Source organism: Amblyomma americanum, chromosome 1 (assembly GCF_052857255.1).
Source record: "Amblyomma americanum isolate KBUSLIRL-KWMA chromosome 1, ASM5285725v1, whole genome shotgun sequence".
Classification (NCBI taxonomy): Eukaryota; Metazoa; Arthropoda; class Arachnida; order Ixodida; family Ixodidae; genus Amblyomma; species Amblyomma americanum.
This window is the reverse complement of record NC_135497.1, coordinates 482,529,902-482,818,259: the sequence shown is the minus strand read 5'-3', so window position 1 is coordinate 482,818,259 and position 288,358 is coordinate 482,529,902. Positions and strand designations below refer to the sequence as shown.

The 288,358-nt window shown below is 48.7% G+C and overlaps 5 protein-coding genes across 5 annotated transcripts; all 5 read left to right on the top strand.

Annotated features, from left to right (window-relative positions):
• The first annotated feature begins 89,543 nt into the window (after positions 1 to 89,543).
• LOC144127102 (protein argonaute-4-like) lies at positions 89,544 to 91,877 on the top strand. The gene is made up of 3 exons (XM_077660462.1): positions 89,544 to 89,552; positions 90,274 to 90,501; positions 91,446 to 91,877. The coding sequence occupies exons 1-3, from the start codon at positions 89,544 to 89,546 to the stop codon at positions 91,758 to 91,760; spliced, it is 552 nt and encodes a 183-aa protein (XP_077516588.1). The 3' UTR covers positions 91,761 to 91,877.
• A 3,548-nt stretch (positions 91,878 to 95,425) lies between these two features.
• On the top strand, positions 95,426 to 129,222 carry LOC144127086 (protein argonaute-4-like). The gene is made up of 4 exons (XM_077660461.1): positions 95,426 to 95,578; positions 101,215 to 101,424; positions 123,299 to 123,607; positions 127,936 to 129,222. The coding sequence occupies exons 1-4, from the start codon at positions 95,426 to 95,428 to the stop codon at positions 129,220 to 129,222; spliced, it is 1,959 nt and encodes a 652-aa protein (XP_077516587.1).
• Positions 129,223 to 144,996: 15,774 nt separating this feature from the next.
• LOC144127070 (protein argonaute-4-like) lies at positions 144,997 to 211,116 on the top strand. Its single transcript, XM_077660460.1, has 5 exons — positions 144,997 to 145,368; positions 176,579 to 176,719; positions 182,301 to 182,571; positions 204,354 to 204,757; positions 209,084 to 211,116. Exons 1-5 carry the CDS (start codon positions 144,997 to 144,999, stop codon positions 210,803 to 210,805), a joined length of 2,910 nt encoding a protein of 969 aa, XP_077516586.1. The 3' UTR covers positions 210,806 to 211,116.
• Positions 211,117 to 214,632: 3,516 nt separating this feature from the next.
• On the top strand, positions 214,633 to 216,969 carry LOC144127054 (protein argonaute-4-like). Its single transcript, XM_077660459.1, has 3 exons — positions 214,633 to 214,641; positions 215,363 to 215,590; positions 216,538 to 216,969. The coding sequence occupies exons 1-3, from the start codon at positions 214,633 to 214,635 to the stop codon at positions 216,850 to 216,852; spliced, it is 552 nt and encodes a 183-aa protein (XP_077516585.1). The 3' UTR covers positions 216,853 to 216,969.
• Positions 216,970 to 226,279: 9,310 nt separating this feature from the next.
• On the top strand, positions 226,280 to 267,512 carry LOC144127038 (protein argonaute-2-like). The gene is made up of 3 exons (XM_077660458.1): positions 226,280 to 226,519; positions 265,834 to 266,061; positions 267,009 to 267,512. Exons 1-3 carry the CDS (start codon positions 226,280 to 226,282, stop codon positions 267,321 to 267,323), a joined length of 783 nt encoding a protein of 260 aa, XP_077516584.1. The 3' UTR covers positions 267,324 to 267,512.
• Positions 267,513 to 288,358: the final 20,846 nt, after the last annotated feature.

Here is a 288,358-nt window from a genome sequence, read left to right as displayed (position 1 = left end):
CGTCAGTTTGTGCAACTGTTACACCGCCAGCCCTTTCAGCTCTACAATAAACCGTTCTTCACATCGATCGATTTCCGATACAGTGACGGCTTTTTTGTGTGTGGTTTAAGACTCCTCAAACGTTTCTATCGCCCGCGGGTGTATTTTTTTCGTATGCTTTCCACTCTTAAAACGCGTGAGTACATTCGCAGACAGCGGACTGCGCGGACAAATTCTATTCCCGTTAGGAACTTAGACGAACATGCATATTGCCTTATCCGTAATTAAAATTTCGACTACTAGGTAGCGCTTAGTCTAGGATAATTGTAGGGGATGCTATTTGTTCTTTGAGGCCAGGACGGGAGTTTTGCGGACTAAGACATATAGAGTCAGGTAGCAGGAGATAGACACGTTGTGCATTGCTTGCCTAGAGGAGGAAACAGCTGAAGACTTGATACTCTTCTGTAAAGGCTCACCCTGGAGTTAAAAGCAGCGGGGCTGATTTATCCAAGACAATAGGGTTTAAGCACAGTGAGGGTAAAGCAGGTTTTAAGCAGGTAGAAGTAACCAAACGAAGGTTATCTGATTGGTGGCTAAAATCAAGACAAGAGTAAAAGTTCATAAGTAATGGCTAGGTGCCTTGAGCCACCGCCCGACTTAAAGGGTTCAGCCTTACCCATCCATCCATCCTTGTTTTCCTGCCCAACGCTGTTCTGCCTTGATGCGATGAACCACCTAGTCCCAACACGAGGCTTGGCGCAGATTATAGCAGATAGGCACTTGGCTTTCACTTGGCACCAAATTTACAGCGCTTTTGGTCGAGTGTTGTGCCTTCATCAATTGAGTTACCCTGCTTCCAGCTGCCCCGATTAACCACCTGGCTACCCAGATAGCTCTTGTTTACATGCTAGCTGGTAGCATGTATGAACAATGTCAAATATTTGTACTTTGAACCTGCCCCTGTCCAGTTAAAGTGTTGGGACCTCTCTCACGCAGTATTTCTGAATAGATCACTAGTTTCGTAATCGGTTTTGTCCTCATTCGTGAAGTAAAAGTGAAGTTCAGTATTGCCAATTGCACCCATCCTAATCAGCCGCCCCGCCTGTTGGTCATAGCTGCTTACTCGCACGCTGGCTCAGCGGTGCAGCACACAACTTGCGCAGAGGATAGCTTGAAGTGTTCCCACGGAATGCACCCGCAGGTTCGTGTCCGGGACAGTGCATCCCGAGTGTACCCGCTGCGCGCACAGCGTCATCGAATGCCCGGTGGACTGGCGGTTGCGCACAGCAGCTGGTGATTCGTCGCGCCTGCGGCACGAGACAGCGGGCGCAGCCTCAACGCCAGCCGGCAATCTTTTGGGCGGCTGACGCATTCGACTCCGCGGCGTGTGGGCCACCCGGAGCTCGGCGTTTCTCGAGGTCTACTGCTTGCGTGCCCAGGCGCCAGTGCATTGCCGTGAGATCCTCACCGGCACTGCCTGCAACGACGTGCGCGCGCAAACACTCTTCGCCGGGCCACGGAAACAGCTCGCCCAGGGTCGGGGAAAATTTTCGAATGCATAATACTCGTTTAAATATTTCTTTCTAGTAAATTTCTATAATAATCCCGAAGAATGTCTCTGTGATGAGTGGTACACTGCACTGATTTCGTTTCGTCCACCGAATGGTCCAGCATATTAACCCTCTCAGGTGCACAGGGAAATGGGCGATTGCAAAATAAATACAATAATATTATTCGTTTATTACGAATGTTAAAACAACAAGACAACAGCGAATAAGCCAATTGGTAATAAATTAAAAAAAAAACATATGTGTTGGGACTATGTGTCTCTACTTTTTGGCGCTTTGAAACTCTGGAGAACACTTTCTCTCCGCTCCAAAACCCATGTACACTCTGCAAACTCAATAATGTAACTGAAGGTTACAAACCATTCACTTCGTGCAATTTGCGCGGCGCTTTCCAGAGTAACTTTGTACATTTGGCGCGCTGTAGGTATACGGTCTGCGTAAACGTCGCGACGAGTCACTTCGTCTACACAAGACTTGTGACTCGTTGTCGGCTATGAAAGCTAGGGATAAGAGAAAGAACGCGCCACTTGCAAGTCGAAATACCATCGAGGTGAAAGCAGGCGTATTAGCATTTTTAGCTTGAAGCTTATCGTAGCAAATCTGGGTGTTGGTCATTCCCATGTCGAGAAAAAAGATGAAGAATACTCCCAGAACGCTTTGATTTCTCCGCTCGTTGTAGCGAAAATAACTCAGTTTAGGTGTTTCTAATGGATACTTTCTTTTACGAGTGCGTCAGAAACTAGCGCATTGAAATTCATCACTTCCGAGAAAATCGCAAGTGTTGGGACGCTACCTTCATCTTGGCCTGGCACGCGCTTTATTAACGCGTACGCCACTCCAGCGTAACTTGTTAATTCCCTTGCTCTATGAGACTTCCATTTTTTCGATGTCATTTTCCTTGCAACTTTAATCCCTGGAATGTCAGTATAGCTGAGCGCGGCCGATCCAGCTCACCTGATGTGTTTACTCTAGTTACTGCAAGGCTCCTGCTTGTCTATTTTCTCAATGGCAACCTGTGGTCCAATCTCATACACGTCTTGCTCCATGAAATCCAAATCCTATTCGTGTAGTTGTAACGCAGCCTCGTGACCGCTGTCGTCGGGAAAAAAAATTATAATTTCTCTCACACGCTAAAAGATTGCGCTTGCCATCATCCAGCGAGACCAAAAGCAGCAGTTGCGAAAAAGAGTAATTGAACTGCTCACATACGCGCACTGAGAGAAAAAATTGTAATCATATGTATTGTGTCACATTCATGAAGGCAAAAGGGCACCAGCTTCGCTCATGTACGCGAATTCAACGCAGAACCCAAGTCCACTTATGGTACATTGGGATACACATGTCCCAGGCCACTGTTTCGGCTACTTAAGTTCGATATGCGCTGGGGCAACAGTTGCTTTTCTTTCCTCGAAATTTAAAAATCCTAACGAACCTATTGCTGCCACCATTTCGTTAATAACACGCAACAAATATAGCAAAAATACTCTTACATTATCGGGTGAAAGCCGCCGCTTTCCGGGGGTAAAATTGCCTTGTTTTAAGGGTGCCAGTTTTACCGAACTAATTTTCTCGCCGATGTCCGTGATGACCCTCGAAGGAATTAGAAACGCTTGGAACAACCCCAAACGGCTTCAAATAAACGCTGCGTCACAACGTCCCTGCGTAGGTCTTGCGTCAGCTTGAAGACGCGCTCTGTCAATTCGATCTGCACAGATGATTACAGAATTCTATAATGGAAACGGTCGCGCCACTGCTCCACGCGGACAAACTCGCAGTCGCTCTGAACGCTCACAATATCAACATGCGACCAATATGTTTCGCGACATAGCTGCCACCGGCTAGGCCTTGCTTCCCTGTTCAATCGACGGACGGCCATCTTGTGCTGGCAGAAGCGAGGAGGAGGGGCCTTAGAAGTCACGCAATTCGGTCGCCTGTCAGATACGCACATCCCCACTAAGGCTGACCTTGAACCAATTTTCCCCCGGTCATCAAACCGGCTGACGCTTACTGTCTGGGCTGTGCGCTACGGAGTCACCATGCTTGCCGATCAGCGCAAAAAAAATTGCCGATGATCACGTCACTTCCTAATGCGAAATTTCAGCGCAGCTCATCAGCTGCTTCAGCTTTTCGATAGATTGCGGCAAAGAATTCGAGCAATACACGTACGTACAATTACAGACAACTTGTTATTTTTCGCAAATATTCCTTCTTCAAGAAACACTCCAGTAACAGTTCTTGATTGTCATGAAGGAAGCTTTGTAGTCGGAGAAGTAGATCGATATATGCTCGACTTGCTGCACCAATTTATATACGCAGGCAGATCGCAGTGGCCAACGGTGACGGCTATGCGTTTCGGCTTGGGCGTGCGGGAGAAATGGCGTCAGGAGCGCGCGTAGCTGGAGCAGCGCTCTGCTCCGGCTGAGGAGCTGGTTACGAGGGACGACGGCGACGCCGCGAAATGCAGGAACGGGCGCCTAAGAGCTGCGCTCTGAAGCGATCGTAAGACACAGCGGAGGAGGGGCACACCCCACGATGAAAAAAAAAACGAACGCGGAACGCACAGGGCCAGGATGAAAGTACCACGGCAGCGAAGAGACAGCGAGGAGGAAAACGGAGGAGAGGTCACCGCGGTCGCGTGAAGGCTGGAACCCTGGCGGCGATCAGCTAAGAGATGGCGCCAAAGCCGCTCGGGCTGTCATCCCTTCGCATTTTCTTAGTTAAGGTAGGCGGCGCGCGAATATTGCAAGTTATTCGCGCCGCGCGCTTAAAGATGGCGCCACAGTTTTGCGCGCCGTAAGGCTCCTCTATAAACTAATAATAGACCACAACAAACAAAAATTTGAGTGCCGCCAATTGAGAAAGCGTTGTGTCGCCATCTTTCGAACGCGGACTTTCGGGCTACTACGCGAGTCGACACAGCTGAGGAAACTCAGAAAACCAACACTTTATGTTCGGGCTGCACTTGTCGTTGCGTGACCGAGCAGCAGCATTGGCACAAGGTTTAATTCGGCTGGTGTTGTGGTTACAACGATGGGTAAAGGCCGTGAACCACCGTGGGTTTCAGCTTCGCGCGATCCGAAAGCCCAACCAGCCGTCACCACACGTATGCAGTGGGGCACCGCTCGAACGCACCCTCCGCTGGGAGGAGAGCGGCAAAGCGGCCGGCAGCGAGGAAACAGGCTTCTGAGACCACAAAAGTCATATATTCACCCCGTCCCGAATGCTCCGAACAAACCTGCATGTTCCCATAACACGGCAACTGAATGCTAAACGTATTGCGATGGCCAAACAGTTAGGTAGACCGTTTTACTTTGAATTTTGAATTTCAATTGCCTCTATTTCCATAAACATACAATTTATGGGGGATTTAAGGAAGAAGTTGCTCACGGCAAATTGACGGGCCTTAAACCCAGTCTGCTGGCAGAAGCAGCGGCACAGGCACTTATTCGGAATTGACAAAAAGACTACATAAACAAAAGCTATAACAAAAAAAGACATGTTGGCTTACACATTATGCCAGCAAGCGGAAAAGCAAAGTAAAACAAGATTACAAACCAAAAAAAAAAGAAAGAAAAAGCTACGCAATCCACAATGTACACCTGAGAAACAAAAGCAGTAGTTGGAACCGTTTATGAAGTTAACATTGTGAGGAAATAAAAAAAACCATGATCAAGACTAATATCAGAAGGGGATTAACAACAACAGCCTACATCAGAAGCAGTCACAAAACAAGAAAGCAAAAAGGCGTGCTCGAAAATCTCAGATACACTCATATAAACGCGAGATAGGACAAGAAGTGGCCTCTATGTTATTACGTGTTAGGGAGTTTAACAAGCGTGGTAAGCGATGGTGTAACATTTGAAAAGCATAGTTAGTGCGAGGATGCGGCACATACCAGCATTCAGGTGACCGTATGTTGTATTCTCTTCTGTTTTTAATTAATTGAGTTAAGGACATGATGTGTGACTGTCTCTTTTTCGTCCTTACGATACGCTAGCAACAGCCTGAAATCTAACACAGAGTGCAGTGCGAGTAACTTCAACTGCTTGAAAAGAGTTGGAGTATGAGCGTCTACTGGAGCGTTACAGATACTATGTATTGACCTTTATTGAAGCACAAATAATCGATTTATGTTTGTAGTAGACGTAGTACTCCACACGAGACAGCAGTAGTGTACGTGACTAAGGAAGAGAGCGTTATGTAAAAGCAGTTTGACCTTACGTAGCAGCGGTCTTAAACTTAAGAGTACACCTGCGACTTATTCATGTTTTCCTGCAAGAAAGTCTATGTGATCGGTTCATGACATATGGCTGTCAAAAAACACGCCTAATGTTTTCGCAGACCGGACGAGCTCAATTCTTGAAGAGCCTATTAAAATGTCGGTGTTGAGATTCATACTTTTATTTTTTGGTTGAGATGAAACAGCTTTAATTTTGTCCGTGTTATTTTTTAAGCCATTATCCTGTGACCATCTCTGTATTTTTGCAAGGACTGAATTTGCGGTCGAAACCAGGCTTGCAATATTGTTCGATGAAAAAAGCACCGTAGCATCATCTGTATATATTACGTATTGGGGTTCAGGTTCACTATCAACAAGAACAAGGTCATTAACATAAATATTGAAGAGGAGGGGGCCCAATATGCTTCCTTAGGGAACTACAACTGTTACTTGCTTGAACTGGGAGCAGATACCATTAATTTCAACAATTTGATTCCGCTGATTTAAAAGAGATTTGATTATGTCCAAAGTAATACCACGAATACCATAAAATTCTATCTTTTTTAATTAAAGTTCACGGTTAATAGAATCGAACGCCTTACTAAAGTCGATAAGCACCCCGAGCGTGAGCGGCTTTTTTCATTTTCTCAATTATAGTTCCTTTTTTGCTAGTAAAGCGAGCTGGGTTGACCGTCCCTTACGGACAGCATATTGGCAGTCGGTTATCAGGGTAAGCTTTTCAAGGAAGTCTGATATACGCCGAAATATTATTTTTTTCAAGTCGGTTTTAAAATGCTGGAAGTATGGAAATGGGTCTGTAATTAGATATCACAGTTTTATTGCCTTTTTTAAACAGTGAAAATAATTTAGCTGTCTGCATTTTGGCAGGAAACTCCCCAGATGCCAGGCAGAGGTTGCAAACATATGCTAAAACCGGTGCAATAATATCTAAGACGTGCTTTACAGGTCTAATCTGTATGCCATCAATGTCACGCGACGTGGTATTCTGTAACTCACAAAATAAAGAGACTAGCTCAGTTTCACTAGTAGGAGATAAGAAAATACTATCGGAGCACCTGACTTGAAGATAACTTTCGGCATTACAGTTGACATATATACCAGCTGCACTAATAAAAGAATTATTGAAACAATCGAGCAGCATTTCTTCCGGTATACTATTGCCATCTTTAAAAATCTCAATACTTGCATGCGACGATACTCGATTGATCATAATTTTTAGTTTTTTACGAGTTTTGCGACTGTCGTTACGACAAGACATGAAGCATTCATATTCATAAGAGGTCTTGGCTTTCCGGAGCTCTTTTGTTAACGTGTTACGGTACCGTTTAAATATGTGTAGATCGGTTATATTACGCGACATGTGCTTCAAACACAATATCACTCGTGCTTTTGTGCTTGCGTCTGTTTCGTACTAATTACCGCAGAAATACGTATTTGACAAGGGTAGGCATTTTTAACTCCTGATAGGAAACGATGCAGGAAACGAGAGAGCTCCTGACACACGTCACGCATACTGCACACAGCGCTCCACAACCCAGCTTCTTCTTTGCGTAGACAACGCAGTGGCGCCCAGTTGACTTCTTATACTTCCAGGAGGATGGCACGGACATGCTTAAGTACTCTGAGAGGTTACAGAGGTCGCTTGTTGTTCATAGAGCAAAGCCACTTTGCAGCGTTTTGACTGCCAGGCTAGCCTAGTCCGGCTGTAGCCCGGCGGAAGATGGCGCCTGGTGCGTAGTTTATAGAGCACCCCCGAACCTGTCCCGGTGCGAGAGTGTCGTGCTCTGGTCTATAGAGGAACCTTAGCGCGCCATCGTCCGACCACAATTGCTGCTCTCAAACTTTGCCTTACCGAGTAGAGTAATCATTGGCAAATTCTTTTTATCCGATGGCATAGGAGCCTCTTCGGAGCAAAAAACCTTTCGCTTGCAACTATTTTTTGTTGACAGCGAAGTTGAAGCGTGCTGTATACAATTCTCAAAGTTGCTGGCTGACGGGCATATTTCCTGCGTTCACATGCAGCGCCCCAGCCAAGACATGTTCGGTTCCACGGAATTGCGGGACCAGGTTGGTGAGATCAAGGCATCATCAAGGATTAATCGCTATGCCGTCACGAACATGTACGGGACTAAGGACATAGTCACGAACTACACGAAGCTGGGAAATCAAATAAAAAAAATACAAGATAGCACTTAAGTCTGCTGAAGAGCAGAAATGCCAAATCCTTTCTTGTCCACTGTTTCTTCCTCCAGTTTTCATTTTTATATTTTGTATTTTATGGTTTCTATTTTTATTTTCTTGACGTTTTTACATATTATTATTTTTGTTTTTATTATTGCATTTTTTTCTACTTTATTTTTTACTTTTTTTCATTCCTGGTTCAATATTTAATTTCATATATGTTGCTTATGGACTCTTACTTAATCAGCTTTTATATTTTATTGCATTTACCATACAACATATGACTAACAGTTCGTCCGGACAGCTTCCGTCCACGCCACTCATGAGCCAAGAAAGGCTTACGCCTTAAAAAGCCGGCCACCGGCGGCGTCCAAGAAAATGTTGATTGGCTGACGCGGATTGCGACGTCAGCCAAGCGTAGCCAACTAGTGTGTGCGGATCGCCGCTAGGTGTCTGTGAAGCCACTAGAAGGGGCTACTGCTGCTGGTGCTGCTGTCCCTTGCCGCCGTGTTTACTGTTGCCGGCTCCCTTTCACTTTTGAGAAAATGGCGTCCAGCTCAGCGCTCCGGCCACCTCTCCTTGTACGCATTTTCTCGAAGGTTCGTACATCCAAGCAGTCAAGGCATGCCAAGCAAGTAATTGCAAATGTGCACTGCCATACCAGGATCCGTTTTGTGGAGAAGTCTGTTCGCGAAGTACTGAGTGCTCCGAGCGAGGACTCGCGAGTATCTCCCTGTACCGTTGCCAAAATCAAGGCGGAGCGTCTGTGTGGGCCTTTGGCGACTACGAGGAAAAGATCTCGCGACGCGCAGATTTGAGGCTCGCGAACAGTCAAGAATGGCAGTTTCGCAGTCCATGCCATCCGTCTGAAAGTGCACAGTATGGACGCGAAGAGGGAAGTCCCAACACTGGACAGTGTGGTAAAGGCTGTCAATGAGGACGACGGCCTGCCGAACGTCAAGAAAACGACGTTGTGGAGGTTGGTGAAGGACATCAGATTTACATTTCAAAAAAAGAAAACGGAACCTTGCGCTGATCGAGCGAAACGACATCATTGCCTGGCGTCGCAGGTACCCGCGGGCTATCAAAGAATTCCGGGGACAGGGCAGGTACGAGTCGTTCCTTGCTTATTTTCCTGCGCAGCATGTTTAGACTGGCTTCATATAAAACTTGCTGTTAGTGTTGCAACCTCGTAGTCGTAGCAGTGAGTGTTGCTTAAGAATAACACATTTCAAAGAAATCGTTTTAACCACATTGCTGTTGCCGACCTTTTGCGTAGAGGTTACGTTTCACGGCCAGTTTTGCGCTATGTTTGGGTGGGGCACGTGTCTGCATAGGTGAGATTTAATCGCTAAATACCAATTGGTAGGGCAAGCAAAAACAACAAAACTGCCAAAAATGTCATAGTACTGCAATGGGTATTGCCATCTCGGCGTCACCGCAGAAACGAACGAACACCCACTGTACACTGCCCGTTGCTCCAGTGGTGCGAGTTACTGGCGCTACTGCTGCGAGCGTTGGCAATTTTTGTTTGCAGTCGCTACAGGTGAAGAAATTTCAAATGTTCCCGAATTTGTTAAATACCCCATGCAAACCAACAGTGAATATAAACTCGCTACAGAATGCCGCCGGGGCGCGAATTATAAGCCTAAAGAAGAGAGCAACAAAGCCGAGATAATTCTTTTTCTCGACTGTCTTTGCGCGGCTGTTTGTGAGACAGTGGTCAGCAGTGTTTGTTGGAGTGCGTTGCCTGCTTATATGCGGCAGTGTTTGTTTACTTACAAGCATTAACTCGAGCAGTCGGTTGTTCCACATTTACGGGTGCATCATCTGCCTAGGCGAAACCTGTGTCAACGCAGGGCACACAAAAGAATACGTCTGGCAGCACAAGACTTTGAAGCATCTCCTGATGCCTTCCTGTAAGGTTTAACAACGGGATTGCCTGAGGCTTCGGGCAGAAGGACCTGCTTGATCCTTGTACATGCTGGGAGCAGTGCAGCAGGATTCGTGCAAGAGGCTGCTGACTTCTTCAGAGGAAAAAAGGGAGAGCACGCTGACTAACACTCTGAGATGGATGGCAACAACTTTGAGAAGTGTTTCACCGACAAGTTTTTGCGAAACATTCCAGCCAATAGCATCGTCGTCATGGACAATGCTCCATATCATAGCATGGCTCTTGAAAAAGCACCTACCAATACTACGCGCAAAGCTGATATTCAGCTTTTGCTCACAAAGAAAACTGTTCCGAGGTCACAGAACATGGTGTGGGCAGAACTGCTCGAGCTTTCTCAAAAGATAAACACGCCCAGCGTTGTGTATCGCATCGACACTCTGGCGGCCACCCATGGTCACGAAGTGCTTCGTACCAACGTGCCACTGCGAGTTCAATCCCATTGAACTTGTTTGGAGCCAGTGAAGGGATACACCGCAAGTCGCAACAAATGTTTCACTTTGGCTGAAGTGGAAAAGCTCCTACCAGAACCACTGGTGTCTGTAAGCCAGGAAAACTGGCAAAATGTTGTGTTCATGTGGAGCAAGTTGAGGCTGAAGCATGGCAACGCGATATGATTGTTGGCGCTGAAATTGAACCGGTTGTCTTCCGCATTTGTGACTCGTGCAACTCCTCTTCTGATGAGCCGACGACTCATATCAGTTATGAAGATTTCAGTGGCATCAAGGAACTTGATTTTGAATGGATATGTAATACACATGCTACTTGGAAGAGAGAGATCACTCATCGGCATGCTGTGATCACCTTTGTGCGTGTGTGGGTAGAAAAGTGAGAATATGTGTGCATGTGGCTGTGTGTTGATCAGTCTACCGAGAAAAGAGAGAGGAATCATCGGCATGCTGTGATCACTCTTGTGTGCATGTGGGTAAAAGCACATGCCCATTAGCATCACATTGTACAGGCAGTAACTTGTAGTGTAGGTGGTGAGGTGGATGTGAAGGACGAGGTGGTGGCGGTGGTGCTGTTGGTGGTTGGTGGTGCGTGGTCGTGTTAATAGTGTCTGTATAGAAGTAGAATTTGTGAGGGAGTGAAAATAGTACCTTTTTCAATTAGAATATGAATCGTGGCACACGTCGTCAATGTGTGCAGTTTTTAGAAGAATTATTGCAGAAAATTAGTTAAGCTTAATGAAGCGTTGTGTCAATTATTCGAAAAGTATTTACAAATTTGAGACCAAATTCGATTCGTTTAAAATAATTTTGAACATGTACTGTTTGATTCCTTCGACTAATAGAACAGAAATTTATTCAATGTGCAGTCCAAAAATTTTGAAAATTCACACAAACCTAGGAATGGGCCTCATTTTGTATGTGAAGGATGGAAATGGTATGTGTGGGTGTCTCATCTTCATGTCCTGAACGGGAGTCCTGGTTTGGTGTTGTCTTGTATTACTGTCAATCTCTGGTCGTTTTGACATGGTACGCAATGCTGCAGTGCCAGTGTTGAGGTAGCCAGTACTGTATCTTTTGTTGCACTTGATGTTTGAAGCGGGGTATAGTTTCTTCATAGTTAAAATTTTGGCGTTGCCCCTCCGCTCCCAGCAGTGTAAGAAGGCGATCCTCTTTACGTTCCGGTGCCCAGTCACTACCCCGCTCGGACAGGAGGTACGCCTGGAAAACTTTGAACCATCATTTCCACGGCACTGCAGGCGCACCGGGTGCAGGCAAAAATGGCGCGGGAGCGATGCCCGACGCCATGCTAACGCAAGTGTAGTAAAGGCTGCAGGAGATGGAGGAACGGAGCAGCGAAGACGCAAGGGTCAGTCGAAGCAAACGTACAACAGTCGGAGCAAACGTACGAATGTCACTCACTTGGTTTTCCTCGTCACCATATGTAGTGTTATGTACCTACACCTTCCAAGTCGGCCATGCCAGGCCCGGCGTCCGGGCAACGAACAGGGCCCCTAAAGAACGCTACTTCAGTGTTCCGAGCGGGAAAAAGTTCGGCTCGCGCCCGTTCCCCACAGTTATATTGAGACAGTGAACAACAACCAGTTACAAGGCTCCACGCCCAAAGGGTCATGGTTATTCGACCACATTCGTAGAATTGGCTAAGTGGCGCATTCAGGTCTTAAAGGTCCCCTGAATTGCTCCGTCGACCCTAGAGGGCGCCACACAACAGGTATCATAGAACACTCCGCGAGACCTGTGGTCTTCCAAATGCTTTTGAAGAACGTTGCACTGAGCAGGCAGCTAGATTTATCGCGGCTCTTTTTAAGCTGTCATCACCATTTAAAATAATCCTGCAATCGGAGATCAAGAGGAGAACATCGGAGATGACGACGAGGACAAACAGGCTATTAAACAGACAACAGCACAGGAAGAGAAGGTTGCGTCAGAGTCTATAAGGTAGGATGCAATGAATGATTTTGAGAGCTAGAAGACTTTCTGGATTTTTATATTTGGCGCAGCCGAAATGTATAACCTCAAGATGTGGGTGCACCTTCTCTTAGTGCGCAAGCATTGGATTCTTGGCCATGCTCTACATCCACATAACATTCAAGCGCATGTTATGACACACCTTGAAACATGAGACGACCCGCCACCTTCCACTCTTCCCACAGATCTGTTCCTTGTCCCATGTTTCTGATTCATAAGTTCTGCGCCAGAGAACACGCGCTCTGATTCCTGCGTGTCGCACCCTCTACCCAGTGCTCTCACTCGGCATGCAGGATGAGGTATCCGTGCGTCAGATTCCGGCAGGGGCGGCTCTAACCCCATCTGTGCGTCATCGGTGGCGTCAAAACTATGTGCAAGCAACTTGCAGGTGACCTCACTGTGTTTCTGCAACAGACATTTGTAATATAAGAGTTGTGGGCGTGCCCTGCAACGGCTCCTCTTAGAAAACGGCTCCTCAGTGAGGTGGGCTTGCGGAGGAACCACGAATGTGATTATGAGATGTGGACAATGGACAATCACTACACCTGCAAACTCTGTGACTACCTCAGCGAAACTAGACTTCACTCCTTCTATTAACTTTCTGTTTTCTGAATTACATTCCCTTTTTCTCAAATTATGACTCGTGGCACACTCCTGCGAAAAAAAATCTAAGTGGATGGTGAAGAATTCGTGGCTCTACCACAGGTATTGAATATAGCAGGTTTCATCGACGCGGTCACCTGCAAAGAGAAGGCCCTGTTGGTTGACGCAATCGACTATGGCGCCTTGAGGATTAACATGAAATTTACCGAATTCAAGACAGACAAGACGAAAGTGTAAAAGGAAGTTGGACGACATTGTTCCTTAAGCGGTGTCCACTTGCTCCATAGCAATAAAAGGGGGACGGTTATGGGAATGCAAAAAGGTCAGCCAATCTAATAAAGTCTAGAAGAGACCGATGGTGCGCTTCCTGTGTCCAAACAGCATAAGATTCAACCCTGTCTGGCGAGAGACCCGCTGCTACTAGGCGTAGACTCACGACAGGTGGCGGCTGCCGACTTTGTCTTTCCGGGATATGCGTAAACGACACCAGGGGCGGGAAAACAAGCCTGGGAAGCGAGGCAAATTCCTATTGAGAACAAGAGTGAAGGAAAACGGGACGCGGATCCTGCGAAGTGCAACTTCGTCTTCTTTACCTCAGTAAATATGGCACATACCCACACGGAGGAATTGGCCAGGCTACAGTGGGGAATAATAATAATAATTGGTTTTTTTGGGGAAAGGAAATGACGCAGTATCTGTCTCATATATCGTTGGACACATGAACCGCGCCGTAAGGGAAGGGATAAAGGAAGGAGTGAAAGAAGAAAGGAAGAGAGAGGTGCCGTAGTGGAGGGCTCCGGAATAATTTCGACCACCTGGGGATCTTTAACTTGCGCTGACATCGCACAGCACACGGGCGCCTTAGCGTTTTTCCTCCATAAAAACGCAGCCGCCGCGGTCGGGTGCGTTTTTATGGAGGAAAAACGCTAAGGCGCCCGTGTGCTGCCAATGAAGTATTTGCGAGCGGGGAAAAAAAGACGCGAGGCGGCGGAGTAGAAATCTGAATCAAGATAAACATTGCAAAAATCGAATAAATTAAAAATTTTTGATTTACCACGAATAGAACAAGCCCCCTTTTTGGACATACGACAACATTTTCTATACAGTTAACAAGGTAACCGATCAGTTTCACTTACTTAATCATGAAGGTTGCAAGAGAGGAGAAAATGATCTATTGTTTCAACTTCCCCACATGAGACACAAACTTGTTGTTGTTTGCCTGTCAAAAGATGACACATACCCACACTGGGGGATCGGCACAAACTTTTTCTGCACGTCTTTGGCGCACCAGGTGTTCTCTTTCTAGTCCAATCGAGGGGGCTCTGAGACAATAGATGTTTGTTGGATATTTGTTTCTTTAGAATCAAGCCTAAGACATATGTGTATGCATGTAATAATGTGGAATTCGCTTGAGCCTAGAAAATAACGTATAACTGAATTAATTTTCGCATGTTGTGCCGGTTTCACGTTCAAAAGTTTAACGGTGAGCGTGGCGTCAGTTTGGTGCATATCAGTGAGGCATTTAAAATTGCGATGTAATCGCTGCTTCGCCTTTTATTTTGCTACGACTCTTACACCAGGCTGCACTTAGAGCTGAAATCTATTGAAATGAAGGACCAGCTTTGATATTGCTGTCTTGGAGGGTCTCACCTGGCCTAAACCGACGTCATATTAATAGCTTTCCAAACCTTTTGATGGTCAGAGGTACACTCGTCCTCACTGCATCTGAAAGTTGGGATTTCCATGGATGCCCCAGAGTCGCACTACACTGCTAGAAGCTGGCGTCTGAGGCTACATATTTTTGCTTTACGCTGTATAGCAACCACCTTATCTAGCACGTTTTGTGTAATATGCTGTTGTCCACCGACGAATGTGTCGTCCTTCGCGATGTCGCTAATGACCTGGATGTTAAAATACTGCCGGCTGGCACTGAGGTTATTTTTGATTGATCCAAATAGTCTTTGGGATTTAGCGGCGCTAAGCACAGGATTGTTGTGTTATTGCGAAAAGGCCGCGTGCATATTATTAAATTATCCGTGACCTCATAACCCCTTACACCCACCATAAACTCTCCATCACGTCAAGCCTTACGTTGTCTCTTCATATTATCCACATAGTCGACAACATGAACTTAATGCTGAGACACCTGAGACATAACTTCTTTTTTGCGTCCTTATCTCCAGAAATGGTTGGTCATAAGACTTCAGTCCGTACAAGTAATAAACCTTATTATGTCTCTCAGGCATGGTCCCACCTCTGTGAAGCTAATTCGCTAGAAATGGTCCAAAAGAATTTTACTCTTATTTCATAACAACTAGATCTACACTGCAGCATTTCGAGCGTAAAACAGAACCCAAACACTCACACCTCCATTCCGCCCTTATTTTTTTCCTTTGCTTATTTCTTAAAATATATGTCCGAAACATCCACCGGCACAAAAACTCAATCGCTAATCCAGTGTGTCATTTTACGTTGCTAAATATGTCCCAAGGTGTGAACCAAACTTAGGAGCACTAATTCGTGTTCTGAAAGTTTGCTTCCGCGCATATCACACGACTGGACCAGCCTTCTTGGATCTACCGCAGCCGTTGCATACCACCACCACTTTCAAACCGCATCAGCTAGCTTTGTGAAGTTAGTGGCCTAATAGCTTGCATTCGTGTTTTTCTGTTGCGTTTCTTGCTGCTGTTACGAAAATACACATTTCGATTCCACTCTAGCGCCTATTGTACTCTAGTGTAATATTAAATGATGTTAAATAAAAAATTCCAGGAGACACTTAAGCTCCGCCTTAAATATGACTCGATAGCGTAATGGGCTAATTCTCATATGCAGAATTGGTCGTTCTGTGTTTACATTCATAGATCCTGGAAGTGCTCATGTCAATCCTGGCGCAGTGGTGTTGCGTTTGAGCGATGCGCCACTGCCCTGGAATGGCAGGTGCTGTTACCGGTGGGCCTTGTGCGGCCCTGGTTGTTTTTCCCGCGCCATCAATCATTAAGTTAACTGCCACCTTCCACGCTGGGAAGCAAGTTCGTTCACAATTCGGTTGGCAGGTTGTGATGACGCCGCAAGCTCACTTAACATAGGTGGCCCACCTGCCACCTGGGTTGCTTCTCTGGGGATTTTTCGTGAATTCTTCGCTCACGGTCAATGACGCCGACGACGCTATCAGTGGCGAAAGATTTCCTGCTACATGAGCTCCTTAACGCCATCTCGTTAATTTGCACACGCGTGCTGTCGTCCCATTGGGCAGACATTCCGACGACAGCCGCCAAAAGTAAACCCTGCCACACTGAAAAACAGGTTCACACGACTCACCTAACTGTGAGCAGGGTGCAAATCTCTCCAGAGAAACGCAAACGAGCTCAGAAGATCGTAATTGATTGAGTAGAAAATAATTTTATCTCATTAACGCAAAAACACATTTTTGGAGATCTTGAAAAACGAAGAAAATGCGTTTTGAACCATTCAAGAGAAATTGAGTTTTTTATTACGGCAGTGTATTAGCGTCAGGAAGAAGATTTCAAAAGCAAAGAGCAGCCTAGATCATTGTAAAGGCGTTTGAAAAACAAAAATATCGCCTGAAACGCAATAATCACAAGACCAAACAAACCAAAAATACTACGAAAAATATTAACGAATTATCACATTGCAAGACGATGGTTACTCATGTCAATGGAAATGAAAACTTTCTGCCGCCTCAGCGTATCACAAACGTTAGTTTTTTTTTTCTGCGTAAAGCTTTCCAGCTGCCCACGGAGCTAGAAATGAGATATCAAAACTTTTCTTCGCTCATCCTATGATCGAAATGTTGCGCATTCACAGCCACGCCTAAATGATCAGGAACTGGCATCAGTAGTAATCCTACTTGCTAAGGATCTTGTATAGGAGGTAAAAAAGAAACACGTGAACATGAAATTCGCAGAAACTGCTATAGAAGGCTGCTATAAGAAATAAGCATGGGGACGCCGCCACCGTAATTCAGTATATTGCCACCGCCAGCAGATATGTCCGACCAGCAGATATGTTCAGTCCGAAATTCAACATTTACGCCAAGGTATTGCAGTGTGCACTCAGTGGCAGTGGAATAAATCGCCGCAGATTTCACAGCTCTCCTCCTCCCCCCCCCCCTCATCCCTCCACCTCACAAGTCCCAGATGCTGGTATACCCCGAAGTGCCGACAAAGCCGGAAGCCCAGCTGACAGTGGGCGATAGAGATGAGCCTATTGAACAGTTGACGAGGGAAGGCCGCGCGGCACGTTAGGTACTCGGCAATATAATAGAACGGTCCTATTTGCCATTCTAAGTTTCCAATCGTTTCAGATGGCTCCCGCATACAGAAGGATTCACCCCAATGTTGTGTCTGCGCATCCTACTGTTCTCTGCCCTTGTACTTTTACGCCTTTGCAGGAACTTTTGTGAGTGTTCTTTTCGTGTCTGTGTTAATGTGCGTTGTTATTTGCGTTGTGTCCACCCTCCGTATTTCCTTTTGCATTCTATTCTTATGCCGCCCACGCATTGTTTCTAGTTTAGTTTGGTTTATGGGGGTTTCTTTAACGTGCACTGACATCGCACAGCACACGGGCCTCTAGAATTTCGCCCTCATCGAAATTCGACCACCGCGGCCGGGATCAAACCCGCGTCTTTTGGGTCAGCAGCCGAGCGCCATAACCACTGTGCCACATCGGCGGCTGTTTCAAGTTCAGGATGGTGTACTCCTACTAGCTCATCTTTTTCAACAGTGCTTCTGTTACTGTTCATGGTTTTAGATTCTATCTCAGCGTTTATGGAGAACACAACATACCAATAGCAACTTTCTACCTCTACCTACGGTGCATTAAATTACACCCAAGGTCTGTGCGCCGTGTCCACAACCGCTCCATATTTCCGAGGGCTGGTCTCGGACCAGCCGACGGACCAGATAGCGTTGGTTACCCTGGAACAGGGTGTATTAGATACTCGTAATAAAGTTTTTCTCTTCCCGTGGGCTTAGACTGAAGGTGTCATCAAATCTGTATATTATTGTAATAGCACGTTTGCCTTGTGGCATATTTCTTAGCATGAAGATAAATGAGCGGAAAGTTTGTTCTGGAAATTTTCGTTGTTTTCTATAGAAGAAGGGTGGCTCTCATGGAAGAAGAATGTGAACGATAATGCGGATGGCGCTTCCCAATACATGCGCGCGATCCGCGTGAGCCACGGCCAAAGAACGGGCCCGCAGTTGCTCTGGAAGGCTGTGCGATCTTTATTGAGGCCAGCAACGACAACAACATCGACTGCCGACGGTGCCGACTGAAAGATCCCCGCAGATGTGGTCGCCTAGGAGGAACTGCTGGAGTCATTCGGCGGAAGATAGCGTCCCCGAGGAAGCCGAAGACGAAGTTGCGGAGGCGTCAGCGGACGAAACGGAGCTGCAACGACAGCTCCCAGGTAGGGTGGACAAGTCGCGCACGCTGCAGCCTTGCGCATCTGGCTGCGTCTTCCCATCAATGAAATGGGACTCCGAAGGCATATGGCGGACCTTTGTTGTTTTCGCCGTCCTGGCGGTGATTGCAGGTACGTGCTACAACGTCTTCATGCTGCTGAAGTTCATCGCCTTGTGTCTGTCAGCGGCCGGCCTCTCTGCATTGGAGCCCGCGCGTAGTGCGGCCGCCCATGTAACTAAGTGGGAAGTGCTGCGGGTGTAACTGCCAGGCTGCCTCCGCGGTTCGAGCCAAGCGCCGTGGCCTGGAGACTCGGAGTTGCCGACGCTGCCAGAGCTACCACTGCGTCCTTCCCGTCAATCATTCGATTCGTTTGTGCCATCCACTGGAACCGCTACGCGAGAAGTGTGTGAGTGAAATAACGCACAAAATAGATGCTAGCCGCGAAAAAAAAAACTCGATTAATTATAATCTATTACCTTCAAGCTGTATTGCCTCTAGGCTTGAAGAATGTCAGTGAAATTACGTACAATGTAAGTGCTTGAAATTAAAGAAAAAATTCGATTAATAAGAAGGCATTACTTTCAAGCTACATTGCCTCAACGCCAGAAGAGTGTCAGTGAAGTTACGCACAAAATATGTTCTTGCCACTGAAAAAAAAAACTCGTTCAATTAAAAGGCATGGCCTTCAATCTACATTGGGTAGCAACGCCCCAGAAAAGGCCGTCAACAATCAGACGCGTGGTTTGGAATTTTTGCCATTTTCTCCCTGACTTTTGTGTATTCCCTACATCCGGTGTGAGGAAGTTTCTCTACGCGCTCAGCAATACTAGAATTAAATGTATTCTGCGTGCATATAATGTGCTCCGTACCATAGAAATCTGATAGTATTGAAACAACGAGATGTATCTATTCCTGTCTGCTCGCACAGCTTGTCAGGAAAGTAATGGCCATAGAGCAAAAGTGGCCCCAGGTAGCTAGAGTCCGTATGGAACTGTTTTAGCTCCCGGTCTTCCCTTGCATAAATGTATTTAAGCTGACAAAATTGCCCAGGTATTCATACGAGGTGACGCGACAAATATGTGTTGGCAGTATATTTCGCTTCTACATCAATCTCTTTCCGATTTTGCCGTTGAATTTGATTTCGGCGCCGCCGCGATGGCGCCGCAGCGGTGGTTAAGGCGCTCGGCTGCTGGCCCGAAAGACCCTGGCTCGATCACGGCCGCAGCGGTCGAATTTCGGTGGAGGTGAAATTATAGAGGCCCGTGCACTGTATGATGTCACCGCACCCCAGGTGGTCGAAATATCCGGAGCTCTTCGCTACGGCGTCCCTCATAGCCTGAGTCGCTTTGGGACGTTAAACCCCATAAACCGTAGACCAGACAATCTTTATTTACATCAGTGATGGAGGAGACTGCGGGTAAAAGTCGCTTTGGAGGCAAGCGATAGGACTAGAGCCCGCCGCCTCCCGTACGAGGCAAGCAACGTGGACAGGTAACAGACATACATAGCAACTGACTTCATATGAAATATGCGCAAAAATAAGGATAAAACGCCAATTCCATAAAAATGCTCTTGAATGATTTAAGAAAGAATGAGTGACAGAAAGCTCACGTAATGCTCGTACAGGAGATGTATAAAAATTAAAACCTGATTTTTGAAAAGTATTTAAAAGTGTTGGTAGTGTGCATGATAATTTTTGTGTACAATAATTTGTTCGCGGAATGACCACCTGCCACTGTTCCGTGTATCTTGTGGCGTAAGATTGTGTTGTTGTGGTAAAATCAGATAAATTATGAAGAAAAGTTACATTTTCTTTTACCTCTCGCTTGAAACCTCGACTTAACTTGCAGTTGTAAAGGTTAAAGACAGGAATTATATTTGTTTTCTGGAACAAGTCTGATGTGTAAGCATTGTAAGGTAGGTTAAATAGTGCTCGAACAAACTTTTTCTGCAGTATCTGCATCTTCTCAAGATTCGTAGTTGATCCTGTACCTCAAACGAGCAGGCAATTACAAAGCGTAGAACAAAAAGAGGGCGTTAAAAACAAGAACCTTTATTCTGTAATTTAAAAGAGCGGTCAGCTGTACCACCATACCAACTATACGAGATATCTTGCCCAATATTGATTCTATGTGCGTGTCACAAAGCATAATTTATGTGAAAATAACACCAGGTTTTTTACAACTGTCCACAATTTTTTCACTTTGGCATGGGAACTAAGGTTATTAGCCACAAGGAAATGACGCCGCTGTTGTAGCCACCAGCAGTCGTTAGCACGTATCATCTCGTGAGATTATCAATATGTTTTCATTTGTTGGTTGCGTCTGTCGTATACGAGTATTTCCGCGGGCCAAGCTATAAACCTTAGTTCAAGGTCAGCGCTCGTCCTTGTGTGTCGACCTCCCTTCCAGTCTCAATTCGCTTTGTTTCTACTCAGTTGTCCTGACATGATGTTAAAACACAAATTCCTTTTTTTTCGAGTCGCATCTTGCACTGAGTGAGACGAAGACCACTGGCCTCCCTTTATAAAATGGGAGGAAACCTGTGACAATAATGTTTCGCCTGGAACATTAAAAATCAAGGCGTAACAGTGCCATCAGCAGCACCATCATCCATCTCTGTGATAGTGCACGCTGCTCGGGCTTATAGTGAGATGTTCGGCTGATGTAATCGGATTGTCGGCGCGTGCTGCCTTTGAGCCGTTTGGAAACTGTGAAAGTTGGCTTGCCTGCATAGCAAATCGCCCTCTACCATGCCGGGTTGGCCAGTTTTGGGGGCAGAAGTTCCATGCAGCGCTGAGACTGCTGCAGCCAGAATAATTCCGTGCGTCATTCCTTTACAATCCTGCAGTCCCATTAAAGGGGTTAAGCGCAGCTCTAAGGGTTGAGGAAAAGGTTACTCAACCCCTCTCTATTTTTTCGCGTGTGCCATAGTAGCGTTTTTTTTCACTAGAGAATAAGTACGAACAAAAAAGTTTTTATTTTGGTACGCTTCCCAGAATGTCTCGGATATGAATGAATTCCCGAGCGAAAACCTTTCCAGGGAGTCCTCTGTTAGCGTGGAATGAGAGAAAACTTAGTCATTTTTAATCAGCGTCAAGTTAATCAGCATTGCCCAAAGTGCAATGTCGAAGTAACCTGGGACGCACACTCCCGCGGCCGCTTTGAACGATACAGGAGGGGAAGGTAAACGGCAGTTTTCACTTATTGCAACAGAACAGTAAAAGACGGCTGTCGCAGGTTCTAATACGTAATTAAAGCAGCGGGTTGCACTACTGCGGCATTGTTAGTGGGGCGTTGCAAGGCCCGACACACGGCTCATCTGAACGAGCGCGTTTGCCTACTGAAGTGCAGAACACTGCTGGATTAGGCTGTTTTAATTATCAGCGAGCACACGTCATCGGTTCTGCCGGAAAGCGCTTCGCGTCTGTTCGCTTTTGTGTTACCGCTTATGACTGGGTATTCAAGGCCTCAAAAGAACCACTGCAGAAGGGCCTGAATTAGATTGCTCGACGGGCGCTGTCTGTTCGAAGATCGACGTTTATAGCGTGCATTCACCTCCCAAAAACAAGCATCTACCTCATGTTGGATCGTGTTGTTTTAGCACCCCTTCTAACCTTTTAACATGATCTACGCAATAAACAGGTGCGTTCGCTCTTCGTGTACACTGAAAAACGGCGGTGTGGCCGTGTATTCAACCCGCAAAATCGCGCTTATCAAAATGAAAATAATTACCGATGCTTTGGCGCAATAAGGCCTAATTCGAATAACGCGCGATAGAAGTTCGGTTTTAACTTCGGTTTCGATGTTCGGACTCGGTGAGCACTGGTGGAAGTTGATTAAGACAACGATACCTTAAGCACAGCGCGAAAGACTGGCAGTTTAGCACGCGACGTGTTCGGCGGTGGCGATGGCTTAGTTTCTTTTTATTGCCAACCATGTCCAGAAATTTCGGACAAAACTTTTGAAAATTGAAACGTTGTAAGATACGTTGACAGTAATATTGAAGGTAATGGTCCATTCTTCTCATATGTAGCGAAATCTTTCTTTTATAGTGTTTCCATAGATGGCATCGAAAAGTTACGACTGCCATAGAAAACCAAAATGCGAGCTCGTTTGAAGATAGCAAAGACCGTTAATTGAAAAAAAAATGCACGACTTCCGTCGAGTGATCTGCAGCCATAGTGATTGTTATAGTAAAATCTTACTTTATGTGAAAAAATCGCGTTAATAAATGCTTCCCCAATCAGACGGGCTTTTGTCCACGAAAGCTGCGTATGACGATGACAGATTACGTACTCCCGCCGTCAAAAGTAAATGGAAAGCGACTATGCCCAAAAAATATTTCTTTAATGGTCTATATTTATTCATGCACTGCGCAATTCGCAAAATCACAAGTAGGCTGCATCAATCAATTCAATGATGCCCAAAATAAGGGCGGTGAAGCTTTTATTCGCTGACACCGCCTTCCATTTGCTTTTGACTGTAACTCTACATACTTATTTATTTATTTGCGCATACTGCAACCCTATTGGATTATTGCAGGGGTGGGTGTAAACAAAAAAAATATAGAGTAACAAGAAGCACAGCAGTGGCAAACAGTAGAGAGAATATTAGTGGAGAAATAAATGCAACAAAAGGCAAAGCTATTCAATAGCTGCTAAAAACACTTTTAAGGGAAGAGAGCGAGTACAACCATGTAAAGAATTCCAACCTTCAATTACACGCGGAAGAAAACTGTACTTAAAAGTGCCCCTACGTGCAAATTAGTGAGTGATGTTTAGGCTGTGGTTACTTATAGTTTTAAATGGTATAGCTGGGATTAGATAATCATTTTCAGAAGTCCGGGAAAAAGAGTTAATGATACAATGCAGAAATTTTAAAGACTCAGCCCGTCGTCGGGCTGAGAGCAGTTGCAGGCCCAGTGAGGAAGGTGCTGCGGAAGGCGAGAAATGCCTGCCAGACCTGTGGTATATGAAACTGATATCTTTTGTCTGGACTGTATGGATTTGGCTAATTTCGCATTGCTTATGCGGATTCCAGAGTTCCAGAGAAGACAGGCGTATTCAGCATTCAAGTAGGGGACGGATTAGCGACTTATACATTAGTTGTTTCGTATCTCTAGGAGCAGCTTTTATTGTGCGACGCAGACATCCTAACTTTTTAAGTGCCTTCGAGGTTTATTAAATCTATATGTTTGAACCATGACATGTTGTGTTAAACAGAATACCAAGATATTGGTATTGATTCACGCTATGGATGGGGGTATTGTTAATTTTGAAGTAAACACGGATGATGCCGTTCTATCAGTGAAAGTCGTAACAACGGTTTTGCGGATGTCCGTCGCCATTTGCTATGTGTCGCACCAAGAGCGAAATTCTTAGAACGATTTCTAAAATTTAAGTGGTCATCAAGGCGTGTAATTTTGTGATATAGCACGCAGTCATCAGCATACAGACGTAGCTTAGAGTTGATGTCACGGGTCAAGTCTTTTATAGAAATAAATAAAAGCAAGGAAACCAATACAGAACCCTGTGGAACTCCCTAGGGCTCGCCTGCTGCTTTCACAAACTGAGAACGCTTAGAAAGATAGCATGAAATCCAATTTAGAAGGCGGGGGTTGTTCAGGATGGCGTCAAGTTTATACATTAGTTTCGAGTGAATCACTGGATCGAACACCTTCGAAAAATCAATGAATATTGCGTCTATGTGATTGCCCGCATCAAGGTTACTGCACATATCGTGAGTGAATTCTTTATTTGTGTCAAAATGCAGAAACCGCGTCTGAAGCCATGCTGAGCATTTGTTAATAAATGATGTGATTCTCGGGAAGGTATTGCATGATGTGTTTGTAGAGTATGTGCTCTAAACTTTTACATGCTTGAGCGGTTAGAGAGATTGGTCTATAATTGTATATAGTTTGATTGTCACCGCTCCTGAGTAAAGGAACAACTTGAGCCATTTTCTAGGATGAAGGAACTGTACCGGAGTACAGCAAGGTAGCGACAGGTCCATAATGAGTAGCGTACCAAAAGCAAGTTAGGGATACCATCAGGTCCAGCAGACTTCCTCGTGTCAAGTTTCAATATTAGGTTTAAAACACCTTCTTCTGTAATATTGATATCATCGATTGGCAGGCACAACGAGCGATGATGACTGGCTGGAGGACGTTATTGTCAAAAGAAAATACGGAGTGAAAGTACTCATTAAATTCATTAGATATGTGAAATGGATTGCTTGTAGATATATTGTTAATCCTCGCTGCAGTAGCTGTCGCATCAGGTGGAAGAACAGATGACCAAAATCTTTAGTAGATCCTGCAGGTGCACACGGAAGAAAAAAATCTTTAGCGGAGTTTCTCCAACACGAAGGAGGGCCGCCAGGGGGCGTCGAGGAGTACGGACGCGTTTCACGTCGGCTCCGCGAAATCAGTGATTTCATGGCGGATTTTTTCCTACGTTGACCGTAAATGTCCTTGAAACCTGTTTCCTAAGGTGCAAGCAACCCGAGGATACGACATTTGTGCCTGTAAGTGCATCTTTAAAGCCTATATCGTCACTCCAAGTTCGCCAGCGCTACACGCTACGATAGGCCTACTTCGACCGGGAAGGCGGCGACCGGCGAGCTCCCGCCATCGCCGACCACGCCCGGCTCCACGATGACGATGGAAGTGGCGGTGGTGGGAACCGACATCGACCCCAAAGAAACCGAAAAAGAAGAATGGATTATGCGACTGAAGAAGCGAGCGGAAAAATTGGAGAACAACGAACGCCACCTAGGACACCCACATGGTGCCGGAGACGCGGCGGCAGCGAACGCCGCCACTGTTGCGACGACCGACGGCAGCGACACGAGAGCCTACAGAGAGGCGGGACGGAAACTCGCTGAACGTTCAATAGCCTCAGACCTCCCGAGACTTCCAGCGACCGGATGGAAAGTGGTTCTGCGTCCCAAAGAAGGACTCACAATGCTGAAGAGCACCACCGAGATGAGAATTGCGGCGGCCATCAGGGAGAACGCCGGAATCAAGGACGAGGAGGCACTGAAGGACAGACTAGCTATAAACGCCAAGCAAGGAACGATTACCTACCACTCGCCTAGCTACGAAAACGCGAGGAAGGTGGAGAAACTTGAAACTGTCAAGATCGGAGACAAGGAACGCGGTGTGACCACCTACATGAACGCACCAGAGAGTTGCGGCAGGGGAGTCATCCATGGAATTGATGTGGAATACACACACAAGTATGTACTAGAAGGACTGAACATTAACGGATTCAACCCTCTAGTCATAGATGCACGAAGAATGGGGAAGACTAAATCTTTCCTAATCACCTTTGAAGAAGAGAAAGTACCACGCAGAGTAGTCTTGAGCGGAATCACTTTCAAGTGCTTTCTATACAAGAAACGCTATGAGGTCTGTTACAAGTGCGGAGGACTTGGCCACCGCTCGGACGTCTGCGACAGTGAGGTGACCAAGTGCCGCGGCTGTGGCATGACATCGCCCCCCGAGGGACACCAATGTACACCGCAGTGCCAACTATGTGGCAAAGAACACTACACCGGGGACAAGAGGTGCAAAAATCTCTTTCGCACCCCTTATATTGTCAAGAAACGCCAATGGGAAGCCAAACAGGAGGCTGAAGAAGCGAAGCAAGAAGACCGAAGGAACAGCCGCTCCCGTGATAGACCCGGCAGCAGAACGAGGTTTCGGTCAGAGTCGTTCCCCCGGCTACAAACCGGACAGCAACAGCCACGCAAGGAGCAAGCTGCAAAGGTGAGCTGGCCAGCTAAAGTTTCCCAGGACTCCGAGACAGTAAAAGAATTAAAAGAACTTATTAAACAGCAGGCAGATCAGATTAAGACTTTAACTGATTATATTAAGAAGCAAGAAGAGCGGATCAAAATGCTAGAAACGACAGCTAAACAACCCGAGGAAAACAAACCGCAACAGGAAAAGGCAATGGCGCCTATGCAAGTGGAGCAGGATAGAGAGATTGAGACAGAGAAGGTTGAAAAACCCCCTTCAAAAAAGAAACGTACCAAAGAGTCGGATCTTGAGACCAAATTCGAAGAACTAAACGACAAACAACAACAGGACATGAAACTACTTTCTTTCAAACAGAACAGTTACTATCAGCCTAGGAGGGAAGGAAGAGAAAGGCATAAGGCTGGGCAACAAAGGTACTCCCCAAGGCTCGGTCCTATCACCGACACTCTTCAATATTGCAATGATTGGCTTACCACAGAAACTGACGCGTATAGAAGGGCTCAACCACACAATATACGCTGACGACCTCACCCTCTGGGTTACCAGAGGCAGTGACGCGCACATCGAAGGCACCCTCCAAAGAGCGATCGAGGAAATTTAGTCGTACCTAAAACAAGTAGGACTCAAATGTTCTGCCGAGAAATCTGAAGCGCTCTTCCTCGGCCCACAAAAGAGACAAACAAAGCCCCATGAACATGGGATAACGCTAACGGTAAACGGGGACAAAATACCATCAGTGGAGATGATTAGAGTACTGGGTCTTAGGATACAGACAAACGGTAAGAACACCGAAACGATACGCAAACTCGAATCGAGTGTAAGCCAGACGTGTAGGCTACTCAAAAGAATAGCAAATAAACACGCGGGAATGAAGGAGACGAACCTCTTAAGAATAGTTCAGTCATTTGTAATCAGCAGAATCACATACGTGGCACCATACCTACGGCTAGCCAAAGCAGAAAAAAACAAGATTGAAATCCTAATTAGGAAGGGCGTCAAAACCGCTCTGGGCCTCCCCCCGTACACATCTACCCAGAAAATTCTGAACATGGGGATTTCAAACACCCTAGACGAGCTCATTGAGGCTACCAGAGTAGCGCAACAACAACGACTTCTACGCAGCCATTCGGGGCTAAAAATACTAGAAAAGCTAGGCTTCGAACCTCGAGCGCGGCTCAAACACACGGAGAATATCCCAACAGACATAAGGAACAAAATCAGAATCCCACCACTCCCAAGGAATATGCATCCGGTACACCATGAGGGTAGGCGAAAGGACAGATCGAAAGCTCTGCAGAAACATTAGCCAATAGACAGGACGTGGTTTACACGGACGCGGCGGAATATGAAGGCAGAACGGGTTTCGTCGCCCTGGCGACCAGGGAGGGCGGAGACCGAGTCTCGTGCTGCAGGACCCAACAGAGTGATGCAACAGCGGCTGAGGAGGTAGCCATTGCGCTGGCTTTAACTCAACGGAATGTTAGGGTGATTATAACAGATTCCTAATCGGCTATCCGCAACTACAACGCAGGCAGGGTATCTGTCGAAGCAGTCAAAATTCTCACAGCCGGCCAGACACCGGCAGAACTAATTAACCTTGTTTGGACTCCGGCCCACGAGGGCCTCCGGGGAAACGAGACAGCGCACGCATTGGCCCGAGGACTCACACACCGGGACCCCAATGCGGTCTCGTCGAGTAGAGAGTCCCTTCAGACGAGCGAGGAGCTGAACACGTACCAAGATATTCTTAACCATTACAGATTAGGAAGACAGACATTACCTGGAGCATGCAAGGGCCTCAGCAAAAAGGAAGAGGTCATATGGAGAAAGTTACAGGCGGGAGTTTTTCCGAACCCACTCGCACTAAGCAGATGGCATCCGGCGATCCAAGACCCCAGGTGTAAACAGTGTAATGAAATAGCAGACATGATCCACATGGTGTGGACATGCCCTAGCCACAACGAACCAGACAGGAATATAGAGTCCTGGGAGGCTTTAATGGCCAGCCAGAAAGAAGAAGAACAAAAAGAAGTCATCCGTCTGGCCCTGGACACCGCTGAATCCCAAGGGATCCCAGCCTGCTGAAAGGGGAGGAAGATGACGGCGGTCAAGACTCGTCTTTTTCGCCCTCTGATTCCTTGACGGGTGCAAATAAAGTTATTTCATCATCATCATAGCGGAGTTAATTTTGAATCGAAGCTCTTTCGGTTTGATGAAACGCCCAATTACCTGAACGCTTCGTGCGCCTAAGTCTGTGTATACGAGGTGTGAGATGTAACATATCTTAGCGTCATCCAGTAAATTTTTATACTTTAATTCTTTGTTTTGAGAGGAATAAAACACTCAATACTATTTTAGCTAAGGATTCGAAATAGCTCACAAATGTGCTAAAATCAAATGTAGAACTCAGAGCAAGAAATTCTTCGTATCCATCAGCTAGGGTGACGGTTGTTGAAATATCGTGAAAATACCAATGAAAATACCGCCTACATTACCGCCGAACATGCCGCCGCTGATGAGCAGCCCCGACGACGAAACTGATAGCGCCGATCTTACCGCACGTCCGCCACAAATGCCGAAAGAGATGAGCAACCCAGACGACGTTGTTAGCGCTGACCTCGCTTTTTGTATTGATGGGATGTAGGCACACCTTCTGCTGGATACCGGGGCGGATTTTAGAATTATAAGCCAAAAACTTGCTGACAGGCTGCGCAAAGTAAAAACCGAATGGACTGAGCCGGTAATAAGAAGCGCTGGGTGTCAGCTACTGGCACCGACTGGGAAGTGCACTGTCCGGATAGGAATAGGAAACTCAGTGTTCTTTGGCAGCTTTGTTATTCTCTCTGACTGTTGCAAAGACCTCATCTTGGGCATAGACTTTCTGCGCCTTCATGGAGTTGCAATCAGCTTTCTGGCCAACGTCGTTGCCTTCACCAAAAATCATGGAGACCTTGGATGTGCGTAAGTTTGACTGATGCCCTTACGCGTCACCAATGAGGCGGTGGCATTACCTACGCGATCATGCTCTCTTGTTGAAGTGAAGTGCGACGTGGCGCATTCCGGCGATGGCGTCGCCGAGCGGGCAGTCACCCTGATACTCAGCCGAGGTATTTCTATAGCTCGAGGGCTAGTCAGTGTGGCCAATGGGCATACCGAAGTGCTGCTGACAAACTTCAGCGACGGGCGTCAGCAAATTCCAAAAGGCACAACTGTGGCCTTTTTCTACAGGCTCCCAAGTGCGGAGGACTCTTTTGTGCTGCAAAATGAAGGATCAGTGAGCAAGGCGCCCGCACCCACCGTCGATGTGAGCCCAAATTTTTCGTCTTCAGAACATGAACTTGTTTTGGATCTCATAGATCACTTTCAACACTGTTTTGCTTCAGAGTCGGGGATCTGCCAAACGCCTTTGACCAAACATAGAATTATCACGGATGACGCGATTCGCCCGATTCGACAAAGTCCTTACCGTGTGTCTCCGATAGAGCGCGGAGCCATTCCGCTCCAGGTGGCTGAAATGCTTAGAGACGGCGTTATCCAGTCGTCACAGAGTCCGTGGGCTTCCCCCGTGGTACTTGTTAAAAAATGGACGGCAGCTTACGATTTTGTATTGACTTCACTTCACTTCACTTCACTTTAATACCTTAAAGACCCTCGTTAGAGGGTATTACATAAGGGGTGGGGCACACAGAAATGAAAAACAGAAAGACTAACAGATAAGTTGAAAGTTATACAAATATAAGATTATCACTAAGCAAGTACACGCGTGATTTATTCGATGAACAATGATTGGCATGTGATAGCAGCAAGTTCACGGGGAAGGCCGTTCCAGTCGTTCGCGGTCCGGGGGAAGAATGATGAAGAAAATGTAGTGGTGCGGGCGCGAGGTCGTGACACTTGCTGCTGATGGCCGGTGCGGAGGGAGATGCGTGGTGGTGGTGCGCAGATGTAGGGTTCCTGTCGTAGCTCAGAGTAAAAAAACTTGTGAAACAAACATAAACTAGCAATGTAGCGGCGATGAGCAAGGGTAGGTAGGCTGGACTGTGATTTGAGGGATGATATGCTGATATCAAAAGAATACGATGAATGAATGAATCTAGTTCCTCGGTTTTGAACTGCTTCAATTGAATTACAGAGATATGCTTGCTTTGGAGACCAGATGGGAGATGCGTATTCTAATTTTGATCGGACTAATGATTTGTATGCGAGGAGCTTAACATGCTGAGGTGCAGAGCGTAGGTGACGCTTTAAGAATCCTAGTGTTCTATTGGCGGATGATATGATGTTTGAAATATGCGTATTCCATGTAAGATCATGACAAATATGAACACCAAGGTATTTGTATGATTGGACAAGATCGAGAGGAACGTTAGATATGGTGTATTGGAACAGAAGAGGGTAATGGCGACGATGGAACGACATATATTTGCATTTACTTGTGTTAAGTGTCATTAGCCATTCACTGCACCAGTCTTGTACATGAGTTAAAATATTTTGAAGGGATTGTTGGTCAAAGGTGTTAGTGACTGTTCTGTAAATAACACAATCATCAGCAAACATCCGAATATGGCAATCTAATTTCTCAGGTAGGTCGTTAATATAAATTAGAAACAAGAGTGGCCCAAGGACGGATCCTTGGGGCACGCCTGAGGAGACTGGTAGGAGGTCAGACATTTGGTTATTGACTACGACTGATTGGAAGCGGTGAGTTAAGAATTCTTTTATCCATGCTAGTATGTCGGGATGCAAGTTTAGGCGAGAGAGTTTCAGAAATAAGTGGTTATGAGGTACCTTGTCAAATGCTTTAGCGAAGTCGAGAAAAACTGCGTCAGTTTGGAGGTTAGCATCAAGATTGGCATGCAAGTCATGAACGTAAAGTGCTAGTTGACTTTCACATGAGTATCCTTTGCGAAATCCGTGCTGCGATGAGTGAAAAAAGTTATTTGAATCCAGAAAATGCATTGTTAAAGAATAAATGACGTGTTCCATGAGTTTACATGGTATGCTGGTGAGTGATATGGGTCGGTAATTAAGTGGTGAATCTTTGTTACCCGACTTGTTACCCGACTGTTACTCAACCAAGTGACCAAAAAAGACGTGTACCCTCTCCCTCGCATCGATGATTACCTTGATAGGCTAGAAAATGCACGTTACTTCTCATCAATGAATTTAAAAAGTGGATATTGGCAAATTGAAGTAGATGAGAGGGATCGGGAGAAGGCGGTATTAGTCACTCCCGAGGGATTGTATGAGTTTAAGGTTCTTCCATTCGGTTTATGCTAGGCGCCAGCAACCTTTCAGAGGCTGATGGCCACTGTGCTCTCAGGACTCAAGTGACAAACATGCCTGGTGTATCTTGACGACGCGATCGTGCTTTCGGCCACCTTCGAGGAGCATCTACGCCGTTGGCTAGCTGTCTTTCAGGCCATACGATCTGCGGGCCTCGCACTAAAACCCGAGAAGTGCCACTTCGGTTACGAGGAGCTGCAATTCTTAGGACACGTCGTATGCCAAGAAAGTGTCCGGTCTGATCCGGAAAAGGTTTCCGCAGTCGCCAAGTTCCCTACACCTACGGACAAAAAGACGTTGCGGCGCAACCTGGGGGCTTTGCGCCTATTACCATCGATTTATTGCCGGCTTCTCACGAATTGCCTGGCCGTTAACTTTACTGACACGTGACAATGCTGTCTTTTGCTGGGGTGAAGAAGAGCACCAAGCTTTTAATGAACTCCGGAGACGTCTATAGACGCCACCTGTCCAGGCACACTTTGATGACGACGCCCCTACCCTGCTTCATACCGATGCGAGCAATGCGGGTTTAGGTTCTGTATTGGTGCAGCGCCAGGATGGTGTAGAAAAAGTGATTGCTTATGCCAGCAGTACTCTGTCTAAAGCAGAAGCGAGCGACTCGGCAACAGAAAAAGAATGACTTGCAGTGGCATGGGCGGTTATGAAATTCAGCCCTTACTTGTACGCTCGCCCCTTTTAAGTCATTATCGACCATCACTCTCTCTGTTGGCTGACGAACTTGAAGGACCCTTCAGAGAGACTCGCGCGTTGGAGCCTTCGGTTACAAGAGTTCGACATGACGGTTATTTACAAATCCGCAAAGAAGCGTGCGGATGCTGACTGCCTTTCGCGAGCACCGGTCGAGCTCTCCTCCATGACCGATGATGACACTGCCTTTTTAGGAGTCACCAATGACGCAACTGTTTCCCAACAGCACAGAGAGGACCAGAAATTGCTCCTTCTTATTGATTTCTTGGAGAAGCGAACTACGGTTGTGCCTACGATTTTCGCGCGCAGCCTCTCTTCATTATTTCTTCGCAACGACGTACCTTACAAGAACTCCCGTCCTGAGGGGAGCAGTCATCTACTCGTCGTCCCAACAGCTCTCCGCAAGGAAGTCTTGGAAGCCTGCCACGGCCAGCCAACCGCCGTCTATCTAGGCTACGCCCGCAAGTTGGATAGAGTACAATGCGGATACTACTGGCCGGAACTACCGGCGACAGTGAAGCATTATGCACGGACGTGCGTAGACTGCCAACGTAGTAAATCACCCCCTGAAAACCCAGCCGGCCTACTCCACCCTCTTCAAGTGCCAAAGACCCCTTTCAAGCAAATTGGCATAGACCTTCTCGGACCGTTTCCGACGTCTAATGCTGAGAATATATGGATAATTGCTGCCACCGATTATCTAACTCGGTACGCGGAGACAAATGCTCTGCCCAGGGGTACCGACCCCTAAGCAGCTCGGTTCTTCGTTGAGGACATTGTCTTCAGACATAGCGCTCCGGCACTGATTGTAAAAATTAGGAGTCAGGCGAAGCGGCTGGATAAAAAGTTGAATTTTAACAAGTTTTCGAGCGTGATTGAAAATTGTAACAAGTCCAGCCTCAGCATTTTTTTTCACAGCGAAAACGCATAAACCTGACTGGCCATTTCGCGCCATAGTGTAGGAAACAGTCACTTGGCAGAAGCATGGAACAAAGTACCTACAATAGCATCCCAGTGCTCTGGCTACTGACGACCCTTTCAGAATTAAAAGCTCTGATTAGGTAATTCAGTTCCTAAGAAGTGATCACAATATTGCGCTTCAAGGTTTCTGAATTTATATTAAGGACTTATACTAAACGATTCCGCAAGCCGTAATCTTGTCAGCAGTCAATGATCACACAGAAAAACATGGTGTTGTGCCATTTCAGAACGAGTGTGGTATTTCTGCCAGTGCCTTCCTCGAACTAATATCGTTTTACCTTAGCTCAACTTTCGCAGAATGGAATAGGGATGTGTACATTGAGAAAGATGATATATGTATTGGATCATGCATAGCTGCCGTACTCAGCGATATGTTCTTGGCTTTGCGTGACAAAAGGTTGTAAGATCGTCTAGAAGGTCTTGGCGTGAGCGGTATTTTCAGATTTGTAGACGATTACTTTGTATTTTTACAGTGTGACAACCTCGAATTTATGCAGCTGTTTTTAAATGCTTGCTCAGTATTCTTGAAGTACCTTGACCATTGTCATTAACTCGTGAAACACCATTCCAAGATTTCTTCAGGTTCTTGGATATATCCATGCATTTCACTCCTTCCCACGTTTGTTGGTCTTACGAACCCCGAGCTCAAAAACCCGTCCTTCCATACTAATCAGCAAATTCTAAACACGTAAAATGAGCCATTGTTCACTCTGTTTTTAATAATGTTTTTAAAAAGTGTTGTGAACACGGCTCGAAACGAAGCTTTGGAATACAAGCCCATCGCCTAACGAAGGCTGGCTACCCACCCGAAGTTCTGACTTCAGTGGCAGTAAAGTTTAAAAAAAGCTTAACAGCTCTGAACCCAAGCGACAGCATTAGGCAAAAAGAGAAAATAAGGGTTGTTGTCGTGCCGTACCTCCATCAGGTTTCGCACAACCTGAGAAGGATTGGAACCCGTGCAGGTGTTCATGTCGTGTTTTCAGCGCCCAAGAAACTGTCTAGCATGTGCAAGAAGTTAAATGGCAGAAATTTTGAACCGCGCGGTGTCCAATTAGGCACGGTGAAAGTTTTGTTACCTCTCAACAAGGAGTCGTCTATTCTCTGCCCATGTCCTGTGGGAAGAGGTACGTTGGACAGACGGGCCGCTGTCTCAACAAAAGATTAAAAGAGCATCATGACAATGCCGCACGTGTGGCCACTTCAGGCCACGTAGCCACTCACTGTAGAGACTGCAAAACAGAAGCAACGGAAGAATGTGATAATGAAGCCTGTGAACCGCTGTACAGAGAATGCAGCGTGATAGTAGAACATCGAGACGCTCTGACAAGAGAAATAATAAAGGCACATACGATGGCAAGATTGCGCGATGCTTCTATTAGCGCGCCTTCAATAGCATTGTCACAAAAAGAAATGAAGTATCTTGATTGCGAGATTTGACACGTGCCTAATTTCAGCCGGCTCTAGTTATTTCCGGGCAAGTTTTTCTGTGGTTTTTGTGCTTTTTCTTTCTGGCAGCCCGTAAGTATAAAAGCTTGCTGGCCATCGAAAAAAATTCAGTTGTCACTCAGCGCTGTTTTTGTGACTTGTGCGTGCTCTTTCGGTCCCGTCTTTAGCGCTGTAGATATGAATGTTTCAGAACCTCGCCTGCCGTCTTGCAAAGTTTGTTGTGACTTCGTTCGCAGACGTCAGGGTCTGCCGCGCCTAGATCCATTGCTATCAAAGCCGATCACGGTTTTATCTTCTATGAAAAATCTCACAGCTAAACATGTCTCGGCTGAGCTACAATGTCAATGTGTGGGTATTGGTACGGCACGATATCTTCATGTTTTGCTACGGCACATGCCTGCGCTGCCGAACGGGCGGTAGTGACGAGCGCGCCAATCAAAACACCGGAGTCGCCCGCTCGGTCGCATGCAGCAAACTTGATCGTACTACACCTCATCCGCCTCGCGCCCTCACGCGGCCGTGCGCATGGTCGCAAGGACGCATCCGCATGCGGATCAACAGCGAGCGTACAGCAGCCTTGAAACTCCGGAAAAAACCTTGATGCACAAACGTAAAGTGAGCGGGACGCCAGCACAGAACACAGCAAGCGGTAGGCTTGCAATATCATGTTTCTGTTGACTCAGATTTGAACAAGCGTATACAGTGTGGCTTGTTGCGGGAAGTTTTTCTTGAAAACAGTGCCAACGACGCGACCAGAAAGACCGACAACACGAGCATTATCAACCGTCAATTTTATTTCAGAAATAAGGAAAGTATAAGCTTCGATCAGCTTGAAAATAGAAGCACCGATAGAAATACGACAACTTAGCATGACGGCTGAAAAGGGTATGCCAATTCGCCGATCGGCTGCTAAATGTAAACGGTGAGTGAAAGAACACAAAAACAATAAATTTAACCGATGCAAAAGGTCAATAAAACGTTTGTAAACAAGCGATAACAAAAAGCTAACTAGCCGCTATCCAATACGCATGCCTTCTTTCTGTACAATGGGAGGAGGTGAGATGGATTTTGCTGCTTCATAAGGTACGCCGATGATGAGAGAGAATGTGTTCATTTGACACTCTTTGAGGATGCTTGTGCGCTTGAAGGTCGTCAATATGGGCATGTTGTGGCATACCCAGGCAAAAAAAGCATAGAGAAATTTATTGGTCTTATAAAAATTAGTACTGGTGCTATAGTTTCTCTGTGGGCTGTATCTGCATTTGTACTAGACCAATACAGAAACCGATACACCTTATTGATCAATACATATCTGTCTTATAGGCTATGGTATTGACTCTAGAAGTCTGTCTATGGGGTGTATCAAACCAATAGAGAATCCACTATTAGACCGATAGCGAATCCAGCTCAACTTACCGACTGATACATACTTGCCGCAAAGACCAATACCTATTTGTCCATGGGACTGACAGACTGATATGCATTAGTCAATGGGTCCTATAAGACCAGTCGGTTGGTGGTTCTAGTTGTTTTTCATTGCTTCCTTCTCTAGCTCAGGCTCTGATTTCAAAATCAACACATGCCGATCCCATGGCGCTTATGAAGCATTGCAGTAACGTAAATTATTGCCACATTCAGAATAAAGTACGCTGATGCATACAGAGAAACTGCCGCCTCATGTCCCAGAGGATCCGGCGCGCAACGCTCTCGAGCAAACTGCGTTTGAGTTTGACGCCGCAAGCCGCGTACAACGTGGTGCCCGCAGCGGAGAGGGACGGCCGGGGCTCACTTTGGGAAAGGTCACGAGAGCACGAGACGAATACTTTTTTCCCCTCTCTCCCAAGCAAGAAAGAAAGCGGACAAGAAAGAAATGACCAGCTATAGTGGTTGCCCGCATGCCAACTCTCTAAAGTAGAACGGTAGGACCGTATTATTATGGTGAGTAAAGCTGTTTTTCTCTTCAATTTTGGATTTTAGCAAGCAAATATGCACAAACGCACGCTGAGACCACATTGAGTTTTATTTTAAGTTCATAACATTTTTTTTCGTTCTCGACTGAGTTTTATGCACAATCTAGCGAAACCATAAAGTTTCTTACTATTAACTAGAGGGAAAGCTGGCGCCCGGCCTATGGGAGTTTGCATAGGGCTTCCTCGAGACCATCTGTACCACCATGGGCGCTCTAAGCATCATGGGGCCCAGAGCTACCGACTGCAGCACTACAACTTATGGCCAAAAAATATTTAAAAATACGTTGTTCGATAATCAATAATGTTCGATCATTACATATCCTGTCTATAAATCGTAACAAACGAGCAGAAAAGCATGCAAAAGCAAAGTTTGCTCAAAATAAGCGATGGCTTGCTCTCCTATTGGCCAACCATTGCAGACCACAAAAGCCAATATTTCGTGCTTAACAAGCGCACTTTTTAACAACAACAAAACAAAACAACATTTAAAACGTTTTTCCACAGCATTTCGGAAAACAAAAACCTTTTATTGGTGTCGTGTGCTGTTTTGTTTTCGCTACTATGGCTTTTGCACACTACTTTTACGCCGAAGTCGTCTGCGCGCGGAGCGCCCCGTGGATACCTAATGGGACATCTCAGTAACGCCACTCTGTGTTCCTGAAAAAAACCTACTGTCCCGCAGCAAGTAGCTCATCGCCCCATGATGCTTTGCGCGCACATGAAGGTTCGGGTGCAGAGCCGCCAGCTTTCCCTCTAGTTAGTAATAAGAAACTCTATGAGCGAAACGGTAGCGAAAACGTAGCCGAAGGAGGGCAACATTGGGTATCTGTATTGGTTTTTTAGTTTGCCTGTGTGCGCGTCAGTTGCGTGTTTGTCTCGGTGTACGCTGCCGTGAATTCAAAGTTCTGCAAGACGCTTCTCGTGGATATCAACATTCCAGCGCTAGTTCGGCTTTTAATGAGGTGCGTATAGATTAGTTACAACCGCGGGCTGCGGTTGTTATACATTTTGCGCTGTGGCTCTGTGTTGCTAATGGCCGTTGCCACGCGAACAGAGGAATTTGAATCGCGCCGTGAGATGGAATGCGGTGGAGAGATTTAGTATTGTAGGTACGTACGATTTCATGATATGAGTATTTAAACTTTGTAACCTTAATTTTTCTTTCTACTGTGCTGCTATCTTTATTCAAGTGGAAAGTCGTGCCCCGGAGGCTCGGCACCGAAGATTGGGGCAAGTTGAGGTTCAGGTTTATTTTCCTTCAAAGATGAAAAAGGGAACTGCGACAAAAGGAGGTAAAGCCTGACGAGGTCACAGTTCCCCAAAACAGTCGATACAGGAGTAAACAACACAGAATTAACAAATATTAACATAGTATGATAGTGAACAAAATACATTGCATCGAACGGCAGTATTACCGTAAAATATATTACTTTTGATACAAAGACAGTGACCCATAAATCAAAGGCAGTGTATAAACGTGAGGTAACTAAAGGAAACACACACACAAACAGCTTGACACGAAAACAAGAGATGCTTTGCTAAGTAAAAAACTGAGATTATATTGTTGAGTCAGTGCTTATTAGTAGCCTTTTGTTGTCTTTTTCAAATTTGTTCTTAGGAAGATCAAACACGACACTTAAAGATGGATTATTGAGAACGACTAGAATCCGGTAATCGAGCTTTTGTTTGCCGTAATTTGTCCTCGCTTTAGGGACCAAGTTTCTGTGTTGCCGAAGGGGGTATATAATAGGAGGGCGGTTTGGAGCAATGGAATACAATCGATTACGATGGATGTACTGTAACAGGCGAAATATGTAAACATGGCTTGCTTTAAGTAAATTATGCTTATAATTGAGAGGTGATGTTGGTAGTTCGCACTGGCAGCCTATTCCAGTTCCAGTTTTCCGTCAGTAGTGCCTCTTAGATACGTCTTGTCTACCCCATTTTGTATTTCGCATAGGAGAGTCAAAATAACGCTCGTTTCGCCGGCATGCGATATGCCAAGCTTTGTACTGAGACTTGCTTCATTCCTGCGACGCGTCAGCTACAGCTCGGCAGTTCCCTCGTTGGCACTGCGCTATAGCGGCGCCCCGCCACCCGTCTCTCCACGCGGATACGCGTCCATATCACGTCTTGCTGTGGCGTTTTAATATTTGGTCACTCCTCTGCGAGACGGCTGCACCGGCTGTCGAGGTTCAGTGGTGATGCTCTGAACGCTCTACTTTCGATTCCAACGCGACTATCTTTCCGCCGGCGGTCGCCGGTAGCGCACGCCGCCTCGGAGGCCGATAACAGGTGTAATCGGCTGGCACAGGTATGTTCCAAGCTTAAAAGTCGTATCAAGAGACTATATCGGCGCGTATATGCGTATCAGAACGTGCTACGCGAAGCATGCCGAGCCACGCGCGCTACCGGCGACCGTACTAGCTTGCGCATAGTCGCATTGGAGCTGAAGGCAGAGTGGACAGGGCTTCTTCGAGGCTCATTTGCCTGCCAGAGCTTTCAAACTGTTCTTCCAAACATACGGTGCCATCACCAGAAGAGGCCAGCTGTGCGTTGGCCTGGTATTGGAGATGTTTCTTCTTTTTAATGCACCAAGGAATTTACGTGCATGCATCAGTGGCATGTCACTGCTGTACTGTGGGAAGTACAAATTTTTTGAACAAGGGATGCGGTGTACTGACCTTGAGATCAATTTTTTATTTTGAAGACTGCAATGTGCTTTTTATTTATCAGGCGCTCTAGGTTTGGAGGAACTGCATCAATGGGCCGCAGCTCATAATCTTGCAGTCCACCTCTACTTGCAGTCAAAGTTTTGGTGATGTTCCAATATGAGTTGCTGCTCCCATTGTGTATTAACTTGTGTTTACAAGAAACTGCTGCCTAAATCTCTCCATTCCTGGAACTTCTGAGCTCTGGAGGGACAAGGAAGATTGCTGTCCGTGCCCTCCAGAAATCTGAACCAGTAGACACAGTGAGACCCATACACCATTAAAACTACAAAATAATTACGAAGCCAATAGCCTATCAGATAATTGACAGCTATGGGTGTGTTAAGGTACTGGTCTTATAGGGCTGTTGGTATATACCAGTACACTATTTGGCCAATGAGACCAATATTCTAGTAAGCGTATAAGGCCATTGCACTGACACACTCATAGCTGTCAATAATCTGATAGGCTATTGGTGTGCCATGAGTTTGTTTGTTTTTTGCTATGGTAGGGACATTGACTTGTCTTGAATGGGTTGTGGCGTTCTTTCATGGGTAGGTGATTAAATAACATGCTTCCTTTAGATACGGTTCACTGAATCGGTTCACGTGACAAGCGTTAGCTTGCTCAGTGTGACTGCGGCAAGCTGCCAGGCGGCTCATTTTCAGTGAGATCCACATAATGAATGAACACGAATCGTCATTAGAGAGTCATTGAGAGGGACGAAAGAAAGCAAAACGATTAACGAAAGGATAATCTCTCTACCTGTGCTGAATTTGAGAAAACAAATTTGGAATAAAAAATGGGTCATTTCGATATTCCCAGTGCAAGAGGCGCACTGGGAATATCGAAATGGTTCTTTTTTTCTTTTCGATTCCCGGCAACAATGGAAAAGCGGAAGCAGAGGTAAGGTCGCTAGTACTGCATGGTGTTCCACAGTCTTTTTACTTTTTGTCTTGAAAATAGTGTATATGTGCACAGAAATAAAGTGATGTGACACTGGCTAACAACGTACACTACGAACACAGGAAACAGCGCGCACAGGCTGGACCACGCGCGGAATCGCGGCCCTGCTATCATGCGCAGAGCTTAGATTAAGAAAGGATGGAAACCAATATTAATCCCGAAAAAAAGGAACCACCGCGCCTCGTGGGACTAGAACCCACAGTCTTATCTATTAACGCCTTATCCATTAAGCCACAGGTGCACGTTTTCTTTATCGCATGAAAATAGTGCCGAAAAGAAAAATCTAAGCATGCTCAGGCCACAAAACAGGAGGCCACCACACCCCTGCACGACCCCTCCTTCCAAAACATCAAAAATCTGGGAGACACACACATGCATCCAAATAGGGGAGGGCGGCTCTTCCAGGGCAGCATACGCTCCCCGCACCAAAGCGCACTTCTCACGAAACAAAGATTTCGACGACCGCGGTGATTCGGCGTGGCGGTCAATCACGCGGTTTTGGCAAACACTAGAGAGTCCCAGCAACATAAATAGGTATTATGGCAAAACACAGTTTTTCTTTACAGGCAAAAAGCAGAGAATGAATGGTACGATGTCAATGTCCTTCTTAACTGTTCTTTGTAATATGTCCCAGAAGATGATAGCATCAATGCACATGATAAAACAATGGTCAATTTATCTCTGGTGTACTCCAGAGGCGGCAATTCACCGTCCATGGCGCAAGCATCTCCTTAGCATGAAGCCATGCCTTCACAGCCAGCTTGGATGTGCGCAGTTTAAAGAAGGATGTTTTTGCAGCAGAATAAATGCAGATTCGCCTAATACCTTTTAAACCACTGGTGTAAAGCAACTCCAGAAAAGGCTGCCGATACGACGGTACAGGAAACAAATACTCTGTAAGCACCTGAGTCATCTGTATTCTAGTGAGGCTGAACAGGTAGCCTAAAGAAAAGCGCAAAGTGAGGAAATTGAAGGTGCCAGCAATTTACTTAAGGAATCCCCATAATGACCCCTCATGAGTGCATCCAGTTTTGAATAGGAAAGGCAGATGAGCACTGAGACGTCTAAAAAGCACAGCTACTGAAAAAGGATGCTTTGCGGATTTTAAAAAGACATAAAGCGAAACCAGCTGATATAAAGGAATAAGTGAGCAAGGCCTATCGCGCCAGACTATACAGAAAGAAAAAGGTTAAGGTTCCCATTGGGAACGCCATACGAAGGTAGCAAATATTCTATGCATCAGCTCCACTTTCTTCCTCGGACAGTGGAAAACCTGCAACACATAGGCAAATTTTGCGAATAAAAAAGTGTTGCAGACTTGGGCCCGAGCAAACACTGGCAGGTCCCTACCCATCCAAGCCTGTGTTTGTCGCCTCATGAGGATTATCTGTGAATCCGATTAGGCTCCACTGTTGCGAATTTCGTGAAGAGGACCCCCTAGGTAGTGAAGGGTCCCGCAGTCCCGGCTCATGCCACAAAAATGACCTGGCGTTGTACCACAATGACCCAGCCAAAACCCCTTAGATTTATCCGAATTAAAAGCCGCACCTGATACCTCACAAAACTACTCAGTCAAATAAAATGCCTCAAGCACACTCTTTTTGTCAGAACAAAACATACGGACATCATCTGCATAGGCCGAAATATTAATTTCGCATTTGCCATGGAGAAACCACGGATAGTTGCGCTGGTAATAATACTGAGCCAGAGGGGTTCAAGATATGGGGAATACCACCAAGGCGATAATGGACAGCCTTGGCGAACAGATATTTTGAACGGAATAGGTTTGGTTAGCTCTTGATTAACAATTAGCCTTGCATAGGACTCCTTATAGCACAGCCTTATGCCGCTAAGCAATTGCGTGCTCTAAGACCGCAAACAAGAAGTCGTGACGATTTTATCAAATGCCTTGTCAAAGTCAATGTGAATTAGAGCTACTTGTCCGGTCACATCTGAGACTGTATCAAATAGTGAACATGCAATACGAGTATGGGTTTGGATGATGCGGCCTCTGAAACAGCACACCTGATTCGTGCCTATTAAGCCAGTGACAACTAGCTGCAGACGATTGCAAAGCACCTTTTCAAAAAGATTGTAATCTACAGTACAGAGGAAAATTGAACGATATCCCTCAACTGTTTTCTACCGATTTGCATCAGTGCTTTTTGGAATTAATATAGTATGCCCAGAATACAAAGTGGAGGGCAAAAACCCAACGTCGTAAGAAGCCTGGAAAACCTCCATCAAAACAGGTGCTAGGCAAGTGGAAATTGTTTTATAGAACTTGCTAGTAATGCCATCTGGCCCAGGAGATTTCTTAGCCGTCAGGTCAAAAATGGCATATCTAATTTCTTCCTTAGTGATAGGCCTCTCCACTACAGCACGCTGCTCATCGTCAAGTCGAGGAAAGGCTTCGAATAAGAGACTGTAATCTGACCTCACATTTATGCCCGCACAACCCCGAACAGCTTCTGATAATAGCCAAAGAAAGCATCTATAATACCATCCACAGGTGCACTCCTTTTCTTTTATATGGTATTTATTACGGCATTTATGTACAGGAATGACACACTGGTGATTTTGCCGACCTTGCAGCGCCCCAGTCGATCCAATAAATAGGCGTGCCGGCGGGCTCCATCCGGGGACCAGCCTGGGTGATATTGCGCTTCTTTGAAACTTTCGTTATAAAGTCGGTCTTGTCTGTCGATGGTCGCAACCTCGTGCGTCGCAGTCTTTTCTCGAGAGAGAGAATAAACATTAACTTTGTAATAGGAGGCCGCAGCGTATTGTGGGTGGTGTCCTCATTCCAGGACCCACGTAGCTTCCGCCGACGCTTTGGCGATGGTGACTAGCGCCTCCTGGTGTGCCAGGGTGCTGCTGTCCAGCGACACCTCCCAATGCTCTAGCGCCACGGAGGCCTGCTTTAAGTGGTTGGGTTTAGCTGTGCATGTCCATGTAATGTGTGTGAATGTAGGAATATCACCACACGAGGGACATGCATGCGTTGCAGGTGGTGTAAATTGGGGAAGTTAGTACTTGGATGCGTCTCGGGTAGCTGGATACGCCGGGAAAATTTCCTTAAGTGGTGGGGGTAGAGAAGCGTATTTAGGCTGAGGGTCTCTAGGCGGGTTGAAAAATGGGTTGGGAGGGGGTAGAGCGGCTCATATATAAGGCCTCAATCGCTACAGCAGTAACGAAGAACATTCTTGCAGCTCCAAAAGACGAGGTTTCGATCCCGGCCGCGGCCGTCGCATTTTTATGGAGGCAATATGCTAGACTCCTGTGCTGTGGGATGTCTGTGCACATTAAATAACGACCTGGTGGTCTCAATTATCTGCAGTCTTTCACTACGGCATCCCTTATAGCCTGAGTCGCTTTGGGACGTTAAACCTATAAACCATAAACCGACTATTCACTTCTTGTATCTCGCCGTGAAAACGTGGCACCGCTCAAGCTACACGGTCGTCTACCGCCTCAGAATGGACGACTTGTACCGCAACAAGGACGACGACCTGCAGATCAAGAGGTTTGTGGTGGAACTACTCACATTTCGTGGGATCTTGCCCAGGAATTGGCGCATCGCCATGGCAGTGGGCGCCTCTCTTGGTATGATCATCGCAGTAGTCTGGGTGAAGACATAGCCTAAGAGTACCTCAGGCACTGTTCACAAATGACCCGAGATTTCACCGTGGCTTCAGAAGAGCGAGGTGGCCCAACCTAGTATCATCACATCCTGCCTTAGATGCGTGTGCGCTAGAGGGCAGCTGCTAAACGGCCGTTCGTGGGTTGAGCCGCGCTGCCGTCGCCGATGCAACCGAGCGAACGAGAATACCGCCGCTCGCTCATAGATCGCGCCACAGTAGTGCGCGCCGTCGTCCATCACAAGTGCATGAGCGTAGGCAGAGTGGCTAGGGGAGATGAGGTCTGTCTGCAGCGGTCCCCGCCCACGTGCACCCATGCGCTGCCTCCTCGCAGTCCCGCCACGTTCCGCTCCGTTGGCGGGCGGTGTTGCGAAATGTGCTGCTCGCGACAGATTGTCCGCGTCGGCTTCGCCACTTACAGCCTTGCTTTCTTGTATAAACCGTCTACTCATATGCGTGAGAATAACCCGTTCCTCTTCCTTGCTGTGACAACCTGGCGAAACACTTCTATCGACCTCGTCCTCAAAAACCAGGTAGTAGTGCAGCAGTCCGAAATTATCTCCATCCATTTCTCCGACCACAAAGCCACCTCCATGACAATCAAAGACTGGGAGAGAAGAACTTGAGAACTTGGGAAGAGAAGAATTTGTGGAAGAGAAGAGTGTTTGTGGAAAATAAAGAGTGCTTTGTAACTGCACACACTTACATGTATCTCTCAAATTGTTTACTGAATATACCACGAAATCAAAACATCTACAGAGCTGGACTCAACTTTCGCATTAGGGAGTATCATAATTGTCCTTAAATTCTTTTTGGGGCTTTGTTTGACAACAACGAACTGTTCCTGTGTGAATATGATTTGCGTAAGGATTCCCCAGTAACTAGTGATTAGGCCCACGCACGGCTACACCTTCGAAGGGGCAAGGGTTATGCAGTGACCTTCGGTCTTCAGTCGTGACTTCAGCGCATAGCTTCCGTTTCACTTTTAACCGGCTGCACACTGCTGGGCCCCACAGGAAGGCAGAGGGACGAGTGAGAGTGTTTCATTACGAGGATGGTGAATGCGTGTGTTGGACTGCAGGTGCTTATGTTGATGCAGGATATCTGACCATGTTACATACGCACAAGTTTTGTTCAAAACTTTATAATCAGAAATAAGTTTTTGGCGAGAGCAAATCTTGGAAAACCAAGCCAAAGGAGAAATCCCTTCGACAAGACCACACCGCCCACTTGATTCTTTCGTGTTACCGACAGAAATCTAAAATTATTTGTAGTTCCGGACAGTCCTGCTAGTTGCTGTATAAGTATCGAAGGATGACCGAGCCGATGGTGACACAGAAAGTGAAAAGGTGAGGGGAAAGAATCAAGGTGCTTGTTTACGTTTCGACAGGGGACTTGTATTCGCCTGGGCGCAGGGTTTTAATGGGGCCTTCACTACGAGCAGGAAAGCCCGGTGAGAGGACGAGGGAGTGAATTGGGAAGGGTGTTAGGATGAGGAGCGTGAAACTTGTCCAGTCATGATGGCGGCTAAAGAGAATTAATTTGCCGGCCTGGAAAAGTGTGAAAGGAAATAGGCCAGTTCAGCAGATAGGAATCCGTTCGAGGTGTGGAGCGTGGAGAGATAGCGGACGTGGGCTTGAAAGGTTGTGTGTCCAGCTGGGACTGGTGCCTTGTATTGACTGGCAGGGATGACCTGAAAAGCTAGGATAAAGGAATTAAGGACATTGGCAGAACGAAATACCGGGAGACCAATATAAAATAAATATAAAAAGCGAACGTAGAGACAGGTGCAAAGAAAGCGCGAAAGGAATTGTGGAGGGAAGGAGTCTGGAATCTTGGGAAATTATAGCAGGAGGTGCTAAGCACAAGGTAAAAGTAGAGCACAAAATTAAACCAAGAAAAAAAGCGAGAAGATGAAAAGGAGGGAAAATAGGTGATTGGGGGAGAGGACTGGTCTGGGCGGAAAGCTAGGAAGAAAGAAACGACATGAAGTACTAAGAAAATCAGTATAATATTTTCCTTTCTTTTTTCTTCCTTCGATCATGTGCAAGCCCTTTATAAACTATTACGCCAGTGCCGGAATGTACTTGATAGATTCTAAGTTTCCTCTGGATTCGTTCATCCATACTGGTTGTAAGGTTTTAAATTTGTGGATTAGGATTAGCATTGGGAGGAAGAAGATCTGGGGAAATGCTCCTGTAGGAACCATCTCAAGAACTCCTTTAACAATGCTTTCCACCGGGCAATCACTCTATCGCGAGGTTTTGTACCTAAAAAATCGAACAAAACTTAACAGTGAGCGGCCCCTGCACTTCGAACGAAATACTCGAACGCCCTTCCCAACGTATACGATATTTTGCAGAAAAATCACCCTATTTTAACTAGCAACGATCGTCTCAACAAAATATTTCCCGATGCACCACGGAGTAACATACGGACGCAACACAAACCTGAAAGATATTCTAGTACATGCTATGCTTGATAAGAAACGCCCGCCGACAGTAAGCTCGTGATCTTGACCTTAATGAAAGACATGAAAGCATTTAAAATGCGACATTACTGTTAAAAGTATGGCAAGCGATTTCGTCTTCGACATAAAGATTTGCTTTAACTGCACGTCGTCTAATATTACATACCTGCTTCAATGCTGCTCTTGTCAGAAAGGATATATCGGAGAAAGCGGGAAATCAATCAGAGCCGGGCTAAATGGCTGCCGATCTGACACAGCAAAGAGCGTACAGAAGGCAGTGTCGGAACATTTTCATCAACGTGGTCACAATTTCGATGGACTTAAGCTATTCATTCTTGACACAGGCTTCAAAGAAACAAGCGATAGAAAATGCAGAGAGGAAGTTTGTAATCAACAAATGTAAAACCTTAGAACCGGCTGGGATGAACATATCCAGATGAACTTACAATCTCTGAGGTACTTTCCGCCACTGACGTAATTCTTTTAAAAGGTCCTGCACATGTTCAAAAAAAGAAAAAAAACCACCGGCTTTCTCAGTAATTCATATTCCTCTATATTCTCGTTTACTTTAATTTCTTTTTTTGTGTTCCTGTATTTAATTTTGTCGTGCTATTTCTTCATCCTAGTTTTTTCACGTCAGCCCAGCGAATCATTCAAAGGGACCTGTCGCAGCAGGAGACAGCCCTTAAAGCCCAGGTGCGCTATCTCGCCACGCTCCCACCCCCAGACGGATTCCTTTCTGCAGAGCTGGCCTATTTCCTTTCACAGTTTTGCACGCCAGCAGGTTAATCCTATTTAGCAGCCATCATGCCTGGACAGGGTTCACACTCCTTATCCTAACACCCTTCCCACTTCACTCCCCCCTTCTCGCCGGGCCTTCCTCTTCGGAGTGAAGGCCCTAGGTCCGATTGAAACCTCGCCAAGTCTGAACGCTTTGCCAGACCATGGAGGAAGGAAGCGTCAGGAAAGGCCCTCGCTACCCGAGCTGCGCACCAAAATTGTACCGGAAGTCACGCGCATTCGCAAGGACAGCTGGGAGTCTTTGGCCGACGGCGCAGCTAATAGTAACGTCAGGCGAAGCGGCGTCGTCTGCGGCGTTGTCTACTGCGCATGGGCAAGCGCGCTGCGATGGCAGCCAAGTAGGGGGGGGGGGGGGGCGGGGGGAGCCTTCACGGCCGGCTTCAAAAAATGCTACATAATATTCTCTTCTGATTGCTGTTCTTCCTCCATGGCCGAGACGAAGACAAGTCGTCTTGTCAAAATGTTGGCAAGCATCCTTAGGCCTTCCCCCCCCCCTTTTTCGTTTTTTTTATGTGCCAAGAAACCATCTGCCTGCCCTCTGTCTACCACAGAGCCGATGGTGGTGATGAAGTACAGAATTCGTGAGAGGGGAAAGTGACAGGCTCAAATACGAATAGCGTGGTTTTGCTACCGAATCGAATGCGAATGGACGGACTGCTGATAGCTCCGAATGAAATATGCATCGAATATTTTACAAAACAATTAAATATGCCTGGCAAACAGCAAAGCTCTAGCAGAGGCAATGGGCTGCTGCGCTATTACTTATACAGTGTTGTGCGTTTTTATCGTGAACACTTTAAAAAAGTTCCCCGCCTCAACTGCTGGCTCATTTGCCGTGAAACTGCACACAGAGCATGCGTATTATGGTAACTTTTGTATAGTAGCAAGTTTCACAACGGTGCTTACTTAGTTGAGCCGTGCATGATGCGAAAACGTAATCGTCTACGTAGAGATCGGCAACCAAAACCATCAGACGACGCTTTTTCGCTGAAGGGCGGCAGTGGCGCCATCTGTTTTGGGAAGTGGAAACCGTCACGACAAGGCCGCCGAGGCGAGCATGGCAAACAATATACTTTAAAAGGTAAAGCCTCGTTAAATCGTTTGTTCTGATATTTTTCCGCTTAATTAGTCGAAAATGTTGTAAGCGCTTCAGTAGAAGCAGACGAAACGACAGGAACGGCATATTCAAAGGGCCCGCGCTCCTTACAACGCTCTCCTCGACGGCCTTGTCGCTTAGCTTTGCCCTACCGCAAACAGATGGCGCAACCGCCGCCCTTCAGCGAAAAAGCGTCGTCTGCGGGTTTTGGTTGCCGATCTCTACGTAGACGATTATGTTTTCGCATCATGCACGGCTCAACTAAGTAAGTACCGTTTTCAGTCTTGCTACGATACAAAAGTTACTATAATACGCAAGCTTTGTGTGCAGTTTCATCGCAAATGAGCCAGCGGTTGAGGCGGGGAAACTTTTGAAAGTCTTCACGATAAAAACGCACAATACTGTATAAATCCAGCTACATTTGCAAAAAGACTGTTTCTCATTGTAGTAGTCACTGTATAGTGGGTACTGACCGATTGTACAAGTCAAAATACACTAAACGGTCCATCAACTCTGGCCGTTATGTCGTGCGAATAGAAAAATTACTTTTTGCTGCTGATTACTGCAGTGTATAATCTAGCGCCACACCTCAGTGGAGGAGAGGGCCGACGATGGTCTCCCACGTCGCACATAGGTTCGCAAACCCCGCCAGTAATGGGGAGCCGAGCCCCATCCCGCGCAAACTGATAGCAACAGCATGCGAGCTCGCGTTGCAGTGGACCCTCACTTTTAAATAGCCACCAATGGAAACAACGGCGGGGGCGGTCTTCCTCAAGATTCGCGCCAGTTATTCGAGAAGTATTCGAAAAATTTTCGTTATATTCGATTCATCTGGATTAATTTTGAACATAACCTCTTTGACTCGTTCGATGTATCGACTACGAGGATATTCGGTTCACAATTCTATAATATCTAAGATTCGCACATTTGTTGACAGGTCCAATCATGTGCAATACATGCAATTCGTGTCAAGGCAACAGGAGGTAATAATTTGAAAAACCATCTTTTTAGACCCGCCGCTCTGGCTCAGTGGTTAGGTCCTCGACTACTGATCCGGAGTTCCCGGGTTCGAACCCGGCCGCGGCGGCTGCGTTTCGATGGAGGCAAAACGCTAAGGCGCCCGTGTGCTGTGCGATGTCAGTGCACGTTAAAGATCCCCAGGTGGTCAAAATTATTCCGGAGCCCTCCACTACGGCACCTCTTTCATTTCTTCTTTCACTCCCTCCGTTATCCCTTCCCTTACGGCGCGGTTCCGGTGTCCGCCAATATGTGAGACAGATACTGCGCCATTTCCTTTACTTAAAAACCAGTTTTCGATTTTTTTCTATACTAGCAAGCCACTACGGAAATAAAACATCTTCGCTTTGTACGCTCAGGTGCATTGCAAGTGAGATGACTGCAGGAGAGGAAGAGCGAGGTTTCTGCGGCTGTTGGAAGCTATTCGCTAACTGCGCTCAGTCATCCGACAATGGTGCAACACATTGCAGTGCAAAAAGTGATGTAGAGATACCACTCGGTTTAAAAGTGCCTGTGACTTCCACGTCCCATCAACGGCACTAAACAAGTATAAGCAGTCAGGTGAAGAATACAGTAATTTTTGCCTTCATTGAGGATTGATATATGATTTCTCCTCTGCTACAATTCGCGATGTCAGAAACCAAGCATTGTTTTTCTATTACATAAAGATAAAGAGATCAGCAAAATTATTCCTCGCGTGTTTCATTTTCTCGTTGCACCGTTATGCGCTGAGCAGTTTATTGCGCTGACAAGATTCAAGAGAATCGATAACCCTTGTTATATCTTATATTTTAATGGGGTTTAACGCCCCGAAGCAACTCAGACTATGAGGGACGCCGTAATGCAGGGGGTTAATTTCGACCACATGGGGTTCTTTAACATGCATTGACATCACAAAGTATATACGGGCCTTTAGCATTTAGCCTCCATCGAAATGCGTCCAGTCCCCGTGGCCATGATCCAACCAGCGCCTGTCAGCTCAGCAGCCGAGCACAATAACCGCTGAGCCACCGCGGAAGGTAGGTTTAGTTTTCTTTTTTTGTCGATGATGTGTTGCAAATGACTAGCAAAGTTTACGTTCCATTCCGTGTAAATTCTCCATCCTGTGTAAAATTATCACTTCGTGGCAAATTAAGCGGGTGTTTTCAGAAACAAGAGGAAGTGTACGGAAATCAATTCTAGTGCTTGCCTTGCCCGTTGGACAAATCGCTTCGAGTCTCTAGGAGGCACCTGAAAACAACACAGATGCTGCTCCACGCTAGTACTCGTAGACGGCTGCGATACCATCACACCTGTTCTGAAACGAACGACACTACTCCGACGCAGTATGGTCGCCTACGCGCGCGCCATCTGCCTGGCCAGCACCGTGCATGGCGAAGGAGATTTCAGTGGGTCTCACACGATTGCGGTACGTCTGCAAGCCAATTAAAGGCTTTAATAAATGATTACCAGTAGCGCCCCCTATAGCCCGCGAAAGTTCGGAATTCTGTGGAGTCACAGGTTCTCTTTGATTGCTTCCCAGAGAAGTCCCAAACATTCTATGTAGCGCATGTACATTCTTCCTCGCACTATGCAGCACTTGCAACAATGTCGCAATGATTACATGTTGCATGATGTATGTTGCAAATTTGTTATATATAATAAGGAGTAAAATAAAATCATGAAGGAAAGATGTGTGAAGACGACGACGTGGATAAACCGAAGAGTAAAGAAGATGAAGAAGAAGCATTCGGTGAGGTGGAGAGGGATGATTGGTGGAGAAGCATTCGGTGAGGCGGAGAGAAATGATTGGTGGAGAAGAGAAGAAGGAGAATACGACGACAAGGCTTACGTGGACTAACACAATGCTATAAAAGGGCGAGGGAGAGCGATTCACGGGGAAGAACAGAGAAGTGGAGGCTCCGGCGGGTCAGGGACAATTCGTCTCGAAGAGAGCGACGCCGGCTACTGCATTCCGGTGAGCTCGCGTTCTACGGCTTCGCATCGTGGACTTCCTGCCGTGCCTGAGTCCGTTCCGGGGAGTCAACGGAGGACGCTACCACCTCCTACGGCCAGGGGTTTCTCCAGCGCTGTTGCTACCCCTCCGGGTGGTGCCCCCAACGCCAACAACACCGGCATCACCTTCACGGGCGCTTGGACCGGGAGCTTATACGACGCAGCCAGCGACGCCAGCCCAAGCACGTCGAACGCAACGTCGACGCCGGCTACTAGATCCATACAACGCCGCAGCCGCATCGAACCAACCGTGAGCACGAACGCCGACCATTAACAGTAGAACGCTAGCAGTAGACGCTGGTAACAGTGTTCCCAGGTCGTGTGTATTTAGTCTTTGTGTTTTGTTTTAGTTTTGTGTGCTAGTGCGTGTGTCACGTAGGGTGTATTAAATGTGCGTCTGTGTGGGTACATCTGTCGCCTAGTCCATTCTTTCGGTCCAGCGTTCTCCGGGGAGATCCGTGGCAAAGATAAGTCACTTATCTTTGTCACGGATCTCCGCGGAGAACACTCGGACCGCAAATGCGTATATCTGGTTTTTAAACTAGAAGTTCATGAAAGGTAAAAGAACACCGTCTTCTGAGCATTGTGGTAGCTTTATTATGTGTTGTGTTTCGCTTAAAACTTTCACACACAGGTATAATGACAGTCACAATAATGTTGCGCTGTTAAGTTCTACAACGTGTGTTAGCATTTGCCTGCATAAGTGAAGTATTTGAACAGCTAGTCTGACCGTTACAAAAACAAACGACGAGACACCAGCAATGAAGTGGTCGCAAAGCATTTTTATTGCTTTGGGAAAAAAAACTTCTTCTTAAGCGTTGCTGCTTTCCGGGCTGCGGCCTTCTGCTGCGCATTGTCTTGTATGGCGTCATTTCTTAGTTTGCAAAAGTTGTTTAAAACAATGTTGGTTACAACGCGAACTACCAAGCGCAGCAGAGTTTGTGCAGTGTGACCATTTTCACATGTCTCAATGTCATTTTCTTCCAGGAGGCAAATCGTATGTGAAATCACGACACCACGTTGATTACGACAGGAGAGAAAATCTTCCCCGCTTGCTCCGAAAGACAACTTCTCTGCAACTAGTTTTGTTATCAGTACCATGTGAACTGTGTATGGCTGGGGAAACTTGAGCCCTCCTCTTGACAGGTTAGCTATCATGGCAGTGTTTTCCGCTTCGATCTCTCGATTTTCAATGACCAATGTGCTGAAGCAAGCAGAACATATAAGACTCTTTAAAGCAGCATTAGCAGCGTATCCTGCAATGTAAACAATAGTATCCATGTCAGAGCGGGAGCGGGTAATATCGTCGTCGCTTACAGCCACAAAAAAAGTTGCACGGCACAAGATCTTCACTTATGTCTTCACGCTTTGTTTCCTCGCATGGAAATATCAAAAGTTTTTGAAAACGAAGCTTCTTCTCACATTCGCTGAGCTGACGCACGGAAATGTGATACTGTGATCCTGCCAGCTGGCGGCAACGGCCAAACCGGTCTTCTAGCGCGCCCGTCTCAAATTTCCCCAACAGAACGTACTTGAAGTGAAGTTCTTCTAAGCAGTAGCGCGAGTTCTTCCAGAGAATAGCATGTCAATCGCAAAGCACTGTGCGTCTCTTTCGTCAGCGAGCCACTGGTGATGGCGGTTTTCGTCCAAGCGTCCAACCAGTCGACAACGGCACTCAGGAAAATTAACTGTGTGTCATCAACAGACCTTACAGGGTCTTGCAGGCTGCCCGTTAGCCTGTGGCCTTTGCAAGGGGTCTTAACATTGACTATTTGCCACAATGTGAGGATAATGTCAATGAAAAGAGCGGTCGAATCAGCATGAACAATCTTGAACGCGGAACCATGTGTTCTGAGGGCATGTGACACAAACTGATTAATGACGCCGAGAACGAGCTTTATTTTGCCGCTCCATACAAGTTGGATTCACGGCTTTTGCGTTCAGACTGTAAGCAGCCTTCACAAGCGACGTCTTCTCTAAAGAATAAAGCTGCCGCACAGCTGCAAAAGAAGCAGCTTTCATACGAGGAGGCCCATCAGGCATTGTTCCACTCAAGTCTATTTCAGGGAAATAGAGGCATGTTCCAGGTTTTTTCTGGATAATCCAATTGTTCCTGACGCACTTCAAGAGATGCACAGGATCGACCACGTAGAAAAGAGGACAAGCGTTATCGGCTGGATGGGGATAGACAATGCTCGCTTGAGGACTTCTAGCAAATAACGACATCATCTTGCGGTTCAGAGCGTTGTCGGTTATCACAGCCGTAATTTTATGCACCCTTTTCTCAACATTAATGATTATGCTCTTGGAATGATCTTGCAAAATTTCTGCGCTCAGTTTGCTCACAGGTAATATGTGAATGACGTCCTTGCTTGCAGAAAGGAGTGATTGTACCATGAACACATGGGCGGTTGTCGCTAGATCCGTGGAATCTACCGACGATCCTACTATTGTGCCTCTTTGAAGTCGAAGTATGGTTTTATGTGGATCTCATAGACCATCAGCGTCACTGTCTTCTCGTGGTCTTTCACTGATTTCACTCGTTCTCGTATGTAGGAGAGGCAGTGCGGTTAATTTTTCTCCTGAAGGAAGTCAGCTTTGTAATTTGAGCAAACACGGCGCAGTGTAGAAGGATGGAGCAGAATGAATCTTGATGCAGATTTTGTGAAGTGGTATGCGAGAGGAGAAATGGAATTCAAAACACTTGTGAATATCAGCATCTCTGCGCTATACACAGGCTGTTTCGCGAGATCTGCTCAACCAGAAATTTCAGCAAAGCAGAATGTTCTTTTGGCGTATCACTGTCCTCAATGAGGTCTGCAAGCAGTGAACTGACAAACTGCAATACTTCGGTACGCTTCGACTCTGTCGTCACCCCAGGTATATTACACAAGCCTTTCTCGAGTTCCTCTAGCAGCAAGGACAGGCTGGAGGTGTCACACACTTCAACTGGCAGAGTGCTGCCCGAAGGAAGCGACGAAGCTTCACTCCATTCAGTAAAACAGAAAGTGACAGATCAGGGAGGACTACCAAGGCACATTTCACATTAGGTGAAGGATCATTCTCGATGAGAAGGAACCTAACGCACTGCTGATCGACAGACACGGTCCAGAATTTTGTGTTGCAAATCCCAGACAGATAAGATTTTAAATCCTCGTAAGGTGAAATTTAGTTTTTTTTTCTGTTCACCTTCACTAGACTCAAGTGACTTTCTCATAGCCTCCTGCAAGCAGCCTTTTCTCTTCTTGCTTTTTTTGTCTCTGGCGATTCACACGGTCCTGACGTTGAGTGGAAGTATTTTGGACAGTTTGGAAACACAGAAGGCGCAGCATCATTCTTCAACTGTAGTCTATCACGCTTCATCTCTATTGTTTCCCTTTGAGTTCATCTTGGTAAGACAACATCATAATGAAGTCGCCAGCGTGGAAGTGCTGTTCACACACCTGCACGAGAAAATGACGCAAGGGCATTCGCCATGACTCTTCAATGCATAAAACGCTAAGTAAAAAGAGTTTTAACAGTGCGCAGATTTACACATTTGCCACACAAACAAGAACAAATCGCAGCGCGGAGGCCAAGACACTCATAATTTATACTAGGAGAGACGAAGCATACGAGCTAGAAGGTGACAATGACGTTCGTCTGAGCTTCGGCAGCGAAAATATTCATATCCCTGAACAAATGCATCGCAAGCCTTATGCACATCCACGGAAATAAATACTTCCTTGACAATTCATACATAAGTTAGAACTAGAAGTGCTATCATTGCCTGCAAAGGCAGCATGCCTTTCCCGAAGTCACAGCGCTTAACAATCGCGACAGCTCACAGCTAATTTAATTACCAGCGCCTATTAAGCAATATTTCAGGTTCTTATGGTGAATTCCAAACGCAGGCCCAGAGCGGTCTGCACGCTCAGTGACAGAGCGCCTGAATCCGGCGCAGAGCGCTTGACCAGAAATTGCGATTGGAGTACACTTGCTCTGGCCAGAGCATCCAGGCCAGAGCATGTAGCGCGCCGCTAGCGCCGCTGAAAAAAATGTCACACAAACTTCCGGCCGGATCCGCCGATTTCGGCGGAGCAGTCCCGACTGCTCCACGAAGCAATCTTTGAGCGGCAACCGCTCCCTGTCTACGATTGCAAGACGCGATCCGTGCCTCAGATCAGCGTTTGGAATACAGTTGCTCCGAAAAGAGCAGGAAACGTTGCTCCAGAAGTGCTCCAACTCTGCGACTGGAAGTCACCATTACCCTCGAATGCACTGTAGGTGTTAATTCCTTCCATGGAATGGCTCGCAACCATGCTTTTCTTCGTACTTCGTCTCTTGGGAAGCAATAAACACGTACTTTTGGGCCATTGTCGTAGTTTCAGCGGCACCCGGGAACACAGCACCGGTCCATGTTTCACGAAGTTGCACTCGCGACACGACAGGCTTTCAGCGATGAATTTCAGGCGAGCTTCCCATTCCACATGCCACACAAATGGCCGCACGAAACAGATACAGTAGTGCGGGGAAAGAAAAGAAATGAACCCAACGCCAGACTTCGGAAGCAGGTAGACGCTCACTGCAAGATTGCGTTGGTGTCTGTGCTTGCCCGGGCAAGCGTGAGCATGCCTTGCACGCCGAGGGAGACAGCCGATCGAGTCGAGCAGCCGGACACTTGGCGTGACGTGACGTAGCGCGTGTGGAAAGGAGGGCCTGGAGAGGCCTGAAGAAAGTATTGAGGGGGTGTTCACCAAACCCGTTCCAACCGGTTGGATCTGGTCCGAACCCGTTTGAACCGGAACGGAATGTCGCTCCAGAGCCGAAGTCGGATATGAACCCGATAGGCGTGAACCCGAACCCTAACCAAACCCGGAAAAATTCCGGTCGGATACCCTGCTGTAAGGAATAAGTGACGTTTGTCGGTGCACCATCTCTGTCGCTTTCGAATAAAGAAATTAGGATACTAAAAAAACGTTGTGCACGTCTAGGAATGACAGAATATTTTTGCCTACGTATTGGCTGTCCGATAGCTGCGCGAGTTAGGTCCTGTTCCTCATGGGTGTTTTGGGCGCCTGATAACCCAGGTGAAAATTTGTTGATGGGAACCTACTGGTTTGTACTGGTTCGGCTGGAACAAGCAGGTTTCCTGCTGGTTTCCTGCTGGTTGGACTGGTTCCAGCAGGGTGCTTACTGGTTTTCTGTTGGTTGTACTGGTTCCAGCAGGGTGTTCGTAATGGTTTTCTGCTGGTTGTACTGGTTCCAGCAGGGTGCTTGCTGGTTTTCTGCTGGTTATACTGGTTCCAGCAAGGTGCTTACTGGTTTTCTGCTGGTTGTACTGGTTCCAGCAGGGTGTTTGTAATGGTTTTCTGCTGGTTGTACTGGTTCCAGCAGGGTGCTTACTGGTTTACTGCTGGTTGTACTGGTTCCAGCAAGGTGCTTATTTGTTTTCTGTTTGTTTCACTAATTACAGCATCAGGACTTTTTGCTGTTCTTTTCGGAGGCCTTTTTTTTGTTTGCGTGGTAGCAATATCCTTCAGCTAATATAATTTTGCAGCTAAATCTATTCAACTGGGAGCGCTAAAAATTGAATAAATAGTGTCAAAGTTTAATGAGAGAGTTTTGTTTATTAACCATTCCCCACTAACACCTGTGGGAGACCCATCTTGAGGAGTATATAAGCATGAGGCAGGCCATATGGCCATATGGTATTAGAATGTGAGTACGAGTTACACTTGGAAGTTGTATGTCTATTATAGGGCTGTTGCTATAGCTGCTTTTCAAGTGGGGTTTAAAGCTGTACTTGTATTCCTACTATGGGTAGATTTGAATGGCCCTGCAGGGTGAGTTTACCAGCTAGTTACCGTTGGTTTCGAGCGTTTTTTACTCTTTCTTTTTGTGCATGCTTAACGTTTAGGAAGTTACTATTTGTTTTAAAGTTTCAGAAAATTTCGAAAATTAAAGGGTATATTGCATGAATGATTTATCTACACAGAATTAAATGTAATGTTTCGGTGCTGTATGGAAGCTAATGGCCCCAGCACCTACTGGTTCCATCAGCTGCTGGTTCCATCAGATGCTGGTTCCAGTAGCTGCTGGGAATGTGTTAATAAACCAGTACTACTGGAACCAGTAGGATCCCAGCAGAAAACCAGCAGCAAATTTTCACCTGGGAAGCATGCGTTGTGTGGTTACCCCCGTCGGCAATCTTAAATTTCAATACAACATCGATTGTTAGTCCAGTGCTGTCATCTATACTTCCTCCTCTTAAGTTCGCGTTTTTTCTGCTGGTTTCATTCTGTTTGATCCACACCAACTAGCCCGCATGGCTACTCGGTAGCAGATTTTTGAAATAATCTGCCATAAAAAGCACTGCAGTGCTTTGTCAAGCAATTAATAGTGTTTCTACAATACTATCGGCAGCAAAAGTTGGCACCTAGGATACGTTGTTCTGGGCAACAAGAATTGAGCGTGACCCACTCGCTTGTTATTCTTAGCGGCGGGTTTTAACGCCCTCTCCTTTAATTTTAGGCGGTTACGCTAATCGGCTTGCACATAAATATTTAAATCGAAAGCAATATTACTATGTACGTCTCACATGGCCAATCTTGATGCGCGTTTGACCCTGAGGCCGTGGAGCGTAGGTAAACCATGTGACTCGCCAAGAGCACCTGCGTGCGCTCGCCGGCTCTACCCCTGTGATAGAATGCACGTGATTAGGAGATCGAGGGCAGGTGGAGAGGCGCAGCTGCGCTCGCTAGCCTGCTTGGCCGTTGCAATACCACGTGACTAGAAGAGGGTGTACAGTTGCTATGTCGGCGGTTTCTCCTAGCTTCCGTTTCGCCATGCATGAGGAGTGGGCCGGACCGAGTGCGTCAACTCTTCGGCGTCGCCGCATTACCGCGTTCGACCATCCAGTCGATCTAGCTCGCCGAGAAAGTGTACTGCAGAGTACGCGAGCTAAACGAGCCGCTGAAACCAAGGAGAAAAGGCTGGACTAGCGAAGCAGCGGAAGTATGACCAGGAGAGAAAGGCCAAACGGTTAGCGGCGGAGGCTGCTGCTGTCTCCGACGACGGCTTCGTCCGTTAGTGAGACTGAGGTTTCGGAATCTACTCGAAACTGCGTTTGACACACAACACCATGCCTTTGACGGAAAGTTCATCTGCGAGAACCCTGACTTCACCGAAAACGTTTTTGGCAGTGCGTGCAATGTGTGCGAAAGGCTGTGGCTAGCCTATGCTTAACAACTAAGCTTAACGAAAGCATAACCAAGAAAACCAAGCCAAACAAACCGCTCACTCTGTATAACTAGGTTTAGAAGAGTTAAACCTCACCAATTTTTTTCTGCACACCCATTAAAATATTCTTGCCAATAGTACATACTTTTTGTCAATCTCTATATTTGATTCGTGTGTTACAGTTAATACCAGAGAAGGAAGCATTCAATTTGTGTGAACGGTTTTACGAATCATTTTTTTTCTTACCGCGTAGGAATAGGTGCACAGAGTAATTTGACACATGGCCTGGAATTTAAGATGCATTTTGTATGCTACTCATTCCTTTCACCAATGTGATTGTAAGTCTTCATTGACGACCTCATGACGTATCATTATTTTCAAGACACTGAATTTCATACATTACCAGGTACACCGCGGCATGTTTTTGTTATCATACCCTAATCTCATTCGAAATTGTACACATAAGCTTTCATGAATCACATGGCCAAGGCACAGTCATAAGGCATGGACTATTGCGATAGCAGCAGAAGGCGTAATAAATGACCTACCAAAAAATACACAGCGAGCTGATCGTCACTGGTGTAGTGGTCAGATACACTGAAGAATTTCCTGCACTGCAAACTGTTGGCAATGCCTGCAGAGGTTTGCGGGCAGCGCTGTGTATTTAGGAGCTTCAGAGGAAATGACATCAATGTTACAGCAATATAACTAGAAAGTTTGACGACAGCTGGTGCACAGCTGGATCAAAGTCCTTATTATTTGACTATCGCCGTGGGCCTCTGCCAGGACTATGATGAGTTGCGGAAGGTATGCCTTGGCGCTCGTCTCTCACCCGTCGTGCCTGGAGAGTCAATATCCGGCCTGGCCGTCAACAGTGAACTGTTGGGTCAAATCAAAGACTTCGTACCCGAGGAGGTGGCCTGGCAGCTTTCGCTCCTCTCGGGCACACGCTTTTCGCCCCCGGTCTTGACTCCATAGTTGCGGCACACCATGGCCCAGGAGGTAGCCTACTGTTGCTCTCCAACGCCTGTTGCTCCCGGCCGCCAGCCATTCGCTTCGCACCGCTCACCTTTCCCTCGCCGTCGCTCCTTGTCACCCATGCGGCGTCGCAGCGTTCCCGCGGAACCGGAAAACTAGGAGCCACAGTTCCTGGGGCACGAACTTCGCACACTTAGACCAGCTCAAGTCCTCGCCTTTACCCACCGAACTTTTTCAATGTGTTAGTTGACGGCGTTCGAGCACCTGCGCTTGTGGAAACAGGTGCTACCGTGTCTGTTGTATCCGGAAACTTCTGTCGTTCGCTGCGTAAAGTCACCACCACACCTTCGGGGCTATCTCTTTGCACCGCTAGTGCCGAGACTGTTCATCCTTCCGCTGCTTGCACAGTACGTGTCCTCATCGCGGACCTTTTGTACGTCGTCGAATTCTCAGTACTCAGTTCTTGCTCCCATGACCTTATCCTTAGCTGGGATTTTTTATCCCGCCATCATGCCGTCACAGACTGCGACCGTGCTCATATGGCATTCTCCGTGCTCCCTGATACGCTCGCCGACGACCCGCCGTCTTGCTATGGTACCAAACTTGCTGCCGCGGACACCGAAGTCCCCCCCCCCCCCCCGCCAGTGTCGTGCTCGTTCCCGTCTCCGCCACCTCTGGGTCCAGCGAGACTGTACTCTTCGTGCCTTCGCCCGTCCTCGGTTCTCGCCGACACTTACCTCTTCCATTCGCCATCCTCGACATATGCCACGGTGCAACCGTACTCGTCCTCTCGAATCCATCGCCCTATCAGTTCACCTTGCTCCGTGGAGAATGTCTTCAACACATTGAACACCTTGACCTGCTCATGCCCTTCGTCGAAGAAACGCTTTGCGGTGGTACCTCCGTCGCCGCCCTCACACCGCCAAGTGCTGTCTCCGACCCGCTCTCCCAGGAAATATTTCACCGTTCAGTGGCCAACGACCTCGACCCAGATCACCGCGAGATGCTCCTTGCCCTGCTTCACAAGTTCCGCTCTTCCTTCAAACACCAGACTTCTTTGAGCCGCGCGACCACCATCGTTTACCGCATTGATACAGGCCCTCATGCTCCTCTCCACCAGTGCCCCTACCGTGTGTCGCCTCCAGAGCGCCGCGTATCGCTGAACAGGCTGACGACATGCTGCACCACGTCGTTATCCAGTCCTCTTCTAATCCGTGGTCGTTGCCCGTCGTGCTCGTCAAAAAGAAGGATGGTTTGATTCGGTTCTATGTTGATTATCGTCGCCTAAACAAAATTACACGCAAAGATGCCTACCCACTATACCGTATTGATGATGCCTTCGACTATTTTCAAGAAGCGGAGTTGTTCTCCTCCCTGGATCTCCGTTCCGGCTATTGGCTGGATCTGGCCGCCTGATAACAGCTTTTGTCACCCCTGACGGCCTCTATGAATTCACCGTGATGCCATTTTGCCTCTGTAACGCTCCCGCAACGTTTGAGCGCATGATGGACAACATCTTGCGTGGCCTCAAATGGCACATTTGGCTTTTCGCCGGAATTTCCGACAAATATCGAGCGCTTGCACAAGATACTGCGCTGTCTCACTGATGCTGGTCTCCAAATTAACCTCAAGAAATGTCAATTTGGTGCCCGCCGACTGACCATACTCGGCCATGTCGTCTCCAAACACCATCCTGCCCGATCCGGAGAAGCTTCGTGCTGTCTCAAACTTTTCCAAACCGACTTCTGTTAAGGAGCTCCGAAGCTTGGTGGGCCTGTGCTGATATTTTCGCCGCTTTGTGCCCAACTTCGCCTCTATCATCGCTCCGCGTACGAAGCTCCTGAATGGGCCCACCGATCTGTCTGCTTGGACCTCTACCTGCGACGCTGCTTTCGCTACCCTCTGTCGTCTTCTGACTTTACCCCATATCCTGCGCCATTACGACCCCAGTGCGCCAACCGAGTTGCACACCGACGCCAGCGGCGTAGGCCTCGGAGCGGTCCTTGCACAGCGTAAGGCCGGCTTTTCCGAATGCGTTGTTGCTTACGCCAGTCGTACGCTCACATAATCCGAATTTAATACAGTTTTAGCTGTGCGTACGCAACGGCTTTGCGTACGCAAGGAGTTTGCGGGGACGGTAGTGCGCATGCGCAGAACGCAAACGCCAGCCTTGCGTCTTGCGTGCGTACGCTAGCCAGCGGACTTTGCGTTGCGGCGCTTTCGTGGCTTGCGTACGCTAACATTGACAAAATGGCGGCGCCCTGCTTGCCCGCTTTGGAATAAATACATGTCGCCGCTGGATTCTCCGACGCAATAGCTCGCTCAAATGGTAGCGGTTCGGTTTTATTTTGCCTACTCTTGCCTACACGTAGCGGTATAAGCGATAACGAGCACCTGTTTTTCAGATAATTTGGCGATTTTCAAGCTCCTAAGCCTAACTAAAATCAGTGTGTTTTGCTCGTAGGAACGACACCTGGCGAAGCAGTGTTCTAGCTTTAGGCCAGTTCTTAGATTTTCTTCGGTTCGGTTTGCATAGTTTTTCTTCTTGGAACAAAAAAGGCTACCAATGCACTCACACTAGTTATCAGTACTCACGGATGAAATTTTCTTCAACCGAGCGTTGATGTGGTTTGACGCCTTGTCACTAGTTGGCGCCACGTGCGCCTGAGGAACGCTACGGCACGGCCAGCTAAAACTATAATTCGGAGCGGACAGCGTAACGCACGCAGCACCGTAGCGCTTTGCGTACGCAAGCACATGTGTACGCACAGCTAAAACTGTCTAATTACACCGTAACGGAAAAGAAGTGCCTCGCCATAGTGTCGGCACTCACAAAATTTCGTCCTTATCTTTATGGCCGCCCCATCGACATCGTTTCTGACCACCATGCCCTCTGCTGGCTGACTACCTTCAAAGACCCTTCTGGACGCCTCGGTCGCTGGCCCTTTGTCTTCAGGAACACGACATAAACGTTGTATATCGGTCGGGCCGCAAACATTCCGACGCTGACGCCTTGTCGCGCTCACCTCTGCCATCTCCTACGCCCTCTTCGTCCTTGTCCGCCTCGGCACTGGCCGCTCGCAGTGCCACGGACCTCCTGATGAAACAGCGTCGAGATCCATAGATTTCGTCGCTCCTAGATGCCCTCAATGCGCCGACTACGGCTTCGTTACCTCGGGCCCTTCGTCGTCAAGCTTCTCATTTCATGATTCGCGACTCTCTACTATATCGCCGCAACTATCACCTGGAAGGCCGGAAATGGCTCTTGGTTATGCCTCGCCACCCTCGCTCTAAAGATTGTGCGCATCACCATTCCGACCCACAAAGCGCTCATGCGGGATTGCTGAAAACCTACGAACGTCTGCGCCAGCGATACTACTGGCGTGGAATGTACAATTTTTTTCGCCGTTATATACGCTCCTGCATTGCCTGTCAGCAGCGCAAGTCCGCTCCTGGCCCCTCCCCCGGCCCGTTACAGCCATTGCCTTGCCCAGTTCGCGCCTTCGATCGCGTGGGCATCGATCTGTAAGGCCCCTGCTGTCCACGCCTGCCATATCGTTGGATTATAATGTCCGTGGATCACCTCACTAGGTATGCGGAGACGGCAGCCCTGCCCTCTGCTAGAGCTCGCGACGTCGCATCCTTCCTCCTCCTTCATTTCATCCTGCGTCACGGCGCCCCTCGGGAACAGCTCCGCGGCTGCGGCTGTGTTTTCTTATCTGACGTATTTCACGAGCTACTGGATGCGTGCCACACCGTTCATCAGAAGACCACTGCCTACCATCCCCAAACGAACGGCCTCACTGAAGGCTCCAACCGGACTCTTGGAGACATGGTTGCCATGTACATTTCCTCCGACGCCTCCAATTGGGATCAAGTACTTCCATTCGTCACTTATGCTTACAATACTGCCTCTCCTCTCAAGCCACAACCGGTTTTTCTCCGTTCTTTCTTTTATATGGCCGTGATCCTTCTTGTCTCCTGAATACCATCCTTCCGTACCACCCCTACAGCTCGAAATGTGCTTTTTCCTCTGACGTTGCCCGTCATTCCGTGCAGTGCCGGCATCTGGATCGCTCAATGACGAGTACGACACAAGGCCTCCGCACATATGCAAGTGACCGCGACCAGTCCGCCCATGACTCCCACTGACTCACTCGTCTTGTTGTCTGTGCTACTGCCTCCAAGTTTGCAGTTAAATACCTCGGCCCTTACCGTGTCTTGGAGCGCACGTCACCTATGAACTATACCGTCGAGCCAGTGACTCCCTTTTGGAATCACCGCTGTCGGGGCCGCGAAACTGTTCATGTCAGCTGGCTAAAGCCGTACTACGACCCCCTTGTCAGCTCTTCGCCCTGAGTCGCCAGGATGGCTGCCTCTTGTCGCCGGGGCAGTTACAATGAAGACGACAATGCGCCACCATCGACGACGATGAAGAGGTTTGGGCGGCCTCGGCGACCGGCTGCCGCGCGCGTTGGAGAGCTCGAGCTCGCTCTGGAAGTCAGTACTGGTGCCCCTGCTGCTGCGTCAGTTTGTGCAACTGTTACACCGCCAGCCCTTTCAGCTCTACAATAAACCTTTCTTCACATCGATCTATTTCCGACACAGTGACGGCTTTTTTGTGTGTGGTTTAAGACTCCTCAAACGTTTCTTTCGCCCACGGGTGTATTTTTTTCGTATGCTTTCCACTCTTCAAACGCGTGAGTACATTCGCAGACAGCGGAGTGCGCGGACAAATTCTATTCCCTTTAGGAACTTAGACGAACATGCATATTGCCTTATCCGTAATTAAAATTTCGACTACTAGGTAGCGCTTAGTCTAGGATTATTGTAGGGGAAGCTATTTGTTCTTTGAGGCCAGGGCGGGAGTTTTACGGACTAAGACATATAGAGTCAGGTAGCAGGAGATAGACAAGTTGTGCATTGCGTGCCTAGAGGAGGAAACAGCTGAAGACTTGATACTTTTCTGTAAAAAGCCTCACCCTAGAGTTAAAAGCAGCGGGGCTGATTTGTCCAAGACATTAGGGTTTAAGCACAGTGAGGGTGAAGCAGATTTTAAGCAGGTAGAAGTAACCAAGCGAAGGTTATCTGAATGGTGGCTAAAATCAAGACAAGAGCAAAAGTTCATAAGTAATGGCTAGGTGCCTTGAGACACCGCCCGACTTAAAGGGTTCAGCCTTACCCATCCATCCATCCTTGTTTTGCTGCCCAACGCTGTTCTGCCTTGATGCGATGAACCACCTAGTCCCAACACGAGGCTTGGCGCAGATTATAGCAGATAGGCACTTGGCTTTCACTTGGCACCAAATTTACAGCGCTTTTGGTCGAGTGTTGTGCCTTCATCAATTGAGTTACCCTGCTCCCACCTGCCCCGATTAACCACCTGGCTACCCAGATAGCTCTTGTTTACATGCTAGCTGGTAGCATGTATGAACAATGTCAAATATTTGTACTTTGAACCTGCCCCTGTCCAGTTAAAGTCTTGGCATCTCTCTCACGCAGTATTTCTGTATAGATCACTAGTTTCGAAGTCGGTTTTGTCCTCATTCGTGAAGTAAAAGTGAAGTTCAGTTTTGCCAATTGCACCCGTCCTAATCAGCCGCCCCGCCTGTTGGTCATAGCTGCTTACTCGCACGCTGGCTCAGCGGTGCAGCACACAACTTGCGCAGAGGATAGCTTGAAGTGTTCCCACGGAATGCACCCGCAGGTTCGTGTCCGGGACAGTGCATCCCGAGTGTACCCGCTGCGCGCACATCGTCATCGAATGCCTGGTGGACTGGCGGTTGCGCACAGCAGCTGGTTATTCGTCGCGCCTGCGGCACGAGACAGCGGGCGCAGCCTCAACGCCAGCCGGCAATCTTTGGGGCGGCTGACGCATTCGACTCCGCGGCGTGTGGGCCACCCCGAGCTCGGCGTTTCTCGAGGTCTACTGCTTGCGTGCCCAGGCGCCAGTGCATTGCCGTGAGATCCTCACCGGCACGGCTTGCAACGACGTGCGCGCGCAAACACTCGTCGCCGGGCCACGGAAACAGCTCGCCCAGGGCCGGGGAAAATTATCGAATGCATAATACTCGTTTAAATATTTCTTTCTAGTAAATGTCTATAATAATCCCGAAGAATGTCTCTGTGATGAGCGGTACACTGCACTGGTTTCGTTTCGTCCACCGAATGGTCCAGCATATTAACCCTCTCAGATACACAGGGAAATGAGCGATTGCAAAATCAATACAATAATATTATTCCTTTATTACGAACGTTAAAACAACAAGACAACAGCGAATAAGCCAATTGGTAATAAATTAAAAAAAAAAACATATGGGTTGGGACTATGTGTCTTTACTTTTTGGCGCTTTGAAACTCTGGAGAACACTTTCTTTCCGCTGCAAAACCCATGTACACTCTGCAAACTCAATAATGTAACTGAAGGTTACAAACCATTCACTTCGTGCAATTCGCGCGGCGCTTTCCAGAGTAACTTTGAACATTTGGCGCGCTGTAGGTATACGGTCTGCGTAAACGTCGCGACGAGTCACTTCGTCTACACAAGACTTGTGACTCGTTGTCGGCTATGAAAGCTAGGGATAAGAGAAAGAACGTGCCACTTGCAAGTATTTTTAGCTTGCAGCTTATCGTAGCAAATCTGGGTGTTGGTCATTCTCATGTCGAAAAAAAAGATGAAGAATACTCCCAGAACGCTTTAATTTCTCCGCTCGTTTTAGCGAAAATAACTCAGTTTAGGTGTTTCTAATGGATACTTTCTTTTACGAGTGCGTCAGAAACTAGCACATTGAAATTCATCACTTCCGAGAAAATCGCAAGTGTTGGGACGCTGCCTTCATCTTGGCCTGGCACGCGCTTTATTAACGCGTACGCCACTCCAGCGTAACTTGTTAATTCCCTTGCTCTATGAGACTTCCATTTTCTCGATGTCATTTTCCTTGCAGCTTTAATCCCTGGAATGTCAGTATAGCTGAGCGCGGCCGATCCAGCTCACCTGATGTGTTTACTCTAGTTACTGCAAGGCTCCTGCTTGTCTATGTTCTCAATGGCAACCTGTGGTCCAATCTCATCCACGTCTTGCTCCAAGAAATCCAAATCCTATTCGTGCAGATGTAACGCAGCCTCGTGACCGCTGTCGTCGGGAAAAAAAATTATAATTTCTCTCACACGCTAAAAGATTGCGCTTGCCATCCTCCTGCGAGACCAAAAGCAGCAGTTGCGAAAAAGAGTAATTGAACTGCTCACATACGCGCACTAAGAGAAAAAATTGTAATCATATGTATTATGTCACATTCATGAAGGCAAAAGGGCACCAGCTTCGCTCATGTACACGAATTCAACGCAGAACCCAAGTCCACTTATGGTACATTGGGATACACATGTCCCAGGCCACTGTTTCGGCTACTTAAGTTCGATATGCACTGGGGCAACAGTTGCTTTTCTTTCCTCGCAATTTAAAAATCCTAACGAACCTATTTCTGCCACCATTTCGTTATAACACGCAACAAGTATAGCAAAAATACACTTATATTATCGGGTGAAAGCCGCCACTTTCCGGGGGTAAAACTGCCTTGTTTTAAGGGGCCCTGTGCCAGTTTTACCGAACTAATTTTCTCGCCGATGTCCGTGATGACCCTCGAAGGCATTAGAAACGCTTGGAACAACCCCAAACGGCTTCAAATAAACGCTGCGTCACACCGGCCCTGCGTAGGTCTTGCGTCAGCTTGAAGACGCGCTCTGTCAATTCGATCTGCACAGATGATTACAGAATTCTATAATGGAAACTGTCGCGCCGCTGCTACACAGACAAACTCGCAGTCGCTCTGAACGCTCACAATATCAACATGCGACCAATATGTTTCGCGTCATTGCTGCCACCGCCTAGGCCTTGCTTCCCAGTTCAATCGACGGACGGCCATCTAGTCCTGGCAGAAGCGAGGAGGAGGGGCCTTAGAAGTCACGCAATTCGGTCGCCTGCCAGATACGCACATCCGCACTAAGGTTGACCCTGAACCAATTTTCCCCCGGTCATCGAACCGGCTGACGCTTACTGTTTGGGCTGTGCGCTACGGCGTCACCATGCTTGCCGATCAGCGCAAAAAAATTGCCGATGATCACGTCACTTCCTAATGCGAAATTTCAGCGTAGCTCATCTTCTGCTTCAGCTTTTCGATAGATTGCGGCAATGAATTCGAGCAATACACGTACGTACAATTACAGACAACTTGTTATTTTTTGCAAATATTCCTTCTTCAAAAACCACTCCATTAACAGTTCTTGATTGTCATGAAGGAAGCTTTGTAGTCGGAGAAGTAGATCGATATATGCTCGACTTGCTGCACCAATTTATATACGCAGGCAGATCGCAGTGGCCAACGGTGGCGGCTATGCGTTTCGGCTTGGGCGTGCGGGAGAAATGGCGTCAGGAGCGCGCGTAGCTGGAGCCGCGCTCTGCTCCGGCTGAGGAGCTGGTTACGAGGGACGACGGCGACGCCGCGAAATGCAGGAACGGGCGCCTAGAGCTGCGCTCTGAAGCGATCGTAAGACAGAGCGAAGGAGGGGCACACCGCACGATGAAAAAAAAAACGAACGCGGAACGCACAGGGGCCAGGATGAAAGTACCACGGCAGCGAAGAGACAGCGAGGAGGAAAACGGAGGAGAGGTCACCGCGGTCGCGTGAAGGCTGGAACCCTGGCGGCGACCAGCTAAGAGATGGCGCCAAAGCCGCTCGGGCTGTCATCCCTTCGCATTTTCTTAGTTAAGGTAGGCGGCGCGCGAATATTGCAAGTTTTTCGCGCCGCGCGCCTAAAGATGGCGCCACAGTGTTGCGCGCCGTAAGGCTCCTCTATAAACTAATAATAGACCACAACACGACAAAAATTTGAGTGCCGCCAATTGAGAAAGCGTTGTGTCGCCATCTTTCGAACGCGGACTTTCGGGCTACTACGTGAGTCGACACAAGTGAGGGAACTCAGAAAACCAACTTTATGTTCGGGCTGCACTTGTCGTTGCGTGACCGAGCAGCAGCATTGGCACAGGGTTTAATTCGGCTGGTGTTGTGGTTACAACGATGGGTAAAGGGCGTGAACCACCGTGGGTTTCAGCTTCGCGCGATCCGAAAGCCCCATCCAGCCGTCAGTCACCACACGTATGCAGTGGGGCACCGCTGCGGCGAACGCACCCTCCGCTGGGAGGAGACCGGCAAAGCGGCCGGCAGCGAGGAAACAGGCTTCTGAGACCACAAAAGTCATATATTCACCCCGTCCCGAATGCTCCGAACAAACCTGCATGTTCCCATAACACGGCAACTGAATGCTAAACGTATTGCGATGGCCAAACAGTTAGGTAGACCGTTTTACTTCGAATTTTGAATTTCAATTGCCTCTATTTCAATAAACATACAATTTATGGGGGATTTAATTAAGAAGTTGCTCATGGCAAATTGACGGGCCTTAAACCCAGTCTGCTGGCAGCAGCAGCGGCACAGGCACTTATTCGGAATTGACAAAAAGACTACATAAACAAAAGCTATAACAAAAACAGACATGTTGGCTTACACATTATGCCAGCAAACGGAAAAGCAAAGTAAAACAAGATTACAAATCAAAAAAAGAAAGAAAAAGCTACGCAATCCACAGTGTACACCTGAGAAACAAAAGCAGTGATCGGAACCGTTTATCAAGTTAACATTGTGAGGAAATAAAAAAAAACCATGATCAAGACTAATATCAGAAGGGGATTAACAACAACAGCCTACATCAGAAGCAGTCACAAAACAAGAAAGCAAAAAGGCGTGCTTGAAAATCTCAGAAATACTCATATAAACGCGAGATAGGACAAGAAGTGGCCTCTATGTTATTACGTGTGAGGGAGTTTAACAAGCGTGGTAAGCGATGGTGTAACATTTGAAAAGCATAGTTAGTGCTAGAATGCGGCTCATACCAGCATTAAGGTGACCGTATGTTGCATTCTCTTCTGTTTCTAATTAATTGAGTTAAGGACATGATGTGTGACTGTCTCTTTTTCGTTCTTACGATACGCTAGCAACAGCCTGAAATCTAACACTGAGTGCAGTGCGAGTAACTTCAACTGCTTGAAAAGAGGTGGAGTATGAGCGTCTACTGGAGCGTTACAGATACTACGTATTGCCCTTTTTTGAAGCACAAATAACCGATTTATGTTTGTAGTAGACGTAGTACTCCACACGAGACAGCAGTAGTGTACGTGACTCAGGAAGATAGCGTTATGTAAAAGCAGTTTGAACTTACGTAGCAGCGGTCTTAAACTTAAGAGTACACCAGCGACTTGTGCAAGTTTTCCTGCAAGAAACTCTATGTGATCGGTTCATGACATATGGCTGTCAAAAAACACGCCTAATGTTTTCGCAGACCGGACGAGCTCAATTCTTGAAGTGCCTATTACAATGTCGGTGTTGAGATTCATACTTTTATTTTTTGGTTGAGATAAAACAGCTTTAATTTTGCCCGTGTTATTTTTTAAGCCATTATCCTGTGACGATCTCTGTATTTTTGCAAGGACTGAATTTCCAGTCGAGACCAGGCTTGCAATATTGTTCGATGAAAAAATCACCGTAGCGTCATCTGTATATATTACGTATAGGGGTTCAAGTTCACTATCAACAAGAGCAAGGTCATTTACATAAATATTGAAGAGGAGGGGGCCCAATATGCTTCCTTGGGGAACTCCAACTGTTGCTTGCTTGAACTGGGAGCAGATACCATTAATTTCAACAATTTGATTCCGCTGGTTTAAAAGAGATTTGATTATGTCCAAAGTAACACCACGAATACGATAAAATTCTAGCTTCTTTAATATAAGTTGACGGTTAATAGAATCGAACGCCTTATTAAAGTCGATAAGAACACCGAGCGGTAGCGGCTTTTTTTCATTTTCTCAATTTTAGTTCCTTTTCTGCTAGTAACGCGAGCTGGGTTGACCGTCCCTTACGGAAAGCATATTGGCAGTCGGTTAACAGGGTAAGCTTTTCAAGGAAGTCTGATATACGCCGAAATATTATTTTTTTCAAGTCGGTTTGAAAATGCTGGATGTATGGAAATGGGTTTGTAATTAGATATCACAGTTTTATTGCCTTTTTTAAACAGTGAAAGTAATTTAGCTGTCTGCATTTTGGCAGGAAACTCCCCAGATGCCAGGCAGAGGTTGCAAACATAAGCTAAAACCGGTGCAATAATATCTAAGACGTGCTTTACAGGTCTAATCTGTATGCCATCAATGTCACGCGACGTGGTATTCTGTAACTCAGAAAATTAAGAGACTAGCTCAGTTTCACTAGTAGGAGATAAGAAAATACTATCGGAGTACCTGACCTGAAGATAACTTTCGGCGTTACAGTTGACATATATACCAGCTGCACTAATAAAAGAATTATTGAAACAATCGAGCAGGATTTCTTGCGGTATACTAATGCCATCTTTAAAAATCTCAATACTTGCATGCGACGATACTCGATTGATCATAATTTTTAGTTTTTTACGAGTTTTGCGACCGTCGTTACGACAAGACATGAAGCATTCATATTCATAAGCGGTCTTGGCTTTCCGAAGCTCTTTTGTTAACGTGTACCGGTACCGTTTAAATATGTGTAGATCGGTTATATTACGCGACTTGTGCTTCAAACACAATACCATTCGTGCTTTTGTACTTGCGTCTGTTTCGTACTAATTACCGCAGAAATACGTATTTGACAAGGGTAGGCATTTTTAACTCCTGATAGGAAACGATGCAGGAAACGAGAAAGCTCCTGACACACGTCACGCATACTGCACACAGCGCTCCACAACCCAGCTGCTTCTTTGCGTAGACAACGCAGTGGCGCCCAGTTGACTTCTTATACTTCCAGGAGGATGGTACGGACATGCTTAAGTACTATGAGAGGTTACAGAGGTCGCTTGTTGTTCATAGAGCAAAGCCACTTTGCACCGTTTTGACTGCCAGGCTGGCCTAGCCCGGCTGTAGCCCGGCGGAAGATGGCGCCTGATGCGTAGTTTATAGAGCACCCCCGAACCTGTCCCGGTGCGAGAGTGTCGTGCTCTGGTCTATAGAGGAACCTTAGCGCGCCATCGTCCGACCACAATTGCTGCTCTCAAACTTCGCCTTACCGAGTAGAGTAATCATTGGCAAATTCTTTTTATCCGATAGCATAGCAGCCTCTTCGGAGCAAAAAACCTTACGCTTGCAACTATCTTTTGTTGACAGCGAAGTTGAAGCGTGCTGTATACAATTCTCAAAGTTGCTGGCTGACGGGCATATTTCCTGTGTTCACATGCAGCGCCCCAGCCAAGACATGTTCGGTTCCACGGAATTGCGGGACCAGGTTGGTGAGATCAAGGCATCATCAAGGATTAATCGCTATGCCATCACGAACATGTACGGGACTAAGGACATAGTCACGAGCTACAGGCAGCTGGGAAATCAAATAAAAAAGTACAAGATAGCACTTAAGTCCGCAGAAGAGCAGAAATGCCACAGCCTCTCCCTGTCCACTGTTTCTTCCTCCAGTTTTCATTTTTATATTTTGTATTTTATGGTTTCTAATTTTATTTTCTTCTCATTTTTACATTTAATTTTTTTTTGTTTTTATTATTGCATTTTTTCTTCTTTTTGTTTTACTTTTTTCATTCCTGGTTCATTACTTTATTACATATATGTTGCTTATGGAGTCTTACTTAATCAGCTTTTATATTTTATTGCATTTACCATACAACTTATGATTAACAGTTCGTTCGGATAGCTTCCGTCCACGCCACTCATGAGCCAAGAAAGGCTCACGCCTTAAAAAGCCGGCCACCGGCGGCGTCCAAGAAAATGTTGATTGGCTGACGCGGATTACGACGTCAGCCAAGCGTAGCCAACTAGTATGTGCGGATCGCCCCTAGGTGTCTGTGAAGCCACTAGAAGGGGCTACTGCTGCTGCTGCTGCTGTCCCTGGCCGCCGTGTTTACTGTTGCCAGCTCCCTTTCAACTTTGAGAAAATGGCGTCCAGCTCAGCGGCCCCGGCCACCTCTCCTGTACGCATTTTCTCGAAGGTTCGTACATCCAAGCTGTCAAGGCACGCCAAGCAAGTAATTGCAAATGTGCACTCCCGTACCAGGATCCGTTTTGCGGAGAAGTCTCTTCGGGAAGTACTGTGTGCTCCGAGCGAGGACACGGGAGTATCTCCCCGTACCGTTGCCAAAATCAAGGCGGAGCGTCTGTGTGGGCCTTTGGCGACACCGAGGAAAAGATCTCACGACGCGAAGATTTCAGGCTCGCAAACAGTCAAGAATGGCAGTTTCGCAGTCCATGCCATCCGTCTGAAAGTGCACAGTATGGACGCGAAAAGGGAAGTCCCAACACTGGACAGTGTGGCAAAGGCTGTCAATGAGGACGACGGCCTGCCGAACGTCAAGAAAACGACGTTGTGGAGGTTGGTGAAGGACATCAGATTTACATTTGAAAAAAAGAAAACGGAACCTTGCGCTGATCGAGCGAAACGACATCATTGCCTGGCGTCGCAGGTACCCGCGGGCTATCAAGGAATTCCGGGGACAGGGCAGGTACGAGTCGTTCCTTGCTTATTTTCTTGCGCAGCACGTTTAGACTGGCTTTATATAAAACTTGATGTTAGTGTTGCAACCTCGTAGTCGTAGCAGTGAGTGTTGCTTAAGAATAACACATTTCAAAGAAATCGTTTTAACCGCATTGCTGTTGCCGACCTTTTCCGTAGAGGTTAGGTTTCACGGCCAGTTTTGCGCTATGTTTGGGTGGGGCACGTGTCTGCATAGGTGAGATTTAATCGCTAAATACCAATTGGTAGGGCAAGCAAAAACAACAAAACTGCCAAAAATGTCATAGTACTGCAATGGGTATTGAACCTCGGCGTTACCGCAGGAACGAGCGAACACCCACTGTTCACTGCCCGTTGCTGCAGTGGTGCGAGTTACTGGCGCTACTGCTGCGAACGTTGGCAATTTTTGTCTGCAGTCGCTACAGGTGAAGAGATTTCAAATGTTCCCGAATTTGTTAAATACCCCATGCAAACAAACAGTTAATGTAAACTCGCTACAAAATGCCGCCAGGGCGCGAATTATAAGCCTGAAGAAGAGAGCAACAAAGCCGAGATAATTCTTTTTCTCGACTGTCTTTGAGCGGCTGTTTTTGAGACAGTGGTCAGCAGTGTTTCTTGGAGTGCGTTGCCTGCTTATATGCGGCAGTGTTTGTTTACTTACAAGCATTAACTCGAGCAGTCGGTTGTTGCGTTGCCTGCTTATATGAGGAGTGTTTGTTTACTTACAAGCATTAACTCGAACAGTCGGTTGTTTCACATTTACGGGTGCGTCATCTGCCTAGACGAAACCTGTGTCAACGCAGGGCACACAAAAGAATACGTCTGGCAGCACAAGACTTTGAAGCATCTCCTGATGCCTTCCTGTAAGGTTTAACAACGGGATTGCCTGAGGATTCGGGCAGAGGGACCCGTTTGATCCTTGTACATGCTGGGAGCAGTGCACCAGGATTAGTGCAAGAGGCTGCTGACTTCTTCAGAGCAAAAAAGGGAGAGTACGCTGACTACCACTCTGAGATGGATGGCAACAACTTTGAGAAGTGTTTCACCGACAAGCTTTTGCGAAACATTCCAGCCAATAGCATCGTCGTCATGGTCAATGCTCCATATCATAGCATGGCCTTGAAAAACCACCTACAAATACTACGCGCAAAGCTGATATTCAGCTTTAGCTCACAAAGAAAGTATTCCGAGGTCACAGAACATGGTGGGGGCAGAACTGCTCGAGGTTTCTCAAAAGATAAACATGCCCAGCGTTGTGTACCGCATCGACACTCTGGCGGCTACCCATGGCCACGAAGTGCTTCGCTACCACCGTGCCACTGCGAGTTCAATCCCATTGAACTTGTTTGGAGCCAGTCAAGGGATACATCGCAAGTCGCAACAAATGTTTCACTTTGGCAGAAGTGGAAAAGCTCCTGCCAGAACCACTGGCGTCTGTAAGCCAGGAAAACTGGCAAAAATGTTGTGTTCATGTGGAGCAAGTTGAGGCTCAAGCATGGCAACGCGATATGATTGTTGGCGCTGAAATTGAACCGGTTGTCTTCAGCATTTGTGACTCGTGCAACTCCTCTTCTCATGAGCCGACGACTCATTTCAGTTATGAAGATTTCAGTGGTATCAAGGAACTTGATTTCGAATGGATGTGTAATACACATGCTACTTGGAAGAGAGAGATCACTCATCGGCATGCTGTGATCACCTTTGTGCGTGTATGGGTAGAAAAGTGAGAATATGTGTGCATGTGGCTGTGTGTTGATCAGTCTACCGAGGAAAGAGAGAGGAATCATCGGCATGCTGTGATCACTCTTGTGTGCATGTGGGTAAAAGCACATGCTCATTAGCATCAAATTGTACAGGCAGTAACTTGTAGTGTAGGTGGTGAGGTGGATTTGAAGGACGAGGTGGTGGCGGTGGTGCTGTTGGTGGTGGTGGTTGGTGGTGCGTGGTCCAGTTAATAGTGTCTGTATAGAAATAGAATTTGTGAGGGAGTGAAAATAGTACCTTTTTCAATTAGAATATGAATCGTGGTACACGTCGTCAATGTGTGCAGTTTTTAGAAGAATTATTGCAGAAAATTAGTTAGCTTAATGAAGCGTTGTGTCAATTATTCGAAGAGTATTTAAAAATTTGAGACCAAATTCGATTCGTTTAAAATAATTTTGAACATGTACTGTTTGATTCCTTCGACTAATTGAACAGAAATTTATTCAATTTGCAGTCCAAAAATTTTGAATGTTCACACACCCCTAGGAATGGGCCTCATTTTGAGTGTGAAGGATGGAAATAGTATGTGTGGGTGTCTCATCTTCATGTCCTGAACGGGAGTCCTGGTTTGGTGTTGTCTTGTATTACTGTCAATCTCTGGTCGTTTTGACATGGTACGTAATGCTGCAGTGCCAGTGTTGAGGTAGCCAGTACTGTATGTTTTGTTGCACTTGATGTTTGAAGCGGGGTATAGTTTCTTCATAGTTAGAGTATTGGCGTTGCCCCTCCGCTCCGAGCAGTGTAAGAAGGCGAGCCCCTTTTACGTTCCGGTGCCCAGTCACTACCCCGCTCGGACAGGAGGTACGCCTGGAAAACTTTGAACCATCATTTCCACGGCACTGCAGGCGAACCGGGTGCAGGCAAAAATGGCGCGGGAGCGATGCCCGACGCCATGCTGACGCAAGTGTCGTAAAGGTTGCAGGAGATGGAGGAACGGAGCAGCGAAGACGCAAGGGTCAGTCGAAGCAAACGTACAACAGTCGGAGCAAACGTACGAATGTCACTCACCTGGTTTTCCTCGTCATCATATGTAGTGTTATGTACCTACACCTTCCAAGTCGGCCATGCGAGGCCCGGCGTCCGGGCAACGAACAGTGCCCCTAAAGAACGCTACGTCAGAGTTCCGAGCGGGAAAAAGTTCGGCTCGCGCCCGTTCCCCACAGTTTTATTGAGACGGCGAACAACAACAACAAGTCACAAGGCTCCACGCCCACAGCGTCATGGTTATTCGACCACATTCGTAGAATTTGCAAAGTGGCGCATTCAGGTCTTAAAGGCCCCCTGAATTGGTCCGTAGACCCAAGAGGGCGCCACAAAACAGGTATCATAGCACACTCCGCGAGACCTGTGGTGTTCCAAATGCTTTTGAAGAACGTTACACTGAGCAGGCAGCTAGATTTATCGCGGCTCTTTTTAAGCTCTCATCGCCATTTAAAATAATCCTGCAATCGGAGATCAAGAGGAGGACATCGGAGATGGCGACGAGGACAAACAGGCTATTAAACAGACAACAGGACAGGAAGAGAAGGTTGCGTCAGAGTCTATAAGGTAGGATGCAATGAATGATTTTGAGAGCTAGAAGACTTTCTGGATTTTTATATTTGGCGCAGCTGAAATGTATAACCTCAAGATGTGGGTGCACCTTCTCTTAGTGCGCAAGCATTGTATTCTTGGTCAAGCACTACATCCACATAACATTCAAGCGCATGTTATGACACACCTTGACACATGAGCCGACCCGCCACCTTCCACTCTTCCCCCAGATCTGTTCCTGTCCCATTTTTCTGATTCACAAGTTCTGCGCCACCGAACACGCGCTCTGATTCCTGCGTGTCGCACTCTCTGCCCCGTGCTCTCACTCGGCATGCAGGAGGAGGTATCCGTGCGTCAGATTCTGGCAGGGGTGGCTCTAACCCTATCTGTGCGTCATCTGTGGCGTGAAAACTATGTGCAAGCAACTTACAGGTGACCTCACTGTGTTTCTGCAACGAACATTTGTAATATAAGAGTTGTGGGCGTGCCCTGCAACGGCTCCTCTTAGAAAACGGCTCCTCAGTGAGGTGAGCTTGCGGAGGAATCACGAATGTGATTATGAGATGTAGACAATGGACAATCACTACTCCCGCAAACTCTGTGACTACCTCAGCGAAACTAGACTTCACTCCTTCTATTAACTTTCTCTCTTCTGAATTCCATTCCCTTTTTCTCAAATTATGCCTCGTGGCACACTCCTGCGAAAAAAATAAAATCTAAGTGGATGTGAAGACTTCGTGGCTCTACGACAGGTTTTGAATATAGCAGGTTTCATCGACGCGTTCACCTGCAAAGAGAAGGCCCTGTTGGTTGACGCAATCGACTATGGCGCCTTGAGGATTAACATGAAATTGACCGAATTCAAGACAGACAAGACGAAAGTGTAAAAGGACCTTGGACGACATTGTTCCTTAAGCGGTGTCCACTTGCTCCATAGCAATAAAAGGGGGACGGTTATACGAATGCAAAAAGGTCAGCCAATCTAATGAAGTCTAGAAGAGACCGATGATGCGGTTCCTGTGTCCAAACAGCATAAGATTCAACCCTGTCTGGCGAGAGACCCGCTGCTACGAGCCGTAGACTCACGACAGGTGGCGGCTGCCGACTTTGTCTTTCCGGGATATGCGTAAACGACACCAGGGGCGGCAAAACAAGCCTAGGAAGCGAGGCAAATTCCTATTGAGGACAAGAGTGAAGGAAAACGGGACGCGGATCCTGCGAAGTGCAACTTCTTCTTTACCTCAGTAAATATGGCACATACCCACACGGAGGTATTGGCCAGGCTACAGTGGGGAATGCCAATAAAGTATTTTCGCGGGAAAAAAAAGACGCCAGGCGGCAGAGTACAAATCTGAATCAAGATAAAAATTGCAAAAATCAAATAAATTAAAAAATTTGATTTACCACGAATAGAACAAGCCAACTTTTTGGACATACGACAAAATTTTGCATACAGTTAACAAGGTAACCGATCAGTTGCACTTATGTAATCATGAAGGTTGCAAGAGAGGAGAAAATGATCTATTGTTTCAACTTCCCCACATGAGGCACAAACTTGTTGTTTTTCTTTCAACAGATGGAACATAACCACACTGGGGGATCGGCACAAACTACTTCTGCACGTCTTTGGCGCGCCAGGTGTTCTCTTTATCGTCCAATCGAGGGAGCTCTGAGAGAATAGATGTTTGCCGGATATTTTTTTCTTTAGAATCAGGCCTAAGACATATGTGTATGCATGTAATAATGTGGAATTCGCTTGAGCCTAGAAAATAACGTATAACTGAATTAATTTTCTCATGTTGTGCCGGTTTTACGTTCAAAAGTTTAACGGTGAGCGTGACGTCAGTTTGGTGCATATCAGTGAGGCATTTAAAATTGCGATGTAATCGCTGCTTCGCCTTTTAATTTTGCTACGACTCTTACACCAGGCTGCACATAGAGCCGAAATCTATTGATATGAAGGATCAGCTTTGATATTGCTGTCTTGGAGGGTCTCACTTCGCATAAACCGACGTCATATCAATAGCGTTCCAAACATTTTGATGGTCAGAGGTACACTCGTCCTCACCGCATCTGAAAGTTGGGATATCCATGGAAGGCCCAGAGTCGCACTACATCGCTAGAAGCTGGCGTCTGAGGCTACATATTTTTGCTATACGCTGTATAGCAACCACCTTATCTAGCACGTTTTGTGTAACATCCTGTTGTCCACCGAAAACTGTGTCGTACTTCGCGATGTCGCTAATGACCTGGATGTTAAAACACTGCAGGTTGGCACTGAAGTTATTTTTGATTGATCCAAACAGTCTTTGGGATTTAGCGGCGCTAAGCGCAGGATTGTTATGTTATTGCGAAAAGGCCACGTCCAGCTACCCGCCATATTATTAAATTATCCGTGACCTCATAACCCCTTACACCCACCATAAACTCTCGACCACGTCAAACCTTACGTGGTTCCTTCATATTATCCACATAGTCGACAACATGAACAGAATGCTGAGACACCTGAGACATAACTTCTTTTTGCGTCCTTATCTCCAGAAATGGTTGGTCATAAGACTTCAGTCCGTACAAGTAATAAACCTTAATATGTCTCTCAGGCATGGTCCCACCTCTGTGAAGCTAATTCGCTAGAAATGGTCCAAAAGAATTTTACTCTTATTTCATAACAACTAGATCTACACTGCAGCATTTCGAGCGTAAAACAAAACCCAAACACTCACACCTCCATTCCGCCCTTATTTTTTTCCTTTGCTTATTTCTTAAAATATATGTCCGAAACATCCACCGGCACAAAAACCCAATCGCTAATACAGTGTGTCATTTTACGTTGCTAAATATGTCCCAAGGTGTGAACCAAACCTAGGAGCACTAATTCGTGTTCTGAAAGTTTTCTTCCGCGCATATCACACGACTGGACCAGCCTTCTTGGATCCACCGCAGCCGTTGCATACCACCACCACTTTCAAACCGCATCAGCTAGCTTTGTGAAGTTAGTGGCCTAATAGCTTGCATTCGTGTTTTTCTGTTGCGTTTCTTGCTGGTGTTACCAAAATACATATTTCGATTCCACTCTAGCGCCTATTGTTCTCTAGTGTAATATTAAATGAAGTTAAATAAAAAATTCCAGTAGACACTTAAGCTCCGCCTTAAATATGACTCGATAGCGTAATGGGCTAATTCTCATATGCAGAATTGGTCGTTCTGTGTTTACATTCATAGATCCTGGAAGTGCTCATGTCAATCCTGGCGCAGTGGTGTTGCGTTTGAGCGATGCGCCACTGCCTTGGAATGGCAGGTGCTGTTACCGGTGGGCCTTGTGCGGCCCTGGTTGTTTTTCCCGCGACATCAATCATTAAGTTAACTGCCACCTTCCACGCTGGGAAGCAAGTTTGTTCACAATCCGGTTGGCAGGTTGTGATAACGCCGCAAGCTCACTTAACCTAGGTGGCCCACCTGCCACCTGGGTTGCTTCTCTGGGGATTTTTCGTGAATTCTTCGCTCACGGTCAATGACGCCGACAACGCTATCAGTGGCGACAGATTTCCTGCTACATGAGCTCCTTAACGCCATCTCATTAATTTGGACACGCGTGCTGTCGTCCCATTTGGCAGACATTCCGACGACAGCCGCCAAAATTAAACCCTGCCACACGGAAAAACAGAATAGGGAAAAGGAGGTTCACACGACTCACCTAACTGTGAGCAGGGTGCAAATCTCTCCAGAGAAATGCGAATCACTTAGAAGATCGTAATTGATTGAGTAGAAAATAATTTTATCTCATTAACGCAAAAACACATTTTTGGAGATCTTGAAAAACGAAGAAAAAGCGTTTTGAACCATTCAAGAGAAATTGAGTTTTTTATTACGGCAGTGTATTACCGTCAGGAAGAAGATTTCAAAAGCAAAGAGCAGCCTAGAGCATTGTAAAGGCATTTGAAAAAAAAACTATCGCCTGAAACGCAATAATCAGAAGACCAAACAAACCAAAAATACTACGAAAAATATTAACGAATGATTACATTGCAAGACGATCGTTACTCATGTCAATGGAAATGAAAACTTTCTGCCGACTCAGCGTATCACAAACGTTAGTTTTGTTTTCTGCGTAAAGCTTCACAGCTGCCCACGGAGCTAGAAATGAGATATCACAACTTTTCTTCGCTCACCCTATGATCGAAATGTTGCGCATTCACAGCCACGCCTAAATGATCAGGAACTGGCATCAGTAGTAATCCTACTTGCTAAGGATCGTGTATCAAAACTGTATATTATTGTAATAGCACGTTTGCCTTGTGGCATATTTCTTAGCATGAAGATAAATGAGCGGAAAGTTTGTTCTGAAACTTTTCGTTGTTTTCTATAGAAGAAGGGTGGCTCTCATGGAAGAAGAATGTGAACGATAATGCGGATGGCGCTTCCCAATGCATGCGCGCGATCCGCGTGAGCCACGGCCAAAGAACGGGCCCGCAGATGCTCTGGAAGGCTGTGCGATCTTTATTGAGGCCAGCAACGACAACAACATCGACTGCCGACGGTGCCGACTGAAAGATCCCCGCAGATGTGGTCGCCTAGGAGGAACGTCGGGAGTCATTCGGTGGAAGATGGCGTCCCCGAGGAAGCCGAAGACGAAGTTGCGGAGGCGTCAGCGGACGAAACGGAGCTGCAACGACAGCTCCCAGGTAGTGTGGACAAGTCGCGCACGCTGCAGCCTTGCGCATCTGGCTGCGTCTTCCCATCAATGAAATGGGACTCCGAAGGCATATGGCGGACCTTTGTTGTTTTCGCCGTCATGGCGGTGATTGCAGGTACGTGCTACATCGTCTTCATGCTGCTGAAGTTCATCGCCTGGCGTCTGTCAGCGGCCGGCCTCTCTGCATTGGAGCCCCCGCGTAGTCCGGACGCCCATGTAACTAAGTGGGGAGCGCTGCGGGTGTAACTGCCAGGCTGCCTCCGCGGTTCGAGCCAAGCGCCGTGGCCTGGAGACTCGGAGTTGCCGACGCTGCCAGAGCTACCATTGCGTCCTTCGCGTCAATCATTCGAATCGTTTGTGCCATCCATTGGAACCGCTACGCGAGAAGTGTGTGAGTGAAATAACGCAGAAAATAGATGCTTGCCGCGAAAGAAAAAAACTCGATCAATTATAATCTATTACCTTCAAGCTGTATTGCCTCTACGCTTGAAGAATGTCAGTGAAATTACGTACAAAGCAAGTGCTTGAAATTAAAAAAGTTCGATCAATAAGAAGGCATTACTTTCAAGCTACATTGCCTCAATGTCAGAAGAGTGTCAGTGAAGTTATGCACAAAATATGTTCTTGCCACTGAAAAAAAAAAACTCGTTCAATTAAAAGGCATGGCCTTCAATCTACATTGGGCAGCAACGCCCCAGAAAAGGCCGTCAACAATCAGACGCGTAGTTTGGAATTTTTGCCATTTTCTCCCTGACTTTTGTGTATTCCCTATATCCGATGTGAGGAAATTTCTCTACGCGCTCAGCAAGTCTAGAATTAAATATATTCTGCGTGCTGATAACGTGCTCCATACCATAAAATCTGATAGTATTGAAACAACGAGATGTATCTATTCCGGTCTGCTCGCACAGCTTGTCAGGAAAGTAGTGGCCATAGAGCAACAGTGCACAAAAAGAAGTGGCCTCAGGTAGCTAGAGTCCGTATGGAACTGTTTTAGCTCCCGGTCATCCCTTGCATAAAAGTAATAAAGCTGACAAAAATGCCCAGGTAATCATACGAGGTGATGCGACAAATATGCGTTGGCAGTATATTTCGCTTTTACATAAATCTCTTTCCGATTTTGCCGTTGAATTTGATTTCGGCGCCGCCGCGAGGGCGCCGCAGCGGTGGTTAAGGCGCTCAGCTGCTGGCCCGAAAGACCAGGGCTCGATCACGGCCGCAGCGGTCGAATTTCGGTGGAGGTGAAATTATAGAGGCCCGTGCACTGTATGATGTCAGCGCACCCCAGGTGGTCGAAATATCCGGAGCTCTTCGCTACGGCGTCCCTCATAGCCTGAGTCGCTTTGGGACGTTAAACCCCATAAACCGTAGACCAGACAATCTTTATTTACATCAGTGATGGAGGAGACTGCAGGTAAAAGTCGCTTTGGAGGCAAGCGATAGGACTAGAGCCCGCCGCCTCCCGTACGAGGCAAGCAACGTGAACAGGAAACAGACATACGTAGCAACTGACTTCATATGAAATATGCGCAAAAATAAGGATAAAAACGCCAATTCCATAAAAACGCTCTTGAATGATTTAAGAAAGAATGAGTGACAAAAAGCTCACGTAATGCTCGTACATGAGATGTATAAAAAATTAAGACCTGATTTTTGAAAAGTATTTAAAAGTGTTGGTAGTGTGCATGATAATTTTTGTGTAGAATAATTTGTTCGCGGAATGACCACCTGCCACTGTTCTGTGTATCTTGTGGCGTAAGATTGTGTTGTTGTGGTAAAATCAGATAAATTATGAAGAAAATTTACATTTTCTTTTACCTCTCGCTTGAAACCTCGACTTAACTTGCAGTTGTAAAGGTTAAAGACAGGAATTATATTTGTTTTCTGGAACAAGTCTGATGTATAAGCATTGTAAGGTAGGTTAAATAGTGCTCGAACAAACTTTTTCTGCAGTATCTGCATCTTCCTAAGATTCGTAGTTGATACTGTACCTCAAACGAGCAGGCAATTACAAAGCGTAGAACAAAAAGAGGGCGTTAAAAACAAGAACCTTTATTCTGTAATTTAAAAGAGCGGTCAGCTGCACCACCATACCAACTATACGAGATATCTTGCCCAATATTGATTCTATGTGCGTGTCCCAAAGCATAATTTATGTGGAAATAACACCATGTTTTTTACAACTGTCCACAAATTCTTCACTTTGGCATGGAAACTAAGGTTATTATCCACAAGTAAATGACGCCGCTGTTGTAGCCACCAGCAGTCGTTAGCACGTATCATCTCGTGAGATTATCAATAGGTTTTCATTTGTTGGTTGCGTCTGTCGTATACGAGTATTTCCGCGGGCCAAGCTATAAACCTTAGTTAAAGGTCAGCGCTCGTCGTTGTGTGTCGACCTCCCTTCCAGTCTCAATTCGCGTTGTTTCTTCTCAGTTGTCCTGACATGATGTTAAAGCACCAAAGTGCATTTGTACGAGTCGCATCTTGCACTGAGTGAGACGAAGACCACTGGCCTCCCTTTATAAAATGGGAGATCTTTTGCAGATGCAGCCGTTGCCGCTTCTGGGGACGCAGTTGATGCAGCGCACCATTTTCCTCTCAGTAGTTTCCCTGACAGCACTCTGAACTGCCCTTTGTTTGCACGCGGCAGTGGTTATGCATAGCTGGAGCCCGTCGGCAGGCCCGTGCACTTTCCTCTATCATCCTGTAATCGCAACAACATGGAAACCTTAGGGAATGTATATCCTCAGACATGGATGTCTGCGATAATCTTACAATACCACCAAACGCCGATGTCGGAGATCACCAGCGAGACGCGTATTAGTTATTCCGACTGAGCTAAGCCTGGGCTAGCGTCGCCGACTTGATTTTTTTTGTCGTCTCGCACTCAGGGGGACGTCAAAGTGTGGCGGCTTCTCTTTATCGAGCGAGTGCTAAGGCTGTGACCGCGAATCGCGCATCGGGGCCTCCTTTGAGAGCAATGGCCACCGCAACGACAGGACATAAACTCTGAGATTGGCGCCCGTGTGCTGTGCGATGTCAGTGCACGTTAGAGATCCCCAGTTGGTCCAAGTTATTCCGGAGCCCTCCACTGCGGCACCTCTTTCTTCGATGATTCGCTTAGTCCGTGTTTTATCCCTTCTTTTACGGCGCGGTTCAGGGGACCGCGGATATGTGAGACAGATGCTGCGCCATTTCTTTTCCCCCCAAAAAAATTTTTCAGTGTCGCCTGGCTTCACCACGCACCGGATGGAGGCTCGCTGCTGCAGTGTATGCGCTCGCACCCGCGCTCACGAATGGGCGCGGCGCTGCTCGAGTATGAGCAATTGACCCAAGGCCCACCCCCCCTACGGCTCCTGCGCGCCCTGGCCTGCTGCCTCGGAGGTACAGCGAGAGATCGTTGGCATATCGGGAAAGCGGAGCACACCCCTCTGTGCTTTGCAGCAGCTGGCCAGAGACGTCATACACGAGGAGCTCCAGGACCATCTCCTCGTGTACACCGACGGCTCAGTGGCCCACGACAGCTGATCCCTTGCTGCTGCGGCCACCATCTCCGCCCTGCGACTGCACAGCCAGCAACACGCAGCCTTCCTGGGCTCCTCCACCACGGCGGAGTTGATGGGGATCCGGCTCGGGCTGGAACTGCTGCTCACCATCGGCCCTCCGCCGCCCAGGAGTGCTCTGCTGTGCGACTCCCGCGCCGCCCTCAGCCGCCTGCAATCTAACGGCCGCGGTACCCTACTAGTGCGAGAAATTCGCGAGGGACTCCGTGTCAAAGTGACGCACCTTCCGTACCCGCGCAAGTACAAAGTGGTCAAGATCACGAGGGAACCTGCGAAGGAAATCTATTTTGAATCAGAAGGTAGTCAGATCTCCGTCGCCGACTACTTCCAGAGCCGCTACAGGCGCTTGTCGTACCCGAACTTCCCTTGCGTGCAGAGTGGCAGCCCGACGCATCCGGTCTACATTCCTCTGGAGGTGTGCGAGCTGGCCGAAGGCCAGCACTGTCGGAAGAAGCTCGACGAGAGTCAGACCGCCGAGATGATCAAGCGCACGGCCAAGCCGCCAGCCAAGCGCTTCCAGAAGATTCGTCAGTCTGTGCGCGACATGGTCAGCAGCTCGGACAAGTACCTGCGAGAGTTCGGCGTTAAGATCAACACTGAGCCCACTCAGGTTGTGGGCAGAGTGCTCGACCCGCCATCTCTGGTATTTGAGAACAACACCATGTGCAAGCCGCGCGACGGTACGTGGGATCTCCGAGGGCAGCGCTTCTACAAGGCGATGTCCATGACAAAGTGGATTGTTCTCAACGTGAGCCGCTTCGCGCACAAGGATTCCCTGGAAAACTTCATCAGGATGCTGATCCGCATCGGCCAAGAACTGGGCATGCGCATTGCGCAGCCGCTTGCGGTCATCACGTTCGACACAAACCGCCAGCCCATGCGGACCGTTCTCACGGAGCAGCGCAAGCAGTACCCGCAGTTGGAGATGGTTGTGGCAGTGATAACAAAAGCCACGAACTACGCTGAGATCAAGCAGGTGGCAGAGACTGAGCTCTCTCTGCGCACACAATGCATCTTGGACAACAACGTGGTCCAAAAGTGCAACGCAGCGCTCATCCAAAACCTGTGCCAGAAGATCAACGCCAAGATGGGCGGTATCAGCATTAGTCTCCTGATGCAGGAGAAGCCGAAGCTGTTTCATAGGCCCGTGATCGTCATTGGAGCAGACGTGTCGCACCCATCGCCTGGAGACAAGGTGAGGCCATCCATCGCCGCGTGCGTCGGAAGCCTAGACACTGTACCGTCCAAGTTTCACGCCACCATTCGGGTACAGATTGAAGACTCCAAGGCTAAGGCGCGTGTGGAAATCATTAGAGACCTGAAGGACATGGTCAAAGAATTGCTACTGGCTTTCCACCGCGCCACCAGGCACAAGCCCGAGCGGATCACCTTCTACACGGACGGAGTGAGCGAGGGGCAGTTCTTGGAAGTCCGTAACTATGAGGTAAGTAACTGCGCCTACTACTATACTGCGCCCACTAAACGCTCATCTTGTTAAGACAGTTTTTCCCGCATTCAATGTCACTAGTGTCATTGGATAACCTTTGTCTTTGGAGAAGCCGACTAGCTGTGCATATACGTAACGACACCGAATTGATCTCCACAGGGATATAATTTCAGGACATCCAGGATATTCATTTCTGGAGACGTCTTGTCGGCGTTAGTTGACCTCAGCTTGATCGTTTCTCTTCAAAAGGTGGTAAACATCCAAGACTGAGGCCTCTGGCGCGGTTTCGTACGTATCCGCTCCGCCTCTCATCCTTCTTACACACGGGCGATTATAACTGCTGTGCAGTTGACCGTCCGTTGAGCTGAACGACAGTTCGAGGTGTTATACCCGTGCCACGCGGTCAAGTTTTATGTCATTAATTACTTAGTAAATCAATTTTTAACGCAATTGGCGCGGTGCCACACACTTGTATTTAATGACATTAGACAGACTAACTGGCGTTTGCGACCTTCTGAGTTCGCCACACCTCATTCGCCCGAGATCTGTATACTCTTTTCGCCATTCCGCATGCGGAAAGACATGCAACTTTTTTGTGTGAAGTCACTACCCAGAGTATAATCGTTTATTCATAAACAACACTATTTTTAATAGGAATTCATATGTACTGTTATCCTGTGAGCTGACACACGATTTCTACTTTTACACACTTGTCAAGCAAGAACAGTGGCATTTTCTACAAAATAATTTTTATACTATATTTGAAGGGCATTGCTGTTATACTTTCTCATTAACACTGTTTATATTCAGGGCTTTTTTTTACTGCCTTGAAGGCGGTATCGTCACCGTGACTAGTTAAATTATTTATTTACTTATATACAGATACCTTATAGGCCTCTGGAGAGGCATTGTGTAAGGGGGCGATACAGAAGTTAGTGAGAAATAGGCCAGAAATCCAAAAATCATATAGAAAGTACAGCAAAACACACAAAAAACAGGTGAGTTCAGATAAGATATCGCAATTCATTAACAGGGATAAAAGTAAAAAACCACTCTGCTTCATGAAACAAAAACAGGAGAAATGCACGAAGATTTATACAAAAGCCAAAGAAAACATATCAGGCATAAATGAGCAAAGCTGCGCATCACGAAACCGAAGAGGCAATAGTCTCAAGCTGCTGAAAACGAAGTTGTACGAATCCTGAGTATTTAATTGACGTGCTAACCGTTATCAACGAAATGTTTGGGTAGATGTTCGCGAAAGGGGTCTTGATTAGCCTGCAGGGCGGTGCAGTCCGGAAGATCGTTCCAGAGACGAATGGCACGCGGGAGTGACGAGAAGTTGAAATCATGTGTGTTGCCATAAATTCGGCATAGCTGCAGTTATAAGTAGGAGGGACGTTGTAGATGTGCTGGCGGTGAATCAGTGGCATGGACGTATTTGTGAAAGATAGATAAAAGGGCAGTCTCGCGACGAATTTGCAAGGGATGCATGGAGCGAAAGTTTGATCTTCAGTTGGGTTGCACTGGACTGATAACTGTAATTTTGCCAAAATGAGACGACAAGCCCGATTCTGGACAGCTTCCAACTTCTCTATTAGATATTTCTGATAAAGTGACCAGATGGATGAAGTGTACTCTAGCTGCGGTGCTACAAAAGTTATATAGGCTTGTTTACGCATGTCAGGGGTAGTGCATAGCAGGTTACGGCGAAAGAAAACTAGTGACCGGGAAGCATTAGCGAAAGTGGTGGATGTGTGTTCAGCCCGAGAAAAGTTTGGTGAAATATGGACGCCTAGATGCTTATACTGCGTATTCCGAGCCAATGTATCGTTATTATTGCGGTATGGAAAATTCGAAGTTGCGCATTTTCGGCTGAAAGTAATTATATTACACTTAGAAATGTTTAGTCATTAGACACGTTTTACACCAGTCGTTTATGCAATCGAGGTGACTTTGAAGTTCAAGGTGGCCATTAGTAAATTTTATTGGTCAATGAATAATGCAGACGTCAGCAAATATGTGTATCTAAGATGAGATTGTTGCTGGCAGGTTATTAATTTTAATTATTAATAGTAATGGACAGAGGAGGCTTCTAGCGCCGCGCCCGATGTAACATCGCAAACAGGAAATTAATACTTGTTAACAACGGTGTACTGCTGGCAATTAGAAAGAAAACTACGGACCCATGACAGAGTTAAAGAATGTAATTTAAGCGCACAAAGCTTTGATATTTGTCGGCAATGTTCTACCCGATAAAATTCTTTGGCAAAGTCCAAAAAGGTGGAAGTGGGCTGTTTTTGTGCGAGTGTTTGTTGCCACTTTTGAAAACCGGTACAACCTTTCCTATTTTTCAACCGGTGGAAACCTCACCTGTAGATATTGACTGCTTAAAGATATGAAGGAAGATGATTTTGGAGACAGAAATGGCATTTCTTTAGTATTTTGAATTGATTTAATCAACACCAGAAAAAGAGGGTACTAGGTTATTTATCAGGTGTACTAAGCCATCAAGTGTAATGTCAACCGGCGCCATGTACGGGTAACCAAAATCAGGTACATACGAGACGTTAGGATTATGTTCTTGGGTGAAAATATATGCGAAAAACGAGTTAAATGCTTTAGGACATTCAGCATCGAAGTAGGGGGTGCTGTCAATATCATGTATTGATATATCATTACTGACATTGTTCGGACGTATTGTTTTGAAGGACTTGCTTTTATTGTTCTTAAGTAGCGCAGGAAGGGCTTTTTGAAAAAAAAAATTTTTCGTCACAAAGGCCAGAACAACAGAGGTTTAGGTAGGTTTTATATTTACCCGGCGCGCAGGGCGAACATTCGTGCTTTGTATTTTTGTACAACCGTTTTTTTTTCTTATTTCTCATGCATTGATGCTTTCTTGTAAAGCAAGTGTTAGGTTTATGATTTGATAGCGTGATAAGCGGGACATGTTTGGCTACTATTTCGGCGAGCTTGCCTCTAAATTGAACCCGCGGTTATATTCTACTGATTTATATTGAAAAGAGGGTGTCAGAATATTATCAGAAAACATTTGAATTTCGTCATTTATTGGATTGTAATCTCCTCTGTTTAGTTGCGAATCAGTAATGTAAATAAATCTGCCAATAAATAATAATGTCGTTAAATCTGGACGTGTAGCGCCAGCTCCGAAAATAATGGCATAGGCAAACTTAAGGCTACAAACATCTAGAAAGTGCGCGTGTGGCACGGGTAATAAAAGGCAGCGCCACCTGCTGTTGAGATCTCAGCTCAGTGGAGATACGCAGTTGGACCAGCCTACTGACCCGCTGCATCGGCCGAGTCGGTGGCATTTCCGGCTGCCACATCTTGCTATCTTGGCTAATATAAGTACAACTACAACTTCCATTATAGTCGGATACAACTCAAGAACCCAGCAACTCAAGAACCCTGAATGGACTCTCTTGCAGCCAATGGCATAGACCAATTCTCATGAGCCTGCTTGGGTAACCACGTGGCGAATGCTAGATGAAAGGGGTTAGTCTCCCCCCTCACAGGGAAGACTATTGTCACTGCCACGGCGCACACCGCATTGTCAGCCTTGAGGGTTCGTGATGATAAGCCGAAGCCATTGGCTGGAAGGGGGTCCTTTTACGGAGAAAATCGGCTTCATTCTTGAGTGTATCCGACTATATTCGGATTAGTGTAGCCAGAAAAAAAAAGCCCGCGAAGTGGCACCAGTAAAACAACGGCTGAGCGGTGAAGCCGGACGTTCCTGTACTGAATTTTTTTTGGCTCTGTGTGGTGGTTCACTACAGGTATACTGAAACGCCAAGCTTGCACAGAAATTTTTGTTGAGTGAAGTCAACTAGGTGGTCAATGCGCACAGTTATGAGCAAACCGATCACGTGATCCGGAATGTGGACCGCGTGAACTCAATTTAGAGGAGTATGCCGAGTAACTGCAGCCGACTGTTATTCATTTAAGCGTCAGTTGGAAAAGCTGCACTTCCGTTGAACTGAACGGTAGCTGAAACGGCTCGTTTAACCAGAGTGCAACCGATAATAGCATTGCTTAAAAAAACGGTGATCTTCGCCGTACACTCTTTGTGAAACGACAATTGTATAAGATACGACAGCATAGTTCGTGAACATCCAAATTGTTTGGTTTACATTCTGAACTAGGTAGATATCGTGATGATTCGAATGGCCTTTCAGCCTTGACCGACATTTTTTGTTTCCGCTCTCAAATCTCGCAGGTGAGCGCCATCCGGCTGGCGTGCAAGGAACTGTCTCCCAACGAGACCTACGAGCCAGCAATTACTTTCATCGTGGTCCAGAAGCGGCATCACACGAGGTTCATGCCCGCCAACGACCGCGACGGCGTGGGCAAGTGTCGCAACGTCCCACCAGGCACGACCGTAGACTCGGTGGTCACGCACCCGCTGGACTTCGACTTCTTCCTCTGCAGCCACTTCGGCATCCAGGTAGGCGTCCTCTTCTCCGCTCTTGTTGCGATTGTCAGCGGGAAGAAATGGTCTGCGGTGTTTTCGTTTATGAATTTGCGGAGGAAATAGTCCGGGCGCCGGCATCGCCAAAGTCGTGTCGCGTCGTTAATGCGCTACAAATTCCAGGAGCGCCTGCGGTGTAGGCCTGCCACATCTTGAGGAAACGGAAGCATGGTTTTCGAGATCACCTACGCGCGAAACTGTGACGGAAGATTTCCGCTTTACATTGAGTCCATCAGGAGCGCTGTGTGTGACTGTGACGTCATCGTTCACCTTTGGGGAAGCGGTATCGGAAGTTGCGCATGGGGGGCCTCTATGGCCAGTGCTCAGTGATGCTGTCATGTGGATATGGTCATTGGTTTTTATTCTCGAGGTGGCGTCTACTGAGACATGATTGCAGAAGGTTGGGTGAAAAGAGAAGCGCTTGATGTTAAGCTCGTACGTAAAAGATGGAAGCGGCTTTTAAGTCTCAAAAAACGGTCAAAAATTGATTTTTGTTTAAATAGTCGTGTCGGCTTGTATGCCTCGGTGTTTATGCTGTCCCGAAGTCGGGACACCGACATAGATGACGATGACCGACCAATGCGCTGATGACAGCCAGCCAGGAAATAATAGTTATTCACTGTATTTATTGGCGCGAGGGCATCTAAGGCCAGATAAAGCCGGAAACATGTGCATGCGGCATTAGGAGCAGGGCAAGTGCATGGGTTGCTCATGGGCACTGCCGGTTTTTGTATATTGCGTTTAAACACTGTCCTTCCCACGTAATGGCGCATTTAAACCGCAAACACCACGCCACACCACATCGCACCACAAGCAGGACCACACCGCACCACCACATACCTCGACACGACGCGACACAACATGACACGGCCCTTGGAATTCTCGCATGTGAATAAGTGTACTCCTCGGCGCACCCGCAGGGCACCAGCTGGCCGGCCCACTACTATGTCGTGTGGGATGACTCCATGTTCAGCGCGGACGACCTGCAGAAGCTCAGCTTCTACCTGTGCCACACATACTCCCGATGTGCAAGGAGCGTGAGCATCCCGGCCCCTGTGTACTACGCGCACCTGGCCGCCTTCCGTGCAAAACACCACATCGCCAGCAAGCTGGAGACGTCCGGCGCGGTCAGCCAGTCGTCTGAGGGCGGCGGTGACACAGTGTTGACCACTGCCCAATACGTGGAGGCCGTCAAGGTGCTGCAGGAACTGCAGGCCTCCATGTACTTCGTGTAATGGAGGAGGTTCTCCGCTGCCCCTGCATTCCGGTTACGGTGAGCCTGGAGGCGCACCACTGACGTCATACCCAACAGTTCTGGAGAAAAGCAATCTGGAACGGGAAAACGTTTAAAGGCATTTGCAGGGACGGTGTTATATAGGGTATAGGGAGGGTATTATGAGCGCAGTGTTCCTCATATATTGTAAAATTCTACTACAACGATCAATATATTCCCAACCTACCGCCTGCAGGCTTGCATTTTTTTTTGCTATTAACGTTTTTGCTACAGTCCAAAGTGTTCCTCATTGGTTTTCTATTACAGTCATCACTGCTCGATGCGAGCAATGGAAACAGTATAAAAGAAAGATTTTTCCAGATATCGGAAGAATGGGCCTTGAATATTTCAATACCAGAATCTTACACTTTCCCAAGTTTCAATTTTTTTTGTCGAAGAATGTTGGACATGTGCGCAAGACGTAGAGGACAAGATATACGTGACACGCAGTGGACATCTTCTCCCGGCCCTCTTGGCGTTGCACTGTCGTGTGTTCAAGGCGCAGGTGAAGTGGTATGCATGGGATGGACGATAAAGATCACCGCTTTACGAATGCCGTATAGCAGCATTTTTTAATGCGTTTTGTTGTAGTGAGAGACGACTTAACTGTTAAATGCTGCTCCGCCCACATTAGGGCCGCTGCATCGAATTTTTCCACGAGGAAAAAATTAATCGGTTATAAATTCGTTTTGTGTTACCTAAACTAGAAGTTTACCACCAGACGAAATTAAAAACGAGAGAATTTTGATCCAAATTCTATGATCGGAACTTAAAGTGTTTCAGTTTGGTTAATTGTAAGCTACACATCACAGATGCGCAACTGAATAGGAACATGAACACAAAGCGCTTGCCCTGTGTTGTGTGCCTTTCACGTGTTTAATTGCGCTTAGTTCAGCTGTGCATCTTCTATGAGCGCACAACCAAAATTTTCCGTTAAATATATATGCGCCTAATATGTTTTTTTTGTCGTCCTAACAGAATGTTATTGACCACTGTCCGGCGATATTTTCTCTTTTTCTCGCTGCCTGCGCCCCGACTTGCTATACTCATATGTGCTCTATGTATTGCAGGCAGAGAAGAACCTGAACTGAATTTAACCGGCTTTCTGCACCTTGAGAGCATTTCATATCTGCACAAAAATGCGATCTAACTTTAAAAACCGCAGCCTTCGCGACGTTCAACTGCATAGCCGTCAGCTAGTTGTCAAGCCCCGCGGGTGTCCCTTTGCGATAGATAGAGCGAGAAGCCCTTTACTTTAAACAAGAGATTTTAGCTCGCATGCTACACTCTAAACACAAACAGACGCCTATATGGGAGTAAGAAAGAGAGTAAGCTGCCTCCTAGCGGATAGGACAGCTTACTTCCCTTTTGTACTCCCTTTTTACTCCTTTCTGTGTAGAGCATACTCTACATGGGGAAGAGTATTGTGGCGAAAATATCGTAAGGCGAGAAGCGCGGAAAATATCTTTATAGCAGTAAAAGAATAAAAAAAACAATAAATATAATCTAAGCATTAATGGGCAGTCAATTTGCGCTGAGGTACATGGACAAGTAATGCTACAAGATATTAAATGGTGATGCGCAGTATGTCCTACAAAGGGGCTATCAGTGTTCACTGCATGAATAGTGCATAGTGGTGAGACTTCAATTCATAGCGGTGAGTTGTTTTCTATTTGCCTATATAGGCGACATTGGCCTTTTCGAGCGGATGCATGGATCTCGGAGTTCGTTCTGTGAGATCGCTGTATATGCCATTTGTCACTGTTTTTCAGCATTCTCTATAGATACCAGTGTGATGAACATAGAGATCAAAAATCTTTCTTTGTGATCGGAAACAATCGCAAATAATCGGAGACTATGAAATAACGGATTTATTTTCTTGGAAGAGATGTATGATCAGTATCTTTCAGTTGTAGCTCCGCAAGCCTGGTATGAGCAACTACTAATCGGTGGTTTTCGTTGTTAGAGGCTCGGGCTGGCTTTGATTCAAATTCGACGGAACAATTTCCAGGTTAGCGTAAGTCAGCCAAGCCGCCACTAATTGCACCTTTTGTTTTCTTGCAGGCTCGCAAGGCGAAGGATTTCCTTGGTTTTGTTCTTTCATGTGCTGTCCGAAGAGTGCGGGAGCCTACATTGTTGTTTGCTGTTCTTGTGCCTTGAAATCTATTAAGTTCTAATAAAAAAAGGTCGATAAAGTTGGCCGTTACATGAGGTTTCCTTGTCTTGCAGTCACTGGCGCTTGCATTGGCCAGCGTTGTCCGGATCCAGTCTTTTCAACTACAACACATGTTAAAAAAGTGATAGGGTTTTGAAACGTAGTTAAGCCGAGTAGAGGTGCGAAAGCATGTGTTTGGCTAGGTTGGCTCAAGGTTTTGCTTGGCTGGTTGTGTTTTGCTTTGCTGTGATATTGGGCTAAGGTTAAGCTCTGAAAGAGGTTAGGCTGATCTGATCTGCTCACGCCGCAGATGGAAGTTGATATAGACGATGACGTGCAATGGACAGCATGAGTGAGTGTGGTTTTTTGACACGAGGCGTGATCGGCTGCGGAGATAGCACAGTGCTCCTTGTGTAGTGGCGAGCGAATCTGATCTGTTCGGGCCTCCGAGGGTTCATCGCCCAGTCGCAGCAATACTTATATTTTATTTCTTCATGCGCCTAGGTTGACACTCAAAGTCAAGCTCCGCGCAAACTCGGTCAGCCGATTAGACTTCGTGAGCTAGTCCCTTCCCAAGCAGCGCAGGCAAATGGGCCAATTTTACGAATGACTGATTTCACTCTGGTGATAAAAATTTGCCAGTATATTCTCAATATTGGGCCGATTAGTTGTGCTGCTGGGTGTCAGTACTTCGCGCACCTTTGTGTGCGCACCGAGACACCCTTAGAGCGTGTGGGGGTAGCGGTCTCGGTGCCAAAAGAGATGCCATTGACTCAATGTGCCAAGCTCAGCCGGAGACCAGCTACCAAGAGCCGAGGGGGTTGGTCGTTTGGTGCCCAGCCTTCGCCGGTCGCAAGCCAGAGAATGGGTCGGAGCCAAAGGTTCACAAAACCAAACAAAGCTTATACAGCAGAGAGACGATACTGAGGATTTCGCAATCATTCGTACGAGCACATACAAAGTGATTTACAAATACAGTGCAACTCATGCAAATTAACAATCGAGAGAGATTACAATTCAACAGAATCTGCATTTAAAGCGCACTAACACAGAGAGAAAAACACAATTTGTTCCCCGGGCACTGGGAGAGTAGACGACCTGAGGAGCACGACAGGGCCGATCCACAGACTGGCGCACGTTACCTCGGTGGTCCGTGGCTGGTCGAGTGGTGTTCTCCCGGGAGTCGTGCGTGCGCGCATGTCAATGTTCCCGGATGTTCCCTCTGAGGACACTTGACTGCATGCCTCAGGCCATAGCGCCCGCATGCATGCCGGTAGTGTTCGGTTTCGGCACCGGCCTCGATCGGCGGCCCACGTTCTTCTTGAACCCTTTCCCTTCGAGCAGAGTGTGCGGTCTCGTCACTGCTTTGGCGGCAGAGTTGGCGTCACTCCGTATGCCAGCCCTGCTACGACGGCGCCGCTGCTAAGCGCAGCCACTGCCCCCTGGACAAAGAGCCTTTCCAGGAGGAAGACATGGCGTGGACAACCATCAGCAGGGGCAAGGTTCTCGGCCGAAAGGTACGCCGCTGGAACTCTGAGCACGGCTGCGATGCCGAGTGCGTGGCGTCCGCCATGTTGGAACACTTCGCCAACACCTACCAGTACCACGCCATGGTCTCCCCTTGTGTATCCAGATGGTCCTGCACCAGGACATTGCGGTACATCTGGAGCGCGACTGTTTATCGTCCCGCGCAGGCGAACAAGACGATAAATTTGGCAACGTATTCATGCAAATAAAAGAAGCGTTAGGAAAGATACAGGAAGGGAATGGTGCCCTGCGGATGAAGCTGGATTCATTCGAGCAGTGTCTGCGCCCTGAGACTTAAAACACAGTAGCATCTCAGTCCACTACTATCGCCAGTCCAGTGCAGTGACGGACGCTCTAGAAAACAAGGTTTTGGGGCTCAAGACCTTGGCCGAGACGGCATTAGCTGAACACAGGCGCGAAGTCGCATCGGAAATCATGGACGCACTGGCTGGAAACGGGAAGTCCATGAAAGAGGTAGTCATGCCAGAGTGTGAGCGGACAGCGCTGTTTATGAAGGACAAGGTCGTAGAAGCCTTGTGTGAAGATCGCACGCTGGGAGATGCCGGATTTTTAGCTTCGGCGGCGTCTGCTGGAAAACAGGCTGCGTCAGTAGACGACGAGGCCAAAGCTTAGGAACAGCTGATCATCGCTTCCCTGAACATCGGTGGTGATTTTCTGGACAAGTAGGTTCCGTTCGAATGAACCATATATGACTGGGATGAATTTCTCTCCCAAGCACGTTCTTCGCCATTCCGCACAAGCAGCGATGACCAGCCTAGCTACCACCATGGAAACCTTATAGTTCCGTGCCAATGTTTTCACCGCCACCGTGTTTGGCCTCGTGTTTACATACTCGAGGGCTTGTGCGACAAATTCCTGAATTGACCCATGGATAAGAAGGTTAAGCTAGTTCTCATCGATCCTAGCGACTGCACGAGACAATTAACTGTAAGGAACGCAATTCGACCAGTCCGCCGCTGCGCTTGTATGCCTACTGCCTTTGCCAACTGCATCAAGTTACCATGCTTTGCAGTAGGAATATACTACCGTTGCTAAGAGTAAGCATTCCGTATATTTAGTGACTGAAATCTCCTACGGAACTTGGGCAAAATACCCTGCCCCTAAATGTGAGCGCGGTAGAGGACAGTTTACTTTGCTTTTACACCTTTATCGGCTTATTCGTGTATAGATTGTGGGCGCTATATATGGCACATCTTCGGGGTTACCGACAGGGGCGTATTTATGGGAGGAAAGGGAGCCCCCCCTTATCTCGGCTGGACCCCATTATGTGGACGAAAAAAAGTCCAAGAAATACGCTGTTGAAATGCGACCAGCATTTCCAAGAGTAACACATGAATCTGCCCCTGGTAACCGACTCGTATCTCTGTCCACGAAAAGCCTTGCCTCGTTGTGACATGAGCACTACGCCAACACGCTTCTTCGGCTGTCGTTCCATTCGAAATAGTGAAATACGGCGAGGTGTGGGTGGGCAGCAGCAGAAAGCAGAGAACTCTGAAGAAAAGCTGTACGGGAGTACGAGGTTATGTGACATTTATCCTCCAGCTTAATCATAATTAATGCAGCCGACCCTGGTCGATTAAAAAATTGCTGGCTAATCCGTGCTACGCCTATATTACCCCACTGCAGGAATGCATGCCTACTGTTCATTGTTTTGATCTCATCCACACGCAAGCAACAACACAATGAACATTGTCAGCAAAAAAATCTTTATGCACTTGTTTCTTTGCCAAGATGGAATTAAATTTAACGCAGCACATGAAGGGAACAATACAGGCGTGAACTCACAACTGTTTATTCAGAAAGAACGCACGTACATATATGCAGTCATGCAGTGATTCATCATATCAAAATTTCCATAATATTAGGTACGTCTCCAGAGAAATTATATTTTCGCTTCAAGCGCAGTGAAATGTCGCTGATACATATATCAGCCTTTTATTCTGATAAACGCTACCAGTAGGTACCGTTCGACTTCTGCCTAGAATCTTTATATTGGTCAACTTTGGCGAGCATTTACAATATTTGCACTTCTTTTGGACGTTACGTCGCTTGTAAGCATTCAGCGATGACGTAGGCTGTACGATATGTCCGCTATGAATTATCGCCTGTTATCGGTGTCGCGGCGCAAGCCCCTTTTTGGTACGCCAGGACTGAAACCCCCAATTTCAAATGTCGCCGACGCTTGTCTGTACGAATCCTTGAGTTTCCTCGGGAAGAGAAACATGGGTCGCGCTAACCTCACCGGTGGCAGCACCTGCCATCGCACGGCTCTGGCGCATCGCTTAACAGCTGCGCCACTCCGCTGGCACTGGTATAAGGACTGCTAGCGATCTATGAATTAAAAGTAGAGAATGACCATTTCCACATACATGGGCATCAGCCCATTAACTCTATCGCGTCATATCCTTAAGGCGGAACCTAAGTCCGATTTCGCCCACCTTTTTCTGAGGCACCTGCTTGACATTGAAAACCGAGCCTGGAACCTAAATCGAATTGAAAACCAAAGTTCTAGCAGACTTAATTCGTAGGTGGCCTAATCGTGCTAAATCGTGCGCCATTCTTTTTTTTTAATTTCACTTACCTCCCAATGGTGTCACGCGTTCGAGGTGAGATCGTTCAGGCGGATTCAAGGAACCAGCACGCTAGCGTTGACACAAGCACACTTAGAGCCATTTTGTGCACCCGACAAGCCAACCAGACCCACAAAAAATCGCTCACGCGAAAGAAAGAACGCGGGTACTGTCCCCTAGTGCAGAACGACGTGTGATTGCGTACTACAAGAGGACATACGAGGGCGTTGAAGAACGGGTGCTCGAACGCTACGGAGTACGCATCAGAAGAAAACACATGCGCATTTTAAACGGATATAAATGCACAGTGCTGACAAGGAATACGTTCAGTTATCTCGTGAAGATAGTGAGCAGTCATAAGAAAAGTTTATCTCTCATATAAGTTCTCTTTTGTAAAAATCCCTGCTATCCCCTTTGTACTTCGCTGTGCGAAATTAGTCCGCTTTTAGCAGCGGTGTTGTTGTACAGTCGCACTAATTGAATGGCAACACTTACATGAGGAAGTGCCCGTGCATAAGCGTTAACGCTTAGCTAGATCAACGTGGCAGCAGCGCTGTCTTCTCGCGTCTGCGCAAACGACCCAACGCGTGGCGTTGCATACCCACACTGACACCTCAAAGGTGCAGGTTTGAATCCCAGTCGAACATATCTATTTGCACAGCTTTTATTTCCTCGAGCTGTCTTGTGCTGAGGACGGGCGGACAGATAGAAACCTGCGGACAGAGAGGTGACAGTGTAGCCGTTAAAAAACCCGTTGTCCCGTGTTAGGTGGCGGATTACTATAGCAGCGCATGGTTCGAGTCACGGACGTCCTTGCACTGCAGCCCTGAAACAGTGTTCGTCTCCGTATGGGTTGCAAGTAGATATAAGGATAGGCTTGGCGGCCGTCTTACAGAGGGTTGACATCCTATGAGCGTGTCAACCCTATGAGGGTTGGACCCTATGTTGATAAAAGGCGAATTAGGAAAGGAGGGCCGGGGGGAGGGCAGCAGGAACCCATGAAAAGCATCGACCACTTTTGTGATTTCCAGAGACGGAAAACGCGCCTACAGGCCTTGAAAAACTGGTGCTCAGGTCTACCCCACGATGACGCCCCCGGCCCCTTTCCTACCGCGAGCCCGCTAGCGATTGTAGCGCCACCTCGGTTATTTGTAAACATTCAGGAGTTCTACAGCTGTTAACAGCAGCAACACTAGTCTCCACTAAGAGGTCTCCTCAACGCGAAGTCAACAGCAACACTAGTCTCCACTAAGAGGTCTTCTCAACGCGAAGTCAATGTATTATATCTATGACCGTCAAATTATACGTACAAAATAATTTTAGCGACGAAAGACAATCAATTAGAGCCACACTTCAGGGCATGAGGCGAGTAGCATTTATACTAAGCCAAGGCCTCCGAGATCGGGTATGAAGGTAGGGTTTGCTGAATGGACCTGATGCCAGTGACGCCAGCTATAGTCGGATACAACTCAAGAAGGAAGCGGCAGACGCCCGTCAAGGAAGGCCCTCCAGCCAATGGCGTCGACCGATTTTCAAGACGCCGCGGTTAATCTGATTTACCCTTGTTTATTTTCCATCCTTCTGCCACCGCCTCCGAGTTCAAGCTGGCAGTTCCGAAGGGAACGGTCATGCGGAGAATGGGCCGACACCACTGGCTGGAGGGTCTCCTCTGAGGGGCATTTGTCGCTTTGTTCTTGAGTCGCATCCGAGTAGAGCTAATAGTAACGTTGCCTGCGACCATGCACAAGGTATTTTCGTTTGCTCAAGGTGGGGTCAAAGACCCATTTTCCAAGCATTTCACCCTGTTTAAGCCGAGCACCAGGCCAGGTGAAGCTTGTACTCACAGTATCACAGCTGCGTACCCAGCGACACTGGGGATCGAACCTCTCACCTCATGCATGCTAGACGGATGCTCAGCCTCGCTACTGTACACTTGTAGCACCGGTTTTCGCCTCGACTAGATCCACCACAAATCATTTGTTAGGCTTTATCGCGGAGCACACGTTTCCTAATCTAGTACAAATGGTGGCATTGTTTCATGAAACTGTGGACAAATTCTTATGCAAGAAAAATTTCTCTTAGCTCAGGAGACGTTGATTGGAAGAGCGCGGGGTACTTCGCCACTGCTGCAGCGGATGCGTTGCTTTCATCGTCGATGGGCTTTAACCCTAGACATAGCCGTCAGAAACGCACGAGGTAATGAACAGAGTTCTTCAGAAGAATTCACTATGGCGGCGCTCTAGTACTGCCTTGTAATCGAAGCCTGGACCACGCAAGGTTCCCGCTGGAACCACGGAACTAAACTGACGCTACTGGCCCAGCCCTACCGAACGCCACTTTTGAACTCCCTTAGAGCGTCACCCGCCGGAATAACAACTATACGTTTAATGTAGTGGCATTTCGAAAACCTTACCGGTCATTCGCAGCTCTCACTTTTCAAACAAATATATATGTAATCAACTTACCATTCTACCGGCTTACTCCGCTGTCCACGCAATTTACATCAACAAGCGCCTTCTTCCGTTGCAATGTCCTAAGATAAAGCATTGTTCTCCTCAATGCAGTTTCGATTCCCAAGTTCGCGCCGTGTCTTGATATCCGCAGCACACACCAGGTGTCGCCAGCTGTTCCATGTTCGTTTTCGAGACAGATAGACGAAAAGAATTCTGCTTAGGGAGTAGCTGTGTCCAGCGAGGAGGTGAAAACGACCAACAGAAGAACGTCGCGTTTCTCATCAGGTAAACCGGGTAGATATAACTTCTTGGAAATATTGACAACGCAGTGCAGACCGGCCGGGATTCCGTCTGACCGTCTGCTGCCGCGCGCAAAGATTCGCAGTCTAGTGTTTTCTCTTTTTACACCATACCCTGGTGTGGCAAGGACGGCGGAAACGTGATAACAGTCGCACACGCAGACTGCATCCTCAGCCGACTGTGGCCGAGACGCTGCATGTTAGGACGCTTGAGTGCGTGCCTCCAGCGATGGCGCCCACGAGCCTGCAGACAGTGTTCGGTTTCGACAGAGGCTTCGATTGGAGGCCGACGTGTTTTGTGAATCCGTTCCCACCAACTAGAGTGTGCATAGTCTGCGGTCTCGTTCCTTCATCGGCAGCCATGTTACCCTGTCTACACCTGCTCTGCCAGTCCTGCTCCGAGGGCGCCGGGGCCAAACGCAACCACTGCCCCTTTCACAAGGAGCCCTTCCAGGAAGAAGACGTGGTGTGGTCAGCCTTCACCAGGGACAGTATCCTCGGCCGCAAGGTACGCTGCTGGAACGCTGAGCACGGCTGCGACGCGGAGGTCGTCGCATCCGCCATGTTGGAGCACTTCGCCAACGCCTGCCAGTTCCACGTCGTGAGATGCCCCGAATGCAGCGAGAGTGTCCGACACCGAGACATTGCGGAACATCTGGCGCGTGACTGTGAACCACCGCGCGCACGCGACCAAGCATCAGAGGACAACTTTTCGAACGCGTTTATGGAAGTAAAAGGAACGCTGGCAAAATATTGGAAGAAAATGCTGCCCTGCGCACGAAGATGGATTCGTTCGAGGACCGTCTGCACCCTGATACCAGTGGCGCCTTTGCAGCGCAGCGCACCAGTATTGCCGACGCAGTGACAGCCGCCCAAGTTTTCGGAGCTGACGACCGGAGCGGAGGCAGCGTTGGCTGAAGACCAACGCGAAGTCATCGCAGAGATCAGGGATGCGCTGGCTTACATCCAGCGGACCATGAAAGAGAAGAACAGCGAGGGGTGTGAGCGTAACGTGTCGCGTTTGGAGGACAGGGTCGTAAAAGCCGTTTGTGAAGAACGCACGCCGGCAGATGCCGGATCTTCACTTTCGGAGATGACAGCAGCTAAAATGAGGCGGCTTCAGTAGAGGACGAGGCGAAATCTCTGGAACTGCTGGCCGTAGCGTCTCTCAGCATCAGAAGCGACGTCCTCAGCAAATCCGTCCCGTACGTATGGACCATAGATGACTGGAATGGATTCTGCAGGAAATCGTCTGATCGTTTGCGTTATTTCACAGGCAACGATGGCCGGCCTAGTTACCACTATGGATACCTGTTAGTTCCGAGGCTATGCTTTAGCCGTGTCTATGTTTGGTTTCGTGTGTATATAATTGAAGGCTTGTTTGACAAGTTCCTGAAGTGGCCCATAGAGAAGAAGGTGAAGCTACTTTTAATCAATCCTTGCGACTGCACAAGGCAACTGGCATTACGCAGCTCACTTTGTCCACTCCCAAAACATCCCCTTCCTGGTTTTAGTAAAGAAGTTGTGTTTGTAGGGAGTTCTCACACTAACATTACGGTTGACGCATTCAACAAACGTGGCTTGATCGGAAACAACAAACTCCAGCTCCGGCTCGAATTTTAATCATAAGCTACTGATCCGGAGTTCCCGGGTTCGAACCCGACCGCAGCGGCTGCGTTTTTATGGAAGAAAAACGCTGAGGCGCCCGTGTGCTGTGCCATGTCAGTGCACGTTAAAGATCCCCAGGTGGTCAAAATTATTTCGGAGCCCTCCACTATGGCACCTTCCTCTTCCTTTCTTCTTTCACTCCCTCCTTTATTCCTTCCCTTACGGCGCGGTTCAGGTGTCCAACGATATATGAGACAGATACTGAGCCATTTCCTTTCCCCAAAAAACGAATTGTAATATATAAAGGTCCCCTGGTGGTCAAAATAAATCCGGAACCCTCCGCTACTGGATTTCCTTCTTGCTTTCTTTTCGCAGTCCCTCCTTTGTCCCTTCCCTTACGGCGCGGCTCAGGTTTCCGCCGAGATTTGAGACATACTGCACCGTTTCCTTTCCCCAACAGCCAATTTTCAATTTTTATGGATTGGATTGTAAAACTTTTATTGCGTCGAGAACAGATTGCAGGAGACATACTAGATGGCCGCTAGCCCATGGCTAGCGGCGACCTCATTGGCTCGTTGGAATGCCCATCCTTGAATCTTGGGGTCCGACCTTACCAGCACGGCGTCCCACCGCTCGGGAGAAGCGAGCTGTATCAACTCCGCTTGAAGCGGATCATTTGCGCAGTTTCGCATAATGTGGTCATATGTGGCCCTTGCACCATATTTATGGCAGTTTGGGTCGTACTGGCCGGGGGTCCTTGAGGGGAAGCACTGCCGGATTCAGAAGGGAGCGTGTTTGCAGTCGGCGCTGCAGGTAACTTCCTGTGCTCTTGTTAACTATTTGTGGGGAGGGGCATAAGCGCGCCTGTCAAGTCTAAAGTGATGGGTGATGTCATGAAATTAGATGACCTGTCCCTCGTGAAATTCGGGTCGGAGGGCGCGCTCACTGCCCTAATGCGATAGCCCACCCTCTTCGATGACATCCTTGCCACCTCTCTCGGCGAAGGAATGGGACAAGCTCTTGGCCAGTTCAAGAAAACAACGCAGCTGGCCATCGTCACGCGAGCTCAAGAGGCCGCCCCCGACTGGAGGCCACACTGCCTCGCACCAGCCCCAACTAATCAATTCCATTCTGTGGCAATAAAGGTGTAACCACCACCTTAATGTAGCAGCACGCTACGGTGATACCAGCGCTTCTATTATCGAGCGGGTGCTGGTTTGCAAAGCGGATTGTTCCACCAAGAAGCGAGACAATTACATCGCCGTTTCCTTTCTTCAAAACCAATTTTTCGTAGCCCAGCGCTGCGGCATCGGGTCTCAGCGCTTTGCGAACTACACGAAATTCGATCAGAAGCGCCCATGAAGAGTGTGGCGGCAGCACAACGCTGCAGTAACGGAGTTCCATGATCATCTAGCGTTCCTAACATCAAAAAAAGGAAGAAAACGTTGTTTGGTTTGGTGTGAGGGGTTCAACGTCCCAAAACAACTCAGACAATGAGAGACGCCGTAGTGAAGGCTCCGGAAATTTCGACCACCTGGGGTTATTTAGCGTGCTCTCACGTCGCACAGTACACGGGCATCTAGAATTTCGCCTCCATTTAAATTCGACCGCCGCGGCCGGGATCGAACCCGCGTCTGTCGGGTCAGCAGCCGAGCGCCGTAACTACTGGGCCACCGCGGCGGCTAAACTTTGTCACGTGGCGCTTCCTTGATGCTGGAGTTGCTGTGGTAGGCAGCAGTGTTCGACCCAGCGTGGCCTCTTTCCCGAACACGAGGTAACGACAAGCGTTTAAGCTAAATATTTAAACTACAATTGCCGTCCGCGCTCATCAAGTGAAACGTGGCGACTGCATTGCCATTCTACTCGGCGCTTTGCCTGAATTTGATAGCCAGCATTAAACACAGGTTGAAGTCAAACGTGGCCGTCGTATAGAGGGGTACTGCAGTAACTTCGAACACACAGGGTTCTTTAAATAATTTCGCGTATACATCGAAACGGGGCCGTCGCTGTCAGGCTTTGTTCCCACGTCCTCTGGCTAAGGCACCTAACGCCTGATCACGAAGACACGCTCGGCACCATCCTTACATGAGTGCTGTGACGCGTGCTGTCGCTGTCTTGCAAACGCCACACAACTGACTCTACAGATAGCTCCCCACCAGAACCACCGTCGCTCCTACGGTCGCAGTTGATGCAAAGCACATTTTTCTTTCAGTAGTTCCCCTCACACCTCTGAACTGTCCTTTGTTTGCACGCGGCAGTGGTTAGGCATAGCTGGAGCCCGTCGGCAGGCCCGTGCACATTCCTCTACCTGTGATCGCAACATGGATAGCTTATGGAATGTATAACCTCGGACATGGATGCCTGCGATGATCTTACAATACCACCAAACGCCGGCGTTGGAGATTGCCAGCGAGACGCGTATCAGATATTCCGGCTGAGCTAAGCATGGGCTAGCGTCGCCGACTTGAGTTTTTTTTTTCGCCTCGCACAAAGGGAGACGTCAAAGTTTGGCGGCTCCTCTTTGCCGAGCGAGTGCTACAGTTGTGACCGGCGAACCGTGCATCGGGGCCTCCTTCGAGAGCAATGGCCACCGCAACGACTCGACATAAACTCTGAGATTGGCGCCCGTATGCTGTGCGATGTCAGTGCACGTTAGAGATCCGCAGGTGGTCCGAGTTGATCCGGAGCCCTCCACTACGGCACCTGTTTCTTCCTTCATTCTCTTAGTCTCTGCTTTATACCTACTCTTACGGTCCGGTTCAGGGTTCCGCGGATATGTGAGACAGATATTGAGCCATTCCCCCCCCCCCCCCCCCCCAAATCCGATTTTTCAGACTGTCGCCTCACATATGGGCAGTAAAACATACTCCTTACTCCGGGGCTTATCCACGCTAGCACGTGGGAATAAAATGAATTAAACGGATGCAATAACAAATACATAGAGACAGGTAAAAGCCAGAAATGTTGACAAATCGCTACAGCTCTTTATTTGCCGCATTCTGGTGGCTCATTTATGTGGATCTCTGAGCTGAAACCACGGACTTGGACAAAATGGGAAATGAATGCTAGCAGCATCGTCCCATTTTCTCACTTTGTACGCCCGTGAACTTGGTATGCGCCTCTGTATTTTCTGAACTAGACCCTCTCAGCAAAGCAGCTTCTAGGACTACTTGAGTTTCGAAGCGGAGTCCCCCTCCAGTTGTTGTCTTCGACTTCCACAGCGCGCGTGTTCGAGACGCGCCGGGACTTTGCGTTCCCATAAGGGGCTGTGGAAAAGCGGTATCGTACGACGATTTCCTTTGGTTCCATAGTTTTTTTTTCTTTATGCGTTCTTGGAGGCAGAAGCGCCGGCACGCGCATGACGTCTCCAAGCGCAGCCAATGACGACGGAACACGTGCAGCTCGTGGAGAAGCATATGAGCGAATCACGGAACGGAACAGGTCACTATAAAAGAGTAACAACGCAGCCTTTTTGCCTTTCTGCAGTGGCTCGGCAGGCAGGCAAGACGTCCGTTCCGGTGGTTGCCATTTGTGTTCGTGGCCTGCTATCCAAATGGGGAAAGGAAAGCGCAAAGACAAGAAGAAAAACGACTCAGCTGGTGGACCTCCAGGTGCGTAGCGAATTTGCTTTCGGTTCTGTGGCCTCCGCCGCTCTCGTTTGGGCGCTCTCTTTTGCGCCAGAGAGAAGTTTCGGCCTTGGTGACGCTTGACGTTGCGAAGGCCTATGACAGCGTGGAGCACACAGTCCTCATTAACAAGCTTGCTCAACTACAACCACCGCATTACCTCTACGCCTGGATTTGTGAATTTCTAAAAGATAGATTTTTCTTCTGTACAGACGGATCTTTTTGTTCTAATACCTATGGTCAATCAAGAGGTGTGCCGCAAGGCTCTGTTCTTTCTCCGCTGCTTTTCAACATATTAGTTCGGGACATCCCCATTCATCCTAACGTTACAGTTCATGTATACGCAGATGATATAGCTTTTTTCGCATCAGCAAAGGATATTCATGTGCTCTACTGGTATTTGCAGGCATATCTGAATGCTCTTGAAGTCTGGTTGGACCAAATCAATTTATCACTTAATGTCAGCAAATGTGGCGTGCTGGTATTTCCACCCGACGCTCCTATGTACATCTCGCTAGCCTACCGCTCCACTCCAATTCCGCAGGTGGAGTCGGTTAAATACCTAGGTGTTACTTATGACCAAAATTTGGACTGGCGACAGCATATTAAGAATAATGTTATTAAAGGGGAACGTGCCCTGGGCAGTTTGACCCGAGTTGGCAATAAAAAGTTTGGCATGCGTCGTGACACGCTACTGTTGCTCTATAAGGCTTATATGAGACCGATTCTGGAATTTGGTTGCCCCTTGTTCTCTGGTAGAGCGAACTACAAGTTGCGGCCATTAGCCTTACTGGAAAGGCGTGCCCTACGGCTATGTCTCGGGCTCCCAAAATCAGCTTCCAACGCTGTCCTTTATCTGGAAGCCCGTATCCCCAACCTCTATTCCCGCTTCCAACTTCTAACAGTGCGTACTTTCCTCAAGTCTTTTGACCCGGCCCCAGGCGTTAGTATTCCAATTTTTGTATCCCAACCACACCTTTTTTGACTAATCACTGGCCACGTTATCAGCTTCCGCAAGCTAGGTTCACGCAGAATCTGTTAGCTCCGCTTCAGGTTGATCTGATCTCCTTGCAACGAGTTGCTGACACGCAGGCTGATCCCGTCTTCTATTACGACTTTATTTTCCCGTCCCATGCGAAGCATATGCCCGCACATACCCTAAATGGTCTTCTTTCTGAACACCTACAGAATTTTCCACATCATACTGGTCTCTCCACTGATGCCTCCGGCAGCTGTGAGAAGGCGGCGATTGGCATATATTCGCAGGATCTAGCTTGGAGCTACTCCGTTTGTATCCCTGATTATACTCCTATATTCTTCGCAGAGTTTTTGGCCATTGGTTTGGCTCTTCTCAAAATTCTCAGACATGTCGCACGGGTTCTTATTCTTACAGACTGCCTTTCAGTTATTGTCTGTCTCCAAAATTAGGAAAAATCTTTCTTGACTCGTTCACTTAGGTTTTTTGTTCCGAGCACAGTGCGCGAGATCCGTTTGGTCTGGGTACCTGGGCATTCAGGCGTCTATTTTAACGAGGTGGCTGATTTATTGGCAAGGTCAGCTCTCAGCGCACCTGTAATATATCCCGTCGCTCACCTCATTCTGTTAGCAGCTTCACGTTTCCAGCGGTTCTAACATATTTCAGCCACTTTGAGTGATCCGTTGCTCAATACCGTGGACTTTCAACACCTAAAGTACCCATGGAATATCCGGTGGTGTAAGTCAAGGCTTTGTGAAGTGTCCATGACGCTCCTTCGATGTCGAATCCCTCACTTAAACTTGTATTAATGCAGGTGCGGGTTCGCTGCGACAAACCTTTGTGTATCATGCGGGCAAGTTGAATCAATCGATCATTTTCTCCTCTCTTGCAGGCGGTTCGCGGTTCAGAGAAAGCAATATCTGGAGGTTCCTCTCTCGAGACTAGGACTGCCTCTGTCTCTTACAGTTCTTCTATCGTTCGGTGCGAGTGCCAAGGGATTCCGGTTAAGCAGTGTATGCGGCTACCTTCACGATTACATAAGTGCAACTAATCGATTATCTTGTTAGCTATATACAAAATTCTTTCGCATGTCCAAAAAAGGCTAGATTGGTTCTATTCCGGATGACTCATACCTCTTGAATTCATTTTATTTTTCCAATTTTTTGAATCTTGATTCAGTCTTCTGACGTTTCCTTCCCCGCGCAAATGCTTCATTGGCATTCTACTCTATACATTGGCCAATCCCCCCACGTGGGTATGTGCCATATTACTTGAGGAGAAGAAGAAGAAGAAACTGTATCGCATTTTGGACGGGGACAATAACCCCAACATTTATTACGGCGTAACGCTACCGTACTTTAACGAAAGCTACTGCAAGCACCGAGTGGGCATATCTTACTACGCGGAGAAAATGGAGTGTTACCGCACCGTCGGCCAATCGATACTGGAAGATTTTGTAATGGGCACGCTGGTGAGGGAAATGCTTGTCGGCATACACGGATTCGACGGATGACTTCCTCTTAGATGATTCTCTGTAAGCCGTAACACTAGCGTAACCCAAGACTACCACCAGCCACACTACCAGCTTATCCGAGAATGACACGCTATTGCTTCGCAATCACCAGGCGTAACCAAGCTAAGCCACGGCCGTTTTTATTTTCATTTTTATTTTTACTTTTATTTTATTTTATTTTAAAATATTTTTATTTTTGCTGTTCTTATTCTGTTTTATTTTTTACTTTAATTTACTTTCCTCGCCCAGGTGCTATGTCGGCGTCCGTACGTGTCTATCGCGTCGTCGAAGTGTAGCTAATTAACTAATCACAATTCGTCAACCAAATGTTTTCCACAGCAAGACCTCATCACTTACTCTCTAACATTACCAAACTTTTGCACAACCATGTTCACAGAACGACGTAATCGTGCGGATAATGTGTTGCTGACACGAAACACGCCACATAACCATCTAATGCTTTCGCATTAATAATAACAAGAACGCCGTGGCATACCAGATCCGCCCGCCGCTACTCCCTCCGGGACTCCTGCGGGTGTCGTACGGATTCCTCGTCCGCCTGTCTACCGCGTTGGCCGCGTCGCCCCATGCGCACAGTTCGGGTACGTTGCTTGGCGCCGGAGGAATAGCGCCCTCAGCCGGGAGACCAAGACAGCCTCTCCGTCGGCCGTCTGGCCCTCCCAGAAGCACGACCCGCCATCCTGGCGCAGGCCTGCCTATGTGCAGAGAGGGTTTGCCTGCTTCTAAGACACAGCCAGCAGCCGAAATCACGGAGCTTCTCAGTATCACTACCGTAAGAGAAAAGAGACGCTGACGTCTGATAACATGCACCTAGGGGACGTCGGGAAATATGAACTCCGTACTAGGCTTGGCTAGTGCTTGGCCGAAGCGATCGAGCCAGCTCCTTAAACACAGCTGCGCTTCGGTGCTGCCGAGAGGACAGATGAAACTATCTCACTTGTACGTCTTTCAGTCCTTTTATAATTTATTGTGAGCAAAGGTATGGTTTTTTATGGGTGTTTTTAACGTGCCAAAGTAACTAAGGTTATGAGAGACGCCACAGTGAAGGGCTGAGAAAATTTCGACCACCTGGGGTCCTTTAATGTGACCAATGGTTTGGTACCAGCCGTGCATGGAAATTATCAGCGTATTGCCAGGTGCGTTGTCTCAAGGAGTCTAGTTCTTCCTACTGAATCCTCGTTTTCTCGGCCAGTATCCAGCCAAGAAAAATACGATGGTTCGTGTACGTTGTGCGATCTACCGCAACGCCATTTTTGACTCTACAGGTATTCTTGAGAATCTCTGCGATAATAATAATAATAATAATAATAATAATAATAATAATTGGTTTTGGGGGAAGGAAATGGCGCAGCATCTCTCTCATATGTCGTTGAACAACTGAACCACGCCTTAAAGAAAAGGATAAGGGAGGGAGTGAAATAAGAAAGGAAAAAATAGGTTCCGTAGTGGAGGGCTCCGGAATAATTTCGACCACCAGGGGATCTTTAACGTGCACTGACATTGCACAGCACACGGGCGCTTTAGCGTATTTACTCCAGTGTGCTGTGCGGTGTCAGTGCCCGTTAAGATCCCCCGGTGGCCGAAATTATTCCGGAGCCCTCCACTACTCTCTGTGCTCATCTCTGTGCTAATAATATTAATTGGTTTTGGGCGAAAGGAAATGGCGCAGTATCTGTCTCATATATCTTTGGACACCTGAACCGCGCCGTAAGGGAAGGGATAAAGGAGGGATTCAAAGAAGAGAGGAAGAAAGAGGTGCCGTGGTGGAGGACTCCGGAATAATTTTGACCCCTTGGGGATCTTTAACATGCACTGAGATCGCACAGCACACGGGCGCCTTAGCGTATTTCATCAATAAAAACGCACCCGTCGCGGTCGGGTTCGAAACCGGGAACTCCGGATCAGTTTTCTGGCGCCATAACCACTGAGCCACCGTGGCGTTGACATCATCTCTGTGCTCTGAATGCATTTCATGGTGTACTGAAGGCTATACTTACTTGCCAGTGCAATAAGTATAATGTAACTGGAAGGGAGGAGGATCAGGAAGGGAGATTAAACCACGGAGCTAGCCTATAGTTACGCTGTCCAGAGCTGGATCAAGAGCGAGCGAGAGAGACAAAGAGAGGAGGATAGAACACACACACACACACACACACACACACACACACACACACACACACACACACACACACACACACACACACACACACACACACACACACACACACACACACACACACACACACACACACACACACACACACACACACACACACACACACACACACACACACACACACACACACACACACACACACACACACACACAGGCCGAGCAAAGAGCTTCGCTGCAGACATGTCTTCTTAGCCAGAGGTGTAAAACTAAGCAAAGGGGTTTGCTTTTCAGCGTCATATTGAAGCTCTTAGGGTACCACCAGACGAAAAAAGTCCGCGAAAGGTGAGAATAGGGTCGTCATTGCACTAAATTAGAGCTGAAAGGACGTGACAAGTGCTCCACCACACGTGTTAGAAACAAACTGAGTTTCTTGGATACTTTTGCCAAAGGCCGTTCACTGTGGCGTCCCTCATAGTCTCAGTTGTTTTGGGACGTTGAACACCTTAAAACAAACCAAACAACGTTTTATTTGTTTTTTTTATGTTAGAAACGCTAGATGACTACGAAACTCCGTTAGGGCAGCGTTGTGCTTCCGCCACAGTCTTCAAAATCACTTCTTTTCGAATGTCGTGTAGTTCGCAAAGTATGAGACATGATGCCGTAGCGCTGGGCTACGAAAAATTGGTTTTCAAGAAATAAAACGGCGAAGTAATGGTCTCACTTATCGGCGGAGCAACCCGCTTTCAAACCAGCGCCCGTTCGAAAATAGAAGCGCTGGCACCGCCGTAGCGTTCTGCCCCAATAATGTGGTGGTTACAAATTTATTGCCACAAAATGGAAGCCTGGATTATTTGGGGATGGTGCGAGGCAGTGTGACCTCCACTCGGGGGCGGCGTCTCGAGTTCGCGTGATGATGGCCAGCTGCGTTGTTTTCTTGAACTGGCCAAGAGCTTGTCCCATTCCTCCGCCGAGGGAGGTTGCAATAATGTCATCGAAGAGGGTGGGCTATCGCATTCGGGCAGTGAGGATGCCCTACGACCAGAATTTCACGAGGGACGGGTTGATCTCATTTCATGACACCACCCATCACTTTAGGCTGGATAGGCGCGCATATCCCCCTCCCCACAGATCTTCAACAAAAGCGCAGGAAGTTACCTGGCGCCGACTGCAAACACGCTCCCTTCAGAATCCGGCAGTGCTTTCCCTCAAGGACCCTGGCCAGTACGACCCAAACTGCCATAAATATGGTGAAAAGACCACATACGACCACATTCTGTGAAACTGCGCAAATAATTCGCCTCAGGCGGAGTTGATACAGTTAAATCTCCCGAGCGGTGGGACGCCGTGCTGGTCAGCTCGGATCCCAAGATTCAAGTACGGGCAATCGAGCGGGTCAATGAGGTCGCCGCCAGCCATGGGCTAGCGGCCATCTAGTATGTGTCTCCTGCAATCTGCCCTCGACGCAATAAATGTTTTACATAATAATAATAATAATAATAATAATAATAATAATAATAATAATAATAATAATAATAATAATAATAATAATAATAATAATAATAATAATAATAATAATAATTGGTTTTTGGAGAAATGAAATGGCGCAGTATCTGTCTCATATATCGGCGGACACCCGAACATCGCCGTAAGAGAGGGGATAAAGGAGGGAGTGAAAGTAGAAAGGAAGAGAGAGGTGCCGTAGTGGAGGGCTCAGGATTAATTTGGACCACCTGGGGATCTTTAACGTGCACTGATATCGCACAGCACACGGGCGCCTCAGCGTTTTGCCTCCATAAAAACGCAGCCGCCGCGGTCGGGAAGGAACCCGGGAACTCCGGATCGGTAGCCAAGCTCCCTAACTACTTAGCCACCGCGGCGGGTAAATGTTTTAGAATCCAATCCAATCCATTAAAATTGAAAATTGGCTGCTGGGGAAAGGAAATGGTGCAGTATGTATCAAATCTCGGCGGAAACCTGAACCGCTCCTTAAGTGAAGGGATAAAGGAAGGACTGAGAAATGAAAGCAAGAAAGAAAGCCCGTAGTGGAGGGCTCCGGAATAATTTAATAATAATAATAATTGGTTTTTTGGGGGGAAGGAAAATGGTGCAGTATCTGTCTCATGTATCGTTGGACACCTGAACCGCGCCGTAAGGGAAGGGTAAAGGAGGGCGTGAAAGAAAAAAGGGAGAATAGGTGCCGTAGTGGAGGGCTCCGGAATAATTTCGACCACCTGGGGATCTTTAACGTGCACTGACATCGCACAGCACACGGGCGCCTTAGCGTTTTTCCTCCATAAAAACGCAGCCGCCAGGAATAATTTCGGCCAACTGGTGATCTTTAACGAGCAATGAAATTTCACAGCACACGGGCGTTACCTCGTGTTCGGGAAAGAGGCGACGCTGGGTCCAATACTGCTACCGACCACAGCAACGCCGCCTTCAAGGAAGCGCCACGGGGCAACTTTTTCTTTATTTTTTAAAAATGTTAGGAACGATAGATTATGGTGGGACTCCTGTCCGCAGCGTTGATTTCTTGCTTTATGTTTGACATTAGGAACGCTACATAAGGGTGGAACTCCAATGGCGCAGCATTGGGCTGCCACAACATCCTTACAGACCACTTCTGTTCGAATAGTGCTATGGCGCTATGAAAAATTTTCTTCAGAAATAGCCGGAGAAGCGGCAATCACCTTGACGTTGACAAACCCGCGAGCAGAAGTGATTGTCAGGGATTCAAAAGCAGCCATTGGCAATTTCGCCAAGGGCAGAATATCTCCCATCTCCTTGGGAATTCTCAGGAATTACCCGGAAGACAGGACAGACGTGTGATTGGTTTGGGTACCGGCTCACTCGTCAAACCCGGGGAACGAGGCAGCCCACGATAAAGCTCGAGAATCTATCGGCCGAGCTGTTAGGCTAACTCGGACGTCGAAATCACGAGAGATGGTCTTAATACTTACCATGAGATTACTCAGCATTATAGACTAGAAAGGCTAACCTTCCCTGCTCCGCATAAAAGCATAAACAAAGAACAGGAGGTACTGTGGAGACAACTTCAAACAAAAACTCTCCCTAATCCAGCTGTCCTAAGCCATGTGTACCTGGATAGATATAAGTCGGAGTGAAGCAAATGCGGCGACAAAGCCACCGTAGACCACATTTTCTGGGACTGTCCGAGAGATCCCCAACCAATATCGCTCAAGAGGCTCGCGCTCCCGGGCCCGTGGGAGACCTTGTTGCTCAGCTCTAACCTGGAAACCCAAGTACAGGTGGTGACGAGAGGCGAAGAGGTCGCCGCCAGCCTCCACTGACGGCCACCTAACAAGATCAACAAACCGATTTATAACTCAAGACGATAATAAACGTTTTCCAATTCAATCCAAAATTTTAGAATGGAAACCGTCCCCCTATCCTCTCTTCCTCTCCCCTCACCTTTTTCATTTCATTTTTCAATTCCTCCAAATATCCTTTATTTCCGCAGCCTCAGCTAAGGTGCTTCAGCATCGATGGCAGATGTCGGGGCTGGCAAAAATCTTTTCCTTCCTTTTTACTATTATTGTAATAAAAAAACGACTACTACCAGAAAGGAAACGGCGAAGTAATCGTTTTTATGAAGGAGAAACGCTAAGGCGCCCGTGTGCTGTGCGATGTTAGTGCACGGTAATGATCCCCAGGTGGTCGAAATTATTCCGGAGCCCTCCACTGCGGCACCTCTTTCTTCCTTTCTCCTTTCACTCTCTCATTTATCCTTCTTTTACGGCGCGGTTCAGGTGTCCAACGATATATGAGACAGATACTGCGCCATTTCCTTTCCCCCAAAACAAATTATTATTATCAGCACAGAGATGAGCACAGAGAGCAGTGGAGGGCTCCGGAATAATTTCGACCACCGGGGGATCTTCAACGGGCACTGACATTGAAAAAGCACACTGAAGGAAAAACGCTTAATTGCCCGTGTGCTATGCAATGTCAGTGCACGTTAGAGATCCGCAGGTGGTCGAAATTAGCTCGCAGGCTCGGCCGCTCGTTTTCGGGAAAGAGATGAAGCTTGATCCAACACTCCTGCCTACCACAGCAAAGCCAGCTTCAAGGAAGCGCCATGTGACGAAGTTTTCTTTAGTTTTAAATGTTACGAACAATAGATTATGGTGGAACATCATTGCCGCAGTGTTGATTTCTTGCTTTAATTTTGACGTTAGGAACGCTACATAAGGGTGGAACTCCAATTGCGCAGCATTGTGCTGCCGCAACACCCTTCCAGACGGTTCCTGTTCGAATGTCGTGTAGTTCGCAAGGTGCTGAGACCCTATGCCGCTTTGAAAAATTGTTTTTGACGATAGGAAACGGTCCCCCTATACTCTCTTCCTCTCCCCTCACCACTTTCATTTCATTTTTCAATTCGGCCTGCTATCCATTATTTCCGCCGCCACAGCTCAGGTGCTTCAGTATCGATGGCAGATGCCGGGGCTGGCAAAAATCTGTTCCTTCGTTTTTATATTATTTTATAAAAAACCACTACCACCACAAAGAAAATGGTGAAGTAATCGTTTTTATGGAGGAAAAACGCTAAGGCGCCCGTGCGCTATGCGATGTCAGTGCACGTTAATGATCCGCAGGTGTTCGAAATTATTCCGGAGCCCTCCACTACGGCACCTATTTCTTCCTTTCGTCTTTCACTCCCTTCTTTATCTCTTCCCGTACGGCGCAGTTCATTTTTCCAACGATATAAGCGACAGATAATGAACAATTTCCTCCCCCCCCCCCCAAAAAAAAAACGCAATTATTATTCAGGAATCATCTCAATTCTCGGTGGTACAACCCGCTTTCAATCCAGCGTCCATTCGAAACTAGAAGCGTTGGTACCGTTGGAAGCGTGGGTTCTACTACAATAAGGTGGTGGTTACAACTTTATTGCCACAAAATGGAAGGGATTAGTTGGGGCAGGCGCGAGCCCAGGGTGGCAGCAAGCCGAGGGCGACCTCTTGAGCTCGCGTGATGAGGGCCAGCTGCGTTGTTTTTCCTGAACTGGTCGAGTGTTTGTCCCATTCATCCGCCGAGGAGGCAGGCAAGAGTGTCGTCGGAGCGGGGTTGCTAGCGCATTCCCATAATATATGGTCTTGTGTGGCATGCGTCCCGTCGCCACAGTGCGGGCATGCAGGGTCATATTCACCGTTGGTGATTAAACGTAATCGGTAGGGGCCAAGAATGGCCTTTGTTTGTAGGCGTCTGAGTGTGGCTTGCGCCCTGTCCAGGTCGGGGTGAAGAGCGGGATAGGTGCAACTTAGCCCGCGATGAAAGTTTGTAATCTCCGCGTACGGCGAGGCGCCTCGGCGGGGGCGTCCGCTCCCGAGAGGTCTCCCGTCATCCGGTTCGTTAAACCTACAGTACGCCACTTTAAACTGTGCGTTTCTTGGAATCTCTCGCAGTAGCCGCAACACTGTTCAGATTCAATTCTACCCGTCATCCCTAGCTTCGAATGCCATGCTGTTCCCTCTTGGTTTTTCTCTGGATCGCATGTGTGGTGGGTGTTTTCAGCTGTAGATTTGTGGAGGGCTATCCTTTGCGCAAACGGTGTTGCTGTCGGCGCAATATTGGATAACAGGAAAGTTGCAGACCAGGGAACATCCACATGTCCTTGAGCGATAAAGTGACCCGTGGCCCTGGCAAACGGTGCCTCGGAGATTGTAACTTCTGTGGCCGCATAACCCCGCTATACTATTCTGAACAGGCAGGGTGTCGGTATAGTTAGTGTAGGCTGGGAAAGGGAACGGTTAGATAACACACTCCTCCGTGGCTTCTCCGCGCTGTAAGCGAAGGAACGAAAGAGGAAGCGAAAAATAAAGAAGTGCAAAAGAGGCAGCGTAATTGACGGCTACGCAGTAATTTCGATCGGTTGGCGTTGTTCAACGAGGACTCATGTTGTGCAGCACACGGGCGTTTTTCGATATAAACAGCCCCTGAGGTGTCTGAAATAAGTATAGTTACTCGATTGAACAGCGTAACAATCCAAGGGGCGCCGATACACTAGATACAAACGCAGCACTACAGTGTTCCAAACGCCCTACACCACAGCTGTTTCCGGCATTGAAGAGCAGGGATGAAAAGGAGGATCTTTTGCAGATGCAGCCGTTGCCGCTTCTGGGGACGCAGTTGATGCAGCGCACCATCTTCCTCTCAGTAGTTTCCCTGACAGCACTCTGAACTGCCCTTTGTTTGCACGCGGCAGTGGTTAGGCATAGCTGGAGCCCGTCGGCAGGCCCGTGCACTTTCCTCTATCATCCTGTAATCGCAACAACATGGAAACCTTAGGGAATGTATATCCTCAGACATGGATGTCTGCGATAATCTTACAATACCACCAAACGCCGATGTCGGAGATCGCCAGCGAGACGCGTATTAGTTATTCCGACTGAGCTAAGCCTGGGCTAGCGTCGCCGACTTGATTTTTTTTGTCGTCTCGCACTCAGGGGGACGTCAAAGTGGGGCGGCTTCTCTTTATCGAGCGAGTGCTAAGGCTGTGACCGCGAATCGCGCATCGGGCCCTCCTTTGAGAGCAATGGCCACCGCAACGACAGGACATAAACTCTGAGATTGGCGCCCGTGTGCTGTGCGATGTCAGTGCACGTTAGAGATCCCCAGTTGGTCCAAGTTATTCCGGAGCCCTCCACTGCGGCACCTCTTTCTTCGATGATTCGCTTAGTCCATGTTTTATCCCTTCTTTTACGGCGCGGTTCAGGGGACCGCGGATATGTGAGACAGATACTGCGCCATTTCTTTTCCCCCCCAAAAAATTTTTCAGTGTCGCCTGGCTTCACCGCGCACCGGACGGAGGCTCGCTGCTGCAGTGTATGCGCTCGCACCCGCGCTCACGAATGGGCGCGGCGCTGCTCGAGTATGAGCAATTGACCCAAGGCCCACCCCCCTACGGCTCCTGCGCGCCCGGGCCTGCTGCCTCGGAGGTACAGCGAGAGATCGTTGGCATATCGGGAAAGCGGAGCACACCCCTCTGTGCTTTGCAGCAGCTGGCCAGAGACGTCATACACGAGGAGCTCCAGGACCATCTCCTCGTGTACACCGACGGCTCAGTGGCCCACGACAGCTGATCCCTTGCTGCTGCGGCCACCATCTCCGCCCTGCGACTGCACAGCCAGCAACACGCAGCCTTCCTGGGCTCCTCCACCACGGCGGAGTTGATGGGGATCCGGCTCGGGCTGGACCTGCTGCTCACCATCGTCCCTCCGCCGCCCAGGAGTGCTCTGCTGTGCGACTCCCGCGCCGCCCTCAGCCGCCTGCAATCTAACGGCCGCGGTACCCTACTAGTGCGAGAAATTCGCTTGCGCATCGAGCGCCTCGCGCAGAGAGGTTGTGTTGTGCGTGCACAGTGGGTGCCCGGTCACTGCGGCATCGCCGGCAACAAAGAAGCTGACGACCTCGCGACCGCTGCACACCAACTACCTGCCAGCGATCTGCCCCTTGCGCTGGAGGACGTGCGTGCGGCCATCCACGACCATCTCCGAAAGCAGCACCCCGACCCACGCATCGCGGGAGGTGAGCGCGTCGACAGTGTCACCGGCTGTCGCGCACTTACACGGTCACAACGTGCAATGATCCTCCGCGCGCGCATTGGCTGCGAGTGGCCCGGGGAACGACGGGTGCATCACAGAATCGCCACGAGTGTTGTGTGTGACGGATGCGGTGCTAACACTAGAACACCTGCTCCTTCTCTGTGCCGCGTTCGCCGATGCTCGTCGCGATATGCTCGTGGCCTATAGGGCGCAGGGCATACTACCTGACTCCATCAAGACGCTATTGTGGCCGCAGGGCAGTGCGCGCACTCGTGAGCGAACTTTGGTGAGCCTCTGTGCATTCCTCGAACACACGGGCTTGACGTCCCGTCTGTTCTCCGTCAGGAAGTTACACGCAGTGACCGAACGCTCCGCAAGTTCTACCTTGAACGAATAATAACTGGACGCCCCACTCCAGTTGTAACCAACACAGTGATGTGCGCGTGTGTCATTTAATTCCTCTAAAATGAACTAATCACGCGCACAACCTGGACACAATTCTTATTGTGTATATAGTTTGTACATATTACTTCTCCCCCTATCCTCTCTTCCTGTCCCCTCACCTCTTTCATTTCATTTCTTCATTCTGCCTGCTGTCCTTTATTTCCGCTGCCCCAGCTCAGGTGCTTCAGTATCGATGGCAGATGCCGGGGCTAGCAAAAACTTTTCCTTCCTTTTTACTATTATTTTTAATAAAACCACTACCCCCACCACCCTCTGAGCAAAGTAGCTTCTAGGAAAAATTGGGTTTCGAAGCGGAGTCACCCTCCACTTGTTGTCTTCGACTTCCTCAGCGCGCGTGTTCGAGACGCGCCGGGACCTTGCGTTCCCATAAGGAGCAGTGGTAAAGCGTTATCGTACAATTCCCTTTGGTTCCATACAGTCTTTTTTTCTTTATGCGTTCATGGAGGCAGAAGCGCCGGCACGCGCATGACGTCTCCAAGCGTAGCCAATGACGGCGGAACACGTGCAGCTCGTGGCGTCGCATATGAGCCAATCGCAGAGCGGAAAAGGCCTCTATAAAAGAGAAACAGCGCAGCCATTTTGCCTTTCTCTAGGGGCTCGACAGGCAGTCAAGACGTCCGTTCCGTTGATTGCCAGTTGTGTTTGTGGCCCCGCTATCTAAATGGAAAAAGGAAAGCGCAAAGACAAGAAGAAAAACGACTCAGCTGCTGGACCTCCAGGTGCGTAGCGAATTTCCTTCCGGTTCTGTGGCCTCCGCCGCTGTCTCGTTTGGGTGCTCGATCCCTTTGTTCATCTGGCGTCACATAGTGGTCGCTTTAGGCCTAACCTCGTGGGCTACGATGATTGTGTTCTAAAGCATATTTTTGCGAGAAGGCTGAACGAAATGCACGAGCTTCGTTACCCGTTTGTTTTCGCTATTATGCACCATCGTTTTTGCGTGAGCGTGAGTGACCGTGACTTGAGAGAAAGAAAGAACCTGGTTCGGTTGAGCCGAAGCGACCTCGGCAGCCTTCTAATCGCGTTAAGGCGGGTTCACGTGCAAGCAAATGAGCGAGCAGAGCGATAGAGCGGCGCGTTGCATCGAAGAATTTGCACATTTATTGAACCTCTTTCCTCTGGCCGTTCGATGCGCCGCGACCGCTCGAAACGGCTTTGTGCGCCGCGGCGGCACAAATTGCTAGCGTTTCCGCTCCTATGTGAAGCGGCCTTTGGACTGCGTACGACTTCGCGTCTCCGGTCCTCGTGGTTCGTACAGTGTCGCCATATGCAACGCCAGTATTGGGCTCGATGCCCTCAGGCTGTGACAATAGTCTTGCTTTGTTCGAACAAAGCCCGCACGCTTAGTGAAATCGCGAAGCCTTCAGCTTGCTCAAGCTCCAACCTGCGTTGTGGACAATGCACTCTTTAGATATCATTAATATTAGGCTATTTTGTTATGACAACCAACGTTTTGCATTGATGCTGCAGTCTCGGGAATACTTGATGTTGCGGTAGCATTGCTATACGATAGAATGTATGCAGAATGAAGAAAATTACCAAATTCCAGGCATGCTACGAACGTCAGTGCTAACAGGTTATGTGAAATACCTAACTGAAGCGCATAACCCAATACAAAGGATCGCGTCGCTTCGCTTCACGTCATCTTTCGTTTTTAATTTTTTCTGAGAGGACCCATAAAAGGGGTTCCAGCCGAGCCGCGCATTTGTGACCGGCGGCGCGTTCCTGCCGTGAATGCCTTGCCGAACGTTCGCCTTGCGCACGCGCACTGTTCGTCTCGACGCTCCTCGAGCACGCGCTGCTGCACGCGTCGCCCGTGCGCCTGTGTGTTCCGTCCATGCTGCTGACCTGACACGGGACGGGTGCTGTGGAACGCTCTTCAGCTTGGTCAGTGCCTTGATCCACGGCACGTTTCCGACCGCTGCTGTCTCGCTTTAGCCCGTTCTTCTTGGTGCACAGCAACCTCTCTGCAGCTCCGCACCCCAGTCCCCTCAGCGCATTTACGATTCCTTTATGGTTTATTTGGGTTTAACGTCCCAAAGAGACTTAGGCTATGAGGGACGCTGTGGTGAAGGGCTCCGGAAATTTCGACCACCTGGGGGTTCTTTAACGTGCGCTGACATCGCACAGAACACGGGCCTCATGAATTTCGCCTCCATCGAAATTCGACCGCCGCGGCCACCGAACCCGCGTCTTTCGGGTATCGTGTTTCTGCTTCATTACTCTGTTACCGCCGCATTTTTGGCATGGGCTATCCGCATTACCCGTCACAGTGGCTCAGTGATTAGGGTGCTCGGCTACTGTTTGTTCCGGAGTACCCGGGTTCGAACCCGACCGCGGCGGCCGCGTTTCGATGGAGGCGAAATGCAGAGGCGCTCGAGTGTTGTGCGATGTCAGTGCAGGTTAAATATCTCCTGGTGGTCAAAACTTTTTCGGAGACCCCACTACGGCACCTCTTTCTTCCTTTCTTTTTTCACTCGCTCCTTCTATCGCTTCCCTTCCGGCGTGGTACAGGTGTCCACCGAGATATGCAAGACGGTTACTGCGTTATTTTCTTTCCTCAAAAGCCAATTTTCAAAAAATACCTCTCCCCGGATTGTGGTCGCTATTTCTCGCGACTGCGTGTTTTTTTTGTTGTTTTTTTGTGGGGGGGGGGGCTGCCGGGTGAAGTCAAGGCGGCTTAACAGCTTGACGAGTTTGACCTTGAACCGAGGAGAAACCATGTGAGAGCTATGACGTCACTCAGCCGCCACCGTCTCGTTCATTGTGATCATTGGCATTGTCGTTCACGATGTTGCGGTTTCCGTCGATTTTGAAGAAAGGAAGGGAATTGGGGAAGCACGTTTCCCACAGCGAGCATGTGCTGACATTCTCCGTGACAGCAAGCGTTATCCGCGGCAAGAAACGTGCATTCTTTACGCCCGATATATAAATGAAAAAAATTGAAGGCTGATTCGACGGACGGTAATTCGAGAGTTCAGCCCAGGTCTCCGCAAGCCGCCAGCTACCGCTTGGCAGGTGTCGTGTTACGTTGCTAGCCCCCCTCCGGCATCGTCCCGTAGCAGCCGCTTTCCGGCTGTCCATTCCTCTCGCCGTGTCAGGTGCCGCTTCGCTCTGCTACTACGTGCCAACACGTCACCTGTCACACTCCGTAACACGTCATCTGTCAGGTAGCCTGTTACAGCGACTACGATGCGGAACGCAGGGACGGGCGAGCTGCGCCCTAAACGGAATGAAACTGAAGAAGTCACTGCAGTTGAACACGAAGCGAAAAGTTTCACCATGTTTGGTAAAGCATTCATCGCATAGGCCGGAGAATAACCTTGGGCGACTTTCAGCCCAACCACGTTAGCCGTGTATGACCGTACGTGGTACAGTTATGGCGTCGCTCTTGACCCTTTACCCATGACCTTTAGTTCACCTCTGCTCTTTGACATTGGGTGATACTACGTCTAAGCCATGTCGTGTGTGTATATAATATAGAACGGCCGTGAATGCAGGTGCTGCCATGGACGAGCCTGAGGCACTTTGCAAGCGTCCTTTTCTTTTCGCTGAATTCCAGGGTTAGCCAAGTTGTTTTTTTGTTGTTTTAGAAAATTGTTTTTATTCTCACGTATACAGCTAGACGAAAAGCGTGCGCGTGTGTCTCAAGTATATTGAATGCGCGGCGGGGTTTGTGGTTTGCCGCTTCTTCGTTGCTGTGGGGGGAGGGCTGATCACTTTTGTGTGAAAATTAAGACCCTGCGCGACAGCTATTGCCTCGCACTAAGTTTTTCAGTGCAAGGGCTATACGACGCTGTTTGGGGGAGCTGCATGTTTAGTCGCGTTTAGTCACGGAGCATGCCATTATCGGCTTACACAGCTGTCTGAGTTGGGACGGCTGTTCCGACCTGTTCTCTCGACCACAGTATACTGAGTTTTCGGTCACTGACCATGTCAACTATGTTAACTGCAGTCAGCTGACCACTTTCACATGGTCAGTAAACCGAAGATTCATTCTGCTGACCTGACCAGACGGCATTCCATCAAACCATCGACTAAGTACTCTATACCAGCTGTTTTTTCCCGTTGAGCAGACAAGGGAAGGGACGAGAGGGGCTCGTTAAGAAATACATGACGCAAGCCAACAGTGACCGAACCAAGGAGCATAGGGAAATTTAAAAAAAAAATATTTTGTGGTGTTCATCAGTGGGGGCCTAATATGGCAATGACTTTTTAAATAGTCTCTTTGCGACCTTAAACCCCCATAAAAAGCGAAACTTTTTAAATATAATTCATTAAAAACCAGAAGAAAAACATCCACATGCCGCCGGTGGGATCCGAAACCCACGACCTCTGAATTTCGCGTCCGGTGCTCTACCAACGGAGCTCCGGCGACGCCTGTCCAGTCTTCTGCTTTCGGCAGTGTATATATGCGTGTCGTAACGATCGATATGATCGCAAACGCAGCCGATATATAGAGCCGGCGTTAAATGGGCATTTTCGGCTCGCAGCAGTGCCTTCGGCCAGCGGTGGCAACCAAGCCACACCTCCTGCTCCGTCGCCCGCCGGTCCCTCGTGGGTTTCGTTCGCGCAAGCACTCCAGCAGGGCGCCGCGGCCAGCCCGCAGCAGCGCGCTGTCAGCGGCGGCCCGACCACGGCCGCGGATCCCAGCGCTCACCCCACCGCTCAGCCCAGCGCCTCCCGTCCCAGCTACGGGGCCACCGCCGACGCGGGTTCCGCCAAGGTAGCTTCCAGCAGCCCCCGGCCTGCATCCGCAGCAGCCGCCGTGAGTGGCACTCAGCCGGCAGCAGCTGCCCTACCACCGTCGCCACCAAGCACGCCGCCCGTCGCGGTGACACAGCAGACCCCCGCAGCTGGCGACCAGGCCACTTCAGGCGACGATGTCAGGATCAAGGTGCGTACTGTTTTCCGAAAAGGGCTTCATCTTGAGCCATGCCATGTAGTTCGTTTAACCTCGTTATAAGGAAGCTAAAAGTTCGTTCACGGCTGTTGCTTCGTTATATGCACTGTTGAAGGAGCTCCCGAGGGGAATCGTAATTCCTTCGTTATATTCATTATTTCGTTATAAACCATGCTGTGCATCTCGTTATGCCAGCGGTCCAAATACATTTGAACCTCTTTACAACGAAGTTGAAGGTTTCCGGCGGTTACTTCGTTATAGCTGTAGCTTCGTTATAGCCCCTGATGGCCGAGCTTCCACGTGCAATCATAATTTCTTCGTTATATAAGTTGTTTCGTATTAAACCGCTTCGTTACAAAGAGGTTCAGCTGTTAGCTTCAAGGCAAGAGGAAACCTCACCTCTCCAAAACATCGACTTAAGTGGACGGTACGAGAACCGAACTCCGGTATAATACAACTGAAGAAAGAAGCGGCATGTGCCTCTCGATAGAGGCCCTCCAGCCAATGGCGTCGACTGGTTCCCATGACGTCATGGTTACTCAATCCTCCTGGACCTGTGTGACATCTCAGGGAGTGGCATATGAAAGGATATGAACCACCGCTTGATCAGATTGACAGCGGCGCCCGGAGAATCGGCCGACGCCGTAGGCTGCAAGGCGTCCTTTGAAGTGCATCCGTCGCTTCTTTCTGGAGTTACAGCCGACTACAGGGCTTAGTTTTTACTGCTGAAAGGTGCTGTGGGTAGCAAGCATCGTGGTAGTGCATGACGTATAGGGCGCTCTGGAAGTGAAACGTAAGATTTAGCTGCTGACAATGCCTAGATCGAGAACAACGTTTCGGAACCGCTACGGGTTCCTTGGTCAACAATGAGGAGGACAAGGCGAGTGGCTGAAATTTAAAACCGAAGTTTGCGACGTAAAGACCGTACTTAAATGAGTGGTTCGAATCAGACCGGGCAGCTGCAATACATTTCGATGGAGGCGAAGCGCTAAGGCACCCCTGTGCTTTGCGATGTCAATGTACAATAAAGATCCCCAGGTGATTGAAAATATTCCGGAGCCCTCCACTACAGCACCTCTTTCTTCCTTTCCTCTTTCATCCTTTCCTTTTTCACTCCCTCCGTTTTCCCTTCCCTTATAGGGTGTTTCATGTGTCTGCCAATATGTGAGAAAGATACAGCGCCATTTCCTTTCCCCAAAAATCAATTTTCAATTTTCACAGTTTCTTCTGTGAGGTTCAGGGCCTTAGTCTCACCTGGATAAAGGGTGGCTCAAGCAATTGGTGCGTCGACAGGTTTAGCCTTGGAGTTAACTACTTATACGCCGGCGGCCGAGTGTTTTGTTGCCAGCCTATGAAATATTGTTTTTAAAGTGAAAGCTTTACTGGCCACAGGTTGAGCAATTTTGCATGATTCCTGGAGAGCACGTGGAGCAGTAATGACACATGGCATTTCTCTCTTTCGCTCTCTACCCACTACTGTGCATGCCCCACTAGTAGCACTGAGCCACAGGTGTTCCACCTGCCTTTCCTCAAAATCCAACTTTCAATTTTGTTTTCTCTTTCCTCTTTCCCTCCCTCCTTTATCACTTCCTTCTTGGGGTGGTTCGGGTGTCCACTGAGATATGTGAGATGGTTACTGTGCGATTTCCTTTCCTCAAAAACCAAAGAAAACAAGTTAGTGGAAGGACTTTGTAGAGTTCATTTTAGTTCACAATTTTGCAAAGACCATTCATTTTCACGAAAGGAAAGGCGCACAACCAGGAAAGGCGCACAACCGGCTCTGCGGGACAGTGGAGAGCTCAATCTCGCTTCCCCTTTGTATATACTGGATTAGCTGGGCTAATCCAACCCGCCGCGGTGGCTCAGTGGTTAGGGCGCTCTGCTACTGATCTGGAGTTCCCGGGTTCGAACCCGACCGCGGCAGCTGCGTTTTTATGGAGTCAAAACACTAAGGCGCCCATGTGCTGTGCGATGTCAGTGCAGGTTAAACATCCTCAGGTGGTCGAAATTATTCCGGTGTCCTCCACTACGGAACCTCTTTCTTCCTTTCTTCTTTCACTCCCTCTATCCCTTCTTTTATGGCGCGGTTCAGGTGTGCAGGGATATATGAGACAGATGGTGCATCATTTCCTTATCCCAAAAAGCAATTATTATTATTATTCCTATTATTATTATTATTGGGCTAATCGACATTAACTTTTCTGGCGGGAGGGGGGGGCGGAAGGAAATGGTGCAGTGCCCCCAACCGCCCCCGTAAGGGAAGGGACAAGGGTGGGGGGAGTGAAAGAAGAAACGAAGTAGTGCCGTAGTGGAGGGCTGAGGAATAATTTCGACCTCCTGGGGATCTTTAACGTGCACTGACATCGAACAGCACACGGGCGCCTTTCGCCTCCATCAAAACGCAGCCGCCGCATTCGGGTTCAAACCTGCGAACACCGGGTCAGCAACCGAGCGCACTAAGCACTGAGCCACCGCAGTGAGTGCATTGTCTTTTTTATTCACGCGTTAAATGCGCTTTTACTCCAAGCGAAATGTTGCACTGTCGAGCCCAAACTTCCACTCTGGCAAACTGATGTTTCCTTGGGCTGTAGCTGTTGATTCTTATAAATTACGCGTCTGCACATTGTCAATTCATAGAAAGATTCCCGTATGTTGCTCATCTTTCACTGTTAATAAGCGGCTGGTGCGTCTTTCCGACCTCCACGAATGCCGAAATTTCCACTGTAGTTCCTTGTGCCGAGCTTCGGTGCCGGGCGCCGGTTTGTTTTATCATGAATATATAAATCTTTCCAATTTTTTTCACCCCAATCGGGACCATTTCTGTGGGCGACCTTGGACATGTGACGTCACCAGCTGCATGCCCGTCGATATTTGCTCGGAGATTGGTCAAGAAGAAAAAAATAAGACCTTTGTTTTTGGCCATTTCACACAAACAGTGGTCTGTCGCTTACAGTCTCCAGTTTAGTCAGTCAACGCACCGAGAGGTTCTGTGACAGTATGCATGACGACAAGCCTCGATCTCGGCGTCATACTTGGGGAGAAACCGAGTTTTGGTTTCGGCGTTCTTTGTTTTTCCTGTTTTAAAGAGCTTCTACTCAGGATTCTGAAAAACGGTTTTTGAGGCACAGAGAAGGGACTCTTAAGAAATGTGATGCGAATGGGAACACAATACCACGTCTAAACATATTCAAAATAGCCCACATTTTCCCTTTGAGTGGTTCAGAAACCTTGCAAGAAATGCTTCTACAGCTGTGGCACCATCATGGCCTTGGTTCACTGTATAAATAATTAAGGCAGAAAAAGAACAAGTAATTACTGTCTCGCTTTTGATGAACACCGCGACTACGCAGTGCGGTTCCTTGATTTTGCAATCGTCCCGATCGTCCCTGTCATATGCGCTCAAAATAGCACAAGGCTCTGAAATATAATCCGAGGAAAGTACAGGGTCGGTTAAAAGTTCTCAGGCCAAAGGGTCTGCTTTTGAGCTGTATTATCAGGCAGACATGACACCACCAGACTCAGAATATCCGTAGAAAGCGGAAGAGGTATCGTTCTGTGCTCTGGGAACCTTGATAGCTTTATTCGCGTCTTAAATGCCATGATATACCGATGAAACAAGCAAGCCCTCTGGCCCCGAAACTTTTGACCAACCGGGTACAGAACCTCGCTCAATCACTACGTTCTCTCGTCACAAACATCGGAACCAAATATTCAGAACCCACAATCCCGAGCGAAGGTTGGCGAGCTCTTTCCAGTGACTTTTTCACGCCCGCGCATTTCTCCGCCTCGCGCTCCTGCGTATTTTTGTTCAGATGTGTCTGTCGGTTAGATTCAGAAGTAAGGCAGCTGCTATGGCCGCTGCCAGTAATAAGCGTCGCTTCGGCGGTTCAGGAAGCCCCCCCGACCCCATTCTACAGGGGGGGGGGGGAATCCCGAACGCATAGGCAGCCGGCGGTGGGGCCGAGTGGGTAGGGCTGGCTGAACAGCGCCGACCTGTGAGCATGAAAAGAGTGATGAAAAGATATAGAAAGGCTCGAAGACGCTGAAATATAAATTTTGACTGCACATAACTTCGCTTGCACAAAATATTTTAAACATTGTCACTGGAGGATATTCTTGTTCAAGCGCTGTCCTTTAAAGGGCTCGCTATGATGCACGGGGTGCAGGAGGCTTTTTCCATTAAGACTCACCGGAACCGGTCCTGCGCTGTAGTGTAGATCGAAGACCATTCGGCCAAACTTATGTGACGCTCAACACACGAAACAGTGCGTCCATACTTAATTGTTCATGCTCTGCTCTAATTACCTCCAAACACGGCGCAGGAGCTCGAGCGAACCCTACCCTCTCACTTCCCACGGCGGCCTGCCCACGGCCAGCTGGGCCGGACCATACAACTTCTTGCCAACCACTTCAGCATCGAGATACCGACTGGCAGCGTCTACCACTACGACGTCGACATCTCCTCGGAAACTGCCAAGGAGACCAAGGTTCCTGAGCAGAAAAAGTACCGATGCCTCAGTACAAAGATCAACAGGATTGTCATCGAGCTCCTATTAAAGAAGTACCGGCAAGACCTGGCCAACTGCATCCCGGCTTTCGATGGCCGCAAGAACCTGTACACGCGCCGCCAGCTCAACTTCCGCGAGCGGACATTCACAGTCGACCTCGAGGAAGACCAAAGATCCCAGAAGTTTATAATCAAGATCCAGTACGCGGCCACAGTGAATCTGGACGCCCTGCATGGCGTCTTCCAAAAGCGCGTACAAACTGTGCCCCAGGAAGTCCTCCAGACCATAGACATCGTCTTGAGGCACAGCCCCTCGATCAACCTTGCACCGGTTGGACGCTCGTTTTTCAGACCGCCGGGACCCAACGAGCACAATGACCTCGGAGGAGGCCGGGAGGTGTGGTTTGGCTACTACACGAGTGTTCGACCCGCCCAATGGAAGCCCATGCTTAACGTCGACATGTCAGCAACAACATTCTACGAGTCGCTACCACTGGTCGACTTCATGTGCAGGTTCTTAAGCGACAGCCGTCGTGTGTTGACGCCCGCAGACTTCCGGTCATTGCGCGACAACCAGTACGTGCGCCTGAATAGGGAGCTCAAGGGACTCCGTGTCAAAGTGACGCACCTTCCGTACCCGCGCAAGTACAAAGTGGTCAAGATCACGAGGGAACCTGCGAAGGAAATCTATTTTGAATCAGAAGGTAGTCAGATCTCCGTCGCCGACTACTTACAGAGCCGCTACAGGCGCTTGTCGTACCCGAACTTCCCCTGCGTGCAGAGTGGCAGCCCGACGCATCCGGTCTACATTCCTCTGGAGGTGTGCGAGCTGGCCGAAGGCCAGCACTGTCGGAAGAAGCTCGACGAGAGTCAGACCGCCGAGATGATCAAGCGCACGGCCAAGCCGCCAGCCAAGCGCTTCCAGAAGATTCGTCAGTCTGTGCGCGACATGGTCAGCAGCTCGGACAAGTACCTGCGAGAGTTCGGCGTTAAGATCAACACTGAGCCCACTCAGGTTGTGGGCAGAGTGCTCGACCCGCCATCTCTGGTATTTGAGAACAACACCATGTGCAAGCCGCGCGACAGTACGTGGGATCTCTGAGGGCAGCGCTTCTACAAGGCGATGTCCATGACAAAGTGGATTGTTCTCAACGTGAGCCGCTTCGCGCACAAGGATTCCCTGGAAAACTTCATCAGGATGCTGATCCGCATCGGCCAAGAACTGGGCATGCGCATTGCGCAGCCGCTTGCGGTCATCACGTTCGACACAAACCGCCAGCCCATGCGGACCGTTCTCACGGAGCAGCGCAAGCAGTACCCGCAGTTGGAGATGGTTGTGGCAGTGATAACAAAAGCCACGAACTACGCTGAGATCAAGCAGGTGGCAGAGACTGAGCTCTCTCTGCGCACACAATGCATCTTGGACAACAACGTGGTCCAAAAGTGCAACGCAGCGCTCATCCAAAACCTGTGCCAGAAGATCAACGCCAAGATGGGCGGTATCAACAATAGTCTCCTGATGCAGGAGAAGCCGAAGCTGTTTCATAGGCCCGTGATCGTCATTGGAGCAGACGTGTCGCACCCATCGCCTGGAGACAAGGTGAGGCCATCCATCGCCGCGTGCGTCGGAAGCCTAGACACTGTACCGTCCAAGTTTCACGCCACCATTCGGGTACAGATTGAAGACTCTGAGGCTAAGGCGCGTGTGGAAATCATTAGAGACCTGAAGGACATGATCAAAGAATTGCTACTGGCTTTCCACCGCGCCACCAGGCACAAGCCCGAGCGGATCGTCTTCTACAGGGACGGAGTGAGCGAGGGGCAGTTCTTGGAAGTCCGTAACTATGAGGTAAGTAACTGCGCCTACTACTATACTGTGCCCACTAAACGCTCATCTTGTTAAGACAGTTTTTCCCGCATTCAATGTCACTAGTGTCATTGGATAACCTTTGTCTTTGGAGAAGCCGACTAGCTGTGCATATACGTAACGACACCGAATTGATCTCCACAGGGATATAATTTCAGGACATCCAGGATATTCATTTCTGGAGACGTCTTGTCGGCGTTAGTTGACCTCAGCTTGATCGTTTCTCTTCAAAAGGTGGTAAACATCCAAGACTGAGGCCTCTGGCGCGGTTTTGTACGTATCCGCTCCGCCTCTCATCCTTCTTACACACGGGCGATTATAACTGCTGTGCAGTTGACCGTCCGTTGAGCTGAACGACAGTTCGAGGTGTTATACCCGTGCCACACGGTCAAGTTTTATGTCATTAATTACTTAGTAAATCAATTTTTAACGCAATTGGCGCGGTGCCACGCACTTGTATTTAATGACATTAGACAGACTAACTGGCGTTTGCGACCTTCTGAGTTCGCCACACCTCATTCGCCCGAGATCTGTATACTCTTTTCGCCATTCCGCATGCGGAAAGACATGCAACTTTTTTGTGTGAAGTCACTACCCAGAGTATAATCGTTTAGTCATAAACAACACTATTTTTAATAGGAATTCATATGTACTGTTATCCTGTGAGCTGACACACGAGTTCTACTTTTACACACTTGTCAAGCAAGAACAGTGGCATTTTCTACAAAATAATTTTTATATTATATTTGAAGGGCATTGCTGTTATACTTTCTCATTAACACTGTTTATATTCAGGGCTTTTTTTACTGCCTTGAAGGCGGTATCGTCACCGTGACTAGTTAAGTTATTTATTTTCTTATATACAGATACCTTATAGGCCTCTGGAGAGGCATTGTGTAAGGGGGCGATACAGAAGTTAGTGAGAAATAGGCCAGAAATCCAAAAATCATATTAAAAGTACAGCAAAACACACAAAAAACAGGTGAGTTCAGATAAGATATCGCAATTCATTAACAGGGATAAAAGTTAAAAAACCACTCTGCTTCATGAAACAAAAACAGGAGAAATACACGAAGATTTATACAAAAGCCAAAGAAAACATATCAGGCATAAATGAGCAAAGCTGCGCATCACGAAACCGAAGAGGCAATAGTCTCAAGCTGCTGAAAACGAAGTTGTACGAATCCTGAGTATTTAAATGACGTGCTAACCGTTATCAACGAAATGTTTGGGTAGATGTTCGCGAAAGGGGTCTTGATTAGCCTGCAGGGCGGTGCAGTCCGGAAGATCGTTCCAGAGACGAATGGCACGCGGGAGTGAAGAGAAGTTGAAATCATGTGTGTTGCCATAAATTCGGCATTGCTGCAGTTATAAGTAGGAGGGACGTTGTAGATGTGCTGGCGGTGAATCAGTGGCATGGACGTATTTGTGAAAGATAGATAAAAGGGCAGTCTCGCGACGAATTTGCAAAGGATGCATGGAGCGAAAGTTTGATCTTCAGTTGGGTTGCACTGGACTGATAACTGTAATTTTGCCAAAATGAGACGACAAGCCGGATTCTGGACAGCTTCCAACTTCTCTATTAGATATTTCTGATAAGGTGACCAGATGGATGAAGTGTACTCTAGCTGCGGTGCTACAAAAGTAATATAGGCTTGTTTACGCATGTCAGGGGTAGTGCATAGCAGGTTACGGCGAAAGAAAACTAGTGACCGGGAAGCATTAGCGAAAGTGGTGGATGTGTGTTCAGCCCGAGAAAAGTTTGGTGAAATATGGACGCCTAGATGCTTATACTGCGTATTCCGAGCCAATGTATCGTTATTATTGCGGTATGGAAAATTCGAAGTTGCGCATTTTCGGCTAAAAGTAATTATATTACACTTAGAAATGTTTAGTCATTAGACACGTTTACACCAGTCGTTTATGCAATCGAGGTGACTTTGAAGTTCAAGGTGGCCATTAGTAAATTTTATTGGTCAATGAATAATGCAGACGTCAGCAAATATGTGTATCTAAGATGAGATTGTTGCTGGCAGGTTATTAATGTAAATTATTAATAGGAATGGTCAGAGGAGGCTTCTAGCGCCGCGCCCGATGTAACATCGCAAACAGGCAAATAATACTTGTTAACAACGGTTGACTGCTGGCAATTAGAAAGAAAACTACGGACCCATGACAGAGTTAAAGAATGTAATTTAAGCGCACAAAGCTTAGATATTTGTCGGCAATGTTCTACCCGATAAAATTCTTTGGCAAAGTCCAAAAAGGTGGAAGTGGGCAGTTTTCGTGCGAGTGTTTGTTGCCACTTTTGAAAACCGGTACAACCTTTCCTATTTTTCAACCGGTGGAAACCTCACCTGTAGATATTGACTGCTTAAAGATATGAAGGAAGATGATTTTGGAGACAGAAATGGCATTTCTTTAGTATTTTGAATTGATTTAATCAACACCAGAAAAAGAGGGTACTAGGTTATTTATCAGGTGTACTAAGCCATCAAGTGTAATGTCAACCGGCGCCATGTACGGGTAACCAAAATCAGGTACATACGAGACGTTAGGATTATCTTCTTGGGTGAAAATATATGCGAAAAACGAGTTAAATGCTTTAGGACATTCGGCATCGAAGTAGGGGGTGCTGTCAATATCATGTATTGATATATCATTACTGACACTGTTCGGACGTATTGTTTTGAAGGACTTGCTTTTATTGTTCTTAAGTAGCGCAGGAAGGGCTTTTTGAAAAAAAAAAATTTTCGTCACAAAGGCCAGAACAACAGAGGTTTAGGTAGGTTTTATATTTACCCGGCGCGCAGGGCGAACATTCGTGCTTTGTATTTTTGTACGACCGTTTTTATTTCTTATTTCTCATGCATTGATGCTTTCTTGTAAAGCAAGTGTTAGGTTTATGATTTGATAGCGTGATAAGCGGGACATGTTTGGCTACTATTTCGGCGAGCTTGCCTCTAAATTGAACCCGCGGTTATATTCTACTGACTTATATTGAAAAGAGGGTGTCAGAATATTATCAGAAAACATTTGAATTTCGTCATTTATTGGATTGTAATCTCCTCTGTTTAGTTGCGAATCAGTAATGTCAATAAATCTGCCAATAAATAATAATGTCGTTAAATCTGGACGTGTAGCGCCAGCTCCGAAAATAATGGCATAGGCAAACTTAAGGCTACAAACATCTAGAAAGTAGGCGTGTGGCACGGGTAATAAAAGGCAGCGCCACCTGCTGTTGAGATCTCAGCTCAGTGGAGATACGCAGTTGGACCAGTCTACTGACCCGCTGCATCGGCCGAGTCGGCGGCATTTCCGGCTGCCACATCTTGCTATCTTGGCTAATAATATAAGTACAACTACAACTTCCATTATAGTCGGATACAACTCAAGAACCCAGCAACTCAAGAACCCTGAATGGACTCTCTTGCAGCCAATGGCATAGACCAATTCTCATGAGCCTGCTTGGGTAACCACGTGGCGAATGCTAGATGAAAGGGGTTAGTCTCTCCCCTCACAGGGAAGACTATTGTCACTGCCACGGCGCACACCGCATTGTCAGCCTTGAGGGTTCGTGATGATAAGCCGAAGCCATTGGCTGGAAGGGGGTCCTTTTACAGAGAAAATCGGCTTCATTCTTGAGTGTATCCGACTATATTCGGATTAGTGTAGCCAGAAAAAAAAAGCCCGCGAAGTGGCACCAGTAAAACAACGGCTGAGCGGTGAAGCCGGACGTTCCTGTACTGAATTTTTTTTGGCTCTGTGTGGTTGTTCACTACAGGTATACTGAAACGCCAAGCTTGCACAGAAATTTTTGTTGAGTGAAGTCAACTAGGTGGTCAAGGCGCAGAGTTATGTGCAAACCGATCACGTGATCCGGAATGTGGACCGCGTGAACTCAATTTAGAGGAGTATGCCGAGTAACTGCAGCCGACTGTAATTCATTTAAGCGTCAGTTGGAAAAGCTGCACTTCCGTTGAACTGAACGGTAGCTGAAACGGCTCGTTTAACCAGAGTACAACCGATAATAGCTTTGCTTAAAAAAACGGTGATCTTCGCCGTACACTGTTTGTGAAACGACAATTGTATAAGATACGACAGCATAGTTCGTGAACATCCAAATTGTTTGGTTTACATTCTGAACTAGGTAGATATCGTGATGATTCGAATGGCCTTTCAGCCTTGACCGACATTTTTTTGTTTCCGCTCTCAAATCTCGCAGGTGAGCGCCATCCGGCTGGCGTGCAAGGAACTGTCTCCCAACGAGACCTACGAGCCAGCAATTACTTTCATCGTGGTCCAGAAGCGGCATCACACGAGGTTCATGCCCGCCAACGACCGCGACGGCGTGGGCAAGTGTCGCAACGTCCCACCAGGCACGACCGTAGACTCGGTGGTCACGCACCCGCTGGACTTCGACTTCTTCCTCTGCAGCCACTTCGGCATCCAGGTAGGCGTCCTCTTCTCCGCTCTTGTTGCGATTGTCAGCGGGAAGAAATGGTCTGCGGTGTTTTCGTTTATGAATTTGCGGAGGAAATAGTCCGGGCGCCGGCATCGCCAAAGTCTTGTCGCGTCGTTAATGCGCTACAAATTCCAGGAGCGCCTGCGGTGTAGGCCTTCCACATCTTGAGGAAACGGAAGCATGGTTTTCGAGATCACCTACGCGCGAAACTGTGACGGAAGATTTCCGCTTTACATTGAGTCCATCAGGAGCGCTGTGTGTGACTGCGACGTCATCGCTCACCTTTGGGGAAGCGGTATCGGAAGTTGCGCATGGGGGGCCTCTATGGCCAGTGCTCAGTGAGTCTGTCATGTGGATATGGTCATTGGTTTTTATTCTCGAGGTGGCGTCTACTGAGACATGATTGCAGAAGGTTGGGTGAAAAGAGAAGCGCTTGATGTTTAGCTCGTACGTAAAAGATGGAAGCGGCTTTTAAGTCTCAAAAAAACGGTCAAAAATTGATTTTTGTTTAAATAGTCATGTCGGCTTGTATGCCTCGGTGTTTATGCTGTCCCGAAGGCGGAACACCGACATAGATGACGATGACCGACCAATGCGCTGATGACAGCCAGCCAGGAAATAATAGTTATTCACTGTATTTATTGGCGCGAGGGCATCTAAGGACAGATAAAGCCGGAAACATGTTGTGCATGCGGCATTAGGAGCAGGGCAAGTGCATGGGTTGCTCATGGGCACTGCCGGTTTTTGTATATTGCGTTTAAACACTGTCCTTCCCACGTAATGGCGCATTTAAACCGCAAACACCACGCCACACCACATCGCACCACAAGCAGGACCACACCGCACCACCACATACCTCGACACGACGCGAGACAACATGACACGGCCCTTGGAATTCTCGCATGTGAATAAGTGTACTCCTCGGCGCACCCGCAGGGCACCAGCCGGCCGGCCCGCTACTATGTCGTGTGGGATGACTCCATGTTCAGCGCGGACGACCTGCAGAAGCTCAGCTTCTACCTGTGCCACACATACTCCCGATGTGCAAGGAGCGTGAGCATCCCGGCCCCTGTGTACTACGCGCACCTGGCCGCCTTCCGTGCAAAACACCACATCGCCAGCAAGCTGGAGACGTCCGGCGCGGTCAGCCAGTCGTCTGAGGGCGGCGGTGACACAGTGTTGACCACTGCCCAATACGTGGAGGCCGTCAAGGTGCTGCAGGAACTGCAGGCCTCCATGTACTTCGTGTAATGGAGGAGGTTCTCCGCTGCCCCTGCATTCCGGTTACGGTGAGCCTGGAGGCGCACCACTGACGTCATACCCAACAGTTCTGGAGAAAAGCAATCTGGAACGGGAAAACGTTTAGAGGCATTTGCAGGGAGGGTGTTATATAGGGTATAGGTAGGGTATTATGAGCGCAGTGTTCCTCATATATTGTAAAATTCTACTACAACGATCAATATATCCCCAACCTACCGCCTGCAGGCTTGCATTTTTTTTTGCTATTAACGTTTTTGCTACAGTCCAAAGTGTTCCTCATTGGTTTTCTATTACAGTCATAACTGCTCGATGCGAGCAATGGAAACAGTATAAAAGGAAGATTTTTCCAGATATCGGAAGAATGGGCCTTGAATATTTCAATACCAGAATCTTACTTTCCCAAATTTCAATTTTTTTTGTCGAAGAATGTTGGACATGTGCGCAAGACGTAGAGGACAAGATATACGTGACACGCAGTGGACATCTTCTCCCGGCCCTCTTGGCGTTGCACTGTCGTGTGTTCAAGGCGCAGGTGAAGTGGTATGCATGGGATGGACGATAAAGATCACCGCTTTACGAATGCCGTATAGCAACATTTTTTAATGCGTTTTGTTGTAGTGAGAGACGACTTAACTGTTAAGTGCTGCTCCGCCCACATTAGGGCCGCTGCATCGAATTCCTCCACGAGGAAAAAATTAATCGGTTATAAATTCGTTTTGTGTTACCTAAACTAGAAGTTTACCACCAGACGAAATTAAAAACGAGAGAATTTTGATCCAAATTCTATGATCGGAACTTAAAGTGTTTCAGTTTGGTTCATTGTAAGCTACACATCACAGATGCGCAACTGAATAGGAACATGAACACAAAGCGCTTGCCCTGTGTTGTGTGCCTTTCACGTGTTTATTTGCGCTTAGTTCAGCTGTGCATCTTCTATGAGCGCACAACCAAAATTTTCCGTTAAATATATATGCGCCTAATATGCTTTTTTTTGTCGTCCTAACAAAATGTTATTGACCACTGTCCGGCGATATTTTCTCTTTTTCTCGCTGCCTGCGCCCCGACTTGCTATACTCATATATGCTGTATGTATTGCAGGCAGAGAAGAACCTGAACTGAATTTAACCGGCTTTCTGCACCTTAAGAGCTGCACAAAAATGCGATCTAACTTTAAAAACCGCAGCCTTCGCGACGTTCAACTGCATAGCCGTCAGCTAGTTGTCAAGCCCCGCGGGTGTCCCTTTGCGATAGATAGAGCGAGAAGCCCTTTAATTTAAACAAGAGATTTTAGCTCGCATGCTACACTCTAAACACAAACAAACGCCTATATGGGAGTAAGAAAGAGAGTAAGCTGCCTCCTAGCGGATAGGACAGCTTACTTCCCTTTCTTACTCCCTTTTTACTCCTTTCTGTTTAGAGCATACTCTACATGGGGAAGAGTATTGTGGCGAAAATATCGTAAGGCGAGAAGCGCGGAAAATATCTTTATAGCAGTAAAAGAATAAAAAAACAATAAATATAATCTAAGCATAAATGGGCAGTCAATTTGCGCTGAGGTACATGGACAAGTAATGCTACAAGATATTAAATGGTGATGCGCAGTATGTCCTACAAAGGGGCTATCAGTGTTCACTGCATGAATAGTGCATAGTGGTGAGACTTCAATTCATAGCGGTGAGTTGTTTTCTATTTGCCTATATAGGCGACATTGGCCTTTTCGAGCGGATGCATGGATCTCTGAGTTCGTTCTGTGAGATCGCTGTATATGCCATTTGTCACTGTTTTTCAGCATTCTCTATAGATACCAGTGTGATGAACATAGAGATCAAAAATCTTTCTTTGTGATCGGAAACAATCGCAAATAATCGGAGACTATGAAATAACGGATTTATTTTCTTGGAAGAGATGTATGATCAGTATCTTTCAGTTGTAGCTCCGCAAGCCTGGTATGAGCAACTACTAATCGGTGGTTTTCGTTGTTAGAGGCTCGGGCTGGCTTTGATTCAAATTCGACGGAACAATTTCCAGGTTAGGGTAATTCAGCCAAGCCGCCACTAATTGCACCTTTTGTTTTCTTGCAGGCTCGCAAGGCGAAGGATTTCCTTGGTTTTGTTCTTTCATGTGCTGTCCGAAGAGTGCGGGAGCCTACATTGTTGTTTGCTGTTCTTGTGCCTTGAAATCTATTAAGTTCTAATAAAAAAAGGTCGATAAAGTTGGCCATTACATGAGGTTTCCTTGTCTTGCAGTCACTGGCGCTTGCATTGGCCAGCGTTGTCCGGATCCAGTCTTTTCAACTACAACACATGCTAAAAAAGTGATAGGGTTTTGAAACGTAGTTAAGCCGAGTAGAGGTGCGAAAGCATGTGTTTGGCTAGGTTGGCTCAAGGTTTTGCTTGGCTGGTTGTGTTTTGCTTTGCTGTGATATTGGGCTAAGGCTAAGCTCTGAAAGAGGTTAGGCTGATCTGATCTGTTCACGCCGCAGATGGAAGTTGATATAGACGATGACGTGCAATGGACAGCATGAGTGAGTGTGGTTTGTTGACACGAGGCGTGATCGGCTGCGGAGATAGCACAAGTGCTCCTTGTGTAGTGGCGATCGAATCTGATCTGTTCGGGCCTCCGAGGGTTCATCGCCCAGTCGCAGCAATACTTATATTTTATTTCTTCATGCGCCTAGGTTGACACTCAAAGTCAAGCTCCGCGCAAACTCGGTCAGCCGATTAGACTTCGTGAGCTAGTCCCTTCCCAAGCAGCGCAGGCAAATGGGCCAATTTTACGAATGACTGATTTCGCTCTGGTGATAAAAATTGGCCAGTATATTCTCAATATTGGGCCGATTAGTTGTGCTGCTGGGTGTCAGTACTTCGCGCACCTTTGTGTGCGCACCGAGACACCCTTAGAGCGTGTGGGGGTAGCGGTCTCGGTGCCAAAAGAGATGCCATTGACTCAATGTGGGAAGCTCAGCCGGAGACCAGCTACCAAGAGCCGAGGGGGTTGGTCGTTTGGTGCCCAGCCTTCGCCGGTCGCAAGCCAGAGAATGGGTCGGAGCCAAAGGTTCACAAAACCAAACAAAGCTTATACAGCAGAGAGACGATACTGAGGATTTCGCAATCATTCTTACGAGCACATACAAAGTGATTTACAAATACAGTGCAACTCATGCAAATTAACAATCGAGAGAGATTACAATTCAACAGAATCTGCATTTAAAGCGCACTAACACAGAGAGAAAAGAAACACAATTTGTTCCCCGGGCACTGGGAGAGTAGACGACCTGAGGAGCACGACAGGGCCGATCCACAGACTGGCGCACGTTACCTCGGTGGTCCGTGGCTGGTCGAGTGGTGTTCTCCCGGGAGTCGTGCGTGCGCGCATGTCAATGTTCCCGGATGTTCCCTCTGAGGACACTTGACTGCATGCCTCAGGCCATAGCGCCCGCGTGCATGCCGGTAGTGTTCGGTTTCGGCACCGGCCTCGATCGGCGGCCCACGTTCTTCTTGAACCCTTTCCCTTCGAGCAGAGTGTGCGGTCTCGTCACTACTTTGGCGGCAGAGTTGGCGTCACTCCGTATGCCAGCCCTGCTACGACGGCGCCGCTGCTAAGCGCAGCCACTGCCCACTGGACAAAGAGCCTTTCCAGGTGGAAGACATGGCGCGGACAACCATCAGCAGAGGCAACGTTCTCGGCCGAAAGGTACGCCGCTGGAACTCTGAGCACGGCTGCGATGCCGAGTGCGTGGCGTCCGCCATGTTGGAACACTTCGCCAACACCTACCAGTACCACGCCATGATCTCCCCTTGTGTATCCAGATGGTCCTGCACCAGGACATTGCGGAACATCTGGAGCGCGACTGTTTATCGTCCCGCGCACGCGAACAAGACGATAAATTTGGCAACGTATTCATGCAAATAGAAGAAGCGTTATGAAAGATACAGGAAGGGAATGGTGCCCTGCGGATGAAGCTGGATTCATTCGAGCAGTGTCTGCGCCCTGAGACTTAAAACACAGTAGCATCTCAGTCCACTACTATCGCCAGTGCAGTGACGGACGCTCTAGAAAACAAGGTTTTGGGGCTCAAGACCTTGGCCGAGACGGCATTAGCTGAACACAGGCGCGAAGTCGCATCGGAAATCAGGGACGCACTGGCTGGAAACGGGAGGTCCATGAAAGAGGTAGTCATGCCAGAGTGTGAGCGGACAGCGCTGTTTATGAAGGACAAGGTCGTAGAAGCCTTGTGTGAAGATCGCACGCTGGGAGATGCCGGATTTTTAGCTTCGGCGGCGTCTGCTGGAAAACAGGCTGCGTCAGTAGACGACGAGGCCAAAGCTGAGGAACAGCTGATCATCGCTTCCCTGAACATCGGTGGTGATTTTCTGGACAAGTAGGTTCCGTTCGAATGAACCATATATGACTGGGATGAATTTCTCTCCCAAGCACGTTCTTCGCCATTCCGCACAAGCAGCGATGACCAGCCTAGCTACCACCATGGAAACCTTATAGTTCCGTGCCAATGTTTTCACGGCCACCGTGTTTGGCCTCGTGTTTACATACTCGAGGGCTTGTGCGACAAATTCCTGAATTGACCCATGGATAAGAAGGTTAAGCTAGTTCTCATCGATCCTAGCGACTGCACGAGACAATTAACTGTAAGGAACGCAATTCGACCAGTCCGCCGCTGCGCTTGTATGCCTACTGCCTTTGCCAACTGCATCAAGTTACCATGCTTTGCAGTAGGAATATACTACCGTTGCTAAGAGTAAGCATTCCGTATATTTAGTGACTGAAATCTCCTACGGAACTTGGGCAAAATACCCTGCCCCTAAATGTGAGCGCGGTAGAGGACAGCTTACTTTGTTTTTACACCTTTATCGGCTTATTCGTGTATAGATTGTGGGCGCTATATATGGCACATCTTCGGGGTTACCGACAGGGGCGTATTTATGGGAGGAAAGGGAGCCCCCCCTTATCTCGGCTGGACTCCATTATGTGGACGAAAAAAAGTCCAAGAAATACGCTGTTGAAATGCGACCAGCATTTCCAAGAGTAACACATGAATCTGCCCCTGGTAACCGACTCGTATCTCTGTCCACGAAAAGCCTTGCCTCGTTGTGACATGAGCACTACGCCAACACGCTTCTTCGGCTGTCGTTCCATTCGAAATAGTGAAATACGGCGAGGTGTGGGTGGGCAGCAGCAGAAAGCAGAGAACTCTGAAGAAAAGCTGTACGGGAGTACGAGGTTATGTGACATTTATCCTCCAGCTTAATCATAATTAATGCAGCCGACCCTGGTCGATTAAAAAATTGCTGGCTAATCCGTGCTACGCCTATATTACCCCACTGCAGGAATGCATGCCTACTGTTCATTGTTTTGATCTCATCCACACGCAAGCAACAACACAATGAACATTGTCAGCAAAAAATCTTTATGCACTTGTTTCTTTGCCAAGATGGAATTAAATTTAACGCAGCACATGAAGGGAACAATACAGGCGTGAACTCACAACTGTTTATTCAGAAAGAACGCACGTACATATATGCAGTCATGAAGTGATTCATCATATCAAAATTTCCATAATATTAGGTACGTCTCCAGAGAAATTATATTTTCGCTTCAAGCGGAGTGAAGTGTCGCTGATACATATATCAGCCTTTTATTCTGATAAACGCTACCAGTAGGTACCGTTCGACTTCTGCCTAGAATCTTTATATTGGTCAACTTTGGCGAGCATTTACAATATTTGCACTTCTTTTGGACGTTACGTCGCTTGTAAGCATTCAGCGATGACGTAGGCTGTACGATATGTCCGCTATGAATTATCGCCTGTTATCGGCGTCGCGGCGCAAGCCCCTTTTTGGTACGCCAGGACTGAAACCCACAATTTCAAATGTCGCCGACGCTTGTCTGTACGAAACCTTGAGTTTGCTCGGGAAGAGAAACATGGGTCGCGCTAACCTCACCGGTGGCAGCACCTGCCATCGCACGGCTCTGGCGCATCGCTTAACAGCTGCGCCACTCCGCTGGCACTGGTATAAGGACTGCTAGCGATCTATGAATTAAAAGTAGAGAATGACCATTTCCACATACATGGGCATCAGCCCATTAACTCTATCGCGTCATATCCTTAAGGCGGAACCTAAGTCCGATTTCGCCCACCTTTTTCTGAGGCACCTGCTTGACATTGAAAACCGAGCCTGGAACCTTAATCGAATTGAAAACCAAAGTTCTAGCAGACTTAATTCGTAGGTGGCCTAATCGTGTTAAATCGTGCGCCATTCTTTTTTTTTTAATTTCACTTACCTCCCAATGGTGTCACGCGTTCGAGGTGAGATCGTTCAGGCGGATTCAAGGAACCAGCACGCTAGCGTTGACACAAGCACACTTAGAGCCATTTTGTGCACCCGACAAGCCAACCAGACCCACAAAAAATCGCTCACGCGAAAGAAAGAACGCGGGCACTGTCCCCCAGTGCAGAACGACGTGTGATTGCGTACTACAAGAGGACATACGAGGGCGTTGAAGAACGGGTGCTCGAACGCTACGGAGTACGCATCACAAGAAAACACATGCGCATTTTAAACGGATATAAATGCACAGTGCTGTCAAGGAATACGTTCAGTTATCTCGTGAAGATAGTCAGCAGTCATAAGAAAAGTTTATCTCTCATATAAGTTCTCTTTTGTAAAAATCCCTGCTATCCCCTTTGTACTTCGCTGTGCGAAATTAGTCCGTTTTTAGCAGCGGTGTTGTTGTACAGTCGCACTAATTGAATGGCAACACTTACATGAGGAAGTGCCCGTGCATAAGCGTTAACGCTTAGCTAGATCAACGTGGCAGCAGCGCTGTCTTCTCGCGTCTGCGCAAACGACCCAACGCGTGGCGTTGCATACCCACACTGACACCTCAAAGGTGCAGGTTCGAATCCCAGTCGAACATATCTATTTGCACAGCTTTTATTTCCTTGAGCTGTCTTGTGCTGAGGACGGGCGGACAGATAGAAACCTGCGGACAGAGAGGTGACAGTGTAGCCGTTAAAAAACCCGTTGTCCCGTGTTAGGTGGCGGATCGCTATAGCAGCGCATGGTTCGAGTCACGGACGTCCTTGCACTGCAGCCCTGAAACAGTGTTCGTCTCCGTATGGGTTGCAAGTAGATATAAGGATAGGCTTGGCGGCCGTCTTACAGAGGGTTGACATCCTATGAGCGTGTCAACCCTATGAGGGTTGGACCCTATGTTGATAAAAGGCGAATTAGGAAAGGAGGGCCGGGGGGAGGGCAGCAGGAACCCATGAAAAGCATCGACCACTTTTGTGATTTCCAGAGACGGAAAACGCGCCTACAGGCCTTGAAAAACTGGTGCTCAGGTCTACCCCACGATGACGCCCCCGGCCCCTTTCCTACCGCGAGCCCGCTAGCGATTGTAGCGCCACCTCGGTTATTTGTAAACATTCAGGAATTCTACAGCTGTTAACAGCAGCAACACTAGTCTCCACTAAGAGGTCTTCTCAACGCGAAGTCAACAGCAACACTAGTCTCCACTAAGAGGTCTTCTCAACGCGAAGTCAATGTATTATATCTATGACCGTCAAATTATACGTACAAAATAATTTTAGCGACGAAAGACAATCAATTAGAGCCACACTTCAGGGCATGAGGCGAGTAGCATTTATACTAAGCCAAGGCCTCCGAGATCGGGTATTAAGGTAGGGTTTGCTGAATGGACCTGACGCCAGTGACGCCAGCTATAGTCGGATACAACTCAAGAAGGAAGCGGCAGACGCCCGTCAAGGGAGGCCCTCCAGCCAATGGCGTCGACCGATTTTCAAGACGCCGCGGTTAATCTGATTTACCCTTGTTTATTTTCCATCCTTCTGCCACCGCCTCCGAGTTCAAGCTGGCAGTTCCGAAGGGAACGGTCATGCGGAGAATGGGCCGACACCACTGGCTGGAGGGTCTCCTCTGAGGGGCATTTGTCGCTTTGTTCTTGAGTCGCATCCGAGTAGAGCTAATAGTAACGTTGCCTGCGACCATGGCACAAGGTATTTTCGTTTGCTCAAGGTGGGGTCAAAGACCCATTTTCCAAGCATTTCACCCTGTTTAAGCCGAGCACCAGGCCAGGTGAAGCTTGTACCCACTGTATCACAGCTGCGTGCCCAGCGACACTGGGGATCGACACTGGGGATCGAACCTCTCACCTCATGCATGCTAGACGGATGCTCAGCCTCGCTACTGTACACTTGTAGCACCGGTTTTCGCCTCGACTAGCTCCACCACAAATCATTTGTTAGGCTTTATCGCGGAGCACACGTTTCCTAATCTAGTACAAATGGTGGCATTGTTTCATGAAACTGTGGACAAATTCTTATGCAAGAAAAATTTCTCTTAGCTCAGGAGACGTTGATTGGAAGAGCGCGGGGTACTTCGCCACTGCTGCAGCGGATGCATTGCTTTCATCGTCGATGGGCTTTAACCCTAGACATAGCCGTCAGAAACGCACGAGGTAATGAACAGAGTTCTTCAGAAGAATTCACTATGGCGGCGCTCTAGTACTGCCTTGTAATCGAAGCCTGGACCACGCAAGGTTCCCGCTGGAACACCGGAACTAAACTGACGCTACTGGCCCAGCCCTACCGAACGCCACTTTTGAACTCCATTAGAGCGTCACCCGCCGGAATAACAACTATACGTTTAATGTAGTGGCATTTCGAAAACCTTTCCGGTCATTCGCAGCTCTCACTTTTCAAACAAATATACATGTAATCAACTTACCATCCTACCGGCTTACTCCGCTGTCCACGCAATTTACATCAACAAGCGCCTTCTTCCGCTGCAATGTCCTAAGATAAAGCATTGTTCTCCTCAATGCAGTTTCGATTCCCAAGTTCGCGCCGTGTCTTGATATCCGCAGCACACACCAGGTGTCGCCAGCTGTTCCATGTTCGTTTTCGAGACAGATAGACGAAAAGAATTCTGCTTAGGGAGTAGCTGTGGCCAGCGAGGAGGTGAAAACGACCAACAGAAGAACGTCGCGTTTCTCATCAGGTAAACCGGGTAGATATAACTTCTTGGAAATATTGACAACGCAGTGCAGACCGGCCGGGATTCCGTCTGACCGTCTGCTGCCGCGCGCAAAGCTTCGCAGTGTATTGTTTTCTCTTTTTACACCATACCCTGGTGTGACAAGGACGGCGGAAACGTGATAACAGTCGCACACGCAGACTGCATTGTCAGCCGACTGTGGCCGAGACGCTGCATGTTAGGACGCTTGAGTGCGTGCCTCCAGCGATGGCGCCCACGAGCCTGCAGACAGTGTTCGGTTTCGACAGAGGCTTCGATTGGAGGCCGACGTGTTTTGTGAACCCGTTCCCACCAACTAGAGTGTGCATAGTCTGCGGTCTCGTTCCTTCATCGGCAGCCATGTTACCCTGTCTACACCTGCTCTGCCAGTCCTACTCCGAGGGCGCCGGTGCCAAACGCAACCACTGCCCCTTTCAGAAGGAGCCTTTCCAGGAAGAAGACGTGGTGTGGTCAGCCTTCACCAGGGACAGTATCCTCGGCCGCAAGGTACGCTGCTGGAACGCTGAGCACGGCTGCGACACGGAGGTCGTCGCATCCGCCATGTTGGAGCACTTCGCCAACGCCTGCCAGTTCCACGTCGTGAGATGCCCCGAATGCAGCGAGAGTGTCCGACACCGAGACATTGCGGAACATCTGGCGCGTGACTGTGAACCCCCGCGCGCACGCGACCAAGCATCAGAGGACAACTTTTGGAACGCCTTTATGGAAGTCAAAGGAACGCTGGCAAAATATTGGAAGAAAATGCTGCCCAGCGCACGAAGATGGATTCGTTCGAGGACCGTCTGCACCCTGATACCAGTGGCGCCTTTGCAGTGCAGCGCACCAGTATTGCCGACGCAGTGACAGCCGCCCAAGTTTTCGGAGCTGACGACCGGAGCGGAGGCAGCGTTGGCTGAAGACCAACGCGAAGTCATCGCAGAGATCAGGGATGCGCTGGCTTACATCCAGCGGACCATGAAAGAGAAGAACAGCGAGGGGTGTGAGCGTAACGTGTCGCGTTTGGAGGACAGGGTCGTAAAAGCCGTTTGTGAAGAACGCACGCCGGCAGATGCCGGATCTTCACTTTCGGAGATGACAGCAGCTAAAATGAGGCGGCTTCAGTAGAGGACGAGGCGAAATCTCTGGAACTGCTGGCCGTAGCGTCTCTCAGCATCAGAAGCGACGTCCTCAGCAAATCCGTCCCGTACGTATGGACCATAGATGACTGGAATGGATTCTGCAGGAAATCGTCTGATCGTTTGCGTTATTTCACAGGCAACAATGGCCGGCCTAGTTACCACTATGGATACCTGTTAGTTCCGAGGCTATGTTTTAGCCGTGTCTATGTTTGGTTTCGTGTGTATATAATTGAAGGCTTGTTTGACAAGTTCCTGAAGTGGCCCATAGAGAAGAAGGTGAAGCTACTTTTAATCAATCCTTGCGACTGCACAAGGCAACTGGCATTAAGCAGCTCACTTTGTCCACTCCCAAAACATCCCCTTCCTGGTTTTAGTAAAGAAGTTGTGTTTGTAGGGAGTTCTCACACTAACATTACGGTTGACGCATTCAACAAACGTGGCTTGATCGGAAACAACAAACTCCAGCTCAGGCTGGAATTTTAATCATAAGCTACTGATCCGGAGTTCCCGGGTTCGAACCCGACCGCAGCGGCTGCGTTTTTATGGAAGAAAAACGCTGAGGCGCCCGTGTGCTGTGCCATGTCAGTGCACGTTAAAGATCCCCAGGTGGTCAAAATTATTTCAGAGCCCTCCACTATGGCACCTTCCTCTTCCTTTATTCTTTCACTCCCTCCTTTATTCCTTCCCTTACGGCGCGGTTCAGGTGTCCAACGATATATGAGACAGATACTGAGCCATTTCCTTTCCCCAAAAAACGAATTGTAATATATAAAGATCCCCTGGTGGTCAAAATAAATCCGGAACCCTCCTCTACTGGATTTCCTTCTTGCTTTCTTTTCGCAGTCCCTCCTTTGTCCCTTCCCTTACGGCGCGGCTCAGGTTTCCGCCGAGATTTGAGACATACTGCACCATTTCCTTTCCCCAACAGCCAATTTTCAATTTTTATGGATTGGATTGTAAAACTTTTATTGCGTCGAGAACAGATTGCAGGAGACATACTAGATGGCCGCTAGCCCATGGCTAGCGGCGACCTCATTGGCTCGCTGGAATGCCCATCCTTGAATCTTGGGGTCCGACCTTACCAGCACGGCGTCCCACCGCTCGGGAGAAGCGAGCTGTATCAACTCCGCTTGAAGCGGATCATTTGCGCAGTTTCGCATAATGTGGTCATATGTGGCCCTTGCACCATATTTATGGCAGTTTGGGTCGTACTGGCCGGGGGTCCTTGAGGGGAAGCACTGCCGGATTCAGAAGGGAGCGTGTTTGCAGTCGGCGCTGCAGGTAACTTCCTGTGCTCTTGTTAACTATTTGTGGGGAGGGGCATAAGCGCGCCTGTCAAGTCTAAAGTGATGGGTGATGTCATGAAATTAGATGACCTGTCCCTCGTGAAATTCGGGTCGGAGGGCGCGCTCACTGCCCTAATGCGATAGCCCACCCTCTTCGATGACATCCTTGCCACCTCTCTCGGCGAAGGAATGGGACAAGCTCTTGGCTAGTTCAAGAAAACAACGCAGCTGGCCATCGTCACTCGAGCTCAAGAGGCCGCCCCCGACTGGAGGCCACACTGCCTCGCACCAGCCCCAACTAATCAATTCCATTCTGTGGCAATAAAGGTGTAACCACCACCTTAATGTAGCAGCACGCTACGGTGATACCAGCGCTTCTATTATCGAGCGGGTGCTGGTTTGCAAAGCGGATTGTTCCACCAAGAAGCGAGACAATTACATCGCCGTTTCCTTTCTTCAAAACCAATTTTTCGTAGCCCAGCGCTGCGGCATCGGGTCTCAGCGCTTTGCGAACTACACGAAATTCGATCAGAAGCGCCCATGAAGAGTGTGGCGGCAGCACAACGCTGCAGTAACGGAGTTCCATGATCATCTAGCGTTCCTAACATCAAAAAAAGGAAGAAAACGTTGTTTGGTTTGGTTTGAGGGGTTCAACGTCCCAAAACAACTCAGACAATGAGAGACGCCGTAGTGAAGGCTCCGGAAATTTCGACCACCTGGGGTTATTTAGCGTGCTTTCACGTCGCACAGTACACGGGCATCTAGAATTTCGCCTCCATTTAAATTCGACCGCCGCGGCCGGGATCGAACCCGCGTCTGTCGGGTCAGCAGCCGAGCGCCGTAACTACTGGGCCACCGCGGCGGCTAAACTTTGTCACGTGGCGCTTCCTTGATGCTGGCGTTGCTGTGGTAGGCAGCAGTGTTCGACCCAGCGTGGCCTCTTTCCCGAACACGAGGTAACGACAAGCGTTTAAGCTAAATATTTAAACTACAATTGCCGTCCGCGCTCATCAAGTGAAACGTGGCGACTGCATTGCCATTCTACTCGGCGCTTTGCCTGAATTTGATAGCCAGCATTAAACACAGGTTGAAGTCAAACGTGGCCGTCGTATAGAGGGGTACTGCAGTAACTTCGAACACACAGGGTTCTTTAAATAATTTCGCGTATACATCGAAACGGGGCCGTCGCTGTCAGGCTTTGTTCCCACGTCCTCTGGCTAAGGCACCTAACGCCTGATCACGAAGACACGCTCGGCACCATCCTTACATGAGTGCTGTGACGCGTGCTGTCGCTGTCTTGCAAACGCCACACAACTGACTCTACAGATAGCTCCCCACCAGAACCACCGTCGCTCCTACGGTCGCAGTTGATGCAAAGCACATTTTTCTTTCAGTAGTTCCCCTCACACCTCTGAACTGTCCTTTGTTAGCACGCGGCAGTGGTTAGGCATAGCTGGAGCCCGTGGGCAGACCCGTGCACATTCCTCTACCTGTGATCGCCACATGGATAGCTTATGGAATGTATAACCTCGGACATGGATGCCTGCGATGATCTTACAATACCACCAAACGCCGGCGTTGGAGATTGCCAGCGAGACGCGTATCAGATATTCCGGCTGAGCTAAGCATGGGCTAGCGTCGCCGACTTGAGTTTTTTTTTTCGCCTCGCACAAAGGGAGACGTCAAAGTTTGGCGGCTCCTCTTTGCCGAGCGAGTGCTACAGTTGTGACCGGCGAACCGTGCATCGGGGCCTCCTTCGAGAGCAATGGCCACCGCAACGACTCGACATAAACTCTGAGATTGGCGCCCGTATGCTGAGCGATGTCAGTGCACGTTAGAGATCCGCAGGTGGTCCGAGTTGATCCGGAGCCCTCCACTACGGCACCTGTTTCTTCCTTCATTCTCTTAGTCCCTGCTTTATACCTACTCTTACGGTCCGGTTCAGGGTTCCGCGGATATGTGAGACAGATATTGAGCCATTCCCCTCCCCCCCCCTAATCCGATTTTTCAGACTGTCGCCTGACATGTGGGCAGTAAAACATACTCCTTACTCCGGGGCTTATCCACGCTAGCACGTGGGAATAAAATGAATTAAACGGATGCAATAACAAATACATAGAGACATAGGTAAAAGCCAGAAATGTTGACAAATCGCTACAGCTCTTTATTTGCCGCATTCTGGTGGCTCATTTATGTGGATCTCTGAGCTGAAACCACGGACTTGGACAAAATGGGAAATGAATGCTAGCAGCATCGTCCCATTTTCTCACTTTGTACGCCCGTGAACTTGGTATGCGCCTCTGTATTTTCTGAACTAGACCCTCTCAGCAAAGCAGCTTCTAGGACTACTTGAGTTTCGAAGCGGAGTCCCCCTCCACTTGTTGTCTTCGACTTCCACAGCGCGCGTGTTCGAGACGCGCCGGGACTTTGCGTTCCCATAAGGGGCTGTGGAAAAGTGGTATCGTACGACGATTTCCTTTGGTTACATAATTTTTTTTTCTTTATGCGTTCTTGGAGGCAGAAGCGCCGGCACGCGCATGACGTCTCCAAGCGCAGCCAATGACGACGGAACACGTGCAGCTCGTGGAGAAGCATATGAGCGAATCACGGAACGGAACAGGTCACTATAAAAGAGTAACAACGCAGCCTTTTTGCCTTTCTGCAGTGGCTCGGCAGGCAGGCAAGACGTCCGTTCCGGTGGTTGCCATTTGTGTTCGTGGCCTGCTATCCAAATGGGGAAAGGAAAGCGCAAAGACAAGAAGAAAAACGACTCAGCTGGTGGACCTCCAGGTGCGTAGCGAATTTGCTTTCGGTTCTGTGGCCTCCGCCGCTCTCGTTTGGGCGCTCTCGTTTGCGCCAGAGAGAAGTTTCGGCCTTTGTGACGCTTGACGTTGCGAAGGCCTATGACAGCGTGGAGCACACAGTCCTCATTAACAAGCTTGCTCAACTAAAACCACCGCATTACCTCTACGCCTGGATTTGTGAATTTCTAAAAGATAGATTTTTTTTCTGTACAGACGGATCTTTTTGTTCTAATACCTATGGTCAATCAAGAGGTGTGCCGCAAGGCTCTGTTCTTTCTCCGCTGCATTTCAACATATTAGTTCGGGACATCCCCATTCATCCTAACGTTACAGTTCATGTATACGCAGATGATATAGCTTTTTTCGCATCAGCAAAGGATATTCATGTGCTCTACGGGTATTTGCAGGCATATCTGAATGCTCTTGAAGTCTGGTTGGACCAAATCAATTTATCACTTAATGTCAGCAAATGTGGCGTGCTGGTATTTCCACCCGACGCTCCTATGTACATCTCGGTAGCCTACCGCTCCACTCCAATTCCGCAGGTGGAGTCGGTTAAATACCTAGGTGTTACTTATGACCAAAATTTGGACTGGCGACACCATATTAAGAATAATGTTATTAAAGGGGAACGTGCACTGGGCCGTTTGACCCGAGTTGGCAATAAAAAGTTTGGCATGCGTCGTGACACGCTACTGTTGCTCTATAAGGCTTATCTGAGACCGATTCTGGAATTTGGTTGCCCCTTGTTCTCTGGTAGAGCGAACTACAAGCTGCAGCCATTAGCCTTACTGGAAAGGCGTGCCCTACGGCTATGCCTCGGGCTCCCAAAATCAGCTTCCAACGCTGTCCTTTATCTGGAAGCCCGTATCCCCAACCTCTATTCCCGCTTCCAACTTCTAACAGTGCGTACTTTCCTCAAGTCTTTTGACCCGGCCCCAGGCGTTAGTATTCCAATTTTTGTATCCCAACCACACCTTTTTTGACTAATCACTGGCCACGTTATCAGCTTCCGCAAGCTAGGTTCACGCAGAATCTGTTAGCTCCGCTTCAGGTTGATCTGATCTCCTTGCTACGAGTTGCTGACACGCAGGCTGATCCCGTCTTCTATTACGACTTTATTTTCCCGTCCCATGCGAAGCATATGCCCGCACATACCCTAAATGGTCTTCTTTCTGAACACCTACAGAATTTTCCACATCATACTGGTCTCTCCACTGATGCCTCCGGCAGCTGTGAGAAGGCGGCGATTGGCATATATTCGCAGGATCTAGCTTGGAGCTACTCCGTTTGTATCCCTGATTATACTCCTATATTCTTCGCAGAGTTTTTGGCCATTAGTTTGGCTCTTCTCAAAATTCTCAGACATGTCGCACGGGTTCTTATTCTTACAGACTGCCTTTCAGTTATTGTCTCTCTCCAAAATTAGGAAAAATCTTTCTTGACTCGTTCACTTAGGTTTTTTGTTCCGAGCACAGTGCGCGAGATCCGTTTGGTCTGGGTACCTGGGCATTCAGGCGTCTATTTTAACGAGGTGGCTGATTTATTGGCAAGGTCCGCTCTCAGCGCACCTGTAATATATCCCGTCCCTCACCTCATTCTGTTAGCAGCTTCACGTTTCCAGCGGTTCTAACATATTTCAGCCACTTTGAGTGATCCGTTGCGCAATACCGTGGACTTTCAACACCTAAAGTACCCGTGGAATATCCGGTGGTGTAAGTCAAGGCTTTGTGAAGTGTCCATGACGCTCCTTCGATGTCGAATCCCTCACTTAAACTTGTATTAATGCAGGTGCGGGTTCGCTGCGACAAACCTTTGTGTATCATGCGGGCAAGTTGAATCAATCGATCATTTTCTCCTCTCTTGCCGGCGGTTCGCGGTTCAGAGAAAGCAATATCTGGAGGTTCCTCTCTCGAGACTAGGACTGCCTCTGTCTCTTACAGTTCTTCTATCGTTCGGTGCGAGTGCCAAGGGATTCCCGTTAAGCAGTGTATGCGGCTACCTTCACGATTACATAAGTACAACTAATCGATTATCTTGTTAGCTATATACAAAATTCTTTCGCACGGATGACTTCCTCTTAGATTACAAAATTCTTTCGCACGGATGACTTCCTCTTAGATGATTCTCTGTAAGCCGTAACACTAGCGTAACCCAAGACTACCACCAGCCACACTACCAGCTTATCCGAGAATGACACGCTATTGCTTCGCAATCACCAGGCGTAACCAAGCTAAGCCACGGCCGTTTATATTTTCCTTTTTATTTTTACTTTTATTTTATTTTATTTTAAAATATTTTTATTTTTGCTGTTCTTATTCTGTTTTATTTTTTACTTTAATTTACTTTCCTCGCCCAGGTGCTATGTCGGCGTCCGTACGTGTCTATCGCGTCGTCGAAGTGTAGCTAATTAACTAATCACAATTCGTCAACCAAATGTTTTCCACAGCAAGACCTCATCACTTACTCTCTAACATTACCAAACTTTTGCACATCCATGTTCACTGAACGACGTAATCGTGCGGATAATGTTTTGCTGACACGAAACACGCCACATAACCATCTAATGCTTTCGCATTAATAATAACAAGAACGCCGTGGCATACCAGATCCGCCCGCCGCTACTCCCTCCGGGACTCCTGCGGGTGTCGTACGGATTCCTCGTCCGCCTGTCTACCGCGTTGGCCGCGTCGCCCCATGCGCACAGTTCGGGTACGTTGCTTGGCGCCGGAGGAATAGCGCCCTCAGCCGGCAGACCAAGACAGCCTCTCTGTCGGCCGTCTGGCCCTCCCAGAAGCACGACCCGCCATCCTGGCGCAGGCCTGCCTATGTGCAGAGAGGGTTTGCCTGCTTCCAAGACACAGCCAGCAGCCGAAATCACGGAGCTTCTCGGTATCACTACCGTAAGAGAAAAGAGACGCTGACGTCTGATAACATGCACCTAGGGGACGTCGGGAAATATGAACTCCGTACTAGGCTTGGCTAGTGCTTGGCCGAAGCGATCGAGCCAGCTCCTTAAACACAGCTGCGCTTCGGTGCTGCCGAGAGGACAGATGAAACTATCTCACTTGTACGTCTTTCAGTCCTTTTATAATTTATTGTGAGCAAAGGTATGGTTTTTTATGGGTGTTTTTAACGTGCCAAAGTAACTAAGGTTATGAGAGACGCCACAGTGAAGGGCTGAGAAAATTTCGACCACCTGGGGTCCTTTAATGTGACCAAAGGTTTGGGACCAGCCGTGCATGGAAATTACCAGCGTATTGCCAGGTGCGTTGTCTCAAGGAGTCTAGTTCTTCCTACTGAATCCTCGTTTTCTCGGCCAGTATCCAGCCAAGAAAAATACGATGTTTCGTGTACGTTGTGCGATCTACCGCAACGCCATTTTTGACTCTACAGGTATTCTTGAGAATCTCTGCGATAATAATAATAATAATAATAATAATAATAATAATAATAATAATAATAATAATAATAATAATAATAATTGGTTTTGGGGAAGGAAATGGCGCAGCATCTCTCTCATATGTCGTTGAACAACTGAACCACGCCTTAAAGAAAGGGATAAGGGAGGGAGTGAAAGAAGAAAGGAAAAAAAATAGGTTCCGTAGTGGAGGGCTCCGGAATAATTTCGACCACCAGGGGATCTTTAACGTGCACTGAAGTTGCACAGCACTCGGGCGCTTTAGCGTATTTACTCCAGTGTGCTGTGCGGTGTCAGTGCCCGTTAAGATCCCCCGGTGGCCGAAATTATTCCGGAGCCCTCCACTACTCTCTGTGCTCATCTCTGTGCTAATAATAATAATTGGTTTTGGGCGAAAGGAAATGGCGCAGTATCTGTCTCATATATCTTTGGACACCTGAACCGCGCCGTAAGGGAAGGGATAAAGGAGGGATTCAAAGAAGAGAGGAAGAAAGAGGTGCCGTGGTGGAGGACTCCGGAATAATTTTGACCCCTTGGGGATCTTTAACATGCACTGAGATCGCACAGCACACGGGCGCCTTAGCGTGTTTCATCAATAAAAACGCACCCGTCGCGGTCGGGTTCGAAACCGGGAACTCCGGATCAGTTTTCTGGCGCCATAACCACTGAGCCACCGCGGCGTTGACATCATCTCTGTGCTCAGAATGCATTTCATGGTGTACTGAAGGCTATACTTACTTGCCAGTGCAATAAGTATAATGTAACTGGAATGGAGGAGGATCAGGAAGGGAGATTAAACCACGGAGCTAGCCTATAGTTACGCTGTCCAGAGCTGGATCAAGAGCGAGCGAGAGAGACAAAGAGAGGAGGATAGAACACACACACACACACACACACACACACACACACACACACACACACACACACACACACACACACACACACACACACACACACACACACACACACACACACACACACACACACACACACACACACACACACACACACACACACACACACACACACACACACACACACACACACACACACACACACACACACACACACACACACACACACACACACACACACACACACACACACACACAGGCCGAGCAAAGAGCTTCGCTGCAGACATGTCTTCTTAGCCAGAGGTGTATAACTAAGGAAAGGGTTTGCTTTTCAGCGTCATATTGAAGCTCTTAGGGTACCACCAGACGAAAAAAGTCCACAAAAGGTGAGAATAGGGTCGTCATTGCACTAAATTAGAGCTGAAAGGACGTGACAAATGCTCCACCACACGTGTTAGAAACAAACTGAGTTTCTTGGATACTTTTGCCAAAGGCCGTTCACTGTGGCGTCCCTCATAGTCTCAGTTGTTTTGGGACGTTGAACACCTTAAAACAAACCAAACAACGTTTTATTTGTTTTTTTTTATGTTAGAAACGCTAGATGACTACGAAACTCCGTTAGGGCAGCGTTGTGCTTCCGCCACAGTCTTCAAAATCACTTCTTTTCGAATGTCGTGTAGTTCGCAAAGTATGAGACATGATGCCGTAGCGCTGGGCTACGAAAAATTGGTTTTCAAGAAATAAAACGGCGAAGTAATGGTCTCACTTATCGGCGGAGCAACCCGCTTTCAAACCAGCGCCCGTTCGAAAATAGAAGCGCTGGCACCGCCGTAGCGTTCTGCCCCAATAAGGTGGTGGTTACAACTTTATTGCCACAAAATGGAAGCCTGGATTATTTGGGGATGGTGCGAGGCAGTGTGACCTCCACTCGGTGGCGGCCTCTCGAGTTCGCGTGATGATGGCCAGCTGCGTTGTTTTCTTGAACTGGCCAAGAGCTTGTCCCATTCCTCCGCCGAGGGAGGTTGCAATAATGTCATCGAAGAGGGTGGGCTATCGCATTCGGGCAGTGAGGGCGCCCTACGACCAGAATTTCACGAGGGACGGGTTGATCTCATTTCATGACACCACCCATCACTTTAGGCTGGAGAGGCGCCCATATCCCCCTCCCCACAGATCTTCAACAAAAGCGCAGGAAGTTACCTGGCGCCGACTGCAAACACGCTCCCTTCAGAATCCGGCAGTGCTTTCCCTCAAGGACCCTGGCCAGTACGACCCAAACTGCCATAAATATGGTGAAAGGACCACATACGACCACATTCTGTGAAACTGCGCAAATAATTCGCCTCAGGCGGAGTTGATACAGTTAAATCTCCCGAGCGGTGGGACGCCGTGCTGGTCAGCTCGGATCCCAAGATTCAAGTACGGGCAATCGAGCGGGTCAATGAGGTCGCCGCCAGCCATGGGCTAGCGGCCATCTAGTATGTGTCTCTTGCAATCTGCCTTCGACGCAATAAATGTTTTACATAATAATAATAATAATAATAATAATAATAATAATAATAATAATAATAATTGGTTTTTGGAGAAATGAAATGGCGCAGTATCTGTCTCATATATCGGCGGACACCCGAACATCGCCGTAAGAGAGGGGATAAAGGAGGGAGTGAAAGTAGAAAGGAAGAGATAGGTGCCGTAGTGGAGGGCTCAGGATTAATTTGGACCTCCTGGGGATCTTTAACATGCACTGACATCGCACAGCACACGGGCGCCTCAGCGTTTTGCCTCCATAAAAACGCAGCCGCCGCGGTCGGGAAGGAACCCGGGAACTCCGGATTGGTAGCCAAGCTCCCTAACTACTTAGCCACCGCGGCGGGTAAATGTTTTAGAATCCAATCCAATCCATTAAAATTGAAAATTGGCTGCTGGGGAAAGGAAATGGTGCAGTATGTATCAAATCTCGGCGGAAACCTGAACCGCTCCTTAAGTGAAGGGATAAAGGAGGGACTGAGAAAAGAAAGCAAGAAAGAAAGCCCGTAGTGGAGGGCTCCGGAATAATTTAATAATATTAATAATTGGTTTTTGGGGGGAAAGGAAAATGGCGCAGTATCTGTCTCATGTATCGTTGGACACCTGAACCGCGCCGTAAGGGAAGGGTAAAGGAGGGCGTGAAAGAAAAAAGGGAGAATAGGTGCCGTAGTGGAGGGCTCCGGAATAATTTCGACCACCTGGGGATCTTTAACGTGCACTGACATCGCACAGCACACGGGCGCCTTAGCGTTTTTCCTCCATAAAAACGCAGCCGCCAGGAATAATTTCGGCCAACTGGTGATCTTTAACGAGCAATGAAATTTCACAGCACACGGGCGTTACCTCGTGTTCGGGAAAGAGGCGACGCTGGGTCCAATACTGCTACCGACCACAGCAACGCCGCCTTCAAGGAAGCGCCACGGGGCAACTTTTTCTTTATTTTTTAAAAATGTTAGGAACGATAGATTATGGTGGGACTCCTGTCCGCAGCGTTGATTTCTTGCTTTATGTTTGACATTAGGAACGCTACATAAGGGTGGAACTCCAATGGCGCAGCATTGGGCTGCCACAACAACCTTACAGACCGCTTCTGTTCGAATAGTGCTATGGCGCTATGAAAAATTTTCTTCAGAAATAGCCGGAGAAGCGGCAATCACCTTGACGTTGACAAACCCGCGAGTGGAAGTGATTGTCAGGGATTCAAAAGCAGCCATTGGCAATTTCGCCAAGGGCAGAATATCTCCCATCTCCTTGGGAATTCTCAGGAATTACCCGGAAGACAGGACAGACGTGTGATTGGTTTGGGTACCGGCTCACTCGTCAAACCCGGGGAACGAGGCAGCCCACGATAAAGCTCGAGAATCTATCGGCCGAGCTGTGGAGGCTAACTCGGACGTCGAAATCACGAGAGATGGTCTTAATACTTACCATGAGATTACTCAGCATTATAGACTAGAAAGGCTAACCTTCCCTGCTCCGCATAAAAGCATAAACAAAGAACAGGAGGTACTGTGGAGACAACTTCAAACAAAAACTCTCCCTAATCCAGCTGTCCTAAGCCATGTGTACTGTAATGTAGTAGCGTGCGGCAGCCGAGCGGCCGCACCAAAGAACCAGCGAAGACCGGTGCAGGACAAGGAATCAGCGTTTATTCGTCTGACTCTTCTTTTATACGCAGCGGCTGCTTATCCGCTGCTGCTATCAGTGCGCGTCATGGCAAAGTGACGCGTCATGCACTTGACGCTATCACATTCCTTCCCTCCAAGATCTTCGCCTCCACTCATTAGCTGCAGTGGCGGAAATCGTGGGAGGTATATCGGTCTGGGGGTTTCCGGGCGCGCTGGCTTCTGCGCAGTGTTGTTGGTGGAGAGTCGGAAGGCGCTTCAGCTTGCGCCTCAGGATGTGCGTTGTGAGCAGCTGGCAGCTGCAATTCTTGCCCGTCTTGTGGTGGCGGGGTCGGGGTTGGTGCATCATCGCGAAGAGGGGGTACTGACGCGTCCGCGTCGTGCTGCGCCTCTTGGGGTGGGGAGGGGAGCGTCTCCTGATGACGCTCAAGGTCGTCGGTGTCGGGTCGTCTCGGGGCTTCCGCCCCGGTGTCCAGTCCTGCATACTGGAAAGAGCTGCGCGATCGCAAATGATCAACATGAACGTACCGAACTGTGTTCTGAGTCTCTACGAGATAGGTCACAGGGCTGACTAGCCGCACTATACGCCCTTCCGTCCATGACACCTTCTCTTGCCGGACAGTCTTCACGTACACCCAGTCTCCTTCCTTAAACGAACGGAAAGTTGATCTCCGTTGGTCATGCTGCTGCTTTAGCCCTTCTTGCCTACTCTGCATGTCATCCCGAAATGATGGTCTTAGTAATGACAGTTTAGTGCATGGAGTTCGTTTCAGAAACAGTTCAGCCGGACACTTGCCAGTTGCCGTGTTAGGGGTTGTCCTGTACGCCAGCAGGAAGTCGTCCAGTCTCTCCCGCATCGATCTGTTGTTACCTCCCTTGTTGTCGTGCAGAAGCTGCTTACGAAGACTCCTTTTTACAGTTTGCACCGACCTTTCGGCAGCCCCGTTGGACTGCGGATGGTATGGCGGGCTGTACGTGCGTCGGATGCCACAGGCATCGAGGAAGTCCTGGAACTCCTGCGCTGAAAACTGGGGGCCGTTATCAGAAACCAGTTGTTCAGGGTATCCGTAAGCAGCAAACAGACTTCGCAAGCGCTCGATAGTTTTCGCGGCTGTAGTAGAGCGCATAGGAAACACTTCGATCCACTTTGAAAACGAGTCCACGCACAAAAGAAATGCCGTTTTTTCAAAGTCAAAAAAGTCCACATGCACTCGCTGCCAGCAGCGGGCGGGAACTGGCCATGGCTCGAGTGGAGAACGGGGAGCGCTATTTTGCATTTGTTGGCAAATGCTACACGTTTTTACCGTGTTTTCTATCTCTGCGTCTAGCCCTGGCCACCAGAGCAAGCTACGTGCGAGCATCTTCATGCGTGAAGCACCGGGGTGTTCCGTGTGCAACAGACTCAACACTGCATTTCTCATCTTTGTTGGCACAACAAAACGACTGCCCCATGTGACGCATCCCGCTTCCAGCGACAGCTCCGCACGTCTGTTATAGTACGGTACAAGTTGAGCATCTTTGATTTGTGCTGGCCATCCTTCAAGCGTATATCTGTAGACTTTGCTGAGAATGCCGTCATACTTGCTAGCTTTGGCAACGTCTTTAGCCGTCAGTGGCGTAGTTTCAAAAACAGCGAGCGTATGTGTCTCATCAACGCTGTTTTCGGTTGCAACAGGCAGTCTGGACAGCGCGTCCGCCACTTCCATTTGAGATCCTTTCCGATATCTCAAGTCGTAGCGATAAGAAGCCAGGATTAACGCCCACCGTTGCATTCGAGCAGCCGCCAAAGATGGGACCTGCTTCCGTGGCCCTAAGATGCCTAGTAATGGTTGATGATCCGTGAACAACGTGAATGCCCTTCCATATAGGTAACGATGAAACTTCTTGAGAGCAAAGATTATTGCCAGCGCTTCTCGCTCGATCTGGGCATAGCCGCGCTCAGCTTGCGATAACGTCCTGGAAGCAAAAGCGACAGGCTTTTCTTGCCCACTGGGAAGTATGTGAAAAAGAACCGCGCCGAGCCCATACTGCGACGCATCACAGCTTAGAGCCAAGGGTTGCTTCGGATTGTAGTAAGCAAGTACCGGACTGGTCGTGATCGCGATCGCCTTTGCATTGTCGGCAAGTTCTACTTGCTGGTAAGCGGCAGCAAGGTCTAGGACGCAGAATACTTTTGAGCCTGCCAATGTTGTGAACAAATCTTCGGGCAAGGGAAGAGGGTAGTGCTCAGTCAGCAACACAGGGTTCACCGTGACCTTGTAGTCACCGCACAACCGCACTTTTGCTCCTCCGTCTTTCGGTACCACTACCAGCGGAGTCGCCCAATCGCTTCTGGTGACCCTTTTCAGTACCCCCGCCCGTTCCAAGGCGTCTAGCTCTTCGGACACAGCTTGCTTCAATGCAAAAGGCACGGGACGGGCCTTGCAAAATACTGGCTTGCTGTCTGGCTTCAAGAGGACCTGTGCTTTGTAGCCCGTTATCAGCCGCATCTGCGGTGAAAACAAAGCCTGAAACTTCTTAAGTTCCTCCACGGCGTCGTCTTGCTGTATAGCATGGACTTCCTGCCAGTTTAATTTCAACTTCCTCAGCCAGTTGCGGCCGAGCAGACACGGCAACACTTTCCCACCGTCATCTACTATCAGAACAGGTAGAACGTCAGTTTGATTAGCGTGCTCAACACGCACATCAGCCGACCCTACGACCGGCACTAGTTCTCCTGTGTACGTTCGTTAAGCAACCGTATCCGTCGTTACTGTCAGATGGGGAAACTTACGAAGAAAAACTGACTTCGGCATGACGGTGACGGACGCCCCTGTGTCGATTTGCATCCGTAAGGCCTGTCCTTCCACCAGAACTGTGACATAGTATGCAGACTTATTTGTTGTCATACTGTATATTTCTTGCTCTTCGTCAGACTCATCGCCCGAGTTATCGATCGCATTCAGCGCGTTCGGTTTGCCTGTGCGCTGCCTGCACTTTGATTTCAAGTGACCTTGCTCTCCGCAGTTATGACACTTGTACTTGCGATATCGGCAATTATTGGCCGCATGGCGTTTACCGCAACGGAAGCACTCTACGGGCTTAGTCTTGCTTCGATAATTGTCCTTAGCACGGTAGCCTTGACTCAGAACATCAACTTCTAGTCCTGAGCGCCTTTGTGGTATACTTTTCAGGTCTTCTAGCTTTACTTGTTGAGTCTGGGTGGTGGCTAGTTCACGATTTAACGCAATTTTGCACGCCTCTTCGAACGTCAGCTTTTCAGCGGCAACCAGCTCACGCTGAGTGTCGACGCAGCGTAGCCCGGCGACTAGCCTGTCTCTAAGCGCTTCGTCGAGAAACTTGCCAAACTCGCAAGTTCTGGCCAGGTGCTTCAGCTGCACAATGAATTCGGCTACAGTCTCTTGCTCAAGTTGCAATCTTCGGTTAAATCGGCACCTTTCCGCAATCACAGCCTTTCGGGGACTGTAGTGTGTTTTCAGTAGCGCCGTGACCTCGTCATACGTTTTGCTGGCAGGGGAATTCGGAACTAGCAGGTTCTTCAATACTTCATACACTCGAGGTCCTACTACAGTCAGGAATACGGCTAGCTTCTTGCCTTCAGCCACATCATTTGCCAAGACGTAAAGCTCAAATCTTTCCAAGTAGGACTCGAAGCTGTCGCTCCTTTCGTCAAAAGTATCAATTTTTCCCACCTTCGCCATTGCAGCATCCGCCAGGCAGTAGTCTTCAGCAGCAACCGAAGAAAGCAGCCAGCCGCCTCGATCCCATCCTCGTCGCCAGTGTAATGTAGTAGCGTGCGGCAGCCGAGCGGCCGCACCAAAGAACCAGCGAAGACCGGTGCAGACAAGGAATCAGCGTTGATTTGTCTGACGCTTCTTTTATACGCAGCGGTTGCTTATCCGCTGCTGCTATCAGTGCGCGTCATGGCAAAGTGACGCGTCATGCACTTGACGCTATCACATGTACCTGGATAGATATAAGTCGGAGTGAAGCAAATGCGGCGCCAAAGGCACCGTAGACCACATTTTCTGGGACTGTCCGAGAGATCCCCAACCAATATCGCTCAAGAGGCTCGCGCTCCCGGGCCCGTGGGAGACCTTGTTGCTCAGCTCTAACCTGGAAACCCAAGTACAGGTGGTGACGAGAGCCGAAGAGGTCGCCGCCAGCCTCCACTGACGGCCACCTAACAAGATCAACAAACCGATTTATAACTCAAGACGATAATAAACGTTTTCCAATTCAATCCAAAATTTTAGAATGGAAACCGTCCCCCTATCCTCTCTTCCTCTCCCCTCACCTTTTTCATTTCATTTTTCAATTCCTCCAAATATCCTTTATTTCCGCAGCCTCAGCTAAGGTGCTTCAGCATCGATGGCAGATGTCGGGGCTGGCAAAAATCTTTTCCTTCCTTTTTACTATTATTGTAATAAAAAAACGACTACTACCAGAAAGGAAACGGCGAAGTAATCGTTTTTATGAAGGAGAAACGCTAAGGCGCCCGTGTGCTGTGCGATGTTAGTGCACGTTAATGATCCCCAGGTGGTCGAAATTATTCCGGAGCCCTCCACTGCGGCACCTCTTTCTTCCTTTCTCCTTTCACTCTCTCATTTATCCCTTCTTTTACGGCGCGGTTCAGGTGTCCAACGATATATGAGACAGATACTGCGCCATTTCCTTTCCCCCAAAACAAATTATTATTATCAGCACAGAGATGAGCACAGAGAGCAGTGGAGGGCTCCGGAATAATTTCGACCACCGGGGGATCTTCAACGGGCACTGGCATCGAAAAAGCACACTGAAGGAAAAACGCTAAATCGCCCGTGTGCTATGCAATGTCAGTGCACGTTAGAGATCCGCAGGTGGTCGAAAGTAGTTCGCAGGCTCGGCCGCCCGTTTTCGGGAAAGAGATGAAGCTTGATCCAACACTCCTGCCTACCACAGCAAAGCCAGCTTCAAGGAAGCGCCATGTGACGAAGTTTTCTTTAGTTTTAAATGTTAGGAACAATAGATTATGGTGGAACATTATTGCCGCAGTGTTGATTTCTTGCTTTAATTTTGACGTTAGGAACGCTACATAAGGGTGGAACTCCAATGGCGCAGCATTGTGCTGCCGCAACACCCTTCCAGACGGTTCCTGTTCGAATGTCGTGTAGTTCGCAAGGTGCTGAGACCCTATGCCGCTATGAAAAATTGTTTTTGACGATAGGAAACGGTCCCCCTATACTCTCTTCCTCTCCCCTCACCTCTTTCATTTCATTTTTCAATTCGGCCTGCTATCCATTATTTCCGCCGCCACAGCTCAGGTGCTTCAGTATCGATGGCAGATGCCGGGGCTGGCAAAAATTTGTTTCTTCGTTTTTATATTATTTTATAAAAAAACCACTACCACCACAAAGGAAATGGTGAAGTAATCGTTTTTATGGAGGAAAAACGCTAAGGCGCCCGTGCGCTATGCGATGTCAGTGCACGTTAATGATCCTCAGGTGGTCGAAATTATTCCGGTGCCCTCCACTACGGAACCTCTTTCTTCCTTTCTTCTTTCACTCCCTCTATCCCTTCTTTTATGGCGCGGTTCAGGTGTGCAGGGATATATGAGACAGATGGTGCATCATTTCCTTATCCCAAAAAGCAATTATTATTATTATTCCTATTATTATTATTATTATTGGGCTAATCGACATTAACTTTTCTGGCGGGAGGGGGGGGGCGGAAGGAAATGGTGCAGTGCCCCCAACCGCCCCCGTAAGGGAAGGGACAAGGGTGGGGGGAGTGAAAGAAGAAACGAAGTAGTGCCGTAGTGGAGGGCTGAGGAATAATTTCGACCTCCTGGGGATCTTTAACGTGCACTGACATCGAACAGCACACGGGCGCCTTTCGCCTCCATCAAAACGCAGCCGCCGCGGACGGGTTCAAACCTGCGAACACCGGGTCAGCAGCCGAGCGCACTAAGCACTGAGCCACCGCCGTGAGAGCATTATCTTTTTTACTCACGCGTTAAATGCGCTTTTAATCCAAGCGAAATGTTGCACTGTCGAGCCCAAACTTCCACTCTGGCAAACTGATGTTTCCTTGGGCTGTAGCTGTTGATTCTTATAAATTACGCGTCTGCACATTGTCAATTCATAGAAAGATTCCCGTATGTTGCTCATCTTTCACTGTTAATAAGCGGCTGGTGCGTCTTTCCGACCTCCACGAATGCCGAAATTTCCACTGTAGTTCCTTGTGCCGAGCTTCGGTGCCGGGCGCCGGTTTGTTTCATCATGAATAATTAAATTTTTCCAATTTTTTTCACCCCAATCAAGACCATTTCTGTGGGCGACCTTGGACATGTGACGTCACCAGCTGCATGCCCGTCGATATTTGCTCGGATATTGGTCAAGAAGAAAAAAAATAAGACCTTTGTTTTTGGCCATTTCACACAAACAGTGGTCTGTCGCTTACAGTCTCCAGTTTAGTCAGTCAACGCACCGAGAGGTTCTGTGACAGTATGCATGACGACAAGCCTCGATCTCGGCGTCATGCTTGGGGAGAAACCGAGTTTTGGTTTCGGCGTTCTTTGTTTTTCCTGTTTTAAAAAGCTTCTACTCAGGATTCTGAAAAACGGTTTTTGAGGCACAGAGAAGGGACTCTTAAGAAATGTGATTCGAATGGGAACACAATACCACGTCTAAACATATTCAAAATAGCCCACATTTTCCCTTTGAGTGGTTCAGAAACCTTGCAAGAAATGCTTCTACAGCTGTGGCACCATCATGGCCTTGGTTCACTGTATAAATAATTTAGGGCAGAAAAAGAACAAGTAATTACTGTTTCGCTTTTGATGAACACCGCGACTACGCAGTGCGGTTCCTTGATTTTGCAATCGTCCCGATCGTCCCTGTCATATGCGCTCAAAATAGCACAAGGCTCTGAAATATAATCCGAGGAAAGTACAGGGTCGGTTAAAAGTTCTCAGGCCAAAGCGTCTGCTTTTGAGCTGTATTATCAGGCAGACATGACACCACCAGACTCAGAATATCCGTAGAAAGCGGAAGAGGTATCGTTCTGTGCTCTGGGAACCTTGATAGCTTTATTCGCGTCTTAAATGCCATGATATACCGATGAAACAAGCAAGCCCTCTGGCCCCGAAACTTTTGACCAACCGGGTATAGAACCTCGCTCAATCACTACGTTCTCTCGTCATAAACATCGGAACCAAATATTCAGAACCCACAATCCCGAGCGAAGGTTGGCGAGCTCTTTCCAGTGACTTTTTCACGCCCGCGCATTTCTCCGCCTCGCGCTCCTACATATTTTTGTTCAGATGTGTCTGTCGGTTAGATTCAGAAGTAAGGCAGCTGATATGGCCGCTGCCAGTAATAAGCGTCGCTTCGGCGGTTCAGGAAGCCCCCCCGACCCCATTCTACAGGGGGGGGGGGGGAAATACCGAACGCATAGGCAGCCGGCGGTGGGGCCGAGTGGGTAGGGCTGGCTGAACAGCGCCGACCTGTGAGCATGAAAAGAGTGATGAAAAGATATAGAAAGGCTCGAAGACGCTGAAATTTAAATTTTGAGTGCACATAACTTCGCTTGCACAAAACATTTTAAACATTGTCACTGGAGGATATTCTTGTTCAAGCGCTGTCCTTTAAAGGGCTCGCTATAATGCACGGGGTGCAGGAGGCTTTTTCCATTAAGACTCACCGGAACCGGTCCTGCGCTGTAGTGTAGATCGAAGACCATTCGGCCAAACTTATGTGACGCTCAACACACGAAACAGTGCGTCCATACTTAATTGTTCATGCTCTGCTCTAATTACCTCCAAACACGGCGCAGGAGCTCGAGCGAACCCTACCCTCTCACTTCCCACGGCGGCCTGCCCACGGCCAGCTGGGCCGGACCATACAACTTCTTGCCAACCACTTCAGCATCGAGATACCGACTGGCAGCGTCTACCACTACGACGTCGACATCTCCTCGGAAACTGCCAAGGAGACCAAGGTTCCTGAGCAGAAAAAGTACCGATGCCTCAGTACAAAGATCAACAGGATTGTCATCGAGCTCCTAGTAAAGAAGTACCGGCAAGACCTGGCCAACTGCATCCCGGCTTTCGATGGCCGCAAGAACCTGTACACGCGCCGCCAGCTCAACTTCCGCGAGCGGACATTCACAGTCGACCTCGAGGAAGACCAAAGATCCCAGAAGTTTATAATCAAGATCCAGTACGCGGCCACAGTGAATCTGGACGCCCTGCATGGCGTCTTCCAAAAGCGCGTACAAACTGTGCCCCAGGAAGTCCTCCAGGCCATAGACATCGTCTTGAGGCACAGCCCCTCGATCAACCTTGCACCGGTTGGACGCTCGTTTTTCAGACCGCCGGGACCCAACGAGCACAATGACCTCGGAGGAGGCCGGGAGGTGTGGTTTGGCTACTACACGAGTGTTCGACCCGCCCAATGGAAGCCCATGCTTAACGTCGACATGTCAGCAACAACATTCTACGAGTCGCTTCCACTGGTCGACTTCATGTGCAGGTTCTTAAGCGACAGCCGTCGTGTGTTGACGCCCGCAGACTTCCGGTCATTGCGCGACAACCAGTACGTGCGCCTGAATAGGGAGCTCAAGGGACTCCGTGTCAAAGTGACGCACCTTCCGTACCCGCGCAAGTACAAAGTGGTCAAGATCACGAGGGAACCTGCGAAGGAAATCTATTTTGAATCAGAAGGTAGTCAGATCTCCGTCGCCGACTACTTCCAGAGCCGCTACAGGCGCTTGTCGTACCCGAACTTCCCTTGCGTGCAGAGTGGCAGCTCGACGCATCCGGTCTACATTCCTCTGGAGGTGTGCGAGCTGGCCGAAGGCCAGCACTGTCGGAAGAAGCTCGACGAGAGTCAGACCGCCGAGATGATCAAGCGCACGGCCAAGCCGCCAGCCAAGCGCTTCCAGAAGATTCGTCAGTCTGTGCGCGACATGGTCAGCAGCTCGGACAAGTACCTGCGAGAGTTCGGCGTCAAGATCAACACTGAGCCCACTCAGGTTGTGGGCAGAGTGCTCGACCCCCCATCTCTGGTATTTGAGAACAACACCATGTGCAAGCCGCGCGACGGTACGTGGGATCTCCGAGGGCAGCGCTTCTACAAGGCGATGTCCATGACAAAGTGGATTGTTCTCAACGTGAGCCGCTTCGCGCACAAGGATTCCCTGGAAAACTTCATCAGGATGCTGATCCGCATCGGCCAAGAACTGGGCATGCGCATTGCGCAGCCGCTTGCGGTCATCACGTTCGACACAAACCGCCAGCCCATGCGGACCGTTCTCACGGAGCAGCGCAAGCAGTACCCGCAGTTGGAGATGGTTGTGGCAGTGATAACAAAAACCACGAACTACGCTGAGATCAAGCAGGTGGCAGAGACTGAGCTCTCTCTGCGCACACAATGCATCTTGGACAACAACGTGGTCCAAAACTGCAACGCAGCGCTCATCCAAAACCTGTGCCAGAAGATCAACGCCAAGATGGGCGGTATCAACAATAGTCTCCTGATGCAGGAGAAGCCGAAGCTGTTTCATAGGCCCCTGATCGTCATTGGAGCAGACGTGTCGCACCCATCGCCTGGAGACAAGGTGAGGCCATCCATCGCCGCGTGCGTCGGAAGCCTAGACACTGTACCGTCCAAGTTTCACGCCACCATTCGGGTATAGATTGAAGACTCCAAGGCTAAGGCGCGTGTGGAAATCATTAGAGACCTGAAGGACATGATCAAAGAATTGCTACGGGCTTTCCACCGCGCCACCAGGCACAAGCCCGAGCGGATCGTCTTCTACAGGGACGGAGTGAGCGAGGGGCAGTTCTTGGAAGTCCGTAACTATGAGGTAAGTAACTGCGCCTACTACTATACTGTGCGCACTAAACGCTCATCTTGTTAAGACAGTTTTTCCCGCATTCAATGTCACTAGTGTCATTGGATAACCTTTGTCTTTGGAGAAGCCGACTAGCTGTGCATATACGTAACGACACCGAATTGATCTCCACAGGGATATAATTTCAGGACATCCAGGATATTCATTTCTGGAGACGTCTTGTCGGCGTTAGTTGACCTCAGCTTGATCGTTTCTCTTCAAAAGGTGGTAAACATCCAAAACTGAGGCCTCTGGCGCGGTTTTGTACGTATCCGCTCCGCCTCTCATCCTTCTTACACACGGGCGATTATAACTGCTGTGCAGTTGACCATCCGTTGAGCTGAACGACAGTTCGAGGTGTTATACCCGTGCCACACGGTCAAGTTTTATGTCATTAATTACTTAGTAAATCAATTTTTAACGCAATTGGCGCGGTGCCACACACTTGTATTTAATGACATTAGACAGACTAACTGGCGTTTGCGACCTTCTGAGTTCGCCACACCTCATTTGCCCGAGATCTGTATACTCTTTTCGCCATTCCGCATGCGGAAAGACATGCAACTTTTTTGTGTGAAGTCACTACCCAGAGTATAATCGTTTATTCATAAACAACACTATTTTTAATAGGAATTCATATGTACTGTTATCCTGTGAGCTGACACACGAGTTCTACTTTTACACACTTGTCAAGCAAGAACAGTGGCATTTTCTACAAAATAATTTTTATACTATATTTGAAGGGCATTGCTGTTATACTTTCTCATTAACACTGTTTATATTCAGGGCTTTTTTTACTGCCTTGAAGGCGGTATCGTCACCGTGACTAGTTAAATTATTTATTTACTTATATACAGATACCTTATAGGCCTCTGGAGAGGCATTGTGTAAGGGGGCGATACAGAAGTTAGTGAGAAATAGGCCAGAAATCCAAAAATCATATTAACAGTACAGCAAAACACACAAAAAACAGGTGAGTTCAGATAAGATATCGCAATTCATTAACAGGGATAAAAGTTAAAAAACCACTCTGCTTCATGAAACAAAAACAGGAGAAATGCACGAAGATTTATACAAAAGCCAAAGAAAACATATCAGGCATAAATGAGCAAAGCTGCGCATCACGAAACCGAAGAGGCAATAGTCTCAAGCTGCTGAAAACGAAGTTGTACGAATCCTGAGTATATAAATGACGTGCTAACCGTTATCAACGAAATGTTTGGGTAGATGTTCGCGAAAGGGGTCTTGATTAGCCTGCAGGGCGGTGCAGTCCGGAAGATCGTTCCAGAGACGAATGGCACGCGGGAGTGACGAGAAGTTGAAATCATGTGTGTTGCCATAAATTCGGCATAGCTGCAGTTATAAGTAGGAGGGACGTTGTAGATGTGCTGGCGGTGAATCAGTGGCATGGACGTATTTGTGAAAGATAGATAAAAGGGCAGTCTCGCGACGAATTTGCAAAGGATGCATGGAGCGAAAGTTTGATCTTCAGTTGGGTTGCACTGGACTGATAACTGTAATTTTGCCAAAATGAGACGACAAGCCGGATTCTGGACAGCTTCCAACTTCTCTATTAGATATTTCTGATAAGGTGACCAGATGGATGAAGTGTACTCTAGCTGCGGTGCTACAAAAGTAATAAAGGCTTGTTTACGCATGTAAGGGGTAGTGCATAGCAGGTTACGGCGAAAGAAAACTAGTGACCGGGAAGCATTAGCGAAAGTGGTGGATGTGTGTTCAGCCCGAGAAAAGTTTGGTGAAATATGGACGCCTTGATGCTTATACTGCGTATTCCGAGCCAATGTATTGTTATTATTGCGGTATGGAAAATTCGAAGTTGCGCATTTTCGGCTAAAAGTAATTATATTACACTTAGAAATGTTTAGTCATTAGACACGTTTTACACCAGTCGTTTATGCAATCGAGGTGACTTTGAAGTTCAAGGTGGCCATTAGTAAATTTTATTGGTCAATGAATAATGCAGACGTCAGCAAATATGTGTATCTAAGATGAGATTGTTGCTGGCAGGTTAATAATGTAAATTATTAATAGTAATGGACAGAGGAGGCTTCTAGCGCCGCGCCCGATGTAACATCGCAAACAGGAAATTAATACTTGTTAACAACGGTGTACTGCTGGCAATTAGAAAGAAAACTACGGACCCATGACAGAATTAAAGAATGTAATTTAAGCGCACAAAGCTTAGATATTTGTCGGCAATGTTCTACCCGATAAAATTCTTTGGCAAAGTCCAAAAAGGTGGAAGTGGGCAGTTTTCGTGCGAGTGTTTGTTGCCACTTTTGAAAACCGGTACAACCTTTCCTATTTTTCAACCGGTGGAAACCTCACCTGTAGACATTGACTGCTTAAAGATATGAAGGAAGATGATTTTGGAGACAGAAATGGCATTTCTTTAGTATTTTGAATTGATTTAATCAACACCAGAAAAAGAGGGTACTAGGTTATTTATCAGGTGTACTAAGCCATCAAGTGTAATGTCAACCGGCGCCATGTACGGGTAACCAAAATCAGGTACATACGAGACGTTAGGTTTATCTTCTTGGGTGAAAATATATGCGAAAAACGAGTTAAATGCTTTAGGACATTCAGCATCGAAGTAGGGGGTGCTGTCAATATCATGTATTGATATATCATTACTGACACTGTTCGGACGTATTGTTTCGAAGGACTTGCTTTTATTGTTCTTAAGTAGCGCAGGAAGGGCTTTTTGAAAAAAAAAATTTTTCGTCACAAAGGCCAGAACAACAGAGGTTTAGGTAGGTTTTATATTTACCCGGCGCGCAGGGCGAACATTCGTGCTTTGTATTTTTGTACAACCGTTTTTTTTCTTATTTCTCATGCATTGATGCTTTCTTGTAAAGCAAGTGTTAGGTTTATGATTTGATAGCGTGATAAGCGGGACATGTTTGGCTACTATTTCGGCGAGCTTGCCTCTAAATTGAACCCGCGGTTATATTCTACTGATTTATATTGAAAAGAGGGTGTCAGAATATTATCAGAAAACATTTGAATTTCGTCATTTATTGGATTGTAATCTCCTCTGTTTAGTTGCGAATCAGTAATGTCAATAAATCTGCCAATAAATAATAATGTCGTTAAATCTGGACGTGTAGCGCCAGCTCCGAAAATAATGGCATAGGCAAACTTAAGGCTGCAAACATCTAGAAAGTGCGCGTGTGGCACGGGTAATAAAAGGCAGCGCCACCTGCTGTTGAGATGTCAGCTCAGTGGAGATACGCAGTTGGACCAGTCTACTGACCCGCTGCATCGGCCGAGTCGGTGGCATTTCCGGCTGCCACATCTTGCTATCTTGGCTAATATAAGTACAACTACAACTTCCATTATAGTCGGATACAACTCAAGAACCCAGCAACTCAAGAACCCTGAATGGACTCTCTTGCAGCCAATGGCATAGACCAATTCTCATGAGCCTGCTTGGGCAACCACGTGGCGAATGCTAGATGAAAGGGGTTAGTCTCCCCCCTCACAGGGAAGACTATTGTCACTGCCACGGCGCACACCGCATTGTCAGCCTTGAGGGTTCGTGATGATAAGCCGAAGCCATTGGCTGGAAGGGGGTCCTTTTACGGAGAAAATCGGCTTCATTCTTGAGTGTATCCGACTATATTCGGATTAGTGTAGCCAGAAAAAAAAAAGCCCGCGAAGTGGCACCAGTAAAACAACGGCTGAGCGGTGAAGCCGGACGTTCCTGTACTGAATTTTTTTTGGCTCTGTGTGGTTGTTCACTACAGGTATACTGAAACGCCAAGCTTGCACAGAAATTTTTGTTGAGTGAAGTCAACTAGGTGGTCAATGCGCAGAGTTATGAGCAAACCGATCACGTGATCCGGAATGTGGACCGCGTGAACTCAATTTAGAGGAGTATGCCGAGTAACTGCAGCCGACTGTTATTCATTTAAGCGTCAGTTGGAAAAGCTGCACTTCCGTTGAACTGAACGGTAGCTGAAACGGCTCGTTTAACCAGAGTACAACCGATAATAGCATTGCTTAAAAAAATGGTGATCTTCGCCGTACACTCTTTGTGAAACGACAATTGTATAAGATACGACAGCATAGTTCGTGAACATCCAAATTGTTTGGTTTACATTCTGAACTAGGTAGATATCGTGATGATTCGAATGGCCTTTCAGCCTTGACCGACATTTTTTGTTTCCGCTCTCAAATCTCGCAGGTGAGCGCCATCCGGCTGGCGTGCAAGGAACTGTCTCCCAACGAGACCTACGAGCCAGCAATTACTTTCATCGTGGTCCAGAAGCGGCATCACACGAGGTTCATGCCCGCCAACGACCGCGACGGCGTGGGCAAGTGTCGCAACGTCCCACCAGGCACGACCGTAGACTCGGTGGTCACGCACCCGCTGGACTTCGACTTCTTCCTCTGCAGCCACTTCGGCATCCAGGTAGGCGTCCTCTTCTCCGCTCTTGTTGCGATTGTCAGCGGGAAGAAATGGTCTGCGGTGTTTTCGTTTATGAATTTGCGGAGGAAATAGTCCGGGCGCCGGCATCGCCAAAGTCGTGTCGCGTCGTTAATGCGCTACAAATTCCAGGAGCGCCTGCGGTGTAGGCCTTCCACATCTTGAGGAAACGGAAGCATGGTTTTCGAGATCACCTACGCGCGAAACTGTGACGGAAGATTTCCGCTTTACATTGAGTCCATCAGGAGCGCTGTGTGTGACTGTGACGTCATCGTTCACCTTTGGGGAAGCGGTATCGGAAGTTGCGCATGGGGGGCCTCTATGGCCAGTGCTCAGTGATGCTGTCATGTGGATATGGTCATTGGTTTTTATTCTTGAGGTGGCGTCTACTGAGACATGATTGCAGAAGGTTGGGTGAAAAGAGAAGCGCTTGATGTTTAGCTCGTACGTAAAAGATGGAAGCGGCTTTTAAGTCTCAAAAAACGGTCAAAAATTGATTTTTGTTTAAATAGTCGTGTCGGCTTGTATGCCTCGGTGTTTATGCTGTCCCGAAGTCGGGACACCGACATAGATGACGATGACCGACCAATGCGCTGATGACAGCCAGCCAGGAAATAATAGTTATTCACTGTATTTATTGGCGCGAGGGCATCTAAGGCCAGATAAAGCCGGAAACATGTTGTGCATGCGGCATTAGGAGCAGGGCAAGTGCATGGGTTGCTCATGGGCACTGCCGGTTTTTGTATATTGCGTTTAAACACTGTCCTTCCCACGTAATGGCGCATTTAAACCGCAAACACCACGCCACACCACATCGCACCACAAGCAGGACCACACCGCACCACCACATACCTCGACACGACGCGACACAACATGACACGGCCCTTGGAATTCTCGCATGTGAATAAGTGTACTCCTCGGCGCACCCGCAGGGCACCAGCCGGCCGGCCCACTACTATGTCGTGTGGGATGACTCCATGTTCAGCGCGGACGACCTGCAGAAGCTCAGCTTCTACCTGTGCCACACATACTCCCGATGTGCAAGGAGCGTGAGCATCCCGGCCCCTGTGTACTACGCGCACCTGGCCGCCTTCCGTGCAAAACACCACATCGCCAGCAAGCTGGAGACGTCCGGCGCGGTCAGCCAGTCGTCTGAGGGTGGCGGTGACACAGTGTTGACCACTGCCCAATACGTGGAGGCCGTCAAGGTGCTGCAGGAACTGCAGGCCTCCATGTACTTCGTGTAATGGAGGAGGTTCTCCGCTGCCCCTGCATTCCGGTTACGGTGAGCCTGGAGGCGCACCACTGACGTCATACCCAACAGTTCTGGAGAAAAGCAATCTGGAACGGGAAAACGTTTAAAGGCATTTGCAGGGAGGGTGTTATATAGGGTATAGGGAGGGTATTATGAGCGCAGTGTTCCTCATATATTGTAAAATTCTACTACAACGATCAATATATCCCCAACCTACCGCCTGCAGGCTTGCATTTTTTTTTTTGCTATTAACGTTTTTGCTACAGTCCAAAGTGTTCCTCATTGGTTTTCTATTACAGTCATAACTGCTCGATGCGAGCAATGGAAACAGTATAAAAGGTAGATTTTTCCAGATATCAGAAGAATGGGCCTTGAATATTTCAATTCCAGAATCTTACACTTTCCCAAGTTTCAATTTTTGTTGTCGAAGAATGTTGGACATGTGCGCAAGACGTAGAGGACAAGATATACGTGACACGCAGTGGACATCTTCTCCCGGCCCTCTTGGCGTTGCACTGTCGTGTGTTCAAGGCGCAGGTGAAGTGGTATGCATGGGATGGACGATAAAGATCACCGCTTTACGAATGCCTTATAGCAACATTTTTTAATGCGTTTTGTTGTAGTGAGAGACGACTTAACTGTTAAGTGCTGCTCCGCCCACATTAGGGCCGCTGCATCGAATTCCTCCACGAGGAAAAAATTAATCGGTTATAAATTCGTTTTGTGTTACCTAAACTAGAAGTTTACCACCAGACGAAATTAAAAACGAGAGAATTTTGATCCAAATTCTATGATCGGAACCTAAAGTGTTTCAGTTTGGTTCATTGTAAGCTACACATCAAAGATGCGCAACTGAATAGGAACATGAACACAAAGCGCTTGCCCTGTGTTGTGTGCCTTTCACGTGTTTAATTGCGCTTAGTTCAGCTGTGCATCTTCTATGAGCGCACAACCAAAATTTTCCGTTAAATATATATGGGCCTAATATGCTTTCTTTTTTGTCGTCCTAACAAAATATTATTGACCACTGTCCGGCGATATTTTCTCTTTTTCTCGCTGCCTGCGCCCCGACTTGCTATACTCATATATGCTGTATGTATTGCAGGCAGAGAAGAACCTGAACTGAATTTAACCGGCTTTCTGCACCTTGAGAGCATTTCATAGCTGCACAAAAATGCGATCTAACTTTAAAAACCGCAGCCTTCGCGACGTTCAACTGCATAGCCGCCAGCTAGTTGTCAAGCCCCGCGGGTGTCCCTTTGCGATAGATAGAGCGAGAAGCCCTTTAATTTAAACAAGAGATTTTAGCTCGCATGCTACACTCTAAACACAAACAAACGCCTATATGGGAGTAAGAAAGAGAGTAAGCTGCCTCCTAGCGGATAGGACAGCTTACTTCCCTTTCTTACTCCCTTTTTACTCCTTTCTTTTTAGAGCATACTCTACATGGGGAAGAGTATTGTGGCGAAAATATCGTAAGGCGAGAAGCGCGGAAAATATCTTTATAGCAGTAAAAGAATAAAAAAAACAATAAATATAATCTAAGCATAAATGGGCAGTCAATTTGCGCTGAGGTACATGGACAAGTAATGCTACAAGATATTAAATGGTGATGCGCAGTATGTCCTACAAAGGGGCTATCAGTGTTCACTGCATGAATAGTGCATAGTGGTGAGACTTCAATTCATAGCGGTGAGTTGTTTTCTATTTGCCTTTAAAGGCGACATTGGCCTTTTCGAGCGGATGCATGGATCTCGGAGTTCGTTCTGTGAGATCGCTGTATATGCCATTTGTCACTGTTTTTCAGCATTCTCTATAGATACCAGTGTGATGAACATAGAGATCAAAAATCTTTCTTTGTGATCGGAAACAATCGCAAATAATCGGAGACTATGAAATAAAGGATTTATTTTCTTGGAAGAGATGTATGATCAGTATCTTTCAGTTGTAGCTCCGCAAGCCTGGTATGAGCAACTACTAATCGGTGGTTTTCGTTGTTAGAGGCTCGGGCTGGCTTTGATTCAAATTCGACGGAACAATTTCCAGGTTAGCGTAACTCAGCCAAGCCGCCACTAATTGCACCTTTTGTTTTCTTGCAGGCTCGCAAGGCGAAGGATTTCCTTGGTTTTGTTCTTTCATGTGCTGTCCGAAGAGTGCGGGAGCCTACATTGTTGTTTGCTGTTCTTGTGCCTTGAAATCTATTAAGTTCTAATAAAAAAAGGTCGATAAAGTTGGCCGTTACATGAGGTTTCCTTGTCTTGCAGTCACTGGCGCTTGCATTGGCCAGCGTTGTCCGGATCCAGTCTTTTCAACTACAACACATGCTAAAAAAGTGATAGGGTTTTGAAACGTAGTTAAGCCGAGTAGAGGTGCGAAAGCATGTGTTTGGCTAGGTTGGCTCAAGGTTTTGCTTGGCTGGTTGTGTTTTGCTTTGCTGTGATATTGGGCTAAGGTTAAGCTCTGAAAGAGGTTAGGCTGATCTGATCTGTTCACGCCGCAGATGGAAGTTGATATAGACGATGACGTGCAATGGACAGCATGAGTGAGTGTGGTTTTTTGACACGAGGCGTAATCGGCTGCGGAGATAGCACAGTGCTCCTTGTGTAGTGGCGAGCGAATCTGATCTGTTCGGGCCTCCGAGGGTTCATCGCCCAGTCGCAGCAATACTTATATTTTATTTCTTCATGCGCCTAGGTTGACACTAAAAGTCAAGCTCCGCGCAAACTCGGTCAGCCGATTAGACTTCGTGAGCTAGTCCCTTCCCAAGCAGCGCAGGCAAATGGGCCAATTTTGCGAATGACTGATTTCACTCTGGTGATAAAAATTTGCCAGTATATTCTCAATATTGGGCCGATTAGTTGTGCTGCTGGGTGTCAGTACTTCGCGCACCTTTGTGTGCGCACCGAGACACCCTTAGAGCGTGTGGGGGTAGCGGTCTCGGTGCCAAAAGAGATACCATTGACTCAATGTGCCAAGCTCAGCCGGAGACCAGCTACCAAGAGCCGAGGGGGTTGGTCGTTTGGTGCCCAGCCTTCGCCGGTCGCAAGCCAGAGAATGGGTCGGAGCCAAAGGTTCACAAAACCAAACAAAGCTTATACAGCAGAGAGACGATACAGAGGATTTCGCAATCATTCGTACGAGCACATACAAAGTGATTTACAAATACAGTGCAACTCATGCAAATTAACAATCGAGAGAGATTACAATTCAACAGAATCTGCATTTAAAGCGCACTAACACAGAGAGAAAAGAAACACAATTTGTTCGCCGGGCACTGGGAGAGTAGACGACCTGAGGAGCACGACAGGGCCGATCCAGAGACTGGCGCACGTTACCTCGGTGGTCCGTGGCTGGTCGAGTGGTGTTCTCCAGGGAGTCGTGCGTGCGCGCATGTCAATGTTCCCGGATGTTCCCTCTGAGGACACTTGACTGCATGCCTCAGGCCATAGCGCCCGCATGCATGCCGGTAGTGTTCGGTTTCGGCACCGGCCTCGATCGGCGGCCCACGTTCTTCTTGAACCCTTTCCCTTCGAGCAGTGTGCGGTCTCGTCACTGCTTTGGCGGCAGAGTTGGCGTCACTCCGTATGCCAGCCCTGCTACGACGGCGCCGCTGCTAAGCGCAGCCACTGCCCCCTGGACAAAGAGCCTTTCCAGGAGGAAGACATGGCGTGGACAACCATCAGCAGAGGCAACGTTCTCGGCCGAAAGGTACGCCGTTGTAACTCTGAGCACGGCTGCGATGCCGAGTGCATGGCGTCCGCCATGTTGGAACACTTCGCCAACACCTACCAGTACCACGCCATGATCTCCCCTTGTGTATCCAGATGGTCCTGCACCAGGACATTGCGGAACATCTGGAGCGCGACTGTTTATCGTCCCGCGCACGCGAACAAGACGATAAATTTGGCAACGTATTCATGCAAATAAAAGAAGCGTTAGGAAAGATACAGGAAGGGAATGGTGCCCTGCGGATGAAGCTGGATTCATTCGAGCAGTGTCTGCGCCCTGAGACTTAAAACACAGTAGCATCTCAGTCCACTACTATCGCCAGTGCAGTGACAGACGCTCTAGAAAACAAGGTTTTGGGGCTCAAGACCTTGGCCGAGACGGCATTAGCTGAACACAGGCGCGAAGTCGCATCGGAAATCAGGGACGCACTGGCTGGAAACGGGAGGTCCATGAAAGAGGTAGTCATGCCAGAGTGTGAGCGGACAGCGCTGTTTATGAAGGACAAGGTCGTAGAAGCCTTGTGTGAAGATCGCACGCTGGGAGATGCCGGATTTTTAGCTTCGGCGGCGTCTGCTGGAAAACAGGCTGCGTCAGTAGACGACGAGGCCAAAGCTGAGGAACAGCTGATCATCGCTTCCCTGAACATCGGTGGTGATTTTCTGGACAAGTAGGTTCCGTTCGAATGAACCATATATGACTGGGATGAATTTCTCTCCCAAGCACGTTCTTCGCCATTCCGCACAAGCAGCGATGACCAGCCTAGCTACCACCATGGAAACCTCATAGTTCCGTGCCAATGTTTTCACGGCCACCGTGTTTGGCCTCGTGTTTACATACTCGAGGGCTTGTGCGACAAATTCCTGGATTGACCCATGGATAAGAAGGTTAAGCTAGTTCTCATCGATCCTAGCGACTGCACGAGACAATAAACTGTAAGGAACGCAATTCGACCAGTCCGCCGCTGCGCTTGTATGCCTACTGCCTTTGCCAACTGCATCAAGTTACCATGCTTTGCAGTAGGAATATACTACCGTTGCTAAGAGTAAGCATTCCGTATATTTAGTGACTGAAATCTCCTACGGAACTTGGGCAAAATACCCTGCCCCTAAATGTGAGCGCGCTAGAGGACAGCTTACTTTGTTTTTACACCTTTATCGGCTTATTCGTGTATAGATTGTGGGCGCTATATATGGCACATCTTCGGGGTTACCGACAGGGGCGTATTTATGGGAGGAAAGGGAGCCCCCCCTTATCTCGGCTGGACCCCATTATGTGGACGAAAAAAAGTCCAAGAAATACGCTGTTGAAATGCGACCAGCATTTCCAAGAGTAACACATGAATCTGCCCCTGGTAACCGACTCGTATCTCTGTCCACGAAAAGCCTTGCCTCGTTGTGACATGAGCACTACGCCAACACGCTTCTTCGGCTGTCGTTCCATTCGAAATAGTGAAATACGGCGAGGTGTGGGTGGGCAGCAGCAGAAAGCAGAGAACTCTGAAGAAAAGCTGTACGGGAGTACGAGGTTATGTGACATTTATCCTCCAGCTTAATCATAATTAATGCAGCCGACCCTGGTCGATTAAAAAATTGCTGGCTAATCCGTGCTACGCCTATATTACCCCACTGCAGGAATGCATGCCTACTGTTCATTGTTTTGATCTCATCCACACGCAAGCAACAACACAATGAACATTGTCAGCAAAAAAATCTTTATGCACTTGTTTCTTTGCCAAGATGGAATTAAATTTAACGCAGCACATGAAGGGAACAATACAGGCGTGAACTCACAACTGTTTATTCAGAAAGAACGCACGTACATATATGCAGTCATGCAGTGATTCATCATATCAAAATTTCCATAATATTAGGTACGTCTCCAGAGAAATTATATTTTCGCTTCAAGCGCAGTGAAATGTCGCTGATACATATATCAGCCTTTTATTCTGATAAACGCTACCAGTAGGTACCGTTCGACTTCTGCCTAGAATCTTTATATTGGTCAACTTTGGCGAGCATTTACAATATTTGCACTTCTTTTGGAAGTTACGTCGCTTGTAAGCATTCAGCGATGACGTAGGCTGTACGATATGTCCGCTATGAATTATCGCCTGTTATCGGCGTCGCGGCGCAAGCCCCTTTTTGGTACGCCAGGACTGAAACCCACAATTTCAAATGTCGCCGACGATTGTCTGTACGAAACCTTGAGTTTGCTCGGGAAGAGAAACATGGGTCGCGCTAACCTCACCGGTGGCAGCACCTGCCATCGCACGGCTCTGGCGCATCGCTTAACAGCTGCGCCACTCCGCTGGCACTGGTATAAGGACTGCTAGCGATCTATGAATTAAAAGTAGAGAATGACCATTTCCACATACATGGGCATCAGCCCATTAACTCTATCGCGTCATATCCTTAAGGCGGAACCTAGGTCCGATTTCGCCCACCTTTTTCTGAGGCACCTGCTTGACATTGAAAACCGAGCCTGGAACCTAAATCGAATTGAAAACCAAAGTTCTAGCAGACTTAATTCGTAGGTGGCCTAATCGTGCTAAATCGTGCGCCATTCTTTTTTTTAATTTCACTTACCTCCCAATGGTGTCACGCGTTCGAGGTGAGATCGTTCAGGCGGATTCAAGGAACCAGCACGCTAGCGTTGACACAAGCACACTTAGAGCCATTTTGTGCACCCGACAAGCCAACCAGACCCACAAAAAATCGCTCACGCGAAAGAAAGAACGCGGGCACTGTCCCCCAGTGCAGAACGACGTGTGATTGCGTACTACAAGAGGACATACGAGGGCGTTGAAGAACGGGTGCTCGAACGCTACGGAGTACGCATCACAAGAAAACACATGCGCATTTTAAACGGATATAAATGCACAGTGCTGACAAGGAATACGTTCAGTTATCTCGTGAAGATAGTGAGCAGTCATAAGAAAAGTTTATCTCTCATATAAGTTCTCTTTTGTAAAAATCCCTGCTATCCCCTTTGTACTTCGCTGTGCGAAATTAGTCCGTTTTTAGCAGCGGTGTTGTTGTACAGTCGCACTAATTGAATGGCAACACTTACATGAGGAAGTGCCCGTGCATAAGCGTTAACGCTTAGCTAGATCAACGTGGCAGCAGCGCTGTCTTCTCGCGTCTGCGCAAACGACCCAACGCGTGGCGTTGCATACCCACACTGACACCTCAAAGGTGCAGGTTCGAATCCCAGTCGAACATATCTATTTGCACAGCTTTTATTTCCTCGAGCTGTCTTGTGCTGAGGACGGGCGGACAGATAGAAACCTGCGGACAGAGAGGTGACAGTGTAGCCGTTAAAAAACCCGTTGTCCCGTGTTAGGTGGCGGATTGCTATAGCAGCGCATGGTTCGAGTCACGGACGTCCTTGCACTGCAGCCCTGAAACAGTGTTCGTCTCCGTATGGGTTGCAAGTAGATATAAGGATAGGCTTGGCGGCCGTCTTACAGAGGGTTGACATCCTATGAGCGTGTCAACCCTATGAGGGTTGGACCCTATGTTGATAAAAGGCGAATTAGGAAAGGAGGGCCGGAGGGAGGGCAGCAGGAACCCATGAAAAGCATCGACCACTTTTGTGATTTCCAGAGACGGAAAACGCGCCTACAGGCCTTGAAAAACTGGTGCTCAGGTCTACCCCACGATGACGCCCCCGGCCCCTTTCCTACCGCGAGCCCGCTAGCGATTGTAGCGCCACCTCGGTTATTTGTAAACATTCAGGAATTCTACAGCTGTTAACAGCAGCAACACTAGTCTCCACTAAGAGGTCTTCTCAACGCGAAGTCAACAGCAACACGAGATCGGGTATTAAGGTTGGGTTTGCTGAATGGACCTGATGCCAGTGACGCCAGCTATAGTCGGATACAACTCAAGAAGGAAGCCGCAGACGCCCGTCAAGGGAGGCCCTCCAGCCAATGGCGTCGACCGATTTTCAAGACGCCGCGGTTAATCTGATTTACCCTTGTTTATTTTCCATCCTTCTGCCACCGCCTCCGAGTTCAAGCTGGCAGTTCCGAAGGGAACGGTCATGCGGAGAATGGGCCGACACCACTGGCTGGAGGGTCTCCTCTGAGGGGCATTTGTCGCTTTGTTCTTGAGTCGCATCCGAGTAGAGCTAATAGTAACGTTGCCTGCGACCATGGCACAAGGTATTTTCGTTTGCTCAAGGTGGGGTCAAAGACCCATTTTCCAAGCATTTCACCCTGTTTAAGCCGAGCACCAGGCCAGGTGAAGCTTGTACTCACAGTATCACAGCTGCGTACCCAGCGACACTGGGGATCGAACCTCTCACCTCATGCATGCTAGACGGATGCTCAGCCTCGCTACTGTACACTTGTAGCACCGGTTTTCGCCTCGACTAGCTCCACCACAAATCATTTGTTAGGCTTTATCGCGGAGCACACGTTTCCTAATCTAGTACAAATGGTGGCATTGTTTCATGAAACTGTGGACAAATTCTTATGCAAGAAAAATTTCTCTTAGCTCAGGAGACGTTGATTGGAAGAGCGCGGGGTACTTCGCCACTGCTGCAGCGGATGCGTTGCTTTCATCGTCGATGGGCTTTAACCCTAGACATAGCCGTCAGAAACGCACGAGGTAATGAACAGAGTTCTTCAGAAGAATTCACTATGGCGGCGCTCTAGTACTGCCTTGTAATCGAAGCCTGGACCACGCAAGGTTCCCGCTGGAACCACGGAACTAAACTGACGCTACTGGCCCAGCCCTACCGAACGCCACTTTTGAACTCCCTTAGAGCGTCACCCGCCGGAATAACAACTATACGTTTAATGTAGTGGCATTTCGAAAACCTTACCGGTCATTCGCAGCTCTCACTTTTCAAACAAATATATATGTAATCAACTTACCATTCTACCGGCTTACTCCGCTGTCCACGCAATTTACATCAACAAGCGCCTTCTTCCGTTGCAATGTCCTAAGATAAAGCATTGTTCTCCTCAATGCAGTTTCGATTCCCAAGTTCGCGCCGTGTCTTGATATCCGCAGCACACACCAGGTGTCGCCAGCTGTTCCATGTTCGTTTTCGAGACAGATAGACGAAAAGAATTCTGCTTAGGGAGTAGCTGTGGCCAGCGAGGAGGTGAAAACGACCAACAGAAGAACGTCGCGTTTCTCATCAGGTAAACCGGGTAGATATAACTTCTTGGAAATATTGACAACGCAGTGCAGACCGGCCGGGATTCCGTCTGACCGTCTGCTGCCGCGCGCAAAGCTTCGCAGTCTAGTGTTTTCTCTTTTTACACCATACCCTGGTGTGACAAGGACGGCGGAAACGTGATAACAGTCGCACACGCAGACTGCATCCTCAGCCGACTGTGGCCGAGACGCTGCATGTTAGGACGCTTGAGTGCGTGCCTCCAGCGATGGCGCCCACGAGCCTGCAGACAGTGTTCGGTTTCGACAGAGGCTTCGATTGGAGGCCGACGTGTTTTGTGAACCCGTTCCCACCAACTAGAGTGTGCATAGTCTGCGGTCTCGTTCCTTCACCGGCAGCCATGTTACCCTGTCTACACCTGCTCTGCCAGTCCTGCTCCGAGGGCGCCGGTGCCAAACGCAACCACTGCCCCTTTCACAAGGAGCCCTTCCAGGAAGAAGACGTGGTGTGGTCAGCCTTCACCAGGGACAGTATCCTCGGCCGCAAGGTGCGCTGCTGGAACGCTGAGCACGGCTGCGACGCGGAGGTCGTCGCATCCGCCATGTTGGAGCACTTCGCCAACGCCTGCCAGTTCCACGTCGTGAGATGCCCCGAATGCAGCGAGAGTGTCCGACACCGAGACATTGCGGAACATCTGGCGCGTGACTGTGAACCACCGCGCGCACGCGACCAAGCATCAGAGGACACCTTTTGGAACGCCTTTATGGAAGTCAAAGGAACGCTGGCAAAATATTGGAAGAAAATGCTGCCCTGCGCACGAAGATGGATTCGTTCGAGGACCGTCTGCACCCTGATACCAGTGGCGCCTTTGCAGCGCAGCGCACCAGTATTGCCGACGCAGTGACAGCCGCCCAAGTTTTCGGAGCTGACGACCGGAGCGGAGGCAGCGTTGGCTGAAGACCAACGCGAAGTCATCGCAGAGATCAGGGATGCGCTGGCTTACATCCAGCGGACCATGAAAGAGAAGAACAGCGAGGGGTGTGAGCGTAACGTGTCGCGTTTGGAGGACAGGGTCGTAAAAGCCGTTTGTGAAGAACGCACGCCGGCAGATGCCGGATCTTCACTTTCGGAGATGACAGCAGCTAAAATGAGGCGGCTTCAGTAGAGGACGAGGCAAAATCTCTGGAACTGCTGGCCGTAGCGTCTCTCAGCATCAGAAGCGACGTCCTCAGCAAATCCGTCCCGTACGTATGGACCATAGATGACTGGAATGGATTCTGCAGGAAATCGTCTGATCGTTTGCGTTATTTCACAGGCAACGATGGCCGGCCTAGTTACCACTATGGATACCTGTTAGTTCCGAGGCTATGCTTTAGCCATGTCTATGTTTGGTTTCGTGTGTATATAATTGAAGGCTTGTTTGACAAGTTCCTGAAGTGGCCCATAGAGAAGAAGGTGAAGCTACTTTTAATCAATCCTTGCGACTGCACAAGGCAACTGGCATTAAGCAGCTCACTTTGTCCACTCCCAAAACATCCCCTTCCTGGTTTTAGTAAAGAAGTTGTGTTTGTAGGGAGTTCTCACACTAACATTACGGTTGACGCATTCAACAAACGTGGCTTGATCGGAAACAACAAACTCCAGCTCCGGCTCGAATTTTAATCATAAGCTACTGATCCGGAGTTCCCGGGTTCGAACCCGACCGCAGCGGCTGCGTTTTTATGGAAGAAAAACGCTGAGGCGCCCGTGTGCTGTGCCATGTCAGTGCACGTTAAAGATCCCCAGGTGGTCAAAATTATTTCAGAGCCCTCCACTATGGCACCTTCCTCTTCCTTTATTCTTTCACTCCCTCCTTTATTCCTTCCCTTACGGCGCGGTTCAGGTGTCCAACGATATATGAGACAGATACTGAGCCATTTCCTTTCCCCAAAAAACGAATTGTAATATATAAAGGTCCCCTGGTGGTCAAAATAAATCCGGAACCCTCCACTACTGGATTTCCTTCTTGCTTTCTTTTCGCAGTCCCTCCTTTGTCCCTTCCCTTACGGCGCGGCTCAGGTTTCCGCCGAGATTTGAGACATACTGCACCATTTCCTTTCCCAAACAGCCAATTTTCAATTTTTATGGATTGGATTGTAAAACTTTTATTGCGTCGAGAACAGATTGCAGGAGACATACTAGATGGCCGCTAGCCCATGGCTAGCGGCGACCTCATTGGCTCGCTGGAATGCCCATCCTTGAATCTTGGGGTCCGACCTTACCAGCACGGCGTCCCACCGCTCGGGAGAAGCGAGCTGTATCAACTCCGCTTGAAGCGGATCATTTGCGCAGTTTCGCATAATGTGGTCATATGTGGCCCTTGCACCATATTTATGGCAGTTTGGGTCGTACTGGCCGGGGGTCCTTGAGGGGAAGCACTGCCGGATTCAGAAGGGAGCGTGTTTGCAGTCGGCGCTGCAGGTAACTTCCTGTGCTCTTGTTAACTATTTGTGGGGAGGGGCATAAGCGCGCCTGTCAAGTCTAAAGTGATGGGTGATGTCATGAAATTAGATGACCTGTCCCTCGTGAAATTCGGGTCGGAGGGCGCGCTCACTGCCCTAATGCGATAGCCCACCCTCTTCGATGACATCCTTGCCACCTCTCTCGGCGAAGGAATGGGACAAGCTCTTGGCCAGTTCAAGAAAACAACGCAGCTGGCCATCGTCACGCGAGCTCAAGAGGCCGCCCCCGACTGGAGGCCACACTGCCTCGCACCAGCCCCAACTAATCAATTCCATTCTGTGGCAATAAAGGTGTAACCGCCACCTTAATGTAGCAGCACGCTACGGTGATACCAGCGCTTCTATTATCGAGCGGGTGCTGGTTTGCAAAGCGGATTGTTCCACCAAGAAGCGAGACAATTACATCGCCGTTTCCTTTCTTCAAAACCAATTTTTCGTAGCCCAGCGCTGCGGCATCGGGTCTCAGCGCTTTGCGAACTACACGAAATTCGATCAGAAGCGCCCATGAAGAGTGTGGCGGCAGCACAACGCTGCAGTAACGGAGTTCCATGATCATCTAGCGTTCCTAACATCAAAAAAAGGAAGAAAACGTTGTTTGGTTTGGTGTGAGGGGTTCAACGTCCCAAAACAACTCAGACAATGAGAGACGCCGTAGTGAAGGCTCCGGAAATTTCGACCACCTGGGGTTATTTAGCGTGCTCTCACGTCGCACAGTACACGGGCATCTAGAATTTCGCCTCCATTTAAATTCGACCGCTGCGGCCGGGATCGAACCCGCGTCTGTCGGGTCAGCAGCCGAGCGCCGTAACTACTGGGCCACCGCGGCGGCTAAACTTTGTCACGTGGCGCTTCCTTGATGCTGGAGTTGCTGTGGTAGGCAGCAGTGTTCGACCCAGCGTGGCCTCTTTCCCGAACACGAGGTAACGACAAGCGTTTAAGCTAAATATTTAAACTACAATTGCCGTCCGCGCTCATCAAGTGAAACGTGGCGACTGCATTGCCATTCTACTCGGCGCTTTGCCTGAATTTGATAGCCAGCATTAAACACAGGTTGAAGTCAAACGTGGCCGTCGTATAGAGGGGTACTGCAGTAACTTCGAACACACAGGGTTCTTTAAATAATTTCGCGTATACATCGAAACGGGGCCGTCGCTGTCAGGCTTTGTTCCCACGTCCTCTGGCTAAGGCACCTAACGCCTGATCACGAAGACACGCTCGGCACCATCCTTACATGAGTGCTGTGACGCGTGCTGTCGCTGTCTTGCAAACGCCACACAACTGACTCTACAGATAGCTCCCCACCAGAACCACCGTCGCTCCTACGGTCGCAGTTGATGCAAAGCACATTTTTCTTTCAGTAGTTCCCCTCACACCTCTGAACTGTCCTTTGTTTGCACGCGGCAGTGGTTAGGCATAGCTGGAGCCCGTCGGCAGGCCCGTGCACATTCCTCTACCTGTGATCGCAACATGGATAGCTTATGGAATGTATAACCTCGGACATGGATGCCTGCGATGATCTTACAATACCACCAAACGCCGGCGTTGGAGATTGCCAGCGAGACGCGTATCAGATATTCCGGCTGAGCTAAGCATGGGCTAGCGTCGCCGACTTGAGTTTTTTTTTTCGCCTCGCACAAAGGGAGACGTCAAAGTTTGGCGGCTCCTCTTTGCCGAGCGAGTGCTACAGTTGTGACCGGCGAACCGTGCATCGGGGCCTCCTTCGAGAGCAATGGCCACCGCAACGACTCGACATAAACTCTGAGATTGGCGCCCGTATGCTGTGCGATGTCAGTGCACGTTAGAGATCCGCAGGTGGTCCGAGTTGATCCGGAGCCCTCCACTACGGCACCTGTTTCTTCCTTCATTCTCTTAGTCTCTGCTTTATACCTACTCTTACGGTCCGGTTCAGGGTTCCGCGGATATGTGAGACAGATATTGAGCCATTCCCCCCCCCCCCCAAATCCGATTTTTCAGACTGTCGCCTCACATATGGGCAGTAAAACATACTCCTTACTCCGGGGCTTATCCACGCTAGCACGTGGGAATAAAATGAATTAAACGGATGCAATAACAAATACATAGAGACAGGTAAAAGCCAGAAATGTTGACAAATCGCTACAGCTCTTTATTTGCCGCATTCTGCTGGCTCATTTATGTGGATCTCTGAGCTGAAACCACGGACTTGGACAAAATGGGAAATGAATGCTAGCAGCATCGTCCCATTTTCTCACTTTGTACGCCCGTGAACTTGGTATGCGCCTCTGTATTTTCTGAACTAGACCCTCTCAGCAAAGCAGCTTCTAGGACTACTTGAGTTTCGAAGCGGAGTCCCCCTCCAGTTGTTGTCTTCGACTTCCACAGCGCGCGTGTTCGAGACGCGCCGGGACTTTGCGTTCCCATAAGGGGCTGTGGAAAAGCGGTATCGTACGACGATTTCCTTTGGTTCCATAGTTTTTTTTTCTTTATGCGTTCTTGGAGGCAGAAGCGCCGGCACGCGCATGACGTCTCCAAGCGCAGCCAATGACGACGGAACACGTGCAGCTCGTGGAGAAGCATATGAGCGAATCACGGAACGGAACAGGTCACTATAAAAGAGTAACAACGCAGCCTTTTTGCCTTTCTGCAGTGGCTCGGCAGGCAGGCAAGACGTCCGTTCCGGTGGTTGCCATTTGTGTTCGTGGCCTGCTATCCAAATGGGGAAAGGAAAGCGCAAAGACAAGAAGAAAAACGACTCAGCTGGTGGACCTCCAGGTGCGTAGCGAATTTGCTTTCGGTTCTGTGGCCTCCGCCGCTCTCGTTTGGGCGCTCTCTTTTGCGCCAGAGAGAAGTTTCGGCCTTGGTGACGCTTGACGTTGCGAAGGATTATGACAGCGTGGAGCACACAGTCCTCATTAACAAGCTTGCTCAACTACAACCACCGCATTACCTCTACGCCTGGATTTGTGAATTTCTAAAAGATAGATTTTTCTTCTGTACAGACGGATCTTTTTGTTCTAATACCTATGGTCAATCAAGAGGTGTGCCGCAAGGCTCTGTTCTTTCTCCGCTGCTTTTCAACATATTAGTTCGGGACATCCCCATTCATCCTAACGTTACAGTTCATGTATACGCAGATGATATAGCTTTTTTCGCATCAGCAAAGGATATTCATGTGCTCTACTGGTATTTGCAGGCATATATGAATGCTCTTGAAGTCTGGTTGGACCAAATCAATTTATCACTTAATGTCAGCAAATGTGGCGTGCTGGTATTTCCACCCGACGCTCCTATGTACATCTCGCTAGCCTACCGCTCCACTCCAATTCCGCAGGTGGAGTCGGTTAAATACCTAGGTGTTACTTATGACCAAAATTTGGACTGGCGACAGCATATTAAGAATAATGTTATTAAAGGGGAACGTGCCCTGGGCAGTTTGACCCGAGTTGGCAATAAAAAGTTTGGCATGCGTCGTGACACGCTACTGTTGCTCTATAAGGCTTATATGAGACCGATTCTGGAATTTGGTTGCCCCTTGCTCTCTGGTAGAGCGAACTACAAGCTGCAGCCATTAGCCTTACTGGAAAGGCGTGCCCTACGGCTATGCCTCGGGCTCCCAAAATCAGCTTCCAACGCTGTCCTTTATCTGGAAGCCCGTATCCCCAACCTCTATTCCCGCTTCCAACTTCTAACAGTGCGTACTTTCCTCAAGTCTTTTGACCCGGCCCCAGGCGTTAGTATTCCAATTTTTGTATCCCAACCACACCTTTTTTGACTAATCACTGGCCACGTTATCAGCTTCCGCAAGCTAGGTTCACGCAGAATCTGTTAGCTCCGCTTCAGGTTGATCTGATCTCCTTGCAACGAGTTGCTGACACGCAGGCTGATCCCGTCTTCTATTACGACTTTATTTTCCCGTCCCATGCGAAGCATATGCCCGCACATACCCTTAAGGTCTTCTTTCTGAACACCTACAGAATTTTCCACATCATACTGGTCTCTCCACTGATGCCTCCGGCAGCTGTGAGAAGGCGGCGATTGGCATATATTCGCAGGATCTAGCTTGGAGCTACTCCGTTTGTATCCCTGATTATACTCCTATATTCTTCGCAGAGTTTTTGGCCATTGGTTTGGCTCTTCTCAAAATTCTCAGACATGTCGCACGGGTTCTTATTCTTACAGACTGCCTTTCAGTTATTGTCTGTCTCCAAAATTAGGAAAAATCTTTCTTGACTCGTTCACTTAGGTTTTTTGTTCCGAGCACAGTGCGCGAGATCCGTTTGGTCTGGGTACCTGGGCATTCAGGCGTCTATTTTAACGAGGTGGCTGATTTATTGGCAAGGTCAGCTCTCAGCGCACCTGTAATATATCCCGTCCCTCACCTCATTCTGTTAGCAGCTTCACGTTTCCAGCGGTTCTAACATATTTCAGCCACTTTGAGTGATCCGTTGCTCAATACCGTGGACTTTCAACACCTAAAGTACCCATGGAATATCCGGTGGTGTAAGTCAAGGCTTTGTGAAGTGTCCATGACGCTCCTTCGATGTCGAATCCCTCACTTAAACTTGTATTAATGCAGGTGCGGGTTCGCTGCGACAAACCTTTGTGTATCATGCGGGCAAGTTGAATCAATCGATCATTTTCTCCTCTCTTGCAGGCGGTTCGCGGTTCAGAGAAAGCAATATCTGGAGGTTCCTCTCTCGAGACTAGGACTGCCTCTGTCTCTTACAGTTCTTCTATCGTTCGGTGCGAGTGCCAAGGGATTCCGGTTAAGCAGTGTATGCGGCTACCTTCACGATTACATAAGTGCAACTAATCGATTATCTTGTTAGCTATATACAAAATTCTTTCGCATGTCCAAAAAAGGCTAGATTGGTTCTATTCCGGATGACTCATACCTCTTGAATTCATTTTATTTTTCCAATTTTTTGAATCTTGATTCAGTCTTCTGACGTTTCCTTCTCCGCGCAAATGCTTCATTGGCATTCTACTCTATACATTGGCCAATCCCCCCACGTGGGTATGTGCCATATTACTTGAGGAGAAGAAGAAGAAGAAACTGTATCGCATTTTGGACGGGGACAATAACCCCAACATTTATTACGGCGTAACGCTACCGTACTTTAACGAAAGCTACTGCAAGCACCGAGTGGGCATATCTTACTACGCGGAGAAAATGGAGTGTTACCGCACCGTCGGCCAATCGATACTGGAAGATTTTGTAATGGGCACGCTGGTGAGGGAAATGCTTGTCGGCATACACGGATTCGACGGATGACTTCCTCTTAGATGATTCTCTGTAAGCCGTAACACTAGCGTAACCCAAGACTACCACCAGCCACACTACCAGCTTATCCGAGAATGACACGCTATTGCTTCGCAATCACCAGGCGTAACCAAGCTAAGCCACGGCCGTTTTTATTTTCATTTTTATTTTTACTTTTATTTTATTTTATTTTAAAATATTTTTATTTTTGCTGTTCTTATTCTGTTTTATTTTTTACTTTAATTTACTTTCCTCGCCCAGGTGCTATGTCGGCGTCCGTACGTGTCTATCGCGTCGTCGAAGTGTAGCTAATTAACTAATCACAATTCGTCAACCAAATGTTTTCCACAGCAAGACCTCATCACTTACTCTCTAACATTACCAAACTTTTGCACAACCATGTTCACAGAACGACGTAATCGTGCGGATAATGTGTTGCTGACACGAAACACGCCACATAACCATCTAATGCTTTCGCATTAATAATAACAAGAACGCCGTGGCATACCAGATCCGCCCGCCGCTACTCCCTCCGGGACTCCTGCGGGTGTCGTACGGATTCCTCGTCCGCCTGTCTACCGCGTTGGCCGCGTCGCCCCATGCGCACAGTTCGGGTACGTTGCTTGGCGCCGGAGGAATAGCGCCCTCAGCCGGGAGACCAAGACAGCCTCTCCGTCGGCCGTCTGGCCCTCCCAGAAGCACGACCCGCCATCCTGGCGCAGGCCTGCCTATGTGCAGAGAGGGTTTGCCTGCTTCTAAGACACAGCCAGCAGCCGAAATCACGGAGCTTCTCAGTATCACTACCGTAAGAGAAAAGAGACGCTGACGTCTGATAACATGCACCTAGGGGACGTCGGGAAATATGAACTCCGTACTAGGCTTGGCTAGTGCTTGGCCGAAGCGATCGAGCCAGCTCCTTAAACACAGCTGCGCTTCGGTGCTGCCGAGAGGACAGATGAAACTATCTCACTTGTACGTCTTTCAGTCCTTTTATAATTTATTGTGAGCAAAGGTATGGTTTTTTTATGGGTGTTTTTAACGTGCCAAAGTAACTAAGGTTATGAGAGACGCCACAGTGAAGGGCTGAGAAAATTTCGACCACCTGGGGTCCTTTAATGTGACCAAAGGTTTGGTACCAGCCGTGCATGGAAATTACCAGCGTATTGCCAGGTGCGTTGTCTCAAGGAGTCTAGTTCTTCCTACTGAATCCTCGTTTTCTCGGCCAGTACGTTGTGCGATCTACCGCAACGCCATTTTTGACTCTACAGGTATTCTTGAGAATCTCTGCGATAATAATAATAATAATAATAATAATAATAATAATAATAATAATAATAATAATATTAATAATAATAATAATTGGTTTTGGGGGAAGGAAATGGCGCAGCATCTCTCTCATATGTCGTTGAACAACTGAACCACGCCTTAAAGAAAGGGATAAGGGAGGGAGTGAAAGAAGAAAGGAAAAAATAGGTTCCGTAGTGGAGGGCTCCGGAATAATTTCGACCACCAGGGGATCTTTAACGTGCACTGACATTGCACAGCACACGGGCGCTTTAGCGTATTTACTCCAGTGCGCTGTGCGGTGTCAGTGCCCGTTAAGATCCCCCGGTGGCCGAAATTATTCCGGAGCCCTCCACTAGTCTCTGTGCTCATCTCTGTGCTAATAATAATAATTGGTTTTGGGCGAAAGGAAATGGCGCAGTATCTGTCTCATATATCTTTGGGCACCTGAACCGCGCCGTAAGGGAAGGGATAAAGGAGGGATTCAAAGAAGAGAGGAAGAAAGAGGTGCCGTGGTGGAGGACTCCGGAATAATTTTGACCCCTTGGGGATCTTTAACATGCACTGAGATCGCACAGCACACGGGCGCCTTAGCGTGTTTCATCAATAAAAACGCACCCGTCGCGGTCGGGTTCGAAACCGGGAACTCCGGATCAGTTTTCTGGCGCCATAACCACTGAGCCACCGCGGCGTTGACATCATCTCTGTGCTCAGAATGCATTTCATGGTGTACTGAAGGCTATACTTACTTGCCAGTGCGATAAGTATAATGTAACTGGAATGGAGGAGGATCAGGAAGGGAGATTAAACCACGGAGCTAGCCTATAGTTACGCTGTCCAGAGCTGGATCAAGAGCGAGCGAGAGAGACAAAGAGAGGAGGATAGAACACACACACACACACACACACACACACACACACACACACACACACACACACACACACACACACACACACACACACACACACACACACACACACACACACACACACACACACACACACACACACACACACACACACACACACACACACACACACACACACACACACACACACACACACACACACACACACACACACACGCGCACACACAGGCCGAGCAAAGAGCTTCGCTGCAGACATGTCTTCTTAGCCAGTGGTGTATAACTAAGGAAAGGGGTTTGCTTTTCAGCGTCATACTAAAGCTCTTAGGGTACCACCAGACGAAAAAAGTCCGCAAAAGGTGAGAATAGGGTCGTCATTGCACTAAATTAGAGCTGAAAGGACGTGACAAGTGCTCCACCACACGTGTTAGAAACAAACTGAGTTTCTTGGATACTTTTGCCAAAGGCCGTTCACTGTGGCGTCCCTCATAGTCTCAGTTGTTTTGGGACGTTGAACACCTTAAAACAAACGAAACAACGTTTTATTTGTTTTTTTGATGTTAGAAACGCTAGATGACTACGAAACTCCGTTAGGGCAGCGTTGTGCTTCCGCCACAGTCTTCAAAATCACTTCTTTTCGAATGTCGTGTAGTTCGCAAAGTATGAGACATGATGCCGTAGCGCTGGGCTACGAAAAATTGGTTTTCAAGAAATAAAACGGCGAAGTAATGGTCTCACTTATCGGCGGAGCAACCCGCTTTCAAACCAGCGCCCGTTCGAAAATAGAAGCGCTGGCACCGCCATAGCGTTCTGCCCCAATAAGGTGGTGGTTACAACTTTATTGCCACAAAATGGAAGCCTGGATTATTTGGGGATGGTGCGAGGCAGTGTGACCTCCACTCGGGGGCGGCCTCTCGAGTTCGCGTGATGATGGCCAACTGCGTTGTTTTCTTGAACTGGCCAAGAGCTTGTCCCATTCCTCCGCCGAGGGAGGTTGCAATAATGTCATCGAAGAGGGTGGGCTATCGCATTCGGGCAGTGAGGACGCCCTACGACCAGAATTTCACGAGGGACGGGTTGATCTCATTTCATGACACCACCCATCACTTTAGGCTGGAGAGGCGCGCATATCCCCCTCCCCACAGATCTTCAACAAAAGCGCAGGAAGGTACCCTGCGCCGACTGCAAACACGCTCCCTTCAGAATCCGGCAGTGCTTTCCCTCAAGGACCCTGGCCAGTACGACCCAAACTGCCATAAATATGGTGAAAGGACCACATACGACCACATTCTGTGAAACTGCGCAAATAATTCGCCTCAGGCGGAGTTGATACAGTTAAATCTCCCGAGCGGTGGGACGCCGTGCTGGTCAGCTCGGATCCCAAGATTCAAGTACGGGCAATCGAGCGGGTCAATGAGGTCGCCGCCAGCCATGGGCTAGCGGCCATCTAGTATGTGTCTCTTGCAATCTGCCTTCGACGCAATAAATGTTTTACATAATAATAATAATAATAATAATAATAATAATAATAATAATAATAATAATAATAATAATAATAATAATAATAATAATAATAATAATAATAATAATAATAATAATAATAATAATAATAATAATATTATTAATAATAATAATAATAATAATAATAATAATAATAATAATAAATAATAATAATATTAATAATAATTGGTTTTTGGAGAAATGAAATGGCGCAGTATCTGTCTCATATATCGGCGGACACCCGAACATCGCCGTAAGAAAGGGGATAAAGGAGGGAGTGAAAGTAGAAAGGAAGAGAGAGGTGCCGTAGTGGAGGGCTCAGGATTAATTTGGACCTCCTGGGGATCTTTAACGTGCACTGACATCGCACAGCACACGGGCGCCTCAGCGTTTTGCCTCCATAAAAACGCAGCCGCCGCGGTCGGGAAGGAACCCGGGAACTCCGGATTGGTAGCCAAGCTCCCTAACTACTTAGCCACCGCGGCGGGTAAATGTTTTAGAATCCAATCCAATCCATTAAAATTGAAAATTGGCTGCTGGGGAAAGGAAATGGTGCAGTATGTATCAAATCTCGGCGGAAACCTGAACCGCTCCTTAAGTGAAGGGATAAAGGAGGGACTGAGAAAAGAAAGCAAGAAAGAAAGCCCGTAGTGGAGGGCTCCGGAATAATATAATAATAATAATAATTGGTTTTTGGGGGGAAAGGAAAATGGCGCAGTATCTGTCTCATGTATCGTTGGACACCTGAACCGCGCCGTAAGGGAAGGGTAAAGGAGGGCGTGAAAGAAAAAAGGGAGAATAGGTGCCGTAGTGGAGGGCTCCGGAATAATTTCGACCACCTGGGGATCTTTAACGTGCACTGACATCGCACAGCACACGGGTGCCTTAGCGTTTTTCCTCCATAAAAACGCAGCCGCCAGGAATAATTTCGGCCAACTGGTGATCTTTAACGAGCAATGAAATTTCACAGCACACGGGCGTTACCTCGTGTTCGGGAAAGAGGCGACGCTGGGTCCAATACTGCTACCGACCACAGCAACGCCGCCTTCAAGGAAGCGCCACGGGGCAACTTTTTCTTTATTTTTTAAAAATGTTAGGAACGATAGATTATGGTGGGACTCCTGTCCGCAGCGTTGATTTCTTGCTTTATGTTTGACATTAGGAACGCTACATAAGGGTGGAACTCCAATGGCGCAGCATTGGGCTGCTACAACATCCTTACAGACCACTTCTGTTCGAATAGTGCTATGGCGCTATGAAAAATTTTCTTCAGAAATAGCCGGAGAAGCGGCAATCACCTTGACGTTGACAAACCCGCGAGCAGAAGTGATTGTCAGGGATTCAAAAGCAGCCATTGGCAATTTCGCCAAGGGCAGAATATCTCCCATCTCCTTGGGAATTCTCAGGAATTACCCGGAAGACAGGACAGACGTGTGATTGGTTTGGGTACCGGCTCACTCGTCAAACCCGGGGAACGAGGCAGCCCACGATAAAGCTCGAGAATCTATCGGCCGAGCTGTGGAGGCTAACTCGGACGTCGAAATCACGAGAGATGGTCTTAATACTTACCATGAGATTACTCAGCATTATAGACTAGAAAGGCTAACCTTCCCTGCTCCGCATAAAAGCATAAACAAAGAACAGGAGGTACTGTGGAGACAACTTCAAACAAAAACTCTCCCTAATCCAGCTGTCCTAAGCCATGTGTATTTGGATAGGTATAAGTCGGAGTGAAGCAAATGCGGCGACAAAGCCACCGTAGACCACATTTTCTGGGACTGTCCGAGAGATCCCCAACCAATATCGCTCAAGAGGCTCGCGCTCCCGGGCCCGTGGGAGACCTTGTTGCTCAGCTCTAACCTGGAAACCCAAGTACAGGTGGTGACGAGAGCCGAAGAGGTCGCCGCCAGCCTCCACTGACGGCCACCTAACAAGATCAACAAACCGATTTATAACTCAAGACGATAATAAACGTTTTCCAATTCAATCCAAAATTTTAGAATGAAAACCGTCCCTCTATCCTCTCTTCCTCTCCCCTCACCTTTTTCATTTCATTTTTCAATTCCTCCAAATATCCTTTATTTCCGCAGCCTCAGCTAAGGTGCTTCAGCATCGATGGCAGATGTCGGGGCTGGCAAAAATCTTTTCCTTCCTTTTTACTATTATTGTAATAAAAAAACGACTACTACCAGAAAGGAAACGGCGAAGTAATCGTTTTTATGAACGAGAAACGCTAAGGCGCCCGTGTGCTGTGCGATGTTAGTGCACGTTAATGATCCCCAGGTGGTCGAAATTATTCCGGAGCCCTCCACTGCAGGCACCTCTTTCTTCCTTTCTCCTTTCACTCTCTCATTTATTCCTTCTTTTACGGCGCGGTTCAGGTGTCCAACGATATATGAGACAGATACTGCGCCATTTCCTTTCCCCCAAAACAAATTATTATCAGCACAGAGATGAGCACAGAGAGCAGTGGAGGGCTCCGGAATGATTTCGACCACCGGGGATCTTCAACGGGCACTGGCATCGAAAAAGCACACTGAAGGAAAAACGCTAAATCGCCCGTGTGCTATGCAATGTCAGTGCACGTTAGAGATCCGCAGGTGGTCGAAATTAGTTCGCAGGCTCGGCCGCTCGTTTTCGGGAAAGAGATGAAGCTTGATCCAACACTCCTGCCTACCACAGCAAAGCCAGCTTCAAGGAAGCGCCATGTGACGAAGTTTTCTTTAGTTTTAAATGTTAGGAACAATAGATTATGGTGGAACATCATTGCCGCAGTGTTGATTTCTTGCTTTAATTTTGACGTTAGGAACGCTACATAAGGGTGGAACTCCAATGGCGCAGCATTGTGCTGCCGCAACACCCTTCCAGACGGTTCCTGTTCGAATGTCGTGTAGTTCGCAAGGTGCTGAGACCCTATGCCGCTATGAAAAATTGTTTTTGACGATAGGAAACGGTCCCCCTATACTCTCTTCCTCTCCCCTCACCTCTTTCATTTCATTTTTCAATTCGGCCTGCTATCCATAATTTCCGCCGCCACAGCTCAGGTGCTTCAGTATCGATGGCAGATGCCGGGGCTGGCAAAAATTTGTTCCTTCGTTTTTATATTTTATAAAAAACCACTACCACCACAAAGGAAATGTTGAAGTAATCGTTTTTATGGAGGAAAAACGCTAAGGCGCCTGTGCGCTATGCGATGTGAGTGCACGTTAATGATCCGCAGGTGTTCGAAATTATTCCGGAGCCCTCCACTACGGCACCTCTTTCTTCCTTTCCTCTTTCACTCCCTCCTTTATCCCTTCCCGTACGGCGCAGTTCATTTTTCCAACGATAAAAGCGACAGATAATGCACAATTTCCTCCCCCCCCCAAAAAAAAACGCAATTATTATTCAGGAATCATCTCACTTCTCGGTGGAACAACCCGCTTTCAATCCAGCGTCCATTCGAAACTAGAAGCGTTGGTACCGTTGGAAGCGTGGGTTCTACTACAATAAGGTGGTGGTTACAACTTTATTGCCACAAAATGGAAGGGATTAGTTGGGGCAGGCGCGAGCCCAGGGTGGCAGCAAGCCGAGGGCGACCTCTTGAGCTCGCGTGATGAGGGCCAGCTGCGTTGTTTTTCCTGAACTGGTCGAGTGTTTGTCCCATTCATCCGCCGAGGAGGCAGGCAAGAGTGTCGTCGGAGCGGGGTTGCTAGCGCATTCCCATAATATATGGTCTTGCGTGGCATGCGTCCCGTCGCCACAGTGCGGGCATGCAGGGTCATATTCACCGTTGGTGATTAAACGTAATCGGTAGGGGCCAAGAATGGCCTTTGTTTGTAGGCGTCTGAGTGTGGCTTGCGCCCTGTCCAGGTCGGGGTGAAGAGCGGGATACGTGCAACTTAGCCCGCGATGAAAGTTTGTAATCTCCGCGTACGGCGAGGCGCCTCGGCGGGGGCGTCCGCTCCCGAGAGGTCTCCCGTCATCCGGTTCGTTAAACCTACAGTACGCCACTTTAAACTTTGCGTTTCTTCGAATCTCTCACAGTAGCCGCAACACTGTTCAGATTCAATTCTACCCGTCATCCCTAGCTTCGAATGCCGTGCTGTTCCCTCTTGGTTTTTCTCTGGATCGCATGTGTGGTGGGTGTTTTCAGCTGTAGATTTGTGGAGGGCTATCCTTTGCGCAAACGGTGTTGCTGTCGGCGCAATATTGGATAACAGAAAAGTTGCAGACCAGGGAACATCCACATGTCCTTGAGCGATAAAGTGACCCGTGGCCCTGGCAAACGGTGCCTCGGAGATTGTAACTTCTGTGGCCGCATAACCCCGCTATACTATTCTGAACAGGCAGGGTGTCGGTATAGTTAGCGTAGGCTGGGAAAGGGAACGGTTAGATAACACACTCCTCCGTGGCTTCTCCGCGCTGTAAGCGAAGGAACGAAAGAGGAAGCGAAAAATAAAGAAGTGCAAAAGAGGCAGCGTAATTTGACGGCTACGCAGTAATTTCGATCGGTTGGCGTTGTTCAACGAGGACTCATGTTGTGCAGCACACGGGCGTTTTTCGATATAAACAGCCCCTGAGGTGTCTGAAATAAGTACAGTTACTCGATTGAACAGCGTAACAATCCAAGGGGCGCCGATACACTAGATACAAACGCAGCACTACAGTGTTCCAAACGCCCTACGCCACAGCTGTTTCCGGCATTGAAGAGCAGGGATGAAAAGGAGGATCTTTTGCAGATGCAGCTGTTGCCGCTTCTGGGGACGCAGTTGATGCAGCGCACCATTTTCCTCTCAGTCTGACAGCACTCTGAACTGCCCTTTGTTTGCACGCGGCAGTGGTTAGGCATAGCTGGAGCCCGTCGGCAGGCCCGTGCACTTTCCTCTATCATCCTGTAATCGCAACAACATGGAAACCTTAGGGAATGTATATCCTCAGACATGGATGTCTGCGATAATCTTACAATACCACCAAACGCCGATGTCGGAGATCGCCAGCGAGACGCGTATTAGTTATTCCGACTGAGCTAAGCCTGGGCTAGCGTCGCCGACTTGATTTTTTTTGTCGTCTCGCACTCAGGGGGACGTCAAAGTGTGGCGGCTTCTCTTTATCGAGCGAGTGCTAAGGTTGTGACCGCGAATCGCGCATCGGGGCCTCCTTTGAGAGCAATGGCCACCGCAACGACAGGACATAAACTCTGAGATTGGCGCCCGTGTGCTGTGCGATGTCAGTGCACGTTAGAGATCCCCAGTTGGTCCAAGTTATTCCGGAGCCCTCCACTGCGGCACCTCTTTCTTCGATGATTCGCTTAGTCCATGTTTTATCCCTTCTTTTACGGCGCGGTTCAGGGGACCGCGGATATGTGAGACAGATACTGCGCCATTTATTTTCCCAAAAAAAAAAATTTTCAGTGTCGCCTGGCTTCACCGCGCACCGGACGGAGGCTCGCTGCTGCAGTGTATGCGCTCGCACCCGCGCTCACGAATGGGCGCGGCGCTGCTCGAGTATGATCAATTGACCCAAGGCCCACCCCCCCCCTACGGCTCCTGCGCGCCCTGGCCTGCTGCCTCGGAGGTACAGCGAGAGATCGTTGGCATAACGGGAAAGCGGAGCACACCCCTCTGTGCTTTGCAGCAGCTGGCCAGAGACGTCATACACGAGGAGCTCCAGGACCATCTCCTCGTGTACACCGACAGCTCAGTGGCCCACGACAGCTGCTCCCTTGCTGCTGCGGCCACCATCTCCGCCCTGCGACTGCACAGCCAGCAACACGCAGCCTTCCTGGGCTCCTCCACCACGGCGGAGTTGATGGGGATCCGGCTCGGGCTGGACCTGCTGCTCACCATCGGCCCTCCGCCGCCCCAGAGTGCTCTGCTGTGCGACTCCCGCGCCGCCCTCAGCCGCCTGCAATCTAACGGCCGCGGTACCCTACTAGTGCGAGAAATTCGCTTGCGCATCGAGCGCCTCGAGCAGAGAGGTTGTGTTGTGCGTGCACAGTGGGTGCCCGGTCACTGCGGCATCGCCGCCAACGAAGAAGCTGACGACCTCGCGACCGCTGCACACCAACTACCTGCCAGCGATCTGCCCCTTGCGCTGGAGGACGTGCGTGCGGCCATCCACGACCATCTCCGAAAGCAGCACCCCGACCCACGCATCGCGGGAGGTGAGCGCCTCGACAGTGTCACCGGCTGTCGCGCACTTACACGGTCACAACGTGCAATGATCCTCCGCGCGCGCATTGGCTGCGAGTGGCCCGGGGAACGACGGGTGCATCACAGAATCGCGACGAGTGTTGTGTGTGACGGATGCGGTGCTAACACTAGAACACCTGCTCCTTCTCTGTGCCGCGTTCGCCGATGCTCGTCGCGATATGCTCGCGGCCTATAGGGCGCAGGGCATACTACCTGACTCCATCAAGACGCTATTGTGGCCGCAGGGCAATGCGCGCCCTCGTGAGCGAACTTTGGTGAGCCTCTGTGCATTCCTCGAACACACGGGCTTGACGTCCCGTCTGTTCTCCGTCAGGTAGTTACACGCAGTGACCGAACGCTCCGCAAGTTCTACCTTGAACGATTAATAACTGGACGCCCCACTCCAGTTGTAACCAACACAGTGATGTGCGCGTGTGTCATTTAATTCCTCTAAAATGAACTAATCACGCGCACAACCTGGACACAATTCTTATTGTGTATATAGTTTGTACATATTACTTCTCCCCCTATCCTCTCTTCCTGTCCCCTCACCTCTTTCGTTTCATTTCTTCATTCTGCCTGCTGTCCTTTATTTCCGCTGCCCCAGCTCAGGTGCTTCAGTATCGCTGGCAGATGCCGGGGCTAGCAAAAAAACTTTTCCTTCCTTTTTACTAATATTTTTAATAAAACCACTACCACCACCACCCTCTGAGCAAAGTAGCTTCTAGGAATAATCGGGTTTCGAAGCGGAGTCACCCTCCACTTGTTGTCTTCGACTTCCTCAGCGCGCGTGTTCGAGACGCGCCGGGACCTTGCGTTCCCATAAGGAGCAGTGGTAAAGCGTTATCGTACAATTCCCTTTGGTTCCATACAGTCTTTTTTTCTTTATGCGTTCATGGAGGCAGAAGCGCCGGCACGCGCATGACGTCTCCAAGCGTAGCCAATGACGGCGGAACACGTGCAGCTCGTGGCGTCGCATATGAGCCAATCGCAGAGCGGAAAAGGCCTCTATAAAAGAGAAACAGCGCAGCCATTTTGCCTTTCTCTAGGGGCTCGACAGGCAGTCAAGACGTCCGTTCCGTTGATTGCCAGTTGTGTTTGTGGCCCCGCTATCTAAATGGGGAAAGGAAAGCGCAAAGACAAGAAGAAAAACGACTCAGCTGCTGGACCTCCAGGTGCGTAGCGAATTTCCTTCCGGTTCTGTGGCCTCCGCCGCTGTCTCGTTTGGGTGCTCGATCCCTTTGTTCATCTGGCGTCACATAGTGGTCGCTTTAGGCCTAACATCGTGGGCTACGATGATTGTGTTCTAAAGCATATTTTTGCGAGAAGGCTGAACGAAATGCACGAGCTTCGTTACCCGTTTGTTTTCGCTATTATGCACCACCGTGACTTGAGAGAAAAAAAGAACCTGGTTCGGTTGAGCCGAAGCGACCTCGGCAGCCTTCTAATCGCGTTAAGGTGGGTTCACGTGCAAGCAAATGAGCGAGCAGAGCGATAGAGCGGCGCGTTGCATCGAAGAATTTGCACATTTATTGAACCTCTTTCCTCTGGCCGTTCGATGCGCCGCGACCGCTCGAAACGGCTTTGTGCGCCGCGGCGGCACAAATTGCTAGCGTTTCCGCTCCTATGTGAAGTGCCCTTTGGACTGCGTACGACTTCGCGTCTCCGGTCCTCGTGGTTCGTACAGTGTCGCCATATGCAACGCCAGTATTGGGCTCGATGCCCTCAGGCTGTGACAATAGCCTTGCTTTGTTCGAACAAAGCCCGCACGCTTAGTGAAATCGCGAAGCCTTCAGCTTGCTCAAGCTCCAACCTGCGTTGTGGACAATGCACTCTTTAGATATCATTAATATTAGGCTATTTTGTTATGACAACCAACGTTTTGCATTGATGCTGCAGTCTCGTGAATACTTGATGTTGCGGTAGCATTGCTATACGATAGAATGTATGCGGAATGAAGAAAATTACCAAATTCCAGGCATGCTACGAACGTCAGTGCTAACAGGTTATGTGAAATACCTAACTGAAGCGCATAACCCAATACAAAGGATCGCGTCGCTTCGCTTCACGTCATCTTTTGTTTTTAATTTTTTCTGAGAGGACCCATAAAAGGGGTTCCAGCCGAGCCGCGCATTTGTGACCAGCGGCGCGTTCCTGCCGTGAATGCCTTGCCGAACGTTCGCCTTGCGCACGCGCACTGCTCGTCTCGACGCTCCTCGAGCACGCGCTGCTGCACGAGTCGCCCGTGCGCCTGTGTGTTCCGTCCATGCTGCTGACCTGACACGGGACGGGTGCTGTGGAACGCTCTTCAGCTTGGTCAGTGCCTTGATCCACGGCACGTTTCCGATCGCTGCTGTCTCGTTTTAGCCCGTTCTTCTTGGTGCACAGCAACCTCTCTGCAGCTCCGCACCCCAGTCCCCTCAGCGCATTTACGATTCCTTTATGGTTTATTTGGGTTTAACGTCCCAAAGAGACTTAGGCTATGAGGGACGCTGTGGTGAAGGGCTCCGGAAATTTCGACCACCTGGGGGTTCTTTAACGTGCGCTGACATCGCACAGAACACGGGCCTCATGAATTTCGCCTCCATCAAAATTCGACCGCCGCGGCCACCGAACCCTCGTCTTTCGGGTATCGTGTTTCTGCTTCATTACTCTGTTACCGCCGCATTTTTGGCTTGGGCTATCCGCATTACCCGTCACAGTGGATCAGTGATTAGGGTGCTCGGCTACTGTTCCGGAGTACCCGGGTTCGAACCCGACCGCGGCGGCCGGGTTTCGATGGAGGCGAAATGCAGAGGCGCTCGAGTGTTGTGCGATGTCAGTGCAGGTTAAATATCTCCTGGTGGTCAAAACTTTTTCGGAGACCCCACTACGGCACCTCTTTCTTCCTTTCTTTTTTCACTCGCTCCTTCTATCGCTTCCCTTCCGGCGTGGTACAGGTGTCCACCGAGATATGCAAGACGGTTACTGCGTTATTTTCTTTCCTCAAAAGCCAATTTTCAAAAAATACCTCTCCCCGGATTGTGGTCGCTACTTCTCGCGACTGCGTGTTTTTTTTGTTGTTTTTTTTTGGGGGGGGGGGGGCTGCCGGGTGAAGTCAAGGCGGCTTAACAGCTTGACGAGTTTGACCTTGAACCGAGGAGAAACCATGTGAGAGCTATGACGTCACTCAGCCGCCACCGTCGCGTTCATTGTGATCATTGGCATTGTCGTTCACGATGTTGCGGACTCCGTCGATTTTGAAGAAAGGAAGGGAATTGGGGAAGCGCGTTTCCCACAGCGAGCATGTGCTGACATTCTCCGTGACAGCAAGCGTTATCCGCGGCAAGAAACGTGCATTCTTTACGCCCGATATATAAATGAAAAAAATTGAAGGCTGATTCGACGGACGGTAATTCGAAAGTTCAGCCCAGGTCTCCGCAAGCCGCCAGCTACCGCTTGGCAGGTGTCGTATTACGTTGCTAGCCCCCCTCCGGCATCGTCCCGTAGCAGCCGCCTTCCGGCTGTCCATTCCTCTCGCCATGTCAGGTGGCGCTTCGCTCTGCTACTACGTGCCAACACGTCACCTGTCACACTCCGTAACACGTCATCTGTCAGGTAGCATGTTACAGCGACTACGATGCGGAACGCAGGGACGGGCGAGCTGCGCCCTAAACGGAATGAAACTGAAGAAGTCACTGCAGTTGAACACGAAGCGAAAAGTTTCACCACGTTTGGTAAAGCATTCATCGCATAGGCCGGAGAATAACCTTGGGCGACCTTCAGCCCAACCACGTTAGCCGTGTATGACCGTACGTGGTACAGTTATGGCGTCGCTCTTGACCCTTTACCCATGACCTTTAGTTCACCTCTGCTCTTTGACATTGGGTGATACTACGTCTAAGCCATGTCGTGTGTGTATATAATATAGAACGGCCGTGAATGCAGGCGCTGCCATGGACGAGCCTGAGGCACTTTGCAAGCGTCCTTGCTTTTCGCTGAATTCCAGGGTTAGCCAAGTTGTTTTTTTTGTTGTTTTAGAAAATTGTTTTTATTCTCACGTATACAGCTAGACGAAAAGCGTGCGCGTGTGTCTCAAGTATATTGAATGCGCGGCGGGGTTTGTCGTTTGCCGCTTCTTCGTTGCTGTGGGGGGAGGGCTGATCACTTTTGTGTGAAAATTAAGACCCTGCGCGACAGCTATTGCCTCGCACTAAGTTCTTCAGTGCAAGGGCTATACGACGCTGTTTGGGGGAGCTGCATGTTTAGTCGCGTTTAGTCACGGAGCATGCCATTATCGGCTTACACAGCTGTCTGAGTTGGGACGGCTGTTCCGACCTGTTCTCTCGACCACAGTATACTGAGTTTTCGGTCACTGACCATGTCAACTATGTTAACTGCAGTCAGCTGACCACTTTCACATGGTCAGTAAACCGAAGATTCATTCTGCTGACCTGACCAGACGGCATTCCATCAAACCATCGACTAAGTACTCTATACCAGCTGTTTTTTCCCGTTGAGCAGACAAGGGAAGGGACGAGAGGGGCTCGTTAAGAAATACATGACGCAAGCCAACAGTGACCGAACCAAGGAGCATAGGGAAATTTAAAAAAAAATAATTTGTGGTGTTCTTCAGTGGGGGCTTAATATGGCAATGACTTTTTAGATAGTCTCTTTGCGACCTTAAACCCCCATAAAAAGCGAAACTTTTAAAGATAATTCATTAAAAAGCAGAAGAAAAACAACCACATGCCGCCGGTGGGATACGAAACCCACGACCTCTGAATTTCGCGTCCGGTGCTCTACCAACGGAGCTCCGGCGACGCCTGTCCAGTCTTGTGCTTTCGGCAGTGTATATATGCGTGTCGTAACGATCGATATGATCGCAAACGCAGCCGATATATAGAGCCGGCGTTAAATGGGCATTTTCGGCTCGCAGCAGTGCCTTCGGCCAGCGGTGGCAACCAAGCCACACCTCCTGCTCCGTCGCCCGCCGGTCCCTCGTGGGTTTCGTTCGCGCAAGCACTCCAGCAGGGCGCCGCGGCCAGCCCGCAGCCGCGCGCCGTCAGCGGCGGCCCGACCACGGCCGCGGATCCCAGCGCTCACCCCACCGCTCAGCCCAGCGCCTCCCGTCCCAGCTACGGGGCCACCGCCGCCGCGGGTTCCGCCAAGGTAGCTTCCAGCAGCCCCCGGCCTGCATCCGCAGCAGCCGCCGTGAGTGGCACTCAGCCGGCAGCAGCTGCCCTACCACCGTCGCCACCAAGCACGCCGCCCGTCGCGGTGACACAGCAGACCCCCGCAGCTGGCGACCAGGCCACTTCAGGCGACGATGTCAGGATCAAGGTGCGTACTGTTTTCCGAAAAGGGCTTCATCTTGAGCCATGCCATGTAGTTCGTTTAACCTCGTTATAAGGAAGCTGAAAGTTCGTTCACGGCTGTTGCTTCGTTATATGCACTGTTGAAGGAGCTCCCGAGGGGAATCGTAATTCCTTCGTTATATTCATTATTTCGTTATAAACCATGCTGTGCATCTCGTTATGCCAGCGGTCCAAATACATTTGAACCTCTTTACAACGAAGTTGAAGGTTTCCGGCGGTTACTTCTTTATAGCTGTAGCTTCGTTATAGCCCCTGATGGCCGAGCTTCCACGTGCAATCATAATTTCTTCGTTATATAAGTTGTTTCGTATTAAACCGCTTCGTTACAAAGAGGTTCAGATGTTAGCTTCAAGGCAAGAGGAAACCTCACCTCTCCAAAACATCGACTTAAGTGGACGGTACGAGAACCGAACTCCGGTATAATACAACTGAAGAAAGAAGCGGCATGTGCCTCTCGATAGAGGCCCTCCAGCCAATGGCGTCGACTGGTTCCCATGACGTCATGGTTACTCAATCCTCTTGGACCTGTGTGACATCTCAGGGAGTGGCATATGAAAGGATATGAACCACCGCTTGATCAGATTGACAGCGGCGCCCGGAGAATCGGCCGACGCCGTAGGCTGCAAGGCGTCCTTTGAAGTGCATCCGTCGCTTCTTTCTGGAGTTCCAGCCGACTACAGGGCTTAGTTTTTACTGCTGAAAAGTGCTGTGGGTAGCAAGCATCGTGGTAGTGCATGACGTATAGGGCGCTCTGGAAGTGAAACGTAAGATTTAGCTGCTCACAATGCCTAGATCGAGAAAAACGTTTCGTAACCGCTACGGGTTCCTTGGTCAACAATGAGGAGGACAAGGCGAGTGGCTGAAATTTAAAACCGAAGTTTGTGACGTAAAGACCGTACTTAAATGAGTGGTTCGAATCAGACCGGGCAGCTGCAATACATTTCGATGGAGGCGAAGCGCTAAGGCACCCCTGTGCTTTGCGATGTCAGTGTACAATAAAGATCCCCAGGTGATTGAAATTATTCCGGAGCCCTCCACTACAGCACCTCTTTCTTCCTTTCCTCTTTCATCCTTTCCTTTTTCACTCCCTCCGTTTTCCCTTTCCTTATAGGGTGTTTCATGTGTCTGCCAATATGTGAGAAAGATACAGCGCCATTTCCTTTCCCCAAAAATCAATTTTCAATTTTCACAGTTTCTTCTGTGAGGTTCAGGGCCTTAGTCTCACCTGGATAAAGGGTGGCTCAAGCAATTGGTGCGTCGTCAGGTTTAGCCTTGGAGTTAACTACTTATACGCCGGCGGCCGAGTGTTTTGTTGCCAGCGTATGAAATATTGTTTTTAAAGTGAAAGCTTTACTGGCCACAGGTTGAGCAATTTTGCATGATTCCTGGAGAGCACGTGGAGCAGTAATGACACATGGCATTTCTCTCTTTCGCTCTCTACCCACTACTGTGCATGCCCCAATAGTAGCACTGAGCCACAGGTGTTCCACCTGCCTTTCCTCAAAATCCAACTTTCAATTTTGTTTTCTCTTTCCTCTTTCCCTCCCTCCTTTATCACTTCCTTCTTGGGGTGGTTCGGGTGTCCACTGAGATATGTGAGATGGTTACTGTGCGATTTCCTTTCCTCAAAAACCAAAGAAAACAAGTCAGTGGAAGGACTTTGTAGAGTTCATTGGAGTTCACAATTTTGCAAAGACCATTCATTTTCACGAAAGGAAAGGCGCACAACCAGGAAAGGCGCACAACCGGCTCTGCGGGACAGTGGAGAGCTCAATCTCGCTTCCCCTTTGTATATCCTGGATTAGCTGGGGTAATCCAACCCGCCGCGGTGGCTCAGTGGTTAGGGCGCTCTGCTACTGATCTGGAGTTCCCGGGTTCGAACCCGACCGCGGCAGCTGCGTTTTTATGGAGTCAAAACACTAAGGCGCCCATGTGCTGTGCGATGTCAGTGCAGGTTAAAGATCCTCAGGTGGTCGAAATTATTCCGGTGCCCTCCACTACGGAACCTCTTTCTTCCTTTCTTCTTTCACTCCCTCTATCCCTTCTTTTATGGCGCGGTTCAGGCGTGCAGGGATATATGAGACAGATGGTGCATCATTTCCTTATCCCAAAAAGCAATTATTATTATTATTCCTATTATTATTATTATTGGGCTAATCGACATTAACTTTTCTGGCGGGAGGGGGGGCGGAAGGAAATGGTGCAGTGCCCCCAACCGCCCCCGTAAGGGAAGGGACAAGGGTGGGGGGAGTGAAAGAAGAAACGAAGTAGTGCCGTAGTGGAGGGCTGAGGAATAATTTCGACCTCCTGGGGATCTTTAACGTGCACTGACATCGAACAGCACACGGGCGCCTTTCGCCTCCATCAAAACGCAGCCGCCGCGGTCGGGTTCAAACCTGCGAACACCGGTTCAGCAGCCGAGCGCACTAAGCAGTGAGCCACCGCAGTGAGTGCATTGTCTTTTTTAGTCACGCGTTAAATGCGCTTTTACTCCAAGCGAAATGTTGCACTGTCGAACCCAAACTTCCACTCTGGCAAACTGATGTTTCCTTGGGCTGTAGCTGTTGATTCTTATAAATTACGCGTCTGCACATTGTCAATTCATAGAAAGATTTCCGTATGTTGCTCATCTTTCACTGTTAATAAGCGGCTGGTGCGTCTTTCCGACCTCCACGAATGCCGAAATTTCCACTGTAGTTCCTGTGCCGAGCTTCGGTGCCGGGCGCCGGTTTGTTTCATCATGAATAATTAAATTTTTCCAATTTTTTTCACCCCAATCGGGACCATTTCTGTGGGCGACCTTGGACATGTGACGTCACCAGCTGCATGCCCGTCGATATTTGCTCGGAGATTGGTCAAGAAGAAAAAAAATAAGACCTTTGTTTTTGGCCATTTCACACAAACAGTGGTCTGTCGCTTACAGTCTCCAGTTTAGTCAGTCAACGCACCGAGAGGTTCTGTGACAGTATGCATGACGACAAGCCTCGATCTCGGCGTCATACTTGGGGAGAAACCGAGTTTTGGTTTCGGCGTTCTTTGTTTTTCCTGTTTTAAAGAGCTTCTACTCAGGATTCTGAAAAACGGTTTTTGAGGCACAGAGAAGGGACTCTTAAGAAATGTGATGCGAATGGGAACACAATACCACGTCTAAACATATTCAAAATAGCCCACATTTTTCCTTTGAGTGGTTCAGAAACCTTGCAAGAAATGCTTCTACAGCTGTGGCACCATCATGGCCTTGGTTCACTGTATAAATAATTTCAGGCAGAAATAGAACAAGTAATTACTGTCTCGCTTTTGATGAACACCGCGACTACGCAGTGCGGTTCCTTGATTTTGCAATCGTCCCGATCGTCCCTGTCATATGCGCTCAAAATAGCACAAGGCTCTGAAATATAATCCGAGGAAAGTACAGGGTCGGTTAAAAGTTCTCAGGCCAAAGGGTCTGCTTTTGAGCTGTATTATCAGGCAGACATGACACCACCAGACTCAGAATATCCGTAGAAAGCGGAAGAGGTATCGTTCTGTGCTCTGGGAACCTTGATAGCTTTATTCGCGTCTTAAATGCCATGATATACCGATGAAACAAGCAAGCCCTCTGGCCCCGAAACTTTTGACCAACCGGGTACAGAACCTCGCTCAATCACTACGTTCTCTCGTCATAAACATCGGAACCAAATATTCAGAACCCACAATCCCGAGCGAAGGTTGGCGAGCTCTTTCCAGTGATTTTTCACGCCCGCGCATTTCTCCGCCTCGCGCTCCTGCGTATTTTTGTTCAGATGTGTCTGTCGGTTAGATTCAGAAGTAAGGCAGCTGCTATGGCCGCTGCAAGTAATAAGCGTCGCTTCGGCGGTTCAGGAAGCCCCCCCGACCTCATTCTACGGGGGGGGGGGAAATCCCGAACGCATAGGCAGCCGGCGGTGGGGCCGAGTGGGTAGGGCTGGCTGAACAGCGCCGACCTGTGAGCATGAAAAGAGTGATGAAAAGATATAGAAAGGCTCGAAGACGCTGAAATTTAAATTTTGACTGCACATAACTTCGCATGCACAAAACATTTCAAACATTGTCACTGGAGGATATTCTTGTTCAAGCGCTGTCCTTTAAGGGGCTCGCTATAATGCATGGGGTGCAGGAGGCTTTTTCCATTAAGACTCAACGGAACCGGTCCTGCGCTGTAGTGTAGATCGAAGACCATTCGGCCAAACTTATGTGATGCTCAACACACGAAACAGTGCGTCCATACTTAATTGTTCATGCTCTGCTCTAATTACCTCCAAAAACGGCGCAGGAGCTCGAGCGAACCCTACCCTCTCACTTCCCACGGCGGCCTGCCCACGGCCAGCTGGGCCGGACCATACAACTTATTGCCAACCACTTCAGCATCGAGATACCGACTGGCAGCGTCTACCACTACGACGTCGACATCTCCTCGGAAACTGCCAAGGAGACCAAGGTTCCTGAGCAGAAAAAGTACCGATGCCTCAGTACAAAGATCAACAGGATTGTCATCGAGCTCCTAGTAAAGAAGTACCGGCAAGACCTGGCCAACTGCATCCCGGCTTTCGATGGCCGCAAGAACCTGTACACACGCCGCCAGCTCAACTTCCGCGAGCGGACATTCACAGTCGACCTCGAGGAAGACCAAAGATCCCAGAAGTTTATAATCAAGATCCAGTACGCGGCCACAGTGAATCTGGACGCCCTGCATGGCGTCTTCCAAAAGCGCGTACAAACTGTGCCCCAGGAAGTCCTCCAGGCCATAGACATCGTCTTGAGGCACAGCCCCTCGATCAACCTTGCACCGGTTGGACGCTCGTTTTTCAGACCGCCGGGACCCAACGAGCACAATGACCTCGGAGGAGGCCGGGAGGTGTGGTTTGGCTACTACACGAGTGTTCGACCCGCCCAATGGAAGCCCATGCTTAACGTCGACATGTCAGCAACAACATTCTACGAGTCGCTTCCACTGGTCGACTTCATGTGCAGGTTCTTAAGCGACAGCCGTCGTGTGTTGACGCCTGCAGACTTCCGGTCATTGCGCGACAACCAGTACGTGCGCCTGAATAGGGAGCTCAAGGGACTCCGTGTCAAAGTGACGCACCTTCCGTACCCGCGCAAGTACAAAGTGGTCAAGATCACGAGGGAACCTGCGAAGGAAATCTATTTTGAATCAGAAGGTAGTCAGATCTCCGTCGCCGACTACTTCCAGAGCCGCTACAGGCGCTTGTCGTACCCGAACTTCCCTTGCGTGCAGAGTGGCAGCCCGACGCATCCGGTCTACATTCCTCTGGAGGTGTGCGAGCTGGCCGAAGGCCAGCACTGTCGGAAGAAGCTCGACGAGAGTCAGACCGCCGAGATGATCAAGCGCACGGCCAAGCCGCCAGCCAAGCGCTTCCAGAAGATTCGTCAGTCTGTGCGCGACATGGTCAGCAGCTCGGACAAGTACCTGCGAGAGTTCGGCGTCAAGATCAACACTGAGCCCACTCAGGTTGTGGGCAGAGTGCTCGACCCGCCATCTCTGGTATTTGAGAACAACACCTTGTGCAAGCCGCGCGACGGCACGTGGGATCTCCGAGGGCAGCGCTTCTACAAGGCGATGTCCATGACAAAGTGGATTGTTCTCAACGTGAGCCGCTTCGCGCACAAGGATTCCCTGGAAAACTTCATCAAGATGCTGATCCGCATCGGCCAAGAACTGGGCATGCGCATTGCGCAGCCGCTTGCGGTCATCACGTTCGACACAAACCGCCAGCCCATGCGGACCGTTCTCACGGAGCAGCGCAAGCAGTACACGCAGTTGGAGATGGTTGTGGCAGTGATAACAAAAGCCACGAACTACGCTGAGATCAAGCAGGTGGCAGAGACTGAGCTCTCTCTGCGCACACAATGCATCTTGGACACCAACGTGGTCCAAAAGTGCAACGCAGCGCTCATCCAAAACCTGTGCCAGAAGATCAACGCCAAGATGGGCGGTATCAACAATAGTCTCCTGATGCAGGAGAAGCCGTAGCTGTTTCATAGGCCCGTGATCGTCATTGGAGCAGACGTGTCGCACCCATCGCCTGGAGACAAGGTGAGGCCATCCATCGCCGCGTGCGTCGGAAGCCTAGACACTGTACCGTCCAAGTTTCACGCCACCATTCGGGTACAGATTGAAGACTCCAAGGCTAAGGCGCGTGTGGAAATCATTAGAGACCTGAAGGACATGATCAAAGAATTGCTACTGGCTTTCCACCGCGCCACCAGGCACAAGCCCGAGCGGATCGTCTTCTACAGGGACGGAGTGAGCGAGGGGCAGTTCTTGGAAGTCCGTAACTATGAGGTAAGTAACTGCGCCTACTACTATACTGTGCCCACTAAACGCTCATCTTGTTAAGACAGTTTTTCCCGCATTCAATGTCACTAGTGTCATTGGATAACCTTTGTCTTTGGAGAAGCCGACTAGCTGTGCATATACGTAACGACACCGAATTGATCTCCACAGGGATATAATTTCAGGACATCCAGGATATTCATTTCTGGAGACGTCTTGTCGGCGTTAGTTGACCTCAGCTTGATCGTTTCTCTTCAAAAGGTGGTAAACATCCAAGACTGAGGCTTCTGGCGCGGTTTTGTACGTATCCGCTCCGCCTCTCATCCTTCTTACACACGGGCGATTATAACTGCTGTGCAGTTGACCGTCCGTTGAGCTGAACGACAGTTCGAGGTGTTATACCCGTGCCACACGGTCAAGTTTTATGTCAATTATTACTTAGTAAATCAATTTTTAACGCAATTGGCGCGGTGCCACACACTTGTATTTAATGACATTAGACAGACTAACTGGCGTTTGCGACCTTCTGAGTTCGCCACACCTCATTCGCCCGAGATCTGTATACTCTTTTCGCCATTCCGCATGCGGAAAGACATGCAACTTTTTTGTGTGAAGTCACTACCCAGAGTATAATCGTTTATTCATAAACAACACTATTTTTAATAGGAATTCATATGTACTGTTATCCTGTGAGCTGACACACGAGTTCTACTTTTACACACTTGTCAAGCAAGAACAGTGGCATTTTCTACAAAATAATTTTTATATTATATTTGAAGGGCATTGCTGTTATACTTTCTCATTAACACTGTTTATATTCAGGGCCCTTTTTTTACTGCCTTGAAGGCGGTATCGTCACCGTGACTAGTTAAATTATTTATTTACTTATATACAGATACCTTATAGGCCTCTGGAGAGGCATTGTGTAAGGGGGCGATACAGAAGTTAGTGAGAAATAGGCCAGAAATCCAAAAATCATATTAAAAGTACAGCAAAACACACAAAAAACAGGTGAGTTCAGATAAGATATCGCAATTCATTAACAGGGATAAAAGTAAAAAAACCACTCTGCTTCATGAAACAAAAACAGGAGAAATGCACGAAGATTTATACAAAAGCCAAAGAAAACATATCAGGCATAAATGAGCAAAGCTGCGCATCACGAAACCGAAGAGGCAATAGTCTCAAGCTGCTGAAAACGAAGTTGTACGAATCCTGAGTATTTAAATGACGTGCTAACCGTTATCAACGAAATGTTTGGGTAGATGTTCGCGAAAGGGGTCTTGATTAGCCTGCAGGGCGATGCAGTCCGGAAGATCGTTCCAGAGACGAATGGCACGCGGGAGTGACGAGAAGTTGAAATCATGTGTGTTGCCATAAATTCGACATAGCTGCCGGTATAAGTAGGAGGGACGTTGTAGATGTGCTGGCGGTGAATCAGTGGCATGGACGTATTTGTGAAAGATAGATAAAAGGGCAGTCTCGCGACGAATTTGCAAAGGATGCATGGAGCGAAAGTTTGATCTTCAGTTGGGTTGCACTGGACTGATAACTGTAATTTTGCCAAAATGAGACGACAAGCCCGATTCTGGACAGCTTCCAACTTCTCTATTAGATATTTCTGATAAGGTGACCAGATGGATGAAGTGTACTCTAGCTGCGGTGCTACAAAAGTAATATAGGCTTGTTTACGCATGTCAGGGGTAGTGCATAGCAGGTTACGGCGAAAGAAAACTAGTGACCGGGAAGCATTAGCGAAAGTGGTGGATGTGTGTTCAGCCCGAGAAAAGTTTGGTGAAATATGGACGCCTAGATGCTTATACTGCGTATTCCGAGCCAATGTATCGTTATTATTGCGGTATGGAAAATTCGAAGTTGCGCATTTTCGGCTAAAAGTAATTATATTACACTTAGAAATGTTTAGTCATTAGACACGTTTTACACCAGTCGTTTATGCAATCGAGGTGACTTTGAAGTTCAAGGTGGCCATTAGTAAATTTTATTGGTCAATGAATAATGCAGACGTCAGCAAATATGTGTATCTAAGATGAGATTGTTGCTGGCAGGTTATTAATGTAAATTATTAATAGTAATGGACAGAGGAGGCTTCTAGCGCCGCGCCCGATGTAACATCGCAAACAGGAAATTAATACTTGTTAACAACGGTGTACTGCTGGCAATTAGAAAGAAAACTACGGACCCATGACAGAGTTAAAGAATGTAATTTAAGCGCACAAAGCTTAGATATTTGTCGGCAATGTTCTACCCGATAAAATTCTTTGGCAAAGTCCAAAAAGGTGGAAGTGGGCAGTTTTCGTGCGAGTGTTTGTTGCCACTTTTGAAAACCGGTACAACCTTTCCTATTTTTCAACCGGTGGAAACCTCACCTGTAGATATTGACTGCTTAAAGATATGAAGGAAGATGATTTTGGAGACAGAAATGGCATTTCTTTATTATTTTGAATGGATTTAATCAACACCAGAAAAAGAGGGTACTAGGTTATTTATCAGGTGTACTATGCCATCAAGTGTAATGTCAACCGGCGCCATGTACGGGTAACCAAAATCAGGTACATACGAGACGTTAGAATTATCTTCTTGGGTGAAAATATATGCGAAAAACGAGTTAAATGCTTTAGGACATTCAGCATCGAAGTAGGGGGTGCTGTCAATATCATGTATTGATATATCATTACTGACACTGTTCGGACGTATTGTTTTGAAGGACTTGCTTTTATTGTTCTTAAGTAGCGCAGGAAGGGCTTTTTGAAAAAAAAAATTTTTCGTCACAAAGGCCAGAACAACAGAGGTTTAGGTAGGTTTTATATTTACCCGGCGCGCAGGGTGAACATTCGTGCTTTGTATTTTTGTACAACCGTTTTTTTTTCTTATTTCTCATGCATTGATGCTTTCTTGTAAAGCAAGTGTTAGGTTTATGATTTGATAGCGTGATAAGCGGGACATGTTTGGCTACTATTTCGGCGAGCTTGCCTCTAAATTGAACCCGCGGTTATATTCTACTGACTTTAATTGAAAAGAGGGTGTCAGAATATTATCAGAAAACATTTCAATTTCGTCATTTATTGGATTGTAATCTCCTCTGTTTAGTTGCGAATCAGTAATGTCAATAAATCTGCCAATAAATAATAATGTCGTTAAATCTGGACGTGTAGCGCCAGCTCCGAAAATAATGGCATAGGCAAACTTAAGGCTACAAACATCTAGAAAGTGCGCGTGTGGCACGGGTAATAAAAGGCAGCGCCACCTGCTGTTGAGATCTCAGCTCAGTGGAGATACGCAGTTGGACCAGTCTACTGACCCGCTGCATCGGCCGAGTCGGCGGCATTTCCGGCTGCCACATCTTGCTATCTTGGCTAATAATATAAGTACAACTACAACTTCCATTATAGTCGGATACAACTCAAGAACCCAGCAACTCAAGAACCCTGAATGGACTCTCTTGCAGCCAATGGCATAGACCAATTCTCATGAGCCTGCTTGGGTAACCACGTGGCGAATGCTAGATGAAAGGGGTTAGTCTCCCCCCTCACAGGGAAGACTATTGTCACTGCCACGGCGCACACCGCATTGTCAGCCTTGAGGGTTCGTGATGATAAGCCGAAGCCATTGGCTGGAAGGGGGTCCTTTTACGGAGAAAATCGGCTTCATTCTTGAGTGTATCCGACTATATTCGGATTAGTGTAGCCAGAAAAAAAAAGCCCGCGAAGTGGCACCAGTAAAACAACGGCTGAGCGGTGAAGCCGGACGTTCCTGTACTGAATTTGTTTTGGCTCTGTGTGGTTGTTCACTACAGGTATACTGAAACGCCAAGCTTGCACAGAAATTTTTGTTGAGTGAAGTCAACTAGGTGGTCAATGCGCAGAGTTATGAGCAAACCGATCACGTGATCCGGAATGTGGACCGCGTGAACTCAATTTAGAGGAGTATGCCGAGTAACTGCAGCCGACTGTTATTCATTTAAGCGTCAGTTGGAAAAGCTGCACTTCCGTTGAACTGAACGGTAGCTGAAACTGCTCGTTTAACCAGAGTACAACCGATAATAGCATTGCTTAAAAAAACGGTGATCTTCGCCGTACACTCTTTGTGAAACGACAATTGTATAAGATACGACAGCATAGTTCGTGAACATCCAAATTGTTTGGTTTACATTCTGAACTAGGTAGATATCGTGATGATTCGAATGGCCTTTCAGCCTTGACCGACATTTTTTGTTTCCGCTCTCAAATCTCGCAGGTGAGCGCCATCCGGCTGGCGTGCAAGGAACTGTCTCCCAACGAGACCTACGAGCCAGCAATTACTTTCATCGTGGTCCAGAAGCGGCATCACACGAGGTTCATGCCCGCCAACGACCGCGACGGCGTGGGCAAGTGTCGCAACGTCCCGCCAGGCACGACCGTAGACTCGGTGGTCACGCACCCGCTGGACTTCGACTTCTTCCTCTGCAGCCACTTCGGCATCCAGGTAGGCGTCCTCTTCTCCGCTCTTGTTGCGATTGTCAGCGGGAAGAAATGGTCTGCGGTGTTTTCGTTTATGAATTTGCGGAGGAAATAGTCCGGGCGCCGGCATCGCCAAAGTCGTGTCGCGTCGTTAATGCGCTACAAATTCCAGGAGCGCCTGCGGTGTAGGCCTTCCACATCTTGAGGAAACGGAAGCATGGTTTTCGAGATCACCTACGCGCGAAACTGTGACGGAAGATTTCCGCTTTACATTGAGTCCATCAGGAGCGCTGTGTGTGACTGTGACGTCATCGTTCACCTTTGGGGAAGCGGTATCGGAAGTTGCGCATGGGGCGCCTCTATGGCCAGTGCTCAGTGATGCTGTCATGTGGATATGGTCATTGGTTTTTATTCTCGAGGTGGCGTCTACTGAGACATGATTGCTGAAGGTTGGGTGAAAAGAGAAGCGCTTAATGTTTAGCTCGAACGTAAAAGATGGAAGCGGCTTTTAAGTCTCAAAAAACGGTCAAAAATTGATTTTTGTTTAAATAGTCGTGTCGGCTTGTATGCCTCGGTGTTTATGCTGTCCCGAAGTCGGGACACCGACATATATGACGATGACCGACCAATGCGCTGATGACAGCCAGCCAGGAAATAATAGTTATTCACTGTATTTATTGGCGCGAGGGCATCTAAGGCCAGATAAAGCCGGAAACATGTTGTGCATGCGGCATTAGGAGCAGGGCAAGTGCATGGGTTGCTCATGGGCACTGCCGGTTTTTGTATATTGCGTTTAAACACTGTCCTTCCCACGTAACGGCGCATTTAAACCGCAAACACCACGCCACACTACATCGCACCACAAGCAGGACCACACCGCACCACCACATACCTCGACACGACGCGACACAACATGACACGGCACTTGGAATTCTCGCATGTGAATAAGTGTACTCCTCGGCGCACCCGCAGGGCACCAGCCGGCCGGCCCACTACTATGTCGTGTGGGATGACTCCATGTTCAGCGCGGACGACCTGCAGAAGCTCAGCTTCTACCTGTGCCACACATACTCCCGATGTGCAAGGAGCGTGAGCATCCCGGCCCCTGTGTACTACGCGCACCTGGCCGCCTTCCGTGCAAAACACCACATCGCCAGCAAGCTGGAGACGTCCGGCGCGGTCAGCCAGTCGTCTGAGGGCAGCGGTGACACAGTGTTGACCACTGCCCAATACGTGGAGGCCGTCAAGGTGCTGCAGGAACTGCAGGCCTCCATGTACTTCGTGTAATGGAGGAGGTTCTCCGCTGCCCCTGCATTCCGGTTACGGTGAGCCTGGAGGCGCACCACTGACGTCATACCCAACAGTTCTGGAGAAAAGCAATCTGGAACGGGAAAACGTTTAAAGGCATTTGCAGGGACGGTGTTATATAGGGTATAGGGAGGGTATTATGAGCACAGTGTTCCTCATATATTGTAAAATTCTACTACAACGATCAATATATCCCCAACCTACCGCCCTCAGGCTTGCATTTTTTCTTTGCTATTAACGTTTTTGCTACAGTCCAAAGTGTTCCTCATTGGTTTTCTATTACAGTCATAACTGCTCGATGCGAGCAATGGAAACAGTATAAAAGGAAGATTTTTCCAGATATCGGAAGAATGGGCCTTGAATATTTCAATACCAGAATCTTACACTTTCCCAAATTTCAATTTTTTTTTGTCGAAGAATGTTGGACATGTTCGCAAGACGTAGAGGACAAGATATACGTGACACGCAGTGGACATCTTCTCCCGGCCCTCTTGGCGTTGCACTGTCGTGTGTTCAAGGCGCAGGTGAAGTGGTATGCATGGGATGGACGATAAAGATCACCGCTTTACGAATGCCGTATAGCAACATTTTTTAATGCGTTTTGTTGTAGTGAGAGACGACTTAACTGTTAAGTGCTGCTCCGCCCACATTAGGGCCGCTGCATCGAATTCCTCCACGAGGAAAAAATTAATCGGTTATAAATTCGTTTTGTGTTACCTAAACTAGAAGTTTACCACCAGACGAAATTAAAAACGAGAGAATTTTGATCCAAATTCTATGATCGTAACTTAAAGTGTTTCAGTTTGGTTCATTGTAAGCTACACATCACAGATGCGCAACTGAATAGGAACATGAACACAAAGCGCTTGCCCTGTGTTGTGTGCCTTTCACGTGTTTAATTGCGCTTAGTTCAGCTGTGCATCTTCTATGAGCGCACAACCAAAATTTTCCGTTAAATATAAATGCGCCTAATATGCTTTTTTTGTCGTCCTAACAAAATGTTATTGACCACTGTCCGGCGATATTTTCTCTTTTTCTCGCTGCCTGCGCCCCGACTTGCTATACTCATATATGCTGTATGTATTGCAGGCAGAGAAGAACCTGAACTGAATTTAACCGGCTTTCTGCACCTTGAGAGCATTTCATAGCTGCACAAAAATGCGATCTAACTTTAAAAACCGCAGCCTTCGCGACGTTCAACTGCATAGCCGTCAGCTAGTTGTCAAGCCCCGCGGGTGTCCCTTTGCGATAGATAGAGCGAGAAGCCCTTTAATTTAAACAAGAGATTTTAGCTCGCATGCTACACTCTAAACACAAACAAACGCCTATATGGGAGTAAGAAAGAGAGTAAGCTGCCTCCTAGCGGATAGGACAGCTTACTTCCCTTTCTTACTCCCTTTTTACTCCTTTCTTTTTAGAGCATACTCTACATGGGGAAGAGTATTGTGGCGAAAATATCGTAAGGCGAGAAGCGCGGAAAATATCTTTATAGCAGTAAAAGAATAAAAAAAACAATAAATATAATCTAAGCATAAATGGGCAGTCAATTTGCGCGGAGGTACATGGACAAGTAATGCTACAAGATATTAAATGGTGATGCGCAGTATGTCCTACAAAGGGGCTATCAGTGTTCACTGCATGAATAGTGCATAGTGGTGAGACTTCAATTCATAGCGGTGAGTTGTTTTCTATTTGCCTTTAAAGGCGACATTGGCCTTTTCGAGCGGATGCATGGATCTCGGAGTTCGTTCTGTGAGATCGCTGTATATGCCATTTGTCACTGTTTTTCAGCATTCTCTATAGATACCAGTGTGATGAACATAGAGATCAAAAATCTTTCTTTGTGATCGGAAACAATCGCAAATAATCGGAGACTATGAAATAAAGGATTTATTTTCTTGGAAGAGATGTATGATCAGTATCTTTCAGTTGTAGCTCCGCAAGCCTGGTATGAGCAACTACTAATCGGTGGTTTTCGTTGTTAGAGGCTCGGGCTGGCTTTGATTCAAATTCGACGGAACAATTTCCAGGTTAGCGTAACTCAGCCAAGCCGCCACTAATTGCACCTTTTGTTTTCTTGCAGGCTCGCAAGGCGAAGGATTTCCTTGGTTTTGTTCTTTCATGTGCTGTCCGAAGAGTGCGGGAGCCTACATTGTTGTTTGCTGTTCTTGTGCCTTGAAATCTATTAAGTTCTAATAAAAAAAGGTCGATAAAGTTGGCCGTTACATGAGGTTTCCTTGTCTTGCAGTCACTGGCGCTTGCATTGGCCAGCGTTGTCCGGATCCAGTCTTTTCAACTACAACACATGCTAAAAAAGTGATAGGGTTTTGAAACGTAGTTAAGCCGAGTAGAGGTGCGAAAGCATGTGTTTGGCTAGGTTGGCTCAAGGTTTTGCTTGGCTGGTTGTGTTTTGCTTTGCTGTGATATTGGGCTAAGGTTAAGCTCTGAAAGAGGTTAGGCTGATCTGATCTGTTCACGCCGCAGATGGAAGTTGATATAGACGATGACGTGCAATGGACAGCATGAGTGAGTGTGGTTTTTTGACACGAGGCGTAATCGGCTGCGGAGATAGCACAGTGCTCCTTGTGTAGTGGCGAGCGAATCTGATCTGTTCGGGCCTCCGAGGGTTCATCGCCCAGTCGCAGCAATACTTATATTTTATTTCTTCATGCGCCTAGGTTGACACTCAAAGTCAAGCTCCGCGCAAACTCGGTCAGCCGATTAGACTTCGTGAGCTAGTCCCTTCCCAAGCAGCGCAGGCAAATGGGCCAATTTTGCGAATGACTGATTTCACTCTGGTGATAAAAATTTGCCAGTCTATTCTCAATATTGGGCCGATTAGTTGTGCTGCTGGGTGTCAGTACTTCGCGCACCTTTGTGTGCGCACCGAGACACCCTTAGAGCGTGTGGGGGTAGCGGTCTCGGTGCCAAAAGAGATACCATTCACTCAATGTGCCAAGCTCAGCCGGAGACCAGCTACCAAGAGCCGAGGGGGTTGGTCGTTTGGTGCCCAGCCTTCGCCGGTCGCAAGCCAGAGAATGGGTCGGAGCCAAAGGTTCACAAAACCAAACAAAGCTTATACAGCAGAGAGACGATACAGAGGATTTCGCAATCATTCGTACGAGCACATACAAAGTGATTTACAAATACAGTGCAACTCATGCAAATTAACAATCGAGAGAGATTACAATTCAACAGAATCTGCATTTAAAGCGCACTAACACAGAGAGAAAAGAAACACAATTTGTTCCCCGGGCACTGGGAGAGTAGACGACCTGAGGAGCACGACAGGGCCGATCCACAGACTGGCGCACGTTACCTCGGTGGTCCGTGGCTGGTCGAGTGGTGTTCTCCCGGGAGTCGTGCGTGCGCGCATGTCAATGTTCCCGGATGTTCCCTCTGAGGACACTTGACTGCATGCCTCAGGCCATAGCGCCCGCATGCATGCCGGTAGTGTTCGGTTTCGGCACCGGCCTCGATTGGCGGCCCACGTTCTTCTTGAACCCTTTCCCTTCGAGCAGAGTGTGCGGTCTCGTCACTGCTTTGGCGGCAGAGTTGGCGTCACTCCGTATGCCAGCCCTGCTACGACGGCGCCGCTGCTAAGCGCAGCCACAGCCCCCTGGACAAAGAGCCTTTCCAGGAGGAAGACATGGCGTGGACAACCATCAGCAGGGGCAACGTTCTCGGCCGAAAGGTACGCCGCTGTAACTCTGAGCACGGCTGCGATGCCGAGTGCATGGCGTCCGCCATGTTGGAACACTTCGCCAACACCTACCAGTACCACGCCATGATCTCCCCTTGTGTATCCAGATGGTCCTGCACCAGGACATTGCGGAACATCTGGAGCGCGACTGTTTATCGTCCCGCGCACGAGAACAAGACGATAAATTTGGCAACGTATTCATGCAAATAAAAGAAGCGTTAGGAAAGATACAGGAAGGGAATGGTGCCCTGCGGATGAAGCTGGATTCATTCGAGCAGTGTCTGCGCCCTGAGACTTAAAACACAGTAGCATCTCAGTCCACTACTATCGCCAGTGCAGTGACGGACGCTCTAGAAAACAAGGTTTTGGGGCTCAAGACCTTGGCCGAGACGGCATTAGCTGAGCACAGGCGCGAAGTCGCATCGGAAATCAGGGACGCACTGGCTGGAAACGGGAGGTCCATGAAAGAGGTAGTCATGCCACAGTGTGAGCGGACAGCGCTGTTTATGAAGGACAAGGTCGTAGAAGCCTTGTGTGAAGATCGCACGCTGGGAGATGCCGGATTTTTAGCTTCGGCGGCGTCTGCTGGAAAACAGGCTGCGTCAGTAGACGACGAGGCCAAAGCTGAGGAACAGCTGATCATCGCTTCCCTGAACATCGGTGGTGATTTTCTGGACAAGTAGGTTCCGTTCGAATGAACCATATATGACTGGGATGAATTTCTCTCCCAAGCACGTTCTTCGCCATTCCGCACAAGCAGCGATGACCAGCCTAGCTACCACCATGGAAACCTTATAGTTCCGTGCCAATGTTTTCACGGCCACCGTGTTTGGCCTCGTGATTACATACTCGAGGGCTTGTGCGACAAATTCCTGAATTGACCCATGGAAAAGAAGGTTAAGCTAGTTCTCACCGATCCTAGCGACTGCACGAGACAATTAACTGTAAGGAACGCAATTCGACCAGTCCGCCGCTGCGCTTGTATGCCTACTGCCTTTGCCGACTGCATCAAGTTACCATGCTTTGCAGTAGGAATATACTACCGTTGCTAAGAGTAAGCATTCCGTATATTTAGTGACTGAAATCTCCTACGGAACTTGGGCAAAATACCCTGCCCCTAAATGTGAGCGCGCTAGAGGACAGCTTACTTTGTTTTTACACCTTTATCGGCTTATTCGTGTATAGATTGTGGGCGCTATATATGGCACATCTTCGGGGTTACCGACAGGGGCGTATTTATGGGAGGAAAGGGAGCCCCCCCTTATCTCGGCTGGACCCCATTATGTGGACGAAAAAAAGTCCAAGAAATACGCTGTTGAAATGCGACCAGCATTTCCAAGAGTAACACATGAATCTGCCCCTGGTTACCGACTCGTATCTCTGTCCACGAAAAGCCTTGCCTCGTTGTGACATGAGCACTACGCCAACACGCTTCTTCGGCTGTCGTTCCATTCGAAATAGTGAAATACGGCGAGGTGTGGGTGGGCAGCAGCAGAAAGCAGAGAACTCTGAAGAAAAGCTGTACGGGAGTACGAGGTTATGTGACATTTATCCTCCAGCTTAATCATAATTAATGCAGCCGACCCTGGTCGATTAAAAAATTGCTGGCTAATCCGTGCTACGCCCATATTACCCCACTGCAGGAATGCATGCCTACTGTTCATTGTTTTGATCTCATCCACACGCAAGCAACAACACAATGAACATTGTCAGCAACAAAATCTTTATGCACTTGTTTCTTTGCCAAGATGGAATTAAATTTAACGCAGCACATGAAGGGAACAATACAGGCGTGAACTCACAACTGTTTATTCAGAAAGAACGCACGTAAATATATATGCAGTCATGCAGTGATTCATCATATCAAAATTTCCATAATATTAGGTACGTCTCCAGAGAAATTATATTTTCGCATCAAGCGCAGTGAAATGTCGCTGATACATATATCAGCCTTTTATTCTGATAAACGCTACCAGTAGGTACCGTTCGACTTCTGCCTAGAATCTTTATATTGGTCAACTTTGGCGAGCATTTACAATATTTGCACTTCTTTTGGAAGTTACGTCGGTTGTAAGCATTCAGCGATGACGTAGGCTGTACGATATGTCCGCTATGAATTATCGCCTGTTATCGGTGTCGCGGCGCAAGCCCCTTTTTGGTACGCCAGGACTGAAACCCCCAATTTCAAATGTCGCCGACGCTTGTCTGTACGAAACCTTGAGTTTGCTCGGGAAGAGAAACATGGGTCGCGCTAACCTCACCGGTGGCAGCACCTGCCATCGCACGGCTCTGGCGCATCGCTTAACAGCTGCGCCACTCCACTGGCACTGGTATAAGGACTGCTAGCGATCTATGAATTAAAGGTAGAGAATGACCATTTCCACATACATGGGCATCAGCCCATTAACTCTATTGCGTCATATCCTTAAGGCGGAACCTAAGTCCGATTTCGCCCACCTTTTTCTGAGGCACCTGCTTGACATTGAAAACCGAGCCTGGAACCTAAATCGAATTGAAAACCAAAGTTCTAGCAGACTTAATTCGTAGGTGGCCTAATCGTGCTAAATCGTGCGCCATTCTTTTTTTTTTAATTTCACATACCTCCCAATGGTGTCACGCGTTCGAGGTGAGATCGTTCAGGCGGATTCAAGGAACCAGCACGCTAGCGTTGGCACAAGCACACTTAGAGCCATTTTGTGCACCCGACAAGCCAACCAGACCCACAAAAAATCGCTCACGCGAAAGAAAGAACGCGGGCACTGTCCCCCAGTGCAGAACGACGTGTGATTGCGTACTACAAGAGGACATACGAGGGCGTTGAAGAACGGGTGCTCGAACGCTACGGAGTACGCATCACAAGAAAACACATGCGCATTTTAAACGGATATAAATGCACAGTGCTGACAAGGAATACGTTCAGTTATCTCGTGAAGATAGTGAGCAGTCATAAGAAAAGCTTATCTCTCATATAAGTTCTCTTTTGTAAAAATCCCTGCTATCTCCTTTGTACTTCGCTGTGCGAAATTAGTCCGTTTTTAGCAGCGGTGTTGTTGTACAGTCGCACTAATTGAATGGCAACACTTACATGAGGAAGTGCCCGTGCATAAGCGTTAACGCTTAGCTAGATCAACGTGGCAGCAGCGCTGTCTTCTCGGGTCTGCGCAAACGACCCAACGCGTGGCGTTGCATACCCACACTGACACCTCAAAGGTGCAGGTTCGAATCCCAGTCGAACATATCTATTTGCACAGCTTTTATTTCCTCGAGCTGTCTTGTGCTGAGGACGGGCGGACAGATAGAAACCTGCGGACAGAGAGGTGACAGTGTAGCCGTTAAAAAACCCGTTGTCCCGTGTTAGGTGGCGGATCGTTATAGCAGCGCATGGTTCGAGTCACGGACGTCCTTGCACTGCAGCCCTGAAACAGTGTTCGTCTCCGTATGGGTTGCAGGTAGATATAAGGATAGGCTTGGCGGCCGTCTTACAGAGGGTTGACATCCTATGAGCGTGTCAACCCTATGAGGGTTGGACCCTATGTTGATAAAAGGCGAATTAGAAAAGGAGGGCCGGGGGGAGGGCAGCAGGAACCCATGAAAAGCATCGACCACTTTTGTGATTTCCAGAGACGGAAAACGCGCCTACAGGCCTTGAAAAACTGGTGCTCAGGTCTACCCCACGATGACGCCCCCGGCCCCTTTCCTACCGCGAGCCCGCTAGCGATTGTAGCGCCACCTCGGTTATTTGTAAACATTCAGGAATTCTACAGCTGTTAACAGCAGCAACACTAGTCTCCACTAAGAGGTCTTCTCAACGCGAAGTCAACAGCAACACTAGTCTCCACTAAGAGGTCTTCTCAACGCGAAGTCAATGTATTATATCTATGACCGTCAAATTATACGTTCAAAATAATTTTAGCGACGAAAGACAATCAATTAGAGCCACACTTCAGGGCATGAGGCGAGTAGCATTTATACTAAGCCAAGGCCTCCGAGATCGGGTATTAAGGTAGGGTTTGCTGAATGGCCCTGACGCCAGTGACGCCAGCTATAGTCGGATACAACTCAAGAAGGAAGCGGCAGACGCCCGTCAAGGGAGGCCCTCCAGCCAATGGCGTCGACCGATTTTCAAGACGCCGCGGTTAATCTGATTTACCCTTGTATATTTTCCATCCTTCTGCCACCGCCTCCGAGTTCAAGCTGGCAGTTCCGAAGGGAACGGTCATGCGGAGAATGGGCCGACACCACTGGCTGGAGGGTCTCCTCTGAGGGGCATTTGTCGCTTTGTTCTTGAGTCGCATCCGAGTAGAGCTAATAGTAACGTTGCCTGCGACCATGGCACAAGGTATTTTCGTTTGCTCAAGGTGGGGTCAAAGACCCATTTTCCAAGCATTTCACCCTGTTTAAGCCGAGCACCAGGCCAGGTGAAGCTTGTACCCACTGTATCACAGCTGCGTACCCAGCGACACTGGGGATCGAACCTCTCACCTCATGCATGCTAGACGGATGCTCAGCCTCGCTACTGTACACTTGTAGCACCGGTTTTCGCCTCGACTAGCTCAACCACAAATCATTTGTTAGGCTTTATCGCGGAGCACACGTTTCCTAATCTAGTACAAATGGTGGCATTGTTTCATGAAACTGTGGACAAATTCTTATGCAAGAAAAATTTCTCTTAGCTCAGGAGACGTTGATTGGAAGAGCGCGGGGTACTTCGCCACTGCTGCAGCGGATGCGTTGCTTTCATCGTCGATGGGCTTTAACCCTAGACATAGCCGTCAGAAACGCACGAGGTAATGAACAGAGTTCTTCAGAAGAAATAACTATGGCGGCGCTCTAGTACTGCCTTGTAATCGAAGCCTGGACCACGCAAGGTTCCCGCTGGAACACGGGAACTAAACTGACGCTACTGGCCCAGCCCTACCGAACGCCACTTTTGAACTCCCTTAGAGCGTCACCCGCCGGAATAACAACTATACGTTTAATGTAGTGGCATTTCGAAAACCTTTCCGGTCATTCGCAGCTCTCACTTTTCAAACAAATATATATGTAATCAACTTACCATTCTACCGGCTTACTCCGCTGTCCACGCAATTTACATCAACAAGCGCATTCTTCCGTTGCAATGTCCTAAGATAAAGCATTGTTCTCCTCAATGCAGTTTCGATTCCCAAGTTCGCGCCGTGTCTTGATATCCGCAGCACACACCAGGTGTCGCCAGCTGTTCCATGTTCGTTTTCGAGACAGATAGACGAAAAGAATTCTGCTTAGGGAGTAGCTGTGGCCAGCGAGTAGGTGAAAACGACCAACAGAAGAACGTCGCGTTTCTCATCAGGTAAACCGGGTAGATATAACTTCTTGGAAATATTGACAACGCAGTGCAGACCGGCCGGGATTCCGTCTGACCGTCTGCTGCCGCGCGCAAAGCTTCGCAGTCTAGTGTTTTCTCTTTTTACACCATACCCTGGTGTGACAAGGACGGCGGAAACGTGATAACAGTCGCACACGCAGACTGCATCCTCAGCCGACTGTGGCCGAGACGCTGCATGTTAGGACGCTTGAGTTCGTGCCTCCAGCGATGGCGCCCACGAGCCTGCAGACAGTGTTCGGTTTCGACAGAGGCTTCGATTGGAGGCCGACGTGTTTTGTGAACCCGTTCCCACCAACTAGAGTGTGCATAGTCTGCTTCTCGTTCCTTCATCGGCAGCCATGTTACCCTGTCTACACCTGCTCTGCCAGTCCTGCTCCGAGGGCGCCGGTGCCAAACGCAACCACTGCCCCTTTCACAAGGAGCCCTTCCAGGAAGAAGACGTGGTGTGGTCAGCCTTCACCAGGGACAGTATCTTCGGCCGCAAGGTACGCTGCTGGAACGCTGAGCACGGCTGCGACGCGGAGGTCGTCGAATCCGCCATGTTGGAGCACTTCGCCAACGCCTGCCAGTTCCACGTCGTGAGATGCCCCGAATGCAGCGAGAGTGTCCGACACCGAGACATTGCGGAACATCTGGCGCGTGACTGTGAACCACCGCGCGCACGCGACCAAGCATCAGAGGACACCTTTTGGAACGCCTTTATGGAAGTCAAAGGAACGCTGGCAAAATATTGGAAGAAAATGCTGCCCTGCGCACGAAGATGGATTCGTTCGAGGACCGTCTGCACCCTGATACCAGTGGCGCCTTTGCAGCGCAGCGCACCAGTATTGCCGACGCGGTGACAGCCGCCCAAGTTTTCGGAGCTGACGACCGGAGCGGAGGCAGCGTTGGCTGAAGACCAACGCGAAGTCATCGCAGAGATCAGGGATGCGCTGGCTTACATCCAGCGGACCATGAAAGAGAAAAACAGCGAGGGGTGTGAGCGTAACGTGTCGCGTTTGAAGGACAGGGTCGTAAAAGCCGTTTGTGAAGAACGCACGCCGGCAGATGCCGGATCTTCACTTTCGGAGATGACAGCAGCTAAAATGAGGCGGCTTCAGTAGAGGACGAGGCGAAATCTCTGGAACTGCTGGCCGTAGCGTCTCTCAGCATCAGAAGCGACGTCCTCAGCAAATCCGTCCCGTACGTATGGACCATAGATGACTGGAATGGATTCTGCAGGAAATCGTCTGATCGTTTGCGTTATTTCACAGGCAACGATGGCCGGCCTAGTTACCACTATGGATACCTGTTAGTTCCGAGGCTATGCTTTAGCCGTGTCTATGTTTGGTTTCGTGTGTATATAATTGAAGGCTTGTTTGACAAGTTCCTGAAGTGGCCTATAGAGAAGAAGGTGAAGCTACTTTTAATCAATCCTTGCGACTGCACAAGGCAACTGGCATTAAGCAGCTCACTTTGTCCACTCCCAAAACATCCCCTTCCTGGTTTTAGTAAAGAAGTTGTGTTTGTAGGGAGTTCTCACACTAACATTACGGTTGACGCATTCAACAAACGTGGCTTGATCGGAAACAACAAACTCCAGCTCCGGCTCGAATTTTAATCATAAGCTACTGATCCGGAGTTCCCGGGTTCGAACCCGACCGCAGCGGCTGCGTTTTTATGGAAGAAAAACGCTGAGGCGCCCGTGTGCTGTGGCATGTCAGTGCACGTTAAAGATTCCCAGGTGGTCAAAATTATTTCGGAGCCCTCCACTATGGCACCTTCCTCTTCCGTTCTTCTTTCACTCCCTCCTTTATTCCTTCCCTTACGGCGCGGTTCAGGTGTCCAACGATATATGAGACAGATACTGAGCCATTTCCTTTCCCCAAAAAACGAATTGTAATATATAAAGGTCCCCTGGTGGTCAAAATAAATCCGGAACCCTCCACTACTGGATTTCCTTCTTGCTTTCTTTTCGCAGTCCCTCCTTTGTCCCTTCCCTTACGGCGCGGCTCAGGTTTCCGCCGAGATTTGAGACATACTGCACCATTTCCTTTCCCCAACAGCCAATTTTCAATTTTTATGGATTGGATTGTAAAACTTTTATTGCGTCGAGAAGAGATTGCAGGAGACATACTAGATGGCCGCTAGCCCATGGCTAGCGGCGACCTCATTGGCTCGCTGGAATGCCCATCCTTGAATCTTGGGGTCCGACCTTACCAGCACGGCGTCCCACCGCTCGGGAGGAGCGAGCTGTATCAACTCCGCTTGAAGCGGATCATTTGCGCAGTTTCGCATAATGTGGTCATATGCGGCCCTTGCACCATATTTATGGCAGTTTGGGTCGTACTGGCCGGGGGTCCTTGAGGGGAAGCACTGCCGGATTCAGAAGGGAGCGTGTTTGCAGTCGGCGCTGCAGGTAACTTCCTGTGCTCTTGTTAACTATTTGTGGGGAGGGGCATAAGCGCGCCTGTCAAGTCTAAAGTGATGGGTGATGTCATGAAATTAGATGACCTGTCCCTCGTGAAATTCGGGTCGGAGGGCGCGCTCACTGCCCTAATGCGATAGCCCACCCTCTTCGATGACATCCTTGCCACCTCTCTCGGCGAAGGAATGGGACAAGCTCTTGGCCAGTTAAAGAAAACAACGCAGCTGGCCATCGTCACGCGAGCTCAAGAGGCCGCCCCCGACTGGAGGCCACACTGCCTCGCACCAGCCCCAACTAATCAATTCCATTCTGTGGCAATAAAGGTGTAACGACCACCTTAATGTAGCAGCACGCTACGGTGATACCAGCGCTTCTATTATCGAGCGGGTGCTGGTTTGCAAAGCGGATTGTTCCACCAAGAAGCGAGACAATTACATCGCCGTTTCCTTTCTTCAAAACCAATTTTTCGTAGCCCAGCGCTGCGGCATCGGGTCTCAGCGCTTTGCGAACTACACGAAATTCGATCAGAAGCGCCCATGAAGAGTGTGGCGGCAGAACAACGCTGCAGTAACGGAGTTCCATGATCATCTAGCGTTCCTAACATCAAAAAAAGGAAGAAAACGTTGTTTGGTTTGGTGTGAGGGGTTCAACGTCCCAAAACAACTCAGACAATGAGAGACGCCGTAGTGAAGGCTCCGGAAATTTCGACCACCTGGGGTTATTTAGCGTGCTCTCACTTCGCACAGTACACGGGCATCTAGAATTTCGCCTGCATTTAAATTCGACCGCCGCGGCCGGGATCGAACCCGCGTCTGTCGGGTCAGCAGCCGAGCGCCGTAACTACTGGGCCACCGCGGCGGCTAAACTTTGTCACGTGGCGCTTCCTTGATGCTGGCGTTGCTGTGGTAGGCAGCAGTGTTCGACCCAGCGTGGCCTCTTTCCCGAACACGAGGTAACGACAAGCGTTTAAGCTAAATATTTAAACTACAATTGCCGTCCGCGCTCATCAAGTGAAACGTGGTGACTGCATTGCCATTCTACTCGGCGCTTTGCCTGAATTTGATAGCCAGCATTAAACACAGGTTGAAGTCAAACGTGGCCGTCGTATAGAGGGGTACTGCAGTAACTTCGAACACACAGGGTTCTTTAAATAATTTCGCGTATACATCGAAACGGGGCCGTCGCTGTCAGGCTTTGTTCCCACGTCCTCTGGCTAAGGCACCTAACGCCTGATCACGAAGACACGCTCGGCACCATCCATACATGAGTGCTGTGACGCGTGCTGTCGCTGTCTTGCAAACGCCACACAACTGACTCTACAGATAGCTCCCCACCAGAACCACCGTCGCTCCTACGGTCGCAGTTGATGCAAAGCACATTTTTCTTTCAGTAGTTCCCCTCACACCTCTGAACTGTCCTTTGTTTGCACGCGGCAGTGGTTAGGCATAGCTGGAGCCCGTCGGCAGGCCCGTGCACATTCCTCTACCTGTGATCGCAACATGGATAGCTTATGGAATGTATAACCTCGGACATGGATGCCTGCGATGATCTAGACATATAGACATACAGGACCTTTATTATTCTCTTCCGCATAAAGGCATGTTAAAAGCGGTACGCAAGTGCATAGATGAAGAAAATGACGAAGCTAGGTTTGTGAGTCGGTGCGGCATTTCGGTGTCTGCTTTTCTTGAGATTTTGGCTTTCTATTTGCAATCAACATATGTGGGATGGCGAGGAGATGTATATGTTCAAAGAAAGGGCATATGCATAGGTTCGAAGGTTGCTCCAGCCCTAAGCAGCATTTATCTTTCCCAGGTAGACAAGGAAATAAAAAACAAAATTGGGGGTCTTGCAATGCATATTTCAAGATTTGTTGATGATTTTTTAGTTTTAGTAGACAGGGACAGTTTCAATACAAGAGTGAATGACATTCTAAAGGTTTTTCAAGAATGTGGTAAAGGACTGTCCTTCACTTTCGAGTTGCCGTCAGAAAATGCACTGCAGTTTTTAAGTTTGAAGTTGTTTTTTAGGGAAGAGCACATCTGCTGGATGCATTAACCCCGATCCCAAAAACCGGTGTTAAGTTTTACCTCAGGGCACTCAAAGCTAGTAAAGAATTGAATTGCAATGACTACCTTACGTTCAAGCCTCACAAATTCATGCCATCACTGCATAGCCGACAGTCTGATGTTACAAGTAAGTAGATTAGAAGCCGCAGGGTTTCCACAGGGGGTGATTTCAGCAACTTGCGAGAAGCTGGTGAGGGTAGTTCGAAAAGATTTCTTGAATACAAAATTGGACAGAACAGGAAAAAAATTTGCTGTTATTCCGTATATGCACCAAACGGCTCATAATCTAAAAAAGGTGGCGGGCAGATTTGACGTGAATGTGGTGTTTTCTGCGCCACACAAGTTGGGGGGGCTTTGTCGCATGATAGGGAACCGCCATGACAATATATCTAGAATTAGCCCATTTCGTTGTTTGGTTTCTCATAGATCAAGGTGTGTAGAGTGCGCATGTTCAGTTGAATATGAACTTCCTCTTTCATGTAAAAAAGTATATATAGGACAGACCGGCCGATGTATAAATATTCGACTTAGGGAGCATCTTCGTTCACTATCAGATTCAAACTATTCGCATCTAAGAGAGCACTGCGAAGCATGCAAGATTGAAAATAAGAAAGTATGCAGACCCCTAGTCGCGCGCACACGTATTTTATTCCGCCATAGAGATAAGACGACAAGGGAGCTCATTGAGGCATATCACATTCGGAAAAGACGGGATGAATGCACCAGTCAGCCTTCCTTATTGATGGTCGATAAAGAGGTCGCTTTTCTTGACAACACGTGATTTGTGTTTTGTTTTTTTAGTACCTTTGTTTTTTTCTGGCTGTCTCGTGTTTTTTTCGGTTAATCACAGAGTTCTGAAATCGCGTTGTAAGGTTTTATTCTTGACTCATGATATAGTCTTAGACTGTTGTATTTCTGGGCATGTGCGCGAGTGACGTCAGGTCATGTGACTTTTTAAATATAAATGTCTGTTTTTTCTGAATAAAAAATAGTTGTGAGTCAGCGCTCGTCCGTGTGGTTTCCTTCTTCTTTGTCTTCCGTCCCTTTTCGCGCTGTTTTTTCCACCCAAAATCTTACAATACCACCAAACGCCGGCGTTGGAGATTGCCAGCGAGACGCGTATCAGATATTCCGGCTGAGCTAAGCATGGGCTAGCGTCGCCGACTTGAGTTTTTTTTTCGCCTCGCACAAAGGGAGACGTCAAAGTTTGGCGGCTCCTCTTTGCCGAGCGAGTGCTACAGTTGTGACCGGCAAACCGTGCATCGGGGCCTCCTTCGAGAGCAATGGCCACCGCAACGACTCGACATAAACTCTGAGATTGGCGCCCGTATGCTGTGCGATGTCAGTGCACGTTAGAGATCCGCAGGTGGTCCGAGTTGATCGGGAGCCCTCCACTACGGCACCTGTTTCTTCCTTCATTCTCTTAGTCCCTGCTTTATACCTACTCTTACGGTCCGGTTCAGGGTTCCGCGGATATGTGAGACAGATATTGAGCCATTCCCCCCCCCCCCCAAATCCGATTTTTCAGACTGTCGCCTCACATGTGGGCAGTAAAACATACTCCTTACTCCGGGGCTTATCCACGCTAGCACGTGGGAATAAAATGAATTAAACGGATGCAATAACAAATACATAGAGACATAGGTAAAAGCCAGAAATGTTGACAAATCGCTACAGCTCTTTATTTGCCGCATTCTGGTGGCTCATTTATGTGGATCTCTGAGCTGAAACCACGGACTTGGACAAAATGGGAAATGAATGCCAGCAGCATCGTCCCATTTTCTCACTTTGTACGCCCGTGAACTTGGTATGCGCCTCTGTATTTTCTGAACTAGACCCTCTCAGCAAAGCAGTTTCTAGGACTACTTGAGTTTCGAAGCGGAGTCCCCCTCCACTTGTTGTCTTCGACTTCCACAGCGCGCGTGTTCGAGACGCGCCGGGACTTTGCGTTCCCATAAGGGGCTGTGGAAAAGCGGTATCGTACGACGATTTCCTTTGGTTCCATAGTTTTTTTTTCTTTATGCGTTCTTGGAGGCAGAAGCGCCGGCACGCGCATGACGTCTCCAAGCGCAGCCAATGACGACGGAACACGTGCAGCTCGTGGAGAAGCATATGAGCGAATCACGGAACGGAACAGGTCACTATAAAAGAGTAACAACGCAGCCTTTTTGCCTTTCTGCAGTGGCTCGGCAGGCAGGCAAGACGTCCGTTCCGGTGGTTGCCATTTGTGTTCGTGGCCTGCTATCTAAATGGGGAAAGGAAAGCGCAAAGACAAGAAGAAAAACGACTCAGCTGGTGGACCTCCAGGTGCGTAGCGAATTTGCTTTCGGTTCTGTGGCCTCCGCCGCTCTCGTTTGGGCGCTCTCGTTTGCGCCAGAGAGAAGTTTCGGCCTTGGTGACGCTTGACGTTGCGAAGGCCTATGACAGCGTGGAGCACACAGTCCTCATTAACAAGCTTGCTCAACTACAACCACCGCATTACCTCTACGCCTGGATTTGTGAATTTCTAAAAGATAGATTTTTCTTCTGTACAGACGGATCTTTTTGTTCTAATACTTATGGTCAATCAAGAGGTGTGCCGCAAGGCTCTGTTCTTTCTCCGCTGCTTTTCAACATATTAGTTCGGGACATCCCCATTCATCCTAACGTTACAGTTCATGTATACGCAGATGATATAGCTTTTTTCGCATCAGCAAAGGATATTCATGTGCTCTACGGGTATTTGCAGGCATATCTGAATGCTCTTGAAGTCTGGTTGGACCAAAGCAATTTATCACTTAATGTCAGCAAATGTGGCGTGCTGGTATTTCCACCCGACGCTCCTATGTACATCTCGCTAGCCTACCGCTCCACTCCAATTCCGCAGGTGGAGTCGGTTAAATACCTAGGTGTCACTTATGACCAAAATTTGGACTGGCGACACCATATTAAGAATAATGTTATTAAAGGGGAACGTGCACTGGGCCGTTTGACCCGAGTTGGCAATAAAAAGTTTGGCATGCGTCGTGACACGCCACTGTTGCTCTATAAGGCTTATATGAGACCGATTCTGGAATTTGGTTGCCCCTTGTTCTCTGGTAGAGCGAACTACAAGCTGCAGCCATTAGCCTTACTGGAAAGGCGTGCCCTACGGCTATGCCTCGGGCTCCCAAAATCAGCTTCCAACGCTGTCCTTTATCTGGAAGCCCGTATCCCCAACCTCTATTCCCGCTTCCAACTTCTAACAGTGCGTACTTTCCTCAAGTCTTTTGACCCGGCCCCAGGCGTTAGTATTCCAATTTTTGTATCCCAACCACACCTTTTTTGACTAATCACTGGCCACGTTATCAGCTTCCGCAAGCTAGGTTCACGCAGAATCTGTTTGCTCCGCTTCAGGTTGATCTGATCTCCTTGCAACGAGTTGCTGACACGCAGGCTGATCCCGTCTTCTATTACGACTTTATTTTCCCGTCCCATGCGAAGCATATACCCGCACATACCCTTAATGGTCTTCTTTCTGAACACCTACAGAATTTTCCACATCATACTGGTCTCTCCACTGATGCCTCCGGCAGCTGTGAGAAGGCGGCGATTGGCATATATTCGCAGGATCTAGCTTGGAGCTACTCCGTTTGTATCCCTGATTATACTCCTATATTCTTCGCAGAGTTTTTGGCCATTGGTTTGGCTCTTCTCAAAATTCTCAGACATGTCGCACGGGTTCTTATTCTTACAGACTGCCTTTCAGTTATTGTCTCTCTCCAAAATTAGGAAAAATCTTTCTTGACTCGTTCACTTAGGTTTTTTGTTCCGAGCACAGTGCGCGAGATCCGTTTGGTCGGGGTACCTGGGCATTCAGGCGTCTATTTTAACGAGGTGGCTGATTTATTGGCAAGGTCAGCTCTCAGCGCACCTGTAATATATCCCGTACCTCACCTCATTCTGTTAGCAGCTTCACGTTTCCAGCGGTTCTAACATATTTCAGCCACTTTGAGTGATCCGTTGCTCAATACCGTGGACTTTCAACACCTAAAGTACCCATGGAATATCCGGTGGTGTAAGTCAAGGCTTTGTGAAGTGTCCATGACGCTCCTTCGATGTCGAATCCCTCACTTAAACTTGTATTAATGCAGGTGCGGGTTCGCTGCGACAAACCTTTGTGTATCATGCGGGAAAGTTGAATCAATCGATCATTTTCTCCTCTCTTGCCGGCGGTTCGCGGTTCAGAGAAAGCAATATCTGGAGGTTCCTCTCTCGAGACTAGGACTGCCTCTGTCTCTTACAGTTCTTCTATCGTTCGGTGCGAGTGCCAAGGGATTCCCGTTAAGCAGTGTATGCGGCTACCTTCACGATTACATAAGTGCAACTAATCGATTATCTTGTTAGCTATATACAAAATTCTTTCGCATGTCCAAAAAAAGCTAGATTGATTCTATTCCGGATGACTCATACCTCTTGAATTCATTTTATTTTTCCAATTTTTTAAATCTTGATTCAGTCTTCTGACGTTTCCTTCCCCGCGCAAATGCTTCATTGGCATTCTACTCTATACCTTGGCCAATCCCCCCACGTGGGTATGTGCCATATTACTTGAGGAGAAGAAGAAGAAGAAACTGTATCGCATTTTGGACGGGGACAATAACCCCAACATTTATTACGGCGTAACGCTACCGTACTTTAACGAAAGCTACTGCAAGCACCGAGTGGGCATATCTTACTACGCGGAGAAAATGGAGTGTTACCGCACCGTCGGCCAATTGATACTGGAAGATTTTGTAATGGGCACGCTGGTGAGGGAAATGCTTGTCGGCATACAGGGATTCGACGGATGACTTCCTCTTAGATGATTCTCTGTAAGCCGTAACACTAGCGTAACCCAAGACTACCACCAGCCACACTACCAGCTTATCCGAGAATGACACGCTATTGCTTCGCAATCACCAGGCGTAACCAAGCTAAGCCACGGCCGTTTTTATTTTCCTTTTTATTTTTACTTTTATTTTATTTTATTTTAAAATATTTTTATTTTTGCTGTTCTTATTCTGTTTTATTTTTTACTTTAATTTACTTTCCTCGCCCAGGTGCTATGTCGGCGTCCGTACGTGTCTATCGCGTCGTCGAAGTGTAGCTAATTAACTAATCACAATTCGTCAACCAAATGTTTTCCACAGCAAGACCTCAACACTTACTCTCTAACATTACCAAACTTTTGCACATCCATGTTCACAGAACGACGTAATCGTGCGGATAATGTTTTGCTGACACGAAACACGCCACATAACCATCTAATGCTTTCGCATTAATAATAACAAGAACGCCGTGGCATACCAGATCCGCCCGCCGCTACTCCCTCCGGGACTCCTGCGGGTGTCGTACGGATTCCTCGTCCGCCTGTCTACCGCGTTGGCCGCGTCGCCCCATGCGCACAGTTCGGGTACGTTGCTTGGCGCCGGAGGAATAGCGCCCTCAGCCGGGAGACCAAGACAGCCTCTCCGTCGGCCGTCTGGCCCTCCCAGAAGCACGACCCGCCATCCTGGCGCAGGCCTGCCTATGTGCAGAGAGGGTTTGCCTGCTTCCAAGACACAGCCAGCAGCCGAAATCACGGAGCTTTTCAGTATCACTACCGTAAGAGAAAAGAGACGCTGACGTCTGATAACATGCACCTAGGGGACGTCGGGAAATATGAACTCCGTACTAGGCTTGGCTAGTGCTTGGCCGAAGCGATCGATCCAGCTCCTTAAACACAGCTGCGCTTCGGTGCTGCCGAGAGGACAGATGAAACTATCTCACTTGTACGTCTTTCAGTCCTTTTATAATTTATTGTGAGCAAAGGTATGGTTTTTTATGGGTGTTTTTAACGAGCCAAAGTAACTAAGGTTATGAGAGACGCCACAGTGAAGGGCTGAGAAAATTTCGACCACCTGGGGTCCTTTAATGTGACCAAAGGTTTGGTACCAGCCGTGCATGGAAATTACCAGCGTATTGCCAGGTGCGTTGTCTCAAGGAGTCTAGTTCTTCCTACTGAATCCTCGTTTTCTCGGCCAGTATCCAGCCAAGAAAAATACGATGTTTCGTGTACGTTGTGCGATCTACCGCAACGCCATTTTTGACTCTACAGGTATTCTTGAGAATCTCTGCGATAATAATAATAATAATAATATTAATTGGTTTTGGGGGAAGGAAATGGCGCAGCATCTCTCTCATATGTCGTTGAACAACTGAACCACGCCTTAAAGAAAGGGATAAGGGAGTCAGTGAAAGAAGAAAGGAAAAAATAGGTTCCGTAGTGGAGGGCTCCGGAATAATTTCGACCACCAGGGGATCTTTAACGTGCACTGACATTGCACAGCACACGGGCGCTTTAGCGTATTTACTCCAGTGTGCTGTGCGGTGTCAGTGCCCGTTAAGGTCCCCCGGTGGCCGAAATTATTCCGGAGCCCTCCACTACTCTCTGTGCTCATCTCTGTGCTAATAATATTAATTGGTTTTGGGCGAAAGGAAATGGCGCAGTATCTGTCTCATATATCTTTGGACACCTGAACCGCGCCGTAAGGGAAGGGATAAAGGAGGGATTCAAAGAAGAGAGGAAGAAAGAGGTGCCGTGGTGGAGGACTCCGGAATAATTTTGACCCCTTGGGGATCTTTAACATGCACTGAGAGCGCACAGCACACGGGCGCCTTAGTGTGTTTCATCAATAAAAACGCACCCGTCGCGGTCGGGTTCGAAACCGGGAACTCCGGATCAGTTTTCTGGCGCCATAACCACTGAGCCACCGCGGCGTTGACATCATCTCTGTGCTCAGAATGCATTTCATGGTGTACTGAAGGCTATACGTACTTGCCAGTGCAATAAGTATAATGTAACTGGAATGGAGGAGGATCAGGAAGGGAGATTAAACCACGGAGCTAGCCTATAGTTACGCTGTCCAGAGCTGGATCAAGAGCGAGCGAGAGAGACAAAGAGAGGAGGATAGAACACACACACACACACCACACACACACACACACACACACACACACACACACACACACACACACACACACACACACACACACACACACACACACACACACACACACACACACACACACACACACACACACACACACACACACACACACACACACACACACACACACACACACACACACACACACACACACACACACACACACACACACACGCACACACAGGCCGAGCAAAGAGCTTCGCTGCAGACATGTCTTCTTAGCCAGAGGTGTATAACTAAGGAAAGGGGTTTGCTTTTCAGCGTCATATTGAAGCTCTTAGGGTACCACCAGACGAAAAAAGTCCGCAAAAGGTGAGAATAGGGTCGTCATTGCACTAAATTAGAGCTGAAAGGACGTGACAAGTGCTCCACTACACGTGTTACAAACAAACTGAGTTTCTTGGATACTTTTGCCAAAGGCCGTTCACTGTGGCGTCCCTCATAGTCTCAGTTGTTTTGGGACGTTGAACACCTTAAAACAAACCAAACAACGTTTTATTTGTTTTTTTTTATGTTAGAAACGCTAGATGACTACGAAACTCCGTTAGGGCAGCGTTGTGCTTCCGCCACAGTCTTCAAAATCACTTCTTTTCGAATGTCGTGAAGTTCGCAAAGTATGAGACATGATGCCGTAGCGCTGGGCTACGAAAAATTGGTTTTCAAGAAATAAAACGGCGAAGTAATGGTCTCACTTATCGGCGGAGCAACCCGCTTTCAAACCAGCGCCCGTTCGAAAATAGAAGCGCTGGCACCGCCGTAGCGTTCTGCCCCAATAAGGTGGTGATTACAACTTTATTGCCACAAAATGGAAGCATGGATTATTTGGGGATGGTGCGAGGCAGTGTGACCTCCACTCGGGGCGGCCTCTCGAGTTCGCGTGATGATGGCCAGCTGCGTTGTTTTCTTGAACTGGCCAAGAGCTTGTCCCATTCCTCCGCCGAGGGAGGTTGCAATAATGTCATCGAAGAGGGTGGGCTATCGCATTCGGGCAGTGAGGACGACCTACGACCAGAATTTCACGAGGGACGGGTTGATCTCATTTCATGACACCACCCATCACTTTAGGCTAGAGAGGCGCGCATATCCCCCTCCCCACAGATCTTCAACAAAAGCGCAGGAAGTTACCTGGCGCCGACTGCAAACACGCTCCCTTCAGAATCCGTTAGTGCTTTCCCTCAAGGACCCTGGCCAGTACGACCCAAACTGCCATAAATATGGTGAAAGGACCACATACGACCACATTCTGTGAAACTGCGCAAATAATTCGCCTCAGGCGGAGTTGATACAGTTAAATCTCCCGAGCGGTGGGACGCCGTGCTGGTCAGCTCGGATCCCAAGATTCAAGTACGGGCAATCGAGCGGGTCAATGAGGTCGCCGCCAGCCATGGGCTAGCGGCCATCTAGTATGTGTCTCCTGCAATCTGCCCTCGACGCAATAAATGTTTTACATAATAATAATAATAATAATAATAATAATAATAATAATAATAATAATAATAATAATAATAATAATAATAATAATAATAATAATAATAATAATAATAATAATAATAATAATAATAATAATAATAATAAAAAAAATAATTGGTTTTTGGAGAAATGAAATGGCGCAGTATCTGTCTCATATATCGGCGGACACCCGAACATCGCCGTAAGAGAGGGGATAAAGGAGGGAGTGAAAGTAGAAAGGAAGAGAGAGGTGCCGTAGTGGAGGGCTCAGGATTAATTTGGACCTCCTGGGGATCTTTAACGTGCACTGACATCGCACAGCACACGGCCGCCTCAGCGTTTTGCCTCCATAAAAACGCAGCCGCCGCGGTCGGGAAGGAACCCGGGAACTCCGGATTGGTAGCCAAGCTCCCTAACTACTTAGCCACCGCGGCGGGTAAATGTTTCAGAATCCAATCCAATCCATTAAAATTGAAAATTGGCTGCTGGGGAAAGGAAATGGTGCAGTATGTATCAAATCTCGGCGGAAACCGGAACCGCTCCTTAAGTGAAGGGATAAAGGAGGGACTGAGAAAAGAAAGCAAGAAAGAAAGCCCGTAGTGGAGGGCTCCGGAATAATTTAATAATAATAATAATTGGTTTTTGGGGGGAAGGAAAATGGCGCAGTATCTGTCTCATGTATCGTTGGACACCTGAATCGCGCCGTAAGGGAAGGGTAAAGGAGGGCGTGAAAGAAAAAAGGGAGAATAGGTGCCGTAGTGGAGGGCTCCGGAATAATTTCGACCACCTGGGGATCTTTAACGTGCACTGACATCGCACAGCACACGGGCGCCTTAGCGTTTTTCCTCCATAAAAACGCAGCCGCCAGGAATAATTTCGGCCAACTGGTGATCTTTAACGAGCAATGAAATTTCACAGCACACGGGCGTTACCTCGTGTTCGGGAAAGAGGCGACGCTGGGTCCAATACTGCTACCGACCACAGCAACGCCGCCTTCAAGGAAGCGCCACGGGGCAACTTTTTCTTTATTTTTTAAAAATGTTAGGAACGATAGATTATGGTGGGACTCCTGTCCGCAGCGTTGATTTCTTGCTTTATGTTTGACATTAGGAACGCTACATAAGGGTGGAACTCCAATGGCGCAGCATTGGGCTGCCACAACAACCTTACAGACCGCTTCTGTTCGAATAGTGCTATGGCGTTATGAAAAATTTTCTTCAGAAATAGCCGGAGAAGCGGCAATCACCTTGACGTTGACAAACCCGCGAGCAGAAGTGATTGTCAGGGATTCAAAAGCAGCCATTGGCAATTTCGCCAAGGGCAGAATATCTCCCATCTCCTTGGGAATTCTCAGGAATTACCCGGAAGACAGGACAGACGTGTGATTGGTTTGGGTACCGGCTCACTCGTCAAACCCGGGGAACGAGGCAGCCCACGATAAAGCTCGAGAATCTATCGGCCGAGCTGTGGAGGCTAACTCGGACGTCGAAATCACGAGAGATGGTCTTAATACTTACCATGAGATTACTCAGCATTATAGACTAGAAAGGCTAACCTTCCCTGCTCCGCATAAAAGCCTAAACAAAGAACAGGAGGTACTGTGGAGACAACTTCAAACAAAAACTCTCCCTAATCCAGCTGTCCTAAGCCATGTGTACCTGGATAGATATAAGTCGGAGTGAAGCAAATGCGGCGACAAAGCCACCGTAGACCACATTTTCTGGGACTGTCCGAGAGATCCCCAACCAATATCGCTCAAGAGGCTCGCGCTCCCGGGCCAGTGGGAGACCTTGTTGCTCAGCTCTAACCTGGAAACCCAAGTACAGGTGGTGACGAGAGCCGAAGAGGTCGCCGCCAGCCTCCACTGACGGCCACCTAACAAGATCAACAAACCGATTTATAACTCAAGACGATAATAAACGTTTTCCAATTCAATCCAAAATTTTAGAATGGAAACCGTCCCCCTATCCTCTCTTCCTCTCCCCTCACCTTTTTCATTTCATTTTTCAATTCCTCCAAATATCCTTTATTTCCGCAGCCTCAGCTAAGGTGCTTCAGCATCGATGGCAGATGTCGGGGCTGGCAAAAATCTTTTCCTTCCTTTTTAGGCGAACCGGCTCGGACGTGGCGTGGATCGGACGCTCGCGCGAACGCTCCTCGCTTCACCCATGCCCACCGCTGAATTCAGCGACGGTCAACACCGCTCTTGCCTGGATTTCGTCTTCGAAGCTCGGATAACGCCGTCGGACGCATCGGCAAGTCCCTTTTTGCCTGTTTCTGCGGACTTTTCTGCGTTTCGGCTCTCGCCGGTACGCACGGCCCGCTAGGCCCACGCCAGGCCTAGCGACCGCGCTCTGACGGGGCTGTGCCGCATTATCTGAGTGGGATCTTCCTCCAACACTGGACATGGAAGTCACCGTGGAGGGGGCTGACATTAGCCCCGAAGAAGTTTCGCACCAATATGGTTGGTTCACCGTCGGTGAATCGAAACGCTCCGGTCACGAACGCCAAAGGAATAACCCCGCGGCACACAATGGAACCGATCGCGCCCAGGGACAGGACAGCATGCGGCACTCTGCCGACTCCTCTGCGAAAAAGCTTGGCCGACGACTTGCTCGACAATCGGTGGCGTCGAACCTACCTCGCCTACCCAAGGGCCTAACCAAGGTGATATTCCGGCCATCGGGCGGCCTCCGTATACTCGAGAGCTGTGGCCAACTCGGCATCTTTCAACTCATCCGGGACGCCGCGGGCCTCACCTTGGCAGAATCATCTGAAGACTGCATGCTACTCAACTTCAAGCAACACACCATACTGGTGGCCACCCATTCCGCGGTACGAGTGGAACGCTACTTAAACATCAAGGAGCTCATCTACGGCGCGAACAAGATCGCCATCACCTCGTATGTCGCCACGCCGGATGGCAGTGGTAAAGGAGTGATCCAAGGCGTTCCGAAACATCTATCGGACGCTGACATCCTTGCGAACCTTCAGCATCCAAGGAATCCTCCAATATGTGGAGTCCGGCGCATGGGTGCACAGTCGCAGACGGTCCTCATTCTCTTCAACGGTGAGCGAGTTCCCCGTTGGATCAGCTTCGGTGGTGGCATGATTCGCTGCTGCCTCTACAAAAAAAAATACGAAGTGTGTTCTTTGTGCGGACAACTCGGACATCGCAGAGACGTTTGCCCGGACCCGAAAAACGCTCGCTGCCGCGGATGCGGCGTGGCCAATCCTCCTGAGACACATAGCTGCGAGCCTGAGTGTGCCTTGTGCGGTAAGGGCCATGAACTGGGCAGAAACAAATGCCGCGAAATCTACCGCACTCCATACATTGTCAGCAAACGCCGCTGGGAACAGGAACGCCAACATCTGACCCAGCATAGCCAAGAGTCGCCGCAGTCTAAAGAGCGACGCAGCCGCTCCAAAAGCAGGGGACGGACAAATTATAGACATCGATCCAGCTCCTTTCCACGACTGGAACCGAGAGGCCGGTCCGCCTCCAAATCCAGGACTCCTTCACACCAGCCACGGAACCCCGGTTTGAACCAGGACGCCGTCGGCACGCAAAAGGTAGGCTGGGCAGATAAAGCCTCCCAGAAATCTAACTCCAACCCCTCTGAGCTAGCAGACCTGAAAGTGCTGGTAGGGAAATTACTTCGTGAGGTCGAGGACCTAAAGAAAGAAAATGCCGCTCTAAAACAGCAACAAATGCAGGCTGGGTCACCGCCTACGACCGATGGCGCCAATAAACCTACCCCCTCTACCTCCGCCGGAGCGGACATGCATGCTGAATCAACGCGGGCACCCCCGCCTAAGCGAAAAGCAGGCGATTCCCTGTCCGAAGGCCAAACACTAGCCGACACCATTCACAAAATTGAAGAAGCGCAAACGCAGACTAACAGCACCCTCATTCAAGTGCAGCTTACAATGACTTCCATCATGGAAGAATTATGCAGACACCGGCAGGAATTAATTAACTTAGGCAGCTGGCAGCAGGAAGCAGAGAGCAGGCTCCTTCCTCACAAAATTCGCAAACCCGCTTCTTCTGAAGCGGTATCCGACTAGCAACAACATGGCGCCACAACCCAATTACACCATCTGGCAGTGGAACTGCCGAGGATTTAGCCGCAAACGAGCTGTACTCCAACAATTCCTCAACAATAGGGACGGACCGGACTTAATCGCACTACAAGAGACACAAACTAATAGCAAGCTAGCTGGGTATCAATCCTTTTCATCGGGGGGTGGAACGCTTGGAGTCACGACTCTTGTCAAACGAAATATTGCGGTAGTACAGCACGATACCCCAGTCACAAATGTCACACACGTGCTAGTCGAATTAATTCCGCCTATTAAACCCGACCACAGTCTGTTTGTGCTGAATGTCTATAGCAGCCCAAAGTTACGGAAAGCAAGCTTCGGCCCGCTTTTTCAGGCGACCCTGAAGCTCGCAGGCAATCACCCCGTCATTTTCACGGGAGACTTTAATGCCCAACACCCGGCTTGGGGTTACGCACAGGAGGACATTAAAGGTAGAAAACTGTGGCTCACCGCACAACAGTGTGGGTTGACTCTTCTTACAGATCCACTAGTCCCCACCCGCTGCGGTAACAGTGTTTCCAGGGATACGTCTCCCGATCTGACTTTTGCTAAAAATTCGGGCACTCCAACATGGATAAACACTCAACAAAATTTCGGCAGCGATCACTACATATTGGAAATAGTGACCTCAACTGGCCCCAAACGTCGTAGCGCTCGAGCCCCCACCCTTGTCGATTGGGACACGTTCCGCGCTAAAAGAGCCCCCCGAGAAGCTGATACCCCCGAAATACTAGACATAGATATCTGGGCACAGGATCTTTGTCAAGATGCCGAAGCAGTCACCCATACGTTAGACCAGGCTGACCACCTGGAGATTGCGGACAGCCGGCTTCTTCACCTATGGGAGGCAAAGAGTGGACTTGAGAACCGACTCAAACGACAGCGCTGGAACCGCAATCTGCGCAGAAGAATAGCTAGGCTAAACATGGAGATCGAGGATCATGCAGCTAAACTTACTCAACAAAACTGGGATGACATATGTAACCAAATGGATCGCAATATGGGAGTCTCTAAGACTTGGCACTTGCTCCGTCATCTACTTGACCCTACAGGTAGCAGAACCACCCAGAGGCAGAACCTGCAGAAGCTTGTGCATGAGTATGCAGGCCCACCAGAGGACCTTTTCCTTGAACCTAAAGATAGATATATTGGCAATGCTCCTATCCAAGCCTTCCCAGATTATGCTGGTCCGGAAAACACGCAGCTCGACTCCCCCATTACTGTGGATGAGGTTAGGGCAGAGATTGCCAGGCTAAACTGCAAATCCGCCACTGGCCCCGATGCAGTATCCAACAAGATCCTCCGCCACCTGGATGAAGTGTCGCTAGAATCACTAACTGAGTATATGCAGAAATGTTGGTCGGAGGGCTCCATCCCACAAATATGGAAAACGGCAGAGATCATTCTCATCCCAAAGCCAGGGAAGGCACTCAGCCTTGAGAACCTCAGGCCGATTTCGCTCACGTCTTGTGTAGGTAAACTCATGGAGCACGTAGTTCATACCCGCCTCAACCGGTTTATGGAGGAGAACGAGCTGTACCCTCCAACCATGATTGGATTTCGACCAAAACTTTCTACGCAGGATGTAATGCTTCAGCTCAAGCATCAGATTATTGAGGCAAAAACGCGGGACACCAGAATAATTCTTGGACTTGACCTGGAAAAGGCCTTTGACAATGTCAGACATGATGCGATCTTGGAGAACCTTCATGAACTCGGGGTGGGAGCCCGCACCTTCAACTATATCCGCGACTTTCTTTCAGGTAGAAAGGCGCATTTTCAAGTAGGAGGTCTCCACTCGCATGACTTTCCCCTCGGCAACAAGGGCACCCCGCAGGGATCGGTCCTATCACCATTTCTCTTCAACGTTGCAATGTTGAAACTTCCACACCTATTAGCGCAGGTTCCGCAACTCCACCACAGCCTCTATGCTGACGAGAGGAGAGACTACAGCATGCAATAGATATCGTGGAGAGACTACAGCATGCAATAGATATCGTGGGGAACTATGTAGACCCTAGGGGGCTGCGGTGCTCTCCAGCCAAATCTGAATTTCTCATATTCCGCAACATCAGATCCCTTGCGCAAACCCCACCGGCCATCGAACTCAGTATTCGCGGAGTCCCCATTCCTCGAGTGCCCAAAATTAAAATCTTGGGCCTAATTCTACAAGAACACGGCTTCAATGGTGACGTAATTCGGAAGCTTCAGGGAACCTCGCAGCAAATTATGCGACTCATTCGCCGCATTAGTAACCGCCACTCGGGCTTGAAGGAAAGCAATACTCTCCGTTTAGTACAAGCCTTTGTGATAAGCCGCATAGCTTACGTATGCCCTTACCTACATCTCAAGTCAGCTGAAAAAGAAAAAGTGGAGGTCATAATCAGAAAATGCGTCAAACAGGCAGTTGGGCTACCCATGCACACAGCGACTGAGAAAGTGTTAGGTCTCGGTCTTCATAACACCCTAAGCGAGATTATTGAAGCGGTAACCGTCTCGCAGTACGAACGACTATCGGCCACACCAACTGGCAGACACATTCTGTCCACACTCGGCATAACATACGAACGACAAGGCGGACCCACAACTGACCTTCCCAAACATATACGCCAGCTTCTGGTCATTCCTCCACTACCTCGAAACATGCACCCAGATTTCCACGCTGAACGTCGTACAGAGAGAGCCAAATCATTAGGCAAACGCTTTCTTAGTGATACCTCTGTGGTATATGTAGATGCGGCAGATTCTTCGGCTGACAAGATGGTAGCTGTGGTCACCACGGAACGTGGTACACTCATAACTGGGGGCACTATACGCACTCAGCACACACATGTTGGAGAAGAAACAGCCATTGCTCTAGCCATTGTGGGATCCTCGGCAGAAACCATTGTCAGCGACTCAAAATTGGCTATACGTAACTACACGTTTGGAAGAATCTCCCCACAAGCAGCACGGATTCTGCTAAATTATCATCCCACGCGGCGCATTCGCCTAATCTGGACGCCTGCTCATGCTTCCCTTGCTGGCAATGAGGCGGCTCATAACCTAGCTCGAGAACTGTCCCGCCGAGCTGAGTCGTGCAGCCCACCCGCCCTATACTCTGGCAAGGACAGGTTGTTTTCTTACAGAGAAATCCTGCAGCACTACAGGCTTGCAAGACTCAGATTCCCCCCAGCAGATAAAACCCTCTCCAAGCAACAGGCCAAAGCCTGGCGTAAACTTCAAACTAACACCTATCCAAATCCCCAATTGTGTAGCTTCTATTCGGAAGGACTCTACTCGAACAAATGCAAAAACTGTGATGCGAAAGCCGATCTAAATCATATGATCTGGAACTGCCCGCAGTCCCTACCCGCGAGTCACTTCATTACCGACTCTGCTCATTGGGAGGCTCTATTGCTCAGCCCCGACCCGGGGATACAGATCAAGCTCCTCCAGCTGGCTGAAGACGCCGCCGCTGCCCAAGGGATAGCGGCCGCCGTTTAAGCGGGGGGCGACTTCGTGTCGCTCCTCTATATCCGCTGGAAATAAAGTTTCACAACCAACCAACCTTCCTTTTTACTATTATTGTAATAAAAAAACGACTACTACCAGAAAGGAAACGGCGAAGTAATCGTTTTTATGAAGGAGAAACGCTAAGGCGCCCGTGTGCTGTGCGATGTTAGTGCACGTTAATGATCCCCAGGTGGTCGAAATTATTCCGGAGCCCTCCACTGCGGCACCTCTTTCTTCCTTTCTCCTTTCACTCTCTCATTTATCCCTTCCTTTACGGCGCGGTTCAGGTGTCCAACGATATATGAGAAAGATACTGCGCCATTTCCTTTCCCCCAAAACAAATTATTATTATCAGCACAGAGATGAGCACAGAGAGCAGTGGAGGGCTCCGGAATAATTTCGACCACCGGGAGATCTTCAACGGGCACTGACATCGAAAAAGCACACTGGAGGAAAAACGCTAAATCGCCCGTGTGCTATGCAATGTCAGTGCACGTTAGAGATCCGCAGGTGGTCGAAATTAGCTCGCAGGCTCGGCCGCTCGTTTTCGGGAAAGAGATGAAGCTTGATCCAACACTCCTGCCTACCACAGCAAAGCCAGCTTCAAGGAAGCGCCATGTGACGAAGTTTTCTTTAGTTTTAAATGTTAGGAACAATAGATTATGGTGGAACATCATTGCCGCAGTGTTGATTTCTTGCTTTAATTTTGACGTTAGGAACGCTACATAAGGGTGGAACTCCAATGGCGCAGCATTGTGCTGCCGCAACACCCTTCCAGACGGTTCCTGTTCGAATGTCGTGTAGTTCGCAAGGTGCTGAGACCCTATGCCGCTATGAAAAATTGTTTTTAACGATAGGAAACGGTCCCCCTATACTCTCTTCCTCTCCCCTCACATCTTTCATTTCATTTTTCAATTCGGCCTGCTATCCATTATTTCCGCCGCCACAGCTCAGGTGCTTCAGTATCGATGGCAGATGCCGGGGCTGGCAAAAATCTGTTCCTTCGTTTTTATATTATTTTATAAAAAACTACTACCACCACAAAGGAAATGGTGAAGTAATCGTTTTTATGGAGGAAAAACGCTAAGGCGCCCGTGCGCTATGCGATGTCAGTGCACGTTAATGATCCGCAGGTGGTCGAAATTATTCCGGAGCCCTCCACTACGGCACCTCTTTCTTCCTTTCGTCTTTCACTCCCTCCTTTATCCCTTCCCGTACGGCGCAGTTCATTTTTCCAACGATATAAGCGACAGATAATGCACAATTTCCTCCCCCCCCCAAAAAAACGCAATTATTATTCAGGAATCATCTCACTTCTCGGTGGAACAACCCGCTTTCAATCCAGCGTCCATTCGAAACTAGAAGCGTTGGTACCGTTGGAAGCGTGGGTTCTACTACAATAAGGTGGTGGTTACAACTTTATTGCCACAAAATGGAAGGGATTAGTTGGGGCAGGCGCGAGCCCAGGGTGGCAGCAAGCCGAGGGCGACCTCTTGAGCTCGCGTGATGAGGGCCAGCTGCGTTGTTTTTCCTGAACTGGTCGAGTGTTTGTCCCATTCATCCGCCGAGGAGGCAGGCAAGAGTGTCGTCGGAGCGGGGTTGCTAGCGCATTCCCATAATATATGGTCTTGTGTGGCATGCGTCCCGTCGCCACAGTGCGGGCATGCAGGGTCATATTCACCGTTGGTGATTAAACGTAATCGGTAGGGGCCAAGAATGGCCTTTGTTTGTAGGCGTCTGAGTGTGGCTTGCGCCCTGTCCAGGTCGGGGTGAAGAGCGGGATACGTGCAACTTAGCCCGCGATGAAAGTTTGTAATCTCCGTGTACGGCGAGGTGCCTCGGCGGGGGCGTCCGCTCCCGAGAGGTCTCCCGTCATCCGGTTCGTTAAACCTACAGTACGCCACTTTAAACTGTGCGTTTCTTCGAATCTCTCGCAGTAGCCGCAACACTGTTCAGATTCAATTCTACCCGTCATCCCTAGCTTCGAATGCCGTGCTGTTCCCTCTTTGTTTTTCTCTGGATCGCATGTGTGGTGGGTGTTTTCAGCTGTAGATTTGTGGAGGGCTATCCTTTGCGCAAACGGTGTTGCTGTCGGCGCAATATTGGATAACTGGAGCCCGTCGGCAGGCCCGTGCACTTTCCTCTATCATCCTGTAATCGCAACAACATGGAAACCTTAGGGAATGTATATCCTCAGACATGGATGTCTGCGATAATCTTACAATACCACCAAACGCCGATGTCGGAGATCGCCAGCGAGACGCGTATTAGTTATTCCGACTGAGCTAAGCCTGGGCTAGCGTCGCCGACTTGATGTTTTTTGTCGTCTCGCACTCAGGGGGACGTCAAAGTGTGGCGGCTTCTCTTTATCGAGCGAGTGCTAAGGTTGTGACCGCGAATCGCGCATCGGGGCCTCCTTTGAGAGCAATGGCCACCGCAACGACAGGACAAACTCTGAGATTGGCGCCCGTGTGCTGTGCGATGTCAGTGCACGTTAGAGATCCCCAGTTGGTCCAAGTTATTCCGGAGCCCTCCACTGCGGCACCTCTTTCTTCGATGATTCGCTTAGTATATGTTTTATCCCTTCTCTTACTGCGCGGTTCAGGGGACCGCGGATATGTGAGACAGATACTGCGCCATTTCTTTTCCCCCCAAAAAAATTTTTCAGTGTCACCTGGCTTCACCGCGCACTGGACGGAGGCTCGCTGCTGCAGTGTATGCGCTCGCACCCGCGCTCACGAATGGGCGCGGCGCTGCTCGAGTATGAGCAATTGACCCAAGGCCCACCCCCCCTACGGCTCCTGCGCGCCCTGGCCTGCTGCCTCGGAGGTACAGCGACAGATCGTTGGCATATCGGGAAAGCGGAGCACACCCCTCTGTGCTTTGCAGCAGCTGGCCAGAGACGTCATACACGAGGAGCTCCAGGACCATCTCCTCGTGTACACCGACGGCTCAGTGGCCCACGACAGCTGCTCCCTTGCTGCTGCGGCCACCATCTCCGCCCTGCGACTGCACAGCCAGCAACACGCAGCCTTCCTGGGCTCCTCCACCACGGCGGAGTTGATGGGGATCCGGCTCGGGCTGGACCTGCTGCTCACCATCGGCCCTCCGCCGCCCAGGAGTGCTCTGCTGTGCGACTCCCGCGCCGCCCTCAGCCGCCTGCAATCTAACGGCCGCGGTACCCTACTACTGCGAGAAATTCGCTTGCGCATCGAGCGCCTCTCACAAAGAGGTTGTGTTGTGCGTGCACAGTGGGTGCCCGGTCACTGCGGCATCGCCGGCAACGAAGAAGCTGACGACCTCGCGACCGCTGCACACCAACTACCTGCCAGCGATCTGCCCCTTGCGCTGGAGGACGTGCGTGCGGCCATCCACGACCATCTCCGAAAGCAGCACCCCGACCCACGCATCGCGGGAGGTGAGCGCGTCGACAGTGTCACCGGCTGTCGCGCACTTACACGGTCTCAACGTGCAATGATCCTCCGCGCGCGCATTGGCTGCGAGTGGCCCGGGGAACGACGGGTGCATCACAGAATCGCGACGAGTGTTGTGTGTGACGGATGCGGTGCTAACACTAGAACACCTGCTCCTTCTCTGTGCCGCGTTCGCCGATGCTCGTCGCGATATGCTCGCGGCCTATAGGGCGCAGGGCATACTACCTGACTCCATCAAGACGCTATTGTGGCCGCAGGGCAGTGCGCGCACTCGTGAGCGAACTTTGGTGAGCCTCTGTGCATTCCTCGAACACACGGGCTTGACGTCCCGTCTGTTCTCCGTCAGGTAGTTACACGCAGTGACCGAACGCTCCGCAAGTTCTACCTTGAACGATTAATAACTGGACGCCCCACTCCAGTTGTAACCAACACAGTGATGTGCGCGTGTGTCATTTAATTCCTCTAAAATGAACTAATCACGCGCACAACCTGGACACAATTCTTATTGTGTATATAGTTTGTACATACTACTTCTCCCCCTATCCTCTCTTCCTGTCCCCTCACCTCTTTCATTTCATTTCTTCATTCTGCCTGCTGTCCTTTATTTCCGCTGCCCCAGCTCAGGTGCTTCAGTATCGATGGCAGATGCCGGGGCTAGCAAAAAACTTTTCCTTCCTTTTTACTATTATTTTTAATAAAACCACTACCACCACCACCCTCTGAGCAAAGTAGCTTCTAGGAATAATTGGGTTTCGAAGCGGAGTCACCCTCCACTTGTTGTCTTCGACTTCCTCAGCGCGCGTGTTCGAGACGCGCCGGGACCTTGCGTTCCCATAAGGAGCAGTGGTAAAGCGTTATCGTACAATTCCCTTTGGTTCCATACAGTCTTTTTTTCTTTATGCGTTCATGGAGGCAGAAGCGCCGGCACGCGCATGACGTCTCCAAGCGTAGCCAATGACGGCGGAACACGTGCAGCTCGTGGCGTCGCATATGAGCCAATCGCAGAGCGGAAAAGGCCTCTATAAAAGAGAAACAGCGCAGCCATTTTGCCTTTCTCTAGGGGCTCGACAGGCAGTCAAGACGTCCGTTCCGTTGATTGCCAGTTGTGTTTGTGGCCCCGCTATCTAAATGGGGAAAGGAAAGCGCAAAGACAAGAAGAAAAACGACTCAGCTGCTGGACCTCCAGGTGCGTAGCGAATTTCCTTCCGGTTCTGTGGCCTCCGCCGCTGTCTCGTTTGGGTGCTCGATCCCTTTGTTCATCTGGCGTAACATAGTGGTCGCTTTAGGCCTAACCTCGTGGGCTACGATGATTGTGTTCTAAAGCATATTTTTGCGAGAAGGCTGAACGAAATGCACGAGCTTCGTTACCCGTTTGTTTTCGCTATTATGCACCATCGTTTTTACGTGAGCGTGAGTGACCGTGACTTGAGAGAAAAAAAGAACCTGGTTCGGTTGAGCCGAAGCGACCTCGGCAGCCTTCTAATCGCGTTAAGGTGGGTTCACGTGCAAGCAAATGAGCGAGCAGAGCGATAGAGCGGCGCGTTGCATCGAAGAATTTGCACATTTATTGAACCTCTTTCCTCTGGCCGTTCGATGCGCCGCGACCGCTCGAAACGGCTTTGTGCGCCGCGGCGGCACAAATTGCTAGCGTTTCCGCTCCTATGTGAAGTGCCCTTTGGACTGCGTACGACTTCGCGTCTCCGGTCCTCGTGGTTCGTACAGTGTCGCCATATGCAACGCCAGTATTGGGCTCGATGCCCTCAGGCTGTGACAATAGCCTTGCTTTGTTCGAACAAAGCCCGCACGCTTAGTGAAATCGCGAAGCCTTCAGCTTGCTCAAGCTCCAACCTGCGTTGTGGACAATGCACTCTTTAGATATCATTAATATTAGGCTATTTTGTTATGACAACCAACGTTTTGCATTGATGCTGCAGTCTCGTGAATACTTGATGTTGCGGTAACATTGCTATACGATAGAATGTATGCGGAATGAAGAAAATTACCAAATTCCAGGCATGCTACGAACGTCAGTGCTAACAGGTTATGTGAAATACCTAACTGAAGCGCATAACCCAATACAAAGGATCGCGTCGCTTCGCTTCACGTCATATTTTGTTTTTAATTTTTTCTGAGAGGACCCATAAAAGGGGTTCCAGCCGAGCCGCGCATTTGTGACCAGCGGCGCGTTCCTGCCGTGAATGCCTTGCCGAACGTTCGCCTTGCGCACGCGCACTGCTCGTCTCGACGCTCCTCGAGCTCGCGCTGCTGCACGCGTCGCCCGTGCGCCTGTGTGTTCCGTCCATGCTGCTGACCTGACACGGGACGGGTGCTGTGGAACGCTCTTCAGCTTGGTCAGTGCCTTGATCCACGGCACGTTTCCGACCGCTGCTGTCTCGTTTTAGCCCGTTCTTCTTGGTGCACAGCAACCTCTCTGCAGCTCCGCACCCCAGTCCCCTCAGCGCATTTACGATTCCTTTATGGTTTATTTGGGTTTAACGTCCCAAAGAGACTTAGGCTATGAGGGACGCTGTGGTGAAGGGCTCCGGAAATTTCGACCACCTGGGGGTTCTTTAACGTGCGCTGACATCGCACAGAACACGGGCCTCATGAATTTCGCCTCCATCGAAATTCGACCGCCGCGGCCACCGAACCCGCGTCTTTCGGGTATCGTGTTTCTGCTTCATTACTCTGTTACCGCCGCATTTTTGGCTTGGGCTATCCGCATTACCCGTCACAGTGGCTCAGTGATTAGGGTGCTCGGCTACTGTTCCGGAGTACCCGGGTTCGAACCCGACCGCGGCGGCCGCGTTTCGATGGAGGCGAAATGCAGAGGCGCTCGAGTGTTGTGCGATGTCAGTGCAGGTTAAATATCTCCTGGTGGTCAAAACTTTTTCGGAGACCCCACTACGGCACCTCTTTCTTCCTTTCTTTTTTCACTCGCTCCTTCTATCCCTTCCCTTCCGGCGTGGTACAGGTGTCCACCGAGATATGCAAGACGGTTACTGTGTTTTTTCTTTCCTCAAAAGCCAATTTTCAAAAAATGCCTCTCCCCGGATTGTGGTCGCTATTTCTCGCGACTGCGTGTTTTTTTTGTTTTTTTTTTGGGGGGGGGGGGGTTGCCGGGTGAAGTCAAGGCGGCTTAACAGCTTGACGAGTTTGACCTTGAACCGAGGAGAAACCATGTGAGAGCTATGACGTCACTCAGCCGCCACCGTCGCGTTCATTGTGATCATTAGCATTGCCGTTCACGATGTTGCGGACTCCGTCGATTTTGAAGAAAGGAAGGGAATTGGGGAAGCGCGTTTCCCACAGCGAGCATGTGCTGACATTCTCCGTGACAGCAAGCGTTATCCGCGGCAAGAAACGTGCATTCTTTACGCCCGATATATAAATGAAAAAAATTGAAGGCTGATTCGACGGACGGTAATTCGAAAGTTCAGCCCAGGTCTCCGCAAGCCGCCAGCTACCGCTTGGCAGGTGTCGTGTTACGTTGCTAGCCCCCCTCCGGCATCGTCCCGTAGCAGCCGCCTTCCGGCTGTCCATTCCTCTCGCCGTGTCAGGTGGCGCTTCGCTCTGCTACTACGTGCCAACACGTCACCTGTCACACTCCGTAACACGTCATCTGTCAGGTAGCATGTTACAGCGACTACGATGCGGAACGCAGGGACGGGCGAGCTGCGCCCTAAACGGAATGAAACTGAAGAAGTCACTGCAGTTGAACACGAAGCGAAAAGTTTCACCACGTTTGGTAAAGAATTCATCGCATAGGCCGGAGAATAACCTTGGGCGACCTTCAGCCCAACCACGTTAGCCGTGTATGACCGTACGTGGTACAGTTATGGCGTCGCTCTTGACCCTTTACCCATGACCTTTAGTTCACCTGTGCTCTTTGACATTGGCTGATACTACGTCTAAGCCATGTCGTGTGTGTATATAATATAGAACGGCCGTGAATGCAGGCGCTGCCATGGACGAGCCTGAGGCACTTTGCAAGCGTCCTTGCTTTTCGCTGAATTCCAGGGTTAGCCAAGTTGTTTTTTTTGTTGTTTTAGAAAATTGTTTTTATTCTCACGTATACAGCTAGACGAAAAGCGTGCGCGTGTGTCTCAAGTATATTGAATGCGCGGCGGGGTTTGTCGTTTGCCGCTTCTTCGTTGCTGTGGGGGGAGGGCTGATCACTTTTGTGTGAAAATTAAGACCCCGCGCGACAGCTATTGCCTCGCACTAAGTTCTTCAGTGCAAGGGCTATAAGACGCTGTTTGGGGGAGCTGCATGTTTAGTCGCGTTTAGTCACGGAGCATGCCATTATCGGCTTACACAGCTGTCTGTGTTGGGACGGCTGTTCCGACCTGTTCTCTCGACCACAGTATACTGAGTTTTCGGTCACTGACCATGTCAACTATGTTAACTGCAGTCAGCTGACCACTTTCACATGGTCAGTAAACCGAAGATTCATTCTGCTGACCTGACCAGACGGCATTCCATCAAACCATCGACTAAGTACTCTATACCAGCTGTTTTTTCCCGTTGAGCAGACAAGGGAAGGGACGAGAGGGGCTCGTTAAGAAATACATGACGCAAGCCAACAGTGACCGAACCAAGGAGCATAGGAAAATTTAAAAAAAAATATTTTGTGGTGTTCATCAGTGGGGGCTTAATATGGCAATGACTTTTTAAATAGTCTCTTTGCGACCTTAAACCCCCATAAAAAGCGAAACTTTTTAAAGATAATTCATTAAAAAGCAAAAGAAAAACAACCACTTGCCGCCGGTGGGATCCGAAACCCACGACCTCTGAATTTCGCGTCCGGTGCTCTACCAACGGAGCTCCGGCGACGCCTGTCCAGTCTTCTGCTTTCGGCAGTGTATATATGCGTGTCGTAACGATCGATATGATCGCAAACGCAGCCGATATATAGAGCCGGCGTTAAATGGGCATTTTCGGCTCGCAGCAGTGCCATCGGCCAGCGGTGGCAACCAAGCCACACCTCCTGCTCCGTCGCCCGCCGGTCCCTCGTGGGTTTCGTTCGCGCAAGCACTCCAGCAGGGCGCCGCGGCCAGCCCGCAGCAGCGCGCCGTCAGCGGCGGCCCGACCACGGCCGCGGATCCCAGCGCTCACCCCACCGCTCAGCCCAGCGCCTCCCGTCCCAGCTACGGGGCCGCCGCCGCCGCGGGTTCCGCCAAGGTAGCTTCCAGCAGCCCCCGGCCTGCATCCGCAGCAGCCGCCGTGAGTGGCACTCAGCCGGCAGCAGCTGCCCTACCACCGTCGCCACCAAGCACGCCGCCCGTCGCGGTGACACAGCAGACCCCCGCAGCTGGCGACCAGGCCACTTCAGGCGACGATGTCTGGATCAAGGTGCGTACTGTTTTCCGAAAAGGGCTTCATCTTGAGCCATGCCATGTAGTTCGTTTAACCTCGTTATAAGGAAGCTGAAAGTTCGTTCACGGCTGTTGCTTCGTTATATACACTGTTGAAGGAGCTCCCGAGGGGAATCGTAATTCCTTCGTTATATTCATTATTTGGTTATAAACCATGCTGTGCATCTCGTTATGCCAGCGGTCCAAATACATTTGAACCTCTTTACAACGAAGTTGAAGGTTTCCGGCGGTTACTTCGTTATAGCTGTAGCTTCGTTATAGCCCCTGATGGCCGAGCTTCCACGTGCAATCATAATTTCTTCGTTATATAAGTTGTTTCGTATTAAACCGCTTCGTTACAAAGAGGTTCAGCTGTTAGCTTCAAGGCAAGAGGAAACCTCACCTCTCCAAAACATCGACTTAAGTGGACGGTACGAGAACCGAACTCCGGTATAATACAACTGAAGAAAGAAGCGGCATGTGCCTCTCGATAGAGGGCCTCCAGCCAATGGCGTCGACTGGTTCCCATGACGTCATGGTTACTCAATCCTCTTGGACCTGTGTGACATCTCAGGGAGTGGCAAATGAAAGGATATGAACCACCGCTTGATCAGATTGACAGCGGCGCAAGGAGAATCGGCCGACGCCGTAGGCTGCAAGGCGTCCTTTGAAGTGCATCCGTCGCTTCTTTCTGGAGTTCCAGCCGACTACAGGGCTTAGTTTTTACTGCTGAAAAGTGCTGTGGGTAGCAAGCATCGTGGTAGTGCATGACGTATAGGGCGCTCTGGAAGTGAAACGTAAGATTTAGCTGCTGACAATGCCTAGATCGAGAACAACGTTTCGGAACCGCTACGGGTTCCTTGGTCAACAATGAGGAGGACAAGGCGAGTGGCTGAAATTTAAAACCGAAGTTTGTGACGTAAAGACCGTACTTAAATGAGTGGTTCGAATCAGACCGGGCAGCTGCAATACATTTCGATGGAGGCGAAGCGCTAAGGCACCCCTGTGCTTTGCGATGTCAGTGTACAATAAAGATCCCCAGGTGATTGAAATTATTCCAGAGCCCTCCACTACAGCACCTCTTTCTTCCTTTCCTCTTTCATCCTTTCCTTTTTCACTCCCTCCGTTTTCCCTTCCCTTATAGGGTGTTTCATGTGTCTGCCAATATGTGAGAAAGATACAGCGCCATTTCCTTTCCCCAAAAATCAATTTTCAATTTTCACAGTTTCTTCTGTGAGGTTCAGGGCCTTAGTCTCACCTGGATAAAGGGTGGCTCAAGCAATTGGTTCGTCGTCAGGTTTAGCCTTGGAGTTAACTACTTATACGCCGGCGGCCGAGTGTTTTGTTGCCAGCGTATGAAATATTGTTTTTAAAGTGAAAGCTTTACTGGCCACAGGTTGAGCAATTTTGAATGATTCCTGGAGAGCACGTGGAGCAGTAATGACACATTGCATTTCTCTCTTTCGCTCTCTACCCACTACTGTGCATGCCCCACTAGTAGCACTGAGCCACAGGTGTTCCACCTGCCGTTCCTCAAAATCCAACTTTCAATTTTGTTTTCTCTTTCCTCTTTCCCTCCCTCCTTTATCACTTCCTTCTTGGGGTGGTTCGGGTGTCCACTGAGATATGTGAGATGGTTACTGTGCGATTTCCTTTCCTCAAAAACCATAGAAAACAAGTTAGTGGAAGGACTTGGTAGAGTTCATTGGAGTTCACAATTTTGCAAAGACCATTCATTTTCACGAAAGGAAAGGCGCACAACCAGGAAAGGCGCACAACCGGCTCTGCGGGACAGTGGAGAGCTCAATCTCGCTTCCCCTTTGTATATCCTGGATTAGCTGGGCTAATCCAACCCGCCGCGGTGGCTCAGTGGTTAGGGCGCTCTGCTACTGATCTGGAGTTCCCGGGTTCGAACCCGACCGCGGCAGCTGCGTTTTTATGGAGTCAAAACACTAAGGCGCCCATGTGCTGTGCGATGTCAGTGCAGGTTAAAGATCCTCAGGTGGTCGAAATTATTCCGGTGCCCTCCACTACGGAACCTCTTTCTTCCTTTCTTCTTTCACTCCCTCTATCCCTTCTTTTATGGCGCGGTTCAGGTGTGCAGGGATATATGAGACAGATGGTGCATCATTTCCTTATCCCAAAAAGCAATTATTATTATTATTCCTATTATTATTATTATTGGGCTAATCGACATTAACTTTTCTGGCGGGAGGGGGGGCGGAAGGAAATGGTGCAGTGCCCCCAACCGCCCCCGTAAGGGAAGGGACAAGGGTGGGGGGAGTGAAAGAAGAAACGAAGTAGTGCCGTAGTGGAGGGCTGAGGAATAATTTCGACCTCCTGGGGATCTTTAACGTGCACTGACATCGAACAGCACACGGGCGCCTTTCGCCTCCATCAAAACGCAGCCGCCGCGGTCGGGTTCAAACCTGCGAACACCGGTTCAGCAGCCGAGCGCACTAAGCACTGAGCCACCGCAGTGAGTGCATTGTATTTTTTATTCACGCGTTAAATGCGCTTTTACTCCAATCGAAATGTTGCACTGTCGAGCCCAAACTTCCACACTGGCAAACTGATGTTTCCTTGGGCTGTAGCTGTTGATTCTTATAAATTACGCGTCTGCACATTGTCAATTCATAGAAAGATTCCCGTATGTTGCTCATCTTTCACTGTTAATGAGCGGCTGGTGCGTCTTTCCGACCTCCACGAATGCCGAAATTTCCACTGTAGTTCCTTGTGCCGAGCTTCGGTGCCGGGCGCCGGTTTGTTTCATCATGAATAATTAAATTTTTCCAATTTTTTTCACCCCAATCGGGACCATTTCTGTGGGCGACCTTGGACATGTGACGTCACCAGCTGCATGCCCGTCGATATTTGCTCGGAGATTGGTCAAGAAGAAAAAAAATAAGACCTTTGTTTTTGGCCATTTCACACAAACAGTGGTCTGTCGCTTGCAGTCTCCTGTTTAGTCAGTCAACGCACCGAGAGGTTCTGTGACAGTATGCATGACGACAAGCCTCGATCTCGGCGTCATACTTGGGGAGAAACCGAGTTTTGGTTTCGGCGTTCTTTGTTTTTCCTGTTTTAAAGAGCTTCTACTCAGGATTCTGAAAAACGGTTTTTGAGGCACAGAGAAGGGACTCTTAAGAAATGTGATGCGAATGGGAACACAATACCACGTCTAAACATATTCAAAATAGCCCACATTTTCCCTTTGAGTGGTTGAGAAACCTTGCAAGAAATGCTTCTACAGCTGTGGCACCATCATGGCCTTGGTTCACTGTATAAATAATTTCAGGGAGAAAAAGAGCAAGTAATTACTGTCTCGCTTTTGATGAACACCGCGACCACCCAGTGCGGTTCCTTGATTTTGCAATCGTCCCGATCGTCCCTGTCATATGCGCTCAAAATAGCACAAGGCTCTGAAATATAATCCGAGGAAAGTACAGGGTCGGTTAAAAGTTCTCAGGCCAAAGGGTCTACTTTTGAGCTGTATTATCAGGCAGACATGACACCACCAGACTCAGAATATCCGTAGAAAGCGGAAGAGGTATCGTTCTGTGCTCTGGGAACCTTGATAGCTTTATTCGCGTCTTAAATGCCATGATATACCGATGAAACAAGCAAGCCCTCTGGCCCCGAAACTTTTGACCAACCGGGTACAGAACCTCGCTCAATCACTACGTTCTCTCGTCATAAACATCGGAACCAAATATTCAGAACCCACAATCCCGAGCGAAGGTTGGCGAGCTCTTTCCAGTGACTTTTTCACGCCCGCGCATTTCTCCGCCTCGCGCTCCTGCGTATTTTTGTTCAGATGTGTCTGTCGGTTAGATTCAGAAGTAAGGCAGCTGCTATGGCCGCTGCCAGTAATAAGCGTCGCTTCGGCGGTTCAGGAAGCCCCCCGACCCCATTCTACAGGGGGGGGGGGGGGGGAAATCCCGAACGCATAGGCAGCCGGCGGTGGGGCCGAGTGGGTAGGGCTGGCTGAACAGCGCCGACCTGTGAGCATGAAAAGAGTGATGAAAAGATATAGGAAGGCTCGAAGACGCTGAAATTTAAATTTTGACTGCACATAACTTCGCTTGCACAAAACATTTTAAACATTGTCACTGGAGGATATTCTTGTTCAAGCGCTGTCCTTTAAAGGACTCGCTATAATGCACGGGGTGCATGAGGCTTTTTCTATTAAGACTCACCGGAACCGGTCCTGCGCTGTAGTGTAGATCGAAGACCATTCGGCCAAACTTATGTGACGCTCAACACACGAAACAGTGCGTCCATACTTAATTGTTCATGCTCTGCTCTAATTATCTCCAAACACGGCGCAGGAGCTCGAGCGAACCCTACCCTCTCACTTCCCACGGCGGCCTGCCCACGGCCAGCTGGGCCGGACCATACAACTTCTTGCCAACCACTTCAGCATCGAGATACCGACTGGCAGCGTCTACCACTACGACGTCGACATCTCCTCGGAAACTGCCAAGGAGACCAAGGTTCCTGAGCAGAAAAAGTACCGATGCCTCAGTACAAAGATCAACAGGATTGTCATCGAGCTCCTAGTAAAGAAGTACCGGCAAGACCTGGCCAACTGCATCCCGGCTTTCGATGGCCGCAAGAACCTGTACACGCGCCGCCAGCTCAACTTCCGCGAGCGGACATTCACAGTCGACCTCGAGGAAGACCAAAGATCCCAGAAGTTTATAATCAAGATCCAGTACGCGGCCACAGTGAATCTGGACGCCCTGCATGGCGTCTTCCAAAAGCGCGTACAAACTGTGCCCCAGGAAGTCCTCCAGGCCATAGACATCGTCTTGAGGCACAGCCCCTCGATCAACCTTGCACCGGTTGGACGCTCGTTTTTCAGACCGCCGGGACCCAACGAGCACAATGACCTCGGAGGAGGCCGGGAGGTGTGGTTTGGCTACTACACGAGTGTTCGACCCGCCCAATGGAAGCCCATGCTTAACGTCGACATGTCAGCAACAACATTCTACGAGTCGCTTCCACTGGTCGACTTCATGTGCAGATTCTTCAGCGACAGCCGTCGTGTGTTGACGCCTGCAGACTTCCGGTCATTGCGCGACAACCAGTACGTGCGCCTGAATAGGGAGCTCAAGGGACTCCGTGTCAAAGTGACGCACCTTCCGTACCCGCGCAAGTACAAAGTGGTCAAGATCACGAGGGAACCTGCGAAGGAAATCTATTTTGAATCAGAAGGTAGTCAGATCTCCGTCGCCGACTACTTCCAGAGCCGCTACAGGCGCTTGTCGTACCCGAACTTCCCTTGCGTGCAGAGTGGCAGCCCGACGCATCCGGTCTACATTCCTCTGGAGGTGTGCGACCTGGCCGAAGGCCAGCACTGTCGGCAGAAGCTCGACGAGAGTCAGACCGCCGAGATGATCAAGCGCACGGCCAAGCCGCCAGCCAAGCGCTTCCAGAAGATTCGTCAGTCTGTGCGCGACATGGTCAGCAGCTCGGACAAGTACCTGCGAGAGTTCGGCGTCAAGATCAACACTGAGCCCACTCAGGTTGTGGGCAGAGTGCTCGACCCGCCATCTCTGGTATTTGAGAACAACACCATGTGCAAGCCGCGCGACGGTACGTGGGATCTCCGAGGGCAGCGCTTCTACAAGGCGATGTCCATGACAAAGTGGATTGTTCTCAACGTGAGCCGCTTTGCGCACAAGGATTCCCTGGAAAACTTCATCAGGATGCTGATCCGCATCGGCCAAGAACTGGGCATGCGCATTGCGCAGCCGCATGCGGTCATCACGTTCGACACAAACCGCCAGCCCATGCGGACCGTTCTCACGGAGCAGCGCAAGCAGTACCCGCAGTTGGAGATGGTTGTGGCAGTGATAACAAAAGCCACGAACTACGCTGAGATCAAGCAGGTGGCAGAGACTGAGCTCTCTCTGCGCACACAATGCATCTTGGACAACAACGTGGTCCAAATGTGCAACGCAGCGCTCATCCAAAACCTGTGCCAGAAGATCAACGCCAAGATGGGCGGTATCAACAATAGTCTCCTGATGCAGGAGAAGCCGAAGCTGTTTCATAGGCCCGTGATCGTCATTGGAGCAGACGTGTCGCACCCATCGCCTGGAGACAAAGTGAGGCCATCCATCGCCGCGTGCGTCGGAAGCCTAGACACTGTACCGTCCAAGTTTCACGCCACCATTCGGGTACAGATTGAAGACTCCGAGGCTAAGGCGCGTGTGGAAATCATTAGAGACCTGAAGGACATGATAAAAGAATTGCTACTAGCTTTCCACCGCGCCACCAGGCACAAGCCCGAGCGGATCGTCTTCTACAGGGACGGAGTGAGCGAGGGGCAGTTCTTGGAAGTCCGTAACTATGAGGTAAGTAACTGCGCCTACTACTATACTGTGCCCACTAAACGCTCATCTTGTTAAGACAGTTTTTCCCGCATTCAATGTCACTAGTGTCATTGGATAACCTTTGTCTTTGGAGAAGGCGACTAGCTGTGCATATACGTAACGACACCGAAGTGATCTCCACAGGGATATAATTTCAGGACATCCAGGATATTCATTTCTGGAGACGTCTTGTCGGCGTTAGTTGACCTCAGCTTGATCGATTCTCTTCAAAAGGTGGTAAACATCCAAGACTGAGGCCTCTGGCGCGGTTTTGTACGTATCCGCTCCGCCTCTCATCCTTCTTACACACGGGCGATTATAACTGCTGTGCAGTTGACCGTCCGTTGAGCTGAACGACAGTTCGAGGTGTTATACCCGTGCCACACGGTCAAGTTTTATGTCATTAATTACTTAGTAAATCAATTTTTAACGCAATTGGCGCGGTGCCACACACTTGTATTTAATGACATTAGACAGACTAACTGGCGTTTGCGACCTTCTGAGTTCGCCACACCTCATTCGCCCGAGATCTGTATACTCTTTTCGCCATTCCGCATGCGGAAAGACATGCAACTTTTTTGTGTGAAGTCACTACCCAGAGTATAATCGTTTATTCATAAACAACACTATTTTTATTAGGAATTCATATGTACTGTTATCCTGTGAGCTGACACACGAGTTCTACTTTTACACACTTGTCAAGCAAGAACAGTGGCATTTTCTACAAAATAATTTTTATATTATATTTGAAGGGCATTGCTGTTATACTTTCTCATTAACACTGTTTATATTCAGGGCTTTTTTTTACTGCCTTGAAGGCGGTATCGTCACCGTGACTAGTTAAATTATTTATTTACTTATATACAGATACCTTATAGGCCTCTGGAGAGGCATTGTGTAAGGGGGCGATACAGAAGTTAGTGAGAAATAGGCCAGAAATCCAAAAATCATATTAAAAGTACAGCAAAACACACAAAAAACAGGTGAGTTCAGATAAGATATCGCAATTCATTAACAGGGATAAAAGTAAAAAACCACTCTGCTTCATGAAACAAAAACAGGAGAAATGCACGAAGATTTATACAAAAGCCAAAGAAAACATATCAGGCATAAATGAGCAAAGCTGCGCATCACGAAACCGAAGAGGCAATAGTCTCAAGCTGCTGAAAACGAAGTTGTACGAATCCTGAGTATTTAAATGACGTGCTAACCGTTATCAACTAAATGTTTGGGTAGATGTTCGCGAAAGGGGTCTTGATTAGCCTGCAGGGCGGTGCAGTCCGGAAGATCGTTCCAGAGACGAATGGCACGCGGGAGTGACGAGAAGTTGAAATCATGTGTGTTGCCATAAATTCGACATAGCTGCAGTTATAAGTAGGAGGGACGTTGTAGATGTGCTGGCGGTGAATCAGTGGCATGGACGTATTTGTGAAAGATAGATAAAAGGGCAGTCTCGCGACGAATTTGCAAAGGATGCATGGAGCGAAAGTTTGATCTTAAGTTGGGTTGCACTGGACTGATAACTGTAATTTTGCCAAAATGAGACGACAAGCCCGATTCTGGACAGCTTCCAACTTCTCTATTAGATATTTCTGATAAGGTGACCAGATGGATGAAGTGTACTCTAGCTGCGGTGCTACAAAAGTAATATAGGCTTGTTTACGCATGTCAGGGGTAGTGCATAGCAGGTTACGGCGAAAGAAAACTAGTGACCGGGAAGCATTAGCGAAAGTGGTGGATGTGTGTTCAGCCCGAGAAAAGTTTGGTGAAATATGGACGCCTAGATGCTTATACTGCGTATTCCGAGCCAATGTATCGTTATTATTGCGGTATGGAAAATTCGAAGTTGCGCATTTTCGGCTAAAAGTAATTATATTACACTTAGAAATGTTTAGTCATTAGACACGTTTTACACCAGTCGTTTATGCAATCGAGGTGACTTTGAAGTTCAAGGTGGCCATTAGTAAATTTTATTGGTCAATGAATAATGCAGACGTCAGCAAATATGTGTATCTAAGATGAGATTGTTGCTGGCAGGTTATTAATGTAAATTATTAATAGTAATGGACAGAGGAGGCTTCTAGCGCCGCGCCCGATGTAACATCGCAAACAGGAAATTAATACTTGTTAACAACGGTGTACTGCTGGCAATTAGAAAGAAAACTACGGACCCATGACAGAGTTAAAGAATGTAATTTAAGTGCAGAAAGCTTAGATATTTGTCGGCAATGTTCTACCCGATAAAATTCTTTGGCAAAGTCCAAAAAGGTCGAAGTGGGCAGTTTTCGTGCGAGTGTTTGTAGCCACTTTTGAAAACCGGTACAACCTTTCCTATTTTTCAACCGGTGGAAACCTCACCTGTAGATATTGACTGCAAGATGATTTTGGAGACAGAAATGGCATTTCTTTAGTATTTTGAATTGATTTAATCAACACCAGAAAAAGAGGGTACTAGGTTATTTATCAGGTGTACTAAGCCATCAAGTGTAATGTCAACCGGCGCCATGTACGGGTAACCAAAATCAGGTACATACGAGACGTTAGGATTATCTTCTTGGGTGAAAATGTATGCGAAAAACGAGTTAAATGCTTTAGGACATTCAGCATCGAAGTAGGGGGTGCTGTCAATAACATGTATTGATATATCATTACTGACACTGTTCGGACGTATTGTTTTGAAGGACTTGCTTTAATTGTTCATAAGTAGCGCAGGAAGGGCTTTTAGAAAAAAAAATTTTTCGTCACAATGCCAGAACAACAGAGGTTTAGGTAGGTTTTATATTTACCCGGCGCGCAGGGCGAACATTCGTGCTTTGTATTTTTGTACAACCGTTTTTTTTTCTTATTTCTCATGCATTGATGCTTTCTTGTAAAGCAAGTGTTAGGTTTATGATTTGATAGCGTGATAAGCGGGACATGTTTGGCTACTATTTCAGCGAGCTTGCCTCTAAATTGAACCCGCGGTTATATTCTACTGACTTATATTGAAAAGAGGGTGTCAGAATATTATCAGAAAACATTTGAATTTCGTCATTTATTGGATTGTAATCTCCTCTGTTTAGTTGCGAATCAGTAATGTCAATAAATCTGCCAATAAATAATAATGTCGTTAAATCTGGACGTGTAGCGCCAGCTCCGAAAATAATGGCATAGGCAAACTTAAGGCTACAAACATCTAGAAAGTGCGCGTGTGGCACTGGTAATAAAAGGCAGCGCCACCTGCTGTTGAGATCTCAGCTCAGTGGAGATACGCAGTTGGACCAGTCTACTGACCCGCTGCATCGGCCGAGTCGGCGGCATTTCCGGCTGCCACATCTTGCTATCTTGGCTAATATAAGTACAACTACAACTTCCATTATAGTCGGATACAACTCAAGAACCCAGCAACTCAAGAACCCTGAATGGACTCTCTTGCAGCCAATGGCATAGACCAATTCTCATGAGCCTGCTTGGGTAACCACGTGGCGAATGCTAGATGAAAGGGGTTAGTCTCCCCCCTCACAGGGAAGACTATTGTCACTGCCACGGCGCACACCGCATTGTCAGCCTTGAGGGTTCGTGATGATAAGCCGAAGCCATTGGCTGGAAGGGGGTCCTTTTACGGAGAAAATCGGCTTCATTCTTGAGTGTATCCGACTATATTCGGATTAGTGTAGCCAGAAAAAAAAAGCCCGCGAAGTGGCACCAGTAAAACAACGGCTGAGCGGTGAAGCCGGACGTTCCTGTACTGAATTTTTTTTGGCTCTGTGTGGTTGTTCACTACAGGTATACTGAAACGCCAAGCTTGCACAGAAATTTTTGTTGAGTGAAGTCAACTAGGTGGTCAATGCGCAGAGTTATGTGCAAACCGATCACGTGATCAGGAATGTGGACCGCGTGAACTCAATTTAGAGGAGTATGCCGAGTAACTGCAGCCGACCGTTATTCATTTAAGCGTCAGTTGGAAAAGCTGCACTTGCGTTGAACTGAACGGTAGCTGAAACGGCTCGTTTAACCAGAGTACAACCGATAATAGCATTGCTTAAAAAAACGGTGATCTTCGCCGTACACTCTTTGTGAAACGACAATTGTATAAGATACGACAGCATAGTTCGTGAACATCCAAATTGTTTGGTTTACAATCTGAACTAGGTAGATATCGTGATGATTCGAATGGCCTTTCAGCCTTGACCGACATTTTTTGTTTCCGCTCTCAAATCTCGCAGGTGAGCGCCATCCGGCTGGCGTGCAAGGAACTGTCTCCCAACGAGACCTACGAGCCAGCAATTACTTTCATCGTGGTCCAGAAGCGGCATCACACGAGGTTCATGCCCACCAACGACCGCGACGGCGTGGGCAAGTGTCGCAACGTCCCGCCAGGCACGACCGTAGACTCGGTGGTCACGCACCCGCTGGACTTCGACTTCTTCCTCTGCAGCCACTTCGGCATCCAGGTAGGCGTCCTCTTCTCCGCTCTTGTTGCGATTGTCAGCGGGAAGAAATGGTCTGCGGTGTTTTCGTTTATGAATTTGCGGAGGAAATAGTCAGGGCGCCGGCATCGCCAAAGTCGTGTCGCGTCGTTAATGCGCTACAAATTCCAGGAGCGCCTGCGGTGTAGGCCTTCCACATCTTGAGGAAACGGAAGCATGGTTTTCGAGATCACCTACGCGCGAAACTGTGACGGAAGATTTCCGCTTTACATTGAGTCCATCAGGAGCGCTGTGTGTGACTGTGACGTCATCGTTCACCTTTGGGGAAGCGGTATCGGAAGTTGCGCATGGGGCGCCTCTATGGCCAGTGCTCAGTGATGCTGTCATGTGGATATGGTCATTGGTTTTTATTCTCGAGGTGGCGTCTACTGAGACATGATTGCAGAAGGTTGGGTGAAAAGAGAAGCGCTTGATGTTTAGCTCGTACGTAAAAGATGGAAGCGGCTTTTAAGTCTCAAAAAACGGTCAAAAATTGATTTTTGTTTAATTAGTCGTGTCGGCTTGTATGCCTCGGTGTTTATGCTGTCCCGAAGTCGGGACACCGACATAGATGACGATGACCGACCAATGCGCTGATGACAGGCAGCCTGGAAATAATAGTTATTCACTGTATTTATTGGCGCGAGGGCATCTAAGGCCAGATAAAGCCGGAAACATGTTGTGCATGCGGCATTAGGAGCAGGGCAAGTGCATGGGTTGCTCATGGGCACTGCCGGGTTTTGTATATTGCGTTTAAACACTGTCCTTCCCACGTAATGGCGCATTTAAACCGCAAACACCACGCCACACCACATCGCACCACAAGCAGGACCACACCGCACCACCACATACCTCGACACGACGCGACACAACATGACACGGCCCTTGGAATTCTCGCATGTGAATAAGTGTACTCCTCGGCGCACCCGCAGGGCACCAGCCGGCCGGCCCACTACTATGTCGTGTGGGATGACTCCATGTTCAGCGCGGACGACCTGCAGAAGCTCAGCTTCTACCTGTGCCACACATACTCCCGATGTGCAAGGAGCGTGAGCATCCCGGCCCCTGTGTACTACGCGCACCTGGCCGCCTTCCGTGCAAAACACCACATCGCCAGCAAGCTGGAGACGTCCGGCGCGGTCAGCCAGTCGTCTGAGGGCGGCGGTGACACAGTGTTGACCACTGCCCAATACGTGGAGGCCGTCAAGGTGCTGCAGGAACTGCAGGCCTCCATGTACTTCGTGTAATGGAGAAGGTTCTCCGCTGCCCCTGCATTCCGGTTACGGTGAGCCTGGAGGCGCACCACTGACGTCATACCCAACAGTTCTGGAGAAAAGCAATCTGGAACGGGAAAACGTTTAAAGGCATTTGCAGGGAGGGTGTTATATAGGGTATAGGGAGGGTATTATGAGCGCAGTGTTCCTCATATATTGTAAAATTCTACTACAACGATCAATATATCCCCAACCTACCGCCTGCAGGCTTGCGTTTTTTTTTGCTATTAACGTTTTTGCTACAGTCCAAAGTGTTCCTCATTGGTTTTCTATTACAGTCATAACTGCTCGATGCGAGCAATGGAAACAGTATAAAAGGAAGATTTTTCCAGATATCGGAAGAATGGGCCTTGAATATTTCAATACCAGAATCTTACACTTTCCCAAATTTCAATTTTTTTTGTCGAAGAATGTTGGACATGTGCGCAAGACGTAGAGGACAAGATATACGTGACACGCAGTGGACATCTCCCGGCCCTCTTGGCGTTGCACTGTCGTGTGTTCAAGGCGCAGGTGAAGTGGTATGCATGGGATGGACGATAAAGATCACCGCTTTACGAATGCCGTATAGCAACATTTTTTAATGCGTTTTGTTGTAGTGAGAGACGACTTAACTGTTAAGTGCTGCTCCGCCCACATTAGGGCCGCTGCATCGAATTCCTCCACGAGGAAAAAATTAATCGGTTATAAATTCGTTTTGTGTTACCTAAACTAGAAGTTTACCACCAGACGAAATTAAAAACGAGAGAATTTTGATCCAAATTCTATGATCGGAACTTAAAGTGTTTCAGTTTGGTTCATTGTAAGCTAAACATCACTGATACGCAACTGAATAGGAACATGAACACAAAGCGCTTGCCCTGTGTTGTGTGCCTTTAACGTGTTTAATTGCGCTTAGTTCAGCTGTGCATCTTCTATCAGCGCACAACCAAAATTTTCCGTTAAATATATATGCGCCTAATATGCTTTTTTTTTGTCGTCCTAACAAAATGTTATTGACCACTGTCCGGCGATATTTTCTCTTTTTCTCGCTGCCTGCGCCCCGACTTGCTATACTCATATATGCTGTATGTATTGCAGGCAGAGAAGAACCTGAACTGAATTTAACCGGCTTTCTGCACCTTGAGAGCATTTCACAGCTGCACAAAAATGCGATCTAACTTTAAAAACCGCAGCCTTCGCGACGTTCAACTGCATAGCCGTCAGCTAGTTGTCAAGCCCCGCGGGTGTCCCTTTGCGATAGATAGAGCGAGAAGCCCTTTAATTTAAACAAGAGATTTTAGCTCGCATGCTACACTCTAAACACAAACAAACGCCTATATGGGAGTAAGAAAGAGAGTAAGCTGCCTCCTAGCGGATAGGACAGCTTACTTCCCTTTCTTACTCCCTTTTTACTCCTTTCTGTTTAGAGCATACTCTACATGGGGAAGAGTATTGTGGCGAAAATATCGTAAGGCGAGAAGCGCGGAAAATATCTTTATAGCAGTAAAAGAATAAAAAAACAATAAATATAATCTAAGCATAAATGGGCAGTCAATTTGCGCTGAGGTACATGGACAAATAATGCTACAAGATATTAAATGGTGATGCGCAGTATGTCCTACAAAGGGGCTATCAGTGTTCACTGCATGAATAGTGCATAGTGGTGAGACTTCAATTCATAGCGGTGAGTTGTTTTCTATTTGCCTTTAAAGGCGACATTGGCCTTTTCGAGCGGATGCATGGATCTCTGAGTTCGTTCTGTGAGATCGCTGTATATGCCATTTGTCACTGTTTTTCAGCATTCTCTATAGATACCAGTGTGATGAACATACAGATCAAAAATCTTTCTTTGTGACCGATAACAATCGCAAAAAATCGGAGACTATGAAATAACGGATTTATTTTCTTGGAAGAGATGTATGATCAGTATCTTTCAGTTGTAGCTCCGCAAGCCTGGTATGAGCAACTACTAATCGGTGGTTTTCGTTGTTAGAGGCTCGGGCTGGCTTTCATTCAAATTCGACGGAACAATTTCCAGGTTAGCGTAAGTCAGCCAAGCCGCCACTAATTGCACCTTTTGTTTTCTTGCAGGCTCGCAAGGCGAAGGATTTCCTTGGTTTGTGTTCTTTCATGTGCTGTCCGAAGAGTGCGGGAGCCTACATTGTTGTTTGCTGTTCTTGTGCCTTGAAATCTATTAAGTTCTAATAAAAAAAGGTCGATAAAGTTGGCCGTTACATGAGGTTTCCTTGTCTTGCAGTCACTGGCGCTTGCATTGGCCAGCGTTGTCCGGATCCAGTCTTTTCAACTACAACACATGCTAAAAAAGTGATAGGGTTTTGAAACGTAGTTAAGCCGAGTAGAGGTGCGAAAGCATGTGTTTGGCTAGGTTGGCTCAAGGTTTTGCTTGGCTGGTTGTGTTTTGCTTTGCTGTGATATTGGGCTAAGGTTAAGCTCTGAAAGAGGTTAGGCTGATCTGATCTGCTCACGCCGCAGATGGAAGTTGATATAGACGATGACGTGCAATGGACAGCATGAGTGGGTGTGGTTTTTTGACACGAGGCGTGATCGGCTGCGGAGATAGCACAGTGCTCCTTGTGTAGTGGCGAGCGAATCTGATCTGTTCGGGCCTCCGAGGGTTCATCGCCCAGTCGCAGCAATACTTATATTTTATTTCTTCATGCGCCTAGGTTGACACTCAAAGTCAAGCTCCGCGCAAACTCGGTCAGCCGATTAGACTTCGTGAGCTAGTCCCTTCCCAAGCAGCGCAGGCAAATGGGCCAATTTTGCGAATGACTGATTTCACTCTGGTGATAAAAATTTGCCAGTATATTCTCAATATTGGGCCAATTAGTTGTGCTGCTGGGTGTCAGTACTTCGCGCACCTTTGTGTGCGCACCGAGACACTCTTAGAGCGTGTGGGGGTAGCGGTCTCGGTGCCAAAAGAGATGCCATTGACTCAATGTGCCAAGCTCAGCCGGAGACCAGCTACCAAGAGCCGAGGGGGTTGGTCGTTTGGTGCCCAGCCTTCGCCGGTCGCAAGCCAGAGAATGGGTCGGAGCCAAAGGTTCACAAAACCAAACAAAGCTTATACAGCAGAGAGACGATACAGAGGATTTCGCAATCATTCGTACGAGCACATACAAAGTGATTTACAAATACAGTGCAACTCATGCAAATTAACAATCGAGAGAGATTACAATTCAACAGAACCTGCATTTAAAGCGCACTAACACAGAGAGAAAAGAAACACAATTTGTTCCCCGGGCACTGGGAGAGTAGACGACCTGAGGAGCACGACAGGGCCGATCCACAGACTGGCGCACGTTACCTCGGTGGTCCGTGGCTGGTCGAGTGGTGTTCTCCCGGGAGTCGTGCGTGCGCGCATGTCAATGTTCCCGGATGTTCCCTCTGAGGACACTTGACTGCATGCCTCAGGCCATAACGCCCGCGTGCATGCCGGTAGTGTTCGGTTTCGGCACCGGCCTCGATCGGCGGCCCACGTTCTTCTTGAACCCTTTCCCTTCGAGCAGAGTGTGCGGTCTCGTCACTGCTTTGGCGGCAGAGTTGGCGTCACTCCGTATGCCAGCCCTGCTACGACGGCGCCGCTGCTAAGCGCAGCCACAGCCCCCTGGACAAAGAGCCTTTCCAGGAGGAAGACATGGCGTGGACAACCATCAGCAGGGGCAACGTTCTCGGCCGAAAGGTACGCCGCTGGAACTCTGAGCACGGCTGCGATGCCGAGTGCGTGGCGTCCGCCATGTTGGAACACTTCGCCAACACCTACCAGTACCACGCCATGATCTCCCCTTGTGTATCCAGATGGTCCTGCACCAGGACATTGCGGAACATCTGGAGCGCGACTGTTTATCGTCCCGCGCACGCGAACAAGACGATAAATTTGGCAACGTATTCATGCAAATAAAAGAAGCGTTAGGAAAGATACAGGAAGGGAATGGTGCCCTGCGGATGAAGCTGGATTCATTCGAGCAGTGTCTGTGCCCTGAGACTTAAAACACAGTAGCATCTCAGTCCACTACTATCGCCAGTGCAGTGACGGACGCTCTAGAAAACAAGGTATTGGGGCTCAAGACCTTGGCCGAGACGGCATTAGCTGAACACAGGCGCGAAGTCGCATCGGAAATCAGGGACGCACTGGCTGCAAACGGGAGGACCATGAAAGAGGTAGTCATGCCAGAGTGTGAGCGGACAGCGCTGTTTATGAAGGACAAGGTCGTAGAAGCCTTGTGTGAAGATCGCACGCTGGGAGATGCCGGATTTTTAGCTTCGGTGGCGTCTGCTGGAAAACAGGCTGCGTCAGTAGACGACGAGGCCAAAGCTGAGGAACAGCTGATCATCGCTTCCCTGAACATCGGTGGTGATTTTCTGGACAAGTAGGTTCCGTTCGAATGAACCATATATGACTGGGATGAATTTCTCTCCCAAGCACGTTCTTCGCCATTCCGCACAAGCAGCGATGACCAGCCTAGCTACCACCATGGAAACCTTATAGTTCCGTGCCAATGTTTCCACGGCCACCGTGTTTGGCCTCGTGTTTACATACTCGAGGGCTTGTGCGACAAATTCCTGAATTGACCCATGGATAAGAAGGTTAAGCTAGTTCTCATCGATCATAGCGACTGCACGAGACAATTAACTGTAAGGAACGCAATTCGACCAGTCCGCCGCTGCGCTTGTATGCCTACTGCCTTTGCCAACTGCATCAAGTTACCATGCTTTGCAGTAGGAATATACTACCGTTGCTAAGAGTAAGCATTCCGTATATTTAGTGACTGAAATCTCCTACGGAACTTGGGCAAAATACCCTGCCCCTAAATGTGAGCGCGCTAGAGGACAGCTTACTTTGTTTTTACACCTTTATCGGCTTATTCGTGTATAGATTGTGGGCGCTATATATGGCACATCTTCGGGGTTACCGACAGGGGCGTATTTATGGGAGGAAAGGGAGCCCCCCCTTATCTCGGCTGGACCCCATTATGTGGACGAAAAAAAGTCCAAGAAATACGCTGTTGAAATGCGACCAGCATTTCCAAGAGTAACAAATGAATCTGCCCCTGGTTACCGACTCGTATCTCTGTCCACGAAAAGCCTTGCCTCGTTGTGACATGAGCACTACGCCAACACGCTTCTTCGGCTGTCGTTCCATTCGAAATAGTGAAATACGGCGAGGTGTGGGTGGGCAGCAGCAGAAAGCAGAGAACTCTGAAGAAAAGCTGTACGGGAGTACGAGGTTATGTGACATTTATCCTCCAGCTTAATCATAATTAATGCAGCCGACCCTGGTCGATTAAAAAATTGCTGGCTAATCCGTGCTACGCCTATATTACCCCACTGCAGGAATGCATGCCTACTGTTCATTGTTTTGATCTCATCCACACGCAAGCAACAACACAATGAACATTGCCAGCAAAAAAATCTTTATGCACTTGTTTCTTTGCCAAGATGGAATTAAATTTAACGCAGCACATGAAGGGAACAATACAGGCGTGAACTCACAACTGTTTATTCAGAAGGAACGCACGTACATATATGAAGTCATGCAGTGATTCATCATATCAAAATTTCCATAATATTAGGTACGTCTCCAGAGAAATTATATTTTCGCTTCAAGCGCAGTGAAATGTCGCTGATACATATATCAGCCTTTTATTCTGATAAACGCTACCAGTAGGTACCGTTCGACTTCTGCCTAGAATCTTTATATTGGTCAACTTTGGCGAGCATTTACAATATTTGCACTTCTTTTGGACGTTACGTCGCTTGTAAGCATTCAGCGATGACGTAGGCTGTACGATATGTCCGCTATGAATTATCGCCTGTTATCGGCGTCGCGGCGCAATCACCTTTTTGGTACGCCAGGACTGAAACCCCCAATTTCAAATGTCGCCGACGCTTGTCTGTACGAAACCTTGAGTTTGCTCGGGAAGAGAAACATGGGTCGCGCTAACCTCACCGGTGGCAGCACCTGCCATCGCACGGCTCTGGCGCATCGCTTAAAAGCTGCGCCACTCCGCTGGCACTGGTATAATGACTGCTAGCGATCTATGAATTAAAAGTAGAGAATGACCATTTCCACATACATGGGCATCAGCCCATTAACTCTATCGCGTCATATCCTTAAGGCGGAACCTAAGTCCGATTTCGCCCACCTTTTTCTGAGGCACCTGCTTGACATTGAAAACCGAGCCTGGAACCTAAATCGAATTGAAAACCAAAGTTCTAGGAGACTTAATTCGTAGGTGGCCTAATCGTGCTAAATCGTGCGCCATTCTTTTTTTTAATTTCACTTACCTCCCAATGGTGTCACGCGTTCGAGGTGAGATCGTTCAGGCGGATTCAAGGAACCAGCACGCTAGCGTTGACACAAGCACACTTAGAGCCATTTTGTGCACCCGACAAGCCAACCAGACCCACAAAAATTCGCTCACGCGAAAGAAAGAACGCGGGCACTGTCCCCCAGTGCAGAACGACGTGTGATTGCGTACTACAAGAGGACATACGAGGGCGTTGAAGAACGGGTGCTCGAACGCTACGGAGTACGCATCACAAGAAAACACATGCGCATTTTAAACGGATATAAATGCACAGTGCTGTCAAGGAATACGTTCAGTTATCTCGTGAAGATAGTGAGCAGTCATAAGAAAAGTTTATCTCTCATATAAGTTCTCTTTTGTAAAAATGCCTGCTATCCCCTTTGTACTTCGCTGTGCGAAATTAGTCCGTTTTTAGCAGCGGTGTTGTTGTACAGTCGCACTAATTGAATGGCAACACTTACATGAGGAAGTGCCCGTGCATAAGCGTTAACGCTTAGCTAGATCAACGTGGCAGCAGCGCTGTCTTCTCGCGTCTGCGCAAACGACCCAACGCATGGCGTTGCATACCCACACTGACACCTCAAAGGTGCAGGTTCGAATCCCAGTCGAACATATCTATTTGCACAGCTTTTATTTCCTCGAGCTGTCTTGTGCTGAGGACGGGCGGACAGATAGAAACCTGCGGACAGAGAGGTGACAGTGTAGCCGTTAAAAAACCCGTTGTCCCGTGTTAGGTGGCGGATCGCTATAGCAGCGCATGGTTCGAGTCACGGACGTCCTTGCACTGCAGCCCTGAAACAGTGTTCGTCTCCGTATGGGTTGCAAGTAGATATAAGGATAGGCTTGGCGGCCGTCTTACAGAGGGTTGACATCCTATGAGCGTGTCAACCCTATGAGGGTTGGACCCTATGTTGATAAAAGGCGAATTAGGAAAGGAGGGCCGGGGGGAGGGCAGCAGGAACCCATGAAAAGCATCGACCACTTTTGTGATTTCCAGAGACGGAAAACGCGCCTACAGGCCTTGAAAAACTGGTGCTCAGGTCTACCCCACGATGACGCCCCCGGCCCCTTTCCTACCGCGAGCCCGCTAGCGATTGTAGCGCCACCTCGGTTATTTGTAAACATTCAGGAATTCTACAGCTGTTAACAGCAGCAACACTAGTCTCCACTAAGAGGTCTTCTCAACGCGAAGTCAACAGCAACACTAGTCTCCACTAAGAGGTCTTCTCAACGCGAAGTCAATGTATTATATCTATGACCGTCAAATTATACGTTCAAAATAATTTTAGCGACGAAAGACAATCAATTAGAGCCACACTTCAGGGCATGAGGCGAGTAGCATTTATACTAAGCCAAGGCCTCCGAGATCGGGTATTAAGGTAGGGTTTGCTGAATGGCCCTGACGCCAGTGACGCCAGCTATAGTCGGATACAACTCAAGAAGGAAGCGGCAGACGCCCGTCAAGGGAGGCCCTCCAGCCAATGGCGTCGACCGATTTTCAAGACGCCGCGGTTAATCTGATTTACCCTTGTATATTTTCCATCCTTCTGCCACCGCCTCCGAGTTCAAGCTGGCAGTCCCGAAGGGAACGGTCATGCGGAGAATGGGCCGACACCACTGGCTGGAGGGTCTCCTCTGAGGGGCATTTGTCGCTTTGTTCTTGAGTCGCATCCGAGTAGAGCTAATAGTAACGTTGCCTGCGACCATGGCACAAGGTATTTTCGTTTGCTCAAGGTGGGGTCAAAGACCCATTTTCCAAGCATTTCACCCTGTTTAAGCCGAGCACCAGGCCAGGTGAAGCTTGTACCCACTGTATCACAGCTGCGTACCCAGCGACACTGGGGATCGAACCTCTCACCTCATGCATGCTAGACGGATGCTCAGCCTCGCTACTGTACACTTGTAGCACCGGTTTTCGCCTCGACTAGCTCAACCACAAATCATTTGTTAGGCTTTATCGCGGAGCACACGTTTCCTAATCTAGTACAAATGGTGGCATTGTTTCATGAAACTGTGGACAAATTCTTATGCAAGAAAAATTTCTCTTAGCTCAGGAGACGTTGATTGGAAGAGCGCGGGGTACTTCGCCACTGCTGCAGCGGATGCGTTGCTTTCATCGTCGATGGGCTTTAACCCTAGACATAGCCGTCAGAAACGCACGAGGTAATGAACAGAGTTCTTCAGAAGAATTAACTATGGCGGCGCTCTAGTACTGCCTTGTAATCGAAGCCTGGACCACGCAAGGTTCCCGCTGGAACACGGGAACTAAACTGACGCTACTGGCCCAGCCCTACCGAACGCCACTTTTGAACTCCCTTAGAGCGTCACCCGCCGGAATAACAACTATACGTTTAATGTAGTGGCATTTCGAAAACCTTTCCGGTCATTCGCAGCTCTCACTTTTCAAACAAATATATATGTAATCAACTTACCATTCTACCGGCTTACTCCGCTGTCCACGCAATTTACATCAACAAGCGCATTCTTCCGTTGCAATGTCCTAAGATAAAGCATTGTTCTCCTCAATGCAGTTTCGATTCCCAAGTTCGCGCCGTGTCTTGATATCCGCAGCACACACCAGGTGTCGCCAGCTGTTCCATGTTCGTTTTCGAGACAGATAGACGAAAAGAATTCTGCTTAGGGAGTAGCTGTGGCCAGCGAGTAGGTGAAAACGACCAACAGAAGAACGTCGCGTTTCTCATCAGGTAAACCGGGTAGATATAACTTCTTGGAAATATTGACAACGCAGTGCAGACCGGCCGGGATTCCGTCTGACCGTCTGCTGCCGCGCGCAAGGCTTCGCAGTCTAGTGTTTTCTCTTTTTACACCATACCCTGGTGTGACAAGGACGGCGGAAACGTGATAACAGTCGCACACGCAGACTGCATCCTCAGCCGACTGTGGCCGAGACGCTGCATGTTAGGACGCTTGAGTGCGTGCCTCCAGCGATGGCGCCCACGAGCCTGCAGACAGTGTTCGGTTTCGACAGAGGCTTCGATTGGAGGCCGACGTGTTTTGTGAACCCGTTCCCACCAACTAGAGTGTGCATAGTCTGCGGTCTCGTTCCTTCATCGGCAGCCATGTTACCCTGTCTACACCTGCTCTGCCAGTCCTGCTCCGAGGGCGCCGGTGCCAAACGCAACCACTGCCCCTTTCACAAGGAGCCCTTCCAGGAAGAAGACGTGGTGTGGTCAGCCTTCACCAGGGACAGTATCCTCGGCCGCAAGGTACGCTGCTGGAACGCTGAGCACGGCTGCGACGCGGAGGTCGTCGCATCCGCCATGTTGGAGCACTTCGCCAACGCCTGCCAGTTCCACGTCGTGAGATGCCCCGAATGCAGCGAGAGTGTCCGACACCGAGACATTGCGGAACATCTGGCGCGTGACTGTGAACCACCGCGCGCACGCGACCAAGCATCAGAGGACAACTTTTCGAACGCCTTTATGGAAGTCAAAGGAACGCTGGCAAAATATTTTACGAAAATGCTGCCCTGCGCACGAAGATGGATTCGTTCGAGGACCGTTCGGCGAGAGAAGCTACCTCCTTTGCCAAAAAACGACTTCAAAGTCATCCTTAGACCGAAGAATGGACTCAACATCAGCGAACTGAGCACGCATCAGATGGCCCGGGCTATAACCAAAGCATGCGGAAAACCAGACATCTGCAACGAAGGCAGCTTCCTTATACGGCTGCACAACGGATCCAACATCGCTATACTCAGCACGCCAGTGCTGTGCAGTGTATTTCAAGTCTACGCTTTGCTGCAAAGAACTATGCAGTGACAGCTTACGTGGCCGCGCCGGACAATTCGTGCAAAGGTGTCATTCATGGAGTGGACGCCGGGACCACGCCAACTGAACTACTATCGCATCTCCGGGTACGTACCCAAGGAGTCAAAATACTTTATGCAAGAATGCTTGGCAAATCCCAAAGCGCGGTCATTACCTTCGAGGGAAAGATCGTTCCGCGCTACGTCTATTACTACGGCGGCGAGATACGTTGCTACCTCTATCGATCATCGCGGCAAGTGTGTTATACATGCTTAAAGGCCGGACATAGGGCGGACGTATGCCCGACACCTGACGTTGTCGTCTGCTCTAAATGCACCGAGCCAGTGATCGAGGACGGACACCCCTGCGAGCCCAGGTGTGTGCTATGCACGGAAGCGCATCCTACGGGGGCAAAGGAGTGCAAGGAACGCCTCAGGAAACCGAGACCACGGACGAGAAAAAAAGAGGAACCAGGCGGCGGAGACAACGGTGGACGCGGCGGGGCCCGGAAACGCTGGTTCAGCGAGGACTCCAGTTCGAGATCCAAGTCCAGATCGGCATCGAGATCAGGATCAAAGTCGAGATCGGCGTCCAGGACCCGGGAGGATCCAGAAACCAAAAAGAAGCAGGAGCAGAAGAAGACCCCACCAAAAAAGGAGGAAGCAACCAGGGTGAGCTGGAAAGAGCATCTTTTCCCCACCTCTCCCACTGCTCCAAAAAACACAAACACACAGAAAACAGTGATAGGTAACACCGCTAATGGGGAAGCTAACGAGGACGTTCAAGAGCTAAGACAAATAATTCAGACGCTCAGGGCAGAAAACGCCGAGCTGAGACAGAAACTAAACGATCTGATAGACGAACTAAAGGCCCAAAGAACAAGGCAGAACAGCACTAACCCGCAAACAGACGAAGCTCAGGCGACAACTATAGGGCGCCAGGAATTTACAACTGCCATGGTTGCTGTTAACAATGCACTGGCAAATCTTAGCAACCTCATCTCAAACATCCAAGACGAGACGCGCAGGGATAGAGAGCGTCTAGTACAATTCACAGCCATGAAATCCAGAGGAAAACCCTATAACAGGCCATCCCAGTATGGCGAGCAACCGTAAACGCTCGGTCAAGTTGGAAACCCTTGAAATATGGCAGTGGAACTGCCGTGGGATCCGCCGAAAGCAGGGTCTTCTTAAACAACACATCACAAATTGCACCTCTCCGCCAGACATAATCGCCCTACAGGAAACCGGCTGCTCACTCACTCTCGCGGGGTACTCCATCTACGAGGGGCAGGGGCAAAGCAAGGTCGCCACGCTGGTTGCAAAAGCAGTCACCGTAATCAGACACGACATTGACGGAACGGACATTGACCACGTCCTTATAGATATCATTACCCAAAAGAGAAGCCAAGAAAGCACCTTCCTACTTAACGTGTACAGCCCGCCAAGCCAGAGGAAAGCCAATTTCAGCTACCTGCTAGGCAAAGCAGAAGAAGCAGCAGGCAAGAACGGTATCGTTATTCTGGGGGACTTTAATGCCTGGCATAAAAGTTGGGGCTACGTTCGGGAAACCCCGAAAGGCAGGGATCTAGCCAGGGAAGCTGATCGTAGAAGGCTCACCCTCATCACTGACCACACCCAACCCACGCGAGTGGGGAACAGCATCAACCGAGATTCGTGCCCAGACTTATCATTTGTCAAAGGGGTAAGGCACGCAAGATGGGAAAACGACGGCGAAACTCTAGGCAGTGACCACTGCATCCTGCGCATCCACATAGAAACCCTCCCGATCAGGCGACAACATGGCCAGGCTAGACTGACAAACTGGGAAGCCTATAGGAAATCCAGGGCACAGCATGAAGACGCTGAGATCACCGACATAGAAGGCTGGGTCGCAAGAATCAAGACAGACTGGCGAAAACTAACCCGAAAGGTCGCCCTCACTACCAACACACCCGAGGTGGACAAATATCTCTTACACCTTTGGGACGCCAGACGGGGCCTACTAAAAAGGTGGAAAAGGCAAAAGCATAATAGGCGGCTCAAGCGTAAGATCGCTGAGGTCACCAGACAAGCTGAAGAATATGCGACGGAGCTCTCGAGGCGCGACTGGAACCAAAAGTGCAACGAACTTCAGGGGACTCTAGGTTGGGCCAAGACATGGGCCTTGCTAAGGGCTCTCATAGACTCAACCACCACAAAATCCGAAACCCGTAAGACGACCCAAAGGATCGCGCACCAGTTCCAAGGCACTGACGAGGAAATGCTACAGTACATCAAGCAGCGTTACATCGGCAATGCAACATACGCCGACAGCAGCTTGGCATACACGGGCGAAACGAATCCCGCTCTGGACGAACCCCTTACCATAGAAGTCAGACACGCTGTGATGTCCGCCACAAAGAACACAACACCAGGGAGGGATGGCATCACCAATGCCATGATAAGGAATCTGGATGACAATTCAATCAAAAGCTTCACGGAGTTCATCAATAAACACTGGGAACAGGGGACCCTCCCGGACGACTGGAGACATGCGGAAATAGTAATGATTCCGAAGTCCGGAAAGACTCCAAACCTGGACAATCTTAGACCCATTTTCTTAACATCATGCTTGGGAAAAGTGTACGAGAGAGTTGTGCATCACAGGTTGCAGACCCACCTTGAGGACAACGAACTCATGCCGCACACTATGTTTGGATTTCGAAAATACCTATCGACACAGGACGTTCTCCTGCAGATCAAGGAGGAGGTGCTTACTTCCGTTCCAAAATATGGAGAAAACATCCTGCTCGCTCTCGATCTTCAAGCGGCCTTCGACAACGTCAGTCACAGGGCTGTGCTGGAGGGGCTCAGCAAACTGGGTTGTGGGCAGAGAATATTCAACTATGTGAAAGCCTTTCTGACTAACCGAACCGCTACCATTGGAATAGGAGGCATCAGGACTGACACTTTCAACACCCCAGAAAAAGGAACACCACAAGGCTCTGTGCTATCACCTATGCTTTTTAATATTGCAATGATTGGTTTAGCAAGGGCGCTCGAAGAAATTGAAGGAATCAGGCATGCCATCTACGCAGATGATATCACAATCTGGGTGACAAGGGGATCCTTAGGCGAAAAACAAGAGCTTCTTCAGCGAGCGGCAGACACGGTCAACGCATACGCCCGACACTGTGGACTTGCATGCTCCCCTGAAAAATCCGAGGTGCTCAGAGTCTACAGAAAAGGGTACGACCTGCAAAACTCCATAGATATCTACATAGGGGCAACGAAGGTTCCAGAAGTATCGAAAGTTAGGATCCTCGGCATGTGGGTCCAAAGCAACCGTCGTATTGATCACACGATCAGACAGCTAGCAAATACCGCAGCACAGATCACCAGGATGATTGCAAGAATTTCCAACAGAAGAAGAGGTATGAAGGAGGAAGACACATGTAGGCTAGTACTGGCCCTCGTGGTCAGTAGGATCTTATACGGCGTCCCCTACCAAACACCGCTCGAGCAAGAAAAGGAGCAGTTGGAGGCAATTCTTAGAAAAGCATACAAATGTGCTCTCGGACTGCCGGTCAGCACTTCGACGGAGAAATTCCTTAAACTGGGCATAAACAACACAGTACAAGAACATATCGAGGCCCACCTTATCGCGCAGAAAACAAGACTGATGCTGTCCGCAACAGGCAGAAACACGCTGCGGTTGCTGGGCATGAGGGACGCTTTGAAAGAAATCAATAGCACAGCGAGCGTTCCAAATGAAATCAGGAGGATCATTGAGATCAGTCCGATTCCAAAAAACATGCATCCAGATATACATAAGGCGAGAAGAAAGGCAAGATCTGAATTCCATGAAAGAAGCTTCGCCGGGTCAAAATACGTATTATATGTTGACGCAACAACATACAGACACCGATATGGCTCGGTAGCCAGCGTGGTGGATCACCAGCTCAGGGAAATCAACTGCGCTTCGATAAAAACCAACAACATACTCGAGGCTGAGGAAGCAGCAATTGCACTCGCCATCACCCAGCAGAGTGACGAGCCCCACGCACACATCATTACAGACTCGCAAGAGGCGTGCAGAAGATACAGCAGTGGACGCATATCCACTGCAGCCATTCACATACTCAAGGCAAGGACAATCACTTTTACGAGATGCTTCATCACGTGGACACCAGGCCATGAGGCTGTCAAAGGGAACCAATGTGCGGACGCCAATGCCCGAGCATACGCCAACCGGGAGGCGCGCACCGAAGGGGAACTGGACGCAGTCACTAGACGGTATGGAGCCATCTTAGAACACCAACGAGCCCTCCGGAGGACCTACCCGCCTCCCCACAAAGACCTTAGTAAACAGCAGTCGGTTGCCTGGAGACAACTACAGACTAATACATACCCCAATCTGAGTTTACTCAGCAAAATCTATCCATCCACTTATGAAAACAAATGCCCGCTATGCGGTGAACACGCAACGCTTTACCACGTTACATGGGCCTGTCAGAAAATGCAGGCAGCGCCGATAAACAACACACCTACACCGGAGCAGTGGGAGGCTGCGCTGTCCAGCTCGAAGCCTGAAGTGCAGCTCAAGCTGATCGACAGGGCTCGCAAGACTGCAAAGGCCGCTGGGGCCCTGGACTGAGGGCTCCACCTACGCTGCGAAAAATAACCCTAATACAATAAAGTTTTTCATTCATTCATTCGAGGACTGTCTGCACCCTGATACCAGTGGCGCCTTTGCAGCGCAGCGCACCAGTATTGCCGACGCAGTGACAGCCGCCCAAGTTTTCGGAGCTGACGACCGGAGCGGAGGCAGCGTTGGCTGAAGACCAACGCGAAGTCGTCGCAGAGATCAGGGATGCGCTGGCTTACATCCAGCGGACCATGAAAGAGAAGAACAGCGAGGGGTGTGAGCGTAACGTGTCGCGTTTGGAGGACAGGGTCGTAAAAGCCGTTTGTGAAGAACGCACGCCGGCAGATGCCGGATCTTCACTTTCGGAGATGACAGCAGCTAAAATGAGGCGGCTTCAGTAGAGGACGAGGCGAAATCTCTGGAACTGCTGGCCGTAGCGTCTCTCAGCATCAGAAGCGACGTCCTCAGCAAATCCGTCCCGTACGTATGGACCATAGATGACTGGAATGGATTCTGCAGGAAATCGTCTGATCGTTTGCGTTATTTCACAGGCAACAATGGCCGGCCTAGTTACCACTATGGATACCTGTTAGTTCCGAGGCTATGTTTTAGCCGTGTCTATGTTTGGTTTCGTGTGTATATAATTGAAGGCTTGTTTGACAAGTTCCTGAAGTGGCCCATAGAGAAGAAGGTGAAGCTACTTTTAATCAATCCTTGCGACTGCACAAGGCAACTGGCATTAAGCAGCTCACTTTGTCCACTCCCAAACCATCCCCTTCCTGGTTTTAGTAAAGAAGTTGTGTTTGTAGGGAGTTCTCACACTAACATTACGGTTGACGCATTCAACAAACGTGGCTTGATCGGAAACAACAAACTCCAGCTCCGGCTGGAATTTTAATCATAAGCTACTGATCCGGAGTTTCCGGGTTCGAACCCGACCGCAGCGGCTGCGTTTTTATGGAAGAAAAACGCTGAGGCGCACGTGTGCTGTGCCATGTCAGTGCACGTTAAAGATCCCCAGGTGGTCAAAATTATTTCGGAGCCCTCCACTATGGCACCTTCCTCTTCCTTTCTTCTTTCACTCCCTCCTTTATTCCTTCCCTTACGGCGCGGTTCAGGTGTCCAACGATATATGAGACAGATACTGAGCCATTTCCTTTCCCCAAAAAACGAATTGTAATATATAAAGGTCCCCTGGTGGTCAAAATAAATCCGGAACCCTCCACTACTGGATTTCCTTCTTGCTTTCTTTTCGCAGTCCCTCCTTTGTCCCTTCCCTTACTGCGCGGCTCAGGTTTCCGCCGAGATTTGAGACATACTGCACCATTTCCTTTCCCCAACAGTAATAATAATAATTGGTTTTGGGGGAAAGGAAATGGCGCAGTATCTGTCTCATATATCGTTGGACACCTGAACCGCGCCGTAAGGGAAGGGATGAAGGAGGGAGTGAAAGAAGAAAGAGAAATAGGTGCCGTAGTGGAGGGCTCCGGCATAATTTCGACCACCTGGGGATCTTTAACGTGCACTGACATCGCACAGCACACGGGCGCCTTAGCGTTTTTCCTCCATAAAAACGCAGCCGCCGCGGTCGGGTTCGAACCCGGGAACTCCGGATCAGTAGTCGAGCGCCCTAACCACTGAGCCACCGCGGCGGGTTTTCCCCAACAGCCAATTTTCAATTTTTATGGATTGGATCGTAAAACTTTTATTGCGTCGAGAACAGATTGCAGGAGACATACTAGATGGCCGCTAGCCCATGGCTAGCGGCGACCTCATTGGCTCGCTGGAATGCCCATCCTTGAATCTTGGGGTCCGACCTTACCAGCACGGCGTCCCACCGCTCGGGAGAAGCGAGCTGTATCAACTCCGCTTGAAGCGGATCATTTGCGCAGTTTCGCATAATGTGGTCATATGTGGCCCTTGCACCATATTTATGGCAGTTTGGGTCGTACTGGCCGGGGGTCCTTGATGGGAAGCACTGCCGGATTCAGAAGGGAGCGTGTTTGCAGTCGGCGCTGCAGGTAACTTCCTGTGCTCTTGTTAACTATTTGTGGGGAGGGGCATAAGCGCGCCTGTCAAGTCTAAAGTGATGGGTGATGTCATGAAATTAGATGAACTGTCCCTCGTGAAATTCGTGTCGGAGGGCGCGCTCACTGCCCTAATGCGATAGCCCACCCTCTTCGATGACATCCTTGCCACCTCTCTCGGCGAAGGAATGGGACAAGCACTTGGCCAGTTCAAGAAAACAACGCAGCTGGCCATCGTCACGCGAGCTCAAGAGGCCGCCCCCGACTGGAGGCCACACTGCCTCGCACCAGCCCCAACTAATCAATTCCATTCTGTGGCAATAAAGGTGTAACCACCACCTTAATGTAGCAGCACGCTACGGTGATACCAGTGCTTCTATTATCGAGCGGGTGCTGGTTTGCAAAGCGGATTGTTCCACCAAGAAGCGAGACAATTACATCGCCGTTTCCTTTCTTCAAAACCAATTTTTCGTAGCCCAGCGCTGCGGCATCGGGTCTCAGCGCTTTGCGAACTACACGAAATTCGATCAGAAGCGCCCATGAAGAGTGTGGCGGCAGCACAACGCTGCAGTAACGGAGTTCCATGATCATCTAGCGTTCCTAACATCAAAAAAAGGAAGAAAACGTTGTTTGGTTTGGTGTGAGGGGTTCAACGTCCCAAAACAACTCAGGCAATGAGAGACGCCGTAGTGAAGGCTCCGGAAATTTCGACCACCTGGGGTTATTTAGCGTGCTCTCACGTCGCACAGTACACGGGCATCTAGAATTTCGCCTCCATTTAAATTCGACCGCCGCGGCCGGGATCGAACCCGCGTCTGTCGGGTCAGCAGCCGAGCGCCGTAACTACTGGGCCACCGCGGCGGCTAAACTTTGTCACGTGGCGCTTCCTTGATGCTGGCGTTGCTGTGGTAGGCAGCAGTGTTCGACCCAGCGTGGCCTCTTTCCCGAACACGAGGTAACGACAAGCGTTTAAGCTAAATATTTAAACTACAATTGCCGTCCGCGCTCATCAAGTGAAACGTGGCGACTGCATTGCCATTCTACTCGGCGCTTTGCCTGAATTTGATAGCCAGCATTAAACACAGGTTGAAGTCAAACGTGGCCGTCGTATAGAGGGGTACTGCAGTAACTTCGAACACACAGGGTTCTTTAAATAATTTCGCGTATACATCGAAACGGGGCCGTCGCTGTCAGGCTTTGTTCCCACGTCCTCTGGCTAAGGCACCTAACGCCTGATCACGAAGACACGCTCGGCACCATCCTTACATGAGTGCTGTGACGCGCGCTGTCGCTGTCTTGCAAACGCCACACAACTGACTCTACAGATAGCTCCCCACCAGAACCACCGTCGCTCCTACGGTCGCAGTTGATGCAAAGCACATTTTTCTTTCAGTAGTTCCCCTCACACCTCTGAACGGTCCTTTGTTTGCACGCGGCAGTGGTTAGGCATAGCTGGAGCCCGTCGGCAGGCCCGTGCACATTTCTCTACCTGTGATCGCAACATGGATAGCTTATGGAATGTATAACCTCGGACATGGATGCCTGCGATGATCTTACAATACCACCAAACGCCGGCGTTGGAGATTGCCAGCGAGACGCGTATCAGATATTCCGGCTGAGCTAAGCATGGGCTAGCGTCGCCGACTTGAGTTTTTTTTTTTTCGCCTCGCACAAAGGGAGACATCAAAGTTTGGCGGCTCCTCTTTGCCGAGCGAGTGCTACAGTTGTGACCGGCGAACCGTGCATCGGGGCCTCCTTCGAGAGCAATGGCCACCGCAACGACTCGACATAAACTCTGAGATTGGCGCCCGTATGCTGTGCGATGTCAGTGCACGTTAGAGATCCGCAGGTGGTCCGAGTTGATCCGGAGCCCTCCACTACGGCACCTGTTTCTTCCTTCATTCTCTTAGTCCCTGCTTTATACCTACTCTTACGGTCCGGTTCAGGGTTCCGCGGATATGTGAGACAGATATTGAGCCATTCCCCCCCCCCCCCCCCCTAAATCCGATTTTTCAGACTGTCGCCTCACATGTGGGCAGTAAAACATACTCCTTACTCCGGGGTTTATCCACGCTAGCACTTGGGAATAAAATGAATTAAACGGATGCAATAACAAATACATAGAGACATAGGTAAAAGCAAGAAATGTTGACAAATCGCTACAGCTCTTTATTTGCCGCATTCTGGTGGCTCATTTATGTGGATCTCTGAGCTGAAACCACGGACTTGGACAAAATGGGAATTGAATGCTAGCAGCATCGTCCCATTTTCTCACTTTGTACGCCCGTGAACTTGGTATGCGCCTCTGTATTTTCTGAACTAGACCCTCTCAGCAAAGCAGTTTCTAGGACTACTTGAGTTTCGAAGCGGAGTCCCCCTCCACTTGTTGTCTTCGACTTCCACAGCGCGCGTGTTCGAGACGCGCCGGGACTTTGCGTTCCCATAAGGGGCTGTGGAAAAGCGGTATCGTACGACGATTTCCTTTGGTTCCATAGTTTTTTTTTCTTTATGCGTTCTTGGAGGCAGAAGCGCCGGCACGCGCATGACGTCTCCAAGCGCAGCCAATGACGACGGAACACGTGCAGCTCGTGGAGAAGCATATGAGCGAATCACGGAACGGAACAGGTCACTATAAAAGAGTAACAACGCAGCCTTTTTGCCTTTCTGCAGTGGCTCGGCAGGCAGGCAAGACGTCCGTTCCGGTGGTTGCCATTTGTGTTCGTGGCCTGCTATCTAAATGGGGAAAGGAAAGCGCAAAGACAAGAAGAAAAACGACTCAGCTGGTGGACCTCGAGGTGCGTAGCGAATTTGCTTTCAGTTCTGTGGCCTCCGCCGCTCTCGTTTGGGCGCTCTCGTTTGCGCCAGAGAGAAGTTTCGGCCTTGGTGACGCTTGACGTTGCGAAGGCCTATGACAGCGTGGAGCACACAGTCCTCATTAACAAGCTTGCTCAACTACAACCACCGCATTACCTCTACGCCTGGATTTGTGAATTTCTAAAAGATAGATTTTTCTCTGTACAGACGGATCTTTTTGTTCTAATACCTATGGTCAATCAAGAGGTGTGCCGCAAGGCTCTGTTCTTTCTCCGCTGCTTTTCAACATATTAGTTCGGGACATCCCCATTCATCCTAACGTTACAGTTCATGTATACGCAGATGATATAGCTTTTTTCGCATCAGCAAAGGATATTCATGTGCTCTACGGGTATTTGCAGGCATATCTGAATGCTCTTGAAGTCTGGTTGGACCAAATCAATTTATCACTTAATGTCAGCAAATGTGGCGTGCTGGTATTTCCACCCGACGCTCCTATGTACATCTCGCTAGCCTACCGCTCCACTCCAATTCCGCAGGTGGAGTCGGTTAAATACCTAGGTGTTACTAATGACCAAAATTTGGACTGGCGACACCATATTAAGAATAATGTTATTAAAGGGGAACGTGCACTGGGCCGTTTGACCCGAGTTGGCAATAAAAAGTTTGGCATGCGTCGTGACACGCTACTGTTGCTCTATAAGGCTTATATGAGACCGATTCTGGAATTTGGTTGCCCCTTGTTCTCTGGTAGAGCGAACTACAAGCTGCGGCCATTAGCCTTACTGGAAAGGCGTGCCCTACGGCTATGTCTCGGGCTCCCAAAATCAGCTTCCAACGCTGTCCTTTATCTGGAAGCCCGTATCCCCAACCTCTATTCCCGCTTCCAACTTCTAACAGTGCGTACTTTCCTCAAGTCTTTTGACCCGGCCCCAGGCGTTAGTATTCCAATTTTTGTATCCCAACCACACCTTTTTTGACTAATCACTGGCCACGTTATCAGCTTCCGCAAGCTAGGTTCACGCAGAATCTGTTAGCTCCGCTTCAGGTTGATCTGATCTCCTTGCAACGAGTTGCTGACACGCAGGCTGATCCCGTCTTCTATTACGACTTTATTTTCCCGTCCCATGCGAAGCATATGCCCGCACATACCCTAAATGGTCTTCTTTCTGAACACCTACAGAATTTTCCACATCATACTGGTCTCTCCACTGATGCCTCCGGCAGCTGTGAGAAGGCGGCGATTGGCATATATTCGCAGGATCTAGCTTGGAGCTACTCCGTTTGTATCCCTGATTATACTCCTATATTCTTCGCAGAGTTTTTGGCCATTGGTTTGGCTCTTCTCAAAATTCTCAGACATGTCGCACGGGTTCTTATTCTTACAGACTGCCTTTCAGTTATTGTCTCTCTCCAAAATTAGGAAAAATCTTTCTTGACTCGTTCACTTAGGT

Bases quoted from the DNA above. Each gene is read 5' to 3' on its own strand.
- LOC144127102 (XM_077660462.1), top strand. The intron at 90,502-91,445 runs GTAGGCGTCCTC...GCGCACCCGCAG, and splicing joins GCAGCCACTTCGGCATCCAG to GGCACCAGCTGGCCGGCCCA.
- LOC144127086 (XM_077660461.1), top strand. From the start codon at position 95,426: ATGGCGTGGACAACCATCAGCAGGGGCAAGGTTCTCGGCCGAAAGGTA. The intron at 95,579-101,214 runs GTATCCAGATGG...CTGCTCTGCCAG, and splicing joins ACGCCATGGTCTCCCCTTGT to TCCTGCTCCGAGGGCGCCGG. The intron at 101,425-123,298 runs GTGAGATGCCCC...GCACTCCAGCAG, and splicing joins ACGCCTGCCAGTTCCACGTC to GGCGCCGCGGCCAGCCCGCA.
- LOC144127070 (XM_077660460.1), top strand. From the start codon at position 144,997: ATGGCGCCCACGAGCCTGCAGACAGTGTTCGGTTTCGACAGAGGCTTC. The intron at 176,720-182,300 runs GTACGCCGTTGT...CTGCTCTGCCAG, and splicing joins GCAACGTTCTCGGCCGAAAG to TCCTGCTCCGAGGGCGCCGG. The intron at 204,758-209,083 runs GTGCGTACTGTT...AAAACGGCGCAG, and splicing joins GCGACGATGTCAGGATCAAG to GAGCTCGAGCGAACCCTACC.
- LOC144127054 (XM_077660459.1), top strand. The intron at 215,591-216,537 runs GTAGGCGTCCTC...GCGCACCCGCAG, and splicing joins GCAGCCACTTCGGCATCCAG to GGCACCAGCCGGCCGGCCCA.
- LOC144127038 (XM_077660458.1), top strand. From the start codon at position 226,280: ATGTTACCCTGTCTACACCTGCTCTGCCAGTCCTGCTCCGAGGGCGCC. The intron at 226,520-265,833 runs GTGAGATGCCCC...CAAATCTCGCAG, and splicing joins ACGCCTGCCAGTTCCACGTC to GTGAGCGCCATCCGGCTGGC. The intron at 266,062-267,008 runs GTAGGCGTCCTC...GCGCACCCGCAG, and splicing joins GCAGCCACTTCGGCATCCAG to GGCACCAGCCGGCCGGCCCA.